This window comes from Dendrobates tinctorius, unplaced genomic scaffold, assembly GCF_039654945.1.
Source record: "Dendrobates tinctorius isolate UK_male_01 unplaced genomic scaffold, ASM3965494v1 ptg000028l, whole genome shotgun sequence".
NCBI classification, from domain to species: domain Eukaryota; kingdom Metazoa; phylum Chordata; class Amphibia; order Anura; family Dendrobatidae; genus Dendrobates; species Dendrobates tinctorius.
In genome coordinates, this window is record NW_027361696.1 from 80,635,527 (window position 1) to 80,923,884 (window position 288,358).

The following is a 288,358-nucleotide window of genomic DNA, read 5'->3' on the forward strand; positions in this document are numbered from 1 at the left end:
GGGCTGGGGGACCAAGAAGGATATGTGGGGGCCAAGACGGATGTATGGGGGAGCCAGGATGCATATATATATGTGGATTTAGGGGGGGAGCAGCACATGGCACCAGGATGGATATATGGGGTGGAGCAGCAAAAAAGGCCAGGATGGCTATATGGGGGTGGCAGCACAAGGGACCAGGATGGATATTTGGGGGCGTGGTAGCACAAGGGATTGGGATGGATATATGGAGGGGCGCAGCACAAGGTACCAGGATGGATATATGGAGAGCAGCACACGTGACTAGGATGGATATAACAGGGTGTCAGCACAAGGGGCCAGGATGAATATATGGGGGAAGCAGCACAAGGGGCCAGGATGAATATATGGGGGGATAATAGAGAATGGTGTGCACTCAGGTCTTCAGAGGAGAGAGGTGCCGGTGGATGATCCACCGCACACAAAATTTGGTACTTTGCAAAAAAGAAAGTGATTTTATTCAAAATATCCAGTCTTGACAAAAAGTGCCAGAATTTCAATTGCAGTATATATACATCCAGTAGAACACCCCAACGTTTCGATGGGGGGAGCAGCACAAGAGGCCAGGATGATATATGGGGGAGCAGCTCAAGGGGCCAGAATGGATATATGTGGAGCGCAGCACAACAGGCCAGGCCAGGATGGATATATGGGGGATAGCAGCACAGTGGACCAGGATGGATATATGCGGGGGAGCAGCACATGGGCACATGATTGAAATATGGGGGGAGCAGCACAAGGGATGGACATATGGGGGGAGGACAATGGACATATATGGGGGCCTGAATGGATAGCGGGGGGGCAGGATGGATATCTGGGGCAAAGGATGCAGATATTGGGGCCAAGCTAGAAAAGGGACATGGGGGGCCAGGATGGGGCATATTATAAAATAAAGGGTGCCAGGCTGGGCGAGATTATTAAATAAGGAGGACTTAATTACTTTTTGGGGGCCAGAATAAGGAACATGTTGTATTAGTTTATGGTGACAAGTGGGGAACATAATTTAATTAGGATTCAATTAGGGACATTATTACTACTGTCATATAATTTACTTTTTAAGAAACTGTTTTCCATGGAGGGAGCAAAATGGGGGTCCTGTTACTATACAGTGTGGCACTATGTTGCTTTTTTTCATCTGACATAGTGTTGAAGTCAGGAAAAAAAGTGGGAAAAGTGCTCTGTAAGCGATCAGCTATTGACGACTGTGTTATATTTTGCAGAGACGAGCTCTGGCTGCAAGAAGTGATGGTCTGTGCTGGATGAAGTAAAGCGAAGACAAAGGACTTCAACTACAGACGTCACTGTTGAGTTCAGTGTATTACATGTACACACACACACACTATACACCATATACAGAGCTACTGTGTACAATGTCACTGTTGATCACTGTATTACCTGTACACTTACACTATATACAGAGTTCCTGTGTATAATGTCACTGGTGATCACTGTATTACCTGTACACTTACACTTTATACAGAGTTCCCGTGTATAATGTCACTGGTGATCACTGTATTGCCTGTACCCTTACACTAGATACAGAGTTCCTGTGTATAATGTCACTGGTGATCACTGTATTACCTGTACACTTACACTATATACAGAGTTCCTGTGTATAATGTCACTGGTTATCACTGTATTACCTGTACCCTTACACTATATACAGAGTTCCTGTGTATAATGTCACTGGTGATCACTGTATTACCTGTACACTTACACTATATACAGAGTTCCTGTGTATGTCATTGGTGATTACTGTATTACCTGAACACTGACACTATACACAGAGCTTCTGTATATAAGGTCATTGGTGATCCCTGTATTACCTGTACACTGACTCTATACACAGAACTCCTGTATATAAGGTCATTGGTGATCACTGTATTACCTGTACACTATGCAAATTGCCTCTTCAGAGAGGAAGAGGACTTGAACTCTATAGCGGGACCTGTTGGTAGTAGCGATCCTACAAGTCACAATCAACCCTTTAACGAGTCTTGTAATATGACTTAGGATAAAACCCTCGTTAAAGGGTTGATTGTGACTTGTAGGATCGCTACAACCAACAGGTGGCTCTATAGAGTTCAAGTCCTCTTCCTCTCTGAAGAGGCAATTTGCATATTATTTTCCCAGAGGAGCATTGCACGGCGAATAAGCCTCCTTACCTTGACAAGCCAGAGCTGGTATGACAAGGAGAAACCTTACCCCTTTTACCTGTACACTGACACTATACACAGAGCTTCTGTATATAAGGTCATTGGTGATTACTGTATTACCTGTACACTGACACTATATACAGAACTCCTGTCTATATTGTCACTGTTGATCGCTGTATTACCTGTACATTATATAAAGAGCTCCTGTGTATAATGGCACTGGTGGTAATAACAGTGTTGTTAGTATTGTGTTTTGTATTCATGATCAGTATTGTAGTATTCAATCACTTTGTGGTGCTCACTATATTATCTGAACACTATACACAGACCTTCTGTGTATATTGTCATTGGTGATCACTGTATTACCTATACATTATATGCAGAGCTTCTGTTTATGGCACTGGTTGTAATAACAGTGTTGTTAGTATTGTGGTTTGCATTCATGATCAGTGTTGTAGTATTCAATCACTGTGTGGTGGTAATTTGTGGTCTGGTCACGGTGTGGTGGTATTTGTTCCTAGTATGTGGTATTTTTTGTTCACTATGAGGTGGAATATGTAGTCTAGTTATGGTGTGGTGGTATTTCTCCCCTGTATGTGATATTATTGGTCTTGGTATAGGGGATTGTGTGTGTATGGTGGTCATTTGTTCATTTTCGCTTCATTCACCTTTTTCGTTCTAAAATTTTACAACCTGAACGACCATGGCTTGCCCCCCTCTAGTTTTGATCCTGGGTACGCACATGGTCGTGGCAACAAGCTGTAGTGTTCCTGTAAGAGGGTAACAAGCAGGAACGCGGGATGCAGTGACGGGATGCAAGCAGAGCAAGGGTTAACAGGTTTATTTACAGGGGAATACTCCACGCAGGGAGGTAAAAGGTTAAACAGTAGAAATGGCACAGTAAAGTAAAACATTACAAACTACGGCAATTCGGAACCTGAAGCTCCTGCTGCGATCTCAGGCACCGACATCAACCGACACAGTGTCATTGTTAATGGGGTTCAACAAAACAACAATACCCCCGTCTTCTGGTAACAGTGGTCGGTCTCCGGTACCTTCCACTGCTCCTAGTCCATATACTGTAATGTAATAAGAGAGAGAGAAAGCTACTGACCAAAAAACTGGGATCACCACAATAAATCACGAAAATTAGTGTAAATTTTATTACATTTCAGACAGACCAAAACAAAGTTTAAAAACATTATAAAGTCACTCCATGACATTTACAGTCAATATACTGTAGTTTCCTACAAGGTTTCGGGCCACGGTACTGTCTAAGCTAAGACGAGACACCTGCACAACTCTCCTCACAGTCTCGGTCAAGCAAGCCCAAAGTGGCTGACGGTAAAAAGGGTCATGATCTGGTACGGGCCCACGTGGCTCAGGAGTTGTTTAACGGCACGGTCAGGGTAAAGGGTCTGTCCTGTCCTCGGTCACTCGTATGGGGCATGTGTGTTATACTCACGGACACGGAGCATTCTGTGTCTTTCTTTCTGGCAATCACCAGCACACACTGCACGTCCCTCTCTCTCTCTGTACCCGGTTGCTGGCGGCGGGAAATAATGGCCGCTGGTCTGCGAGACACTGGTACTCCCCAGACAAAGCACTTCTCTCTGACTGCGGCACGACTGGCTCTGCTCGTTCTGCAGCGGCTCTACCCTGTTATGCAGCGGCTCTGTTCTGCACCCGGCTACTCTCCTGGCAGCGGTCTAGATCGTCGGACCCTGCTGCAATGCCGGTACCGGGTGGGGGAAGGGAAGGCAGAGCGCACCACTCACCGCTCTGAGCGCTGCTCTGCCCTGGTGCCAAACTGCTCTGCTTCACGCGCTTTTCCTCTTTATATCCCGGCTGCTGCGCGCCCTTTTTTGACTCCCACGCCCCCTCCTGTCAGCCGGAAGCATCGTCTCTCTCAAGCTTCTCTCATGCAACAGAGGGAGGTCCGCCCCACTCAGACTTCCCCCCAGGAACAGTGGATGCAGCCTTTCTAGTTCCGGACCCGGCATGCAGGTATCCGATGTCAGGTCTATCTTGTTACATTCCCACACCCTGACGCCCCACAGATGATATGTAAAGTCCCTTCGGCTGCACATGCAGCATAACACTTACGGTTACTGTTATTCCAGCTTCATGTTTCCAGGTTCCATGAAACACCGCAGAGTCACAGTCTTTTTCAAACACTTCAACTTTACTGATAACACGGGCACTCATTTGGGTGTTGCTATCTGTGTTTCAAGAGTGGGAGAAGAGGGTTGCATTGACAATCTAACACAATGGGCAGCACTTTGAACACATTTTATAAATGGTCATAAACTTGTAAATAGCTCATGAAATAAAGTTATGTTAAAACCAAGCACACCATTGTTTTTCTTGTGAAATTCTCAAGAAGCTTGATGTGTCACATGACCCTCTTCCCATTGGAAAAAATAAAGTTGGATCCAAACTGGCCGACTTCAAAATGGCCACCATGGTCACCACACATCTTGAAAAGTTTTCCCCCTCCCATATACTAATGTGCCACCAACAGGAAGTTGATATCACCAACCATTCCCATTTTATTTCGGTGTGTCCATATAAATGGCCCACCCTGTACTTTCCTTTGGTACTGGAGAACATTCCTTTTGGACCATTGGAAACTCCAGGACTAGTTGCTGAAAGAAGTCCTGCTATTGCATAACAAAACACGTCTTATGAAAAGGCGACTGATACTTCCGATGAATCCACTTGAGCACCTCCACCCTTATTTTGCTAAGGAGATGTACATATTTTAGCACACTATTAATGAATTAACCACAGTGAAGGAATTGTACGTACAGAAAACTGGTTCACCTGAGTCATCAGGTGAACAATAAATGTGACATTATTAAAATTAGCGCGCGAACATCTGCTGTTTGTGGTTACTCCAGAATTTGAGGTTTACTCTGTTTCAAAGCACTCACTAAACACTGGGGATTTTTTATCCCCTGTACATTAAAACACTGTCGTCAAAAAGTGGCAAACACTTGTCGTACGTAGAATTTTCAACAAATTTGAATGATCATGGCTGGCATAGATTTATTTTTTTGGTGCACTTAGAGTCTAAAGCACAAAGTTATTAATTTGGCACACTTTATTCCAGCAGGTTTTAGGTTCAAGAATGGAGTACAGAAAACGGGTCTTGATAAATGTTCCCCTATATTTATGATGAGTCTATAGCCATAAATATAGAAACTATAATACTGACCCATAAAGACAAAATATAAAACTCTGATACTACCCTTATTTACAAGACTACAACTAAGAGTCTTTTTAAAATAATGATTAATAATAAAATAAATAATAACTATGACTTCATGCCCCTCACCATGTCTCAGGCCGTGGCAGGCAGGCCAGATTGCCCTCAGTATAGTATGCGCCTGTAGCTTCTACAATGGGTTGAGAGGATGGAATTTACTCACAGCTTTGGGGTCCACCAGAGGATTCTCTGACTCACCGGTGGGCAGTTCAAGTCAGCTTGCATTATATCACATACATGACTAGTACGGTTTACGGGGGAATTTTTGGCTGTTGTTAGATCATATCTATGCAGCCTGTCATGTCACCAAATGCCACTAACTTGCAGATATTGGGTTTAATTGCAGGTTATTAATAGAGATGAATGAATATTTCAATGTTCAGGTCGGATTACGATAACCGAATTTGCAATATTGACTGATTAATTACAGTTGTGGCCAAAAGTATTGACACCCCTGCTATTCTGTCAGATAATACTCAGTTTCTTCCTGAAAATGATTGCAAACACAAATTCTTTGGTATTATTACCTTCATTTAATTTGTCTTAAATGAAAAAACACAAAAAGAATTGTCCTAAAGCCAAATTGGATATAATTCCACACCAAACATAAAAAAGAGGGTGGACAAAAGTATTGGCACTGTTCGAAAAATCATGTGATGCTTCTCTAATTTGTGTAATTAACAGCACCTGTAACTTACCTGTGGCACCTAACAGGTGTTGGCAAGAACTAAATCACACTTGCAGCCAGTTGACATAGATTAAAGTTGACTCAACCTCTGTCCTGTGTCCTTGTGTGTACCACATTGAGCATGGAGAAAAGAAAGAAGACCAAAGAACTGTCTGAGGACTTGAGAAACCAAATTGTGAGGAAGCATGAGCAATCTCAAGGCTACAAGTCCATCTCCAAAGACCTGAATGTTCCTGTGTCTACCGTGCGCAGTGTCTTCAAGAAGTTTAAACCCCATGGCACTGTGGCTAACCTCCCTAGATGTGGACGGAAAAGAAAAATTGACAAGAGATTTCAACGCAAGATTGTGCTGATGTTGGATAAAGAACCTCGACTAACATCCAAACAAGTTCAAGCTGCCCTGCCGTCCGAGGGTACAACAGTGTCAACCCGTACTATCCATCGGCGTCTGAATGAAAAGGGACTGTATGGTAGGAGACCCAGGAAGACCCCACTTCTTACCCCGAGACATAAAAAAGCCAGGCTGGGGTTTGCCAAAACTTACCTGAAAAAGCCTAAAACGTTTTGGAAGAATGTTCTCTGGTCAGATGAGACAAAAGTAGAGCTTTTTGGGCAAAGGTATCAACATAGAGTTTACAGGAGAAAAAAAGAGGCATTCAAAGAAAAAAACACGGTCCCTACAGTCAAACATGGCGGAGGTTCCATGATGTTTTGGGGTTGCTTTGCTGCCTCTGGCACTGGACTGCTTGACCGTGTGCATGGCAATATGAAGTCTGAAGACTACCAACAAATTTTGCAGCATAATGTAGGGTCCAGTGTGAGAAAGCTGGGTCTCCCTCAGAGGTCATGGGTCTTCCAGCAGGACAATGACCCAAAATACACTTCAAAAAGCACTAGAAAATGGTTTGAGAGAAAGCACTGGAGATTTCTAAGGTGGCCAGCAATGAGTCAAGACCTGAATCCCATAGAACACCTGTGGAGAGATCTAAAAATGGCAGTTTGGAGAAGGCACCCTTCAAATATCAGGGACCTGGAGCAGTTTGCCAAAGAAGAATGGTCTAAAATTCCAGCAGAGCATTGTAAGAAACTCATTGATGGTTACCGGAAGCGGTTGGTTGCAGTTATTTTGGCTAAAGGTTGTGCAACCAAGTATTAGGCTGAGGGTGCCAATACTTTTGTCTGGCCCATTTTTAGAGTTTTGTGTGAAATGATCAATGTTTTGCTTTTTGCTTCATTCTCTTTTGTGTTTTTTCATTTAAGACAAATTAAATGAAGATAATAATACCAAAGAATTTGTGATTGCAATCATTTTCATGAAGAAACTGAGTATTATCTGACAGAATTGCAGGGGTGTCAATACTTTTGGCCACAACTGTAGTTGCATATTCACCAAACATAACCGAATGCCATTGACCTCAATGGGAGACAAAAACGAATGCATGCACAACATCTTAGAAAGGCCCCAAATGCTACCAAAACACATCAAATGAGGGACAGGCACCAGGAAAGTGGCCTCAATTCACCCACAGTACTAATTGTAGCATGGAACTGCAGCAGTCAGCCAGGCATGAGGTATCGGGGTCTGGGACAGCATTTACAGCTTCCAATTGAAGGTCACAGTAAGACGAGGTGGGTGAGCGATCGGTGAAGGCCTCCTGTACTGGGAGCCCTGATAACACATGCAACACCTCTACCTGCTTTCATGCTGAGCCACACTCAGGTGGGACAAATATCAGTTTTGTAGACAAGCATTGTCAGAAAAATTTAAGGCTAGTAACACGGATAGTTGAGTCCAAGGAAGTAGAGGCCTACTGCTACAGGCAACACACATGAAGGAGACCCAACCAAGAGTGTTCACAAAATTAATGGCAGACACCACCAAAGTGGCATCAATTTCACCACAGTAGAAATAGTACAATAGGGACCGACAGTTCTTCCACTACACCCAATACAGCAGATGGACACCCAACAAGGAGTGTTCACATTTCCAAAAATTACTGGCAGACACCAACAAAGTGGCATCAATTTCAAAACAGGATAGATAGTATAATAGGGACCGACAGGTCTTCCACTACACCCATTCCAGCAAATGGACACCCAACCAGGAGTGTTCACATTTAAACAAATGAGGGCCTTACACCACAGAAGTGGCATCAATTTCACGAGAGTAGAAACAGTATAATAGGGACTGACAGGTCTTCCACTACACCCAATCCAATTGGACACCCAACCTGTAGTTTTCACATTTTTAAAAATGTGGGCGTTACACCACCGAAGTGGAATAACTGTCACGAGAATAGAAACAGTATAATTAGGACCGAGACGTCTTCCACTACAGCTAACCCAACAGATGTAGACTTACCACGACTGTTCACATTTCCACAAATTTGTGTTAACATCTGCCCAGGTCTTTCTCAAATTCGCAATAAGCTTCAGTTAAGGAGATAAATATGTAATTAATACATTGGTGGTAGTGGGTTGCCTGGTAGCATCAATGGACCTAGTGTAATCAGGTCATTCCTGTGGTGTATTGGTAGAGTACGATGCTTCCACTGTAGCTGCTAATGTTTTGGCATTGACGAATTGATGTGCCAGAGGTTGTAAGTCTACAGCTGCAATGCGAACAGTGTGCTTCACTGCTGTCTTGGGGAAAAGTTCTCTTAAGGTTGTGTAAAAGCGTATTTCGATACTCCAGCATTCGCGGGTCCCTTTCTAGGGTGAGTAGCATCTAGCAAAATTTGGTTTTATAACGTGGATCTAACAGAGTGGCAACCCAGTAGTCAGCAACTCAGCATTATTCCTCATCATAGCTATACGGCAGCCAATGCTTGGGCAGCAGCCGTATCCTGCCGGCTGCCAGCCCTTTAACCCCCAAGAGCACAGCACGCAGCATTCATTACAGAAAGCTGCCTGCCCTGCAAATGAATGATGATGTTGTCGGGGTGGGCGGAGTTAGCACCCAATGCTGTCCCGTCCTCGAAGAGGAGCTGCTGCCAGAGAGTCCAGAGCGATCTCTGTGCGTGCCGTGTCGGCAGCTCTGTGCCTCCACAGGGATCTCTATAATGACAGCTCTATGCTTTTCTACTGGTGATATGTGCCCCTCATTTATATGCTCCCCTGAGATCTATGTGCCCCCCCAGCTATGCAGCTATGTGCCCACTATGATCTCTGTACCCCCAGCTGTTTCCCCATGTGATCTGTGCCCCCCAGCTATATGCCCCCTGTGATCTGTGCCCTCCAGCTATGTGCCCCCTGTGATCTCTGTGCCCTCCAGCTATGTGTCCCCATGATCTATGTGTGCCTCAGCTGTTTCCCCATGTGATATCTATGCCCCTTGTGATCTGTGTCCCCAGATATGTGCCTCCCTGTGATTTTTTTCCCCTGTGATCGGTGCCCCTTAGGGTCCCGTTTCACTTAGCGATGCACCAGCAATCCCGTAAACGATAGGACCTGGTAGGGATCGCTGGTGCATCGCTAAATGAATGCTAGTAAGTTGCCAAACAGGCAGATCTATTCAGCAACGCAACGATCCAGCGATCAAACACAGCGATGCATGCTGGCCAGCGAGGACGCCAACGACGAAAAAATGGCCCAGGACATTCCTGCACGATCAGCGATATCCAGCAGGGGGGCCGGTCGATGCTGCGTGTCACATGTAGCAAGATCGCAGGCGAGATCGCTGTTGCGTCACAAAATTGGTGACGCATTAGCGATCTTGCTAGCAATCTCGCTATGTGAGACGGGGCCTTTAGGTATATACCCCCTGTGATCTCTGTTCCCCCCAGCTATGTGCTCCCGTGTGATATCTATGGCTCCCAGCTTTGTGCCCCTGTGATCTCTGTCCCCTCCAGCCATGTGCCCCTCCATGGTCTATGTGCCCCCCAGCTATGTGCACCCCTGTGATCTCGTGCCCCACCCCTGTGATCTTCGTGTCAGCCCTCTGTGATCTTTGTCCCCCCGGTGATCTATGAGACCCCACCTCGGTGATCTATGTCCCTCCCCAGTGATCCCTGTCCCCACCAGTGCTGTATATCCCCCCACAGCTGTATGTACCCCCAAGTGATGATTATATTCCCCAGTGCTGCATTTACCCCAAAACTGCTGTATATCTCCCTGAGTACTGTATATCCCCACCTGTAATATATATAGCCCCCAGTGATGTATGTGACCCCACCAGTGATGTATTTTCCCCCCAGGGACATATATACCCACAGTGCTGTCTGTGCTTCCTAGTGATGTATATAGCCCCTCAGTGATGTCTATTCCCCCCCAGCCTACCCGGTGATGAATATGTTCCAGCATCTCCTGTGATGTCTATGCCCCCCAGCCACTCCTGTAATTTTTATGACCCCAGAGTCTCCTGTGATGCATGTATAGCAGCATCAATGTTTCCTATGTTATGTACTGTATGTACAACAGTCCCAGCGTCTTGTATGTTATGTATATGCAGCAGTCCCAGCATCTCCTGTGTGATGTTAATACAGCAGTCCCGGCATCTCCTGTGTGAGGTATATACAGCAGTCCCAGTGTCTCCTGTGTGAGATACAGTATATACAGCAATCCCAGCGTCTCCTGTGTGATGTATATACAGCAGTCCCAGCATCTCCTGCGTGATGTATATACAGCAGTCCCAGCATCTCCTGTGTGATGTATATAAAACAGTTCGTGTCTCCTGTGTGATGTATATAAAACAGTCCCTGTGTCTCCTGTGTGACATATATACAGCTGTCTCAGTGTCCTCTATGTAATATAGATACAGCAGTCTCAGCATCTCCTATGTGATGTATGTACAACAGTCCCGGCATCTCCTATGTGGTGTATATACAGTAGTCCCAGTGTCACCTATGTGGTGCATATACAGCTGTCTCAGCATCTCCTATGTGATGTACATACAGTAGTCCCAGCGTCTCCTATGTGATGTACATACAGCAGTCCCAGCGTCTCCTACAATGCTGTGCAAACTAATTGGGACAAAGCATTTTTTTAAGTAAAATCGTAAGTTGGTTACCAGTCATTGATTCAAACCAGTTTTAACTGCTTTGAACAGGTGTGAGTGACTGTTGAAAGCAGTTAAAACTGGTTTGAATCACTGACTGGTAACCAACTTACGATTTTACTTAAAAAATGCTTTGTCCCAATTAATTTGCACAGCACTGTATGTGGTGTATATACCGATGTCTCAGCGTCTCCTATGTGATGTATATACAGTAGTCCCAGCGACTCCTATGTGATGCATATGATTTACAAAACTTATTGTGACAAAAAAATTGACTGCTTTCCTGGTTGACGCAAACCTGGAAAAGCAGCTGTGAGAAGCAACATGATCAGTATTACCTAACATCACAGCTGCCCCAAAGAGAAGCAGCTTCTGCCGTCACATTAAGGGTGAGTTGCCGTAATTAATATACCAGGGTAATTTTCAAGGTGATAATTTTTCTGTGGCCCCTGAATGATGGTAGAAATTTCCAAATGGCCCCCGGCTGGAAAAAGGTTCCCCAACCCAGCTATACAGGGATCATATTGCAGATAGTGTAGCAAGAAGTCATTCATAGGTCAGGCTCCACCATGAGGTCCAAGCCCATGCTGTGTTGGTGGACGGGTAACAATGAGGCTCGTTTCCTCCATCCCCTCTCGACAACCATGAACAACAGAAAGGGGAGGATTATCCTCTTTATCTTACAGTTGCTCGCTCATCACCTCTTTCTCCTCCATTTGTTCCTTGGATCTCACACCTTTGTCTGTTATCACCAGCCCCCCTTGACCGCAGAAATCCACACTCCCTTGGCACCGCCTGTGTGACAAGTCTTGAACTTAGAAAAAAGATGCCGAAACGCATTGGTTTCTCATGTGTAATGCTGTAGATAAGCCCCTGATGTAACCTGAAAGATAAGAAAAACGAGTTAGATTATACTCACAGGGGGGCGCGGTCCGGTCTGGCGCCTCCCATCTTCGAGCGATGACATCTTCCTTCTTACTTCTGCTGAAGCTCCTGTGCAGGCTTACTAAATCTGCCCTATCGAGGGCAGAGTAAAGTATTGCAGTGCACAGGCGCCGAGAAAGGTCAGAGAGGTCAGCGCCTGCGCACTGCAGTACTTTGCAATGCTATATATGGAGCACAGTAGAAGCAGTGCACAACACACGAGTAGGACATATGCCCTGCTGGCTTTGTCTGTAGCCAAAAAAAAAGTGCTGGAAGGTAAATTTTACAGCCACACTGGACACTAGCTAGCTACACTATCTGACTGATATACAACTGCCTAGCTAGCTAGCTAAAATCTTCCTGTTAACAGTGCCAGCGTCAGGAGCAGCCTCTCCGCGCTGTTACAGTGTCAAAATGGCGTTAAAACAGGATTTCAGCAGCCAATGACACAAGCCGTTGTGTGGGGACATCTTTCATCGTTTTTAAGAAATCTCAAGATGGAAGAGGCCAGGAGCCATTTGGTGAGCTGCATTTCTTGCTACATGTTCACAGACTTACCAGTGGAAAAGCCAAACTTCACATGCCACAAATGCAAGCTTGTGTCCCTGTTGGAGGAAAAGTTGCAAAATCTCGAAGAGAGGTTAGCTACGTTGAAGATCATTAAGGAAGGTGAAGAGTTCTTGGACAGAGCAGAATTATCTCTTCATGTTACAGAAAGAGAAGAAATTCGAAGTGCACCTGAAGAAACAGAGGAATGGAGACATGTGACCCAGAGAAGCAGGAGGATCAGGAGGCAGTCAGCACCCATACTGCTCAGAAACCAGTACCAGGCTCTCACGCAGGAAAACAATGAAGAAATACATCAGGATAAGACTTTGCCAACAAGCAGCAACCTTGTACGCCTTCAGAGTCCTCCTGGATGAGAAAGAAAAATGTTGTGAAGAAGAAACGGAGAGTGGTGGTCATGGGGGATTCCCTGTTGAGAGGAACTGAGGCCGCTATCTGCAGACCGGATATAACTTCAAGAGAAATGTGTTGTCTTCCAGGTGCAAAAATTAAAGATGTGTCTGACAGGATATCAGGACTCTTCAGACCTACAGATGACTACCCATTCCTGCTACTACATGTGGGGACAAATGACACTGCAAGAAACGACCTGGAAACCATCTGCAGAGACTTTGAAGACTTAGGCAAGAAAGTGAAAGAACTGGGAGCGCAGGTGGTCTTCTCTTCCATCCTCCCAGTGGATGGCCATGGAACAAGGAGGTGGAATAAGATTCTGCAGGTGAACAACTGGCTACGTCGATGGTGCCGTCAGCAACGATTTGGATTTCTGGATCACGGAGTGAACTACTTATACGATGGACTACTTGCTAGAGATGGGGTGCACCTTACGAAGACTGGTAAGCATGTATTTGGAAGTCGCCTTGCTACACTTGTAAGGAGAGCTTTAAACTAGAACAACATGGGAAGGGAAGCAAAAGACCAGAAAAAGCCATACACCTGACAAATGCTATTGAGAACTCTGCTATTAGAAGTGGAAAGGAAGAACAAAGACGAAAGAATCTAATTAATAAAAATATTGGAGAAAGAGAAACCAATCACAAACTAAAATGTTTCTATACTAATGCACAAAGCATGGGCAACAAACAAGGAGAATTGGAACTACTAACACAGGAAAAGAAATATGATGTCATTGGAATCACTGAAACTTGGTGGGACAATACACATGATTGGAATACAAGACTAGAAGGATACAACTTATTTGCAAGAAACAGACTTGATAAACGAGGAGGGGGTGTCGCATTGTATGTTAGAAACGCGTATATCTGCACAGAGATTGAAGCTTCAGAGACTGGGAGTTCTGTGGAAACTGTTTGGGTAAGAATACAAGGACAGAACAATGGAAAGGACACCATTGTAGGCATTTACTACAGGCCGCCTGTGCAAGCTGAAGCTATGGATGAACTCTTTATGCATCAAATGGCCAAGTTCTCCAAAAAATATGACATAGTTGTCATGGGAGATTTCAACTATCCAGACATTTGTTGGGAATCTCTCTCAGGCAAAACTAACAGGTCAAGGAAATTCTTATCCTCTCTTGCTGACAACTTTATCTTCCAAAAGGTAAGGGAGAAAACAAGGGGAACTGCTACCTTGGATCTAATCCTTATAAACAGGGAGGAAATGGTTGAGGAGGTAAAAGTGGCTGGGACCCTAGGAGGTAGCGACCATGCTATTTTAGAATTTTGGATAACTAGAGGCGGAAGACCTGTGAAGACTCAGACGTCAAGGTTAGATTTCAGAAAGGCAGATTTTAAGGGATTCAGAAAGAGAATTGGAGGGATCCAATGGCTGGATATCCTTAAAGACAAAAATGTCCAGGAAGGATGGGAAATCTTGAAAAATGAAATTCTCAAAGCACAGTTGTTAACAATTCCAAAAAGAGGGAAGAATAGGAAGCAGTTAAGGAAACCAGGATGGATGAACACAGAACTTAAGCACATGCTAAAAAGGAAGAAAAAAATGTTTATAAAATGGAAAGAGGGAGGCATATCTAAAGAAGAATATAATGCTGTCTGCAGAACCTGCAGGGCACAAATCAGATTAGCTAAAGCTGAAAATGAATTGAGGCTTGCAAGAGATGTCAAAAGCAATAATAAAGGATTTTGGGGATATGTCAAAAGTAAAAGAAAAGTCAAAGATGCTATAGGATTTTTACAGGATGAAAATGATGAAATGGTAAGACAGGATGTTGAGAAGGCTGAACTTTTAAATTCCTATTTTGCATCTGTTTTCTCTCAGAAACGAAATGTAACATCAACTGTTATTCACTGTCCTATTAAGGGAATAGAAGAATCCAGGATATCTATAAACAGAAAGATAGTGAGGAAACACTTAGCTAGCCTAAATGAATTCAAGTCTCCAGGTCCAGATGAATTACACCCCAGAGTACTGAAGGAGATAGCAGAAGAAATTTTTGAACCCCTCTCTATAATCTTTGAAAATTCTTGGAGAACAGGAGAAGTGCCAGAAGACTGGAGAAGAGCAAATGTTGTTCCTATCTTCAAAAAGGGGAAGAAGGTGGACCCAGGCAACTATAGGCCGGTGAGTCTGACTTCTATACCAGGAAAGATCTTTGAACAAATTATTAAACAACATGTATGTCAATACCTGGATAAGAATGAAGTGATTAAACAGAGTCAGCATGGGTTTGTAACTAATAAGTCATGTCAGACTAACTTAATTTCCTTCTATGACGGTATCACTGATTGGGTGGATCAAGGAAATGCTGTAGATATAGTATATCTTGACTTCAGCAAAGCATTTGACAAAGTCTCTCATACAATCCTTATTGAAAAAATGATTAAGTATGGAATGGACAAGGCAACTGTTAGGTGGATTCATAACTGGCTTAGTGATCGGACCCAAAGAGTGGTCGTAAATGGCTGCACATCCAGTTGGAAGAATGTCTCAAGTGGGGTACCACAGGGCTCTGTCCTGGGCCCTGTATTGTTCAACATCTTTATCAACGATTTAGATGAAGGAATTGAGGGTAAACTGATTAAATTTGCTGATGACACAAAGCTAGGAGGGATAGCTAATACTAGAGAAGAGAGAGAGAGGATTCAAAAAGATTTAAATAAACTGGAGAAGTGGGCAGCAACTAACAGAATGGTTTTTAACAGGGAGAAATGCAAAGTACTACATCTGGGCAATAAAAATGGAAAAAGCATATATAGAATGGGAGGAATAGGGCTAAGTGACAGCACATGTGAAAAAGACTTGGGTATACTAATAGATCACAGACTGAATATGAGTCAACAGTGTGATGCAGCAGTAAAAAAGGCAAATGCAATTCTAGAATGTATTAACAGAAGCATACAGTCTAGATCACGTGAAGTCATTATTTCCCTCTACTCCTCTTTGGTCAGACCTCATCTGGAATATTGTGTCCAGTTTTGGGCACCACATTTTAAAAAAGACATCAACAAACTGGAGCAAGTTCAGAAAAGAGCGACCAGAATGGTGACCGGTCTGCAAACCCTGTCTTATGAGGAAAGGTTGCAGGATTTGGGAATGTTTAGTTTGCAAAAGAGAAGACTGAGAGGAGACTTAATAGCTGTCTACAAATATCTAAAGGGCTGTCACATTGTAGAAGGATCAACTTTATTCTCATTTGCGCAAGGAAAGACTAGAAGCAATGGGATGAAACTGAATGGGAGGAGACACAGATTAGATATTAGAAAAAACTTTGACAGTTAGAGTGATCAATGAGTGGAACAGGCTGCCACGAGAAGTGGTGAGTTCTCCTTCAATGGAAGTCTTCAAACAGAGGCTGGACAGACATCTGACTGGGATGATTTAGCGAATCCTGCTTTGAGCAGGGGGTTGGACCAGATGGCCCAGGAGGTCCCTTCCAACTCTACGATTCTATGATTCTATGACATTGTGGGTGTTTCCTGCACCCTGATTGGCTAGCCACAAGGTGCACACATAAAGTTAGGAAAAAAAAAATTACTGCTTACTAGAACACCACGCCTCTAAGCTCTGCAAACCCCCTCACCTCATCAAACCCGTGCCAAACGCTCATGATACACTACCATTATCGTTGCTAAGGTGCTGAAAATATTTTTGTGGCAAACGCAAATATTTTCCCACACTTTCACGGAATGTTACTGATTTTTTCCAATTTTATAACATTTTGCTCGGGGTTCCGATCACAAATCCGAATGTGCCATATTCGTGCCGAATTAACGTTTGGTGATCGTTTTCCAAACAAATTCGCTCATCACTAGTTATTAGTGTGACAATGCTGTCCGGTTGCCTTACTGAAAGTGTAGCTACTAGGAGAACATTAACTTTATTCTTCCTGGGAGCCTCCCGCTTTCAGTTGTAGGGACGCGCACAGGGTGGCTATTGTCACTGCTCATAGCATTGTGAGAGGCAGCTGTAAGCGCTACAGTGTGGGAGGAGGCCAGTGTGGGAAGAGGCACCCCGATGCTAGCAGATATTTCAGCTGAAAACTATTAGGGTGCAGAGACCCGCTGGGACTGTGCACTGCAATACAAGCTGCCGGCTAATCAGAGGCTGGCAGCTGACACTGGCATGCAAGTCACTAGCAGCGCATGGCAGGGATGTGATGCGCTGCCCGTCACTTGCACGCTGAAGTCAGGTGCTGGCTTTGCGTCGCTAAGAAAGTGGATGCCACCAATTTTGGGAGTGGTAGAAGGTGAGTAGAATTGTTTATATATTCTTTTACATTTGTTGGAGAAGAGACACAGAACAGGGACATTATTACTGGAAGAAGCCTAGGATGAGGGGCATTATATCAAGATTGGGGGGGGTATATATTTCTGGAAGGGGCCCAGGATAGGGGGCATGCAATATATTATTGAAAGGGTCCCAGGATGGGGGACATTATTACTGGAAGGGGCCCAGGATAGGGCACATACAATATATTATTGGAAGGGTCCCAGGATGGGGGACATTATTACTGGAAGGGGCCCATGATAGGGGACATACAATATATTATTGGAAGGGGCCCAGGATGGGGACATTATTACAGGAAGGGGCCCAGGATGGGGGGACATTACTGGAAGAAGCCCAGGGTGGTGGGGGAAATTATATCGGAACATATATCACTGAAAGGGACCCAGGATGATGGGCATTATACCAGCACAGAGGATATACAGTATATTACTGGAAGAAGCACAGGATGGGGGGCAATTATATAGAACACCGGACATATATTACTGGAGGGGGCCCAAGATGGGGTACACATTACTGGAAGGCGCCCAGGATGTGGGGACGTTATTACTGGAAGACTAGAAGAAGCCCAGGGTAGGGGGCATTATATCAGCACTGAGGACATATACAGTGAGTACAGAAAGTATTCAGACCCCTTTAAATTTTTCATTCTTTGTTTCATTGCAGCCATTTGGTAAATTCAAAAAAGTTCATTTTCTTCTCATTATTGTACACTCTGCACCCCATCTTGACTCAAAATAAACAGAAATGTAGAAATTTTTGCGAATGTATTAAAAAAGATTAACTGAACTATCACATGGTCATAACTATTCAGGCCCTTTACTCAGTATAGGGTAGAAGCACCCTTTTGAGCTAGTACAACAATGAGTCTTGTTGGGAATAATGCGCAATGAGTCTTCTTGGGAATAATGCAACAAGTTTTTCACACCTATTTTTTTTCCTCATTAATGTACACTCTGCACCCCATCTTGACTGAAAAAAAAAAAACAGAAATGTAGAAATTTTTGCAAATTAAAAAAGAAAATCTTAAATATCACATGGTCATAAGTATTCAGACCCTTTGCTCAGTATTGAGTAGAAGCACCCTTTTGAGCTAGTACAGCCATGAGTTTTTCACACCTGGATTTGGGGATCCTCTCCAGTTCCGTCAGGTTGGATAGTGACCGTTGGAAGACAGTCATTTTCAGGTCTCTCCAGAGATGCTCAATTGGGTTTAGGTTAGGGCTCTGGCTGGGCCAGTGAAGAATGGTCAGAGTTGTTCTGAAGCCACTCCTTTGTTATTTTAGCTGTGTGCTTAGGGTCATTGTCTTGTTGGAATGTGGACCTTCAGCCAAGTCTGAGGTCCAGAGCACTCTGGAAGAGGTTTTCATCCATGATATCTCTGTACTAGGCTGTATTCATGTTTCCTTTAATTGCAACCAGTCGTCCAGTCCCTGCAGCTGAAAAACACCCCCATAGCATGATGCTGCCACCACGTTTCACTGTTAGGATTGTATTGGGTAGGTGATGAGCAGTGCCTGGTTTTCTCCATACATACCGCTTAGGGTATGTGCACACGTTGCAGATTGTCCTGAGGAATTTTCTGCACAGAATCTGCATCTCTTGGCAGAAAACGTAGACCAAAATGCTTGAGGATTTCATGCGGATTGTCATGTGTGGATTTGCCTTACTCAATGTATAGTCAATGGGTGCAGAAACACTGCATTTCCATACAAAGAATTGACATGCTGCAGAAAAAAAAAAAACGCGGTGAACCCGAGCGCATTTTTCCACAGCATGTGCACAATAATTCTCAAATTCCCATTGACTATCATTGTTACTGTACTACACTGTGGATTTGATGCAATTCCGCACGTCCAAAAACACTGCGGAAACGCATCAAAATCCGCAACAACCAAAATTATCCCCAAAAAGTTCTTTCTTCATCTCATCGGACCAGAGAATCTTATTTCTCATAGTCTGGGAGTCCTTCATGTTTTTAGCAAACTCTATGCGGTTTTTCATATGTCTGGCACTGAGAGGCTTCCGTTGGGCCACTCTGCCATAAAGGCCTGACTGATATAGGGCTGCAGTGATAGTTGACTTTGTGGAACTTTCTCCCATCTCCCTACTGCATCTGTGGAGCTCAGCCACAGTGATCTTGGGGTTCTTCTTTACCTCTCTCACCAAGGCTCTTCTCCCATGATTGCTCAGTTTGGCTGGATGGCCAGGTCTAGGAAGACTTCTGATGGTCCCAAACTTCTTCCATTTAAGGATGATGGAGGCCACTGTGCTCTTAGGAACCTTGAGTACTGCAGAAATTCTTTTGTAACCTTGACCAGATCTGTGCCTTGCCACAATTCTGTCTCTGAGCTCTTTGGCCAGTTCCTTTGACCTCATGATTCTCATTTGGTCTGAACATGCACTGTGAGCTGTGAGGTCTTATGTAGACAGGTGTATGCCTTTCCTAATCAAGTCCTATCAGTTTAAACACAGCTGGACTCCAGTAAAGGAGTAAAACCATCTCAAGGAGGATCACAAGGAAATGGACAGCATGTGACTTACATATGAGTGTCTGAGCAAAGGGTCTGAATACTTATGACTAGAGTTGAGCAAAACGGGTCGAAAAAATTCAAAAGTCGCCGACTTTTGGCAAAGTCAGGTTTCATGAAACGAAACCCGACCCTAGGATGAGGTCGGCCACGAGGTCGGCGACTTACGCGCCAAAGTCGCGTTTCAAAAGTTTGTTTTGCGCTCTTTTTCAGCCAATCAGGATCCACGGACACTGTGGGCAACTTGATGACATAGGCACGGGTCACCACCATCTTTCAGAAGGGCATGCAAGTGATTGGCTTGCTTTGGTGAGCATCACAGGGGGTATAAAAGGGCGTGCACGCCGACCGCCATCTTACTTCTGCCGATCTTAGCATAGGGAGAGGTTGCTGCTGATTCTGTAGGGAGAGCGTTAGGCAGGGAAGAAGACAGAAAAACTGCTTCTGCTGCTAGCGATTTGGCCTGCACAACACACCAGTCACTGTGTGTGCAGTGCAAGGGGAGGCTATATAGTGGTGTATCAGTGGTGTTGGTTGTTGGGCTGCCTTCTAAGGCTTCCTGACAGGCTGGCATTGCTGTTTACCCACTGCTCCGCAAACTGCTTTTTTAAAAGCAATCCAATCTCCCTTATCCTCTAGTCACTTTGGTCACAGCTGCGCCATCGAGCCTGTCACATAGCGCTCAGATATTCATTGGGCCTCAAACTGCTTTTTTAAAAGCAAGCCCAATTTTTTTTTTTGTCCTACTGAGAAGAAAAAAAAACTGCTTCTGCTGCTGATAGCAATTTGGCCTGCACAACACACCACTCACTGTGTGTGCAGTGCAAGGGGAGGCTATATTGTGGTGTATCAGTAGTGTTGGTTGTTGGGTTGCCTTTTAAGGCTTCCTGACAGGCTGGCATTGCTGTTTACCCACTGCTCCGCAAACTGCTTTTTTAAAAGCAATCCAGTCTCCCTTATCCTCTAGTCACTTTGGTCACAGCTGTGCCATCGAGCCTGTCACATAGCGCTCAGATATTCATTGGGCCTCACACAATCCAAAAGTGTCCAGTGTCCAAAAGTGTGTGCAGAGATTCAAAATCTCACTTATCCTCTAGTCACTTAGGTCACAGCTGTGCCATCGAGCCTGTCTCATAGTGCTCAGATATTCATTGGGCCTCACACAATCCAAAAGTGTCCAGTGTCCAAAAGTGTGTGCAGAGATTCAAAATCTCCCTTATCCTCTAGTCACTTAGGTCACAGCTGTGCCATCGAGCCTGTCACATAGCGCTCAGATATTCATTTGGCCTCACACAATCCAAAAGTGTCCAGTGTCCAAAAGTGTGTGCAGAGATTCAAAATCTCACTTATCCTCTAGTCACTTAGGTCACAGCTGTGCCATCGAGCATGTCACATAGCGCTCAGATATCAGTGGGCCTCACACAATCCAAAAGTGTCCAGTGTCCAAAAGTGTGTGCAGAGATTCAAAATCTCACTTATCCTCTAGTCACTTAGGTCACAGCTGTGCCATCGAGCCTGTCACATAGCGCTCAGATATCAGTGGGCCTCACACAATCCAAAAGTGTCCAGTGTCCAAAAGTGTGTGCAGAGATTCAAAATCTCACTTATCCTCTAGTCACTTAGGTCACAGCTGTGCCATCGAGCCTGTCACATAGCGCTCAGATATTCATTGGGCCTCACACAATCCAAAAGTGTCCAGTGTCCAAAAGTGTGTGCAGAGATTCAAAATCTCACTTATCCTCTAGTCACTTAGGTCACAGCTGTGCCATCGAGCCTGTCTCATAGTGCTCAGATATTCAATGGGCCTCACACAATCCAAAAGTGTCCAGTGTCCAAAAGTGTGTGCAGAGATTCAAAATCTCACTTATCCTCTAGTCACTTAGGTCACAGCTGTGCCATCGAGCCTGTCTCATAGTGCTCAGATATTCATTGGGCCTCACACAATCCAAAAGTGTCCAGTGACCAAAAGTGTGTGCAGAGATTCAAAATCTCCCTTATCCTCTAGTCACTTAGGTCACAGCTGTGCCATCGAGCCTGTCACATAGCGCTCAGATATTCATTGGGCCTCACACAATCCAAAAGTGTCCAGTGTCCAAAAGTGTGTGCAGAAATTCAAAATCTCCCCTGTCCTATAGACACCTTGTACCTTGTTTTACATACTATATAGTTTGTTGGATTTTGTCTACATTTCTACCAAAAATGAGGAAGGCTGGTGGAAGAGGCCGTGGAATTGGGCGGGGGTTGGCAGCTGGTAATGATGGTGTTGGTGGTGGATCTGATGGTAGTGGCAAGAGCAAAATAGGACCGAATGCAGGAGGTGTTGAGCCTGCGTCATCGTCTGGCTACATAAGGCCTCGAACGCTTAGTTTTCTAGGAGTTGGCAAACCGCTTTTAAAGCCAGAGCATCAGGAAAAAGTTTTGTCTTACATTGCTGACTCAGCCTCCAGCTCTATCACCTCCTCTTCTTCAGTTGTAAAAAGTAAAAGCACTGAGTCGTCATTGGAGGCTCATGTTCATGAACCACACCTTTCCTTGTGTCCTTCACCCCAACCAAGATTGAAGGATGACGCAGGCCATACTACTGATTACTCCATGGAGCTGTTTTCACATACCATGCCTGGATTATCAAGTGAAATGGTGAATTACCCAGGCCAAGATGAATCTGACATGGAGTGCACTGATGCACAGCCGCTGATGGATGATTCTGCTGGTACATTCACTCAGAGCACTACATTGTCCTTGCAGTGTACAGAGCCAGATTCTGACCCTGATGAGACTCAGGTGCCCCTTCCCGCACACTATACCACCATACACGGTGACACAGAGGAAGGTGCACATGACATAGAAGAGGAGGTGATGGATGACCCAGTTGTTGACCCAGATTGGCATCCATTGGGGGAAGAGGGTGCTGCTTCCAATAGCTCAGATGAGGAGCATCCACAGCAGACATCGACATCGCAACAGCTGTTATCTAGCAGGCCCGGAGCACTCCAAAGACAGGTTCCAAACATCAAAAGAGTTGCTGGACAGCTTGTCCAGAGGGTCAAAAGATCACAGCGTGCTAGGCCGCAAAATGTCTGCCAAAGTAGGAAGAGTGCAGTGTGGCACTTTTTTGAACAAAATCCTCATGATCAGGCCAAGGTTATCTGTAAGAAGTGCGCAAAGACCTTTAGCCGAGGGAAAAATCTGAAAAATTTGAATACCAGTTGCATGCTTAGACATTTAACCAGCATGCACTTGCAAGCGTGGACACAACACCAAACCTCAAGTGCCACATGTGCAACTGATCACAACGAAGGTAGTCAGCAACGCTACATTGTTTCCCCCACTGTAAGCCCACCGGTTAGCACAGCAGCAAATGTTGAGGTGTCGTTGCAAGGCCACAGCAGTCAGGGAATCCCACTGTTATATCAACGAAAGACTGATTCTAGGCCATCAGAAAGAACACCAACTCCATCACCATCACCCTCTCTCAGTCCGCCCTGTCCACCGCTACTTCCACCATATGCAGCTCTCAAGTCCAGCTCACCCTCCCAGACACTATGAGTAGGTCAAGAAAGTACTCAGTCTCTCATCCACGTACACTGGGTTTGAACGCCCACATTGCCAAACTAATCTCGTTTGAGATGATGCCCTTTCGGTTGGTGGAAAGCACAGCTTTCCGCGAACTCATGGCCTATGCAGTACCACGCTATGACCTACCCAGTCGCCACTTCTTCTCTCGCAAAGCCATCCCAGCTCTCCACCATCATGTGAAAGACCGCATTGTCCATGCACTCAAGCAGTCAGTGAGCGGAAAGGTGCACCTCACTACTGATGCATGGTCAAGTCGGCATGGCCAGGGCCGTTACGTGTCCATCACTGCGCACTGGGTTAATGTGGTGGATGCAGGGTCCACAGGGGACAGCGGTGGTGGGACAGTGCTGCCTAGCCCACGGTATAGGAAACAGTTGGCTGTAGGCGTTCCACCCTCCTCCTCCTCCTCCAGAAGCGAAAGCTCGTCCACAGAGCGCAGTCGTACGAGCACTCCATCTGCAGCTGCCACTGTTGCACACGATGTGTCCCCCTATCGAGCAGCTAGTGGAAAGCGTCAGCAGGCTGTGTTGCAGATGATGTGTTTGGGCGACAGACATACCGCCGAGGTGCTGGCCGAGTACTTGAAGCGACAAACTGAGTCATGGCTGGGCAGTGTACATCTTGAGGCAGGCAAGGTAGTTAGTGATAACGGCCGTAATTTTGTGGCAGCCATAGCCCTTTCAAAACTCAGCCACATACCTTGCTTGACTCACACCTTGAACCTGGTGGTGCAGTGCTTCCTCAAAAATTATCCGGAGTTAACAGCCCTGCTCCAGAAGGTGCGAAGACTGTGCGCGCACATCCGCCGGTCGCCTGTACACTCCGTTCGTATGCAGAAGCTGCAGCAATTGCTCCACCTTCCCAACCACCGCCTCATTATCGACATTGCAACAAGGTGGAACTCCACCCTGCACATGGTGGAGCGGCTGTGCGAGCAGAGGCAGGCCATAATGCATTTGTGGGAGGATACACGGCCAGGCACTTTGAGAGCATCCCACTTATGCGTCTGCTCATGCAAACTTTGACGCACCTTAAGGAGCAGGCGTCTGCAGCCAATGTTGATGAGGAGGAAGAGGAGGAGGGAATCCTTGATGACATTCAGCCATTGTCTGCTCAGGGACCTCTCCTGGACGAGGTGGAGGAAGAAGAGGAGGAGGATGATGATGGGGATGATTACTTAGGGGAGGAGGATGCATCTCGTGGGGCAAGTGAAAATGTTGGCGTGGCAAGGTCTGGTACAGGGTTTGTGCGTGACTGGAGGGATGTGGATTTGCCAGAAAGTGCTCCTCCAACCAGCACTCGCAGTGCATCATTGACACTGGGAACATTGGCCCACATGTCAGATTATGCCTTGCGGATCCTAAAAAGGGACCCCCGCATTGCCAAAATGATGAACGATGACGACTACTGGTTGGCCAGCATCCTGGATCCACGCTATAAAGGCAAATTACAAAACATCATGCCACAGGAGAACCTTGACCTAATATTGGCTAATAAACAAGCAACTCTGGTAAATCGGTTGCTTGAGGCATTCCCCGCACACAGCAGCGGTGATGGTTCTCACACGAGCCGTACGGGCCGGGGGCAGCTTTGCAGAGGTGTTCGTGGTGCACACAGCAGAAGTGGCGTTGGAGACAGGGGTTTCATGACAATGTTGTGGACTGATTTTTCAAATACCGCTAACACAACTGGTAATACTGCATCGATGGAAAGTGACAGGAGACAGCATTTGTCAACCATGGTTACAAACTACTTTTCCTCCCATATCGATGTTCTCCCACACAGGTCATTCCCCTTTGACTATTGGGCCGCTAAACTGGACACCTGGCCTGAATTGGCCCAATATGCCTTACAGGAGCTCGCTTGCCCAGCTGCAAGTGTGCTATCGGAAAGAGTCTTCAGTGCAGCTGGATCAATCCTGACAGAAAAAAGGACCCGTCTGTCAACCCAAAATGTGGATGATCTAACCTTCATTAAAATGAACCATGCATGGGTTTCCAAGGATTTTGTCCCACCTTCCCCTGATGACACATAGGGTGACAGAAAAATGGCTTGCTTTGGTCCACCTCTTCCTGGGACTTGACCTATTTCGCCTTTTGCATCAGCTGAATGTCCAACATCAACATATGCCACTTTCTAAAACTCCCTAACTGTGCTGCCTCCCCCCCCATGGCCGGGGTCACCACCTAGCGCACGACACCGTGCGAGTGCCGTTGCCCTGGACAGGTGGGTAGGCCGACTCTTGGGCGCGGGCACTGGCACAGGGTCCCTCATAGTGCAATCAAGTGTCTCTGACGGTGGTGGTGCACACCCGCCGTCAGACACACCGCTGTACTATGAGGGGCCCAGTGCCAGTACCGACGCCCACGAGTGGGCCCCCCTTGCTTGGGCAGGGCCCCAGCATTTGCAATCTTTACCTCTCCCTGCTCCTCCGCTGTGTAATCTGGGCCGTCAAATCCATAATGTGCCTGACACCGTCTGAGCCTGCCTCCTGAGACATATATTTTGAATGTGTACGCTATCCATACATGTTATCCGGGGATACGGTACCCTTTCTAACCTTTGTGCAATCACGTGCAATCCATACTGGGCCTAACACCGTCTGAGCCTGCCTCCTGAGACATATATTTTGAATGTGTACGCTATCCATACATGTTATCCGGGGATACGGTACCCTTTCTAACCTTTGTGCAATCACGTGCAATCCATACTGGGCCTAACACCGTCTGAGCCTGCCTCCTGAGACATATATTTTTAATGTGTACGCTATCCATACATGTTATCTGGGGATACGGTACCCTTTCTAACCTTTGTGCAATCCATACTGGGCCTAACACCGTCTGAGCCTGCCTCCTGAGACATATATTTTGAATGTGTACGCTATCCATACATGTTATCCGGGGATACGGTACCCTTTCTAACCTTTGTGCAATCACGTGCAATCCCTACTGGGCCTAACACCGTCTGAGCCTGCCTCCTGAGACATATATTTTGAATGTGTACGCTATCCATACATGTTATCTGGGGATACGGTACCCTTTCTAACCTTTGTGCAATCACGTGTAATCCATACTGGGCGTGAGAACGGCTGGCGAGCTGTTAAGCAAGCTACAGCACCTGTGGTTTGCACACGTAAGTTTTTCATTTTTTCAGGAATGACGGTTAGGCCTAATTCCGGAACTGCGGTTGACCTGCACTTACTAGGAACTCATTGTTCGCGGGTAATAATTGTAATCAGTGATCCCCATCACTAACGTTGTTCAGCGGGTTATCTGCACCTGTAAGCGACAAACGCTGGCCTTTTCAGTGTAGCGCACATGCAGCCACGGACATGTAAGGGCATGACACACCAGTTATTGGCCAATCTCATGTTCCAGAGCCTCACGTGTCCCTCTAGTAAGCCGGACTCGGACCGCGGGGCATGACGGAGTCTCGTTCGTTAACGGAATTAAGCTTGCAATGTGTGCATCTGTTCTGTAGCTGGCATGGTTGAGGTTTCCCAGGTGGAGTCGAATTTAACCGTAGGCTCCACTCCTGGTGGTGCCCTTCTGGACATTCCTTTAAGGTTCAGCTTTGCAACCATACTGCCCACGTAAAACAAACACTTTGCCTTCATGAACGCTGTTTGGAGGGTCATGACTCGTGGGAATAACGCCGCCCAATCAGTTAACCTGCTAGAGAGATCCTTCGTTGTTCCCAAGCATGACATCACACTCCCTAGGAGGAAGGTAATGCCACTGTGGCGACCGTACTCCTGGGGGCGACACAAGTGCACTGATGCCCAGCCACTGCTCGATGAATCTGCTGGTACATTGACCCAGACCACTACATTCCCCACGCACGCTACACGGCCTGAATCTGACCCTGATGAAACTCAGGTTACCCTTCCCATATACAGTTCCATCTTACACGGTGACAAAGAGGAAGCTGCAGATGAAAGTGCAGGTTCGGCCCACCCGCCATCAGACACACCACCGTACTATCAGGGGCCCTGTGCCAGTGCCGTCGCCAACGAGTGGGCCCCCCCGCTTGCTCAGGATCACAGCACTTGCAAGGTTGAAATACTGTGCAGTGAGATGGAAGATGGGGACGACGAGGAGTCCAGACTAGTACAGGGATTCCCTAGCGAGGAGACTTATTTGATTGTTTTCAATGTTGGGACAGCAATTTTTGGGGAGCACGTTACTCTGGAGAATGATAGATGGGGCCCACCATACACTGGAACATTCCAAATGTGGACATCAGACACTGGAGCAGCATTTACAGGGCCCATTATACACTAGAGCATTAGAAATGGGGCCCATTATGTTTGGAGCATTATTTGGGCCCATTAGACAGTGGAGCTTCATCCATGGGGACTAACATATACTGTAGCATTATGTGGAGCTCATCATATACTGTTTCAAACATTATATGGGACCAATGATTCTGTATGGAGAAATAGATGGGCCTCATCATGAGATGTAAAAAGTGAAGTATTTTTCATTGTACTATACCGCTATTTCTCTGCCGTATCGGAGCATGATGAGTTTTGGTATGTGTTAAAGGGGCGCTCTTTCGCCCAGGGCACATGAAAACCTGGAGCCAGCCCCCCCCCCCCACAACTTTAGCCAAATAACCCCCATTTCTCAGTGCGTAACTTGTATTATGAAGTTAATTAAGGTTGACAAGCTTAAGTAAGAAGAATTGATGCTTTTGGCATTCAAATGGGCACTGTAGGTGTGTTTCCTGTCCTCTCACTGCCGACTTTTATTCCCCATTGACTTACATTGGGTTTCGTGTTTCGGGACGACCCCGACTTTTCCCTATAATCGGACGATCTTGCTCGACCCGACTTTTGGAAAAGTCGGGTTTCACGAAACGAAACGTGACCCTAAGAAACCAAAAGTCGCTCAACTCTACTTATGACCATGTGAAATTTCAGTTTTTCTTTTTTAATAAATTTGCAAAAATTTCTACATTTGTTTTTTTTCAGCCAAGATGGGGTGCAGAGTGTACATTAATGAGAAAAAAAATGAACTTTTTTGAATTTACCAAATGGCTGCAATGAAACGAGTGAAAAATGTAAAGGGGTCTGAATGCTTTATGCAATATTTTCCAGCGCGGTCTATGCCCCGGAAGTGTGTCCTGCATGTGAAGACTTCCGGGCCATAGAGCACGCTGGAAAATACTGGCGCATGCGCAGGAGCGATTACACGCTTCGCCCACAGTTGGGCAAAGCATACTGTGCAGGCGCCGGAGGCCTTTACAGTGCACAAGCGCGGAAACCAACATTATCTGTGATATTCACAAATGAAGATTACCTGCAGCAAGCCAGGGGGGGGTAGGCGACTGAGCCACGCTCATCGGACCGGACTGTGGCGATTTGCATACATCCCCAACAAGATAAAAGATGGATTTTTGGTTCTTACCGTAAAATCTCTTTCTTGTAGCCTTCATTGGGGGACACAGATTACCATGGGTGTATGCTGCTGCTGCGAGGAGGCTGACACTATGCAAAACAAAAATTAGCTCCTCCCCGGCAGTATACACCCACCGACAGGCACCAAGCGCCGCAGTTGATGAAAACATATGTACCAACCCAACAAGGGACTCTAAGACCCAACACGGTACAACTTAAACAGGGAGGGTGCTGTGTCCCCCAATGAAGGCTCCAAGAAAGAGATTTTACGGTAAGAACCAAAAATCCATCTTTCTTTATCGCCCTATTGGGGGACACAGATTACCATGGGACGTTCCAAAGCAGTCCCAAGGGTGGGTACAGCAATAAGGAACGAAAGTAACGGAAAGGCTTAGGTCGGCCGGTGAGCCACCGCCGCCTGCAGAACCTTCCTACCAACAGCATCAGACGAGGCCTGGGTATGAACCCTGTAGAACCTCGTAAAAGGTGTGCAAAGACGACCAGGTTGCGGCCTTGCAAATTTGCATGGCCGAAGCCTGGTGACGAACAGCCCACGAAGCCGCCACAGCCCGGGTGGAATGAGCTCTTACTCCCGGAGGGGGTTGTTTTTCCTGAAGACGATACGCTTCCAGAATGGTAGAACGAATCCAGCGAGCGATCGTGGATTTGGAAGCCGGAAGGCCCTTCTGGCGACCTTCAGAGATGACCAGCAAGGAATCGGACAGACGAAAGGAAGATGTCCTGGCGAGATAGACACGCAGGGCTCTAACTTCGTCCAGTTTGTGGAGAGACTTCTCAAGCGGATGAGAGGGAGCCGGACAAAAAGAAGGAAGAACGATATCCTCATTGATATGGAAAGAGGAAACCACCTTTGGAAGAAAAGAAGGAACGGGCCTGAGGACGGCTTTGTCCTGATGGAGAATCAGGTAAGGGGAATGACATGACAAGGCCGCCAATTCAGAAACTCTTCTGATGGATGTAATGGCGATCAAAAAGGTGACCTTTCACGAGAAGGGACAAAGGAATGTCCTGGAGGCTCGAACGGCGCCTTCTGGAGAGCGCTAAGAACGAGGTTGAGATCCCACGGGTCTATTGGCGAATGATGAGGAGGAGCCACATGGGAGACCCCTTGGAGAAAGGTTTTGACCTGTGGTAGAGAAGCTAACTCTCTTTGGAAGAGGATAGAGAGAGCGGAAACCTGGCCCTTGAGCGTACTGAGGGACAGACCCGCTTCTAAACCAGACTGAAGAAACCCAAGGATAGATGGGATAGAAAAGGACATTGGGATGACTTTTTTTATCATCGCACCAACGGAAAAAAACCTTCCAGTACCTATGGTAAATGCGGGAAGAGGCTGGTTTCCTGGCTCTGATCATTGTTTGAATAACCTGACTAGACAGACCTGATTCCTTCAGGATTGCGGTCTCAACGGCCATGCCGTCAAACTCAGAGACTGAGAATTCTCGTGGTAAAGGGGGCCTTGCGAGAGAAGGTCTGGACGGTCTGGAAGCCTCCAGGGGACGTCCGCGAGCATGTTGACCAGTTCCACGTACCAAGGCCATCTTGGCCAATCTGGAGCAACTAGAATCACTGGTACGCCTTCCGATTTTATCTTTTTGACCACTCGTGGGATCAAGGCCAGAGGCGGGAACAGATAAGGAAGTTGAAACTGGGACCACGGAGTCACCAGCGCGTCGCATGCGAAGGCTAGAGGGTCCTTGGACCTGGCTACGAACTGCGGCACCTTGTGGTTCATCCGAGATGCCATGAGGTCGACATCCGGGGTGCCCCAACGGTGGCTTATCTGATTGAAGACTATGGGGTGCAGGGACCATTCGCCGGACGCCAGGGCCCTGGCAACTCAAAGTCGGCTGCCCAATTTTCCACCCCTGGAATATGGACGGCGGAGATTGCCGGAACGTAACGTTCTGCCCAGCGGAATATCTTGGCCACTTCTGACATTACTTGCTTGCTGCGCGTGCCCCCCTGATGGTTTATGTACGCCACGTCCGTGGCGTTGTCCGACTGAATATGGACCGGCTTGCCGGAGAGGAGAGGCTGCCAGTGAAGGGCCAGGAAGATTGCTCTGATCTCCAGAAGATTGATTGGGAGGAGAGACTCCTGTGGATTCCAGCGTCCTTGGGCCGCTTTCTGATGGAACACGGCTCCCCATCCTAGAAGGCTCGCATAGGTGGTGATGACTTGCCACTGAGGCGGAAGGAAGGACCTCCCTTGGAGAACTGACGCTAGCCGTAGCCACCAAGTGAGAGATTGCCTCACTCTGAGAGGGAGCAGAATAGGACGGTCCAAGGACATCGTGGTCTTGTCCCAGGCTGAAAGCAGAGACAGCTGGAGGGGGCGAAGATGAAACTGCGCAAAGGGTACTGCCACCATCTTCCCCAGGACCTTCATGCAGGACCGAATGGGAATGGGAGTAGGCCTCTTGAGAGTTCTGATGCCCTTGGAAAAAGTCACAAATTTTTCCCCTGGAAGAAAAACACGGGCTAGATTCGTGTCGAATTCCATGCCCAGAAAGGTCAGACGCTGGGTGAGGGTCAGAATGGACTTCTCCTTGTTGACTAGCCAACCGAGGCGGCCGAGAGTGTCCAGGGTTATCTGAAGACTCTGGAGACAGTCCTGGCGAGACGAACCCTTGATCAAAAGATCGTCCAGATAAGGGATGATGAGGATCCCTCTGGAGCGAAGGATGGTGAAGGTGAAAACACGGGGCTCTGAAGCTAGGCCGAAAGGAAGAGCCGTGAACTGAAAGTGGTCTCCCTGAATCGCAAATCGAAGATACTTCTGATGTTGCACACAAACCGGAATGTGCAGATAGGCATCCCGAATGTCCACCGAGCAGAGGAATTCCCCGGGTTCCATGGAAGCAATCACCGACCGAAGAGACTCCATTTTGAAATGAAGAATCTTCACGTGGCGATTGAGCAATTTGAGGTCCAGAATTGGACGAAGGGAGCCGTCTTTCTTCGGGACTACAAAGAGATTGGAGTAGAACCCAGAAAACCGTTCGTTTGAGGGAACGGGAACAATGACTCCGGCAGAAAGAAGGGAGGAAATGGCCTGCAGAAAACCCGGAGTCTGGGACCGCTGTCGCGGAGGCCGAGACCGGAAAAAACATCTGTTCGGGGGGAGGCAAATTCGATCTTGTATCCGGATGCGACGATTTCTCTGACCCAAGCGTCGTCGACAACGGACAGCCAAGCATCCACGAAAAAGGAAAGTCTGCCTCCCACCCTAGAAGAAATTCCAGGTGGGGGTGACCCGTCACTTAGAAGAAAATCTGCCAGAATTGGCGCCTGAAGATCTGGAGTATTGTCCTCTAGATCTCCAGCGAGGAGCGGGTTTGTAGGAAGGTTTCCTCTGATCCCGCTCCCTGGTGGAGGGCGGCCGATCTTTTTGAGCAGATCTCTCCATGGCAGAGAAGGGACGAAAGGGCCTGAATGGTCGAAAACCCTTTCTGTTGAAAAAACGTTTCGGTCGAGACTGGGGAAGCGAAGTGCTTTTACCACCAGTGGCATCGGAAATTATCTGATCCAGCTTGGCTCCAAAGAGTCTAGAGCCATGGAATGGCAGATTGGTAAGCGACTTTTTTGAAGTAGTGTCCGCATTCCATGACTTTAGCCAAAGGACTCGGCGTACAGCTACTATGTTGCTGTTAGCCCTTGCTACGCAGCCGGCCACGTCCAAGGAGGTGGCCAAAAGGTATTTTCCCGCATGGTTAACCTGATCTGCAAGATCCGCCAACTCGTCTTGAGGATCTGACGCTAAGATGCCCCTGCGAAGAATTTTTGCCCAAGCGAAAATGACTTTCGCCACCCAGGCGGATGCGAAAATAGGGCAGAGAGGCGCCGGATGCCTCAAAGATAGACTTAGCCAGAGATTCAATCTGCCTGTCAGTAGGATCTTTAAGCGATGCCCCATCTGGCAGAGAAAGCACCGTTTTTGAGGCTATCCGGGAAACTGGAGGATCCACCTCGGGAGCCTTGGACCACTTTGTGAGCAGGTCTGCGTCAAAGGGGTACAGTACGTCTAAGTACTTGCGGCCTGAGAAACGTTGCTCAGGGCGCTCCCAGTGTTTGGATAAGGTAGTATCGAAATCTTTGTGATTAGGAAAGGTTCGAGATGGAGGTCTTGCTCGTTTAAGGAGAACAGAGAATTCCTGAGGGGGAGTCTTATCCTGCTTAATTTTTAGTGTTTGGAAGATAGTTGAAATAAGACTATCGACCATGTCCCGTGTTTTAGAAACGCTGTTCCCTTCTGAACTAGCTTCCGATTGAGAGTCATCGCCTGACTGAAGGTTGTCATCCGAGGAAGGAGAAGGAAACCTGGGAGAAGCAGAAGGGCCCTGCGAGCTAGAGGAGGAAGTAGACAGAGCCCGCTTCCTAGAAATCCTGCCCTGTCTGTCTCTCTGAAGGTCGCGGTCAGGTGCGGACGACTCACCCTGAGAGGCGGTCGGGGCACAGGTGGCTGTAGATAGCTGAGGTAATCGTTCTAAGACCTGGACCAGCAACTGTGATACTTTTGCCAAGTCAGATACAGACAGACATTACAACGGCCCACTCCGGGGGGAGGGGGGAAGGGAGAGTGTCCTCAGCCCGGGACTCTGTGCGCTCCTGAGATGCTGACATATTTGAAGGACTGCAGGGGGGGCAGAATGGGGACGACCGACCCGATGCCCACTTCTTTTTACAGCGCGCACAGGCGTAATAGGTAGCGGTGGGCCTGAAGCAGAGATCCCCTGAAGGGTTGGGCATAAGTAAACTGCACTGAATGGCCGCAGGAATTAGTGAAGAACTGCGGAGAGCTAATCTTTGCCTCAGAGTAGAGCTTACCGAGATTCTGGCGAGCAGCAGAAAACGCCGAAGTGTCCCCCAAGCAGCGCAGGAAGGAGTGAAAATCCAGGAAATCCTTGTGCTGGAGGCTGGGGGCGGAGCTTAGCGGCTGCACCGTGACTGGCTAACAGCAACGGAGAGGGCATATCAAAAGAAAAGGAGCCCTGTGATGGGCTAGTAAAGGCGCGCTGAAAAGAGCGCGCTCAGGAAGGGAGGAGGGAGCACGCTGAGGGAAAGTGAAAGGAAGACGCCACAGCCCCATGCCTAGCAATTGTGAAGGAAACGCCGACATAACGGTGCCGAACTGACAGTGGCCCTGCTGCTTGTGACGCTGCTGTGGTGAGTGGAGGGATCCCCAGTGTCTCCCTGACTAGTGCAGGGGGAGGGTGAGACGCAAGCGGCTGTGTGAGCGCGCGGCAGGCAGAGAGGGCGGTAGATTCAAATAACTGTGGACCTGTAATCACCAAGGTCCAACTTCTCCCATTCACGGGGGGGCCGGAGGGAACGTACAGGCACTTACCTGACATCCCTGAAGAGGATGACCACAGGGGCCCACGGAGAACAGGCAGGCCGCTGTGGGGGGGGGTCCTCTGTACCCGCATCCTGCAGAAGACGGCTTGAACCTCCTGCGATCGCCGTCTTCCTCTCAGCCCTGTCCCGAGAAAGGGGTGAGGAGGGGGATTCGGCAAGGACCAGCCACCTGTCCACAACCCTTATCACCGGAAGGTGATAGGGAAAAAGTCCTGCCTGCGGTACTGAGAGTTGCGATGTGGGTGACACCACACTGCTCGCTCAGCCGCATGATATAGGAAATCAGGGTGATAACTATACCGTTTCCCGACGGAAAAACCTGAAAAATAAAAGAGAAAAGATTAAAAAGTCCGATCTAAACCCTAAAAGAAAAAATGGATTATTAACTGCGGATCTGGGGAGATCCCGGTCCGCCTCCTACAGACACTAAGCACAAACTGAGGTGCTTGGTGCCTGTCGGTGGGTGTATACTGACGGGGAGGAGCTAATTTTTATTGTTTTGCATAGTGTCAGCCTCCTAGCAGCAGCATACACCCATGGTAATCTGTGTCCCCCAATAAGGCGATAAAGAAAAAGGTATTTATGTCTCAAAGGTGCGGGGTCAGGGGGAGTAAAAAATCCCAATAGAATCCTTATGGGACGCACAATTGGGTGATATCTTTACATGATATCACTAAATATGGGTGACAGATTCCCATTAAAACTGGTCATCTGTAGACCAGTCACATTGCCAACAGCTCCAGGGACCTGAACACTCACTCTCTCTGGTACTTAGATTCAATTTTTCCTAGAGGAGAGCATAACTCTTCTACATGCAGGTTTGCTTGGGGACCCAACAGGACTTGCGAGACAGGCAGCCCAGGCATAATTTCCTTCCTCTACCAAAATTAACTCCACCTCCGACCCCACTTTGATACAAGAACACTTAGACATGCTACTCCGCTCCTAAGAAGTCTGGTGGACAAACATTCTCATTGGCACCATGTTGCCTGTTGAAACCATACCCCTTGCAGGCATTGAACCATTTCACTTTTCACTGTCAACTTGCTCTTGATCAAACTCCAGGATAACCTCTGATGGCTTCCAATGAGTAGCCCCTTTCCCCTAACCAGTGCCCTGGGAATCAACTAGAAAGCCTTCTGGAGTCTGTAGTTAGGTCTCCCACTGCTCAACACTCAGCAGTGGTCTCTTTTCTGATGAGAGCTGTATGTTCTAGTCACCCCATTCTTTGACTAAATGATGGTCACATCTCCAGCACCTGTAATATTTAGCTGTATTACCCCTGAAGCCATCGAGGGACCCCCTACAACTTGCACTAGCTCATCCCAGCTGGGAAATCTCTTTGAAATGTTCTCTACAGAAGTCCATAATGAGTTCCTGGAGAACCATAGCTGGTTCAGGGGTTGCTCCACCGAGACTGATCCTGTTTGTGACACCAAACATAAGATGTGACCACAATGATAGGAGACAACTTATTTCTGCAATTAACATCTTTTACTAATCTTCTGTAGGCATGTCAACCACTATCGCACTCAACTGCTTCTTCCAGTCTAATTGCAGACATCTGATATTTCATGAACCCAGCGGTAAACGCAACTCTGATTGATGAATGCCGCTCTTATAACTCCATGGACACATCAGACGTCACAGACCTACTTACAAGTTAGGCTATTCTGTATAGCTTTCCATGGATGGGTGTTTTAGTCTGGCCCGGTCCTGCTTTGCCCTTAATCACATTGAGGTCAATTAACACACGGTGACGTTTTAATACTAGAGACAGATTGGGACCTTCCCGATGGGTCACCTGGTCGTGGTGGTAGGGCTTTTACACTTTTTTATTACTCAAAATAACATTAAGTACCTTATATTATTTACATATACTATTTATATACTATTTTTTTCTTGGGTTTCATCTATGAAATGGTCTCAGTGTGAACATGCTCTTACACTCTACACATATACCAGCTTATAATCCAGCTCAGTTTTTTAGTTCTGTGGTTTGCCATTGTGCTAAACCTCAGGAAAGGGCTATATGATGAGTGAACGTGCTTGGATAAGGTTCGGAGCATGCTCGGGTGCTAACCGTGTGTCTTTGGCGTGCTCAAATAATATGTTCCAGTTGCCATTTTACACATCTATGTTTCACATTTCAAGTATGGACAGCGATACCTGGATCGGCCACTTTGAACTTAAAGCATTAGAGGCATGTATGAAGCTGTTGGGTTTAGTTCACAAGAACTGTGGCCGCTCCATGCCCGGACGTCTGTACCCGGGCACCTATGAAGGAAAACTGACTAAAGCTGATGAAAATTAAAGATTTCAGGTTTGAAACTGTTTAGTTGACTGATCACCGACAAGGACATTCAAAATGAAGCTACTGTACGTTCAGTTAGGCTGAAAGTCAGACAAGATATTTCTGGAATATTCCCAGAAAGATGGTTTGTTCATCACCCAGGGGATAAAGCACAGGTAGACAACTGGACAACTATACCGGTCAATACGGACTAAATGTGGATGGTTGTAGGCATTATGGTCATCGAACCAGCAACATACTTTAATATGTATGGAGCATTTAGTTGTTATGGTGTTTGATCTTAAAGGGAATCAGTCAGCAGGTTTTTGCTAGCTAAACTATGAGCACCATGATGGAGTGATAGAAACCTTGATTCCAGCAATGTGTCACGCACTAGGTTGTGCGTTGCTGATTTGATACAAATCAGAGATTTATCAGCAGGAAATCATCACTACAGGACAAGTGGCCTTGTGATCCAACCACGCCCACATCACTGATTGGCCATTTTCTGCCTATACACAAAAAGCTGCCGGTGATATGGGTGGAGTTATACACAGCTCAGCATTTAGAGCTCTGCTAAATCTGCAGCAGAGAAAACTGGGATTATATCACAACTACTGCACCCAGTAACCTAAGTGACACATCACTGGAATCAGTGTATTTGCCCCCTATTCAGATTAGGCCGGTTTCACATTAGCGCTTTTTAAGCGCACGCACGGCCGGTGGTAGCTCCGCCCCTGAGCCGGCTCTCTGCCCGGCGTGCCCGCCCCTTGCTTGTAGCGCCGCCTCCTAGCGGACAGCGGCGCCTGCGATCGGAGCACCCTATCTTTAGCATAGGGTGCGCAGATCGTGCGCAGGCCGTGCGCTAGTTGCGCTTTGACCTGCGCTGCGCACTTTTGACGGTGCGCCGTGCGCGCCAAAATCGAACTTTTCGGATTTTGGCGCGCACGGCGCACCGTCAAAAGTGCGCAGCGCAGGTCAAAGCGCAACTAGCGCACGGCCTGCGCACGATCTGCGCACCCTATGCTAAAGATAGGGTGCGCCGATCGCAGGCGCCGCTGTCCGCTAGTAGGCGGCGCTACAAGCAAGGGGCGGGCACGCCGGGCAGAGAGCCGGCTCGGGGGCGGAGCTACCCCCGGCCGTGCGTGCGCTTAAAAAGCGCTAATGTGAAACCGGCCTTACATAGTAAAAATCTGCTTCCTTTTAAATAGGTGCTGTGCTTTCAGATAACTTAGTACGCGAGTCAGTTTATTGAAAATGGTGCCATTTTAACTCTGATTCACCCCTCCAAAATGTTGTCAAGTGTTATCTGTCTCTTGCAGCAGAGACATGGGATTACAGGAAGTGGAGCCTCAATGCTGCCAAGCTGGATAAAGGCAGAGTGGGCTCTCTTTTCATGAACAGGCAAGCAATTGGGTAATATGGCAGTAGCAACGCATGCTGTGAATTGAGGGGAAAGGAAGTTCCAGGTCTGATAGTGCTGGCAGAATGCTGATAGAGAGGAATCCCCCAATGAAGAGGAGTGTATGGGCTTGAGAGTCAGGACAGTTGCTCGACATATTAAAATAGTACGTGCACCAAAACAGGTTTAGTATGCAAGGACAGGTATGTATAAGAAAAGACAAGACACTTTACCATATATAGTTTTTAATTTTTTTTTTGCTCATTTTTTTCATGTGCTTTACCCCCTTTTCAGCACAACATGAACGTGCAATGCATTAGATAAATGTACTGCACACCCGTGCCGGACCTGAAGGATCGGAGACTGCAGCTGTATCTGCTGTAACAAATACATTATATATATTTATATTTCTCTGGAAAAAAAAAAAAAAAAAAAAACTCATGCATATTGCACATTTCAACACTATGTATATAAAATAATTTTCGCTATATACAAATACAAGTCATTTTGTTGATTTTTTTTTTTCTTTTTTGCAGTTTGTCGGTTTTATTTAGTCATTGAACTGGCATGGCACAGATTAAAACCAGAAGATACAGAGAAGCGGGGGCCACCTTTGTAGGCTACACCTTGGCATAGAGAAGAGTTGGCAGTAATACTCAGGAGGGGAGAAGAGCAGCAGAGTGCAACATGCGACGGCGGCAGCTTCCAGGGAATGATTGGGTAACCTGAGCCTCTTACAAGGGAACGTCTATGTAAAGAACAGAGACCTGGACTCGGCATGCAGTAACGCCATATAACACATTCACCTTTACTACGGTATTAGGGGAGACACTACAGACGCCTTGTATAAACTGCATCCGCTTCATTCATGTAGCCCTTGTTTCGGATACTCTGCACATCACTGCTCCCTCCAGGAGAGGAGACAATGGCTCCCACGCAGTGAGATCTACGGATAGCACAGAGCAACCCATATAGTGCTTTACATGCATCACAATCTATATCGCTATCGATTCTTCCAGGTGGCACAAATCCTTACCGACCTGGGTGTCAAACTACAACTCCCAGCAGGTCCTAACCATGGCATTAAGATACCAGATTTACATATTCGGCTAGATTGACCAAATGTGTTTGTGGGGACTTTTTTTTTTTTTTTTTTTTTAAAGTGCATGTAATTGGGAACAAAAACTATTTTTGCAATTGGGTTCCGCTAAAAATGTGTCACCGCGTGGTTTTCACCTGCACATTCAAATTTGGTCTTTTTCTGAGCTCCTCTCTGCCAATCACATCAGATAAAAAGCCTTCCATACATTCCTGTCATTCAAACTGAATGAGCTCACTGACTGCTTTTCAGTTAGCTCACTGTGCACGCATTTAGCATTTTCACATTTTTCTGCTGCAAAAACTAGATTGATCTCTAGATTTTTATGGATGCACGCAGAGAGGTGGGAGGGGGGGGATTACAGAATAGGTAGCGTTTGGATAAGTTTATTGTTTTGACAATAATGTCATATAATGGAAAAGACAACTTGAAAAGGATTCTATGACATGTTATTGGTTTGATATGTACTGTTTTAAACTAATAAGAGTTTGAAGAAAAAAAAACTAGATTGATGGCAGGAAGAAAGCGGAATAAAATAAGCCCTTTTTTGTGCAATTTTTTTCATATTAATTTGAATGAATGAAAAACGCTGAAAGAACTAACATGCTGCAGAAGGTTCAGATCTGCCAAGAAAAAGTAAGTAGTGTGTGCATGAGATTTAAGACATCGGATTCACTTTGCTGGTACTGCAAAAGTACTGGTTCTTTTTTTTTTTTTTTTTAATCACAGCAAAAATGAAATGTGCGAATAAGCTTTAACTGCAACACAGAGGTTATAGAAGGTAAATTATGCAAATGTGCTAATGAAAACCAATTGCAAAATACATTTAGGCAGCACTATTTTGGTAATTGAAAAGAAATAGATATCTGTTGGGAAAAAAAAAAACCCTGAATTGTGTGACCAATGCTTGTGGAGAGGCTGGAAAAAAAAAAAATAAAAAAAAAAAAATAAAATAAAAAAAAAAGAAAAAAGAGGAAAAGAATAAAAAAGGGAAAAAGGAAAAGAACGTGAAAGGGGAAAAACAAAAAGAAAAAAAGAAAAACAGGAAAGAAAAAAGGAAAAATTAGAAAGGAAAAGAAAAAAGGTAAAATAGGAAAAAGGAAAAGAAAACAGGAAAAAACAAAAAAGGAAAAGAAAAAAGGAAAAAAAAAAAAAGAAAAAAATGAAGTTTTATTAGCTGGTGGAGGGTCACACACACACACACACACAAACTCACTGTGTAGGTCTGTCTGCTAAGAAAGCTTATGTGAATAGCTTTAGGGTGGTTTACAGTGACATGCAAATAAAGTTTTAAGGGTAACTAAACTTATAAAGAAGTTTTGCTATGTTCTAGCCCTTGTTCAGTAGTGTCCTTAAGTGGTGGGGTCCAGGATCTAAGACCCCCGACAATTGTTTAAACCAAGAGTCAGAAAAGCTCAACTTACCATACAGCAACACTGGCGTACCCGCTCAACAGAAAGTCCATGGCTCTGTACATCCTGAAAATAAGATGAGCGCTTCTGTCATATCAATATTACTGAACAAGAGCTGGGACATACAGACGAAAAATATTAAAAAATGAACTTTCCCTTTAATTGCATAAAGTTACACAACTTTCTAACATACTTTGCATTTTAATTCATCATTTCCAAAAAATAAACAAAACACTTTTTTTCATTCGCTGACAGCAAGCAGAGGGATCTCAGAAATAATGAGCGAATGTGACAAAGTGAATTAGAAATTGCAATTATACAGGAATTTATAACCTTTAGCGTGTGCGGCTCTACTATCTGGCTGCTGGTCATGATAAATTGGGAAAGTGTGAGCCATTGGAGTCTTCTAAAACCTGGATAGGAGCTGGAAGAGGCTGTAGCCAACATGTTTATCAGGGGCTTCAGTCAACACATACGGCTCTGCTACAGCACAGAATAGGATGACTGCGGCAGCAGAGCTTCCTGATCGCAGGTCTGTAGGCCACCGATGGATGCTCAGAGCGGTTTCTGACATATGGTTTGGTATAAGGTGAAATAAAAGGGCCGGACAGTAAATCTCAGATCAGATCTGCTCAACAGACCCGGACAAACAACTAAAATACTGCAACCTCAACCTATATCACATCAATGTAATACTGAGCGCTGACTGGTACGTGGAGGGGATGCTCATCTTAAAAAGGTAACTAAACTTTGTTTTCTTAAATTATTCTGTAGACCCTTTAATTGCCTGCAGATCGGTGGGAGTCCTGATCCTGGGACCACCATAGATTGCTCATAAATCACCCAATAAGTGCACAGCTTTAACCTAAACGCGCACCCACGACGGAGTACAGATTTAATATGCTAAAAGTAATCTGATTCCGCTGTGGGGGCACGGTTAGGCAGGCGCTGTGTGCTGCTTGGGGGTCTTCTGAGAGATCAGTGGGTGTCTCAGGACCTGATCGCTCATTGGTCTGTAGGTAATGGAAACGAAGGCAGAATATAAAACAATCTGCTAAAAGTTTAGCTAGACTTGTTGCACGGGGGGGGGGGGGGGGGGGGGGGGGACACACACATTCCAGAATGTGGAATACATTATATCCCACCCAGGATGGAATTCAGACACCTGTGCATAAATAAGACGAAAAATAATTTATCAAGTAAGCTGCTGACTGTGCCCTGCCCAGCCGCCATTCTGGGGGCTAATTCACATAATTAGTTCACCAGGAACAAACAACTAAAATCCTCACTAGAGACTAGTGATGAGCACAAGTGCTGGTTACTCGAGTTTGCCCAGGGTGCTTGGGTATGCTCCTAGCATCGCGGGTGCTCTAGTGACATGTTCGAGTCCTCGCGGCCGAATGTTTCACTGCTGTTATAACCACAAAACATACATGGGCAATCCCTGATGTTCTGTGGCCGTCTAACAGAAGAGAAACATGCAGCCGCAGGGACTCGAACATGTCACTCGAGCACCCGCGATGCTCGGTGCATACTCGAGCACCCTGGCAAACTCGAGTAACAAGCACTCGCACTCCTCACTACTAGTCACTTCAACATACTAGCTTAAGAAAAGCGGCTGCCCCCACGCCAAAAAATGCAGAACACTGGATCCTTTCCACCACATTGTCACTAGGTGTTGGCCGAACACTTGGCCGATGACTATTCACCCCGACCCTCCATAAACGTGTACACAGATCAGACAAGCATGCTAGTGTTTCAATGGGAAGAAGGATGAAAATGATGATATTAGAAACAAAGTGGCTAAAACGTAATATGCCCAATCACCACCACCAAACCGACATCTTCTAGGGAGAGTGCCAAGCCCCTATACACAATAGGAGACCAGTCCTGCTGAAAACTGCCGAATTGGCCGATTCTTGAAAGTGACATTAGTGGGGGGGCAAATAAAATATCCTATAGATGAGGTGGTAAAGCTGCGTTGCACTGGCAGTAGTTTGCACACTAAGTCAGTCGCCATCTCCATCAGCAACAGTCAATAATGAACTACTTATAGAACAAAAAGGCAGACACAGGGCAGCGGTTCACAAGCCCTGCATACTCCAATGCACGTGTTCACATCAGGAGGGTGTGTTACCTAAATCTTACAATTTTACAAACACCATTTTTATTGAACGATCGGATTATTTAGTGTACGGCTGCGGACAAAGCGGTAACTGTGCACAGTATAAATAGGTGCGATCTGACGACAACCCTTGGTTATTGCTGTATGGACACATCTGGTATTATCTACAGACACGCTGGGATTGCTGGAGATAACAGTAGGACAGACGGGGAGGTCCAGTGGTTAAACAGATGTTTGGTTATGGCAATGAATGAAACTTGTCCGTGGGCATCACCCGATGCCACTGCCATCATTTCGGGAGGACATGTGAATATACATACTATATATTTATAGATTATACATTAAAAAAATGAATAAAACTATTTTATAAACTAGGATCTTAGATTTCCTTGACATTCGCAGACCGGGGAGCTGGCTCTGAAAAGTCTGGCTCCAGTGTGTGTGGCACAAAAGTCAAACAAGACATCTTTTCTGTTCCCAATGGAGCTTTCTCTGCCTTGGTTGCCAAGTCTGGGAAGACAGTGTTTTTTTTTTTTTGCCAAGCAGACATGTAGGACTGTTTTTTGGCCCGGACAGGCTGAAGCTTGTGTGTCAGAATTAGGATACCCTGCTTCACTTGGACAGTTTACTGATTACTCGGATCAGGGCTGCATTCTCGTCCTTCAGTCGTTGATTGTCTGCCTTCAAATCCGAGAGAACCTAGAACGAGATCAGACACAAAGTCAAAGACCGGTCCTTACAACCATCGTTTACAGGCGTTAAAGGGACACATTCTAGATTCCAAACTACTTTCAGCATCCATTCCTTCTTTCCTTACGATCATCAAATTGGGACAATCATTAGTTACATCCAATGGATAAAAGTCTATGCTGGTGTCCATGTGATGGCCATGCTTGTGCAAGGTGGGTCATGAGATCTGGTGACAAGATGTTGTGACCACCCCATGACAGGTTATTTTTTTTCCTTCTCTACATGGGAACGCTTATCATCTAACTTCTAAAAAGACTGAGATAAAGTGATGATGTATATGACCGGTGAGAATCCAACTTCTAGGTCTTCATCAATCAGAAGAACAGGGGTCCTGAAGAAAGCAGACTACATTGCTCCGCTATCTCCACCAATCTCAACCATTTGGGTCACAGAGGTTGTCCTCCACCAATCTGGCACTTCTTTGCAAGTTTTCATAATAGATAAACCTCCAAGCTGTCCTCCGCAAGCTTAGCAATATGAATAAGCTTGAACTGGTCCAGCTGGAGCCAGTGCGTGGGTATATACTGCAGAGGAGGAGCTAATCTTTGTGTGTCTACTTAGAGATAGCCTCCTAGTGGCAGCAGCATACATCCATGGTCCTGTGTCCCCCAATGAGGCAACATAGAAATATGGAGAGCATTCCTCTAGCCATCGGTGGACATCTCAGCCCCGATGCTTCGCATTCATATAAACTTCTGACATATCAGAAGTCTAAAAAAATGACCGTGATCTTCATAGTCAGGAAGGAAAAGGAGACATTACCTTTAACTCTTCTTCAAGTTCAGCTGCCTTTCGTTCTAATGCTCTTCTTTCCTATGGGATGACACAGCCCAGTAAAGATTATGGTGTGTTTCTACTTTTAGCAGCATTTCAACTTAAAATCTACTTAAAGGCTATGTGTCAGTAGGTTTTTGCCATATAATTTGAGAGCAGCATAAAGTATGTTCCAGTGATGTGTCACTTACTCGACTGTGTGTTGTTTTATTAAAATCAGTGTTTTATCAACAGGAGATCACTAATGGACTAGATGTCTTGTGCGTCTTGGTCCAACCACGCCCCAGTACTGATCAACAGCTTTCTGACACAATACAGTGTACACAAAAAGCAGCCAATCAGTGGTGAGGGGGCGGGGTTAACACAACTCAACATTCTGAGCACTGCTAGATCTGCAGCAGAGAAAACTGAATGGCAACAAGCACTCCAGCAGGCAATATATCACTAGAATCAAGATCTCAGCCCCCACATCACGCCGTTCTCAGATTACATAAACATGTTAACCTCAGAAACCTGCTGAGAGCTTCCCCTTTTCAAGTTGAGTAACTGCAAATACTTTGCAACTCTGCACCCATTTTGAGACGTAGAGCTCTGAACAACACATGTGAAATCCCCTCTAAATGTGACACCCACTCAAATATATTTAGGACTACATGGCTCATTTAATGACACCGTATTTATTAATGTATTTGCCATTACTTTAATATGCCATTAATGGGGGTTGTCCTAGAGTTTGGTAGAACCAGTGATTAGCTGCAGTGGTCACCTACTAAGTAACTTTCAATCCCTCAGCAGGACTGGTATATAGGGTATCACCTGGACAGGCAGGTACAATAACATCACCCCCATCTCTAGGGGTCTGAATCTATTGGACCATTCATTGATCATCTAATAATGGGCTCATCATATTTTCAGCAATGAAATGGTGAAAATTAATTATTAAGCAGCCAACAAAATACATACAAATCGCTCAAGCTCCAGCAAGGCAGGTCTCTCCGCATGTCGCTCCTGGCGCTGGAACAGAAAAAGACGAATTAGTCAATATCAAGTTCTAGGACACCACTGTCAAATAACATCCTATTAGTCCGTTTTTAATTTCTACTGACAACCAACAGGACCTCTATTACAAATCGCGCCACCTCGCTTTCCCCAATAGTTACACTTCATCTATGGAAATGCCCATCAGTTCGGTATCACTGCACAACGAGGCAGAAATGCCGGCCAGGAGTAATAATGATAGTGTACAAAATATGCTGCTTACTGGTAATAAAATCCTCCTGGACAGATTCCATAAATGCCTGAAATGCTGATGTGGTTGAGTCATTATCCATACAATGCTATTTCCCGTGCACCGCCATACAGCAAGGACGTGCTATAAACCTATACCTGCGTGACCCGCTCCAGCTCCAGCTTTATCTGGGTGAGTTTCAGCTCTGCCTCTTGAAGCTGATCTCTCAGCGACTCGTTTTCAGAAATTAAATCTTCATATAACTGTCAAACAAACAGAAGACAGGATTGCTTGTCACATTAAGAAAAGTATAAGTAAAAGTCTGACCACCAGAAAATGTTAGGATTCTCCGGCCGAGTGTGTGCGGGTGTGTGTCTGCATGCGGTCACATGCCGACTAGACGTGCGCAGCCTTGTTCAAGGCAAAAGAACTGATCTAGGTCGGAAACGTCTTGTCAGAATGCGGCCTGAAGTATGCAAATTGCAAAGTGGACTTGCACACACGATCCTTTGAAACTGATAATACAATGCACTACTTATGCAGTTCATAATCCAGCCTGTCAAGTGTTTGACAGGTAGCCTGTCAGGCCTACGGAGATAAAAGACAGAGGCCATTGTTGAACCTGAGGATGCCAAAGCAACCAAAAGCACCCAGTGATGGCACTGCCGAGGCGCTGAAAAGGAAGCAATCTCCTAATATGAAACTGCTCGTATGAAACTATCACTATTGACAGCGGAATGTGCTGGGACTGGAGTCAGTTCTAGTCCCAGCACATGCGACAAGAGCCAAGCTGTGAATAGCAGCCAGCTTCTGCTGCAGATACTATGGGTACAGCTCCTGTGCCAACCCTGGGACGTAACTATATATCCAAATTTGGTGATGTACTTGCAATCTGGACATACAGCTATGTCCTTTTGCGGAAAGGGGTTAATGCTGACAAAAACCCTTAAAAAAAAAAAAAAAAAAGATTTGATCAATTGCCCACCCCTAGACCACAGCGCTGTAATGATATTACCCGATGTATGAAGGAGCCTGCTGATTAGTCATCTCTACTCCGTCCTTAAAGCCCTCATCCTCCTCCCATTAAAGTTTTTATCCTGTTACTATACTGCAGTCACCAAATTATACAGCACTGTGCACTTACAATTGCTGATTTTGCCTTTCTACCCAGATTAAATTATTCTCTTTAACAGATTACAAAACATTTTTCACCAGGATTTTGGTGAATATGATCTCCACATACCTTTTTGTAATCTTTGTCAGGCTCATCCTTGTGCCTTGGAAATGAGTATGTCCCTGCTCTAAACGGCAAAATACTGTTGGCGCTTTCTGTTATCCTGCAATCAGTAAAGCAATTGCTGAATATATGGCGTTGTGTGTGTAGAACAATGGACAATTCCTGGAGCAAAGCGTTACCATGCTCACTCAGGGGGCAATGTACTGAGGTGGGGTAGTCGTAAAGTTTATGGAATAGAAAGAATAACTAGGAAGAGACAGAATTACCTGTGCCCGGATGTGTCATTGTGGTTTACAGCCTCGGTGTCCTCATTGTCCATAACCTGCAAAACCAAAACGCATTTAATAAGGTGTTACTGAATAAACATCCCACGATGGTAATAAAAGGGCAACCGGGTAAATACTGATAAACCCATGCCTTCAGTGACTCAAAGCTTTGCACCTTTAACTCCTTCGCATACATGATGTACATGTACAGTATATCAAAGAAGTGAGTACACCCCTCACATTTTTGTAAATATTTTAATATATCTTTTCCTGGGACAACACTGAAGATCTAATACTGATACAATGTACAGTAGTCTGGTTGCAGCTTGTATAACAACGCACATTTCGTGTGTCCTCTAAATAACTCCACACACAGCCATTAATGTCTAAACTGCTGGCAACCAAAGCGAGTACAGCCTTAAGGGAAATTTGCCAAATTGTGCCCAATTAGCCATTTTCCCTCGCCAATGTCATGGGACTAAGTGTTACAGGGTCTCAGGTAAGAATGGGGAGCAGGTGTGCTAGATTTGGTGTTATCACTCCAACACTGATCACTGGAAGTTCAGCATGGTTCCTCATGGCAAAGAACTCTCTGGGGATCTGAAAAAAGTCTTGCTCTACATAAAGATGGCCGAGGCTATAAGAAGATTACCAAAACCCTGACACTGAGCTGCAGCACTGTGACCAAGACCATACAGAGGTTTAACAAGGTAGGTTCCACTCAAAACTAGACCTGCCATGGTAAAAGAAATTGAGTGCACGTGCCCAGCGTCATATAAAGCGGTTGTGTTTTCACAAGAGATGTATGAGTTTTGCCAGCACTGCTGCAGAGGTTACAGGGGTGAAGACAAGCATACTAAGGACATGGAATACTGGAACCGTGTCCTGTGGTCTGATGAGACCAAGATAAACTTATTTGGTTCAGATGGTGTCTAAAATTAAGACATAAAAATTTCTTATATTTGGAAATTAAATGTAAACGTCTTAAAAATGGAACCCAAAAATTTCCAAAAATGCTTTTCTTTCCACATACTCCGGGATTTCTCTGTGCTATTCAAAATACTACAGTGTGTCCATAAGTCAAGGTGCACTTTTGACCAGTCACTGGAAAGCAACAAAAAAGACGATAGAAATGTGAAATCTGCTCCAAATAAAACAAAAACTCTCCCAGTTTCATACCTATTCAGTACAGTTCGATGTGGGCTCCGTTTGTTGCCCTACACACATCCAAACGATAGTGAAGTTCTTGCCACACACAGGCAAGGACGTCTGGTGTAACAGAGTGAATAACGTCTGTGATTCTCCGTTTTAAGTGATTAATGTCATTGATACGTTAAATTTACACGTTTCTTCACATAACCCCAAAAGTAAAAGTCTAAGGGCGTCAGATCCGGGGATCATTGTGGCCATGGCTTGACAGAACCCCTGCCTACCCGTCAAAATTGCACCATGACTTTACGGACAACACTGTATAACTTTATAAAAAGGGGAACACCGGGAAGGTAAAAAATTATTTTAATGCTCATCCTTATTATTAGGATAACATGAATAGTGCTGTTTTCCATTCTGTAACGCTGAAGCTGCTCCTCACTGCTCCCCCACCTCACATGGGGAAGCATGGCCTGCTCCCTGCTAGTTGCTGCCAGTCCTGATGATCTTTTATTCAGTCCAATATCAGGGGGTATGACAGGGGTGTGGTCTGATCTACATTGCCAATATCTCCTTCTCTGCAGTCCTATATCATGGAAACATAAGGAAAGGAATGCACATAAAAGAACCAGGAATAACCAAAACATTCTTTTATTAACAAAATCATGTTAAAAAAATACAACAGTATTGTAATCCAAAATAAAAGGGGATTTCACAGTGAGAAATACCAAAAGAGTGGAACTGCAGGTCAGAGGAAAAAGGAGATTTTTGTGTACTCACCGTAAAATCTCTCAGCCTCTAATTGGGGGACAGAACCATGGGTGTTATGCTGCTGTCCACTAGGAGGCGACACTATGCATAATCTGAAAAAGATTAACTATGGCTTCTCCTCTGCAGTAAACACCCCTGGACAGCGCCAGCCTTCTCCAGTTTTGTGCAAAAGCATTAGGATGAAGTTAACAGAAATAACATAACCATCCCTGTAATAAGGCTACCATGTACGAGCTCAAAGAACAATATGTGAACTCAACCGTAACAACAGCCCGTAAAGGCAACAGGGTGGGAGCTGTGTCCCCCAATTAGAGGCTAAGAGAAAGATTTTACGGTGAGTACACAAAAATCACCTTTACTCCGTCGCCTCATTAGGGGACACAGAACCATGGGACGTCCTAAAGCAGTCCCTGGGTGGGAAGCAATGGACGAATATTGTGCAGACAGGTCCCTAAACTTGGGGCACTGCCGCCTGCAGAACCCATCTACCCAGGCTCGCATCCGCTGAGGACTGGGTATGAACTCTGTAGTGTTTCGCAAACGTGTGTAAGCTAGTCCAAGTGGCCGCCTTACACACCTGTTGTGCCGAAGCCTGGTGCCGAATGGCCCAAGAGGCCCCTACCGCCCGCGTAGAGTGTGCCGTGATACCGGCCGGAAGAGAATTGTTAAGGCGGTAAGCCTCTTGTATAGTGGACTTGATCCACCTGGCAAGGGTAGCTTTGGAAGCCGGCAAACCTTTGCGAACGCCTTCTGGAAGAAGGAAAAGGGAATCAGACTTCCGGAAGGGTGCAGTCCTAGACACATATATACGCAATGCCCTGACGAGGTCAAGCGTATGCAGAGCCTTCTCCACTCTATGAACCGGAACCGGGCAAAGGGATGGCAGTGAAATTTCCTCATTGAGGTGGAAGTTGGACACAACCTTCGGAAGGAAGGATGGGACTGTACGGAGAACCACCTTGTCCTGGTGAAAGGCTAGGAAGGGCCGCCTGCAGGAGAGTGCTGACAATTCAGACACCCTGGGAAGCGAGGTGATTGCCACCAGAAAAACCACCTTCTGTGATAGAATGCGGAGTGGGACTTCCTTAAGGGGTTCGAAAGGTGGTGCCTGCAATGCTGTCAGGACCAGGTTGAGGTCCCACGTTTCCAGTGGACGTCTGTAGGGGGAAACCAAATCGGGAAACCCCCTGGAGAAAGGTCCTTACTTGTGGCTTGTTAGTGATCCGCCTCTGAAAAAGCACTGAGAGCGCTGACACCTGGCTCTTAAGCGAGCCCAGGGATAGCCTGGCGTCCAGGCCTCATTGGAGAAAGCCAAGGACTTTTGGGAGGGAATAAGGAAGTGGAATCTGGCCGCGAGATTCGCACCAGGTGAAGAAAGCTCTACAGGTATGGTAATAAATCTTGGCAGAGGCTGGCTGGCTGGCTTCCGTGCCCTGATCATGGTTCTAATGATGTCTGTTGAGAGTCATGCCTGGGTTAGAACCCAGGTCTCAAGGGCCACGCCGTCAAATTGAGAGCCCCTGAGTTCTGGTGGTAGAACGGGCCTTGAGACAGAAGATTGGGACGGTCGGGGAGACGCCAGGGGATGTCTGCTGTAAGTTGTACGACGTCGGCGTACCATGTACGTCTGGGCCAGTCTGGAGCGATCAGGATGGTTGGAACTCCCTCGTGTTTGATCTTCCTCACGACTCTGGATATCGGTGGGATAGGTGTAAAGATGTACAGAAGCTGGAACTGGGTCCAGTCCTGAACCAGGGCATCTGCTGCGAGCGACCGCGGACCGCGTGTCCTGGCCATGAAGTTGGAGACCTTGGCATTGAGATGGGATGCCATTAGGTCAAAGTCCGGGGTCCCCCAGTGATGGCAGATCTGTCGAAAGACTTCAGGATGGAGAGACCATTCTCCCGACGTCCATTCCTTGTCTGCTTAGGAAGTCGGCTTCCCAGTTGTCCACACCCGGAATGTGGAACGCAGAGAGTACTGACCTCGTGTCTTCCGCCTAATGGAGATTATGTGTCACTTCTCTCATCGCCTGGGTACTGCGGGTCCCGCCTTGGTAGTTCACATATGCCACTGCAGTGGCATTGTCCAACTGTACTCTGGATATGAGAGGCTGCCAATAAGTGACGAAAGGCTCTCAATGCCAGGAAGATGGCTCGAATTTCCAAGACGTTGATGGGCATGTTCGCTTCCACTGGTGACCACTTGCCCTGTGATGTAGGTGCACCGCACCCCACCCTGTCAGGCTTGCGTCGGTGGTCAGGACCTTCCATTGACCTGAGAGAAAGGATTTTCCCGTTGCCAGTGAGGTTGGCTTGAGCCACCAGTGCAGGGACCCCCTGGTTGCAGATGTTAGCCGGAACTCCCTGTCGAGGGAGAAAGGATTCCTGTCCCGGGAGAAAGGATTCCTGTCCCAGGACTTGAGGATGGCTAGTTGAAGAGGCCTGAGGTGAAACTGGGCAAATGGTACCGCCTCCATTGATGCTGCCATCCTGCCGAGGACTCTCATGGCAAACCGGAGAGATCGGGGGGGATTGCGGAGGAATATGCGAACTCCTAGACGGAGAGCCAGTGCCTTGTCTCTGGGAAGGAGCACCAGACCCCTGGAGGTGTCGAATAACATCCCCAGGTAGGTCAGAGACTGACTCGAGGTAGTCGATGACTTTTGTAAGTTGACTAACCAGCCCAGGCGACTCAGAGTGTCGACTGTAATTGAGACGCTGACCTCGCAGTCCTTGAAGGTGGAAGCCTTGATGAGAAGGTCATCCAGGTATGGAACGGCTACTATGCCTCTGGAGTGTACAACGTCCATGGTGGCAGCCATGACCTTGGTAAATGTTCTGGGAGCCGTGGCGAGTCCGAACGGGACAGCCACGAGAACTGGTAGTGGTCCTGGTCGATTGCGAACCTGAGAAATCTCTGATGGACGGGAGCAATCGGTATATGCAGGTATGCGTCCTGTATGTCTATGGAGGTGAGATATTGTCCTTTCTCCATGGACGCAATGATGGACCGAAGGGACATCATGCAAAAATGACGAACTCGTACATACTTGTTGAGTTGTTTTAGGTCTAGTATGGGGCGGACGCTGCCTCCTTTCTTGGGGACTACGAATAGACTGGAGTAGAACCCTCGGAAACGTTCGGCCACGGGAATCGGTACTACGATTCCTGCTTGAAGGAGAGAGGAAACCGCTTGGTGGAAAGCACAAGCCTTTTCTGGCGGTTTCGGTGGAACAGAGAGGAAGAACCGGTTTGGTGGACTGGAAGTGAACTCTATCTTGTATCCGGAAGAAACTATTTCCCTGACCCACCTGTCTTCTGTAATAAGCAGCCAGACTTGCTGAAAGAGTAGAAGTCGTCCGCCTACGGGTAGGGTGTCTTCAGGAGTTCGTGAGTCATGATGAGGAGAAATTCTGGTTTTCCTCCTTTGGGCTTCGCCTGGCCTGTTTTCAACTGCCAGTTCCTGTCTGGCATCTGCGCCGCCCGTGGGTTGTCCCTGCGTGGAGAGCGGTTACGATTTTGTGCTGGACGCGAAGCGGACCAGCCCGAAGAATTCCGAAAGGATCGGAATCATGTTTGGTTATGCCGTTTGAACGTGCTTTTAGGTTTTAGTTGAGGGAGAGAGGTGCTCTTACCCCCAGTGGCATTGGATATCATTGTGCCCAACTTTTCATCGAAAAGCCGTCCACTGAGGTACGGGAGATGCGTGAGGGACTTCTTTGAGGCAGCATCTGCTTTCCATTCCCGCAGCCAGAGGACACGCCGAATCGTGATGACGTTTGATGCTATCCCCACTACACCTCTTGCGGAATCCAGGGCTGCATGAAGCATGTAATCTGCTACCACTACTATTTGAACCGCTTGGTCCGACAGCTCAGGCTTTGAAGCTTGGAGGCCAGTTTGCAATTTTTTGACCCAAGCCAGAATGGCCTTGGCCGCCCATACTGAAGCGAACGCGGGAGCCAGGGAGGCCCCTGCCGCTTCGAAACCTGAACGAGCCATGCGTTCTACCTGCCGGTCTGCAGCGTCCCTGAGGGTTGAGCTATCTGGCAGTGATAGGAGTGTCTGTGCTGCTAGACTAGAGACTGGGGGTCCACTTTGGGCGGATCTGTCCACTCCTTGGTGTCCTTTTGTGGGAAGGGGTACCTAGCCCCCAAATATTTGCGATTGGTGAATTTCTTCTCAGGCTGCGAAAATTGCTTAGTAAGGATCGCCTGAAATTCCGGGTGGTTTGAGAAGACCTTAGGTGGTTTCAGAACACCTTCAAAGCAAATCTTGTGTTCTGGGGCTTCCGGGGTTGGATCGGAAATGTCCAGCACCCAATGGATGGAAGAGATTATGTCCTCAACTAGCGCTGTATTGCTAGGGGGACAAGGGACCAGAGACAGCTCCGTTTCGCTGTCTGAATCGGAGTCACAGATGCCTTCCGAATCTTGCGTATCGCTGAGGCGTTCCCTGGTGGGCGAGCTGGGGCGAAGGCCTTCTGACGTCGGGGATCGCTGTGGAGATCTGCGTTGTCTGTCTCTGGTAGGGGACGGTCTAGGTGACCTGGAACTACGGTGTCTCTCCCTAGAGGGGGATGACCGTGTGCTATGGGATGACGCAGAGAAACGCGACGTGTGGGTGCGCTTACGTCTGGGAGAGCCAGAAACGGCCTGTCCCTGAGTGGAGCTGTCCCTTTGCTGGGTAACGCTCATAGCCGAGACATGACCCTGCAGAGCCTGGAGCAATGTGGAGGTTAGGTTATCTATGGACTGCGTCATTGACTGCGACATCTGGGTAGCCCATTCCGGCGTGGTAGCAGCCGCTGAAGCATTGGTAGGAGCATCTTGGGGTTCTGACCCAGTTTTCTGGATACAGTCCCGACAGTGCGGGTACGTGCCGCCACTGGGGAGAGTGGTTTTGCAGGCTGTGCAGAATGCATAAAAGCAGTCCTGCCTGGTTCTCTTGGACCTTGAGCCCTGCATAGTGCACAGAGTGCAGAAGGGCTGGCTATGAGAGGGGCTGCCTGCAGCAGAAATGGCCGCCGAGAGGATGAGGAGGGAGAAGAAGGGGGCGGAGAGCTGAGAAAGAGCGCGCAGAGATGCGTAAAAACGCGCCCTGTCTCGATCTGCCCCTTCTATGACACTGTAGAGTGTCATATTTGTCATCCGGGGGGCGGAGAGGAGGTGGCAACCACAGCTAGGCCGAAGCCGCGGCCTAAATTAGTTACCAATGTCCAGAAAGGGCTCCAGGCCGGAGCGGAAGTCCGGAAGGGGGTCAGATCTGAACCGGACCCCCCCGGATTGAAAGGTATGATAGCGGTGGGGCCACAATCGGAAGCGGGGCCCTGTGATGGGTCCCCCTGAGACGCTATGGAGCTGGTGCTGCCGCAGAGACAGAGGCGCAGGGAGCCCTGTGTCTGTATGTGCCATGCCTGCCCGCACTCCCCCTCCGGCCCCGACAGGAGCCCGCAGCTGGGCTGGGGTCCCTGGATACTGTGAGCTGCAGATTGCCGTGGTACAGACCCTACCTGAGGCGTCTCAACCTAATTCCCCCAGAGGGGAATTAGGGAGGGTGCTGTTGTCACCATCATTGGGCTTCTTCCTTGCCTCGACCTCAACCCAAGACCAAAAGGAATTGGCGAAGGAGGGGGGTCTTGACTTCAAACCAGCACCCGCAGGACTGGGGAAGGAGCGACATGGGGAACAGCCATCTCAACTTCAACCGGGCACCCCATAATAGGGGGCCGAGGAAGGAGCCATGCCGGGAGTCTCACAGGAGACCCACTTTTCTTCATCTGTCATCCGGAACAAAACGGAGTGAAAAAGAGAAAAAAATTCTTTAGGTGTGCCTCCTATGCGACACTAAGCAAAAACTGGAGAAGGCTGACGCTGTCCAGGGGGTGTATACTGCAGAGGAGGAGCCATAGTTAATCTTTTTCAGATTATGCATAGTGTCGCCTCCTAGTGGACAGCAGCATAACACCCATGGTTCTGTGTCCCCCAATGAGGCGACAGAGTAAAAGAGGTAGGCTCAGAATGCCTATTTATAATCACATAAATTCATCTATGTACTGGGTAAGTGTTAGATCAGTGTGAAAAAGAAATAAGAACACTGGTAGACATTTCCCAAAAAAATTGACTCCCCCGGAAGAAGGCACGCCAGCTAAAACGCGCATAGGGGTGGTGGCACCGCAGGTCTAAGGCAACCACTTACCATTTTTATGTTCTCTTTGTCATTAGATCGTTTCACTACTTCTTTGGTAATGTCTACCAGTGGTCTTACTTCACTGATCTAAAACTTATCCAGTACATAGATGAATTTACCGTATTTTTCGGATTAGAAGATACTTTTCCCCCGAAATTTGGGGGGAAAATGGGGGGCGCATCTTATAATGCGGATATAAATTACCAGCTGCGGTGGAGCAGGGACCCAGGGTCGCTGCTGGAGGAGGCAAGAGTGGTGCGTTGCTGCAGGTTGGGATGAGGGAGTGTTCCGATGTGCGCCGCTGCGGGTGAATATGGCTGCGGGGCTCTGTGGTGCGGGGGGCATTTTGTGAAAGCCTGTAGCCCCCCGCATATACTGTGGTGCAATGAGGTGCCCCCCGGGAAAATGGCCACCGGGATCCCCCGGCAGCCATTTTCCCGGAGCCCCCCATCCATTACTGCGATGCGGTGGCCTCTGAGAAAATGGCTGCCAGGGGCGGCGCATGCTCAGATTGAGAACTCGGCAAAGAGATCTCATCCAGAGATCTAGGAAGACATGCCGAGATCTCGTTGCCGAGATCTCATCCGAGCATGCGTCGTCCCTGGCGGCCATTTTACCGGAGGCCACCGCATCGCAGTAATGGATGTGCGCGGGGCCACCACCCCTGGTAAACAATGAGATGCATGGATTATAACAGGCACCACCTTTTTTTTAAAATAAAAAAAAGTTTCTTTTCCTATTTTTCTCCTCAAAATTTGGGGTGCGCCTTATAAACCGCAAAATACGGTATGTGACTTTAAAAAAGGCATTCTGCACCTACCTCTTTTTAGCACTGACCTGTGGTTCCACTCTTTTGGTATTTCTCACTGTCAAATCACCTTTTCTTTTGTCTTACAATACTGTTGTATTTTTTTTAACAATTTTGTTAATGAAATATTTTGGTTATTCCTGACTCTTATGTGCATTCCTTTCCTTATATGCTTCTATTTCTATGCACTGAAACTCTTAATTTAATTCCCGTATGAGGGCACAAGTGTCCACAATTTATTTGACGCTGTGCATTATCATCAATATTTGATATAGTCCTATATCATGGAATAGACCATGCCCCCTGATCTAGAACTGAATGCAAGCAGAGATCATCAGGAACTGGCAGCTACTAGCAGCGGGGAGAAGGCCACACTCCCTGATATGTGACAATGCCCCACAAGGGAGGGGGCGCAGTGAGGAGCAGCACCAGCATCACAGAATTACAGCTACTGTGAGAATGGAAAACGGCACTATTCATGTTATCCTAATAGTCAATGAACATTAAGATCATTTCTAAATTGTGTCATTAAAAAAAATAGCACAAAAAGAAAAACCAAGACAAAAAAAAAAACACCCCATGTACTACTATACTGAAAAAAAAAAATGTAATAACATCAATTTATTAGGAATAATTATTCCTAGGAGGTGAGGGATGAAAAAGAAAGTTGACTGGGGTTAAAGGTGCTGCAAGTGATCTTCTGGGGGGGAGGTGGGGGGCAATTGATCTGCCGCTGCGTGGGCGTAAAAAAAAAAAAAAAAAATGTTTTAACCCCTTCACAACATGCACTGCACTAGTTCGATGCATGTCGTGTCCCTCCCTTTGATGTGGGCTCCGGCGCTGAGCCCACGTCTTTCCCGACACATCAGCTGGGGAAGAGTCTTGAGGAGATCATTTGCATATTCCCATTGCCTCCTGGGATAAGTGAAGAGTCTCCACGAGCTCAACGATCACTGGGTTTTGGCCGTTGCAGCTGAAAAGAGGAAATCGGAAAACCAGGGGAAGAGTCTTGAGGAGATCATTTGCATATTCCCATTGCCTCCTGGGATAAGTGAAGAGTCTCCACGAGCTCAACGATCACTGGGTTTTGGCCGTTGCAGCTGAAAAGAGGAAATCGGAAAAACCGTGCGCCATTTTGGCTCATCTTTCATCGTTTTTAAGAAATCTCACGATGGAAGAGGCCAGGAGCCATTTGGTGAGCTGCATTTCTTGCTACATGTTCACAGATTTACCAGTGGAAAAGCCAAACTTCACTTGCCACAAATGCAAGCTTGTGTCCCTGTTGGAGGAAAAGTTGCAAAATCTCGAAGAGAGGTTAGCTACGTTGAAGATCATTAAGGAAGGTGAAGAGTTCTTGGACAGAGCAGAATTATCTCTTCATGTTACAGAAAGAGAAGAAATTCGAAGTGCACCTGAAGAAACAGAGGAATGGAGACATGTGACCCAGAGAAGCAGGAGGATCAGGAGGCAGTCAGCACCCATACTGCTCAGAAACCAGTACCAGGCTCTCACGCAGGAAAACGATGAAGAAATACATCAGGATAAGACTTTGCCAACAAACAGCAACCTTGTACGCCTTCAGAGTCCTCCTGGATGGAGAAAGAAAAATGTTGTGAAGAAGAAACGGAGAGTGTTGGTCATGGGGGATTCCCTGTTGAGAGGAACAGAGGCCGCTATCTGCAGACCGGATATAACTTCAAGAGAAATGTGCTGTCTTCCAGGTGCAAAAATGAAAGATGTGTCTGACAGGATATCAGGACTCTTCAGACCTACAGATGACTACCCATTCCTGCTACTACATGTGGGGACAAATGACACCGCAAGAAACGACCTGGAAACCATCTGCAGAGACTTTGAAGACTTAGGCAAGAAAGTGAAAAAACTGGGAGCGCAGGTGGTCTTCTCTTCTATCCTCCCAGTGGATGGCCATGGAACAAGGAGGTGGAATAAGATTCTGCAGGTGAACAACTGGCTACGTCGATGGTGCCGTCATCAACGATTTGGATTTCTGGATCACGGAGTGAACTACTTATACGATGGACTACTTGCTAGAGATGGGGTGCACCTTACGAAGACTGGAAAGCATGTATTTGGAAGTCGCCTTGCTACACTTGTAAGGAGAGCTTTAAACTAGAACATGGGAAGGGAAGCAAAAGACCAGAAAAAGCCATACACCTGACAAATGCTATTGAGAACTCTGCTATTAGAAGAGGAAAGGAAGAACAAAGACGAAAGAATCTAATTAATAAAAATATTGGAGAAAGAGAAACCAATCACAAACTAAAATGTTTCTATACTAATGCACAAAGCATGGGCAACAAACAAGGAGAATTGGAACTACTAACACAGGAAAAGAAATATGATGTCATTGGAATCACTGAAACTTGGTGGGACAATACACATGATTGGAATACAAGACTAGAAGGATACAACTTATTTGCAAGAAACAGACTTGATAAACGAGGAGGGGGTGTCGCATTGTATGTTAGAAACGCGTATATCTGCACAGAGATTGAAGCTTCAGAGACTGGGAGTTCTGTGGAAACTGTTTGGGTAAGAATACAAGGACAGAACAATGGAAAGGACACCATTGTAGGCATTTACTACAGGCCGCATGTGCAAGCTGAAGATATGGATGAACTCTTTATGCATCAATTCGCCAAGTTCTCCAAAAAATATGACATAGTTGTCATGGGAGATTTCAACTATCCAGACATTTGTTGGGAATCTCTCTCAGGCAAAACTAACAGGTCAAGGAAATTCTTATCCTCTCTTGCTGACAACTTTATCTTCCAAAAGGTAAGGGAGAAAACAAGGGGAACTGCTACCTTGGATCTAATCCTTATAAACAGGGAGGAAATGGTTGAGGAGGTAAAAGTGGCTGGGACCCTAGGAGGTAGCGACCATGCTATTTTAAAATTTTGGATAACTAGAGGCGGAAGACCTGTGAAGACTCAGACGTCAAGGTTAGATTTCAGAAAGGCAGATTTTAAGGGATTCAGAAAGAGAATTGGAGGGATCCAATGGCTGGATATCCTTAAAGACAAAAATGTCCAGGAAGGATGGGAAATCTTGAAAAATGAAATTCTCAAAGCACAGTTGTTAACAATTCCGAAAAGAGGGAAGAATAGGAAGCATTTAAGGAAACCAGGATGGATGAACACAGAACTTAAGCACATGCCAAAAAGGAAGAAAAAAATGTTTATAAAATGGAAAGAGGGAGGCATATCTAAAGAAGAATATAATGCTGTCTGCAGAACCTGCAGGGCACAAATCAGATTAGCTAAAGCTGAAAATGAATTGAGGCTTGCAAGAGATGTCAAAAGCAATAATAAAGGATTTTGGGGATATGTCAAAAGTAAAAGAAAAGTCAAAGATGCTATAGGATTTTTACAGGATGAAAATGATGAAATGGTAAGACAGGATGTTGAGAAGGCTGAACTTTTAAATTCCTATTTTGCATCTGTTTTCTCTCAGAAACGAAATGTAACATCAACTGTTATTCACTGTCCTATTAAGGGAATAGAAGAATCCAGGATATCTATAAACAGAAAGATAGTGAGGAAACACTTAGCTAACCTAAATGAATTCAAGTCTCCAGGTCCAGATGAATTACACCCCAGAGTACTGAAGGAGATAGCAGAAGAAATTTTTGAACCCCTCTCCATAATCTTTGAAAATTCTTGGAGAACAGAAGTGCCAGAAGACTGGAGAAGAGAAAATGTTGTTCCTATCTTCAAAAAGGGGAAGAAGGTGGACCCAGGCAACTATAGGCCGGTGAGTCTGACTTCTATACCAGGAAAGATCTTTGAACAAATTATTAAACAACATGTATGTCAATACCTGGATAAGAATGAAGTGATTAAACATTAGTTACAAACCCATGATGACTCTAAGTCATGTCAGACTAACTTAATTTCCTTCTATGACGGTATCACTGATTGGGTGGATCAAAGAAATGCTGTAGATATAGTATATCTTGACTTCAGCAAAGCATTTGACAAAGTCTCTCATACAATCCTTATTGAAAAAATGACTAAGTATGGAATGGACAAGGCAACTGTTAGGTGGATTCATAACTGGCTTAGTGATCGGACCGAAAGAGTGGTCGTAAATGGCTGCACATCCAGTTGGAAGAATGTCTCAAGTGGGGTACCACAGGGCTCTGTCCTGGGCCCTGTATTGTTCAACATCTTTAGCAATGATTTAGATGAAGGAATTGAGGGTAAACTGATTAAATTTGCTGATGACACAAAGCTAGGAGGGATAGCTAATACTAGAGAGAGAAAGGATTCAAAAAGATTTAAATAAACTGGAGAAGTGGGCAGCAACTAACAGAATGGTTTTTAACAGGGAGAAATGCAAAGTACTACATCTGGGCAATAAAACTGAAAAAAGCATATATAGAATGGGAGAAATAGGGCTAAGTGACAGCACATGTGAAAAAGACTTGGGTATACTAATAGATCACAGACTGAATATGAGTCAACAGTGTGATGCAGCAGCAAAAAAGGCAAATGCAATTCTAGGATGTATTAACAGAAGCATACAGTCTAGATCACGTGAAGTCATTATTTCCCTCTACTCCTCTTTGGTCAGACCTCATCTGGAATATTGTGTCCACTTTTGGGCACCACATTTTAAAAAAGACATCAACAAACTGGAGCAAGTTCAGAAAAGAGCGACCAGAATGGTGACCGGTCTGCAAACCCTGTCTTATGAGGAAAGGTTGCAGGAATAGGGAATGTTTAGTTTGCAAAAGAGAAGACTGAGAGGAGACTTAATAGCGGTCTACAAATATCTAAAGGGCTGTCACATTGTAGAAGGATCAACTTTATTCTCATTTGCACAAGGAAAGACTAGAAGCAATGGGATGAAACTGAATGGGAGGAGACACAGATTAGATATTAGAAAAAAACTTTTTGACAGTTAGAGTGATCAATGAGTGGAACAGGCTGCCACGAGAAGTGGTGAGTTCTCCTTCAATGGAAGTCTTCAAACAGAGGCTGGACAGACATCTGACTGGGATGATTTAGCGAATCCTGCTCTGAGCAGGGGGTTGGACCAGATGGCCCAGGAGGTCCCTTCCAACTCTACGATTCTATGAAATGTGCTCCTTAACAGCCGGAGGTGGAAACGCGATCCACCCGTGGCTGTTAAACCGTTAAATGCCGCTGTCAACTGTGACAGCGGCATTTAATGTGATCGCGCCGGAAGCGTGTCACTAATCCCGCCCATCTGTGACCCCGTCACATGATTGCTGGTCACCAGCACACCTCTATGGTTGTCACTGCCGAATTTCTAAGCGCGCCGCGCCGCCTGGTGGTCAGCGCTCATAGCAAGTGAGCATTTCTACTATATACAGGCGATCTGATCATCGCCTGTGCGTAGCAGAAGCGATCGGGTTATGGCAGCTTCTAGTCTCCCATAGAGACTATTGAAGCATGCAAAAACTTAAAAAAAAAAGTTTTTAAAAATATTTAGAAATATATATATATTTATAAAAGTTCAAATCAGCCCCCTTTCGCCCCATTCAAAATAAAAATTAAAAAGCTATAAAATGAATTACCGTATATACTCGAGTATAAACCGACCCCCCTAATTTTGCCACGAAAAACTGGGAAAACTTATTGACTCGAGTATAAGCCTAGGGTGGAAAATGCAGCAGCTACTGGTAAATTTCAAAAATAAAAATAGATTCCAATGAAAGTAAAATTAATTGAGACATCAGTAGGATAAATGTTTTTGAATAGCCAAATTGAATCAGGAGCCCCATAAGATGCTCCATACAAAATACACCCCATATAATGCTGCACAAAGGTTAATAATGGTCCGATAAGATGGATTATGCCCCCATAAGATGCTCCATATATTATGCCCCCATATGCTGCTCCATATATTATGCCCCCATATGCTGCTCCATAGATTATGCCCCCATATGCTGCTCCATAGATTACACCCCATATGCTGCCCCCATAAGATGCTCCATATATCTTGCCCCCATAAATTATTCCCCCATAAGATGCTCCATATATCATGCCCAGATATGCTGACCCCATAAGATGCTCGATACATTATGCCCCCATATGCTGCCGCTGCAAATAAAAATTAAAAAAAATGGCATACTCACCTCTCCGTCGCTGGGTGTCAGGTGCCGCTGCTGGATCAGGACTCGGCACCTGAGATATTCACCTGTCCTGCGTCCATCGCTGTTGCTCACCGCTATCTGCCACGTCATCTGTCAGTGACGTTCAGGCAGCAGAGGGCACGGCGCGCACTAACCACGTCACCACGCCCTCTGCTATCTGAATGTCACTGACAGAGGACACATCAGACAGCAGCGATGGAGCGGGGACAGGTGAATATAGCCTATACTTAACCTGTCCTGGCGCGGTCTCTGCAGCTCCGTTCTCCCACTGTCTTCGTTCCTGCCTTCAGCGGTCATGTGGTACCGCTCATTAAACTCATGAATATGCGCATGTTCATGAGTTTAATGAGCGGTACCATGTGACAGCTGAAGGAAGGAAGGGAGAACCATGGGACAAGCAGGGGGGCTGCAGAGACCGCGCCAGGAGGGGTAAGTATGACCTGACACCCTCGCTCCCCCTCCGACCCCCTGGCGTATAGGACTCGAATATAAGCCGAGAGGGGGACTTTCAGCCCAAAAAAATGGGCTGAAAATCTCGGCTTATATTCGAGTATATACGGTAATCCGATCGGTAAACGGAGTAGCGAAAAAAAAAGTCAAAACGTCAGAATTACGTTTTTTTTTTGGTCGCCGCAACATTGCATTAAAATGCAATAACAGGCAATCAAAAGATCGTATCTGCACCAAAATGGTTTAAATAAAAACGTCAGCTCGGCGCACAAGAAGAATCCCTTGCTCAACCCGAGATCATGAAAAATGGAGACTCTACGGGTCTCGGAAAATGGCGCAATTTTTTTACCAAACTTTGGATATTTTTTCACCATTTAAATAAAAAAGAACCTAGAAATGTTTGGTATCTACAAACTCGTAATGACCTGGAGAATCATAATGGCAGGTCGGTTTTTGCATTTGGTGAACATGGTAAAAAAAAAATCCAAAAAACAGTTGTGGAATTGCACTTTTCTTCAATTTCATCGCACTGGGAATTTTTTTCCTGTTTTCGAGTACACTATATGGTAAAACCAATGGTGTCATTCAAAAGTACAACTCGTCTTGCAAAAAACAAGCCCTCACATGGCCATATTGAAGGAAAAATAAAAAAGTTACGGCTCTGGGAAGAAGTGAAAAACAGAAAAAGGGCTGCGGCGTGAAGGGGTTAATTTCATGCCTGCAGATTCACTTCTTTTAGTGTAAATATAAGGTTTCTTGTACACTTACCGTGTTTTTGCGGGCCAATAGATTTCTATGGGGCCGCAAAATCAGCGCGCAAAGATTCCACGGTGCGCCATGAGGGCCATATGTGCGGTCGCTTTTTCACGACGTACGGACATGGGCCCCCATTGAAGTGCACCGTCACTTCCGGTTTTGCGGAACGTTTTTTTTCCCCAATACTATTTCCATAGTAATGGAAAAATGAAAAACGGCGATCCGCAAGTTTTTTGCGGTCCGTTATTGCAGCAGACCGTAAAAATTGCAGCGATACGGCCCGCTATAACGGGCCGCAAAAAACACAGTAAGTGTAAAAGAAGCCTTGTGATGACAAGAGATCACCTGTTATCTGCCTTCACCTGTACAGTTAGAAGATAGAGCCGCAATCAGCTGCCACAGCAGTTGATAGGTGACCTGATACACTAAAGGGACGGATATTGTGAATTTTATGAAACGCAGCAAATTTGGATAGGTGCAGAAATATGGGGAATGCTTTGGGACCCCATAAACGTATAATACTAGACTACATAGCCTGACTTCATGCGCTCAGGGTCAGCCCTGTACACATACAATCCACAAATCTCAGGGAGGAATACGCTGCTATACACAAGTAATCTCCAAGCAATGAGAATTTCACAATGACAGCTCCAAGCCCGGCTGCCCTATGACAGGTAAGCAGTCAGGACAGGTCGTTTATCGCCTTGTCACCATCGGTTTCTGGGTGTGGTCATTTATATGACTCGTACGGCAGTAAATCAGCTTGTCACTGTGAAAACACCCACTATTCTAGGAATGCAAACAGAAACTTCATGTGTGCAGGGTGAAAAGATTCATCTGGACTCAATGTACAACGCATGCTGCAAATCGAGACGAGGCAGAAGAGATGAGCCCCGGAACTACAAGCTGCAGAAGGATGGCCGCTGATTAATCCTGTGGCAGGCTCCCAGGCACTGAAGGGTTAACTACACGGACCTCCCATAGACATTACTTACCCATCTACAGTACAGGAGATACATGACAACGATGGGATGTCAAAAAAGCAGGCGATTATAGAAATGCGGTTAGCCAACATGGAGCTCGGCGGCTGAGCCCCCTTCATACATGCGGACCCCCGACATGGACGTCTTATCCATGCCCCAATGCGGGAAGGGGTTAAAGTAAATAGTGTCATTCAGAACTATCAAACACAAGCCTTCTTTTGGCCATACTGACAAAACATAAGGGAAAAACAGTTACGCTACAGGTACTATTAAACAGATCTTAGACCTGGTGATGCTGGCACACTTACTCTGAAAGTCAAATGCTGCAAAACCATGCGGAGCTTGACATAAAATGCTCATATTAATAGTGGGCAGGGAAACTTTGGAAAAAGAATTATACAACCACTATGACATGAATTTTCACAGTAAGTACACCAGCCTCATCAGGTGTGCAATTTATGCAGATTATATTGTGAAATCTGGTGACAGATCAACGTCATGCTCTTTCACAACGCATTTGAAGCTGGATTTCCACATCCTGTTTGACAGATGATATGATAACTAACAAGTCCAGGCTACGCACAAAATAACGGTGATATTGCCAAGAGGTATTCTAGCATACAGCAAACCCCACGTGAAAATCCGCCATTAGACAACCTGGTTTTCAACTACACACCTGATCCTTCATTAAAATGAGGATTAAGAGAAAGTTATTCATAGTCGAGACTCATACTCATCACATCAACAGTGATAAGATTTATCAATACTTCAGGTTTCTTATAGAGGGAACCTACCCGCAGGATTGTGCTCAGTAACCTACAGAGAGTGTAAGGTTGGTACCGTTATGATTACACTGATACCTGGTGATGAAATCCGTCTTGTGGTGGTTGTTTAATCCTTATTTTCAATTTTGAGTTAATGATATGCTCGTGCCCCGGGGCAGCCTGTGTGTGTGTGTGTGTGTGGGGGGGGGGGGGGGGGGGGGGGGTCTTTATGTGGTGCTCTGCTTAGACATTCATCCATTCATCTCTATGGCTTATGACAGGTCACTGATGCCTTGCTGACCTGCCTCCTAGTTTACATAATGAATATATGCACATACTGAAAACAAATAAAATCACCTGCAGCAGGCAGGTGGCAGTGCTGCCGCATGATAGCATGTATAATGTACAGTTCATTATTTTATATCATGCTGAGAATAAAATCAGGAAAAAAAATGTATCTGAAGATGGCGTCAGCTGTGCCTCTGCAGTAGCATCTATTGGCTACCCGATCCGGCTATTGGCTCACCATATAATGCTTTTCTCCAAGCCACTCATTGGAGGACACAGGACCATGGGTTTATGCTGCTGCCGCTAGGAGGATGATACTAAGTTGACACAAAAAGATTAGCTCCTCCTCTGCAGTATAAACCACACACACACAGGCTCCAGCTGAACCAAATCCGTGACAAAGCAGTAGGAAAAACAACATTATTTTAAGAGTATACCAATGTCAAACCAAAGAACAAACTCGAGCAGATAGACCAACAGGGTGGGTCCTGTGTCCCCCAATGAGTGGCTCGGAGAAAAGGATTTTACGGTGAGTATACAAAAATCCCTGTTTCTCCTTTGCCTCATTGGGGGACACAGGACTATGGGACGTCCTAAAGCAATCCCTGGGCAGGAACCTGACAGGACATACTAGACTTCATGCATCAGCCACCTAGAGAGGCAATACCGCTGCCTGCAAGACTAGTCTTCAAAGGCTCGTACATGCTGAGGCTTGAGTGTGAATGCTGCAGTGCTTCGAGAAGGTTTGCAGACTAGACCAAGTCACAGCCTTGCAAACCTGTTCCACCAACGCCTGGTGCCTTATGGCCCAGGAGGCCCCCACCCAATGAGTGGAGTGTGCCTTAATCCTCGCTGGGATAGGCTTGTTTCGGACGCAGTAGGACTCCTGAATATCCAAGCGGATCCACCTGGCTATTGTGAACTTGTGAAGGAGCAGCGAGTCCCTTCCCTGTGACCCTCGGAAAGAACAACAAGATGTCAGTCTTACGGAAGGGTGCCGTCCTTGAGACATACGTTCTGAGAGCCCAGACTAGATCCAGAGTGTGAAGAGACCTCTCAAAGTGATGTATAGAAGCCAGGCAAAAAGAAGGCAGGACAATGTCCTGGTTAAGGTGGAAGGAAGAAACCACCTTAGGTAAGAAAGATGGAGATGGCCTGAGGACTACCTTGTGTCCTGGTGAAAATTCAGAAAAGGAGCTCGACAGGACAGGGCGGCCAACTCCGATACGTGCCTGATGGACGTCACCGCGACAAGAAAGGCAACCTTCCATGAAAGACAGGCGAGTGAGACGTCCCATAGTGGTTCAAAGGGAGGACCCTGTAGAACATCCAAGATCAGGTTTAGGTCCCAGGGATCCAAAGGCCTTCTATAGGGGGGGTACCAAATGGGAGACCCTGAATGAAAGTCTTGACCTGAAGTTTGGAAGCGATTCTACGCTGGAGCAAGACAGATAAGGCAGAAATCTGACCTTTAAGGGAACTAAGCACTAGGCCTGAGTTTAGACCAGCCTGAAGAAACTCCAGAATGGCCGGAACGGAGAAAACAAGAGGAGAACGGCCATGGATTCTACACCAAGCGAAAAATGATTTCCAAGTATGGTGATAGATGCGCATGGAAGTAGGCTTCCAATCGTTAATCATGGTGGAGACAACTTCCTGAGAGAACACAGCCTGGATTAGGACCTAGGATTCAACGGCCATGCCGTTAAACACAGGTCCCCTGAGTTCTGGTGGTAAATTGGGACCTGAAAGAGCAAGTCTAGACGATCCAATAGTCCCCAGGAAACGATGTCGACGAGCTGCACCAGATCTGCGTACCAGGTCCGGAGCGGCCAATCCGGGGCTACTAGGATCACCGGTGTTCCTTCCATCTTGACCCTTCTGATGACTCTCGGAAGCATTGGAAGTGGAGGGAACACATATGGAAGGCGAAACTGACGTCAAGGAGTGACCACAGCGTCCGCCCCGATGGCCTCTGGATCCGGTGACCGACCTATGAACTCGTGCACCTTGGCATTTAGTCTTGAAGCCATCAGATCGATGTTCGGAGTCCCCCAGCGATGACAAATCTGTTGGATGCAGAGAACACTCCCCGGAAGCAAGACCCTGGCGGCTGAGGAAATCCGCAGCCCAGTTTTCCTCCCCTGGTACAGTCTTCTCAATTATCCAATTACTTTTGGTCCCTTTAAAAAAACAGGGTGGCACATGTTAAGGAGCTGAAACTCCTAAACCCTTCATCCAATTTTAATGTGGATACCCTCAAATGAAAGCTGAAAGTCTGAACTTCAACTGCATCTGAATTGTTTTGTTTAAAATTCATTGTGGTAATGTCTAGAACCAAAATTAGAAAAATGTTGTCTCTGTCCAAATATATGGACCTAACTGTATGTGAACCACCAAGATGATTGAGTGATTCCTCTCGGCCCAACAAAGAATGTGTTACACCTTGCACATTGCTGCCTTGCTGCGGGGTGCCCCCCTGGTGGGGTTGATATATGCCACCACTGTGGTGCTGTCCGATTGTATTCACATGGGGCAACCTGCAAGAAAATTATGGAACAGTCGCCGGGTCAAATCGAATCACCTGGATTTCCAGGATGTCGCCTCCCGAGGAGACCAACGTCCCTGGGCAGTGTGATGTCACAAGACAGCCCCCCAGCCCAGAAGACTGGCGTCGGTGGTGACCACCAGCCACTGGACCGGAAGGAAAGATCTCCCCTGGGAGAGAGACGACTGCATTGTCCACCACCTGAGCGCCTGCTTGACCAGCGGCGACAAGCGACAGTCGGTCGAGAAAGGGTTCCTGTACCAGGCTGCTAGGAGCGCATGCTGTAGAGGCCGAAGGTGAAACTGGGCGAAAGGAACCGCTTCCATTGCTGCTACCATCTTGCCCAGGACCCCCTTGCCGAATCGGATGGAAAGAGGACGTGAGCGACAGAGTGCCTTGGCTCCCTGTTGAAGGAATAGGATCTTGTGTCGAAGGAGAATCACCAACCCTCGGGAGGTGTCAAGGGTCATTGCCAAGAAGTAAATTTGCTGAGCTGGAATCGGGGAAGTTTTGTCTAAGTTTATCATCCAGCCCAGCCCAGCCCTAAGTGATACGGACGCACTCCAAGCATGCTTGAAATGACGGGCCCTTGACTAGGAGGTTGTCTAGGTATGGCAAAACGACTACCCCCCCATCCCCCCCGAGCGTGCAAAATGTACATAACGGCCGCCATGACCTTCATGAACACTCGTGGAGCGGCGGCAAGACTGAAGGGCAAAGCTGCAAATTGGAAATGTTTTTCATGAAAGGCAAAGCACAGGAACCTTTGATGAGGAGGGGAAAAATAAATAAATAAATCGGGATATGCAGATAAGTATCCCGGATGTTGACGGATGCTAGAAACTCCCCCTTTTCCATTGAAGAGATGATCGAACGGAGGGATTCCATCCTGAAGTGTCGGACTTTGACAAACTTATTTAGGAGCTTCAGGTACAGGATGGGTCGCACCGTTCAGTCCTTTTTCGGAAACCACGAATAGGTTCGAGCAGAATCCCTCGAGCCTCTCTTTCTCTGGGACTGGAATGATAACCCCGTTTTGTAGTAGAGAATTGATGGCTTGGTAGAAGGACCGTGCCTGTGCCTTTGTTTTGGACGGACAAGAGGGGAAGAATCATGCTGGAGGATGGGAAGAGAATTCTATTTTGTAACCTTAAGACACCAGGTCCCTGACCCATTGGTCGTGAACACGACGGAGAGCAAGTCATGGTGAAATAGAAGTAGACGGCCGCCTACTCTACTGGTGTCGACTGGATAATGCCACGAGTCATTGAGCTGAGAATCTGTGAGACCTAGTTCCCTTAGATCTAGATTGTTTGTGGCGTTTTTTCCCACAACTGGCTGGACTTATGAGAACCTGAGGGGCCCTTGTCTCCACGGGAAGAGCGTCCCGAGCCAGAAGAGGTAACTGTAATGGACAAAACGGGTTTGCTGCGGAAGGATCGGAAACGCGTCTGCTGTTGCCGACGAAAAGGACGGCTATAGTTCTCTGCTGGGGGAGGAATTTGCTTTTTCCTCCTGTGGCGTCCGAGATAAGCTGATCCAGCTTTTCTCCAAATAAACAACCGCTCTGGTAAGGCAGAGATATTAGGGATTTCTTAGAGGCAGAATACGCTCGCCATTCCCTGAGCCACAATGCCAGTCTAATAGAGATGGCATTTGCAGCTGCAAGAGCGGCACAGTTTGCTGCGTCCAGGGAAGCCTGCCCCAAATTGTCCCTGGCTAAGGAGATCTGATTTGCCAGATCTGCTGCCTCCGGGGGAAGATCATTATCTTGGATGGTTCTGATTAGGGCATCAGCCCAAGAGGCCATTGCTTTAGCTACCCACATTGAGGCGAAAGAGGGAGAGCGTGCCGAGCCCGATGCTGCAAAAACTGAACGGGCAAAATTCTCTGACGGTCCGTTGGATCTTTGATGGAAGAAATGTCCGGCAAGGATAAGAGAGTTTTGTTGGACAGGCGTGATACCGGTGAATCAACTGGGGGGAATTTGGCCCACTCTTTCCGTAGATCCGATGAAAATCGCTTCCAGATGTTTTTGACCTGTGAAGCGTTTGTCCGGTCGCTCTCTATGCCGCCGAACTATTTCCTGAAATTCGGGATGGTCGGAAAAAAAACCCTATGAGAGTGTTTGGTCCTCTTGAAGGACACTGCGTGATCAGGGACAGAATTAGAGGCCTTGTCAATTTTCAAAGTGTGATTGACGGCCTCAATGAGACTGCCCACAGTCGCCTGATAGTCTGGAGAATCTACATCAAGCAGCATATCAGTATCGGACTCAAGAGTCCTGATTTCTTCGAACCTCGGGAGAGGGGGAGCAGGAAACAGCTAATTGATGCAGAGGCGCTAAAGAGCCCGGGAGACGAACTGTGTATCCGTTTCCTGGATGCCTGTGGAATTTTTGACTGAGCCGACAGTTCCTGTGAGATAGAGGAACTTTCCAGGATAGGCAGAGAAATGCCCCAACCCGTGGCGGGATCTTGGAGAGACTCAATTGGTCTAGTAAGAGAGGCCATGGACTGCGACAGTGACAAAACCCACTCAGTTGGGCTAGGTACACTGGATTCAGTGGCGGCGGAGGGCTCCTGTGCACAATCAGGGTCACATGCATTGCAGAGTGGCATACTCTGTCCCGATGGTAGCACAGACAGGCAGGTGGTACAAGAGGTGAAAAACACAGTATGTGTTTTGTTAGCCTTTTTAGCAGATTTGGACATAGTGTACTTAAGAATGTTCCTCATTCCATCCATGTGCCCCAATAGAGAGGAAGGTGTATTTTAAGTCCCAGAGGCTATAAGGCAGAGAAGGGACTAATGAATTATATACAGTGGGGAAAAAAATAAATAAATCACCTTTTCTGATTTTGCAAGATTTATTTTGCAAATTATGGTGGAAAATAAATATTTGGTCATTAACAAAAGTTCATCTCAATATTTTGTTATATATCCTTTGACAATGACAGAGGTCAAACATTTTCTGTAAGTCTTCACAAGGTTGGCACACACTGTTGATGGTATGTTGACCCATTCCTCCAAGCAGATCTGCATCTACAGTAGTGATGTTTTGGGCCTGTCGCTGGGCAACACGGACTTTCAAATCCCTCCAATGGTTTTCTATGGGGTTCAGATCTGGAGACTGGCTAGGCCACTCCAGGACCTTCCTATGCTTCTTACAAAGTCACTCCTTCATTGCCCTGGTGGTGTGCTTGGGATCATTATCATGCTGAAAGACCCATCCACATTTCATCTTCAATGCCCTTGCTGATGGGAGGTTTGTTCCCAAAATATCACGATACATGGCCCCATTCATTCTTTCACGTACACAGATCAGTCGTACTGGTCCCTTTGCAGAGATAAAGTCCCAAAGCATGATGTTGCCACCCCTATGCTTCACAGTAGGTATGGATTTTCTTTGGATGCAACTCAGCATTCTGTCTCCTCAAAACACGACGAGTTTTGTTTCTAAGAAACAGATCTACTTTGGTTTCATCAATCGATATGACTTGCTCCCAAAACTTTTCTGGATAATCCAAATGCTCTCTAGCAAACTTCAGACGGGCCCGGACATGTACTGCCTTAAGCAAGGGGACATGTCAGGCACTGCAGGATCTGAGTCCCGGGCGGTGTAGTGTGTTACTTAAGGTAGCCTTTGTTAAGGTTGTCCCAGCTCAATGCAGGTCATTCACTAGGTACCCCAGTGTGGTTCTGGGATTTTTGCTCACCGTTCTTGTGATCATTTGGACACCATAGGGTGAGCTCTTGCGTGGAGCCCCAGATCAAGGGACACGATCAGTGGTCTTGTATGTCTTCCATTTTCTTATTATTGCTCTCAGTTTATTTCATCACACCATGCTGCATGCCTATTACAGATTCAGTCCTCCCAGCCTGGTGCAGGGCTACAATTTTGTTTCTGGTGTCTTTCGACAGCACTTTAGTCTTCACCATAATGGAGTTTGGAGTGTGAAGTTGTGGACAGGAGTCTTTTATACTGATAACAAGTTCAAACAGGTGCCATTACTACAGGTAATGAGTGGAGGACAGAGGAGCCTCTTAAAGAAGCAGCTACAGGTCTGTGAGAGCCAGAAATCTTCAATGTTTTTAGGTGACCAAAAACATATTTTCCACCATAATTTGTAAAAAAAAATCTTGCCAAATCAGATAAGGTGATTTTCAGGATTTCTCATTTTTACTCTCATAGTTGTGGTCTACCTATGATGTCAATTACAGGCCTCTCTCATCTTTTAAATGGGGAGAATTTACACAATTGGTGGCTGACTAAATACTTTTTTTTCCCCACTGTATAGTGTAGCCCAGTCTTACCCTGGTCCTGTGGCCCTGCTGAGCAATCGCCCTGATGGGGCACCAGCAGGCTGTAGGAGTAGAGAGCCGCCTCATGAAAGTGTGGGCAGTGGCTGCACGTGTGGATTCGTGTCCGGCGTCGAAAAATGGCCGCTGAGGCTTAAAAGAGGAAGTCTCATAGTATACGAGACGCGCAAGGAATAGGGAGGAGCCAGTGCCGCTATATCTCCAGTGCGGCTGCAAGATCAGGAACAGGAAGTCTCGCAGCCTGGGAGACACGCCAGATATGGAAGGCGGAGTCGGCGCCTCTGCCGCGAGTCTCAGAAAAGGTTGTGGGGGCTGAGCTTCTGAATGTGGCATGGAGTAGGCCCAAACTGGGGCCTAAATTTGTATGCCAGCCACACACACCCAGGGGAGAAGAGGAGATAGCGCTGCACGCGCTGTAACATGAGCCCTCCGCCGGAAGCTGCCACGCTGACCGTGCCGCTGCCCACTTACCAAAAGGTTTGTGTCCCGGTATTGAAACTGCCGCAGCGCTGTTCAGTCAGTGGTGATACTATGGGGGGGCCACACTGACACCATCAGAGCCTCTGGGCATGCAAGGGGTTCAATTGCCTGGGATAGAACAGGGCTGATGGTCCGGCTGAATATGCCTGGATTCAGAGGGGGTACATGGAGGAGAGACTCCATGCTCCTATCTGTTGTAGGTGCGGGGAGAACTGTACCCTGAAGGAACCTGTCATCCCTAAAAAAATCTCAAGCAGCCATAGGTAACGGAGCAGGAGGGGGTACGTGGAGGCGACATTCCACGATCCCGCCTGTTGTAGGTTTAGGGAGAGCGGAGGCCTTAAGGGATCCGTTGCCCCTGTAACCCACTGAAGATATTGTAGTAAAAAATAAAAATAAGAAAGTTATAGATGTGGACAGAAGATCAGACCACATGTGCCTACTACTGACACTAAGCTGAACTGGATCGGCTGGAGCCTGTGCGTGTGGTTTATACAGCAGAGGAGCAGCTAATCTTTGTGTCTACTTAGTGTCAGCCTCCGAGTGGAGGCAGCATAAACCCATGGTCCTGTGTCTCCCAATGAGGCGAAGAAAATAATTTCCTCCTCCAAGATGGCATAGTCGGTGCCTGCACAGTAGCAGCCATCACCGATAAATGCTACTGATCAGGTGCAGCCATCTTGCTAGAGAAAAATAAATGTCCTCCTTCAAGATGGTGCTTGCACAGTAGCAGCTATCGGATCGCCGACTTTCAGACACACTTTTCTGATGAATTTATGTATAGCAAGATATAAAAGAATGAACTGCAGTGCACATTACACATGCGATCAGGCTGGCTGCAGCACAGGAGCCACTGCTGCAGGTGATTTTATAGAATATATATATATATATATATATATATATATATATATATATATATATATATATATATATATATATATATATATACACACACACACATATATATATATACACATATATATATACACATACACATATATATACACACACACACAGCTCCGGCAAAAATTAAGAGACCACAGCAAAATTTTCAGTTTCTCTGATTTTTCTCTTTATACGCATATTTTTGAGTAGAATGTAAATTGCTCTTTTATTCTATAAACTACTGACATGTCTTCAAATTTCCAAGCACTAAATTTTGTATTCTCAGAAAATGAGAAATGGTCCTTATGGTCTTTGGCACACAGCCTGGCTCTCCTTTGCTTCTCATTGATACAAGGCTTTTTTTCTAGCTTTACATGACTTAAGCCCTGCCTCTACGAGCCAGTCACGAACTGTTCTTGTCACGCACTTCACCCTAGCTGCCATTTGCCATTACTTCTGTAGGTCACTTGATGTCATCGTGCGGTTGCTGAGTGACATCCGAATAAGATAATGGTCATCCCGGTCAGTGGAGTCGTTTTTGCTCTCTGTCAGTCTGTAGCTTTGTTGTTCCCAATGTCTGCTGCTTGACCTTGTTGTAATGGACTGCTGTCTTAGAAATGTTAAGGATGGAGGCAACATAATGCTCACTGTATTCCTCTGCTACTAAAGCCAGAAATGAGCCCTTCTTTTCCTCACTTAAGACTTTTCTTTTCAACTCCTTTGGCATGGTTAAAAGTTATTTTTTCATTCATATTACTTTTGGGATATTACTAGCACTTGTTTTGCCATCCAGCTTGTCCTATTGCAAGAGGATTGAAAACACCACAGCAGGGTTTTTACTTTCCTTCGTTAACTAAGATATGGTTTAGGTGATCACCTAATCAGAAGCACAGTAAGTAGAATGAGGTGTACTCTGGTTGGAATTCAACTGACACTGGAATGAAATGGCTGTCAGACATTTAGAGAAGCTGATTTTTATAAAACTGTGCAGTGGTCTCTTAATTTTTGCCAGAGCTGTATATAATATTCATTATGCAAACTAGGGGGCAGGTCAGTGAGGGATCAGTGACCTGTCAGAAGTCATACTGATGAATAGCTAATCAGAGCACCACCACATGAAGACTCCCCACAGGCCACCCCGGAGCACGGACATATCATTAACTTAAAACTGAAAATAAAGATTAAACAACAACCACAAGATGGATTTCATCACCAGGTATCATAGTAATCAGTATAACGACACTGACCTGACACTGTAGGTTACTGAGCACAATCCTGTGGACAGGTTCCCGTTAATGTCTTCCTTCTGGACAATTAGAGAGGTATTTCTCCCCTAGACACCCACCAATACAGTATATGTGAGCCAGCGACAGTGGTAAGAATTTACCCCCATATTTGCCGATCGCAGTTCTTTTCTCCATCTCCTTCGGTCTCTTGTTGTCAAATGGTTCAGATTTTCTGTTTCTTCTTTACTAACACTTTCAAGTTCTACTGTAGAAAAAAAAAGTCTCTTATGAGAAAAATACAAGGGACGCATCACACGAAACGTCTTCCTTAAAGGGGATCTGTTACCCCATTTTAGCCCTATCAGCTGCGGCCACCGCCATCAGGGGCTTAGCTACAGCATCCGATGTAACCTGAAAGATAAGAAAAAAAAAGTTAGATTAGTGGTTCCCAAACTCCAGTCCTCGCGGACCCCAACAGGTCATGTTTTCAGGATTTCATTAGTATTTCACAGGTGATGGAAGTATCATCAAGGCATCCGGAATTTTCTCACCTGTGTAACACTATGGAAATCCTGAAAACATGACCTGTTGGGGTCCACGAGGACTGGAGTTTGGGAACCACTGAGTTAAGATTATACTCACCCCGATGTTCGGACCGGTCCGATGGGTGTCGCCATGCCATCCGGCGCCTCCCATCTTCATACGATGATGTCCTCCTCCTTGCTTCTCCCTCGGCTCCTGCGCACGCGTACTTTATCTGCCCTGTTGAGGGCAGAGCAGAGTACTGCAGCACGCAGGTGCCAGACCTCTCTGACCTTTCCTGGCGCTTGCGCACTGCAGTACTTTAGTCTGCCCTCAACAAGGCAGATGAAGTACGCCTGCGCAGGAGCCGAGGGAGAAGCAAGGAGGAGGACATCATCGTATGAAGATGGGAGGTGCCGGACCGCGACACCCACCGCCCCCCGGTGAGTATAATCTAACAGGTTTTTCTTATCTTTCAGGTTTCATCGAGGGGCTTATCTACAGCATTACAGAATGCTGTAGATAAGCCCCTGATGGCGGTGGCCGCAGCTTATAGGCCGAAAATGGGGTGACAGATACCCTATAATTCTTACCCTAAGAGTCCATATTGTAAAGAGGAACCCAGACCTCTAATCAAGTTATTATGTGGGTCCCATCAGCCCGCAGTGATAACATATTTATCACCTATCCTGGGGATGGGCGATAAATGCTTTATGTGGGGGACAGAGTTAAAAAACCCCAGAAGTTTTGAAACCAGTTACTGTCTTCTTATTTGCAAGACCAACTTTTCACAAGTGGAAAAACGGTGAGGAGTAAATTCATAGAACCTTGATATGGTTAACCCCTTCGCACCCGAGCCTGTTTTTGCCATCATGACCGGGCCAATTTTTTCAATTCTGACCAGTGTCACTTTATGAGGTCATAACTCTAGAACGCTTCAACGGATCCTGCTGATTCTGACATTGTTTTCTCGTGACATATCGTACTTCATGATGGTGGTAAAATTTCTTAGATATGAACTGCGCTTATTTGTTTAAAAAAAAAAAAAAAATAGAAATTTGGCGAAAATTTAGGAAATTTGGCAATTTTCAAACTTTTAATTTTTATGCCCTTAAATCAGAGAGTGATATCGCACAAAATAGTTAATAAATAACATTTCCCACATGTCTAGTTTACATCTGCACAATTTTGGAAGCATAATTTTTTTTTTTTTAGGAAGTTATAAGGGTTAAAAGTTGACCAGCGGATTTCTCATTTTTACACCACCATTTTTTTGGGGACCACCTCACATTTGAAGTGAGTTTGGGGGGTCAATATGACAGAAAATACCCAAAAGTGACACCATTCTAAAAACTTCACCTCTCAATGTACTCAAAACCACATTCAAGAAGTGTATTAACCCTTCAGGTGCTTCACATGAATGAATGGAATATGGAAGGAAAAAATAAACATTTAACTTTTTTTCACAAACATTTTACTTCAGAACCATATTTTTTTTTTATTTCACAAGTGTAAAAAGAGAAAATGAACCACAAAATTTTGTGTGCAATTTCTCCCGAATACGCCGATACCCCGTATGTGGGGCTAAACCACTGTTTGAGCACACGGCAGAGTCGTTTGACTTTTTCAATGCAGAATTGGCAGGAATTGAGATCGGATGCCATGTCGCATTTGGAGAGCCCCTGATGTACCTAAACAGTGGAAACCCCCCACTAGTGACCCCATTTTGGAAACTAGACCCCTTAAAGAACTTATCTAGATGTGTTGTGAACACTTTGAACCCCAAAGTGCTTCACAGAAGTTTATAACGTAGAGCCATGAAAATAAAAAATCATTTTTTTTTCCACAAAATGACCTTTTAGCCCCCAATTTTTATTTTCACAAGGGTAACAGGAGAAATTGGACCCCAAAAGTTGTTGTCCAATTTGTCCCGAGTACGCCGATACCCCATATGTTGGAGAAAACTACTGTTTGGGCACACGTCGGGGCTCGGAAGGGAAGTAGTGACGTTCTGAAATGAAGACTTTGATGGAATGGTCTGCGGGCGTCATGTTGCGTTTACAGAGCCCCTGATGAACCTAAACAGTGGAAACCCCCAATTCTAATTCCAACCCTAACCCCAACACACCCCTAACCCTAATCCCAACCATAACCCTAACCACAAACCTAACACCAACACACCCATAACCCTAATCCCAGCCCTAGCCCTAGCTCTAAGCCTAGCCCTAACCTGCTTTTTTTTTCCTTTACTATTTTTTTTTTTTCTTTTTGTGACAAGATCGCTGCCTTGCGATCTGACTCACAGTAACGCCACTTCTCCTCTGATCTCACACTGACAGATGATCAGAGGAGAAGCAGCGTTACGATGTGACAAGATCGCTGCCTGGCACAGCTGTGCCAGGCAGCGATCAGCTGTGCCAGGCAGCGATCTAGTCACACAGTAACGTTGCTCCATCTCTGATCATCTGTCAGTGTGAGATCAGAGGAGAAGTCGTATTACAATGAGTGAGATCGCCGGGAGACAAGCAGCTTTCCCAGCGAGCGCTCTCCTTGGCTGCTGTGACGCTGACGTCATCAGGACCTGAAACAATCCGATCTCGAGGACGTCGGGGGTCCCAGCATGCATTGTGCACCGCGTTATAAGGTATGTGGGGGTCCCAGGGGGCACAAAACCGCCGACAGTAGATAAACGTCGGCGCTGCACAAAGCCCAGCAAGCACCAACGTTTATCTACTGTGGGCGGTCGGGAAGCGGTTAAGTCAAATAAAAGTATATTACATAGTATAAAAAATGTAATAATGTAGAACCTTTCTTTGTTGGAGAATTCACAGTATTTACAGGTGCGACAGTTTCAGTGTTCAGTGCTAACCGAGATCTTCGGCCCTGATCCTGTTTATAAAAGCACAAAGAGAGAATGAATTAAACATTATCTTGTCCTGAATTTCCAACACTTGTTTTCCAAGCTCATCGTTTTGTTTTTAAGGTGTTCATTATGTAGTAAAAATGACCTGATGTCATGATTCACCTTCTCAGGACGATGAAGGCAATACAACAAATATTCAGGGTTTTTTTGTTTTTAAATTATTTTAGTAAAAGCGAGGGTTTGTATTTGTGTCCTGAACGTGCATGTTTATTGATACAATTCTGGGATACATACAGCCTTTTGATTATTGCATTTTTTTTTTTTTTGCAGAACAGCAACAAATGGAAATCCACAATTGTGGCGTTCTTATTTTTTTTTCTAATTACAGTGTTTACCAATCATTTAAACCATTTTAGATTTTGATACATTAGACTTACAAGTGCAGCGGATACCAGGTGTTTTTTTTTTTCTTTTACCAATATATTTAGTATCTTTATTTTTGAATTGGGGAGGGGGGGAAAATGGCTTTGCTCAAATATGTATATATTTTTTTTTAGCTGCATATTTTTTTTAGTCCCCTTAGGGACCTGCCTGCAATCGTAGATACACAATATTACTGTCAGTATATACATAGCCTTGGTTTCAATGGAGCAACCTCATAGCAGGCATGGTTGCATTCAGTAAACCAAGGCAGTCATGGCAATCCAAGGAGCATGTGAACAGTGTTCCTCGCCGGGTAGTGCACTGTAAATGCCATTGTCAGAGTGTTAGTAGCGAGCAGAGTTCAGCTCTGCTTGCTGCCGTTAGAGGCAGGCTCCGCAGCTGAGCCAGCACCTGAACTGCAGTGTACATATACATTGGATATCAGCTAGGGGTTGACATTTTTGATAAGTAACGCTACTGTGATTTTGCTTTGTTCTTCTCATTCAAGTGGATATCCTCTGTACTGATATAGATGTGGCAAGATTGTACAAACCTGTGTTACTCCATTACAATGTATTCCTAGGCTTATTACTATGCAAAAATATTAACTAAAAAAGCAGCATAAACTGGGTCTACTAAATGATACTAATGACATGTACCAGGTATAGGTCATCAATATCAGATTGGTGGGAGTCTGGGGCCAAGCACCCATATTGATCAGTGGTTACTAGCTCCCGCAGATATAGCGGCACAGCTCTGTATGCCGTGTAGTGGCCTTTCCTGGGTACTGCAGCTCAGCTCCCATTTACTGATCTGATCTATGCTAATGATGGGTCATCTACAGTCTTTGACAAACCCTTTAAAAGTCACAAGCTTCAATAAAAACGTAGAAGGAAAGAAGCACTGACCGGATTTTCTGCAGTATGGTCATTGTCCACTTGCTCCTTATCTTTTTGCTCAGTGGACTGAATTTCTACAGACTTTCCTAGTGTCTTCTCAGCTTCCTTTAGGTCAGTGAGAGTAACACCCTAAAAGAAAAAAGACAAAATATTTCAGACTATCCATAAATCCAACTGCTGTCCTACTCACATCTCTCCTTCCTGTCAAGTGCCTGGGAGGGTGGCCCCTGGGGTTAAGGGGTTGGGAAAGAGTCTCTTCGTGTGAAGTGATGGGGGAGGGGGGCTCAATGTTCCTTTCATATGAAGTACCTGGGGGTGGAAGAGTCCCTTTGTGTGAAGTGCTGGGGGGGAAGGGTCCCTTTGTGTGAAGTGCTGGGGGGGAAGGGTCCCTTTCATGTGAAGTGCTGGGGGGGAAGGGTCCCTTTCATGTGAAGTGCTGGGGGGGAAGGGTCCCTTTCATGTGAAGTGCTGGGGGGGAAGGGTCCCTTTCATGTGAAGTGCTGGGGGGGAAGGGTCCCTTTCATGTGAAGTGCTGGGGGGGAAGGGTCCCTTTCATGTGACGTGCCTGGGGGGTGGGTTCCTTTCATGTGACGTGCCTGGGGGGTGGGTTCCTCATGTGACGTGCCTGGGGGGTGGGTTCCTCATGTGACGTGCCTGGGGGGTGGGTTCCTCATGTGACGTGCCTGGGGGGTGGGTTCCTCATGTGACGTGCCTGGGGGGTGGGTTCCTCATGTGACGTGCCTGGGGGGTGGGTTCCTCATGTGACGTGCCTGGGGGGTGGGTTCCTCATGTGACGTGCCTGGGGGGTGGGTTCCTCATGTGACGTGCCAGGGGGGTGGGTTCCTCATGTGACGTGCCAGGGGGGTGGGTTCCTCATGTGACGTGCCAGGGGGGTGGGTTCCTCATGTGACGTGCCTGGGGGGTGGGTTCCTCATGTGACGTGCCTGGGGGGTGGGTTCCTCATGTGACGTGCCTGGGGGGTGGGTTCCTCATGTGACGTGCCTGGGGGGTGGGTTCCTCATGTGACGTGCCTGGGGGGGTGGGTTCCTCATGTGACGTGCCGGGGGGGTGGGTTCCTCAAGTGAAGTGCCTGGGGGAGTGTTTGCTTTCAAGTGAAGTGCCTGGGGGAGTGTTTGCTTTCAAGTGAAGTGCCTGGGGGAGTGTTTGCTTTCAAGTGAAGTGCCTGGGGGAGTGTTTGCTTTCAAGTGAAGTGCCTGGGGGAGTGTTTGCTTTCAAGTGAAGTGCCTGGGGGAGTGTTTGCTTTCAAGTGAAGTGCCTGGGGGAGTGTTTGCTTTCAAGTGAAGTGCCTGGGGGAGTGTTTGCTTTCAAGTGAAGTGCCTGGGGGAGTGTTTGCTTTCAAGTGAAGTGCCTGGGGGAGTGTTTGCTTTCAAGTGAAGTGCCTGGGGGAGTGTTTGCTTTCAAGTGAAGTGCCTGGGGGAGTGTTTGCTTTCAAGTGAAGTGCCTGGGGGAGTGTTTGCTTTCAAGTGAAGTGCCTGGGGGAGTGTTTGCTTTCAAGTGAAGTGCCTGGGGGAGTGTTTGCTTTCAAGTGAAGTGCCTGGGGGAGTGTTTGCTTTCAAGTGAAGTGCCTGGGGGAGTGTTTGCTTTCAAGTGAAGTGCCTGGGGGAGTGTTTGCTTTCAAGTGAAGTGCCTGGGGGAGTGTTTGCTTTCAAGTGAAGTGCCTGGGGGAGTGTTTGCTTTCAAGTGAAGTGCCTGGGGGAGTGTTTGCTTTCAAGTGAAGTGCCTGGGGGAGTGTTTGCTTTCAAGTGAAGTGCCTGGGGGAGTGTTTGCTTTCAAGTGAAGTGCCTGGGGGAGTGTTTGCTTTCAAGTGAAGTGCCTGGGGGCGGAAGAGTATCTTCATGTGATGTGCTGGGGTTTGGTCCCTTTCATGTGACGTGCCTGGGGGATGGGTCCCTTTCATGTGACGTGTCTGGGGGGTGGGTCCCTTTCATGTGAAGTGCGTGGGGTTGTTCCCTTTCATGTGAAGTGCCTGGGGTTGGGGGGTGTTCCCTTTCATGTGAAGTGCCTGAGGGTTAGGGGTCCTTTCATGTCCAACTCACAGCTGGCATTATAAAGAGTCAGTGAGGAAATCCTGGGCAGGTCTTGGTCGGGGGCACATCTAGCTCGCTCCCACCAATGTGCATGTTCTCTGCACTGCTTACCAAAAATTAGTAGGGATGCCAATAAACGCAATTTCATAATTTCACAGAGCTGTTACACAAGTAGCAAAAATTTGCCAAAGAGAAGTTTAGATTCACCTGAGTAGATCGCCGTGACTGCCTCATTAGCCGAGAGCGAGCTTTTCTCTGAGATTCTGACTCTTCATCCCGAACAGGGGTTTGATACGACCTGATAAAAATAAATAGTTTTATTAGGACTGAACACATAAAAAAGCTAGTCTCGAAGACCGCTCCTTTGACATTAAGGGTGTCAACTTTTGCAACCACATGCTTTTTTTTTTTTGGGGGGGGGGGGGGGGGGGAATCTTACACTGATTTTCAGATTAATTTTTAGAAGAGGGTAATTAGATAATGTTCCTGGGTTATCTCAAGCACAAGAATACTTGAAGTAACCCCCAGGAGGTTTTATTTTTTAGAAGAACATGCAGGTGCAGAGTCTTACCTTCGCTTGTCTTTGGGATCAGTACTGGAGCTGGTGCTGGAGGACGAGGTGGAGGAAGTGGCAGTCATGCTGGACAAAGTGTTTGTGTGCGATTGTGTGGTGGGAACCATGTCAAGTTTCATCTGTAGTCCACCTTCTAAGTCTCTATTAAGATGATCGAAGTAAAGATTTTTTTTTTCTAACCGTTACAAAAAGCGTTTAGCCGAGACTTTACAGTCCATGCTGGTACTCCAATAACTAGAAGTTAGTACAGCGTGATACAATGATATGGTTTGCGGGTGATTAGTGGAGAAATATGACAGAATGATTGGGTTAGGTGCTTTGTGGAGAAGATCATAGGTAGGCGATACCAGGTTATGGTCGGGTCGACCATGCATGGCTCTTCTGATACTCACTCTTTCTTGGCATCTGGCAGAGAGTCTGTATCCGGGAGGCTGAATATTCTCCTTGTTGGTGTGGGAGGAATACGAGCCATACGTGGCTCCTTACTCTAGGAAATTATGGGAGGGAAAAATAGGAAAGAAATCATTTATTCTCACTAATCTACAGGTACCAAAATGAAGGCACAAACAAACCAGGAGAATTAACAACAGGGCGTACAAGTATAGTATACGAAATGCTACAAGCCGTGTATGGTATGTAATAGGACACACCATCACATATTTACATTCAGTACTCATCTACTAGATATTTCGACAACTACATTTTTTTTGTCAGCCTCTAGACTTCGCCCCCTCCCCGACAGATGATGAATTCATTTCTTCTCAAAGGCGTCTGTCCCGGGCCTTGCTCTCTCCTGTCCCCCATATAGAACTTATACATTCACCACCAAATCGAGAGTACATGTGTGTAGCAGGAATGGGAGGCAAAGTGGTGGTAAACAGAGTGGGGTAAGAAACACAGTTTACACTCACTCAACTGCTTGAAGACTGGTAGTATACGGTCGGAGAATAGGAGTTTCCCCCCCCCCCAGCTCGGGGGTCGCATTCTTGCCTAGCTATGGACACACTTGAAATCAGCAATATAAGACTTGGCAAATAGACCAGAGCGATTGTATTTCTCAGATAGCCTCTTCATCTGAACCAGGACATCGGTATGCTGAGATTACTATGATTTGGAGCCTAGCTAGAATTTTTCCCCAAGACGAGGATAATGGTCTTTAGCCTTTTGCAAGATTTTGCAGTTGTATCTCAGGATAACAGGCTGCACTGGACGGACTTGTGTCTTCTTTCAGTCTTACAAACCATTTTAAAACCCAGAAGCCATGCTTTTAAAATAAAAACACTACTCAATTATTACTACATCACTGTGACAAACAGGACACTTATTATATAGGGTAGAGCTAGCACAAGTCACAAATGCATTCACATGTCTATAAAGCAGGCTTTGTTTTAGTCTCTACGACTTCTATACTACGGCCAGGTCCCTACCACTGAGGCTTGGAAGCTTTTTTCCAGCTGACTGCGCAACGGTTTACTGCTGCTTGCTGCGACTGCTTCTAGATTTCTTTTCCACTTCTGAAGGATCTCCCAAATGTCTGGCTGTGAGACAGCAGAACAAAGAAGGACTATGTAACAAAGCAATGAAATGCAACTCAAAAGTTTCACCTTCACTTAACTAAACTTTATAAAAATAAATACATGAAAGATTTTCCTGGATGCCAAGATGAAAACTTTTTTGGGCTGGGGTCCACACAGCTACCATGTAACAACGGTGAGAAACGCTGGAACCCCATCAAATTCACTCTTAAATATGTTGGATTTTATTGCATATATCATAGATGTCATAAGTTTTGACTGAGAAACCACACACGAGCCACAATGTGAAGTGTCCGGGGGTCCCTTCATCAGAAGTGTGCAGGGAGTTGACCCTTCATGTGAAGTGTCTGGGGAGAAGGGTGGGGTGCAGAGTCCCTTCATGGAGTATCCGGAAAGGATGTTGTCCCTTCATGTGAAGTGCCTGGGATGGGGGGGTGAGTTCCCTTCGTGTAAAGTGCATGGGGGTGGTGATGGTACCTTTATGTAAAGTGTCTGGGGGGTTATCCCTTCATGTGAAGTAGGGGAGGTTGCGGTGGGTGTCACGGGCCGGTCCAGCGCCTCCCACCTTCTAGCGATGGCGTCCTCCTTACTTCTGCCGTGGCTTTGGCGCAGGTGTACTTTCTGTGCCCTGTTGAGGGCAGAGTAAAGTACTGCAGTGCGCAGGGAAAGGTCAGAGAGGTCCCTCAACAGGGCACAGAAAGTACACCTGCGCCGGAGCCGCGGCAGAAGTAAGAAGGAGGACGTCATTGTATGAAGATGGGAGGCGCCGGACGGAACCGCGACACCCATCGGACCGGACGCCAGGGTGAGTATAATCTAACTTTTCTTATCTTTCAGGTTACATCGGGGGCTTATCTACAGCATTCTGATAAGCCCCTGATGGCGGTGTCAGCAGCTGATAGGGCTAAAATGGGGTGACAGATTCCTTTAATGTGAACTGTTCGGGGAATGGGTGGTCCCTTTATGCGAAGTGTCTGGTGGGGGTGTCCCTTCATGTGAATTGTCCAGGGAAGGGATGGGCCCTTCATGTGACGGTGTCTGTTAAAGAAAACTTCCACTTTAACAAAAGTGGTCCCAAAATGCTATTATAATTGTAAAATAACAACAGGTTGTCACTAATGATGAGCGAGTATACTCATTGTTCGGGTTTTCCCTGAGCATGCTCGGGTGGCCTCCGAGTATTTTAGCGTGCTTGGAGATTTTGTTTCTGTCGATGCAGCTGCATGACTTATGGCTGCTGGACAGGCTGAATACATGTGGGGGTTGCCTGTTTGTTAGGGAATTCCCATGTGTATTCAGCCTGTTCAGCAGCCATAAATCATGCAGCTGAGGCGGCAAAAACTAAATCTCCAAGGACGCCAAAATACTCGGAGGACACCCGAGCATGCTCGGGAAAACCCAAGCAACAAGTATACTCGCTCATCACTAATTATCACCATTCCCTGCTCTAGAGGCGATTCTCCAGTCTGTGAATTGACTGCAGCCAATCGCTGAGCTCTTGCCATGTACATCGGCTCAGTGACCAGCTGCAGCGGTGATGTGCACTGTAGTCGTGATGTGACTGCTGCAACCAATTCACAGAGACCAGAGCAACCGCCACCGAATCAGGGAAAGGGGAGAACCTGCTGTTATTTAACAAGTATGGGCTTGTTCACAAGCTGCGTTTTTGCCAGCGTTTAGGCTATGTACCCACGTATGCAGAAAATTTCTGCTTCAAAAACGGACTCCTTCCCAGAAAACACGTTTTATTTCCACGCGTTTTTTGCTCAAAAAACGCACGTTGATGCTTTTTTTTACCTGCGCGTATTCTGACTCATAGGAAATAGCTAAAAACGCAGACTTTTCCGCAAAATTAATGAGCATGCTGCGTTTTTAACCGCTAAGCGTTTCCTTTGCGGAAAAAATGCATCAATTGGCACAAAAAAGGGCAAAATGCATTAAAATGAATGGGATGCTTATTTTAAGCGTTTGTGAAGCGTTTTGACAAATGCTTAAAAACCGCTTACATGGGCACACAGCCTTACACCACAGTCAAGTGAATGAGATTTCTGAAGTCTCATGCATATGCACGGGCGCATTTTACACAGCAATTGTCCTGCCAACATACATTTTGCAGCAGCACATGCTAATCGTGAGCACATTCCCTGTAACAGTGCTTGTAGACCACTTTTGTTAAACTGGAAAACCCCTCTAGGACTGAATGATGGTTATATAAATAATCCAATCTGTGCAAGCAAAGTCTAGCCATGATGCACACAAATAATTATTACATTTTAGCTTTTTTTTTTATTCTGCATCGTTTCTATTAATAACATGGGATCTATTTACTCCAATTTTGCATCAAGTGAAAGGAGACGTGCAGTAACTTACAGGACGAAAAGCTCAAATGCAGCCCAGCAGTGTGTGGACCCTACCAACTCCCAGAAATCTCAGCTGCCTGGAGGAGGAGGAGGAGGAGGAGGAGGAGGAAAGGGGTCGCAGACATTGGGATTACCCACAGTGGGAGCTCATATGTAGAACTTTTAACATTTTAATAATCTGTTTTTTATGACCTTCTCATTTTTTTCCTCCATCCATATAACCTGGTTAGCTTTTTTATTTATTTTTTTACATGTTTTAAAATGACTGTATATCCTAGACGGCCATCATCAAAATGTTAGCAGTCGCCAGCTTCAAATTACAGAAATAACAGATACCGAACAAGGAAGTCCAGGATGATCATGGATTATGCAGCTTTTTTTTATTTTCTAACTTTGCAAAAAAGTACAAATCTGCCAACAAGTCAACTACCCAACTGCCTAGAAAAGTAATATAGTCAGTGCCTTCCAGTTTCCATCCAAAACCTAAGCAGCAGAAGCTCCTTATCCGCGGCAGAGAAGACGCGTAGGAAAGACCCCTCACAGTGGCTCTCGGTGCCCCGTCAGTCACATGGGTCATGACATGAGACAAGAAGCGTATTACGATCCAAACAGCTATTGGAAAACATTGTTTAGACATCGTACATGCACTGACAATAAAGGGAATCTGTCAACTGGCTTTTTTTTTTTTTTTTTTTTTTTTTTTAGAGCATTATGATGTAGAGGCAGAGACCCTGATCCCAGAGATGTATCACCTATTGAGCTGCTTGCTGCCAATTTGATAACAGTCCCTGTTTTCTCTGCTGCAGATCTAGCAGTTCTCTGAATGTTGAGCTCTGTATAACCCTGCCCACACCACTGATTGGTGGCTTTCTGTGTATAGGCAGAAAGCTGCCAATCATATGTGGGAGGCAGGTTATGTGGCGCTCAAGAGGACTACATGAGATAAGATTTACTATTCCTCTAGGGATAAAAATCACAGCAAGATATTATCAAAACTACAACAAGTTACATCACTGGAATCAGAGACTACGTGTGTATCTCCTCTTACTTTACTGATCAACAGAAGCAAAATAAGAAGCTGCTCACCCTTTCTGGGGTGTCCAGTCGGGGGCTGGAAGCAGAGCGCTTGATTCCTGGCTCTCTGAAGCTATTGTCCTCTATTCTGGCATCCTGCAGCGCCCCGAAGCTGCCAGTTTTTCGTAAGCCTGCCCTCAAGTTGGAAAAGGAAAGCTGGCATCTCTCTGTGATGCTGCTCGGTGCCCCAGAGAACTACAGATATGGAAGAAGGGTATGTATGGGGAATTGTGATGGATACATCTCAATTTTGCCAGTTAATAAAAAAAGTGAAATCACCTCTGGCACATACATATAGAAAAGAACCAGCCGACGCATACAAGATAATGAAAGGCAGCTATGGCTATCACCTTATAAGAGTGTGGGTACATGTATATAAAGAGAAAAATCATTAAAAGCCAAGGAGGTAGCTGCACGATGGTCAAATAAATGCTGAAATGGATGGAGGCAAATAAGTATAGTCATACATTCAATCACACACAAAGAAAAATGCCCCGGAGTAGAGGCAGCGCCATCTCTTTTTCAGCAGCATTTTCTTTAGCTCAGAAAGAGTCAGAAACAAGATTTTTTTTTTTCCTTACATATCTGTAGACTAAATTATAAATGTATCATGATGTTTGTCAATCCAAAGAGGTTAGTGGTGGCGGCAAAAGATGGGAGGAGAAGAGCACAGAGCACTGCGGCCTGTGGTGGCGGAAAGAGACGGGGGGAGAAGAGCACAGAGCACTGCGGCCTGTGGTGGTGGAAAAAGATGGGAGGAGAAGAGTGCAGAGCACTGCGGCCTGTGGTGGCGGAAAAAGACGGGGGGGAGAAGATTGCAGAGCACTGCGGCCTGTGATCGTGGAAAAAGATAGGAGGAGAAGAGTGCAGAGCACTGCGGCCTGTGGTGGTAGAAAGAGACGGGGGGAGAAGAGCACAGAGCACTGCGGCCTGTGGTGGTGGAAAAAGATGGGAGGAGAAGAGTGCAGAGCACTGCGGCCTGTGGTGGTAGAAAGAGACGGGGGGAGAAGAGCACAGAGCACTGCGGCCTGTGGTGGTGGAAAAAGATGGGAGGAGAAGAGTGCAGAGCACTGCGGCCTGTGGTGGCGGAAAAAGACGGGGGGGAGACGAGTGCAGAGCACTGCGGCCTGTGGTGGTAGAAAGAGACGGGGGGAGAAGAGCACAGAGCACTGCGGCCTGTGGTGGTGGAAAAAGATGGGAGGAGAAGAGTGCAGAGCACTGCGGCCTGTGGTGGCGGAAAAAGACGGGGGGAGAAGAGTGCAGAGCACTGCGGCCTGTGGTGGCGGAAAAAGATGGGAGGAGAAGAGTGCAGAGCACTGCGGCCTGTGATCGTGGAAAAAGATGGGAGGAGAAGAGTGCAGAGCACTGCGGCCTGTGGAGGTTACAAGAACACCCATACATACACTATATGGACAAACGTATGGGGACACAGCTCGTAATCAGAGAAGTCAAGTCTCTCTATCCACGCCCCATTACCTCCACTTTATAATACCTGGCCATCCACACCCCCCAGATGCATAACATACGGTGTCCTTACCACTCCAAGGTGTAAAATGTCCGATCCTCCTCCTGCCCCCTCGGTATATAACATGCACGCCCCGCCATTGCATGACGTGCGTGCTCCTCCATTGTAGAACATAGATCACACTTCTTCATCTGGCGTTTGATGGATGAGTCTGGGTTTGAAGAACGTTACCCCCTTGACTGCATTGAGGAGGAATGATAATTCTATGGGCTTGTTTATTAGAGATCAGCCTTATTTCCAGTGGAGGAAAATCTTACTCCTACAGCAAATCATACATTTTGGATAATTGTAACTTGAAATTTTGTTGGAACTGTTTTGGGGAAGGCACTTTCCTGATACAGTGTACAAGATTGTGACCCTGGCCTCCCGCAACATCAGGGTCTGATATCACAAATGCTCTTCTGGATGATTTGGCAAAAATTGCCTCAGACACCTCCAAAGTCTTGTAGAAAACCTTCCCAGATGAGTGGAAGAACAACTCCATATTAATGTCGTAAGCTCCAGTAGGACATTTGTCCATATAGTGCACGTCATGGGTGACAGGGGTGAATGAGGTAAATGTTCTGCTTGGAATAAACAACCAAAACATTGGGGGAGATTTACCAGAATTCTGGGGGAAAAATAAAAAATCATGTGTCAGTAATCGAAAAAGTCCACCCAACATGACATACTGTAACCAAAGCTGGTGGTCCCGATGCGGCCATCACTGATGTGTCGGCTTTAGTGTATACTTCTATTTTTCATGAAATATTGAGGTTTTTTCCTTGCATTGTGGCGTTACTCTGTTATTCCCAGTTGAAACAATCTGACGAGATCAACTCACTCACAAAAACATAGAAAAGAACAAAAATGGCTATAAATTAATTGTGGCTGCATGAAGGAATTCAGAAAAGGAAGGTGATGAGAAAGAAAACTTGACACTAAGGCCTTGCGTGCATTTTGCAACAATAAGGATGGAAAGGACTAGGACCACACATACTTGCACCAATCGGGATCTATCGAATGTACAGCAAAAAAATAAGTAAAAATACCAAGCCGAAAGGGTCTACAGTCATTGTAATTGTTCACTCTCACCGATATCACAGCTTAGAGGAAATTTATGGGAAGCATGAACGGTCTACCCAATGCAAAATCCATAGGCAAAACACAAAATAAAGGGGTGTCTGAATGTAGCCTATAAGCAGGCAAGAGCTGTAGTTAAAGAATGGAAGAGATGAGCCATGACTGATATACAGTAGGTCGCATGAAACTGAACGCATGCAACCTGCCCCTGATGGAGGATGAAACGAAATGTCCCCCCGGGTCTTATAGTTGCCATTTTCTATGATAATAAAGTGGATTCGTTACGAAGGTGATGATTCTTTTTTTCAATAAGACAACAAACAGCACAGTTTGACTCTAATACTGGTCCAAAAAGTACAAAATATAAGAAGCTGAAAAGCTTGGGTTTATATATACAGTGGGGCAAAAAAGTATTTAGTCAGTCAGCAATAGTGCAAGTTCCACCACTTAAAAAGATGAGAGGCGTCTGTAATTTACATCATAGGTAGACCTCAACTATGGGAGACAAACTGAGAAAAAAAAATCCAGAAAATCACATTGTCTGTTTTTTTTTCATTTTATTTGCATATTATGGTGGAAAATAAGTATTTGGTCAGAAACAAAATTTCATCTCAATACTTTGTGATATATCCTTTGTTGGCAATGACAGAGGTCAAACGTTTTCTGTAAGTCTTCACAAGGTTGCCACACACTGTTGTTGGTATGTTGGCCCATTCCTCCATGCAGATCTCCTCTAGAGCAGTGATGTTTTTGGCTTTTCGCTTGGCAACACGGACTTTCAACTCCCTCCAAAGGTTTTCTATAGGGTTGAGATCTGGAGACTGGCTAGGCCACTCCAGGACCTTGAAATGCTTCTTACGAAGTCACTCCTTCGTTGCCCTGGCGGTGTGCTTTGGATCATTGTCATGTTGAAAGACCCAGCCACATTTCATCTTCAATGCCCTTGCTGATGGAAGGAGGTTTGCCCTCAAAATCTCACGATACATGGCCCCATTCATTCTTTCATGTACCCGGATCAGTCGTCATGGCCCCTTTGCAGAGAAACAGCCCCAAAGCATGATGTTTCCACCACCATGCTTTACAGTAGGTATGGTGTTTGATGGATGCAACTCAGTATTCTTTTTCCTCCAAACACGACAAGTTGTGTTTCTACCAAACAGTTCCAGTTTGGTTTCATCAGACCATAGGACATTCTCCCAAAACTCCTCTGGATCATCCAAATGCTCTCTAGCAAACTTCAGACGGGCCCGGACATGTACAGGCTTAAGCAGTGGGACACGTCTGTCACTGCAGGATCTGAGTCCATGGTGGCGTAGTGTGTTACTTATGGTAGGCCTTGTTACATTGATCCCAGCTCTCTGCAGTTCATTCACTAGGTCCCCCCGCGTGGTTCTGGGATTTTTGCTCACCGTTCTTGTGATCATTCTGACCCCACGGGGTGGGATTTTGCATGGAGCACCAGATCGAGGGAGATTATCAGTGGTCTTGTATGTCTTCCATTTTCTAATTATTGCTATTGCAGATTCAGTCTTCCCAGCCTGGTGCAGGGCTACAATTTTGTTTCTGGTGTCCTTTGACAGCTCTTTGGTCTTCACCATAGTGGAGTTTGGAGTCAGACTGTTTGAGGGTGTGCACAGGTGTCTTTTTATACTGATAACAAGTTTAAACAGGTGCCATTACTACAGATAATGAGTGGAGGAAAGAGGAGACTCTTAAAGAAGTAGTTACAGGTCTGTGAGAGCCAGAAATCTTGATTGCTTGTTTCTGACCAAATACTTATTTTCCACCTTAATATGCAAATAAAATGAAAAAAAAACAGACAATGTGATTTTCTGGATTTTTTTTTCTCAGTTTGTCTCCCATAGTTGAGGTCTACCTATGATGTAAATTACAGACGCCTCTCATCTTTTTAAGTGGTGGAACTTGCACTATTGCTGACTGACTAAATACTTTTTTGCCCCACTGTGTGTGTGTGTGTATATATATATATATATATATATATATATACACACACACATACACAGTTGTGGCCAAAAGTATTGACACCCCTGCAATTCTGTCAGATAATACTCAGTTTCTTCCTGAAAATGATTGCAAACACAAATTCTTTGGTATTATCTTCATTTAATTTGTCTTAAATGAAAAAACACAAAAAGAATTGTCCTAAAGCCAAATTGGATATAATTCCACACCAAACATAAAAAAAAGAGGATGGACAAAAGTATTGGCACTGTCCGAAAAATCATGTGATGCTTCTCTAATTTGTGTAATTAACAGCACCTGTAACTTACCTGTGGCACCTAACAGGTGTTGTCAATAACTAAATCACACTTGCAGCCAGTTGACATGGATTAAAGTTGACTCAACCTCTGTCCTGTGTCCTTGTGTGTACCACATTGAGCATGGAGAAAAGAAAGAAGACCAAAGAACTGTCTGAGGACTTGAGAAACCAAATTGTGAGGAAGCATGAGCAATCTCAAGGCTACAAGTCCATCTCCAAAGACCTGAATGTTCCTGTGTCTACCGTGCACAGTGTCAAAAAGAAGTTTAAAGCCCATGGCACTGTGGCTAACCTCCCTAGATGTGGACGGAAAAGAAAAATTGACAAGAGATTTCAACGCAAGATTGTGCGGATGTTGGATAAAGAACCTCGACTAACATGCAAACAAGTTCAAGCTGCCCTGCAGTCCGAGGGTACAACAGTGTCAACCCGTACTATCCATCGGCGTCTGAATGAAAAGGGACTGTATGGTAGGAAACCCAGGAAGACCCCACTTCTTACCCCAAGACATAAAAAAGCCAGGCTGGAGTTTGCCAAAACTTATCTGAAAAAGCCTAAAATGTTTTGTAAGAATGTTCTCTGGTCAGATGAGACATAAGTAGAGCTTTTTGGGCAAAGGCATCAACAAAGAGTTTACAGGAGAAAAAAAGAGGCATTCAAATAAAAGAACACGGTCCCTACAGTCAAACATGGCGGAGGTTCTCTGATGTTTTGGGGTTGCTTTGCTGCCTCTGGCACTGGACTGCTTGATTGTGTGCATGGCATTATGAAGTCTGAAGACTACCAACAAATTTTGCAGCATAATGTAGGGCCCAGTGTGAGAAATCTGGGTGTCCCTCAGAGGTCATGGGTCTTCCAGCAGGACAATGACCCAAAACACACTTCAAAAAGCACTAGAAAATGGTTTGAGAGAAAGCACTGGAGACTTCTAAGGTGGCAAGCAATGAGTCCAGACCTGAATCCCATAGAACACCTGTGGAGAGATCTAAAAATGGCACTTTGGAGAAGGCACCCTTCAAATATCAGGCACCTGGAGCAGTTTTCCAAAAAAGAATGGTCTAAAATTCCAGCAGAGCATTGTAAGAAACTCATTGATGGTTACCGGAAGCGGTTGGTCGCAGTTATTTTGGCTAAAGGTTGTGCAACCAAGTATTAAGCTGAGGGTGCCAATACTTTTGTCTGGCCCATTTTTGGAGTTTTGTGTGAAATGATTAATGTTTTGCTTTTTGCTTCATTCTCTTTTGTGTTTTTTCATTTAAGACAAATTAAATGAAGAAAATAATACCAAAGAATTTGTGTTTGCAATCATTTTCAGGAAGAAACTGAGTATTATCTGACAGAATTGCAGGGGTGTCAATACTTTTGGCCACAACTGTATATGTATATATGTGTATATATATATATATATATATATATATATATACACACACACACACACATACACTGTATATATATTACACATACATACACAGGGGTTGGACAAAATAATGGAAACACCTAACATTTTGGCATCATAATCTTCGAACATGTTATAAACATGCAAACCGTGACATACGGTAATGATTATTTGTGTCATGTGATATGTGTATGTAAATTAACTGTTTGTTTTGCAGAATTGTAAGAACATTGATGAAAACCTGATACCAATGGCAGCCCTCTCGGATTTTCAAAGAGGCCAAATTGTTGGTGCTCGTTTGGCAGGCGCTAGTTTAACCCCTTCACCCCCAAGGGTGGTTTGCACGTTCATGACCGGGCCAATTTTTACAATTCTGACCACTGTACCTTTATGAGGTCATAACTCTGGAATGCTTCCATGGATCCCGGTGATTCTGACATTGTTTTCTCGTGACATATTGTACTTCATGTTAGTGGTAAAATTTCATTCAAATAACTTGCGTTTATTTGTGAGAAAAACGGAAATTCGGCGAAAATTTTGAAAATTTCGCAATTTTCCAACTTTGAATTTTTATGCCCTTAAATCACAGAGATACGGCACACAAAAAAGTTGATATCTAACATTTCCCACATGTTTACTTTACATCAGCACAATTTTGGAACCAACATTTTTTTTTGTTAGGAAGTTATAAGGGTTAAAAGTTGACCAGCGATTTCTCATTTTTACAACACCATTTTATTTTTAGGACCACATCACATTTGAAGCCACTTTGAGGGGTCTATATGATAGAAAATACCCAAAAGTGACACCATTCTAAAAACTGCACCCCTTAAAGTGCTCAAAACCACATTCAAGAAGTTTATTAACCCTTTAGGTGCGTCACAGGAATTTTTTTGAATATTTAAAAAAAAATGAACATCTAACTTTTTTTCATAAAAAAAATACTTCAGGTTCAATTTTTGTTATTTTACCAAGGGTAACAGGAGAAATTGGACTGCAAAAGTTATTGTGCAATTTGTCCTGAGTACGCAGATACCTGATATGTGGGGGGGAACCACTGTTTCGGTGCATGGCAGAGCTCAGAATGGAAGGAGCGCCGTTTGACTTTTTCAATGCAAAATTGGCTGGAATTCAGATTGGACGCCATGTCACGTTTGGAGAGTCCCTATTGTACCTACACAGTGAAAACCCCCTACAAGTGACCACATTTTGGAAACTAGACCCCCCAAGGAACTTATCTAGATCTGTGGTGAGAACTTTGAACCCACAAGGGCTTTACAGAAGTTTATAACGTACAGCGGTACAATTAAAAAATCATATTTTTTCCACAAAAATGATCTTTTCACCCCAATTTTTATTTTCCCAAGGGTAACAGGACCCTAAAAGTTATTGTGCAATTTGTCCTGAGTACGCTGATACCCCACATGTGGAGGTAAACCACTATTTGGGCGCATGGCAGAGCTCGGAAGGGAAGCAGCGCCATTTGACGTTTTTGGCTGGAATTGAGATCGGACACCATGTCGCGTTTGGAAAACCCCTGATGTACCAAAATAGTGGAAATCCCCCACAAATGACACCATTTTGGAAACTAGACCCCCTAAGGAACTTATCTAGATGTGTGGTGAGCACTTTGACCCCCCCCAGTGCTTCACAGAAGTTTATAATGCCCGGGCGTGAAAATAAATAATTCGTATTTTTTCCACAAACATGATCTTTTAGTCACCATTTTTTTATTTTCCCAAGGGTAACAGGAGAAATTGGACCCCAAAAGTTGTTGTCCAATTTGTCCTGAGTATGCTGATACCCCATATGTGGGAGAAAACTACTGTATGGGCACACGTCGGGGCTCGGAAGGGAAGTAGTGACGTTTTGGAATGCAGACTTTGATGGAATGGTCTGCGGGTGTCATGTTGCCTTTGGAGAGCCCCTAATGTACCTAAACAGTGGAAACCCCCCACAAATGACCCCATTTTGAAAACTAGACCCACTAAAGAACTTATCTAGATGTGAGGTGAGCACTTTGAACCCCCAAGGGCTTCACTGAAGTTTATAATGCCAGGGCATGAAAATAAAAAAATCGTATTTTTTCCAGAAACATGATCAATTAGTCCCCAATTTTTTCATTTTCCCAAGGGTAACAGGAGAAATTGGACCCCCAGAAGTTGTTGTCCAATTTGGCCTGAGTACGCTGACACCCCATATGTGGGAGAAAACTACTGTATGGACACACGTCGGGGCTCGGAAGGGAAGCAGTGACGTTTTGGAATGCAGACTTTGATGGAATGGTCTGCGGGTGTCATGTGCGTTTGGAGAGCCCCTGATGTACCTAAACTATTGAAACTCCCCACAAGTGACCCCATTTTGGACACTAGACCCCCCACGGAACTTATCTAGATGTGTGGTGAGCACTTTGAACCCCCAAGTGCTTCACAGAAGTTTATAACACTCGGACGTGAAAATAAAAAAATCATTTTTTTTCCACAAAAATGATATTTTTGCCCCCAATTTTTTATTTTCCTAAGGGTAACAGGAGAAATTGGACCCCAAAAATTGTTTTGCAATTTGTCCTGAGTAGGCTGATACCCTACATGTGGGGGTAAAACACTGTTTGGGCGCATGGCAGAGCTTGGAAGGGAAGGAGCACCATTTGACTTTTTCCAACTCAGAATTGGCTGGAATTGAGATCAGACGCCATGTTGCATTTGGAGAGCCCCTGATGTGCCCAAACAGTGGAAACCCCCAATTATAACTCCAACCCTAACCCCAACACACCCCTAACCCTAATCTGAGCCCTAACCCTAGCCCTAACCCTAGCCCTAACCCTAAGGCTGTGTGCACACGCTGCGGATTTTGCGGTGATAACGGGGAGTTTGATTTACTATTTATGGCGGGTTTTTATGTTTGGCAGCTGTCGCACGCTAAAAGACGCTTTTTATTGTAAAATAGTTTTTGCATCACCACATTTTGAGAGCTATAATTTTTCCATATTTTGACCCACTGAGTCATGTGAGGTCTTATTTTTTGCGGGACGAGTTGACGTTTTTATTGGTACCATTTTCGGGCACGTGACATTTTTTGATCGCTTTTTATTCCTATTTTTGGGACGCAGAATGAACAAAAACCAGCGTTTCATGAATTTCTTTTGGGGGGTGCGTTTACACCGTTCCGCGTGCGGTAAAATTGATAAAGCGGTTTTATTCTTCGGGTCAGTACGGTTACAACGATACCTCATTTAGGTCGTTTTTTTATGTTTTTGTCGGTTTTATGCAATGAAAACTATTTTATATAAAAAATAATTATTTTTGCATCGCTTTATTCTGCGAGCTATAACTTTATTTTTTCGCTGATGATGCTGTGTGGCGGCTCGTTTTTTGCGGGACAAGATGACGTTTTCAGCGGTACCATGGATATTTATATGCGTCTTTTTGATCGCGCGTTATTACACTTTTTGTTTGGCGGTATGATAATAAATCATTTTTTGCTTCGTTTTTTATTATTTTTTAAGGGGTTCGCTAAAGGGGTTAACTAATGGGACAGTTTTATAGGGCGGGTCATTACGGACGCGGCGATACCTAATATGTGTACTTTTATTGTTTTTTTATTATTTCCAAAAAATGGATTTATTGGGGGAATATTAGTTTTTTTTCCTAATTTATTTGGCGATTTTTTTTTTAATTATTTTAACACTTTTTTTTAATTTTTTTTTACTTTATTAAATAGTCCCAGGTGGGACATCACTGTCCTGTGACAGATCGCTGATCTGTCACATCACAGATCACTGTGACAGATCAGCGATCTGACACAGGCACTGCAAAAGGCTTCCTCATGCCTGCGCTTTGCAGGCACTGAGGAAGCCAGCTTCCTCAGGCCCCCGTCGCCATCTTGGATTCGGGGGCCTGGAGGAAAGGAGCCCCCCGCAGCAGCGCTGCACATTGCGCTGCCGTGGGGGGCTCAGGGAAGCACGGAGGGAGCCCCCTCCCTGCCGATGCTTCCCTTTAACCCCCGGTACACCGCGATCATGTTTGACCTGACACATTGTGCCGGGTGTCAGCTGTGATAATCAGCTGACACCCGGCCGCGATCAGCGGCGCTCACCACGTGGGCGCCGCTGATCGCGGTAGACGTACTATCCCGTCCACGGTCATACGGGCCCGGGTACCGTGGACGGGATAGTACGTCGGATGTCAGGAAGGGGTTAACAGAAAGTGCCCGAATGCTTGGCGTGTCAAGAGGTACTGTCTCCAAAGTAATGACTGCGTTTGAAAGAGAAGGAAAAACGTCCGCAGCAAAGCACAAGTCCGGCCGAAAGTCGAAGTTGACAGAGAGACCGTCGGACTCTAAAGCGAATTGTGAGAGAGGATCGCAAGACCACGGCTCTGAAAATCGCTGCTGAGCTCAATGAACACCTACAGAACCCAGTTTCCACGAAAACTGTTCGTCAGGAGCTGCACAAATCTGGATTCCACGGAAGAGCTGCAATTAGAAAACCACTGCTCTCAATGACAAATGTTTCCAAGTGTTTAGAGTGGTGTAGAAACCTCCAGAATAGGTCCCTCAAGCAGTTGAAACGTGATATTCTCAGACGAATCATCGTTTACCCTATTTCTGACCTCCGACCGAGTGTACGTTTGGAGACAGCCGAAAGAAGCATTCCATCCAGACTGCCTTCTCCCAACCGTAAAACATGGCGGAGGTTCTGTGATGATCTGGGGTGCTATTTCGTGGAAATCCGCCGGGCCAATGATATCCCTTCATGGAAGAATTAACAGCTGAGATTATTTAGGCATTTTGGGCGACCAAGTGCATCCTTATGGATCAAGCACTGTTCCCGGAGGGGAACGCCATCTTTCAGGATGATAATGCACCAATTCATACAGCTAGAATCGTTAAAGTATGGCACGAGGAACATTCTAATAAAGTTGAGCATCTCATCTTGCCCCCACAATCCCCAGACCTCAACATTATTGAGCATTTATGGTCGATTTTAGAGATTCAAGTTAGACGTCGATTTCCGCCGCCATCGTCACTCAAAGAACTGGAGGGTGTTTTAACTGAAGAATGGGCTAAAATTCCTTTGGAAACAATTCACACCTTGTATGAATCCATACCTCGGAGAACTGAGGCTGTAATCGCCGCAAAAAGTGGACCTACACCAAATTATCCTAAGTTTTGATGATGTTTCCATTATTTTGTCCAACGCCTATATTATACACACACACACACACACACACACACACACACACACAGTACAGACCAAAAGTTTGGACACACCTTCTCATTCAAAGAATTTTCTTTATTTTCATGACTATGAAAATTGTAGATTATGGCAAGAAAAAAGCAGCTAAGGAAAGAAAAGCGAGTGGCCATCATTACTTTAAGAAATGAAGGTCAGTCAGTCCGAAAAATTGGGAAAACTTTGAAAGTGTCCCCAAATGCAGTGGCAAAAACCATCAAGCGCTACAAAGAAACCGGATCACGAGGACCATCCCAGCAAAGGAAGACCAAGAGTCACCTCTGCTGCGGAGGATAAGTTCATCCGAGTCACCAGTCTCAGAAATCAAAGGTTATGGCTGTGTGCTCACGTAGCGATTTTTAAGCGTTTTTGCCGCGATTTTCGGCACGAAAACGCTGCAAAAAATGTTTAAAAATCGTGTACAGAAAGCCCCCCATGCATTCCTATGGCATTCTGCACATGCTGTGCTAATGCTGCGTTTTTTTCCGCGGCGGAATCGCATCGCGGAAAAAAATCGCAGCATGCTCATTCTTTTGTGCGGAATCGCAAAGAATTGCCGCGATTCCGCACCCATAGTAATGCATGAGAATCGCTTACTTCCCGCATGTGGCTATGCCCACCATGCGGGAAGTTAAGCGTCTCATGTGCGGTTGGTACCCACGGTGTGGAGGAGAGGAGACTGTCCTCCAGGCCCTGGGTACCATACCCCTGGTAAAAAAAAAAATGAATAAAAAATAAAAAATCGGGGTATATTTACCCTCCGGCGTCCCGCGCTGCATTCCCAGCCTAAGCGTTCCCAGTAATGCCTTGCGGCAAGGCCCTGTGATGACGTGGTCTCGCGAGATCGCTATAGCAACGCGAAACTACGTCATCACAGGTCTCGCAAGGCATTACTGGGAACGCTGAGGCCCGGGATGGCAGTGCGGGACGCCGGAAGGTAAATATACCCCTATTTTTTTTAGCATTTTAACATTCTATCTTTTACTATTGATGCCGCATAGGCGGCCTCAATAGGAAAAATCTGGTCACACTTGTCAAACACTATGTTTGACGAGTGTGACCAACCTGTCAATCACTTTCCAAGCGATGCTTCAAATCGCTTGGAAAGTGCTTGAATATCGCACGCGAAAATCGCGGCAAAATCGCGATCATAATCGCGGTGAAATCGCGCAATTTCTGGGAAGGAGTCCGGTTTTTAGTGTCCGGAATAAAACGCAACGTGGGCACATAGCCTAACAGCAGCTCAGATTAGAGACCAGGTCAATGCCACACAGAGTTCTAGCAGCAGACACATCTCTACAACAACTGTTAAGAGGAGACTCTGTGCAGCAGGCCTTCATGGTAAAATAGCTGCTAGGAAACCACTGCTAAGGACAGGCAACAAGCAGGAGAGACTTGTTTGGGCTAAAGAACACAAGGAATGGACATTAGACCAGTGGAAATCTGTGCTTTGGTCTGATGAGTCCAAATTTGAGATCTTTGGTTCCAACCACCGTGTCTTTGTGCGACTCCGAAAAGGTGAACAGATGGACTCTACATGCCTGGTTCCGACCGTGAAGCATGGAGGAGGTGGTGTGATGGTGCTTTGCTGGTGACACTGTTGGGGATTTATTCAAAATTGAAGGCATACTGAACCAGCATGGCTAACACAGCATCTTGCAGCAGCATGCTATTCCATCCGCTTTGCGTTTAGTTGGACCATCATTTATTTTTCAACAGGACAATGACCCCATACACACCTCCAGGCTGTGTAAGGGCTATTTGACCAAGGAGGAGAGTGATGGGGTGCTACGGCCAGATGACCTGGACTCCACAGTCACCAGACCTGAACCCAATCGAGATGGTTTGGGGTGAGCTGCACCGCAGAGTGAAGGCAAAAGGGCCAACAAGTGCTAAGCATCTCTGGGAACTCCTTCAAGACTGTTGGAAGACCATTTCCGGTGACTACCTCTTGAAGCTCATCAAGAGAATGCCAAGAGTGTGTAAAGCAGTAATCAAAGGAAAAGGTGGTTACTTTGAAGAACCTAGAATATAAGACATATTTTCAGTTGTTTCACACTTTTTTGTTAATTATATAATTCCATGTTTGTCAACTCTTAGTTTTGATGCCTTCAGAGTGAATCTACGATTTTCATAGTCATGACGGCCATCACTCTCTGCTCTCCTTGTCCATACCGCAGGCTGTTTATTATACAGGTCCTGTACTCTGCATTAGCCAATACATTTTGTACCATATGGACTAGTAATAGTTTGGACCTCTCCCTATGCTATAGTGACGGATCCATTTTAGAGGCGTATCTCTAAAGTTTTTGACGTGGGTGACTGGAAATCTGCACTCTCCACTCCCCGACTTCTTAGTTTTAGCAAATACTTTTCAATAAGGGGGTAATAAAATGCAAGCAAGTTATCAGCTATCCACTGGATGGTTAAAGAGTGCTGGAACTGGTACGAACCAAGCCCTGTGATCTGTGGCCTCAGGACAGGAATCCCCAATAACAGACTCCTACTTGGCTCTGATTAGCCGGATCGGGGCAACTTCATGAGTTCAGGTGGATGGGTGATACCTTGCTTAGCCCAGTAGACTCATTTTTGAGGAACCCCATTCCTTTTGTTATTGCTTCTGGAAATATATGATAGACTAGATTGAAAAAGAGAATGGTAACACCAATTGTCAAACAGTCTCAAAGATGTTAGACGGCACCCTACTAATTACACAACTTTGCCAATTCATTCATGCATTACCAGGAGGAATAACAGAAGGACAAACACAATTATTCAGAAAATATGCTCTAGAATTTTTGACAATTCCTTTTTACCTATTTAACCTGCAGAAGAAACACAAAGTTTTACAGGGAAACTTTAACAAACCAAAGTTTTTATTTTACTTTCTAAAAAACAGTAACAAGAGGAAAGAAATGAGGGAAATAAAAAAATTTAAAAAAAAAAGAAAAGAAAAAAAAATACAATAACACAAAAACCAAATTGAACACGCACAGGCGTACACTACAAACAAGACAAATGTTGCTCACCGCAGCCTTTTGGCCTCTCTGGGGCACCAGAATGATGCCGGTTTTGCGCAAGCTCTGACGCCACATGGAGGGACCTACCGGTCCAGCAAGGGGCAAAATGGGAGTGACAAAGGTGAGAAAGGGCTGGCAGGATGGAAGGAGACAGACAAGCAGGCACACAGAGACAACCACGCGGTAAGAGGGTGCAAGCCGGGAAGCCATGGGGGAAATGGAATGGAAAAATTAACAGAGAAAAATTAAAAAATCAGAAGTGTAAGAAAAAAGAAAATAAAAAGACCAGTCACCTCAGATGAAAGGGACAAGGTGCCAGAGGAGGAAAATGATAAGTGGTTAGACGGAAAGGGAAAAGACAAAGACAGAAGAGAGATCGGTCCAGAAGTAGCAAATACATCTGATTAACATAAGCACAATGTGACAGAATAAGCCCATTAGTCTAAAGCTTCCACCCAGCGTCAGTAAGCTCTCACCTAGCCCTCCACAGATAGCCTGAAAAAAGCACTTTAAAGTGGAGCTCCAGATCAAAGTCAAGAATGCCTTTAAAGTTTTAGTTCCCCAAATGGATATTAAACCCCCAAATTCACATCCTATATTTAAGGATCCTTCCTAATAATATTACCTTGCACAGAATTCAAATGGGCCTTCATTTTATTTTTCATTTAAAAGCTGAGTACTGCATCAGGAGGCACTACAGACGCGTCATCCATTGACCCTTTTCCAGGTTTTTCAACACGTGTTATTCCAAATAATAGGGCAGTCACTCAATGCCTGCCAGCTGTGCCCAACACCATGCAAACAAGCTGATGGAAACCATGCCTCTAACGCATTTCACCATCTAATGTCGAAATGAAATGCTGTATTGAAAACAATGGGCTGGAGAGGTGGCTGGTATGTTAAAAGTTAACCCCTCTCTTGGAATGGACCTGTTGACCACTCCCAGCCAAAATAAGGGTAGGCACCAGTGGCTGAGCATTATGAAAACCAGTTGTACACTATGCAAGATAAAAGCTCAATGCAGGAGAAGGACAACAGATAGAAAAAGGAAGTCAACTGCAAACTTGCTTATTTTCAAGCTGTCTATTTAAAGCATTTTAATAACTTGAGAATACCCCTTTAACCATGGAATATTGCAGTTTTGAGCTGTATTGGTTGACTAATGTGTACTGGGTCCAGAGTCTTCTCTGATGGCAAACGACTGAGGAGAAGGACAAGATGGACTTTAACATTATTTATAGTAGGAGCTACACTTTAAAGATGAAAAGCTCTGTCCCTCCACAAGCTGGAGATGTTTGCTGCACTGAAACATGCATGGGGCCAATGAAATAATGGGGGGGAAGCAAAATCCTAAAATGACAATGTTTTAACCTAAAAGTCATGCTGCCAATAACCGATAATGGCAGTAAATAAAGATATTTGTTGTACAAGTAAATTAAGAGTCCATTGTTCTATTAAGTACCAATGTGGATGGGAACTATTCTCAGATACATCCTACAATCCTAGCTGAAGTATTAAAAGGGTTGCGACCTTTATTTACCTAATTGCATGTATTTGGAACTTAAAAAATATATATTTTTTTTTTCCATTGAGCTTCATTAAACATTTTGCCTTCCTTCTATAGCCTCTGTGCTGCACTGTCTATTGCTGGCTTCAAAATGAGTTAACAGAGAGTCCATCAGTGAGCTCATTCTAACGGTCTGATAGGAGAGAGGATTCTTTTATCTGTCTTTTCCTGAGCTCTTCCCACCTGATTTATGACCATAGTTTATCTGCACACTTGAATGTGCAGCGAAACCAAGATTGTGCAAAATTTTTAATGACACCAAACTGCAAATCTCAAATGCATGCATTTAAGCAAAAATAAAATAAATGTGTTCCCAAAAGTTGACAAGCAGCCTTTGTCGTATCCATTTAGTAGAGTTGTGGAGATCATGTGACAACGTTGCGCCCGGTCTATATCTTATACTACTACTACTACTACTACTACTACTACTACTACTACTACTACTACTACTACTACTACTACTACTACTACTACTACTACTACTACTACTACTACTACTACTACTACTACACAGAACATCCCTCACCAGATCGTCACCAATAATAGCGCAGCAATACTACACCATACCTGTCGGTCTTAAAGTGGCCCTATCACTTCTGAGGGAAAAACTTAAAGCCACAGAGAACAGAATTCTAAGACTTTTATCAAATACATATCATCCGCAATTCAGATGATTTGACTGATTATTAGCCTCATAATTACAGAGAAATGGGTTTTACTTTTATTTTAATCGGATTGAATGTCTGCTCTGGGAAGCACCCTCTGTAAAGGGGGGAGGTAGTAGAGCTACAGCAGCAGAATGGTAAAGGAGGCTTCTGCTCACAAATCAGTGAGAACAAATCAATTTTCCTCATTTTGTCTACACTCTATTCTTTAAGATAATCCATTAACTTGGCTTTCTAATAAATACATGAAAAATGAAGCACAAACATGGTAACTGAATATACCAGTGCACCCTGATGGACAGCAAGCAAGCAACTGCAAATCAGGTGAAAGTTCTCTTAGCTTCCTTCCCTCCAGTCAGGAGCCTGAATTTTACTACATATACAATGTTGATATACATCAGACATGAAATAAGATGTTCCTGTGTATTCTGTAACCCAGATAAATAAGGGAGGATACTGCTGCTTCTAAAGGGTTACCTTGCAAAAGGAGGACACGGCTGCTTCTAAAGTGCTAGTCTACTAGAAGAGGAAACAGCTGATTATAAACAGTAAATCTACTAGGAGGAGGACATGGCTGCTTGTAAACAGTAAATCTACTAGGGAAGGACATGGCTGCTTGTAAATGGTAAATCTACTAGAGGAGGACATGGCTGCTTGTAAACGATAAAACCACTAGAGAAGGAGATAGCTGCTTGTTGATGGTAAATCTACTAGAGGAGGACATAGCTGCTTGTAAATGGGAAATCTACTAGAAGACATAGCTACATACAAAGGATTAATTTACAAGAGAACATAGCTGCTTGCAAAGGGTCAATTCACTAAAGGACACAGCTGATTCTAAATAGTTAGCCTTAATCACTCACTAAACACAAAAAATGAGCCCAAAAAAAACTGACAAGTTTTAGCTCCTTCTCCAAGGTACACAAGAATACATCTTATATTTCTTCATGTCTCTATTTCCATGGAGTAAACCAACACAGATCTCATATGCTGTCAAGACAGACAGCCGAACCTCAGCATGCCTCTCTTAAAGGGCCAGAGCTTTTATTAATAAACTAAAGTGGAAGTGTCTAGCATGGCTATGAAGACCTCCCTCTTGAACCCATCGCTCCATAGAGAGGCTAGAGACAATTCTTTATCATACATAGAGGACACATTTAAGACTGCACTAAAGCAAGGGACAGCTGAATATTGATACAGATCTGGTGAGAAAGGTTAGTAAAAAATAGATGTACAGGAAAGGAAAAACCATGAGACGACGACTACTCAGTAGACACTTCCTACAGAATGCCAATAAGAGACTTGGTTCTACCTTCTGGTCAGGTGAAGACGGTCTCACAATGCTGTTCTCTGGCTCTGGTTGTAATCCATTTTCATTGACCTCCACATTTGTTTTAGGATCTGTGAAAAGAAAAAAATACTGTTAAATTAAAATGTCACCCGTAGACAATAAATGGAAATCCGAATACCCCTGCACTGAAATCATCAGGACGATGTGTAGAATTATAGAAATGTCTCAGCACAATAGAATTTGTTTTTATTTGGAAGTTGGAAGAGGATCGTTCTTGCTCTCTACAACTGATATATCTTTAGAGTATGTGCAACTGAGCTTTTTTTTTTTTTTTCAGTTTAATTTTTGCAGCAGAAACTTTATAAAGTCCAAATCCTCCTAAATAATTTGGGAGTTTCTGCTCCAAAAATTCAGCAAAAATATCCATGGGCTTTGTGCAACCAGAGATTTTCAGCAGAAACTGGGTGGAAATTCTCCAAAAGCTCCTCCAAACTATTACTTTTATTACTGATTTTGTCTGTGATTTAGCAGATACGCGCTTTTATTAAACATCCGGCAAGTTACAAGCAACCAGCGTGACTTTTGTTATTAAACATGTTAATTATCGAGAGTACAAAAATGTTAGTAGGGAAGTGGTGGCAATCTGAAATGTTCCTGGATATGGAGTTCCATAATGCACAAAGTACATTTATTTTCTAGGTGGACCAGCTCCATTTTGTCCAGTAGATGGCGGCATTACACAATCAGGAAACCATCGCGTTCCTGGGAAGGTCAATTATGGGAGGCGATGGAACCATTTTCGATTTCCAACTATTGAAATATTCAGTGAACACAATGTGTTTGATTTATGTCTATGCAAAAAGGCAGTAGTAGTAAATGTGCACTCGCCAAAATATCAGAAACCCATTATGAGCACCAATATTGCTGCTCTCACTTTTCTGAAAAGATTCGAACTGTGGAGGATGAGTAGTTCACATGCATGTTGCAAAAAACAGACTACCTGATGCATAACATTGATCAAGGGCTAAACTCCCCAAGGGATACGAATATAACAAAAAACACACACATACATATACACACACACATATATAATATATATATATATATATATATATATATATTATATATATATATAAATATATATATAGTCATATGTAAAAGTTTGGGCACCCCTATTAATGTTAACCTTTTTTCTTTATAACAATTTTGGTTTTTGCAACAGCTATTTCAGTTTCATATATCTAATAACTGATGGACTCAGTTATATTTCTGGATTCAAATGAGGTTTATTGTACTAACAGAAAATGTGCAATCTGCATTTAAACAAAATTTGACAGGTGCAAAGGTATGGGCACCCTTATCATTTTCTTGATTTGAACACTCCTAACTACTTTTTACTGACTTCCTGAAGCACTAAATTGGTTTTGTAACCTCATTGAGCTTTGAACTTCATAGCTAGGTGTATCAAATCATGAGAAAAGGTATTTAAAGTGGCCACTTGCAAGTAGTTCTCCTATTTGATTCTCCTATGAAGAGTGGCATCATGGGCTCCTCAAAACAACTCTCAAATGATCTGAAAACAAAGATTATTCAACATAGCTTTTCAGGGGAAGGATACAAAAAGTTGGCTCAGAGATTTAACCTGTCAGTTTCCACTGTGAGGAACATAGTAAGGAAATGGAAGAACACAGGTACAGTTCTTGTTAAGCCCAGAAGTGGCAGGCCAAGAAAAATATCGGAAAGGCAGAGAAGAAGAATGGTCAGAAGAGTCAAGGACAGTCCACAGACCACCTCCAAAGACCTGCAGCCTCATCTTGCTGCAGATGGTGTCACTGTGCATCGGTCAACAATACAGCGCACTTTGCACAAGGAGAAGCTGTATGGGAGAGTGATGCGAGAGAAGCCGTTTCTGCAAGCACGCCACAAACAGAGTCACCTGAGGTATGCAAAAGCACATTTGGACAAGCCAGTTACATTTTGGAAGAAGGTCCTGTGGACTGATGAAACAAAGATTGAGTTGTTTGGTCATACAAAAAGGCGTTATGCATGCGCTGTATTGTTGACCGATGCACAGTGACACCATCTGCAGCAAGATGATGCTGCAGGTCTTTTGAGGTGGTCTGTGGATTGTCCTTGACTGTTCTCACCATTCTTCTTCTCTGCCTTTCGGATATTTTTCTTGGCCTGCCACTTCTGGGCTTAACAAGAACTGTACCTGTGTTCTTCCATTTCCTTACTATGTTCCTCACAGTGGAAACTGACAGGTTAAATCTCTGAGACAACTTTTTGTATCCTTCCCCTGAAAAGCTATGTTGAATAATCTTTGTTTTCAGATCATTTGAGAGTTGTTTTGAGGAGCCCATGATGCCACTCTTCATAGGAGAATCAAATAGGAGAACTACTTGCAAGTGGCCACTTTAAAAACCTTTTCTCATGATTTGATACACCTGGCTATGAAGTTCAAAGCTCAATGAGGTTACAAAACCAATTCAGTTCTTCAGGAAGTCAGTAAAAAGTAGTTAGGAGTGTTCAAATCAAGAAAATGATAAGGGTGCCCATACTTTTGCACCGGTCAAATTTAGTTTAAATGCAGATTGCACATTTTCTGTTAGCACAATAAACCTCATTTGAATCCAGAAATATAACTGAGTCCATCAGTTATTAGATATATGAAACTGAAATACCTGTTGCAAAAACCAAAATTGTTATAAAGAAAAAAGGTTAACATGAATAGGGGTGCCCAAACTTTTACATATGAATAAATATATATTATATATATATATATATATATATATATATATATATATATATATATATATATATATATATATATATATATATATACATACACACACACATATACACACACACACATATACACACACACACACATACATACATACATATATATATATACACACACATACACACACATACACGCAGTATATACATACGTACAGACCATAAGTTTGGACACACCTTTTCATTCAATGAGTTTTCTTTATTTTCATGACTCTGAAAATTGTAGATTCACTCTGAAGGCGTCAAAACTATGAATTAACACATGTGGAATTATATAAATAACAAAAAAGTGTAAAACAACTGAAAATGTGTCATTCTAGGTTCTTCAAAGTAGCCACCTTTTGCTTTGATTACTGCTTTGCACACTCTTGATGAGCTTCAAGAGGTAGTCACCGGAAATGGCTTTCACTTCACAGGTGTGCCCTGTCAGGTTTAATAAGTGGGACTTCTTGCCTTATAAATGGGGTTGGGACCATCAGTTGTGTTGTGCATAAGTCTGGTGGATACACAGCTGATTGTCCTACTGAAGACACTGTCAGAATTTGTATTATGGCAAGAAAAAAGCAGCTAAGTAAAGAAAAACAAGTGGCATCATTACTTTAAGAAATGAAGGTCAGTCAGTCCGAAAAATTGGGAAAACTTTGAAAGTGTCCCCAAGTGCAGTGGCAAAAACCATCAAGCGCTACAAAGAAACTGCATCACACGAGGACCGTCCCAGGAAAGGAAGACCAAGAGTCACCTCTGCTGCTGAGGATAAGTTCATCCGAGTCACCAGCCTCAGAAATCGCAGGTTAACAGCAGCTCAGATTACAGACCAGGTCAATGCCACACAGAGTTCTAGCAGCAGACACATCTCTACAACTGTTAAGAGGAGACTTTGTGCAGCAGGCCTTCATGGTAAAATAGCTGCTAGGAAAGCACTGCTAAGGACAGGCAACAAGCAGAAGAGACTTGTTTGGGCTAAAGAACACAAGGAATGGACATTAGACCAGTGGAAATCTGTGCTTTGGTCTGATGAGTCCAAATTTGAGATCTTTGGTTCCAACCACCGTGTCTTTGTGCGACGCAGAAAAGGTTAACGGATGGACTCTACATGCCTGGTTCCCACCGTGAAGCATGGAGGTGGAGGTGTGATGGTGCTTTGCTGGTGACACTGTTGGGGATTTATTCAAAATTGAAGGCATACTGAACCAGCATGGCTAACACAGCATCTTGCAGCAGCATGCTATTCCATCCGCTTTGCGTTTAGTTGGACCATCATTTATTTTTCAACAGGACAATGACCCCAAACACACCTCCAGGCTGTGTAAGGGCTATTTGACCAAGAACGAGTGTGATGGGGTGCTACGCCAGATGACCTGGCCTCCATAGTCACCAGACCTGAACCCAATCGAGATGGTTTGGGGTGAGCTGGACCGCAGAGTGAAGGCAAAAGGGCCAACAAGTGCTAAGCATCTCTGGGAACTCCTTCAAGACTGTTGGAAGACCATTTCCAGTGACCTCTTGAAGCTCATCAAGAGAATGTCAAGAGTGTGTAAAGCAGTAATGAAAGCAAAAGGTGGCTACTTTGAAGAACCTAGAATATAAGACATATTTTCAGTTGTTTCACACTTTTTTATTAATTATATAATTCCACATGTGTTAATTCATAGTTTTGATGCCTTCAGAGTGAATCTACAATTTTCATAGTCATGAAAATAAAGAAAACTCTTTGAATGAGAAGGTGTGTCCAAACTTTTGGTTTGTACTGTACACACACACACACACACACACACACACACATATATATACATACAGTCATGGCCGAAAGTGTTAAACCCCTAGGTATTGTTTCAGAAAATTAAGCTTTTCCCCCATAAAATTAATGCAATTGCATGTTATTTTGTTATACACGTTTATTTCCTTTGTGTGTATTGGAACAACAGAAAATGTTTAGTTAGTTACCGGTAACGCTGTTTTTCAGAGCCCATGACAGCACCACGAGAGAGGGGGATCAGCCCTTCAAGGACAGGAAACCTACAGACATAAAAGAGCGGCACCTCTCTCCCACATCAGTCGAATTACAGAGCATGAGAGGACCACCAGGTTAGTAGCAATATATACACATTATTTCATACCAACATAACTCTCCACACATGATTAGGCTAAGGCAAAAAGAAGTGCTCACCCACATGTGAAGGGAGAGAATATAAGGGTGCTGTCATAGGTTCCCAAAAATATCATTACCAGTAAGTAACTAAGCATTTATTCGGTGTCCCATGACAGCACCACGAGAGAATTACAGAGATGTAAGGAAATTAGGGAGGGACCACAGCCTGAAGCAGCCTTCTCCCAAATGTGAGATCGGAGGAGGCACCCATATCAAGTCTATAATGTTTGAGGAACATGGAGGGAGAAGACCATGTAGCCGCCCTACATATCTCCTCAATCGACACCTCCGATCTCTCTGCCTAGGAAGTTGCCACGGCTTGTGTGGAGTGAGCTTTCAGACCCTCCGGGACTGCCTCACCACTTGCTGTATAGGCTAAAGAAATTGCTTCCCTGATCCACCTAGCTAAAGTGCTTTTTGAGCCTCTAAGCCCCTTTCTAGCCCCCTGAAAGGAGGTAAATAAAAAATTCACTACATTTAGTGAATGGAGCGACTTTTCCTTTTGATTCCCGGGGTTGGCACAGAAGGAATGAAGAATTATCTCCTGCAGTCTGTGAAATTTAGAGGCTACCTTCGGTAGATATGAGGGATCAGGCTTCAAAATGACTCTATCCTCCTGAAACTGGGTATATGATGGAATTATAGACAGGGCCTGAATGTCACTAACCCGATGGGCTGATGTTAATGTAACGGGAAGGGCCATTTTAAGCGAAATAATTTTTATTGGGGATACCTCAATCAGCTCAAAGGGAGACTCTGTCAATGCTGTTAAAACTAGGTTCAAATCCCAAGGCATTAGCCTGTCTAAAGGTGGGCCTAGACATAGCCGATGCCTTAATAAACCTAGCCACCCAATAATTCCCCGCCAGATCACAATTATATAGGGCCCCCAGAGCTGATATCTGGACTTTGAGGGTGTTTGTGGATAGTCCTATCTCTAGGCCCTTTTGTAAGAATTCCAACACTTGGCCTGTCTGAACATTTTTCTCCAACCTCGGCGCTTGAGGCAGACAAACTTATTCCAGGTTCTGGCATGTATCTTTGTTGTGGAAGCTTTCCTACTCTTAAGTAAGGTGGTCACTAAGTTATTAGAAAACCCTTTCCCCATCACAAGCGCCCTCTCAAACTTCACGCCAAGCAGATGTAAACTGGACACTCACGGATGGAAGGTTGGTCCCTGGGAGATGAGGCCTGGGAGCTCTGGAAGAACCCATGGGTCAGTGATGGATATCCTCCTTAGCCAGGAAAACCACAGCCTCTTGGGCCAAAAAGGAGCGATTAGGATAACACGTGCCCTGTCCTCCCAAATCTAACTCAACACTAACGGAATTAGGGTTAATCGGGGGAAAGGCATATGCCAGATTGAAGTCTCATGAAATCAGCAGAGCATCCACGGCTTGCGGACCTTCTCTGAGGTTGAGGGAACAGAACCGATGCACATTCCTGTTTCCTCTGTTGTGAAAGAGGTCTATGTCCGGACAACCCCATATATGCACAATCCGGATAAAGACAGTTTGGTTCAACACCCACTCTCCCTGTCTGAGCTGGTTTCGGCTTAGGAAGTCGGCCTTGATGTTCTCTTTTCCTCTTAGGCCAAGTGCCCACATTGCAGAAATGTCCGCAGCATTTCCGCAACTCCCTGCTGTGGGTAAAACGAATGCGGAATTTGTATGCGTTTTGCAAGCATTTTTAGCTTGCGGAATGCTAGCACTTTCCAAGTGATTTGAAGCATCGCTTGGAAAAGTGATTGACAGGTTGGTCACACTTGCCAAGGCAAACAGGATCATGGGGTGCATTAAAAGAGGTCTGGATACACATGATGAGAGCATTATACTGCCTCTGTGCAAATCTCTGGTTAGACCGCACATGGAGTACTGTGTACAGTTTTTGGCACCGTGGCTCAGGAAGGATATAATGGAACTAAAGTGGGTACAAAGGAGGGCAACAAAATTAATAAAGGGGATGGGGGAACTACAATACCCAGAGAGATTAGCAAAATTAGGATTATTTAGTCTAGAAAAAAAGACGACTGAGGGGCAATATAATAACCATGTAGAAGTTTTATAAGGGGACAATATAAATATCTCTCCGAGGATCTGTTCATACCAAAGAAGGTGACGGTCACAAGGGGCATTCTCTGCTTCTGGAGGAGAAAAGGTTTATCCACCAACACAGAAGAGGATTCTTTACTGTTAGGGCAGTGAGAATCTGGAATTCCCTGCCTGAGGAGGTGGTGATGACGAACTCAGCCGAAGGGTTCAAGAGAGGCCTGGAAGTCTTCCTGGAGTGTAACAATATTGTATCTTACAGTTATTGTTAGGTTCTTTAGAAGGACGTAGATCTGGGGATTTATTCTGACAGAATTTTATAGGCTGAACTGGATGGACTAATGTCTTTTTTCAGCCTTACTAACTATGTTACTATGTATATTACTATTGATGCTGCATCAGTAGTAAAATATAGGATGTTAAAAATATTTTTTAAAAAAGCAGAAAAATATGGTTATCCTCACCTTCTGACGGCCCCCGATCTCCTCAGCGGCGCTCCCGGTACGTTCCCTTCCCAGGGATGCTTTGCGAAGGACCTTTGACGTCACGCTCGCGAGACCGCGACGTCATCTCAGGTGGGTCTCCTGCCATGTCGTTTCATTTCATTCTAATGTTGATATATAGTTCGTGCTGACACTGATGCTCCCTGAGCCTGCAGGACAGTTTGGATTTCTTTGGAACTTGATTGGGGCTGCTTATCCACCACCTGGACTTTCCTGTGTTGCAATCTCATCAATTTTTCTCTGCCGTCCACATCCAGGGAGATTAGTTACAGTGCCATGGGTTGTAAACTTACAGATTATACTGTGCACCATAGACAAACGTAACATCAAGGTCTCTGGAGATGGACTTGAAGCCTTGAGATTGATATTTTTCAACAATTTTAGTGCTCAAGTCCTCAGACAGTTCTCTTCTCCTCCTCCTTTTTTCCATGCTTAGTGTGGCACACACAGACAGACAAAGCAATGCAAAGATTGAGTCAACTTCTCCCATTTTTATCTGGTTTCAGGCGATATTTCCATATTGTAAACAAGAGGAAGAAAAAGTCAGCTCACCTATATTTAGGTAGATATCCCCCAAGTCCAGATATCGCATGGAAGAAAGGGCTGAGCAATCGGTATGCTGGCAGTACAAAAATAGGTCAAATCCAGGGAAAATCCAGAATAGAACTTGATTTTTAGTAATAAAACATGGCTTTTAATGAGCCATTTTTAAAAAAAATTACAGTGACAAAAAAAGTTGCCCGCACCTGTTACTTGCCACAGAGTAGTTTGAACGTGCATCACACTCTTTCCTTTTTTCTGTTTTTTTTTTTGTGTGTAGTTCCAATACACACAAAGGAAACAAACATGTGTAAAACAAAACGTGTGATTACAATAATTTACTGGGAAAAATACTTCATTTTCTGGAAAAATTTAAAGGGTGCCAACACTTGCGACCATTACTATATATAACAAAAAATAAAATGGCCCGCTTTTTCCTGAAACAAAAATAAAAATTCTAAAAAACAAAAAAGCATTTTTGGAATCACCATATGAAGAATTATGGAAACAAATAAAATGTAATAATGATACATATCCTATTAATTGCTTTACCTCCCCCCCCCCCCCCAAAAAAAAAAAAAAAAAAAAAAAAGAAATGTGGAAAAAAATTATAAAAGACTAACACATCTTAAAACTGTACCAAGAGAAATGACGGCTTATCCCACAAAAAAAAAAATAAGACCTCACACAACTCTATAGAAAAATATGTCTGAAAATATGGCGGAATGGGTTATTAAAGCAAAAATATAATACATTTAAAGCTCATGGAAAGGTCACAAAAAATATGGAAGAAATGCAGCATTTTATGCATTTACCATTCATGGAGGAGTCGTCGTCTTCAGAGCTGGAGGAGGTCTCCTCATCGCCAACTGTAATCATTCCTAGGGTCTTCCTCTCCTTTGACTGGTCTTGGACAGATATCTTTTCTTTGCTGCTCATTCGACAAACAGAGCTTCTATTTAAAAATAAAAAAAATCACAATAAAGCCAACTTCAGGAATGAATCCAGAGGTATGATGCTAAAGTCGCCTGCCGGGAGTGCACCGAGTGTCGGTGCCACGCAGCTATTGGACTATCTGCTCATTATTTTTACAGCAGATACAGCAATGTGAGGGGAAAAAAAAAAAAAAAAAAAAAAAAAAAAGTTGACGCTGATGAAAATGACTAAAATAAAGGTGTAAAGATCACAGCTAGTGCAGCGTGTTCACAAAGGAGGAAAATCTGTATTTCACCATATAAGGATGGGGGTCAAATGGAAATGTAACATGTGCGTCACTGCTTGTATTCGCTCCTGTAGAAGAATTGCTAAAAAACTGGCATATTATAGTGAAGCTGTCAGGTGGACGTGGCAGTAGATATTGACCATTAGTAGGAAAGGATTTAAATAGTGATAAGTGAACGTGCATGCTCATATAACACCTTACCAGAGCACGTTCTCTCATCACTAGATTTAACTCCTTAAAGCTACATGACATGGCATGGGTTCTGCTTCTGTACCAGTGAGATCAGCTGCGAGGCTTCTGCTGGAATCAGTATTCTCACCGATGCAAGCCGTTTAACCCCCGCATATGCTTATAGCAATAGTGACTGTGGCCCACTACTCATAGAGTATGATTGCGAGGAGGGCATGGAAGGCAACCGCAGGCCAAATGTATGTCAATGCCTATTTGATCTGACTGTAGGTGAGATTAAATAAGGGGCGTCCATTTCTAATTGAGCCTATGGGATAGAGGGATTTTCTACAGAATTGATTGTGAATGGGCTGCATCCCTTACGGATATTCACTAGCAGAGTTTGCACTGCGATACAAAGGTGTAGGAGGATCACAAATTTATGTGACTTATACAATCCTGACACTGCGGGTTCATGAGAGGACATCATTGTAGTCATTAAGCTGAAAGCTGAAGAATTTTTACATAAAATATAAAAAGACAAAACCTAATAATACAATAAGTAAAAAAAAAAAAAAAAAAAAAAAAAAAAAATACCCTTAAATATTTATAAAAATTCAGAAAAATAAAACAGTCAACTATCCTGGTAACAGCAGAATGATACAGTGACAGTAGAAGTACCTACATATTACTGCCTGATGTGAATCAGTATTAGGTATGGATTCAGCAATGGATCCCGGGTACTTACCGCAGGGTGTAGGGGGTCCGATTCCGATGCATTGTACAGTACTTCTCTCCAGGATTCTCTATGGAAATTCTGCATGGACAAGCTGTGACTAATCCACAGCTTATCTGTGCTTGGTGCCCTAGCCTACCACCACCCTACATAGAGTATAGCCCTTTAGATTTGTAGCAATGTTCCACAATATTGCTCACCTCCGGTGTTTACTTGTATTTACAGTCTGTTGGTCCATGCCTGTATCGATAATGGCCCTTTTAAGATTTGCTTCTTTTTCACTCCGTAACTGCAAAGACAATGGAAATTGTATCAGTGGGATGAAAAGGTCCACAGACATATTTTTCATGCAATCCATCAAACCTTGTTGAGGTTGCCATCAACGTGCTTCAAGTATAAAAGCCACCAGACAGAAGCACCGGCGACACTCAGCACATGGCATCTATTGCTAAGGATGGAATTTACAATTTAGGGGATCCGGATATAAAGATCTCCACCAATCAACGACAACACCGCTCTGTGCGCAGAGCGGTGTCGGGTTTATGGGTTTAATCTAATCTATGGTTCAGTCACATTTCAGAGTGAATGGACATATCCACAAACTTAGTACTAAACCTGTACACCACTCGCAGCTCATTAAGGAGGTGCCAACTTCAGGAGCACCCTGCAGCGCCGAATTCAGAAGCACCACGCAGTGATTATAACAAAGAAACATACATTTTACGACAGTTACACTTTAAAGGCTGCGTGCACACAGGATGGATTTACCCACATAACCATAGATAATCTGAAGCAAAACCTGGATGTGTCATGCACGGTTTATTGCGCAGGTTGCCTGCACATTTCACTTTCTGCAACTAGCCAAGAAATTGCAAAGCTGCAAATGCTAAAATCTGCAGTCTATTTGCATGTGGAAAGTTTCCACAACATGTAGATAAAATTTAAAAGAACTCATCTAGACTCGTACTGGATTCAGCAGTGGATTATTCGCATGCAAATAAATTCAGAAATTTCAATCACATCTGCACATCAGTCATATGGCGCCAATGCAAGAAAAAGGCAAGAAGTGGACGATAAAAAAATTACTTACATCTTCCTGCTTCTTCTGCAGCTCTTCTAAAAGACTAACGATCTCCTCATCTGCAACATCACAAGGTCTCTGACCCTGAAAGCAGAAAGACTTGTGAGACGGACGCACGGCCCAAAAAACAGGAGAAAAGAATCAGGTCAGAAGCAGCTCGTGTGGGTGGATACATGGGCATCCATTACCATCCACTGACATGTGCTTACACAACAGTAAATAATACCCTACAGATACAAAAAAGGCCTCTCTTTACTAAAAATAGCAGCTAAAATGTCATGGATGGAGTCAGGATTTCCATTTTTGGGTTTCTGTATCATTCGGCATCATAAGATGATATCAGAGGAAGGGAACCCCAGAAATCTAGACGTAGAAACGATCATGCCTTACCACATTATTTAGGGCACTCATGTCACAGAAGTTTTCCACCAGGAGTCGGCAGGCCTCCTCCACTCCCCAGTGGGCAGCGGCATGCAGGGGCGTCCAGCCATCTTTGTCCCGAACATTTGGATCAAAATTGGCCTGAAGCAGAAGCCTGGTCAGAGAATGTGGAGAGAGGGGGTTGAAATAGCCGGCTCCGGATACACACTGCACAGAATGACAGGCCATGTTATCACACTACCTCATGATCTCTACGTAGCCTTTTGCTGCAGCCACGTGCAGGGCACCGGCCCCCGTCTTCGGATGCCTGATGTCTTCCATGTTCCCTGCATTGAGCCACTGCCGAGCATCCTGCAGCATCACCTCCTCCTCCTCCCTTTTGGCTGCCTCGATGTCTATACCTGCAAAGATGACAATGCAAGAGACACAGGATAACACTGGCAACTTGTAATTAATGAAATGCAGAATAATTCTTGAGGGGCGGCACGGTGGCTCAGTGGTTAGCACTTCAGCCTTGCAGCGCTTGGGGTCCTGGGTTCAAATCCCACCAAGGACAACATCTGCAAGGAGTTTGTATGTTCTCCCCGTGCTTGCGTGGGTTTCCTCCGGGTTCTCTGCTTTCCTCCCACATTCCAAAGACATACTTATAGGGAATTTAGATTGTGAGCCCCATCAGGGACAGCGATCCTAATGTGTGCAAACTGTGAAGCGCTGCGGAATATGTTAGCGCTATATAAAATAAAAATTATTTATTTATTTATTTATGAGGGGTTGTGATCTCATGTCACCCCTAGATCCATCCAGTAAGGTGTCAGGACCTGGCAGCATATCTGAAATATAAGATTGTGACGTCTATTTATCTGAAAACCTTGAATACCAAAGAAGGTGCAAAATGGCAGTAGTATGAATGGATGTGCACAGAAGCCTTTTTATAGTAAACTCCTTTAATCATCCTGGCTATAAATAATTAGACTGTGAACTCTGCAGCATAAATCCCATGAGACGATCCATTCCAGCAAGCATTAACTGGAGCACTACAGATTAGGTCTTATTATAGCTCTGCATCCTAGCAGCCAAGTGCTGTGCGGATACACGCAGGGTACTGAGCCGGACCAATGCTAGGAACAGGCACGCAGCTCTGCATCTCAGCAGCCAAGTGCTGTGCGGATACACGCAGGGTACTGAGCCGGACCAATGCTAGAACAGGCATGCAGCTCTGCATCTCAGCAGCCAAGTGCTGTGCGGATACACGCCGGGTACAGAGCCGGACCAATGCTAGAACAGGCATGCAGCTCTGCATCTCAGCAGCCAAGTGCTGTGCGGATACACGCAGGGTACTGAGCCGGACCAATGCTAGGAACAGGCACGCAGCTCTGCATCTCAGCAGCCAAGTGCTGTGCGGATACACGCAGGGTACTGAGCCGGACCAATGCTAGAACAGGCATGCAGCTCTGCATCTCAGCAGCCAAGTGCTGTGCGGATACACGCCGGGTACAGACCCGGAGTGGTGCAAGGAACAGGCACTCAAATCTGCATCTCAGCAGCCAAGCATTGTGCAGATACACACAGGGTACAGAGCCAGACTGGTGCTAGGAACAGGCACGTAGCCCTGCATCTCAGCAGCCACATGCTGTATGGATTCACGCAAGGTAGAGAGACGAACTGGTGTTAGGAACAGGCACATAGCTCTGGCACTGTGCGGAAACACACAGGGTACAGAGGCAGACTAGTTCTAGGAACGATGACATTTGGAAAATCACAGCAGGGTTCACTTTGTGTTAAACCTAGCCCACTGATAATGTTTACATAAAAGAAACCCAATGGGCCCCAATCTTTATTGCATTTTTGTGTAGTTTTTGAACTTTTGTGAAAATATATATATACACATACACACACAGTGGTGTGGAAAGTATTCAGACCCCTTTAAATCTTTCACTGTTTCATTGCAGCCATTTGGTAAATTAAAAAAAAAAAAAATCATTTTTTTTTCTCATTACTGTACACTCTACTCCCCATCTTGACTGGAAAAAAAACAAATGTAGAAACTTTTGCAAATTTATTAAAAAAGAAAAACTGAAATATCACATGGTCATAAGTATTCAGAACCTTTGCTCAGTATTGAGTAGAAGCACCCTTTTGAGCTAGTACAGCTACGAGTCTTCTTGGGAATGATGCAACAAGTTTTTCACACCTGGATTTGGGGATCCTCTGCCATTCTTCCTTGCAGATCTTCTCCATGTTCTCCAATTCTGTCAGATTGGATCGTGAACGTTGGTGGACAGCCATTTTCAGGTCTCTCCAGAGATGCTCAATTGGGTTTAGGTCGGGGCTCTGGCTGGGCCAGTCAAGAATGGTCACAGAGTTGTTCTGAAGCCACTCCTTTGTTATTTTAGCTGTGTGCTTAGGGTCATTGTCTTGTTGGAAGGTGAACGTTCGGCCATGTCTGAGGTCCAGAGCACTTTGGAAGAGGTTTTCATCCAGGATATCTCTGTACATGGTTGCATCCAAGTTTCCTTCAATTGCAATCAGTCAACCTGTCCCTGCTGCTGAAAAACACCCCCATAGCATGATGCTGCCACCACCACGTTTCACTGTTGGGATTGTATTGGGCAGGTGATGAGCAGTGCCTGGTTTTCTCCACACATACCGCTTAGAATTATCACCAAAAAGTTCTCTCTTTGTCTCATCAGACCAGAGAATCTTATTTGTCAAAGACTGGGAGTCCTTCATGTGTTTTTTCGCAAAATCTATGCGGGCTTTCATATGTCTTGCACTGAGGAGAGGCTTCTTTCGGGCCACTCTGCCATAAAGGCCTGACTGGAGGAGGGCTGCATTGATAGTTGACTTTGTGAAACTTTCTCCCATCTCTCTACTGCATCTGTGGAGCTCAGCCACAGTGATCTTAGGGTTCTTCTTTACCTCTCTCACCAAGGCTCTTCTCCCACGACTGCTCAGTTTGGCTGGACGGCCAGGTCTAGGAAGACTTCTGTTGGTCCCAAACTTCTTCCATTTAAGGATTATGGAGGCCACTGTGCTCTTGAGAACCTTGAGTACAGCAGAAATTCCTGTGTAACCTTGGCCAGATCTGTGCCTTGCCACAATTCTGTCTCTGAGCATCTTGGCCAGTTCCTTTGACCTCATGATTCTCATTTGGTCTGACATGCACTGTGAGGTCTTATGTAGACAGGTGTGTGCCTTTACAAATCAAGTCCTATCAGTTTAATTACACACAGCTGGACTCCAATGAAGGAGTAGAACCATCTCAAGGAATATCACAAGGAAATGGTCAGCATGTGACTTAAATAGGAGTGTCTGAGCAAAGGGTCTGAATACTTATGACCTTGTGATATTTCAGTTTTTCTTTTTTAAGAATATTGCAAACATTTCTACATTTGTTTTTTTCTGCAGTCAAGATGTGCTCATTAATGCCAAAAAAATGAACTTTTTGGAATTTACCAAAATGGCCGCAATGAAACAGAGTGAAAAATTTAAAGGGGTCTGAATACTTTCCGTACCCACTATATACATATAATTTATTCCAGGAAGCCTAAAAGATGAAATAATTTTTTATGACAGATAGAATTTAACGCCAGACACTTCTGTGCAAAATAATAACAAAAAAAAAGCTGCATAACTTGTTCCAAAGTCATGAATCTTGTGCAACACATTTTAAAGAATATTTGGGAAAAAATCGTCAATTAATACCACAAGACGAAAAGGAAAAAAAACGGACAACAAAAGCCCACAAATGATGAATACGGCCCAATGCATTTTCCCCGTATCACAATCCAGTCTGCTGTGATCTGTTATTTTAGCTCAAGCTGCTGCTCTTCCCCTATTCTTTCTCCATGCTTTACACTGCAGCCGTGTCTTCACCTTGGCTGTTGTGTAATAATGCACATGCTCATCATCACATACTGCTCATAAATGCATACTGATTAATTTGTCCTTACTACAAGGAGAATATTATAAAAGTATGATGACTATCAATCAGCAGAGATGTCGGCACAGGTGGTAAAGTACGCCGATCGCACCCTGTAAATGACTCCCATTCCTTCACGTGTGGAGCGCTGCTGAATCCGATCATACCTATTAGTCAATGGGAACAAGAACTTCCCCGACCGAGAGGTCAGTGAAATGAAAAACACCACACATGGATGCTGGGATCCAAACTGCAAAGCTAATTATTCCTCAGAGTGGCTTTTTCTAGAAAAGGGGGAAAAAGTGCGTCTTATAATCCGAAAAATACGGTATTTCATCTTCTATACTTTCTTGCAATAAATGGTTCGGGGAGGCTTTTTTGCATTATGGAAATGTTTTGAAATGTTTTGCTGTGTAGTTAAGGGTTGATGCCGACAATAAGCCTCATTTTCCAGCATGAAGTGTCTTTTCCTGTTATGGATTAATTGCTGCTGTTTAGAGGAAGATTAGCGAGTGCCAGGACTCTCACCTCGCTTTGTGATTTCAGTGCGGAGCAGGGTCTCCATACAGTCGTCTTCGGCAATGTCTAGTGGAACATCCCCGTCACTGTTCACAGCAGCGATGTTCGCCGAATGCTTTAGGAGATACCTACGATGAGGGAATGAAAAGCTTATCAGGGGTCTTATTCACAGGTTTAAAAACATTGAGGAAAAAAAAATAGATGAAGATCTCCAGTTTGTAAAATAAAATGATCAAAATAAAAATACTAAAATAAAAAAACTAAAGCAAAAGAAAATACTAAAATAAAAAATATTAAAGCAAAAGAAAATACTAAAACAAAAATTAAAGCAAAAGAAAATACTAAAATAAAGAATATTAAAATAAAAGAAAAATATTCAGGATTGAGAGTCCTCAGTAGTTGATACCTTTTAATGGCTAACTGAAAAGATGGTAACACATTGCAAGCTTTCGAGACTACTCAGGTCTCTTCATCAGGCTAGACTAATACAAAATCTGAAGTCACATATTTATGCACAATACAGCCTAGAAAAAATGCAATAGATAAGACAAGTGACGTGAAGCAGAACTTAAAATAAAAGAAATACTAAAATAAAAAACTAGCATAAAAGAAAATACTAAAATAAAAAAATACTAGAAAAATGCACTAAAATAAAAATACTAAAATAAATACTAAATAATAATACGTTACTATCCACTAATTGAAACAACTGAATCTTTGAAGAACCCACTATGAATGGAGCTGTAATCAATCTTACATACAACCGCTCTATTCATTCTAAATGGGACAGCCAGAGTCTTCATTATTTTTTTTGGGGGTGCGTTTGCAAAAAAAAAATAAAGGAGACAAAGTTACGGATCAAAATTACCCATATAAGGCTATGCCATGGTGCAGAAGATTTTTTTTTTTACCCATATGAGAATTGCAAGACATAAGGAGATGTCAAGCAAACATAATTTACTGTATAAACTCGCGTATAAACCGAGATTTTCAGCCCATTTTTTGGGGCAGAAAGTCCCCCTCTCGGCTTAAACGCGAGTCGTATACAGGGGGTCGGCGGGGAAGGGGGAGCGGGGGTGTCAGAGATCATACTAACCCCCGGCGCGTTTCTGCAGCCCCCCTGCTTCTCTCACACCTTCCTTCAGCGGTCATGTGGTACCGCTCTTTAAAGTCATGAATATGCGCATATTCATGACTTTAATGAGCGGTACCACGTGACCGCTGAAGGAAGGAAGAGCTGCCAGAGACGCTGGGGCTGCAGAGACAGCGCCAGGAGGGGGTAAGTATAAGCAATATTCACTTGTCCCTGGTCCATCGCTGTGCGCCACTCTGTCCTCCGCATCCTCTGTCAGTGACGTTTAGGCAGCAGAGGGCGCGATGACATAGTTAGTGCACGCCGCTCCCTCTGCTGCCTGAACGTCACTGACAGAGGACCCGGAAGACAGAGCGGGTGCAGCGATGGACCGGGAACAGGTGAATATCACAGGTGCCGGGATCCTGAGCCGCCTGCTCAGGACCCCGGTACCTGGCCCCAGCGACAAGAGGTGAGTATGTCATATTTTTTTTTTATTTGCAGCAGCAGAGGCAGCAGCATATGGGGCATAATCTATGGAGCATTTTATGGGCATCTTATGGGGGCATAATCTATGGAGCATCTTATGGCGGCATAATTTATGGGGCATCTTATGGTAACAATCGATGGAGCATCTTATGGGGGCATAATCTATTGAGCATCTAATGGGGGCATAATCTATGGAGCATTTTATGGGGCCATAACTTTATGGAGCAGCATATTATTCTACGGAGCATCTTAGTGAGGTTTGATGGAGATCTTTTGTGAACAGCAGTTTTCAGCTCTTTCCAAAGATTCTCGATTGGATTCAGGTCTGGACTTTGACTTGGCCATTCTAACACCTGGATATGTTTATTTGTGAACCATTCCATTGTAGATTTTGCTTTATGTTTGGGATCATTGTCTTGTTGGAAGACAAATCTTCGTCCCAGTCTCAGGACTTTTGCAGACTACAACAGGTTTTCTTCAAGAAGGGTCCTGTGTTTTGCTCCATCCATCTTCCCATCAATTTTAACCTTCTTCCCTGTCCCTGCTGAAGAAAAGCAGGCCCAAACCATGATGCTGCCACCACAATGTTTGACAGTGGGGATGGTGTGGTGATGAGCTGTGTTGCCTTTACACCAAACATATCGTTTGGCATTGTTGCCAAAAAGTTCGATTTTGGTTTCATCTGACCAGAGCACCTTCTTCCACATGTTTGGTGTGTCTCCCAGGTGGCTTGCTGCAAACTTTAAACTACACTTTTTATGGATTTCTTTGAGAATCTTGCCACTCTTTCATAAAGGCCAGATTTGTGCAGTGTACAACTGATTGTTGCCTATGGACAGACTGTCCCACCTCAGCTGTAGATCTCTGCAGTTCATCCAGTGATCATGGGCCTCTTGGCTTCATCTCTGATGAGTCTTCTCCTTGTTTGAGATAAAAGTTTAGAGGGACAGCTGGTCTTGGTAGACTTGCAGTGGTATGATACTCCTTCCATTTCAATATGATCGCCTGCACAGTGCATCCTTGGGATATTTAAAGTTTTGGAAATCATTTTGTATCAAAATCCAGCTTTAAACTTCTCCACAACAGTATCACGGACCTGCCTGTTGTGTTCCTTGGTCTTCATGATGCTCTTTGTGCTTCAAACAGAACCCTGAGACTATCACAAAGCAGGTGCATTTATACGGAGACTTGATTACACACAGGTGAATTATAGTTATCATCATTAGTCATTTAGGACAACATTGGATCATTCAGAGATCCACAATGAACTTCTAGAGTGAGTTTGCTGCACTGAAAGTAAAGGGGCTGAATAATATTGCACGCCCCACTTTTCCGTTTTTGAATTTCCACAAAAATTTAAAATAACCAATAAATTTTGTTCAACTTCACAATTGTGTCCCACTTGTTGTTGATTCTTCACCAAAAATTTACATTTGGTATCTTTATGTCTGAAGCATGATATGTGGGAAAAGGTTGAAAAGTTCCAAGGGGCCGAACACTTACCCAAGGCACTGTAGCTACAATAAATATATAAGTAAACACATACCTTGGTGAGAAAATAATATTGATTAAACCAATGATGCATCAAAGAATGAAAGAAAATGCAATACTAAAAAAAAATACTGGCCTGCTTTAAAAATTTGGAAAAAAAAAAAATCAGCTTATTAATACAAAGGGAGTAATAAACTGCATAAAATGGGATAAAAAACACCAATGACTACATCCGTAGTACGGGACATGAAGCGATCGTGCATATACGTGGTGGATTTATTGCGACTCAGTAACGCTAATCTTGATTCAACACATCTCTCACTTTCTGGAAATTTCAAACCTATTGCTATTTAGATGGAAAACGGCGAACACGGGCATGGAAACCAAGATTAATCCATTGGCCATGTTAGAACCATGCTGGTTTAAGCCAGACACTAAGTCAATGTGGTGCTCCCTACACATCAGTGGCCAAAAGGACAAAAGACAGAGGACAAGGATGAAAATTTCAGAAATCTGTGAGGATTCAGAGAATTTACTTTGTAAAATATGAGTCTAACTGCTAACACTGGAATGGCATGGTGCACAATGGCCTCCAGTTTTTACACTCACTCTGCTATTTCCATGTAGCCACAGGAAGCCGCGACATGTAAAGGCGTCCATCCTTCGTTGTCCGCTTGATTCACATTGGCACCGTGGTTTACTAGGAACTCTACCACTTCGAGGTTTTCATCTATACAGGCCTAGGAAAAAAATAATGATACTGTCAATAATTATAAAAGAACGCAAAATACAACAGGCGATTCAACAGCTCCACAATACTGTTACCACTTTGGAGAGAACTCATGTGGTTAAATAAGAGATAAACCAATAACTTTCTAAGGTCAGGGAGGATTTATTGTATATTATAGTACCAGTAAAGTGGATGAGATGGTACAAAATAAAAAAATCAACCTGTGATTAGGACATACATTTATGTTGCTGGTTCTCACGATATTATTTGCCTTAACAAGGGCTGTGTGCACAATATATAGAAAGCACTGACAGTGCTTCCTCCTCCAGACCCAGGAAACATGATCGCTGGGTGTAGAAAGCAAGCACGAGCCGCTGAGCCCTAGGAGCACCAGTCAGCTCTGTTATGTAGCCATGAGGCTGAATTTCCCCTATAACTGGAGCTTATATATCAGTTCAAATTACATGGGAAATCAGATTAAATATTGAAATTTGACCCAAAAATTATATAAAATGTAAAATAACGCTGCCAATTCAAGTCACAATGATTAAACAGGTGGGGGAAAAAATAACAAGTGCAACTTATAAAAATAATTGGTATGGTTAGGTGAACAAAATTTAAAAATATATTTCAGTGACCCTTAAAAAAAAACAAAAAAAAACAAAAACAACATTTTGTGCCAGAGTTTCCCTGCTCAGCTTCAGAGGACTGGACCTGAACTGGAGACAAGCCTAAACTAATTTAGACCATGTCCACAGTGTGGCACGACTGTCTAATTCTAATTACTTATGGTAGTTCAATCTACAGAATTCAATTCTGCAAATATTACAGCAGCAGCTGCACCTTCTACATTCGCCAGTATACTACAACTTTCACAGTTCCCTGACCCCACAGATGGTGCACTACAGGGTGCCAAAACCCTGGCACAATCACAGATTGTACCCCTGGCTCATACTTTACTAGGATGAATCCACAGCTGAGCCCCCCCCCCCCCCTCTTTTACACCTTGCTCATTCCTGGGACCTTAATCATTTCTGTAGCTTCAGTGGATACAGAGGCCAACAACCTGACAAAACTATGAGATAAGAATGCGCTGCAACCTGCTCTGTGATTGCAATTAAGAAGAGAAACCAGGGAGTGTGTGGGGTGGAGAAGGAAGACAGATGAAAGTCATCATTTTTACTCTTGGTAGATTCACAAGGAATATTTGTTTGCACACATGTTTCATCACACAAACCACCTTTCAATTGTAAATGCCTTTTTATTTCTCCAAGAACTCGCAAACTCCTTAAAAGATTTTCAGGAAATGGATGTCCCTTTCTGCATTTTCTTATAAAGAAACAAACCGTTCTGTACTCGCCTTCCCCGGATCCACTGGTGAGTCTCTGCAGCTTCGCTCAATGACTGGCATTGACTGCGGGGCTAAGTCACATTGACAGCATGGAAGCCAAGCACTGAGAACAGCGGCACAGCAAGTGTAGACAAAACACCGCCTTCAGAGTCGCTGAGCGCATTGACAGGCTGTCGCGCTGTCGACATGACTGTTAGCGCCATAGCCAATGCCTGACACCAGTAGTAGCAGCGTCGACTCGCCAGTAGACCCCGGGGAAGGAGAGTACCATGCTGTTTGTTTCTTTATAATAACCTGCAGCAGGGGACATTGAGTTAATGAAAGTGATTAAACCTTTTAAAAAGAGAATCTATCAGTTGAATCAACCCTCCTAAGCCGCCAGAGGTCATAGGAAGCTGAATAAAATGATACCTTGATATCTGCGGTCTAATGTCTAATTCCACAGAAATTAACGGTTCATAACTCTGGTCCAGACAGATCTCTGTGAGAGTCTACCTCCAAAGTTTATCATAAATGAAAGGGGGGTTACCAGTGTGAGACATGTAATGACCAACAGTCTGCTCTCCTGATCTACAGGTCTCACACTAGTAAAACCTCCTTTCATTTAAGCCTATACTTGAGATTACAGTAAAATCAAACAGGATGAGATTTGCTGTGGATTTTCCACCCACAAATGCGAATGAAAAATCTGCAGTCTATTCACATTGTGCAAAGGCCATGTTCCAATGGAACGTAAAATCTGCTTTTTTGGAAAGAAAAAAATCTGCTGCGTTTCAACTGTGTGTAGATTACGTTTACCTGTGCAGATTTTTTTCTATAGGCTTTAATGATGAGCCTGAAAAAAACTGCATGTAAAAAAAAAATGCATTTTTTAAAGGCTCCTCACCAGAGGGGTGATTACAATGACTGATAACACCTCTATACACAGCTGATAACACAATAGAAGATCCTCACAACTCACCCTGCTCCTCCCTCCCTTCACAATTACCTTTCCACACACTCAATAGACACCTCATTACAAAAGACAGGGTCTGACCATTATGGTTATGTTCTTGTGTTTCCGGAAATATCAGGAAGTATGACCCCGAAATAGCTTTAGTGCTCAGTGCAGAAATTGCAAGATTTCTATTTTTCATTTTCAATACAGATTGCGATATAGAAAGAAAAAAATAGATATAATATATATCATATAATCATTTTTTAAATCTATCACATCTATAAATGCAGGATGGCAGTGTGCAGACACCGACACCATACCTGAAAACCGTTTTAGTAGTAATATCTACAATTACAGAATACATACACATTTTATTTGCAGATGTGGCCTATGTTTTATGCCTCTCTCTGTAACTTGTGATACCACAAAGTGGTCACAAAACCCACGTAACCCCAGTCACCTAACCAAAACAATAAAAAGTATGTCGTTGTAGTGCAATATAGTTAATTTCTAGCAAAAATGTCCTGTAGAGTGAAGGAAAATCACATGGAAAAGGGAAATGGCGTTCACATAACAGTTACATTGGGCACGAGCCATGTCTCGCACTCCGCTCATGAAACACATGGGTCGTTCTGATTAACGCATCTGGCATGGGTCCTACATGATTTAATCCCCTACTGGGAAACAACGTGGATGGAGATTACAGCCAATGTTTACTTCATCCATAAAAAAAAGTATTTTCCCTGCTTAACACACAAGAGGAGCTCTGCTGATGTCATTATCCATTGCAAATTCACTTCCAGCTGCAGAGAATTCTGTCCTGCTAATGACAGGGGCCAGCCGAGCGTTGTACTGGAAAGCAGCCATCAGAGGAGCGCTTACTGCCCTGATCACTTTCCCAACGGTGCTTCCGCTGCCAACACTTTCTGCAGGCTGTCACAGCCACGTCCAGCACCCTTATAACATCCACTAATAAGCCCTGCAGCTATGTGCAGGAGTGATGGAGATCATGCTCTGAACGGGTAACCATTCAGGTCAAATCAAGGAAATGCTATCCAATTCCAGGGTAATTGGGGCTGGTATATTAAACCAAGTTACGGGGAAAACCCAGCCTCCTGCCGGCACTGCAGAGACGATTTGGGCCTGTTCGGAGCCCGCAGGTTCTGCTCTCTCCCAGCACCCCACGATCACATGACAGCTGGATCACGATGAGGAGGTGCTAAGAGATTCACCTACTGTATACTGCTTCTATGGTGCCAATTCACATCAGCAGCCTGTGATATCAGAGCAGAGCTGCTGCTGTATATAAAATAGAACCACCACTGCATGTTCATGGCATTGAAAAAAAAAAAATCCTTAAAGGGCTTATTCCAATCTTATTTTTTATAAAATTGCTTATATTTGTAAGCATTATCAGACAATAACCATTTATGAGTAAAGGGTGAGCCAGCATCCAAAATATAATCTTGGGTTTCTTCAGAACAACAATGTATGGAGATCTAAGCATAGCTGATGTGTTTCAGGCACAACTGGCCCTTAATCACAGAAATCATGCTATGACTAAGGGCCTGTTGTGCCTGAAACGCTTAAGAGATTTTATTTTGGTTGCTGGCTCATCTCCCTTTCCTCGTGTCCTGCCTAGCAAACAGCCACGCAATCATCTAGGCTTGGGTGAGCCGAGTACCATCGATTCCTGTACATTTATGACAAAGGGAATAACCCTTTAAATGAATGGAGATCTGAATAATCCTGTAGGTTATCCACTGACCTTGACCGTTACTGCCGACCCGCAGCCCAAACCTATTCAGACTGTTGGGGGTCAAAATACTAGCTACAGAGTCTGAGGAGACCCCTAATAAACAACCACAGGTAGGTTCATTTTCATTTAAAGGGGTTGTCTTATACGCCTTCAGGAACGCACTTCTACCATTCCACTTACCTTCCTGCTTGCCAGGGGGCAGAGCGCTCCGGCTTTATTGAATCTTCGGAATAGAGGCATGGTGACGGCACTGGCCCATACTGTACTTTCCGATGCGGCTATAGGGGGCGCTTTGTCTTTGTAACAAGGGCGCAGGGCAGGGGAATTAAAGCCAACTGGATCCAGCGATACAGAGCGGCAACAAGCAGGTCTATATCAAGTGCTGGGTGAGGACACAGGCCACCACTGAAACCGCAGAGATGGGCAGTATCCGAAGCAGCAAATAATCAAGTTACAAATCCCTACATTATTGGCAACGGAAAGGGTTTTTAATAAAAATCAAATTGCAAAGTTGCTTGTTTTTACAAGAGCAATTTTACCCATTTATATCGATGAGTCAACCTTGTAAATGGCTATCAAAAAAGGTTGTCTTCTGGCCTCGTTTCTTAAGCCTGTTTCACACTTCTGTTTTTGACCATCAGTCAAAATCCGCCGTATTTACAAAAAAACGGATCCGCCATTTTTTTTGGCGGATCCATTTTATTCCCCATTGATTTGCATTACCGGCAGATCTTGACGGATGGCCATCCGTTGGATCCGGTTTTTTTGCGGATCCGTCAATGTTTTTGCGTCCGCCGAGATGCCTGGGCGGACCATGTAACGTTTTTTCTACTGCAGGATCCGCATTTTCATAGAGCGCATGCCCGGAGGAATGAAGTCAGGAGGAAATTTAACCCTGAAATCATGTCTGGTGGACAGAAAAAAATTCTCTCTCTCTCTCTCTCCTTCCCGGGCAGCGGTTCCTTTAAAATTCTTCACTCGGCGGATCTGTCAAAAAAACGGATCCGGTGGCATCCATTCACATCAGTTAGGACCGGATCCGCTTTCCGCCTTTTTGGCGGATTTTAACTGACACAAAAAACTGAAGTGTGAAACAGGCCTTACTGTTAAACCAAACAAGCCTATTCAGCCTTATGAGAGTCAAAATACTATTCGCACCCCCAGTAAATTACCTTAGAAAGCTGCATTTTCCTCAAAAGTTCTCCTTTAAATGTAAAGTTACAGCCATGTAGGCGATTCAGCAGTGACACCCACTAATATTTTATTTAAAGGGTCATTCATTGAGCACTATTCCAAAGGAGGAGCCTTCCCCTTTAACAGTAAGCGGGTTATTTCGGTAACTGCCTGTCTTCTATTGTTAAGGCTTCCTGTCTTCAGCCAGGAGGAGATCATGACGTGTGTCAAGAATAAACTTGCCAAAAGTCTGCAGAAGTGCGACTATGACTGCGGTGACAGATTCGGCAAAGCGGAGGTGCGAGAGCGGCGAGGAGCAGGATTCCCACTACACCTACATATAGCACAATGTGATAAAACAGACTGCCTAATGATAGCATTGGAAACGCTCTGCCTAATGGAGACACAACGCTCTGGAGGAGGAAGAATGGAAACAGTCTATTCCCCCGCAAATTCTGACTGCAAAATGTATCGCATCTTGCAAATATGGACACATAGGTCATTACCAGCCTACGGGTCCGCACATAGGATAAATGCACCCGGAACAGGAAAGTGCATTACACATCCTCAGCAGGCAGCAGCGCCAGCCAAGTGGATGAAAGATGAACAAGTTTGTGGAACATTTTCTGTGCTGGATACTGCATGCTGTGGATTTTTCAGTATGCCGCAAGTGTTTACATTTCAGAGATCACTCCTTTCAAATCCGCACAAAAATCTACATGCTCGACACGAGGATTGCGCTGTAGATTCAGAAAAGATTTAAAGCAAGCATTTTTTTTGCAGTGTGCGCGCCTCTTTGTGACCTGCACCCAAAGTGCAGGGACTCCCTACAGAAATGGTCCATGAGGTAAGAAACAACTCGCAGATATGAAACATTGTGAATTAATCCATAAAGACACAGAGGGGAACATTAAAGAAAACGGACGATGAGAAATGAATCTATAAATATGCATTCTGCATTATTATTGCCAGCACGGGCGTCATTACATGCGAGGACTGTGCTGCCGAGAAACGAAGAATTATACGTGTCTAAAAGATGAAATCAGCTGTTTGTCAGTGGCTCACAACTGACAGTATGTAGGAGAGCAGAGTGTGCATGGACTGTATATGTGCGTGCTGTAATGCTATATACACACACTGCTCAAAAAAATAAAGGGAACACTCAAATAACACATCCTAGATCTGAATGACAAATATTCTCATTGAATACTTTGTTCTATACAAAGCTGAATGTGCTGACAACAAAATCACACAAAAATCATCAATGAAAATCAAACTTATTTACCAATGGAAGCCTGGATTTGGAATCACAAACAAAATTAAAATGGAGTGTAATGTCCTTAAAAAAAAAAAAAAATCAAAATGAGGCTCAGTATTGTGTGTGGCCTCCACGTACGTGTATGACCTCCCTACTGTACAATGCCTGGGCATGCTCCTGATGAGGCAGCAGATGGTCTCCTGTGGGATCTCCTCCCACACCTGGACGAAAGCATCCGCCAACTCCTGGACAGTCTGTGGTGCAACGTGACGTTGGTGGATGGAGCGAGACATGATGTCCCAGATGTGTTCAATCAGATTCAGGTCTGGGGAACGGGCGGGCCAGTCCATAGCTTCAATGCCTTCATCTTGCAGGAACTGTTGACACACTCCAGCCACATGAGGTATGGCATTGTCCTGCATTAAGAGGAACCCAGGGCCAACCGCACCAGCATATGGTCTCACAAGGGGTCTGAGAATCTCATCTCGATACCTAATAGCAGTCAGGCTACTTCTGGCGAGCATATGGAGGGCTGTGCGGCCCTCCAAAGAAATGCCAACCCACACCATAACTGACCCACTGGCAAACCGGTTAGGCCTGTTTCACATTTCAGTTTTTAGTGTCAGTTAAAATCCGCCAAAAAGGCGGAAAAGCGGATCCATTCCTAACTGATGTGAACGGATGCCACTGGATCAGTTTTTTGACGGATCCGCCGACTGAAGAATTTTAAAGGAACCGTTGCCCGAGAGAGCGAGAATTTTTTTTTCTCCGCCAGAAAGGATTTCAGGGTTAAATTTCCGGCTCACTTGCTTTCTCCAAGCATGCGCACTGTAAAATGCGGATCCTACAACACAAAAAAAAGTTGCATGGTCCGTCCAGGCATGCCGGCGGACGCAAAAAATTTGGCGGATCCGCAAAAAAACAGATCCAACAGATGGCCATCCATCAAGATCCGCCGGTAATGCAACTCAATAGGGAAAAAAACGGATCCGCCAAAAAAAAATGGCGGATCCGTTTTTTTCAAAAACCGGCGGATTTTGACTGATGGTCAAAAACGGAAGTGTGAAATAGGCCTTATGCTGAAGGATGTTGCAGGCAGCAGATCGCTCTCCATGGTGTCTCCAGACTCTGTCACATCAGTCACATGTGCGCAGTGTGATCCTGCTTTCACCTGCGAAGAGAACAGAGCGCCAGTGGCGAATTTGCCAATCCTGGTGTTCTGTGGCAAATGCCAAGCGTCCTGCATGGTGTTGGGTTGTGAACACAACCCATATCTGTGAACATTGGGCCCTCAAACCATCCTCATGGAGTCGGTTTCCAACAATTTGTACACACACATGTACATTTGTGCTGGAGGTCATTTTGCAGGGCTCTGGCAGTGCTCCTCCTGTTCCTCCTTGCACAAAGGCAGAGGTAGCGGTCCTGCTGCTGGGTTGTTGCCCTCCTACGGCCCCCTCCACATCTCCTGGTGTACTGGCCTGTCTCCTGGTAGTGCCTCCAGCCTCTGGACACTATGCTGACAGACACAGCAAACCTTCTTGCCACAGCTCGCATTGATGTGCCATCCTGGATGAGCTGCACTACCTGAGCAACTGGTGTGGGTTGTAGAGTTCGTCTCACGCTACCACGAGTGTGAAAACACAACAAACATTCAAAAGTGACCAAAACATCAGCCAGAAAGCATTGGCACTGAGAGGTGGTCTGTGGTCCCCACCTGCAGAAACACTCTTTCATTCAGGGTGTCTGGATTTACTTGAGGAGTTATATTCTGTTTAAGTGTTCCCTTTTTTTGAGCAATATTATATATATATATATATTATATATACACACAACGTTGTGTGTGTGTGTGTGTGTGTGTGTGTGTGTGTGTGTGTGTGTGTGTGTGTGTGTATATATATATATATATATATATATATATATATATATATATATATATATATATATATATATATATATATATACACACACACACAGTATATTATATATGCACACACCGTTGTATACACATACATACACACCCCATGCTGCAGAAGAACACTTAAAGGGGATATCGGAGACTATTTGACTATTGCACCCAGTACAAGGAGGTCACAGACCGCTCATGCCTGCGAATCTGTAGTTTCCATTGACATGTCGACAGAGCAGCTTCTTCTCTGTGGACAAGGCACGACTGCAGACATCATGCTGATTGACAGCCAACTCCCTAACTGCGAGGAGCTGGCTGTCAATCAGACAGACGTCTGCAGCAGTCTGGAAGGGAAACCGCTGCTCTGTAGACATGAAGTTAAATGAAGCAGCAGAATATCAGACATGAGCAGAACAAGTAGTTAGCAACCACCTGCCTGTAAGTTCTTGGACCTATGAGATAAACAAAATAATCCAAGATAGCCCCTTTAACAGGTCTCTAATCTCCCTATTCTACCCATGTACATTAAAATTAGCAATATTTACCCCTCCACACCTTTCCTCAATTAGTAGATCTACTTTTTTCCTATTTTCTGCTATCTTGACCTGAGGTTCTACTTATATTTTGAATAATGCAGAAGACAGTTTCTCTCATATGCAAAAAAAATAAATAAATGTCTGAATGAAGGATAATGTTCAATTACAGCGATGCATGTACCGCAGGGAATGAGGACTATCACACGTTGAGCAAAAAATCCATAGGAAGAGGTAAAGCCCACTGGCTATATATCAGCTCATGTGTGTCTACAGTCTGAAACACGGCTACCAAGATCTGCGACTAAACAGAGAAATTACACCATACAAGAAACCTGAAGAGTTCAATGTCCATTTGACTCCACAATTACATCACTTCCCGTCAGTTTCTTAATAGATAATCCCAATACAAATCAGAGGTGAAAGAGTTAAGACATTCCAGTCTCTCCATATATAGGATAGTCACTCCTGCAATAAATGGGGTCAATATTCAACAGTCCTGGGAGTGAAGCGTCCTCCTTAAGGGCCTGTCACACTAAGTGATATCACAAGCAATATCACTATAACGTCACTGGTTTTTGTGACATAGCAGAGATATCGCTATGTCTGATACTTACCTCCGACCGCTCCCCCGCTGGTTACCGCTGATCGCGCGAGAACGCCCTGGGCCGTTTCTCGTCGGCCGCTTCCTGTGGCGCCGACGAGAGACGCGTGGACGCGGGCGGGAGGATGTCAGGATCGCCTCGTCTGACAGGTAAGCAGCGACCCCCGTCCCCAGCGATGTCTCTGGTGAGATCTACCTGTGTGGCAGCTCACTAGCGACCACTTAGCGATGCACAAGCGATCCTGACCGCGTCATATCGCTGGTGCATCGCTAAGTGTGACAGTACCTTTAGTGTCTGTGGACTGTATACAGCAGGTCAAAACCCAGCACAATAAGGCCAGGGCTGCACCGCCACATGCTGTGCAACTACATTTTGCTAGGAGTCACAGAACGGAGTCGTGGAGCAGGAGTCATGAGTCAGAGGTTTCAGAAAATGGAAACCGGTCTTAGGAGCGCAGGAAAAAGACTCAGACAAGAGATTGGTTTAAACCACAACGCGTTTCGACGGAGGATCCGTCTTCATCAGGTGGAAGAGGTTTGGCTTACCGAATCCACATCCCTGGCTATATTCTCAAAATGAGGAAAATGGAACGTTTTTCTCTTTGGGTTATCAGATTTCCATCAGATTTTTTTTTTCATTTATTTTTTAAAAACTGGACTTTTATTAATCAATGATTCTCTTAATTGACCTGTGACAGATTAAAAACAGATGAAACACAGTTGGAAAAAAGAGCTCTGTCATTTTGTCTGATCTGTAAAACAGCAGCGAAAATATGCAATGTCAAAAACTCACCAAAAACCAATGTGTCTTGGTTTTAATATGTTTTGCCAGTCAAAGTCATACAGCAAATTGCAATGAAACCATATGCATTTTGCAAGTATTATGTGTACGGGCACACAAAAATCTCTGCCTATTCAAGGTGACCATAGACCCCATATGTAGGTCCTCTCACAGAGAACAGATCACATACTTTGCACTGATGAGGGGCAACATCCTGAAACACGTGTCTGCAAAGTGAGATTCTTGTTTGGCTTTTATCCCAAGTCATGTGACAAGGCTCGTTAAAGGGTCGATATTGAGTTTCAGGATCGCTATTTCCAATAGGTGACGCTATAGAGTTCTAGTCCTCTTTCTCTCTGAAGAGGCAATTTTCATATTTAATTTCCTAGAGTAGCATGCATGGCTTATAAGCTCCTCACTGACAGACATGTCTCTCTCCACAAGAAGAAAATCACCACTTAGATTACAGAGATCAGAAAATCTAATACTCATCTCTACTTTTCCCTGTTATCAGCCATTCTAGGATTTCTTTTTTGGTGGGTGGGGGGCAATGACTATTCTGTTCGTCAGTATCGTCAAAAGATAGACATGTTATTTATATAGTGGCTGCCAGTCCTGCCGTGCCATTTCTGTCTCAAGTCCTTGCTCGGCTCCAAAGGTATGTATTATAACCCCAAAGTCTTCCCCGCGCCCTCTGTATACACAGATCTGTTACATTTGTCCTGTAACACTTTTACTCAGCTGTGACAAATAACCATGGACAGCTTTATACCCGAACCAAAGGGCAAGGACGGACCCTGTAGCCTCTCCTGTCCTTGTCTTGCCCTCACTAAAGTCTCTAATGATCTGCTCACAGCTAAATCAAATGGTCATTACTCCATGCTAATTCTCTTGTATCTCTCTGCAGCATTCGACACTGTGGATCATCAGCTCCTCCTCACTATGCTCCGTTCCATTGGCCTTAAGGACACCGTTCTCTTCTGGTTCTCCTCCTATCTCTCCGACCGCTCCTTTACTGTATCTTTTGCCGGTTCCTCCTCCTCTCACCTTCCCCTTACTGTTGGGGTCCCCCAAGGATCGGTTCTAGGCCCCCTCCTCTTCTCCTTGTACACTGCCCCTATTGGTCAAACAATCAGTAGATTTGGTTTCCAGTACCATCTCTATGCTGATGACACCCAATTATACGCTTCTTCTCCTGACATCACGCCAGCCTTTCTAGAAAACACCGGCGATTGTCTAAACGCTGTGTCTAATATCATGTCCTCACTATATCTGAAACTGAACCTGTCAAAGACTGAACTCCTGGTGTTTCTTCCCTCTACTAATGTACCTATACCCGACATTGCTATTTCTGTGGGTGGTTCCACTATTACTCCCCAGCGACAGGCCCGCTGTCTTGGGGTCATACTTGATTCCGAGCTTTCCTTTGCCCCTCATATTCGATCACTGGCTCGCTCTTGTCATCTGCACCTCAAAAACATTTCTAGAATGCGACCTTTTCTTACTTTCGAGTCTGCAAAAACTCTTACTGTTTCTCTTATTCATTCTCGTCTCGACTATTGTAACTCTCTTCTAATTGGTCTCCCTCTTACCAAACTCTCCCCTCTCCAATCTGTCTTGAATGCTGCAGCCAGGATCATATTCCTCACCAATCGTTACACTGATGCCTCTACCTTGTGCCAGTCATTACACTGGTTACCTATCCACTCCAGAATTCAGTATAAACTTATTACCCTCACCCACAAAGCCCTCCATGGTTCAGCACCACCCTACATCTCCTCCCTTGTTTCAGTATACCACCCTACCCGCACCCTCCGTTCTGCTGATGACCTGAGGTTAGCATCCTCAATAGTCAGAACCTCCCACTCCCGTCTCCAAGACTTTACACGTGCCGCGCCAATTATTTGGAATGCACTTCCCAGGTCAATACGATTATTCCCCAATCCCCACAATTTTAAGCGTGCCCTGAAAACGCATTTATTCAGACTGGCCTATCGCCTCAACACATTAACCTAATCTATCCCTGTGTGGCACAGCCAAAAGTTTTGCCATAACCAGATTTCCCGCATCATGTTCCCACATGCGTTATGCATCCATTAGCCCTCTGTGTTTGTACTGTTACACACTTAACATTATGGCTGGTCCATACAATCAGGGCAACTGTTACCACCCACCTTTCGTGTCTACCTCTTTCCTCATAGACTGTAAGCTTGCGAGCAGGGCCCTCATTCCTCTTGGTATTTGTTATCTACTGTATGTGATTATTGTTATGCTGTAATGTCTATTGTCTGTACAAATCCCCTCTGAAATGTAAAGTGCTGCGGAATATGTTGGCACTATAAAAATAAAATTTATTATTATTATTATTGTAGGACACTCCAGCTCCCATGCCGCTCAATGCATTTGTCCAAGACTTATTTTTATTTAATCCAATTTATTTGATTTTCTTATTTTTCGTTGCTTTTTTTTTTTCCTGCTTAGAAACCCATTCACAAGCTTCTCATGGACTCCAGGTCGCTGTCTACAATGGAGGCTGGGTAACAAATAAGATTTATAAAAGGAACAGCGTAATTTGCCAATAAAACATAAGCGAAACACTGCAAAAACATGTAATTCATAAAGTATATACACACCTGCCCTTGGCAGAAAGACTCTCAACCCTCTCTCCTGTCTGCAAGTGAGTGCAGCAGACAGGAGAGCGTGCAGGTGCCCAGCAGACAGGAGAGCGTGCGGGTGCCCAGCAGACAGGAGAGCGTGCGGGTGCCCAGCAGACAGGAGAGCGTGCGGGTGCCCAGCAGACAGGAGAGCGTGCGGGTGCCCAGCAGACAGGAGAGCGTGCAGATGTGCAGCACTGGGCGTTAACGCAGTGCTCGCTCTGGGCTAGTAAGCTCTGTCAATCAAGCACGATTATTAAGAGATCACAACGGTGCACTGAGCCCTGGGCCACATCAAGGGTGTGCCGAGAAGTCCCCATTTCCATCTAATATATAAAGATCAATGTGGGTGTGTATGTGTGTATGTCCGGGATTGGCAACCGCACCGTCGTAGCTACAGCCACAAAATTTTGCACAGTCACACGTCTAGACCCCGAGAGCGTCATAGGCTATGTTGTGAGGCGAAATTTTAACCCCGCGTGTTCCAATTCACTAAATAATTTTGCCCCTATCTACATAATGGGGAAAAAGTGAAAGGAAAAGTGTTGGGAGACAAATTGACAGCTGCCAGATGTGAACAAGGGGGACTTAAAGAATGAGAGCGATGGCGCCAAGGAGTATATACCGTACAGTTGCTAAGGTGGGGCTCTGACATGGGATACTCACCACACACGGGGATAAGAACACACACACAAAATGTGCCACACACTATTACGTGCTTCAACACATATACCACCCTCAGCACACATTTCACCACACATACACCAACCTCACCACATAAAAGTCGAAACACAAAAGTCGCCACTCAAAACTCGCCACGCTGTCCCAGACCTGTTTAAAAGATGAAAAACGAGCTGTGATTGGTTGCTATCAGCAACAGTTTTCTTTGTAGACAGTAACTGAGGCCTATTATTCTTATCATTTCTATGGTGTTATCGTCCATCTGTAAAGCTGGAAATAACACAATTTATTACCGTGCCAACACAGACCACCCTCTGACACAGACTGCAGGGGGAGCCCAGTATCACACAGGATAGGATTAGATACACGGCTCAGCAGTCAGTATCACACAGGATAGGATTAGATACACAGCTCAGCAGTCAGTATCACACAGAAGAGGATTAGATACACAGCTCAGCACAGTATCACACAGCTCAGCAGACAGTATCACACAGAATAGGATTAGATACACAGCTCAGCAGTCAGTATCACACAGGAGAGGATTAGATACACAGCTCAGCACACAGTATCACACAGAATAGGATTAGATACACGGCTCAGCAGTCAGTATCACACAGGATAGGATTAGATACACAGCTCAGCAGTCAGTATCACAAAGGAGAGGATTAGATACACAGCTCAGCACACAGTATCACACAGAATAGAATTAGATACACAGCTCAGCACAGAGTATCGCATACAGCTCAGCAGACAGTATCACACAGAATAGGATTAGATACACGGCTCAGCAGTCAGTATCACAGGATAGGATTAGATGCACGGTTTTTGTGTGCAATATAATCATTATAATTTGCTATAACTAACCACAGTTGGTTACTATGCCCAGGCAACGCCGGGCTCTTCAGCTAGTATTGAATAAAAATGGTTTTCTGTATAATTAAAGAAAGTAAATCTACCGTATATTGTAGGTCTGAAATGTATAGGGACCATGTCCCCTATAGGCTGAAAATGGGGGGGACTCAGGATATATCATGGTCGGCCAAAAGACCGTCAGCCATTGGGAGTGTACAGAAAGCTTATACTGTAGCTATACCTCAACTACTGGGCTATGCTCACACAAACTGGATTTACCTTTAGCAAACCTGCCACAGACCAAAAATCAGAGGCCAATTTCTAATAAAAAAAAAAGGGCCACAGATTGGCCTTATTATAGGTCATCAGGGCTAATCTGGGGCTTATAAATCAGGACATAATTATGATTTTGTGAACAAGGCCTCATTATTCTGGTTTCTATTATACTGGACTTGACCAAACACCTTAAAATTCTCAAAAAACATGAAATCCTCAAATAATATGAAGCAGAATGTTTTGTGTACGGGCCGACACATAAATAATGGGGTGTGGAGAGGATCCGAAATCTTAGGAAGCTGCCCGGGCCAAAGAAACATGAAGTCATGGAAAAACAAGGGAGACTCTGCATGTTGTCGGTCCCCGTACAAAGTAATGACTATCCCAGACGCCTGCAGCCCTCACAGGCATACATGTAGGATCCGGACACATGAATTACACGGCACCTCTGCAGATTACGCACCATTATATTGGAGTAGATGCAATATGGCAGCCATTAGCATCCCCTCAGGGACAGAGATGTAGCACAAGTCATATAGAAAATTACTAGTGTTTCTGATGTTGAGCTGCCGGGAGAGAGGAATCAGATTAACCTCACTGGTTATAGCTGAACAGGAAAAGTGCTAGTTTCTAAAAGTATTGATGGTGATGCCGTGTTTTTTTTTTTATTTGAAAAAACACAGGTATCCATTTTTGCTGACAAAAACCTGATGAAGTAGAATCAGATTTTTTTTTTTGTTTTATGCATGCACAAGAGACAAATGTAGCATAACAAAGATGCATCAAAAAACGCAGCAAAACCTGCATTTTTAAAGCAAATTTCTTTCTGCCAAGAGAGCATGTTTTGTCTGCGGGAAAAAATGCATCAAAAATGCAAAGTGTGAACATAGCCTTAGGGCCCCGTCACACATAGCGATCTCGCTAGCGAGATCGCTGCTGAGTCACAATTTTTGTGACACAACAGCGATCTCACCAGCGAGATCGCTGTGTGTGACAGCGATCAGCCCCCCTGCCGGTATCGCTGCAGGAAAGGCTAGGACTTTTTCTTTTCATCGCTGCGTGTGACAGGCGGGAGACCAGCGATCTGCTGGTAACTAATGTACACATCGGGTATCCAAGGGACGCACGTCCCTTGGATACCCGATGTGTACGTTAGTTACCAGCTTCATGCATCAGTGCGCTGGTTACTAACGTGCACAGCGACGCCGGGCGTCGCTGTGCTGATCGCTGGTGAAGCTGACAGCTCACCAGCGATCACATAGCGATTCACCAGCGATCCTGACACATTGATATCGTTGTCAGAATCGCTGGTGAGTCGCTATGTGTGACTCCAGCCTTACGGTACTGTCACACTTAGCGATGTACCAGAGATCCCGACCAGCGATATGACGCGGTCAGGATCGCTGGTACATCGCTAAGTGGTCGCTAGTGAGCTGCCACACAGGCAGATCTCACTAGCGACATCGCTGGGGACGGGGGTCGCTACTTACCTGTCACACCAGGCGATTCTGCGTCCTCCCGCCCGGCTCCACGCGTCGCTCGTCCTCACAGCAGGAAGCGCCACAGGAAGCTGACGACGAGAAACAGTCCTGAATGTTCTCGCGCGATCAGCGATAACCAGCGGGGGAGCCGGTCGTATGTAAGTATCAGACACAGAGATATCGCTAGCAATATCGCTATAACGTCACTAGTTATAGCGATATTGCTAGCGATATCTCTTAGTGTGACATGCCCTTTAGGGTGCATTTAATCTGGACAATTATCAGGGCTTGTTAATAATCATCATCCAGTGTAAACAGGCTGCCAATCAAAGCTCTCGTTCGTCCGGTGAAATTATTTTAAGCATTTTGTGCCGCCAAGAATAATCTGTACCCACAGAACCTATTAAAACGGACGTTCTGTGCATCAGAAGCGCGATCTGCCTGCCTAAATGAGCTACTGAATCAGCTTTTATTGGTGGCTGTTTACGGCCTCAGGTCAGCCAGTGTCAACGATTACAAATCCCAGGCAGAGAAAAGGCTACCGATACCAAGAATCAGGATCAGCAGATCGCGAGCTGGTGCAACCATTTCATGGAAATCAAACAGACTGTGTGCTACAAGACAAAGTGTTGACAGTTTCGACAGAAAGCCACCGTGTAACCGAGATAAGAGGTTACAGCTTTCTCAACAGATGAACCTTACTAGTCAACGCACTAGATAGGAGGGACGTGCTCCGGGAATAGGCCCGATATGCGGAATGTGGGCATCACACAGATGCCTGCAGTCTCCAGGGGGAACAAGCGGATTGAGCACCTTTAAAATGGTAAGCAGATGTTTACCTCCTCGATGTATGCCAAAGAAAGCAAACTTTTGGCATACACTACGTGAACGGGGTCCTACAGTTGTGGCCAAAAGTATTGACACCCTTGCAATTCTGTCAGATAATACTCAGTTTCTTCCTGAAAATGATTGCAAACACAAATTCTTTGGTATTATCTTCATTTAATTTGTCTTAAATGAAAAAACACAAAAGAGAATGAAGCAAAAAGGAAAACATTGATCATTTCACACAACATTCCAAAAATGGGCCAGACAAAAGTATTGGCACCCTCAGCCTAATACTTGGTTGCACAACCTTTAGCCAAAATAACTGCGACCAACCGCTTCTGGTAACCATCAATGAGTTTCTTACAATGATCTGCTGGAATTTTAGACCATTCTTCTTTGGCAAACTGCTCCAGGTCCCTGATATTTGAAGGGTGCCTTCTCCAAACTGCCATTTTTAGATCTCTCCACAAGTGTTCTATGGGATTCAGGTCTGGACTCATTGCTGGCCACCTTAGACGTCTCCAGTGCTTTCTCTCAAACCATTTTCTAGTGCTTTTTGAAGTGTGTTTTGGGTCATTGTCCTGCTGGAAGACCCATGACCTCTGAGGGAGACGCAGCTTTCTCACACTGGGCCCTACATTATGATGCAAAATTTGTTGGTAGTCTTCAGACTTCATAATGCCATGCACACGGTCAAGCAGTCCAGTGCCAGAGGCAGCAAAGCAACCCCAAAACATCAGGGAACCTCCGCCATGTTTGACTGTAGGAACCATGTTCTTTTCCTTGAATGCCTCTTTTTTCTCTTGTAAACTCTATGTTGATGCCTTTGCCCAAAAAGCTCTACTTTTTTCTCATCTGACCAGAAAACATTCTTCCAAAACGTTTTAGGCTTTTTCAGGTAAGTTTTGGCAAACTCCAGCCTGGCTTTTTTATGTCTCGGGGTAAGAAGTGGGGTCCTCCTGGGTCTCCTACCATACAGTCCCTTTTCATTCAGACGCCGACGGATAGTACGGGTTGACACTGTTGTACTCTCGGACTGCAGGGCATCTTGAACTTGTTTGGATGTTAGTCGAGGTTCTTTATCCAACATCCGCACAATCTTGTGTTGAAATCTCTTGTCAATTTTTCTTTTCCGTCCACATCTAGGGAGGTTAGCCACAGTGCCATGGGCTTTAAACTTCTTGATGACACTGCGCACGGTAGACACAGGAACATTCAGGTCTTTGGAGATGGACTTGTAGCCTTGAGCAGGGCTGTGGAGTCGGAGTCGTGGAGTCGGAGTTAGTTTTGGTTGGAGTCGGAGTCGGTAGAAATGTACCGACTCCAGCTTTTAAAAAAATGTATTAATATTTCATAATTGAACTTTCATATGAATTTTATAAATGTTACTCAAATATATATGTTCTATCAAACTATCAACAACAGTGATAAGCAGTTCTGCTGGAGATAGAGACATTTCTTACTTCTTGTGTGTCACTGTTCTCCACTGCCCTTATCTAATCTTATACTTGGTTAACCTCATGCTGCCCCAACCCCCCTACTTACAATGTATGAAACTGAAAGTGAAAATGTGTTGCAAATTCTTAGTAGTAAAGCTCCTCCTCTAGACTAGATCATACTAGATGTGCGTCTTCCAAGCATCTCACAGCTGCCTGCTACTCAGAAGAGGAAGACTGTAAAAGTATCCTTTCAACAAACTTTGCATCAGTTAACTGTGAGTACATGAGGAATAATAACAGTATTACTGACCACTATATCAGTTGTACGACCTGGCAATAATTTTGTACAATTGTTTTTAGGAAAAACAATTGTCATTTGGATTGTGAATGCAGAATTAAAAACCTGAGAATGTCAAAGAAGCATCACATTAAATCAGCTGTATTTGAACATTTCACCATCACTCAAGATAGAAAACATTATGTCTGTCAGTGTATGACAAATGATCCAGACGAAAACAAATGCTGTGAAGCCAAGATGAGTGCATATTCAGGCAAAGATAAAAATGCTCCTACCAGAGCTTCTAATCTAAAGAGACATTTACAGCGCTTTCATCCAGAAGTACTGAAAGCAGTGGATGAGAAAGACTGCATCCAAACCAATGAACCAGTGTGCCCAGCTCTTCCAGCCAAACAAAGGAGCAGAGAACTTTGCAGCCATCAGTTGCAAGATATTTTGTCAGTGACAAAGTTACTGTGACAATGACAGTAGATACATTTAAAAAACAGACCATAGAGCTTGTTGTAAAGGATATTGTGCCTATTTCATTATTTTCACAACCAGCTTTTATGTGTCTGAATGGGGAAATGGCCCGCAAGCTTGGTGTTTCTCTGGAGAGAGAGTATTAGAAAATTAGTAATCGAAGAAGCTTTTAAACAAAAGGAAGAACTTAAAAAAACTCTCAAGGGACGCTTTCTGTTTCTTAAAATGGATGCCTGCACACGTCACAGAGTGAACTATTTTGCCATCAATGTCCGATTTGTTTGTGACAAAAATGAAATAGTTACCAAGACATTGGCAGTAAAAGACACCAAAGCTCATCACACCAGTGAGTTTCTCCAGGTCTTGGTGGAAAAGGTTCTGCAAGACTATGAACTTAAAAAAGAGCAAGTTCTTTCTGTCGTAACTGACAATGCTTCAAATATGATAAGTACTATTAAGCTAATGAATGAGTGTAATGATGGTGACCAGCAGCTAGAACAACATTCTGGGTCCACAGACACAGAAATGTTTGAAATAGAGGAACACAGTATTGTAACTGAGGAGCAAACTGAAGTTGCTTCAGATGAACAGCAACATGATAGTTTAGATGATCTTGTTGAAACTGTGTCAATATGTTCTTTCATTCATCACATGCGCTGTTTTGTGCATACGCTACAGCTGGCTATAAGAGACAGTCTGCAAGAAGGACATGCTGCTGCACTGATTGGCAAGGTGAGAAAATTGGCTACTGTTGCCAGAACCCCTAAAGTTGACTCAATTTTGAAGAGACGTGCTGGAAAAGGGGCAATTATTGATCAAGCCACACGATGGGGCAGTACTTACTTAATGATTCAGCGCTTGGTTGAACTGAAAAACTTTCTTGTAGACATGGCTAACCCTCAACTGACACTAAATGAAAGTCAGTGGAATCAGGTGACTGAGCTGGAAAAATTGCTAGAGCACCCATTTACAGTGACTAAAAAATTACAAGCAGAGGACTTAACTCCAGGTATTTTCTTAAAGGAGTGGAAGAACCTGATGTTTCGCCTGTCCCAAAGAGGAGGGTTAATTGCAAGTGGCATTGCTACATCAATGAAACGGAGAGAGGAGCTACTATTACAAAATAACATTCTTTTGGAAGCTGTTTATGTAGACCCAATGCATCGGATTCTTCTAGATGATCAACAGCTAAGTAAAGGAAAAGAAGCTCTGTTTGAAATAGCAGTAAGGATGAAAGGGTTGCAGAACAGTCAGGAGGAACAAGAAGAATTTGGTCGTCCTGCCACATCTTCACTCTCATCACCAACTGATGAAGAATTTAATTTCGAAAAATATTTGGATCACAAGGACCGTGCAAAGCGTTCCCGCATAGAAGAGTCATCCCCATCAAGGAACACAGCCAGTACATTTCAGCAGAATTTTTCATGTGCACTAAAAGAAATTGAGAAATTTGACCGTTCATCAAAAATAACAGTGCAACAAGCGATTCCTCTGTATCCTGACATTGTCAGAGATGTTGCCCGAGTGGTTACTGCTTTGCCACCAACACAAGTTAGTGTAGAGAAGTTCTCTGCTCTCAAAATAATTAGATCAGATTTGAGGGCATCCATGAAGGAGGATCTGACAGAGGCAATACTTTTTCTGAGGACAAATTTATAGATTTCTTCTTATTAACTGCATAAAAGTGTTTATTGCATATTTACTTACAGTTTAGAAAAGTTTATAAAAGTTATTTGCTATATTCTAATTGTATTCTAATAAATGTAGTTTTTGCTCTAAGTGGTCTGATTACTTAAATGATGGTGAGAAACTGAATAAGCACGATGTTTAATATTTTACAACAGTAAATTTGTTGTTATGAATTGGCCATTTATGAAGGAGTCGGAGCCTGATAAAATCCAGGAGTCGGAGTCGCAACTGTGGCTTACCGACTCCACAGCCCTGGCCTTGAGATTGCGCATGCTCCCTCATAATGTGGTTTCTCAAGTCCTCAGACAGTTCTTTGGTCTTCTTTCTTTTCTCCATGCTCAATGTGGTACACACAAGGACACAGGACAGAGGTTGAGTCAACTTTAATCCATGTCAAATGGCTGCAAGTGTGATTTAGTTATTGCCAACACCTGTTAGGTGCCACAGTTAAGTTACAGGTGCTTTTAATTACACAAATTAGAGAAGCATCACATGATTTTTCGAACAGTGCCAATACTTTTGTCCACCCTCTTTTTTTATGTTTGGTGTGGAATTATATCCAGTTTGACTTTAGGGCAATTCTTTTTGTGTTTTTTCATTTAAGACAAATTAAATGAAGATAATAATACCAAAGAATTTGTGTTTGCAATCATTTTCAGGAAGAAACTTAGTATAATCTGACAGAATTGCAGGGGTGTCAATACTTTTGGCCACAACTGTATGTATACCATTCCTGCATGCACTGGAAGCTTATGCTAACTATACAGAGAAATGTGCACTCCAAGCAACATATGAAGGAAACTTTACAAAAAAGGTTATCTGGAATAAGGGAGAGGGAAAAAAAAAAAAAAAAAAATAGTTTTTCTTTCTGGAAGCCTCACCATGGATTGTGTCTGATACTACTCCGCTCACATATTTCGCACAACATGATCAGACCTTTATTTCTGGGCAGTGCATCTCTGCGATGAACACAGAACAGATTTCCAACAGTTGAAATTAAGGGAAAGTTCTCATGCGACAGCAAGCAGAGGTCCTGAAACCACCGTAAATAAGAAAATTAAACTTTTTGTCTTGTCATTTTCTTTCACATCGGGTTATTATGCAGCTTGTATTGAGAAATCTGGAGATAGATCAGCCATAAACGTAGTAAAGCGATTGCACAATGTAGTTACTTTTCTATAAGGGATAATAAAAGTTCAGCGCAGCAACCACAACTACAAATTACAGCATCGTATTCCCATAGAAGCTGGCGTAAACCGCACAACATCTGTAGAGGGGACCGGAGAGGAAGTGATGAGAAGAAGCTATAGAAAACAGACATTTATGGAAAAGTAATGGGGGCGTCATTAGATAAAAAGCCTTCTGACTTCCGATTGTGAGACATCTGACTGCTGGGAGGATAATTTCCCAAAGGACCTATCCTGACCCCGGTGTTATTCTTTGTATGACTGTAAAAGTCCAAGAAACCAGCGAGCAAAACACAAAGGATACAGCAACAGTCGACAGTTCTCACTAACTGCATCCCAGAGCAGATCAGACACCGATATAGGATACACAATGGCTTCCAAGTGGGACAGGCACAACATTGGCTGGGGAAAAAAAAATGTTGCAATTACACATGTTTTGTTATACACAGGTTCATTTCCTTTGTGTGCATTGGAACGAGAAAAAAAAAGGGCAAATTGAACATAATTTCACACACAACCCCGAAAACGGGCTGGACAAAATTGTTGGCACCGTTTCAAAATTATGGGTAAACACTTTGTTTCAAACATGTAATGCTCGTTCAAACTCACCTGTGGAAAGTAACAGGTGTGGGCAATATGAAGATCATAAATGAAACCAGAAAAAAAAGAGGAGTTGACTCAATCTTTGCACTGTCTGTGTGTGCCACATTAAGCATGGAGAACAGAAAGAGAAGAGGTCTGAGGACTTGGGAACCAAAATTGTTTAAGAGCATCAACAATCTCAAGGTTACATATCCATCTCCAGAGATCTTGAAGTTCTTTTGTCCACGGGTGTGCAACATAATCAACAAGTTTACAACCCATGGCACTGTAGCTAATCTCCCTGGACATGGATGTCAGAAAAAATTTGATGAAAGGTTGGAATGCAAGATAGTCCAGATGGTGGATTAGCAGCTCTAACTAAGTTCCAAAGAAATTCAAGCTGTCTTGCAGGCTCAGGGAGCATCACTGTCAGCACGAACTATCCATCAACATTAGAATTAAATGAAACTCTATGGCAGGAGACCCAGGAGGACCCCACTGCTGCCATAAAAAAGCTAGCCTGAAATTTGCCAAACTGTACACCAGGAAGTCAAAATCCTTATGGGAAAGCATCTTATGGATAAAGGAGACCGAGATAGAGCTTTTGGTAAAGCACATCATTCTGCTGTTTTCCAAGAACAGAATGAGACCTACATAGAAAAGAGCATAGTACCTACAGTCAAATATGGTGGACAGTCAAAGATCTTTGGGGTTGTTTTGTGGCCTCTGGCACTGGTTGCCTTGACTGTGTACAAGGCATCATGAAATCTGAAGTTTACCAAAGGATTTTGGGTCACAATGTAGTGCCCAGCATCAGAAAGCTGGGTTTATGTCTTAGGTCATGGGCCTTCCAGCAGGACAATGACCCCAAACATACTTCAAGAAGCCCCCAGAAATGGATGGAAACAAAGCGCTGGAAAGTGGCAAGCAATGAGTTTGGATCTAAATACCATTGAACACCTGTGGAGAGATCTGAAAATTGCTGTTGGGAGAAGACACGTTCAAATATGAGAGACTTGGAGCAGTTAGCAAAAGAAAAGTGAGCCAAAATTCCAGCTGAGAGGTTTAAAGGGAATCTGTCACCCTTTTTTCGACTATTAGCTGCCGGCACCGACATCAGGGGCCTATCTACAGCATTCTGTAAAGCTGTAGATAAGCCCCCCCCCGATGTAACCTTAAAGATAAGAAAAACAAAGTTAGATTATACTCACCCGGGGGGGCGGTCCGGTCCGATGGGTGTCGCGGTCCGGTGACTCCCATCTTCATACGATGCCGTCCTCTTCTTTCCTTCCTGTCGTGGCACAGGCGCACTGCTCTGCCCTATTGAGGGCAGAGCAGAATACTGCAGTGCGCAGGTGCCAGACCTCTCTGACCTCTCCCGGTGCCTGCGCACTGCAGGACTCTGCTCTGCCCTCAACAGGGCAGAGCAGTGTGCCTGCGCCGGAGCCACGACAGGAAGAAAAGAAGAGGACGGCATCGTATGAAGATGGGAGGCGCCGGACCGGACCGCCCCCCCCCCACCCGGGTGAGCATAATCTCACTCGTTTTTATCTTTCAGGTTACATCGGGGGCTTATCTACAGCATTACAGAATGCTGTAGATAAGCCCCTGATGGCGGTGCCGGCAGCAAATAGTCGAAAAAAAGGGTGACAGATTCTCTTTAATAAGCTTGTTGATGGTTATAGGAAGTGATTGATTGCAGTTATTGATTCCAAAGGGTGTGCAATAAAATAATAAGCTGAAAGTGCCAACAATTTTGACAGGCCCATTTGGGGGGTTGTGTTAATATAGGTCCAATTTGTCTTTTTATGTCTATTTTTGCATTGTTCCAATACACACAATGGAAATACACCTGTGTATAACAAAATGTTTATAAGTGTAATAATTTTCTAAGAGAGATGCTAAATTTTCTGGAACAATTTCAAGGGTGCCAACACTTTTGGCCAAGATTTGCACGTCCAAGGCTAAATAAGCAAAAAGTGATCAAAGTCAGAAATAGAAGTCTATTCTATAAAAGAGAAAATATAAGTCAGATCTTACACAGATCACCACACAAATGAAGCCTTACACCATACTCACATGGTGTTTTTCAGATTTTTTATGCAAATAAGCTTTGTTTTACAGTAAAATCTATGAGATTTCTGAAATCTATTTTTTCTTTTACCCTTGACTGAATTAGAAAACTGCTTCATGTCAAGTCCTGCGGCATTGTTTTTTCACCCTTAGAAAGTCAGAAAGTGAAAAAAACACTGCAAAAAACGAGATTTTTGGTGAATAAAACTATTAAAATATGTACTACACACAAATCACAAACATAATCCGCACCCAAAAAAAATCAAGCAAAACCTGTGTTTTTTATGTATGCAAAAACCTGGGTGTGAACATAACTTTAGGGTATGTGCAGACGTTCAGTATTTGCAGCAGAAAAATTAACTGCAGATTCTGATTGTTTGAAGGAAAAAAGTGGCATTTTTTTCCATGTTGTTGATGCAGATTTTTCCCCTATTCATTGAGTGAAAAAAGCTGCAAGAACACAAAGAAGTGACATCCTGTAGATATGACACTGCTTCAAATCTGCAAGTAAAAAAAAAAAAATCTCATTCACTTTGCCAGTAAAGTAAAACACTGCGTTCTTTAGTAGAAAAAAATGCAAAGTGTGAATATATCCTTATGTTTTAACCACACACAGTAGCAGGGGGAAAAAAAAAAAAACACTAAAGATTTTTCCGCACATTTAACCATCTTGCAAAAGGTGAAATTCAGTGCGTCAATTTACTCATTGCGAATTTCAAATTAGTGTATGCTGCATACTTTTAACTCCCCTGTGAAGCAGGGCGTTCCTGTCCTGGCCTACACACTGACAATTTATGCATTTTAATTATCCAGAATATAAGGAATAAAAAAAATGATTTGTCACCAGTTTTTACAATATAGACATTATTAAATAAGTTCATAGACCTGATGAAGCTGGAGTACTTACCATGAAAATAGGTCATCAATATCAGATTGGTGACTGCCGGTGTAAGTGTACAGCACACCGCTTCATCACACTGTTTATTAGCAGATCAGCTTTTTCGCAATCCCTATTACCTGGGAGCAAGGAAAGCTGCGAAAGAGGGCATATGGATCAATAAGATGGATTTTAGACAATCCGATCCTTGGTTTATCTGTGAAATCAGCGGCTTAGCACGAGTCTGGAAGCCACTTATCTCACCTGTTCTTACAAAACGCACAGATGCCAATTTTGCTTTGGCCAAGTGAATGTCAAGGGAAATTTGTTAAGAGAATACAGAAACGTCCACATTGTAAAACCCTATGTCTGGAATTTCTACTGACCGCAGTAGAGAAATTAAAGTTGGGCAGTTGTATCTGTGCAGCGACCCCTCCCTGGTATATTAGAAAATGTCAGTGCTAGGAAGGAAGCCCTGCTGCTTGCTGATTATATCAGTCAGCATGGAGGACACAGCCGCATATTCCAAACTATCCCTAATCAGTGTGGGGGATCTAAGGCAAGGAGGCATGTAATCATAGAATCATAGAATCGTAGAGTTGGAAGGGACCTCCTGGGCCATCTGGTCCAACCCCCTGCTCAAAGCAGGATTCGCTAAATCATCCCAGTCAGATGTCTGTCCAGCCTCTGTTTGAAGACTTCCATTGAAGGAGAACTCACCACTCCTCACCACTAATCAGGCCGAGGGGACGAGAAAGAGCACCACCAACCTTAGACTACTACAAAAAGCACTTTCAGAAACTACATCACATACATATGGAAACTTAAAGCGATGCCCAAAAATGGCATTTTTGACCCCATAAGTTTTTTTTAGTGCCCTACTGCAGTCACTGGGCTGGCTCAGCTGTATAGTACCACCCACCTGACAGTGACTGGCTGCAGCAGCGGAGAGCCATCCACAAATTGTAAGGCCTCTTTCACACTTCAGTTTTTTACAATCAGTCACAATCCGCCAGGTTTTGAAAAAAACGGATCCTCAATTTTCTTTTGAGGATCCGTTTTTTTCCCCCATTGACTTCCATTAATGGCGGATTGTGACGGATTGCCGTCCGTTGCATCAGTTTTTTTTGAGGATCCGCCAAAAGTTGCTGTCCGTCACCATCCTCAAAGATTTCAAAACGGAGCTTGCAACGTTTTTTTCTCTGGCGGATCCTCCAGACACTGATTTAATCCGAAATTCTTTCTGGGTGCCGGACAAAAAAAGAAAATTCTCTCTCTCTCTGGCTGCGATTCCTTTAAAATTCTTCATTTGTATTGATATCCACTGTTTATTGTTTAAAATCTTTTGAAACCTAAATAGAAATAACTGGTTAAAAAAAAAAAAAAAAAATTCTTCATTTGTCGGATCCGTCAAAAAAAACCGACGGGTGGCATCCGTTGTCATCAGTACTACAACGGATCCACCATCCGTCCTTTTGGCGGATTTTGACTGATGCAAAAAACTGAAGTGTGAAAGAGGCCTTAGTCGATGACTGCGCATAACCAGAAATCTGGGCAGCAGTTTGGAACGCGTAAATGCGCATAACCCGGACCATGTGCGTCTCACTGTGGAACGCACACAGTCAATATTTGATGACTGTGCGTATCAGTCTGGAGAGCACGGTTCTTCCGATGTCAAGTGCCCATATCAATCATTACTAGCAGGGCTGTGGAGTCGGTAAGCCAAACCTGCGACTCCGACTCCTCAATTTCCCTTACACCGAGTCCGACTCCAACTCCCACACATATTGCTTATATTTAAATGAAAAATTTATTGTAGTACAATGTGAACCTCAGACATTTAATCATTTTTATGATCCAATAATCAAGATATTTAGATAGAACAGAATATATATTGGTGTACTACCCGGTTTTCATTCTTTTTGGTACAGATACGATATGGATAGACAGATATGGATAAATGGATAGATAGAGCAGATTTCTAATCTGCTTTTGCTATTGAAAACATTATCTATGAGCTCAAAAACCTTTCAGGTGATGCAGTTTTTTAAAAAGATGATCAGCTTTTGCAGCTGAAAAACGTATCCTCAAAAAACACAGGAAAAACGCTGTGTGTGAATGTAGCCTTAGATCAGGAATAGAACAGCCATTTATAAGACATTTCATAACTTTCCCAAACTCCTATGAAAAAATATTCAGCACATCCTGCATTGAATTACTGTACCCAATTTATTATATATTTTAGGAGTCGGAGTCGGTCCATTTTATACCGACTCCAACTCCGACTCCACCAAAATGAGCACCGACTCCGACTCCACGACTCCGACTCCGACTCCACAGCCCTGATTACTAGGAGAAACTAAAAGTATGCGTTCCACTCCAAAACACACAGACTGACAGCCAACAATCCCGCCAATCTTTTGAATGATGAACTGCAAAATATTATAGTTTTATGCTCAGACTTCTAGACAATATCACATTTTTTGCAAAAAAGAGGGAGGTATCATGGCCATCAATTAGCATAAAGGGCATTTTGTAGAATCGTGTTAATTAAAATATACCCAAGAATCATTAAACAATGAATGATGTATATGATGACCCCCAATCATGTGTGGCCCCTGTTCATGGGGCAATAGTGTAACAATGGCAGCGGTTCCTCTATATACAATAGTCCCTACAGTAGGTTATTGTTCCCCTCCGCGTCTCCTGGTGTACTGGCCTGTCTCCATGCTCTGGACACTGTGCTGACAGACACAGCTACCCTTCTTGCCACAGCTCGCATTGATGTGCCATCCTGGATGAGCTGCACTACCCAAGAAACTTCTGTGGGTTGTAGACACCGACTCACGCTTACTGTACAGTATCTCAAGGGTGAGAGCAATGACAAAATGCAAAAGTGACCAAAACAGCCAAAAAGGATTAAAGATAAATGGTCTGTGATCACCCCTGCAGAACCAATCCTTTATAGAGGATGTCTTGCTAATTGCTTAGGATTTCAACCTGTTGTCTGTTCCGTTTGCACAACAGCAGGAGAAATTGATTCACGACCAGTGTTGCTTCATAACTGGACAGATTGATTTCACAGAAGTGTGATTTACTTGGAGTTACACTGTGTGGTGTAAGAGTTCCCTTTATTTTTTTGAGATATATATATATATATATATATATATATATATATATACACATATATATATATATATATATATATATAGATATATATATATATATATATATAGCATTCTACCACCAAGATAAATGACACATTCTGCCACTACGATGCCTTCATGTAAAGCGGCTTCCTCATTACTTGCCACCCAGTAAAAGCACAACCGAGATATAACTAGGCGGACGGATATTTTAAGGCTCCTGACTGACAGCTCCTTCCTGCTGTCACTGGGCACCTGCCAACAATCTGCAGAGATAAGATGCTGAGTGACCACCTGCATCTGTGACATCTGCTGTGGGAGGTGGATGGCGGCTACTGGAAGTAAAGGGCACACAGATGCCAGAACTAGAACAGCAAGAGCCTCTGTATCGGAGACACGGCCATAAACTTTACAGCTCCTGTGTCACGGCTGTGGATCAAACCTGGAAAGTTTTGGACAAGCTAAAGCACGCCACAGACATTAATGGGATTCATTGGTTTCGAAAATGCAAATGCATATTTATCGAATCTAACATGATTCTGCAAATTAACTCCTTCATGACCGGACCTTTTTTCCCGTTTTCGTTTTTCACTCCCCTTCTTTATAGAGCCATAACTTTTTTATTTTTCCGTCAATATGGCCATGTGAGGGCTTGTTTCTTGCAGGACGAGTTTTACTTTTCAAAAACACCATTGTTTTTTTCCATGTCGTGCAACAGAAAAAACGGGAAAGAAATTCCAAGCGCGGTGAAATTGCAAAAAAAAAAAAAAAAAATGCAATCCCACACTTGTCTTTTGCTTGGCTTTTTTTACTAGGTTCACTAAATGCTAAAACTGGCCTGCTATTATGATTCTCCAGGTTAGTCCGAGTTCATAGACACCAAACATGTCTAGGTTCTTTATTATCTAAGTGGTGAAATAAAATTCCAAAGTTTGCAAAAAAAAAAAAAAAAAAAAAATGCGCCATTTTCCAAGACCTGTAGCGTCTCCATTTTTCGTGATCTGGGGTTGGATGAAGGATTATTTTTTGTGCGCCGAGCTGACGTTTTTATTGATACCATTTTGGTGCAGATATGATCTTTTAGTTGGCCATTATTGCATTTTAATGCAATGTCGCCGCAACCAAAAAACGTAATTTTTTCTCGCTACGCCGTTTAGCGATCAGGTTAATTTTTTTTTATAGATCGGGCAATTCTGAAAGCAGCGATACCAAATATGTCTGTTTGATTTTATTTATATTGCTTTATTTTGATTGGGGTTAAAGGGGTGATTTGAACTTTTTTTTTTTTTTTTTTTTTTTACTTTTGGCATGCTTCAATAGTCTCCATGGGAGGCTAGAAGCTGCAACAACTTGAACGGCTCTGCTATATAGAGGCGATGCTCAGATTCCCTCTATGGAGCTGAATTGCAGACTTGCTATGAGCGCCGACCACAGGGTGGCGCTCACAGCAATCCGGCATCAGCAAACAGAGGTCTCAAGGAGGCCTCTGGTTGTCATGCCGACACACCGGTGACCCGCGATCACATGGCGCAGGTCACCGATGTGCGCATTTCCGGCCGAAAGGCCGGAAGCGCTTGTTAATTCCCACATTCAGAGTTTTACAGCAGCATTTAACTAGTTAAATGCGGCTATTGCGGGCACATGTCAGCTGTACAAAACAGCTGACATGTCCCGGCTTTGAGGTGGGCTCACCGCCGGAGCCCACATCAAAGAGGGGGATACGGACATCGGCGTAATAGTATGTCCGATGTCAGTAAGGGGTTAATGGTGGATGAGGGGTCCCCTGTTCAGGATCCTCATCTCCTGGACAGAGTGGAGAGCAGTTAAAAGGGGCATCGATCGCTCTGAAGAAGTCCTGCATAACATCAATGTGAATATGGCCCTGTATAATGCTTAGAGGGATTGTCCACTACTTATACAACCCCTTCTTGCATGCTGAAGTGCATAAGTAAAATAAAAGAAAAGAAAATATTATATATACATATATACACACACACACACACACACATATACACATATATATACACAAACACACATATACACGCAGGTACGTCTCAAAATTAGATCAAAAAGTTACCGTATTTTGCAGATTATAAGACACACCCCAAATTTTAAGGCGCATAGGGAAATTTTTTTAATAAAATGGTGCCTTTATTGATGTTTGTGACCGTTCTATATTTGACAATAACTGATGTACCATCAATAAAAATTTAAGCTTTTTTTTTTTTTTTTCCAAAAAAAAAAAAGAGAAGGTGCCTCTTTATAATCCATGCATCTTATTGCTTACCGAGGGTGGTGGCTGTGGTGAAGCGGGGTCCCAGGATCGCTGCTGGAGGAGGCAATCCCACAGTTGTTTTTCTTGGTTTTACTTTACCATACAAATTAAAGGGATAAGCCAGCTCACCAGTAATTAGATGCAGAGACTCGGAGCTCCGTGCAGACCAACATCAAGAACATTGAAGGAAAGACCAGTTTGGCTCCAGCTGCATAAAAATTCTTCTTTATTTGAAAGGTTTAAAATTCACTATAACACATAGCTCTCCAAGGAATAGCCACACAAGAGCAGAGGCTACGCGTTTCGACCTGTACGGTCTTTGTCAAAGCCATACTAAATCACAGAGCTTGCTCAGCTATAAATGTGAGATTGACCAATAGAAGTACATATGCACTTCTATTGGTCAATCTCACATTTATAGCTGAGCAAGCTCTGTGATTTATGCACTTCTATTGGTCAATCTCACATTTATAGCTGAGCAAGCTCTGTGATTTATGCACTTCTATTGGTCAATCTCACATTTATAGCTGAGCAAGCTCTGTGATTTATGCACTTCTATTGGTCATTCTCACATTTATAGCTGAGCAAGCTCTGTGATTTATGCACTTCTATTGGTCAATCTCACATTTATAGCTGAGCAAGCTCTGTGATTTATGCACTTCTATTGGTCAATCTCACATTTATAGCTGAGCAAGCTCTGTGATTTATGCACTTCTATTGGTCATTCTCACATTTATAGCTGAGCAAGCTCTGTGATTTATGCACTTCTATTGGTCAATCTCACATTTATAGCTGAGCAAGCTCTGTGATTTATGCACTTCTATTGGTCAATCTCACATTTATAGCTGAGCAAGCTCTGTGATTTAGTATGGCTTTGACAAAGACCTGTGGTGTAGTGACCACTATGTCCGCTAGGGGACGCTGTGTGGGTGTCCCAGGACGGGCCTACAGGCATATCCATTGTGGTAATGGGTATAGGATGCTGAATGACCGTTATGTATCCCAAGGTAGGTGGCCTTGGGATGGAAGCTTGAATATGTGTATTGATCAGCAGAGGCACTGCTGAGCTGTTACACTGTGTCAGCGAGAGCTACCTACAAACCCACCTAGGGAGCGGTGTCTAGAACGCCTTAATAGTGTGTATGAATGCTTGTAGGACCTGTGATGAGGTCATAGCCATGTGACCTGGTGGGCGTGGTTACGGACCATATAAGGTAACCAGAGTAGGTCACATGAGAGAGAGCGCATGGATCCGATTGGGCCATGTGGAAGGTCCCGGCAGGCCTAGGTGGAGGAAGGTGGGCTACCTTCCTGAAGACCACGTGCTGAGGCTGCTGACCCGGTGAGGCCTATGTATGCTGGCTGTATGTGAGGAGGGATAAGCCTCCTGTGCTTTGCTGAGGCTCCAGGACTGAGCCTGAAGTAATGGACATTTTTATGCTTGCTTTCACCTGAGCTAAAGGCTCTTCCTGTGTCTGGCTGCAGATAGACCTCTGCTATGGACATTGCCCTGGCCTGTGTGTGAACAGGGCCTGAGGGAACACAGCCCAGCTAAAGACTGTTTATGTTGCTTTTGACTGTTTTGAAGGCTGGAAACCGTGTTTTGTTACTGTGAGGTTTATGGAGCAAATAAACCGAAAGGACTAGTTTTAACTCTGAATGTGTATTGGGTATTTTCTATCATATACACCCCTCAAAGTGGCTTCAAACGTGATGTGGTCCGTAAAAATAAAATGGCGTTGCAAAAATAAGAAATCGCTGGTCAACTTTTAACCCTTATAACTTCCTAAGAAAAAAAAAAAATTTGGGTTCCAAAATTGTGCTGATGTAAAGTAAACATGTGGGAAATGTTACTTATTAAGTTTTTTGTGTGCCGTATCTCTGTGATTTAAGGGCATAAAAATTCAAGTTCGAAAATTTGCGAAATTTTCAAAATTTTCGCCAAATTTTTGTTTTTTTCACAAATAAATGCAAGTTATATGAATGAAATTTTACCACTAACATGAAGTACAATATGTCACGAGAACACAATGTCAGAATCACCAGGATCCATGGAAGCGTTCCAGAGTTATTACCTCATAAAGGGACAGTGGTCAGAATTGTAAAAATTGGCCCGGTCATGAACGTGCAAACCACCCTTGGGGGTTAAACCATTCTAATAAAGAAGAATTTTTATGCAGCTGGAGCCAAACTGGTCTTTCCTTGAATTTACTTTACCATGTACACTATATGCTAAAACTGACCTGTCATTCCGCTTTCCCAGGACATTACATAGTTCACAGACACCAAACACGTCTAGGGCTGGAGTCACACATAGCGACTCGCCAGCGATCCAGACAACGATATCAACGTGTCAGGATCGCTGGTGAATCGCTATGTGATTGCTGGTGAGCTGTCAGACAGCTTCACCAGCGATCAGCACAGGGACGCCTGATGCAGGGAGCTGGTAACTAACGTACACATCGGGTATCTAAGGGACGCGCATCCCTTGGATACCTGATGTGTACATTAGTTACCAGCAGATCGCTGGTCTCCAGCCTGTCACACGCAGCGATGTGTGGTGGCCAGCGGGAGTCCAGCGACCAAAAAAAAAGTCCTGGCCGTTCCTGCAGCGATACCGGCAGGGGGGCCGGTTGCTGATCACTGTCACACACAGCGATCTCGCTGGTGAGAACGCTGTTGGGTCACAAAAATTGTGATTCAGCAGCGATCTCGCTAGCGAGATCGCTATGTGTGACGGGGCCTTAGGCTCTTTTTTAAGTGGTGGGAAAAAAATGGCACCATTTTCCGAGACCTGTAGTGTCTCCACTTTTTGTGAACTTGGGCTGGGTGAGGGCTTAATTCTGCAGGATACCATTTTGGTGTAGACACAATCCTTTGATCGCCTGTTATTACATTTTATTGCAGTGTAGCGGCAACCAAAATAATTCTGCCATTTTTAATTTTTTTCTCGCTACGCCGTTTAGTTATCAGGTTAATTCTTTTTTTATACTAATCGATTGGGCGATTCTGAACGCAGCGATACTGAATGTGTGTGTGTTTGATATTCTTATTGTTTTATTTTCAATGGGGCGAAAGGGGGGCGATTTGAACTTTTGTTTTTTTATATTTTTTAATTTTTGCATGCTTCATTAGTCTCCATGGGAGACTTGAAGCTGCAGATGTCTGATCGTCTGTGTGTAGCAGAAATGCTAACTGGTTATGGGCACCAACCACCAGGTGATAAGCGGGATTTTCAGGGAGGGCCATGCACATAATGGCCGTCCTCTGTAGCGTGTCCACATCGGACATCACCTGTCTGAATCCTGCTCATAAAAGGTATTATACACATGACCAGGTTTTTAATACATCAGTTAGGGACTGCTCTGATAAGGGTTACCTTGATGTTTGGTAGAGCGGCTAATTCGTATACATTTTAAAAAAAAACCAAAAAACTAAATACCCTGTTTTGTTACCATCTTTTTACTAGCACTTGCTGTTTATTGTTACTTTTTTACAACAGTATTTTTATACGTTTGTTTTACTGTGCTTGTCTATGTTTCATATTAACAGAAATAAACACGTGAAATAGATCACTCTGTTTGTAATGACTATATAATATAGGAGTTTCACTTCCTGTATTGAAGAACTAAAATAAATTAACTTTTTGATATTCTAATTTTCTAAGAAGCACCCTGTAGTATCTGACCTGGTTCAGTGCGCACAATATATAGTTTCTGACCTGGTGCAGTATATACACATACAATATATAGTATCTGACCTAGAGTAGTATATACAAACAATATATAGTATCTGACCTGGTGCAGTGTATATACACAATATATAGTATCTGACCTGGTGTAGTATATATACACAATATATAGTATCTGACCTGGTGTAGTATATACACACAATATATAGTATCTGACCTGGTGCAGTATATAGTATCTGACCTGGTGTAGTATATACACAGAATATATAGTATAGAAAAATGACTTCACTTACAATCAGCAGCTGGAATATTCAGGGTCTCAACACCTCAGCCTTTGGATGTAAAACAAATGACCCTGACTTTATACAAAGACTGAAAAATATAGACATTCAGATCCTCCTGGAAACATGGACCAGAGCCGAAGACGAATCTCTGGTGCCCATCGGATACAGGGAAAACTCTGTCCCTGCCCTGAAAAATAAAAACATCAAACAGGGCCGGAGCTCAGGAGGAATACTGATCTGGTATAAAGAGGAGCTTCACCAGTACATCAAACCGGTGAAGAGAGGAGGCAGCCACATATGGATCAGGATCAGCAGCTCCATCCTCACCTCTCAGTCTGATGTCCACCTCTGCGCCACCTATATACCACCACCAGAGTCACCCTACTTCAATCCAGACTGCTTCGAGATCCTACAAAGAGAAGCCGCCCACTATCAAGCCCTGGGCAAAGTTCTCATCTTTGGAGACCTCAATGCAAGAACAGGGAGAGAAAAGGACTTCCTGACCACGGACGGGAACATCTACATATTTGGAGCAGAGAATGACGGCCAAGACTCAGTACTCACAGAGAGAAACAGCTATGACAGCACAGTCAACAAAAGTTGTAAAAAGCTCCTGAACGTACGTAGAAGCTTAGGACTTCATATTCTTAATGGACGAACCAAAGGAGACTCCTTAGGGAGGTGTACACTAAACTCCCATGTAGGGAGGAGTGTAGTAGATTATGCCATCACAGATATGAACCTGGCAAATATCAGCGCCTTCATAGTCTCCCCACAAACGCACCTGTCAGACCACAGCCAACTTCTTCTGTGCCTGAAATCTACAGAGAAACCATCCACTCAAAAGCCTCAGCAGAGCGGCCTCTTCACACGGCCTCCATCCTATAAATGGCACAAAATGTCGGCATTAAAGTATAAAGAGGCTCCCAGCAGACCTGAAATACAGCGGAAGCTCCACCACTTCTACAACTACGAGTACCAGCCTAACCCAAAGGGAGTGAGTCAAGCTGCAAAAGACCTCAACAATATATTCTATGCAATGGCCAGACTGTCCGACCTTAAAAAAGTCAACTACGAGAGATCAAAAGAAAAACAGACCAACGGATGGATGGACAGAGAATGTAAAGCCGTACGGAAGACCCTGAGAATAGCCTCAAACAAGAAACACAGAGACCCCAACAACCCGGGTCTGAGGGAAGCCTATGACACCATGACACCATACAAAGGCAGTACAAAACCATCCTCAGGAGGAAGAAGCAGAGTTACATCTCCACCAAACTTAACCAACTCCAAGACGCCCTCCAAGACAACTCCTTCTGGGAACTATGGAACCACATGGGCACAAAAGACAAGAAAAACAACATCCATATCCAAAATGGCAACATCTGGCTCCAGTACTTCAGAGACCTCTATAAAGACATCCCAAAGGAAGAACTAAGCCAAGAACAGGAAAGCATAATGGCAAAACTAAAAGCAATGGAGGAAAAAGTAAAAAACTTCCAAAACCCTGTGGATACACCAATCACACTACAGGAAGTTGCAGAGAGAATCTCTTCCATAAGATGTAGAAAAGCTGGTGGCCTGGATGGAATCCCACCAGAAATGCTGAAGTACAGCCCACCAGAAATACAGGCCGCAATGGTTAAACTCTTCAATATTGTGCTAAGTGCTGGCTACTTCCCTCGTACCTGGAACCAAGGCCTCATCACACCCATCCACAAGAATGGGGACAGGTACGACCCTGCAAACTACAGAGGAATATGTGTCAGCAGCAACCTGGGAAAACTATTCAACAGCATCCTGAACAAGAGGATTCTCAGTTTCCTCACTGAGCACAACGTCCTCAGCAAGAGCCAAGCAGGGTTCGTGCCAAACCACCGCACCACTGACCACATCTACACCCTGCACAGCCTCATTCAGAGCCACGTCCACAATACAAAGAACGGGAAGATATACGCCTGTTTTGTGGACTTTAAAAAGGCCTTTGATTCAGTGTGGCACCCAGGCTTATTCCTGAAACTGCTGGAGAGCGGAATAGGAGGAAAGACCTATGATGTCATCAAAAGCTCCTACACCGAGAACCTCTGCAGTGTGAGTGTGAACGGTAAAAGAACGGCCTATTTCCAGCAGAGCCGGGGAGTCAGACAAGGCTGCAGCCTAAGCCCAACGCTCTTCAACATTTACATCAACGAGCTGGCTACCGCTCTGGAATCTTCCACAGCACCAGGTCTCACCCTCCACGACACGCAGGTGAAATTCCTGCTGTACGCAGATGACCTGCTGCTTCTGTCACCAACCGAGAAAGGACTCCAAGAAAACCTGAAAATCTTAGAGAAATTCAGCTCCACCTGGGCACTTCCGGTCAACCTAAAGAATACCAACATCATGGTGTTCCAGAAGAGAAAGAGAAAATCAGACCAGCACCCTTCATTTGTCCTTAACAACTGCACCCTTACAGGAACGGACAAATACACCTACCTGGGCCTAGAGATTCACCGGTCAGGGAGCTTCAAACAAGCCATAGAGACCCTGAAAGACAAGGCCAGCAAAACCTTCTATGCCATCCGAAGGAAACTCTACCATCTGAAGCCACCAGTGAGGGTCTGGTTAAAAATCTTTGACTCTATCATCGCCCCAATCCTCCTGTATGGCAGCGAAGTCTGGGGCCCTCACACCTACCCAGACTGGTCAAGGTGGGATTCCAGCCCAACAGAAATATTCCACCTGGAATTCTGCAAGCACCTTCTCCAAGTCCATCGGAGCACCTCCAACAGTGCTTGCCGGGCCGAGCTGGGCAGATTCCCTCTACACCTAACGGTTCTAAAGAGGGCACTGTCATTCCGGGCTCACCTACGTAGGAGCAATCCAAGCTCCCATCACCATAAAGCCCTGACACATGTAGGGGAAACAGAAAAACCAGGACCCTCGGAACAGCTCACCCAAACCCAACCTGACCAGAACACCAATCACAACAACCTGACAAAAGCCGGAATCAGGAAGATGGTAGTCGAAGGCCAGGAGACGTACGTAAGTGACTGGAAGAACGACATCATCAGCTCACAGAAACTGACCATGTACCGGAGTATACAGAGAGACTACAGACTAGCCCCATATCTGGAGAAACTCCCGGACCCCAAAGACCGCAAGATTCTGAGCCGATATAGACTTAGTGCCCACAGTCTGGCCATCGAGGTCCGCCGACACAGGCAGAGCTACAAGCCCAGGGAGGAAAGACTGTGCCAACACTGTGACCAGGAGGCCCTGGAGGATGAGACCCACTTCCTGTTACACTGCTCCAAATACTCAGCAGTGAGGGGCACTCACTTCAGAAGACTCTCACAACTCTTCCCGGATTTCATCACCATGAAGGAGGAAGAGAAAACATATATCCTGCTGGGGGAAGAGGAGAGAGCAGTGGAGATAGCGGCGCGGTATGTGAGCGAATGTCAGACTGCGAGAAAGAGAACTATGATATGCCATGGACCTCTATGGCCCCCACCCTAGAATCATAGAATCGTAGAGTTGGAAGGGACCTCTTGGGCCATCTGGTCCAACCCCCTGCTCAAAGCAGGATTCGCTAAATCACCCCAGTCAGATGTCTGTCCAGCCTCTGTTTGAGGACTTCCATTGAAGGAGAACTCACCACCTCTCGTGGCAGCCTGTTCCACTCATTGATCACTGTCAAAAAGTTTTTTCTAATATCTAATCTGTCTCCTCCCATTCAGTTTCATCCCATTGCTTCTAGTCTTTCCTTGTGCAAATGAGAATAAAGTTGATCTTTCTACAATGTGACAGCCATTAAGTCTCCTTTCAGTCTTCTCTTTTGCAAACTAAACATTTCCAAATCCTGCAACCTTTCCTCATAAGACAGGGTTTGCAGACCGGTCACCATTCTGGTCGCTCTTTTCTGAACTTGCTCCAGTTTGTTGATGTCTTTTTTAAAATGCGGTGCCCAAAACTGGACACAATATTCCAGATGAAATCTGACCAAAGAGGAGGATATGCCCCATCCACCTTCCCTATGCCATGGACTTCTATAGCCCCCATCCTAGATTGGCCACCATCCCCACCATCCACTTTCCCTATGCCATGGACTTCTATAGCCCCCATCCTGGATCTGCCCCCACCCACCTTTCCTACAGCCCCTTCCCAACATCCCTACAGTCCCCATCCCTATTCCCTTTTGTACCCTTGCTTTGGCAAAACTAATGTGTATTTAGTCCTGCCAATAAAGCTTCTTCGAATCTTGAATCTATAGTATCTGACCTGGTGCAGTATATACACACACAATATATAGTATCTGACCTAGTGTAGTATATACACACAATATATAGTCTCTGACCTGGTGCAGTATATATACACAATATATAGTATCTGACCTGGTGCAGTGTATATACACAATATATAGTATCTGACCAGGTGCAGTATATACACACAGTATATAGTATCTGACCTGGTGAAGTATATACACACAATATATAGTATCTGACCTGGTGCAGTATATACACACACAATATATAGTATCTGACCTGGTGCAGTATATACACACAATATACAGTATCTGACCTAGTGTAGTATATACACACAATATATAGTCTCTGACCTGGTGCAGTATATATACACAATATATAGTATCTGACCTGGTGCAGTGTATATACACAATATATAGTATCTGACCAGGTGCAGTATATACACACAGTATATAGTATCTGACCTGGTGAAGTATATACACACAATATATAGTATCTGACCTGGTGCAGTATATACACACACAATATATAGTATCTGACCTGGTGCAGTATATACACACACAATATAGTATCTGACCTAGTGTAGCATACACACAATATATAGTATCTGACTTAGTGTAGTATACACACAATATATAGTATCTGACCTGGTGCAGTATATACACACAATATATAGTATCTGACCTGGTGCAGTACATACACACACAATATATAGTATCTGACCTAGTGTAGTATATACACACAATATATAGTACCTGACCTGGTAAAGTATATACACACACAATATATAGTATCTGACCTAGTGTAGTATATACACACAATATATAGTATCTGACCTGTTGCAGTATATACACACAATATATAGTATCTGACCTAGTGTAGTATACACACACTATATATAGTATCTGACCTGGTGCAGTATATACACACACACAAATAGTATCTGACCTAGTGTAGTATATACACACAGTATATAGTATCTGACCTGGTGTAGTATACACACACAATATATAGTATCTGACCTGGTGTAGTATATACACACACAATATATAGTATCTGACCAGGTGAAGTATATACACACACAATATATAGTATCTGACCTGGTGTAGTATATACATACAATATATAGTATCTGACCTGGTGCAGTATATACACACAATATATAGTATCTGACCTAGTGTAGTATATACACACAATATATAGTATCTGACCTGGTGTAGTATATACATACAATATATAGTATCTGACCTGGTGCAGTATATACACACAATATATAGTATCTGACCTGGTGCAGTATATACACACAATATATAGTATCTGACCTGGTGCAGTATATACACACAAAATATATAGTATCTGACCTGGTGAATACACAGTATACACAGTCTCTGACCTAGTGCACACACACAGTATACAGCTCTGGCAGAAATTAAAGGGAAGGTGCCATCCCCAAAAAAAATTTTCAGCAATTGAAAAAATGTAAAGAATTAATGTTTACATTTTCTTAAAAAATATTATTTGTTTTTAATTTTGTAAAATATGAAAAATAATTTTAAAAAGTTTGGCATTTCCACTTGTTAACACTAGGGGGAGCAGATACTGAAATTTGGCACAAAAACCTAGTGTATAACTAGCTCACATTACTGTCCTGCAGTAATTATGGGCATACAGTGTCCATGATGTTTGATTTTGATATATGATCATGCCCTAAAATGGACACTGTATGGGCGGAATCTGCTGACATGGGTGTGGTGTCACTCCTCTCCTCCCCTACTGGGTGCTTGCTAAGGGAAAAGAGAGGATGACATCTAGGAACACAGTGAGCAGCCATTTTGATGAGGCCTGCAAAGTTATACTGACTGTCTTTTCATGTAAAGTCTGGATCAGAACAGGTCACCAATCAGCAGAAATGTTTCCTGGATTTCTGTGGAGCAGACAAGAAGACGGTCCATCCATGTGTATAAAACACAGCGCTCTATGTACAATCCCTGGCACCGAACAGGGTGCCCCCCACAGACCAGCACACTGCTCTCCTGAAATACTCTGTGCTGCTGTAACCCTGATCCTTCCCCCATATATCTCCCTCTGTGCCCCCCATAGACCAGCACACTGCTCTCCTGAAATACTCTGTGCTGCTGTCACCCTGCTCCTTCCTCCATATATCAGTCCCCTGTCGCCTCGCTTTCACACATCGCTAGGACAGGATCTGAGGAGAGGAATGGGGTCTTCGGTCACCGAGGATGGCAGGCAGCAAGGATTCTGGGAGCAGGGTGACAGCAGCACAGAGTATTTCAGGAGAGCAGTGTGCTGGTCTATGGGGGGCACAGAGGGAGATATATGGTGGAGGAGCAGGGTGACAGCAGCACAGAGTATTTCAGGAGAGCAGTGCGCTGGTCTATGGGGGGCACAGAGGGAGATATATGGTGGAGGAGCAGGGTGACAGCAGCACAGAGTATTTCAGGAGAGCAGTGTGCTGGTCTATGGGGGGGCACAGAGGGAGATATATGGGGGAGAAGCAGGGTGTCAGCAGCACAGAGTATTTCAGGAGAGCAGTGCGCTGGTCTATGGGGGCACAGAGGGAGATATATGGTGGAGGAGCAGGGTGACAGCAGCACAGAGTATTTCAGGAGAGCAGTGTGCTGGTCTATGGGGGGCACAGAGGGAGATATATGGTGGAGGAGCAGGGTGACAGCAGCACAGAGTATTTCAGGAGAGCAGTGTGCTGGTCTATGGGGGGCACAGAGGGAGATATATGGTGGAGGAGCAGGGTGACAGCAGCACAGAGTATTTCAGGAGAGCAGTGTACTGGTCTATGGGGGGCACAGAGGGAGATATATGGGGGAGAAGCAGGGTGTCAGCAGCACAGAGTATTTCAGGAGAGCAGTGCGCTGGTCTATGGGGGCACAGAGGGAGATATATGGGGAGGAGCAGGGTGACAGCACCACAGAGTATTTCAGGAGAGCAGTGCACTGGTCTATGGGGGGCACAGAGGGAGATATATGGGGGAGGAGCAGGGAGACAGCAGCACAAATCCAGGAAACATTTCTGCTGATTGATGGCCTGTTCTGATCCAGACTTTGCATGCAAAGACCCCATTCCCCTCCTGGCGATGTGTGAAAGCGAGGCGACAGGCGCAGTCCGGGGTGACGCTGGGAAGCAGGCTGGGGGGGAATGGAGCCATACAGTAACGATAAAAATGAGACCCCTCTCTTCAGCTGCCGCCCTCCCCTCACTGCACCTATTACCCCTGACCCGTGTGTGCAGGTGCTCAGCCAGAACCACCCTAGAATGGGTCCCCTTTTAGCAGATCACAAATAATACCGCCATATACTTCACACACAATGCCGCCATATAGATCATACACAATACCACCATGTAGATCACACATAAAACCAGCAGGGTGACAGCAGCACAGAGTATTTCAGGAGAGCAGTATCACACAGGAGAGGATTAGATACACGGCTCAGAAGGCAGTATCACACAGGAGAGGATTAGATACACGGCTCAGCAGGCGGTATCACACAGGAGAGGATTAGATACACGGCTCAGCAGGCAGTATCACACAGGAGAGGATTAGATACACGGCTCAGCAGGCAGTATCACACAGGAGAGGATTAGATACACGGCTCAGCAGGCAGTATCACACAGGAGAGGATTAGATACACGGCTCAGCAGGCAGTATCACAGGAGACAGTATTACAGATATGCCCACACTGGTGTAACTGCCCCCCCCCCCCCCCCCCATACACTAGACTATGGGCTGTATATGTCACTGTCCTTGTCAGACAGCCATAAAAGCTCTCATAAAAGCAAAGGTGTCAGATTACCGGAGATCACTGGGGCTGTGTGTGAGTGAGGAGGCGGAGACAGAGCAGGAGGACAGTGGAGCTGGAGCAGGAAGCACGGTGCAGAAAGTGGAGCTCAGCAGATAGCACTGGGCTACAGTAAAATGGCGCCCAGCCACACCTACAGCAGTGAATGGTATGAGGCTGCATGGTGGGGTCAGGAGCCGACCGCAGTCTCCTATGTCCAGGGACGGCCATATTTGCAGACTGTATGAGTCCTCCACAGATCTGAAAATCAAGATGGCAGCGCCCAGTGGCTACATTAAAACATTATTACAAACAAACCATAAATCCTAGTTAGTACATTTGCTTTAACAACATGTTTTGTTACTTACTCTTTTTTTTTTGCAAATTATATAAAATTGCGGCACCTTTCCTTTAAGAGACCACTGCACAGTTTTAGAAGAATCAGCGTCTCTACATGTCTGACAGCCATTCCATTCCAGTGTCAGTTGAATTCCAACCAGAGTACACCACATTCTACTTAAAGGCAATCTGTCACCTTTTTTTTGGACTATCAGCTGCCGGCATTGACATCAGGGGCTTAACTACAGCATTCTGTAATGCTGTAGATAAGCCCCCTATGTAACCTGAAAGAGAAGAAAATAGGCATTAGACCTACCGATAATTATGTTTCCAGGAGTCCATCCTGACAGCACCAGGGAGGACGTCCCTCGCTTCCTTGCAGGGACAGGAAGAGCACACAAGAGGTTAAAACAGTCTCCACCCCCATTCCCACAGTGTTTTTCCAAGTACCACACCGTGGATGATGCAACTGAACACTTTATTTACAGAATCATATTACGCCATATGACATCATTAATTCGGGAAGGGAACTATCCGTGCTGTCAGGATGGACTCCTGGAAACATAATTACCGGTAGGTCTAATGCCTATTTTCCAGGACGTCCCTCCTGACAGCACCAGGGAGAATACCAAAGTATCCCCTTAGGGTGGGATGACTGCCTGGAGAACCATTCTCCCGAAAGCAGTCTGTTGGTTAGATAACACATCTAATTTGTAATGCTTACAGAATGTGTCCAACCTGGACCAGGTTGCGGCCCTACAGATTTGGTTTACTGAAGCCCCTGCTCTTTCCGCCAAGGAAACTGATAAAGCTCGTGTTGAGTGAGCTTTTAACCCTTCTGGGGGAGGAACCCCCTGAGAGACACAGGCTAAACTGATTAGCGATGTTATCCGCTTTTGAGGCTTTCCTCCCTTTGTTTTTAGGTTATGGTCCTGTCTCCAACCCTGCGTGGCCCTGATGTAATCAATAAATGCCTGGCGTACGTCTAATTCGTGCAGGGCCCTTTCTTTGTCATTTGAGGTGTTCTCACAAAAGGAAGGTAAAATTATTTCCTGGTTTAAGTTTTGGACTGACGCAACTTTGGGCAAGAAGGTTGGGTCTAATCTCATGATTATTCGATCCTCACAGATTCGGAGATATGGGTCTCGGATAAATAGCGCCTGTATCTCACTTATCCGTTTTGCAGTGGTGATCGCCACTAAGAATGCTACCTTCATGGTTCGATGTGAGATGGGCATCTCCTGACTCTGGATAAAGGGACCACAGGACAAGACTAAGATCCCATGGGGGGACTGACCTCCTGACTGTGGGACGTAACCTCTGAGTTGCCCTGATAAATATTATTACCCAGGGATGGGAGGCCAAGGGGTAGTCCAGAAAGGCGCTTAATGCAGAGATCTGGACCTTCAGCGTGCTAGGCCTAAGTCCTTTATTAAAGCCTGCCTGAAGAAAATCCAGTATCTTTGGGATGTCTGGCTTTCCTTCCGCTGAGTCGGGCCTGCCACAATACAGACAGAATTTTTTCCAAATTTTGTGGTATATATCGCAGAAGTTACGGGTTTTCTGCTGGCCTGAATAGTCAATATGACCTGGTCTGACAGGCCTCGAGCCTTCTGGATCTGCCGTTCAGGATCCAGGCTGACAGGTGAAGTCTCCCTGGATCTTGGTGAAGCACCAGCCCTTGGTGAATAATGTCTTCCCTCTGTGGAAGCAGGAGTGGTCGATCTTCTGCCATAATCCCCAGGAGTGGAAACCAGCTCCTTTTCGGCCAATAAGGTGCTATCAGTAGCACTCTTGCCTGATCCTCCTGAAGATGGCTGGAATGAGAGCTATCGGGGGAAATGCATATGAGAGAGTCTGCCCCCACTTTTGGCTTAGGGCGTCTACCCCTTCTGGATTGTCCAACGGATTCAGAGAGAAAAACCTGTACGTCTTCGTATTCTTTCTGGTTGCGAAGAGGTCTATCTGCGGTCTTCCCCAGCGCTGGCATAAGTTCTGAAAGATCTCTGTGTTCAGCTCCCACTCCGTGGGACAGATCTTCTGCCTGCTTAAATAATCTGCCACTGTGTTTTGCGACCCTTCGAGGTGGACGGCTGTTACTGACAGAACCGTATTTTCTGCCCAGGAAAAGATCTTTTTTGCCAGGTCCTGGAGTGCCCAATGCCTTGTTCCTCCTTGATGCCGGAGGAAGGAAACCGCTGTCACATTGTCCGATAGAATCTTGACATGTTGATTTCTTAGTTTGTCCTGATTTCTTCTTAGGGCCTCCCATGTGGCGTAAAGTTCCTTGTAGTTGGAGGAGGTGGATCGCATGTTTGCCGGCCATTCTGCTTGAAGAATTCTGCCTTCTAGATGAGCCCCCCCCCAGCTCCATTCTCCATTTGCTGGCGTCTGTAGTGATTATGACGCATGGGGAGGTGATCCAGGGGACACGTTTCCTTAGGTTTTGTCGCTGCATCCACCACACCAGGGATCTTTTTACTGCTGGAGACAAGGCCATTTTCTTGTCTAGGGAGGTCTGGTGACGATCCCAGGTGGCCAATACTTCTTTTGAAGGGTTCTCGCATCGGACACAAGGGATGCAGGATGTCATGAGGCCCAGGGCGCGCATGGCTATTCTGATGGAAACGCGGCCTTTTTGAAGTTCCTTCATGCTGTCCCGTATCCTTGTCTGTTTTTCTGGTGGTAAGAAGGAAGTTCTGCTTCTGGACTCCAGTAGTACCCCCAAAAAAATCTTTCTTCTTTCAGGTACTAGGTTTGATTTTTCTTTGTTTATGATCCAGCCCAGAAACTCTAGAACCTCTATTGTCTTCTCCTTGTGTCACCGTAGTTCTTCTGCCGATCTCGCCACCAGGAAGTCGTCTAGGTATGGAATGATTATTCCGAGATTTCTTAGGAACGCTACCACTTCCGCGATTAGCTTCATGAAGACTCGAGGCGCCGAGGCCAGACCAAAAGGAAGACACTGAAATTGAAAGTGGCAGGTCCGATTCTGAAGTCTTAAGGGGGTTTTACACATAGCGATATCGCTATAACGTCACTGATTTTGTGACGTTATAGCGATATCGCTATGTGTGATACTTACCTCCGACTGGCTCCCCCGCTGGTTATCGCTGATCGCGCGTGAATGTCCGGCTCCATTTCTCGTCGTCAGCTTCCTGATGGGGCTTCCTGCTGTGACGACAAGCGACACGTGGAGGCGGGCGGGAGGACGTCTTCATCGGTGTGTATAAAAGGTGAGTATCATACGCTGCGTCGCTGCTGCATCGCTGTGAGGTCTGCCTGTGTGACATCTCGCTAGCGATCATTTAGCGATGCACCAGCGATCCTGAGCGGGTCGGATCGCTGGTGCATCGCTAAATGTAAAAGGGCCTTTACTGCATCCTCAGGAATCTCTGTGACCTTGTGTGAATTGGCACCTGATAGTAGGCACTTTTCAGGTCCAGGGTACACATCAGGGCATTCTTGTCTATCAAATGGACTGTAGATCTGATTGACTCCATTCGGAATTTTTTGTACATGAACCAGGCATTTAAGGGTTTCAGATTTATAATGGTACGGGATTCTCCGGATGGCTTTGCGATGGCAAATAGGGACGAATAGTGGCCCGCCCCAATTTCTGCCCGGGGAACCGGAATTACCACCCCTAAGTTTGCCAGTTCTGTCACGTCGACCCACATCTGGGAGTCGTCTTTTATTCTGCGGGGAGAAATGGACCTTTCGGGGGGAGGGGATGAAAATTCTATTTGGTAACCCTTGGCTATTTTCCCCAGTACCCACTGATTTTTTGTGATCTGAGACCAATGGGAACTGAATTCTCTGAGTCGACCCCCTATGTTAGTATAGTCATGTTCTCCAGGATCTAGTACGTGATCCAGAAGGGGCGGGCTCTAGATCTTCCAGCTCTAGAGTGGGTGCTACCGTAGGAACCCCTCTGTGCGCTCCCCTGGTACCTATAGTACTGCTGCCTTCTATATCCCCCGGGTCTACGAAAGGGCTGGTCCCTAGGCTTCTTTTCCTCAGGGAACCCTTTCTTTACATCGGATGCTTTTTCTAATATATCATCCAAAGCAGGGCCAAAGACTTTTAACCAAGAGAAGGGAAGGGCACAAAGCTTGTTTTTAGAGGCTCTGTCACCCGTCCAGGTCTTTAACCAGATGGCTCTGCGTGCCGAATTTGACAAAGAGCCATTCCGGGCGGCAATTCTAACAGATTCCGCCGATGCATCGGCTAGGAAGGCTGTGGCTGACTTCATGATCGGAAGAGAATCTATAATTTCCTCCCTTGGGGTTTTGTTAGTTAAATGTTCCTCTAACTGGCCCAACCATAAACACATAGACCTTGCTACCGAAGTAGCTGCTACGTTTGTTTTAATTAAGGCTGCTGATGTTTCCCAGGCCCGCCTTAGTAGGTTATCCGCCTTCTTATCCATGGGGTCCCTCAGACTAGACGCGTCCTCAAAAGGGATCATTGTTTTCTTGGCTACTTTTGCCACAGGGACATCAATCTTGGGAAATACCTCCCATTCTTTAATGTCCTCAGGGTCAAAGGGGAGCCGTCTCTTAAAGTCCCGGGATATCACGAGACGTTTTTCCGCCTCCTCCCATTCCTCCAGGACCATAGCTCGCACATGGTCGTTCATTGGAAATACCAATTTTCTCTGCGCCCTAAGGCCCCTGAACATCATGTCCTGCCTGGTTTCTGGACATTCTCAATCTGCAGTGTCTCTGACCGCCTAAACCAGATTGTCTGTATCATCCGAGGAAAAGAGGTATCTTTTCCCATACTCCGGTTCGCTAGTGTCCAGCTCGCCTTCTTCTTGATCCGACTGAGGAGTAGGACCCTTCCTCCGAACTAAGCTCCATCTCCTGTCTGGTTCGCTTAGCACTGGGGCCTGGACTGGATGGCTGTGGCTGGGCCAAGGTGGCCACAGAAGCCTGGACCTCCTCTCGAATCAGCGATCTCATCACCGATAGGAGGGACGGCTGTTCGCCATTCATTACTTTGGCCGTACAAGTGTCACACAGAAACTTCTTGTGCTTGCTGGGGAGCTTAACTCTGCATACGGCTTTTATTGGGCTTCCCTGGGTCTTTCTCCGCCTGTTTGGTCGTGGGAACGGGCGCTGTCGGTTGTACCTTTTCCTGCATAGTGCAAGAGAGGGACGGTCAGGCTCTGATCTGGGCCTTCCGGGTGTCAGTCGGTCGGTCTGCGCTATGCGCACTTACCCCATCCGGGTCGATTCTGCAATGGTTCTCCATCGCTGCTAAGAGCCTCTGCGAGGTCAGGACAGGAGGTGCTGCCTGTCTCGCCGATACCGCACTCTGCTCCTTCAGAGCGCCCGCCGGCAGCCTGTATTTCCAGCGCTCTGACGTCACCAGAAGTGCGTCGCGGCCTCTCTGCACGCGACTTCCAGTCCCCAACCCTGCAGCCGGCGTCGGAGCTGAGAGCCTGCGCTGCGGGAGGAAGCAGCTCTACCCAGGGGGCTCGTCCTCCCCTGGTCTCTGTGGCTGAGGGACCCCCACCCAGGAGGGTTTCAGCGCCGGGGCTGCTTCGCAGGAGGAAGGATTGGCAGGGCCGCCCGATCCCCCTGGACCCCTCCGGTAAGCCGACTGCTCTTGTGCGTCCCTCCGTGCAGGGACAGGAAGAAACACTGAGGGAATGGGGGTGGAGACTGTTTTTAACCTCTTGTGTGCTCTTCCTGTCCCTGCAAGGAGGCGAGGGATGTCCTCCCTGGTGCTGTCAGGAGGGACATCCTGGAAAAACACATTAGATTATACTCACCGGAGGGGGCGGTCCGGTCCGATGGGTCTCGTGGTCCAGTCCGGCACCTCCCATCTTCCTACGATGCCGTCCTCTTCTTCCCTTCCTATCGTGGCTCCGGCTAAGGCGCACTGCTCTGCCCTGTTGAGGGCAGAGCAGAGTCCTGCAGTGCGCAGGCGTCGGGAGAGGTCTGGCATCTGCGCACTGCAGTATTCTGCTCTGCCACCAACAGGGAAGAGCAGTGCACCTGCGCCGGAGCCACTACAGGAAGGGAAGAAGAGGACAGCATCGTATGAAGATGGGAGGTGCCGGACCAGACCGGACCGCCCCCTCCAGTGAGTATAATCTAACGTGTTTTTCTTATCTTTCAGGTTACATCGGGGGCTTAGCTACAGCAATACAGAATGCTGTAGATAAGCCCCTGATGTCAATGCCAGCAGCTGATAGTCCAAAAAAAGGTTGACAGATTCCCTTTAATGTGCTTCTGATTAGGTGATCACCTGAACCAAATCTTATTTAACAAAGAAAAGTATAAAAGAACCCTGCTGTGGTGTTCACAATCCTCTTGCAATAGGACAAGCTGGATGGTAAAAAAAAAGTGCTAGTAATATCCCAAAAGTAATAGGAATGAAAAAAAAAAAAACAACTTTTAACCATGCAAAAGGAGTTAAAAAGAAAAGTCTTGAGTGAGGAAAAGAAGAGTTCAATTCTGGCTTTACTAGCAGAAGGATACAGTGAGCGTCATGTTGCTTCTATCCTTAAAATATTTTTAAGACGGCAGTCCATTACAAGGTCAAGTACCAGACATTGGGGACAACAAAGTTACAGACCTGCAGAGAGAAAACGACAGTCCACTGACCAGGATGACAGTCATCTTACTCAAATGTCACTCAGTACCTGCAGAATGACATCAAGTGACCTACAAAAGGAATGGCAAATGGCAGCTGGGGTATAGTCCACAGCAAGAACAGTTCGGAACAGGCTCCTAGAGGCAGGGCTCAAGTCATGTAAATCTAGAAAAAAGCCTTTTATCAATAAGAAGCAAAGGAGAGCCAGGCTGAAGCTTACTAAAGACCATAAGGATTGGACCATAGAGGACTGAAGAAAGGTAGTCTTACTCTGATGAGTAATTTTCAGCTTTGGCCAACACCTAGTTGTCTAATGGTTAGACGAAGACCTGGAGAGGTGTACAAGCCACAGTGTCTTGCACCCACTGTGAAATTTGGTGGAGGATCGGTGATGATCTGGGGATGCTTCAGCTAGGCTGGAATTAGGAAGGTTAATCTTTGCAAAGTACGTATGAATCAAGCCGCATACAAGGTTATCCTGGGAAAAAAAAAAAAAGTTGATTCCTTCTGCTCAGGCAATGTTCCCCAACTGAGGACTGTTTTTTCCAGCAGCACAATGCGCCACGCCACACAGCTAGGTCAATCAATGTGTGGATGAAGGACCACCACATCAAATCCGTGTCATGGCCAGCCCAATCTCCAGACCTGAAACCCATTGAAAACCTCTAATGTAATCAAGAGGAAGATGGATAGTCCAAAGCCATCAAAGAACTGCTTAAATTTTTGTACCAGGAGTGGCATAAGGTCACCCAAAAGCAGTGTGAAAGACTCGTGGAAAGCATGCCAAAATGCATGAAAGCTGTGATTAAAAATCATGGTTATTCCACAAAATATTGATTTCTGAACTCTTCCTGAGTTAAAACATTAGTATTGTTGTTTCTAAATGATTATGGACTTGTTTGTGTAGCATTATTTGAGGACTGCAAGCACTGCAGTTTTTTGTTATTTTGACCATTTCTCATTTTCAGAAAATACAAAACTTTATTGCTTGGAACTTCGGAGACATGTTGTCAGTAGTTAGAGAATAAAAGAGTAATTTACATTTCACTCAAAAATATACCTATAAAGAGAAAAACAAAGTTTTGCAGTGGTCTCTTAATTTTTGCCAGAGCTGTATACCCTCAGTATACAGTCTCTAACCTGGTGCAGTGCATACAGTATATATCAGTGATGGTGAACCTTTTAAAGACCGAGTGCCCAAACTTCAATCCAAAACCCACTTATTTTTCAAAGTGCCCTGAATACTGAGGCTTTAGATTAGAAAGACAACTCGTACATTTGCGTGCTATAGAGGCCATATCAAAGAGCTTGTAAGCGCTGCACTCCAAGCCTAAGATACTAGCCACCAATTGTAGTGGTCAAAGTTAAAAAAAAAAATGTCTACAACTGAGAAAGTTTTTCCTTATCAAGTAAAACGATTAACTTTTGGAATTATAGCGGAGTAATATAATATGTTATGTAACAGCAGTAAAAAGCATATGGCCCAATGGCCTAATTTAAATATGTAATAAACTATAAAAAAAAAAACCTTGAATAAAACAGATAAAGTATGATGCAAACAAAAGTGCTCCCAAACACAGTATGATACCCCCACAAGCACAGCATAATGACCGTACTGTACCCCCCTCCCTCAGTTCCCCCAGCAAAGGTGACCCCATCACAGTATGATTCTCCAACTATAATCACCACACAAACCTCCATATAGTATAATGGGCACATAAAGTCCTCCATACAGTATAATGGCTCCACATAGATCTCCATAAATTATAATGACTCCACATAGTCCTGCATGAAGTGTAATGGGCCCCACATAGTGCCCCATACAATATAATGGCCCCACATGATGCTCCACACTATAAAATGGCCCCACATGATACTCCATACTATAAAATGGCCCCACACAGCGCTCCATACTGTATAATGGCCTCACATTTAAAAAAAAACTGTATATACTCATGTGTAAGCCAACCTGAGTATAAGCCAAGGCACCTAATTTTGACACGAAAAACTGGGAAAACTTATTGACTCGAGTATAAGCCCGGTATGCAATGTCCCCTCATCCCCATCTGCATGTCCCCTCATCCCCATCTACATGGCTTCTCATCCCTGTCCTAGTATGCATGGTTCCTCACATCTATCCTTTTATGCATGGTTCCTCATCCCTATCCTTGTATGCATGGCTTCTTATCCCCATCCTTGTCTGCAAGGCTCCTCATTCCAGTCCTGTATGCATGACTCCTCAACCTTATCTGTGAAGCAGTGACCGGTGTCATATGCAAGGGTCACCATGTGTCCCCCAGGATGCACACAGAAGCGTATTTAGGCCGCTGGAGTGCATTGCAGTCACAGGCATAGCTGTGATTGCAAAGTAAAATAAAAGTAAGTATTGGTCTTAGGCAAGCTATTTGTCCAAGGCAGATTTAAGAAAACCTGCCATGGGCTTTTATTTTTGAAGCGGACTAAAGGATAGTAGTGGGGCGGTCCGCTTCCTTCCCAACCAGGTCGTCCAAGTGACCTACGGCAACAAGTTCCTTGTAAAAACCCTCCAGCAGAGGGTTTGGAGCGTTAGTCTTGGCTTGCAACTTGGCAGAGCAGGGGGTTCTGCAAACCTTCAGCCTTTAGTAACACAGAGCCAAAAGGCCTGGCACACCTTAGCATACACAGCGGTGCAGTTGCCCACAGCAACCGGTCTCTGTTACGGACTATCTTGTTACCCGGCAGCAATCCGGAGGATACCCTTTTGTTTTCTATTTTGTGAGTACGCTGAACATTAAATTTGTTTTTGAACTTTCCTATGGTCACTGTCTGTCTGTAACACTGCACCAACTCTTCTGTACTACACTATCCTTGTCTGCATGGCTCCTTATCCCAATAATTGCAAGCATGGTTCCTCACCCTTAACCCCATTCTTGCATGCATGGCTTCTTATCCCCATCCCTGGTTGCATGGCTCCTTATCCCTGTCTTGGTATGCATAGCTCCTTATCCCCATCCTTGTATGCATGGTTCCTCATCCCTATCCTTGTATGTATGGCCCCCATGAGAAAAGCACAAATTTGTTTTAAAAAAAAACCTCCTACTTAACAACCCTGCGTGCCCTCGCACCATCTTGTTCTTGTGCCAGCAGCATCTGAGGCTGAACGATCACATGTCCCCTCTCATTAAGATAATGAATATTCACCTCTCTTCACACCTATGGGAGTCAAGAGAGGTGAATATTCATTACCTTAATGAATGGGCACTCGTGAAAGCCTGGCAGCTGCTGGAAGCCAGCGGCTGCAACTGTGCGTGCTATAAGAGAAATAAATACTCAATGCCAGTGCAGTGAATATTCATTTTTCTTTAACAGCGGGCACAGGAGTTAGCCGCAGCAGTCAGCTCCTGCCTCTTGTGACCCACTGCTCCCCTTCCCCTGCTATCTTCTTGTCCTGAGGAGATGGCGCACGTGCCCACAGGGAGGACTCTGCGTGCCCATGTGGGATCGCAACCACTGGTATATATACACAGCATCTGACCTAGTGCACACACCGTATATGCACACAGCATCTGACCTGGTGAAGTGCACACACAGTATACAGTCTCTGACCTGATGCAGGCAGTGCACACACAGTATATATATATATCTGGTGAAGTACACACAGTATATATATATATACACACACACACACTCACAGCATGTAGTATCTGACCTGGTGCAGTGCACATACAGTATATATACACACGGTATACAGTTCTGACTTGGTGTACACAGTATATACCCACAGTAAACACACAGTATACAGTCTCTGGCCTGGTGAGCGCACACACAGAGTCTCTGACCTGGTACACACACAGAGTATATACAGTGTCTCTGACCTGGTGCAGTGCACAGTATATAGCATCTGAACTGGTGTAGTACACTCAGTATACAGTACAGACCAAAAGTTTGGACACACCTTCATTCAGAGTTTTCTTTATTTTCATGACTATGAAAATTGTAGATTCACTCTGAAGGCATCAAAACTATGAATTTACACATGTGGAATTATATAATTAACAAAAAAGTGTGAAACAACTGAACTGGGGCACACACAGCGTATACAGTCTCTGACCTGGTGCGCACACACAGTATACACATATACACACAGCGTATACAGTCTCTGACCTGGTGCGCGCACACAGTATACGGTCTCTGACCTGGTGCGCGCACACAGTATACGGTCTCTGACCTGGTGCGCCCACACAGTATACGGTCTCTGACCTGGTGCGCCCACACAGTATACGGTCTCTGACCTGGTGCGCCCACACAGTATACGGTCTCTGACCTGGTGCGCCCACACAGTATACGGTCTCTGACCTGGTGCGCCCACACAGTATACGGTCTCTGACCTGGTGCGCCCACACAGTATACGGTCTCTGACCTGGTGCGCCCACACAGTATACGGTCTCTGACCTGGTGCGCCCACACAGTATACGGTCTCTGACCTGGTGCGCCCACACAGTATACGGTCTCTGACCTGGTGCGCCCACACAGTATACGGTCTCTGACCTGGTGCGCCCACACAGTATACGGTCTCTGACCTGGTGCGCCCACACAGTATACGGTCTCTGACCTGGTGCGCCCACACAGTATACGGTCTCTGACCTGGTGCGCACACACAGTATACGGTCTCTGACCTGGTGCGCACACACAGTATACGGTCTCTGACCTGGTGCGCACACACAGTATACGGTCTCTGACCTGGTGCGCACACACAGTATACGGTCTCTGACCTGGTGCGCACACACAGTATACGGTCTCTGACCTGGTGCGCACACACAGTATACGGTCTCTGACCTGGTGCGCACACACAGTATACGGTCTCTGACCTGGTGCGCACACACAGTATACGGTCTCTGACCTGGTGCGCACACACAGTATACGGTCTCTGACCTGGTGCGCACACACAGTATACGGTCTCTGACCTGGTGCGCACACACAGTATACGGTCTCTGACCTGGTGCGCACACACAGTATACGGTCTCTGACCTGGTGCGCACACACAGTATACGGTCTCTGACCTGGTGCGCACACACAGTATACGGTCTCTGACCTGGTGCGCACACACAGTATACAGTCTCTGACCTGGTGCGCACACACAGTATACGGTCTCTGACCTGGTGCGCACACACAGTATACACACAGTATACAGTCTCTGACCTGGTGCACACACAGTATATACACAGCATACAGTCTCTGACCTGGTGCACGCACAGTATACAGTCTCTGACCTGGTGCACACACAGTATATACACAGCATACAGTCTCTGACCTGGTGCACGCACAGTATACAGTCTCTGACCTGGTGCACGCACAGTATATACACAGTATACAGTCTCTGACCTGGTGCACGCACAGTATATACACGGTATACAGTCTCTGACCTGGTGCACGAACAGTATATACACGGTATACAGTCTCTGACCTGGTGCACGAACAGTATATACACGGTATACAGTCTCTGACCTGGTGCACACACAGTATACAGTCTCTGACCTGGTGCACACACAGTATACAGTCTCTGACCTGGTGCACACACAGTATACAGTCTCTGACCTGGTGCACACACAGTATATACACGGTATACAGTCTCTGACCTGGTGCGCACACAGTAAATACACGGTATACAGTCTCTGACCTGGTGCGCACACAGTAAATACACGGTATACAGTCTCTGACCTGGTGCGCACACAGTAAATACACGGTATACAGTCTCTGACCTGGTGCGCACACAGTAAATACACGGTATACAGTCTCTGACCTGGTGCGCACACAGTAAATACACGGTATACAGTCTCTGACCTGGTGCACACACAGTATACAGTCTCTGACCTGGTGCGCACACAGTATATACACAGTATACAGTCTCTGACCTGGTGCACACACGGTATACAGTCTCTGACCTGGTGCACACACAGTATATACACAGTATACAGTCTCTGACCTGGTGCACACACAGTATACAGTCTCTGACCTGGTGCACACACAGTATACAGTCTCTGACCTGGTGCACACACAGTATACAGTCTCTGACCTGGTGCACACACAGTATACAGTCTCTGACCTGGTGCACACACAGTATACAGTCTCTGACCTGGTGCACACACAGTATACAGTCTCTGACCTGGTGCACACACAGTATACAGTCTCTGACCTGGTGCACACACAGTATACAGTCTCTGACCTGGTGCACACACAGTATACAGTCTCTGACCTGGTGCACACACAGTATACAGTCTCTGACCTGGTGCACACACAGTATACAGTCTCTGACCTGGTGCACACACAGTATACAGTCTCTGACCTGGTGCACACACAGTATACAGTCTCTGACCTGGTGCACACACAGTATACAGTCTCTGACCTGGTGCACACACAGTATACAGTCTCTGACCTGGTGCACACACAGTATACAGTCTCTGACCTGGTGCACACACAGTATACAGTCTCTGACCTGGTGCACACACAGTATACAGTCTCTGACCTGGTGCACACACAGTATACAGTCTCTGACCTGGTGCACACACAGTATACAGTCTCTGACCTGGTGCACACACAGTATACAGTCTCTGACCTGGTGCACACACAGTATACAGTCTCTGACCTGGTGCACACACAGTATACAGTCTCTGACCTGGTGCACACACAGTATACAGTCTCTGACCTGGTGCACACACAGTATACAGTCTCTGACCTGGTGCACACACAGTATACAGTCTCTGACCTGGTGCACACACAGTATACAGTCTCTGACCTGGTGCACACACAGTATACAGTCTCTGACCTGGTGCACACACAGTATACAGTCTCTGACCTGGTGCACACACAGTATACAGTCTCTGACCTGGTGTACACACAGTATATACACAGTATACAGTCTCTGACCTGGTGTACACACAGTATATACACAGTATACAGTCTCTGACCTGGTGTACACACAGTATACAGTCTCTGACCTGGTGTACACACAGTATACAGTCTCTGACCTGGTGCAGGGCGCTGATGCCGTCCGTGTTGGTGCTGTCGATCACCTCCTCCCCCGCCTGTCCCCGCAGCATGTCCTCCGCCTCCAGTAAGTCTCCCCCGGCACAGGCTGCCAGGAACTCCGCCGCCCGCTCGAAGCGCACAGTGCGGCCGTCGCCGTCTCCCCGGGAGCCCGGCTCCCCCTCATCTTCCTCCTTGCCGTCCCCCGTTCTCCTCTTGCGCCGCTGCCACCGGGGCTCCGCCGCCTCCTGGTTGGTGCAGGACCGGGCCCACTGCCGGAGCTGCTCCTTCCGCCTCTCCTTCGCCTGCGCAGCGGCGGCAGCTCCTTCCGCCATGTTTTGTTTATGTCTCTCCCTTGTGCCGCCGCCTGTGCCCCCCTTCTCCTCCTCCGCCCTTACGCCTCAGATTCCTGCCGCCAGACTGCTACTCTGCGTGATGACGTCACCAGCCTGCGCCTCACGGCCCGATGGGACATGTAGTTCCTATAGCGGGGGGGCTGTGGTCGGTTGTTACTCCCACAGTACGCGGGTGTCTGTATGAATCACCCACAGGCCGCCCTGTTGTGCGGGCCTGACCGTTATCAGTCCGGTATCACGGGGCGGAGGGGATGTATCACTGCAGGGGCGTCCGCGCCGATATACGAGGAGCACAGCGACGCCTGCAGGACGCCAGCGATACTGCGCCGCATAAGGCCTCTTTCACACTTCATTTTTTTTTTTTTTTTTTTTTTTTTTTTTTTTTTTTTTTTTTTTTTTACATTCGGTCACAATCCGCCAGGTTTTGAAAAAAACGGATCCTCAATTTTATTTGAGGATCCGTTTTTTTCCCCATTGACTTCCATTAATGACGGATTGCTGTCCGTTGCATCCATTTTTTTCCGTTTTAGCAGGTTATATCTGTTTCCTGGGGGCTGGCCAATTGGATCTGACTATATAGCGGGGGTATCTCAAACCAATATCAGATCAATAGATGAAGCAAATTGGTATAATATTTAAAATATAACCTTTAATTAATTCCTTTAAAAACATATATTAAACACAGAGATACAAAACGAATATAACCATGTGCCAAAGTGCAATTGTGCAGTGCTCTATTAAAAACAAACCGTGTTGTAATTTCCAGGTGTCATATGGCCCAGGACAATGCCGTATTATTATATGTCCAGGTGTCCCCTCATACCTAGAATCTAAGACCATATGACCCTTAAGTATTTGTAGTTATGTATAGACCAGGCCTTTATGTCGTAAATAATATTGTTACTTTTATAGACATATACATCCGGCCCATATACATTGGCTCAACATATATACAGCGTCGGTTAAATGCAACAGGATATATAACACTTCATATAAGCATAGTGTAACCATTTCATAATACCACTATAGATACTGAGACCGCTGTACTTATCTTTAACGCTTCTGTAAAAAACAGATGACCGGGTAGGGACCTTCTAGAAAGCCCAAAATCATGACCCGATCTCCGCGCTTGTCACCCAACGCGTTTCGTCATTGCCTGACTCATCAGGGGTATCTTATTCTGGCGCATAGCACGCCCGCAGTAAGACAGCTGCCTTTTATAAATCGCGGCATACCGCGGCTTACTGCCATTTCCGGTTGCCTCATATAGTACCTCCGGTTTGCGCATACCGCCGGCATCTGTTCAGGTAGCTTGCCCCACTTCCTGGGTTTACCAAACAGCCGCCGCGCGTCATGTTTAGACAGGAACTGGCCATACCTATGCCCCACTTCCTGGGCGTTACCAGGCATGTCAGTCTGAATACCTCCATATTACGTGATTGGTCTAGGCAATCACCTGACCATCACGTATCCATGGAAACCGCTCGCTTTATCTTATTGCATACGATCTTCTATTGCGGCTTCATTTAGAATAATCAGATGCCAGTTGCGTCCCCCTATCATTATTTATACGGGACCCAAATTTTTAGGCCATTTTATGATTAATAAAAGGCGTTATGAAATATCCAAAACGCCAAAACCCATTTCATGGACCTTGTCAGGGATTACCTTGTGAATGAAAATAAAACCTTTACACCCTATCAAGGGAAAAAAAGCAGAAAAAAGACTCAGAGTAGCAACTAAAAAACAAATGTAATAATGACATTATTTTTACTTCAATCTGGAAAATAATTTTGTTGCATGCATATAGGAGGATACCACCAACCTCCATATGTCTGTAGGAATTATAGATAGGGTGCCCGCTAAATCTGGCCCTATAGGTCCATAGCTAGCTGTTCCCTACCTCACGCGGAGGTTGGCACCCTAAATTCCTGCGCAAGTGGCGCCCCCACTCCTCGGCGGCTCTCCCTAAACTAGATAGCCCTATTAAAAACTCCCTACAAGAAGGAAGAAAAGGATAGTGTTTCATTCAATCCTTTGGGATATATAGATTGTAGGGAAAAAATCCAATAAGTTTCTCTTTGGAGTATACGTTTGTCCCAATCCCCTCCTCTTGGATTTTGGGGGACCTTTTCTATGCCCATGAGGGCAACCGGAAATGGCAGTAAGCCGCGGTATGCCACGATTTATAAAAGGCAGCTGTCTTACAGCGGGCGTGCTATGCGCCAGAATAAGATACCCCTGATGAGTCAGGCAATGACGAAACGCGTTGGGTGACAAGCACGGAGATCGGGTCATGATTTTGGGCTTTCTAGACGGTCCCTACCCGGTCATCTGTTTTTTACAGAAGCGTTAAAGATAAGTACAGCGGTCTCAGTATCTATAGTGGTATTATGAAATGGTTACACTATGCTTATATGAAGTGTTATATATCCTGATGCATTTAACCGACGCTGTATATATGTTGAGCCAATGTATATGGGCCGGATGTATATGTCTATAAAAGTAACAATATTATTTACGACATAAAGGCCTGGTCTATACATAACTACAAATACTTAAGGGTCATATGGTCTTAGATTCTAGGTATGAGGGGACACCTGGACATATAATAATACGGCATTGTCCTGGGCCATATGATACCTGGAAAGTACAACACGGTTTGTTTTTAATAGAGCACTGCACAATTGCACTTTGGCACATGGTTATATTCGTTTTGTATCTCTGTGTTTAATATATGTTTTTAAAGGAATTAATTAAAGGTTATATTTTATATTTTAAATATTATACCAATTTGCTACACCAATTGGATCTGAGCATGCGCAGACTTAAAAAAACGGATCCGGTGGCTGGATCCGTCTTTTTCTGGATCCGGCGCATTCCGGCGCCCATAGACTTTCATTGTAGCAAAAAGCCGGAAGCGTCGGATCCGGCGCTTCCGGCTTTTTCGCCGGAGACAAAAAACGTTACAGTAGCCGTTTTTTCCAGACGCCGGAATGAGACAAGTAGCCGGATCCGGCAAAAAACGGATGAGACGCAATGCCATCCGGCGCGATCCGGCGCTAATGCAAGTCAATGGGGAAAAACTGGATCTGGCATTGCATTTCGCCGGATCCGGTTTTACAAAAAAAAGCCGGAATGCGCCTGACGGCGAAAAACTGATGTGTGAAAGAGGCCTTAAGTTTATTCACACAAAGTTTTTTCGCTGAGTTTTCGGAGCAGAAACTGAGCGGAATTCCAAAGTTATGTGTCGTTTTCATATTTGGAAGAGTTTGGAGAATTTCTGCTTAGTGAGAGCGTGTGAACCCGAATGTCCACCCAGAGTCAGCCTCACGCCGCCTTCTACTCTGAATTCGTAGGACCCTGTACACATTTATTACTTATTTTAAACCCAGACTGTTTTGTTTTTTGCAAACTCTTTCTCCTTTATTTACCATGACTGTAACTTGTACAATGTGAACAACTGCACATAATACGTTTATCGAAAGCTAGAAACGATTGATTCTAAGATCAAAAGGGTGTGTTTATGTATTTATTTGATGGGTAATATAAATATAACCTAGTACTTACCCCACCTGTGTATAGGAAGGAGGGTTGGGTACATACCGCGGCTAGCACTGGAAGAGACCTATCAATCATCTCCGGCAGCACAGGAAGAGACCTGACAATCATCTCCAGCAGCACAGGAAGAGACCTGTCAATCATCTCCAGCAGCGCAAGAAGAGAGCTGTCAATCATCTCCAGCAGCGCAAGAAGAGAGCTGTCAATCATCTCCATTCAGCACAGGAAGAGACCTGTCAATCATCTCTAGCAGCGCCAGAAGAGACCTGTCAATTATCTCTAGCAGCACAGGAAAAGACCTGTCTATCATCTCTAGCAGCACAGGAAGAGACCTGTCAATTATCTCTAGCAGCACAGGAAAAGACCTGTCAATTATCTCTAGCAGCGCAAGAAGAGACCTGTCAATCATCTCCAGCAGCAAAGGAAAAGACCTGTCAATCATCTCTAGCAGCACTGGAAGAGACCTGTCAATCATCTCTAGCAGCACAGGAAGACACCTGTCTATCATCTCCAGCAGCACTGGAGGAGACCTGTCCATCATCTCCAGCAGCTCTGGAGGAGACCTGTCCATCTCCAGCAGCTCTGGAGGAGACCTGTCAATCATCTCCAGCAGCACTGGAAGAGACCTGTCAATCATCTCCATGCAGCACAGGAAGAGACCTGTCAATCATCTCTAGCAGCACAGGAAGAGACCTGTCAATCATCTCCAGCAGCACAGGAAGAGACCTGTCAATCATCTCTAGTGGCACAGGAAGAGACCTGACAATCATCTCCAGCAGCGCTAGAAGAGAGCTGTCAATCATCTCCTGCAGCACAGGAAGAGACCTGCCAATCATCACTAGCAGCGCAAGAAGAGAGCTGTCAATCATCTCCATGCAGCACAGGAAGAGACCTGTCAATCATCACTAGCAGCGCAAGAAGAGAGCTGTCAATCATCTCCATGCAGCACAGGAAGAGACCTGTCAATCATCTCTAGCAGCACAGGAAGAGACCTGTCAATCATCTCTAGCAGCACAGGAAGAGACTTGTCAATCATCTCTAGCAGCACAGGAAGAGACCTGTCAATCATCCCCAGCAGCACAGGAAAAGACCTGTCAATCATCTCTAGCAGCACTGGAAGAGACCTGCCAATCATCTCTAGCAGCACAGGAAGATACCTGTCTATCATCTCCAGCAGCACTGGAGGAGACCTGTCCATCATCTCCAGCAGCTCTGGAGGAGACCTGTCCATCTCCAGCAGCTCTGGAGACCTGTCCATCATCTCCAGCAGCACTTGAAGAGACCTGTCAATCATCTCCAGCAGCACATGAAGAGACCTGTCAATCATCTCCAGCAGCACAGGAAGAGACCTGTCAATCATCTCTAGCAGCACAGGAAGAGACTTGTCAATCATCTCTAGCAGCACACAGGAAGAGACCTGTCAATCATCTCCAGCAGCACAGGAAGAGACCTGTCAATCATCTCCAGCAGCACAGGAAGAGACCTGTCAATCATCTCCAGCAGCACAGGAAGAGACCTGTCAGTCATCTCCAGCAGCGCAAGAAGAGAGCTGTCAATCATCTCCAGCAGCACAGGAAGAGACCTGTCAATCATCTCCAGCAGCACAGGAAGAGACCTGTCAATCATCTCCAGCAGCGCAAGAAGAGAGCTGTCAATCATCTCTAGCAGCGCAGGAAGAGACCTGTCAATCATCTCTAGCAGCACAGGAAGAGACTTGTCAATCATCTCTAGCAGCACAGGAAGAGAGCTGTCAATCATCTCCAGCAGCACAGGAAGAGACCTGTCAATCATCTCTAGCAGCACAGGAAGAGACCTGACAATCATCTCCAGCAGCGCAAGAAGAGAGCTGTCAATCATCTCCAGCAGCACAGGAAGAGACCTGTCAATCATCTCTAGCAGCACAGGAAGAGACTTGTCAATCATCTCTAGCAGCACAGGAAGAGACCTGTCAATCATCTCCAGCAGCACAGGAAGAGACCTCTCAATCATCTCTAGCAGCACAGGAAGAGACCTGATAATCATCTCCAGCAGCGCAAGAAGAGAGCTGTCAATCATCTCCAGCAGCACAGGAAGAGAGCTGTCAATCATCTTCATGCAGCACAGGAAGAGACCTGTCAATCATCTCCATGCAGCACAGGAAGAGACCTGTCAGTCATCTCCAGCAGCACAGGAAGAGACCTGTCAATCATCTCCAGCAGCACAGGAAGAGACCTGTCAATCATCTCCAGCAGCGCAAGAAGAGAGCTGTCAATCATCTCTAGCAGCACAGGAAGAGACCTGTCAATCATCTCTAGCAGCACAGGAAGAGACCTGTCAATCATCTCCAGCAGCGCAGGAAGAGACCTGTCAATCATCTCCATGCAGCACAGGAAGAGACCTGTCAATCATCTCTAGCAGCACAGGAAGAGACCTGTCAATCATCTCCAGCAGCACAGGAAGAGACCTGTCAATCATCTCTAGCGGCACAGGAAGAGACCTGACAATCATCTCCAGCAGCGCTAGAAGAGAGCTGTCAATCATCTCCAGCAGCACAGGAAGAGACCTGTCAATCATCACTAGCAGCGCAAGAAGAGAGCTGTCAATCATCTCCATGCAGCACAGGAAGAGACCTGTCAATCATCACTAGCAGCGCAAGAAGAGAGCTGTCAATCATCTCCATGCAGCACAGGAAGAGACCTGTCAATCATCTCTAGCAACACAGGAAGAGACTTGTCAATCATCTCTAGCAGCACAGGAAGAGACCTGTCAATCATCTCCAGCAGCACAGGAAGAGACCTGTCAATCATCTCTAGCAGCACAGGAAGAGACCTGACAATCATCTCCAGCAGCGCAAGAAGAGAGCTGTCAATCATCTCCAGCAGCACAGGAAGAGAGCTGTCAATCATCTCCATGCAGCACAGGAAGAGACCTGTCAATCATCTCCATGCAGCACAGGAAGAGACCTGTCAATCATCTCCAGCAGCACAGGAAGAGACCTGTCAATCATCTCCAGCAGCACAGGAAGAGACCTGTCAATCATCTCCAGCAGCGCAAGAAGAGAGCTGTCAATCATCTCCATTCAGCACAGGAAGAGAGCTGTCAATCATCTCTAGCAGCGCAAGAAGAGAGCTGTCAATCATCTCTAGCAGCGCAAGAAGAGACCTGTCAATTATCTCTAGCAGCACAGGAAGAGACCTGTCTATCATCTCTAGCAGCACAGGAAGAGACCTGTCAATTATCTCTAGCAGCACAGGAAAAGACCTGTCAATTATCTCTAGCAGCGCAAGAAGAGACCTGTCAATCATCTCCAGCAGCACAGGAAAAGACCTGTCAATCTTCTCTAGCAGCACTGGAAGAGACCTGTCAATCATCTCTAGCAGCACAGGAAGACACCTGTCTATCATCTCCAGCAGCACTGGAGGAGACCTGTCCATCATCTCCAGCAGCTCTGGAGGAGACCTGTCCATCTCCAGCAGCTCTGGAGGAGACCTGTCAATCATCTCCAGCAGCACTGGAAGTGACCTGTCAATCATCTCCAGCAGCACAGGAAGAGACTTGTCAATCATCTCCAGCAGCACAGGAAGAGACCTGTCAATTATCTCCAGCAGCACAGGAAGAGACCTGTCAATCATCTCCAGCAACGCAAGAAGAGACCTGTCAATCATCTCTAGCAGCACAGGAAGAGACCTGTCAATCATCTCTAGCAGCACAGGAAGAGACCTATCATCTCTAACAGCAATGAAAGAGACCTGTCAATCATCTAGCAGTACTGGAAGAGACCTGTCAATCATCTCCAGCAGCACTGGAAGAGACCTGTCAATCATCTCCAGCAGCAATGGAAGAGACCTGTCAATCATCCAGCAGCACTGGAAGAGACCTATCGATCATCTCTAGCAGCACAGGATGAAACCTGTTAATCATCTCTAGCAGCACTGGAAGAGACCTGTCAATCATCTCGTTCAGCACTGGGAATAGCCAGACCATTCTTGTCTATGGCTATGGTGCTCGGCCAGAACCTAAAAGTAAATTCAGCATTTCATTAAAAAATATGCCTATACTATTTAAATATTACTGATATTCTCATTGGACTCCTCTTTACTCCAGGAACTGGGGGCTACTGCACCCCTGTACCTATTAATGTTGTTTACTTGAGTCACGTAAAGCCAGGAGGTGCTATTAAGTCGTCATCCATGGTTATATCCCTCCACGATACCAGTGTGAGGCCCGCTTTTAGGGTCCGGGAATACTAAATTGCAGCTTGAAGTCTTATAGCTACTAATGAAACCCTCCTGTGTAGTGTCACAGACAAGCCCATAGTGTGCAAATAGCCCCAGCCTTAGGCACACAGCGTCTGCTCAGTGCATGAACCGCAGTTGACAATGGGAAGGATTATGGCAATTAGTCATTGCAACCGGTTCGGCTCTCACATGATGGATTATTGCAGACGTACAACCTGCAGCAACTGGGAACGTCACATTAGTAACTGGAAGTGTCGGACCCCTGGACGCTCATTAACACCCTGACTTTGGGTCAAGCATAGATTATCGCAGGTTGGGTGACATGATATGAGAGATGACGATGTGACTTACCAATAGGCTGCGATCTGTAAGGACAGAGATATGACACAGAAGGGTATGAAGAGCAAATCGGGTCATCAAATCATCAGTTATTACTCCATCCATGCTGCTTGCAAAAATGAGTGACACCTACGTGGCTGTCATTACAGCTAGTCATAAATCTTAAATGTGATGCATCTCATCACCTCTATTGGGGGAGACAGAATGGCAGCAGAGAAAAATAAAAAAAAATCTATCGAACTTGGAGCATCTTTTTTATTATTTTTTAGGTATTTAATATTTTTTTTATTTTATTATTGAACACTTAGGATCCTAATGCTTTGTCTTTACAGCACTGCCAAGTAGCAAGATATTATCTGTTCATTCCCAGCAACATTTTATATTAGTCCGTATTCACATGTCTAAACATTAGAAGTGATCCATTGCATGAGTTAAGGGTCCTATGGTTTATTAGAGGGGCCGTTTAGTTTCCATTTCTTAAAATGGAAAAAATTAAAACTCCGCGGATAAAACTTTTTCTTCTTTTCAAAAAAATGAGACCCCATAATTGTTTGCTTCATGAAAGAAATCACTTATATCATGTGTCTTTTCTAAGAAGTTACTGTATGTACCTGTATCCCATATGTGTGTGTTCACATGACTCACAATACAGTCTCATCCAAATGCTGCGTATAAAATCTGCACCAAAGCCGCACAGAAATTTGCAATGATACAGATGAAATCCACAGCAATATCCATGACAAATCCACACGAAACCTTTAGTCCTTCGAGAAAACAACGAATTTTGTTTTTTCAGGACCATCGTAGTTTCTCATTTTTGCCTCAACATATCCCAAGAGCAAAGACATTGCTGACGTTGTGTGAGATCTTGATTTCCTTGCTTATCTCTAGAATACAGTGTGTGAAATAAGTATTGAACACGTCACCAATTTTTAAAGTAACTATAAATCTAAAGGTGATGTTAACATGAAATTCTCCCCAGATGTCGGTAACAACCCGTCCAATCCACACAGGCAAAAGAATCATGCCATAGATGTCCTTAAATTATGTGTAATAATGAGAAATGACACAGAGAAGACATGAAGAAAAAGAGGCGCAAAAAGTGATGTAAAGTCCTGACATCAGCTGAAATTTATCAGTAATTAGAAAGCAATCCTGCCACTTAGTGGCAAATATCAGCTGGTTCATTTGATGGTCTATAAAAATGTGTCTCATTACCAAGGTGTCACACAAGAAACATCTCAAGATGGATTAAACCAGTGAGCTTTCACAGGACATTTGAAACCTTATTGTTGCAAAACATACTGATGGCTTTGGTTACAGAAAAATTTATAAACTACTAAAGGTTCCAGTGAGCAATGTTGGGGCCTTAATCTGGAAGTGAAAGAACATTTCACCATAAACCGCACATGATCAGGTGCTATGCTCAATGTTTCAGACAGAGGAGTGAAAAGAATGATGCATTGTTAAAGAGCGAAGGACCACCTGTGGAGAGCTACAGAAAGACCTGCAATCAGCAGGAACAATTGTTTCAAAGAAAACAAGTAATGCACTCAACCTCCATGGCTTGTATGAACGCTCACCACGCAAAATTTGTGGCTTGTATGCATACTCAACATGCAACCTCTGTGGCCTGTATGCATGCTCACCACACAACCTCTGTGGCCTGTATGCACGCTCACCACGCAACCTCTCTGGCCTGACTCCATTGCCAAATTAAAAGCATATTCCAACGCGTTTACAGTTTGCTCAACAACATTTGGTTTCAGAGAAAGATAATAAAGCTGCTAGAATGGCCCAGCCAGTGTCGGACTGAGGTGCCAAGAGTCCACCAGCAACATTGACTTTGGGGGCCCACTTTTCATCTGCATACAAATATTAGACAACCCTGGTTCACAAATTTACCTATTATTATTATTATTATTTTTTATTTATATAGCACCATTGATTCCATGGTGCTGTACATTAGAAGGGGTTACATACAAATTACAGATATCACTTAGGCCTGTTTCACACATCCGTTTGTCACCATCAGTCATAATCCGCCGTTTTGGAAAAAAAACGGATCCGCCATTTTTCTTTGCGGATCCGTTTTTTCCACCATTGGCTTTCATTATCGGCGGATTTTGACTGATGGCCGTCCGTAGCATCCGCATTTTTGCGGATCCGCCAATATTTTGGTGTCCGCTGACCTGACTGGAAGGACCCTGCAACGTTTTTTCTCTCTCCGGATCCGCTATTTTCTGCTTTAACCCGCAATTCTGTCTGGCTGCTGGATGAAAATCTTTCTCTCTCTTTCATCGCGCGATCTCCAGCCCCATTTCTCTCATCGCGCGATCTCCAGCCCCATTTCTCTCATCGCGCGATCTCCAGCCCCATTTCTCTCATCGCGCGATCTCCAGCCCCATTTCTCTCATCGCGCGATCTCCTGCCCCATTTCTCACATCGCGCGATCTCCATGCTCTCACCCACATCCCGCGAGATGATCGCTCACCGCAGATGCCCGCTCAGTCACTACATCCGCCGGTATTAATTTTTTTTTTAATTTTTCCCCAGGTGCGGCTCCTTTAAATTTTTAACATCAGCGGATCCGTACATCCGTCGATCCGCTGACCCCCGTTTCTGTCAGTCCGCCTGCGGATCCGTTTTCCGCTATTTTGGCGGATTGAGACTGACAGAAAAGACTGATGTGTGAAACAGGCCTTACAGTAAACAAACTTACAATGACAGAATGATACAGAGGGGAGAGGACTCTGCCCTTTCAGGCTTACATGCTACAGGATGGTCGGGAAGGAGACAGTAAATTGGTGAGTTTCAGCAGTTCCGGTGTTGGTTGAGGTGATATCTCCAGTAGTAGTGAGAAGGTAGTGGGGTCATTTCAGGCTCTAGGCTTTCTTGAAGAGGTGGGTTTTCAGGTTCCATCTGAAGGATCCGAATGTAGTTGATAGTCGGACATGTTGGGGCAAGGAATTCCAGAGGATGGGGGCTATTCGGGAGAAGTCTTGGAGGCGGTTGGGTGAGGAGCGAATAAGTGTGGAGGAGAGAAGGAAGTCTTGGGAGGATCGGAGATTACGGGAGGGAAGGTATCGGGAGATTAGTTCAGAGACATATGGGTGAGAGAGGTTATAGATGGCCTTGTAGGTCAGTATTAGTAATTTGAACTGGATACGATGAGGGAAAGGGAGCCAGTGAAGAGATTTGCAGAGGGGAGAAGCAGAGGAGTAGTGAGGAGAAAGGTGAATTAGTTGGGCAGCAGAGTTAAGGATGGACTGGAGAGGTGCTAGGGTGTTAGCAGGGAGACCACAGAAAAGGATGTTGCAGTAGTTGAGGTGGGAGATAATGAGGGCATGCACAAGCATTTTAGTAGATTGAGGGTTGAGGAAAGGACGGATTCTGGAAATATTTTTGAGCTGGAGGCAACAGGAGGTAGAAAGAGTTTGGATGTGTGGTTTGAAGGACAGGGCAGAGTCAAGGGTTACTCCGAGGCAGCGGACTTCCGGTACTGGGGAAAGCATGATGTCATTAATTGTGATAGATAGGTCAGGTAAGAAAGCTCTGTGAGATGGAGTTCAGATTTGTCCACATTAAGCTTGAGGGAGCGAGAGGAGAAGAAGGAGAATATGGCTGATAGACACTCCGGGATTCTGGACAGCAGAGAGGTGACGTCTGGGCCAGAGAGGTAGATCTGAGTGTCGTCAGCATAAAGGTGGTACTGGAATCCATGGGACTTTATGAGTTGACCCAGGCCAAGGGTATAAATTGAGAAGAGTAGGGTTCCTAGAACAGAGCCTTGGGGGACTCCAACAGAGAGAGGGTGGGATGAGGAGGTAGTGTGGGAGTGGGAGACACTGAATGTGCGGTTTGAGAGGTATGAGGAGATCCAGGATAGGGCGAGATCTTTGATGCCAAAGGAGGAGAGGATCTGTAGTAGGAGGCTGTGGTCAACTGTGTCGAATGCAGAGGACGGGTCTAGAAGCAAGATTATAGAATATTGTCCTTTGCTTTGGCTTTAAGTAGGTCGTTAGTAATTTTGGTCAGGGCTGTCTCAATGGAATGATGGGGGCGGAAACCAGATTGTAGATTGTCAAATTGCAAGTTAGATGAGAGGTGGGAGGAAAGTTCAGCGTGGACGTGCAGCTCCAGGAGTTTGGAAGCGAATGGGAGCAGTGATATTGGCGATAGCTGGACATAGCGGTTGGGTCAAGGGTTGGCTTTTTAAGGATAGGCGTGATTGTGGCATGTTTAAAAGCAGAAGGGAAGGTACCGGATGTTAGCGATAGGTTGAAGTGGTGGGTTAGGGATGGGATAAGTGTGGTGGTGAGGTTGGGGAGGAGGTGGGATGAGATGGGGTTAAGTGCACAGGTTGTGAGGTGCGATTTGGAGAAGAGGCGATTAAGCTCCCCTTCAATGATGTTGGAGAGGGAGGTTATGGGGTTTGGGCATTGGTCTAGTATACAAAGGGGTTGTGGTGGTTGAACAATGAAGACTTGCCTTGTTATGTCGATCTTACTTTTGAAGTGTGTGGCAAAGTCCTCAGCAGAGATGAGGGAGGTTGGAGGGGGCAGTGGTGGGCGGAGAGGGAGTTGAAGGTTTTGACTAACTGGGATTGTAGGATAGGGAAGATACGAGGGTTGTGAAGTAGGCCTGTTTAGCAGAGGTGAGGGCAGATTTGAAAGCGAGTGTTGCCTGTTTGAATGCAGTGAAGTCGCCTTGCGAATTTGTTTTCTGCCAACACCGCTCTGCTGCCCTGGACACTTGTCGGAGCTTTTTATTGCTGTTATTGTGCCAGGGTTATCCGTTGGTACGTCGCATTCTGCAATGAATGAGAGGGGCAACAGTGTCAATAGCTGATGCGAGAGTGGCATTGTAGAAAGCAGTGGCACTGTCTGCGTCTTGAAGTGAGGATATGGATGCCAGTGGTAGAATAGAGTCAGAGAGCGCGTGGGTGTCTAGGTGTGCAAGGTTTCGGCGGGGGTGCGCATGTTGGTGGACTTGGGAGCCAGGAGAGGAGGACAGGCATGAGAAAGTGAGTAGATGGTGGTCAGAAAGAGGGAGAGGGGAGGTGGTGAAGTTAGAAATAGAGCAGAGGCGGGTGAAGACCAGGTCTAATGTATGTCCATCTGTATGGGTGACTGAGGAGGACCACTGAGTAAGACCAAAGGATGAAGTAAGGGACAGGAGTTTGGAGGCTGCTGACTGAAGGGTATCAGTGGGGATGTTGAAGTCACCCATGATGATAGTGGGGATGTCACTTGAAAGAAAGTGAAGAAGCCAGGTAGAGAATTGGTCAATGAAGGCAGTGGTCGGGCCTGGAGGTCGGTATATGACGGCCACTTGGAGGTTGGAGGGAAAGTAGATGCGGACAGAGTGGACTTCAAAAGAGGGGAGAATTAGGGAGGGAAGAGGTGGGATTGGGTTGAAGGTGCAGTTCGAAGAAAGCAGAAGGCCCACTTCTCCACCATGTCTGTTGCCTGGGCGAGGAGTGTGGGTGAAGTGGAGGCCGCCGTAACACAGCGCGGCAGGGGAGGCAGTGTCAGAGGGTGTCAGCCAGGTTTCTGTGAGGCCAAGAAAGGCAAGATTGTGAGAGAAAGAGGTAATGAATCGCATGATGCTTATTGCAGATGGTGTGGGCATTCCAAAGTGCTCCAGAGAGAGAACAGGGGGTTTGGTGTCAATGGCACGGGTTTTAAGTTGGAAAGATTGTGGTAGTTTTTATTAGATAGGGAGCGGTAGGAAGGGGTAGTAATGGGGGTTATGAGCTGTGGGGGTCCAGGATTGGGAGATATGTCGCCAGCAGTGAGGAGAAGCAAAGAAAGGGAGAGCAGATGGGAGAAGGAGAGTGGGCAGCTTGTTTTAGATTTCATTCGGACAGATTTGAGGTTGAGGAGCAGTTCAGCAGAGGAGGTCAGGTGGGGAGATGATTATTTGGTTAGAGGGTGCTGGGGTTTGGGGATAGCGAAGGAAAGTGAGGATTAAAGGAGTAAACACTGTGAGGACATATGTAAACATGGTGAAGGAGTAGGAGGATGAATAGAAAAGCTAGATACAAGTAATAAGAGGTGCTTACTCAGCAGACATACCCAAAAGAGACAGGTACATAGTGTGGGGTCCTGACTCCTGCCGTGACTAACTGCCGTTGTAATAACTGCATCTTCACGATACTGTTGTAATAACTGCATCTTCACGATACTTTTGCTGCAGTGATACTTATGCTGCAGGGAGACACGTGCCTGACCCGCACACGTGCCCCCTTAGGTGGCATCTGAATATGTAGGACTGAGTAGAGGATCAGGTGAGAGGGATTGTGGGAATTGATTTGAGATAAATTACCAATTACCTAGCACACCAGGGGAGGTTACACAATCAAAGGCACAGGGCCTGGCTACATCCATATACTAGTAACACCTTGCACCTGATAACATCTCTACTGGCCCCAACATGGATATACAGCAGTAAGTATTAAGTTCAATGCAACAAATGAATTTAGCAAACATTCAGTAGGCACTGTTATATACCATTAAGGGAAATGTTGCAGTAGATAACAGCAAGCAGGGACTGTAGCAGAGATTGTACCAGGGTAAGATTATATGCAATTCATATAGACACACAAGGCAGGAAAGTTGAGTGGATCAGCAGCATACCATTAAAGATATCTCTATATAATTATAAACTGGGTAGTTTGGTTAATGAATGATGAGATGCGGCTTTTTCTGTACAGAGTGAATCAAGTGAATTATGACAAGTAATGCCCATACAGTAATGTTGGGGCCCAGATCTGCAGATCTGCACAGGGGCCAATCGGAGGATTCCCCTGTTCCCCTATGGGTCAGTCGAGCCTGGGCCCAGCCAATCTCCTGACCTGAATCCAAGAGAAAATGTATGGAAGGAACTAAAGGGCTAAGTTCATAGAAGGAACCATTGAGCCATCAGGATTTGAAGAGTGTTTGTGTGGAAGAATGTCCCAAAATCACACCCGAGCAATGCCTGCAACTAGTTTCTCCATACAGGAGGCACCTCCTTGAAGCTTCATCACCAATAAAGGCTTATGTACAAAGTATTAAGTTTCAGTAATCGCTTTCAATACTTTCCCTGTGTCATTACTCATTATTACATATAGTTTTTGGATATCTATGATTTGATTTCTTTGCCTGTGTGGATTGGATGTTTTGTTACCAACATCTGGTGAGAATTTCATGTCAATAGCTCCTTTAGAAATATATTTACTTAGAAAATTGGTGATGAGTTCAATACTTATTTCACAGTGGTATGCTTTTAAGTATAATGAATTATTTCACTTTTGTGTTTTTTCTTGTGTTTTTTTTGTTTCTTCATTCTTTATTTTATTGTTCATCCATGTAGTTTCATACCATGTAATTTTTTCGCCCAATTAGCTTCATTCACTGTGGATTTAGGATTGATTGTAAAGATTTCCCATCAGGCATTGAGGAAGAACGCTGTTTGCATTCAAAACACGTCGCTATGTTGTTTCCTGCTCCCTGCAATGTGCTATGACACTTTTGGCATTTTAAATTATTTCCAATAATCTTTATATTTTTATGGATTGTTGCCAGAAGCTGGAATTCTCTCTTTTTGCTCTTAAAATAGTCTTACCTGTATGCCTCATAACTGCAGTCTAGATGTTGAGAAATTAAGTTTTAATCTTTTATGTTAATGATTTCTTCAAGGCTTCGAGCGTGAGGTGCCTGAAAAAAATCCCTGCCTACTGTCTTCATTACAATACCACTTCTCTCCCATGCTCGTCACACTGGCCTGTGACATCCAGTTTTGGCGTCGTAATCCCTTGCCTGTGCCCTGCACTCACGCTATTATCAATACCTCATCCGCCCTTCTATGGACAATGTCTTCTTTTGCTCTTAGTTTAGGATCTAGTCATACAAGGAGGAGTTTATTCATAGTTAGAGGACTAGTCATATAAGGATGAGTTATCTCTTAGTTGTAGGACGAGTCATATAAGGAGGGTTTTTCTCTTAGATGAAGGGCTAGTCATATGAGGAGTTTTCACTTAGTTGTAGGACTAGTCATATAAGCAGGGGTTTTCTCTTAATTGGAGGACTAATCATAAGTAGGAGTTTTCTCTTGGAGGACTAGTCATATAAAGAAGGGTTTTCTCTTAGTTGGGGGCTAGTCATATAAGGAGGGGTTTTCTCTTAGTTGGGGCTAGTCATAGAGGAGTTTTCTCTTAGTTGTAGGACTTGTCATATAAGGACAAGTTTTCTCTTAGTTGTACGACTAGTCATATAAGGAGGGGATTTCTCTTAGTTGACGGACTAGCCACAAGTAGGAGTTTTTGCTTGGAGGACTAGTCATACAAGGAAGGGTTTTCTCTTAGTTGGGGGCTAGTCATATAAGGAAGGGTTATCTCTTAGTTGGGGGCTAATCATATAAGGAGGGCTTTTCTCTTAGTTGGAGGCTAGTCATATAGAGGAATTTCTCTTAGTTGTAGGACTAGTCATATAAGGAGGGGTTTTCTCTTAGCTGGAGGGCTAGTCATATAGAGGAGTTTTCTCTTAGTTGTAGGACTAGTCATATAAGGACGAGTTTTCTCTTAGTTGTAGGACTAGTCATTTAAGGAGGAGTTTTCTCTTAGTTGAAGGACTAGCCACAAGTAGGAGTTTTCTCTTGGAGGACTAGTCATATAAGGAAGGGTTTTCTCTTAGTTGGGGGCTAGTCATATAAGGTAAGGAGGTGTTTTCTCTTAGTTGGGGGACTAGTCATAAGTAGGAGTTTTCTCTTAGAGGACTAGTCATATAAGGAAGGGTTTTCTCTTAGTTGGGGGCTAGTCATATAAGGAGGGGTTTTCTCTTAGTTGGGGCTAATCATATAAGGAGGGGTTTTCTCTTAGTTGAGGGCGAGTCATATAGAGGAATTACTCTTAGTTGTAGGACTAGTCAGATAAGGAGTAGTTTTCTCTTAGTTGGAGGGCTAGTCATATAAGGAGGGGTTTTCTCTTAGTTGGAGGGCTAGTCATATAACGAGGGTTTTTCTTTGTTGGGGGGCTAGTCATATAAGGGGAGGTTTTCTCTTAGTTGGGGGACTAGTCATATAAGTATGGGGTTTTCTCTTAGTTGGAAGACTAGTCATATAGAGGAGTTTTCTCTTAGAGGACTAGTCATATAAGGAAGGGTTTTCTCTTAGTTGGGGAATTGTCATGTAACGAGGAGTTTTCTCTTCGTTTGAGGACAAGTCATATAGAGGAGTTTTCTCTTAGTTGGGGGGCTAGTCATATAAGGAAGGTTTTTTGCTTAGTTGGAGGACTAGTCATATAAGGAGGGGTGTTCTCTTAGTTGGGGGAGCTAGTCATATAAGGAGGACTTTTCTGTTAGATGGAGGACTAGTCATATAATGAGGGGTTTTCTTTTAATTGGAGAACTAGTCATATAAGGAAAGGTTTTCTCTTAGTTGGAGAACTAGTCATATAGAGGAGTTTTCTCTTAGTTGGAGAACTACTCTTATAAAGAAGGGTTTTCTCTTATTTGGGGGGCTAGTCATATAAGGAGGGGTCTTCTCTTAGTAGAAGAACTAGTCATATAAGGAGGAGTTTCCTCTTAGTTGGAGGACTAGTCATATTAGGAAGGGTTTTCTCTTAGTTGGAGGACTAGTCAAATGGAGGAGTTTTCTCTTAGTTGGAGGACTACTCATATAAGGAGGAGTTTTCTCTTAGTTGGAGGACTAGTCATATAAGGAGGGATTTTCTCTTAGTTGTAGGACTAGTCATTTAAAGAGGGGTTTTCTCTTAGTTGGGGGCTAGTCATATAAGGAAGGCTTTTTGCATATTTGGAGGACTAGTCATATAAAGAGGGGTGTTCTCTTAGTTGGGGGAGCAAGTCATATAAGGAGGAGTTTTCTCTTAGTTGGAGGGCTAGTCATATAAGGAGGGGTTTTCTCTTAGTTGGAGGGCTAGTCATATAACGAGGGTTTTTCTTAGTTGGGGGCTAGTCATATAAGGGGAGGTTTTCTCTTAGTTGGGTGACTAGTCATATAAGTATGGGGTTTTCTCTTAGTTGGAAGACTAGTCATATAGAGGAGTTTTCTCTTAGAGGACTAGTCATATAAGGAAGGGTTTTCTCTTAGTTGGGGAATAGTCATGTAACGAGGAGTTTTCTCTTCGTTTGAGGACAAGTCATATAGAGGAGTTTTCTCTTAGTTGGAGAACTACTCATATGAGGAGAGTTTTTCTTTTAGTTGAAGGACTAGTCATTTAAAGAGGGGTTTTCTCTTAGTTGGGGGGCTAGTCATATAAGGAAGGTTTTTTGCTTAGTTGGAGGACTAGTCATATAAGGAGGGGTGTTCTCTTAGTTGGGGGAGCTAGTCATATAAGGAGGACTTTTCTGTTAGTTGGAGGACTAGTCATATAATGAGGGGTTTTCTTTTAATTGGAGAACTAGTCATATAAGGAAGGGTTTTCTCTTAGTTGGAGAATTAGTCATATAGAGGAGTTTTCTCTTAGTTGGAGAACTACTCTTATAAGGAAGGGTTTTCTCTTATTTGGGGGGCTAGTCATATAAGGAGGGGTCTTCTCTTAGTTGAAGAACTAGTCATATAAGGAGGAGTTTCCTCTTAGTTGGAGGACTAGTCATATTAGGAAGGGTTTTCTCTTAGTTGGAGGACTAGTCATATGGAGGAGTTTTCTCTTAGTTGGAGGACTACTCATATAAGGAGGAGTTTTCTCTTAGTTGGAGGACTAGTCATATAAAGAGGGATTTTCTCTTAGTTGTAGGACTAGTCATTTAAAGAGGGGTTTTCTCTTATTTGGGGGCTAGTCATATAAGGAAGGCTTTTTGCTTAGTTGGAGGACTAGTCATATAAAGAGGGGTGTTCTCTTAGTTGGGGGAGCAAGTCATATAAGGAGGAGTTTTCTGTTAGTTGGAGGACTAGTCATATAAGGAGGGGTTTTCTTTTAATTGGAGAACTAGTCATATAAGGAGGGGTTTTCTCTTAGTTGGAGAACTACTCTTATAAGGAAGGGTTTTCTCTTATTTGGGGGGCTAGTCATATAAGGAGGGGTCTTCTTTTAGTTGAAGAACTAGTCATATAAGGAGGGGTTTTCTCTTAGTTGTAGAACTAGTCTTATAAGGAAGGGTTTTCTCTTATTTGGGGGGCTAGTCATATAAGGAGGGGTCTTCTTTTAGTTGAAGAACTAGTCATATAAGGAGGAGTTTCCTCTTTGTTGGAGGACTAGTCATATTAGGAAGGGTTTTCTCTTAGTTGGAGGACTAGTCATATAGAGGAGTTTTCTCTTAGTTGGAGGACTACTCATATAAGGAGGAGTTTTCTCTTAGTTGGAGGACTAGTCATATAAGGAGGGATTTTCTCTTAGTTGTAGGACTAGTCATATAAGAAGGGGTTTTCTCTTAGTCGAGGGTTAGTCATATAAGGAGGAGCATTCTCTTAGTTTGAGGATAGTCATAGAAGGAGGAGTTTTCTCTTACTTGGTGAACTAGTCATATAAAGAGGAGTTTTCTCTTAGTTGGGGGGCTAGTCATATAAGAAGGAGTGTTCTCTTAGTTGGAGAACTAGTCATATAAGGAGGAGATTTCTTTTAGTTGAAGAACTAGTTATACAAGGAGGGGTTTTCTCTTAGTTGAAGGACTAGCCACAAGTAGGAGTTTTCTCTTGGAGGACTGGTCATATAAGGAAGGGTTTTCTCTTAGTTGGAGACTAGTCATATAAGGAGAGGTTTTCTCTTAGTTGGGGGACTAGTCATAAGTAGGAGTTTTCTCTTACAGGACTAGTCATATAAGGAAGGGTTTTCTCTTAGTTGGGGGCTAGTCATATAAGGAGAGGTTTTCTCTTAGTTGGGGGCTAGTCATATAAGGAGGGGTTTTCTCTTAGTTGGGGACTAGTCATAAGTAAGAGTTTTCTCCTACAGGACTATTCATGCAAAGAAGGGTTTTCTCTTAGTTGAAGGACTAGTTATATGAGGAGGGGTTTTCTCTTAGTTGGAGAACTAGTCATATAGAGGATTTTTCTCTTAGTTGGAGGACTAGTCAGATAAGGAGGGGTTTTCTCTTAGTTGGATGACTAATCATATAAGGAAGGGTTTTCTCTTATTTGCGGGGCTAGTCATATAAGGAGGGGTCTTCTCTTAGTTGAAGAACTAGTCATTTAAGGAGGAGTTTCCTCTTAGTTGGAGGACTAGTCATATTAGGAAGGGTTTTCTCTTAGTTGGAGGACTAGTAATATAGAGGAGTTTTCTCTTAGTTGGAGGACTACTCATATGAGGAGGAGTTTTCTCTTAGTTGGAGGACTAGTCATATAAGGAGGGATTTTCTCTTAGTTGTAGTACTAGTCATATAAGAAGGGGTTTTCTCTTAGTCGGGGGTTAGTCATATAAGGAGGAGCATTCTCTTAGTTTGAGGATAGTCATAGAAGGAGGAGTTTTCTCTTAGTTGGAGACTAATCATATAAGGAGGAGTTTTCTCTTAGTTGGGGGACTAGTCATAAGTAGGAGTTTTCTCTTACAGGACTAGTCATATAAGGAAGGGTTTTCTCTTAGTTGGGGGCTAGTCATATAAGGAGAGGTTTTCTCTTAGTTGGGGGCTAGTCATATAAGGAGGGGTTTTCTCTTAGTTGGGGACTAGTCATAAGTAGGAGTTTTCTCTTACAGGACGATTCATGCAAGGAAGGGTTTTCTCTTAGTTGAAGGACTAGTTATATGAGGAGGGGTTTTCTCTTACTTGGAGGACTAGTCATATATGGAGGAGTTCTCTCTTAGTTGGAGGACTAGTTATATGAGGAGGGGTTTTCTCTTAGTTGGGGACAAGTCATATAAGGAGGGGTTTTCTCTTAGTTGGGGGCTAGTCATATAAGGAGGGGTTTTCTCTTAGTTGGGGGCTAGTCATATAAGGAGGGGTTTTCTCTTAGCTGGGGGACCAGTTATAGGTAGGAGTTTTCTCTTACAGGACTAGTCATTTAAGGAAGGGTTTTCTCTTAGTTAGGGGGCTAGTCATATAAGGAGGAGTTTTCTTTTAGTTGAAGAACTAGTCATACAAGGAGGGGTTTTCTCTTAGTTGGAGGACTTGTCATATAAGGAGTTTTCTAAGATATTAACGATTTCAAAAATGACCCAGATCACAAAAAACACATTCTTTCTGGTTGCACTGTTGTGCTTTTGCAAATGATAGAAGGATATCTAAAGCCTCTATGCTTGTTATAGCACAATCACCTGACCCTTCTGATTGTGGTGGAGCTAGCTGAGTACACCATTTATCCTCCCAATGTGCACCTTTTTATGAGTTCTTATCCAAAGTGACATAGAATGTTCCTAATACATGATTATTACAACGGTGATTCGCGGATGTGAGTAGAGCATAGAGGAGGCACGGAATGGCTTCCAAGAAAGGAAAAGAAAGTGTAAGAAGCTGAACTTCAGGTCGCTTTTGACTCATCTGAACTCATCTGCTTGTGGTTCAGAACACCTAAGCTTGTTGATTGCTCACTGGAAAAGCCAAGGATTTTCATCAGGAAAGGAATTTACCTGTATCATGACTACTCAGTAAAGCCATGCATATCTCACTGATTTTTCTTAAATTTCTCATATTAAATGTTTGCAAATATTATACTTACCCATACCATGCTATTTATGTTCTCACATCACTCACTTTGCTCCTGGGCTCCTGTCCTACAGAGTTTGGAATTTGAGGTCTAGTCCAATTTCCCACGTTGTTCAACCTTATAACGACCCTGTGGTCCTTCACCACAAAAAGTGAATTGAATTTCAGCTCCTGCAATGATTTGGCAACTTCATCTGACCCATCAGTGAGTAGGACGACCACGACTACCATAAATCACTCTTCCGTTTCTCCGATCATTGTGGTAAACCATAAATAGGAGATACATTTTTTTTTTAGACGTGCAAACTTAAGAAATCAGACAGATGTTTTTTGCATGGTTATTTTATTCAGCAAGGGACATTTCTATAGTTATTGGCCTGAAAGTATATAGAAGTCTGCAGACAGTTGCTGACAATGCATTTGGCTCCCATCATACGGGTTACATTTTGCTCAGATGATCGTCTTCTACAGACAGAACATGAAATCTAGAGCACAGGATGTATTCCTGAATATGATAACTTCCAGCGTTGAGCACAATCGATATATTGGACCTTTACTTCCAGCGACCACCTACACGGCCTTTTCCGGCTCCTTTTTTGCTAAGAGAAAAAGAACAAGAAAAAATTATTGGCTGTAGTGCTGTTGATGTGATGGCACCGCTGCAGTCAAACTATAGAGATCAAGGCAAACACAGTGCTAGACCCTGGGAGGCACAGCGCTCTTTGTTTGATTTTAACAATGAACTGTGCCTATAGAAAAAAAACATTTCTAAAAGAAGAAAACCCCTTTAAAAAAAAACAAGATTTAAGATATATATTGACTGTAGCCTATGTTCTTTATGGGGTTACCAATTTCTGGATCAACACATAGTTATGGTTCCGTGCAGATTAGATAAAATTTGGCTGATCCGGAAGATTTCCATGGCATCTAATATGTATGGGGGCCTTCCAATTCTAGTGAGACAGATGATGCTTAAGGAGTAAAAACGATCAGGCAGATTTAATGATTCCCCCCTCCCTATTAAAAACATATCAATGATCAGATGAGCGTGCATGTGTGTGGGGATATAGAGTGTGGTGTAGTAACCACTGAGTCCGCTAGGGGGCGCTGTGTGGATGTCCCAGGAGAAAGGATGAATGGCAGAATACAGAATGGCCGTTATGTATCCCAAAGTGGGTGGCTTTGGGATGGAGACTTATGTGTTGTTCAGCAATGATACTGCTGAGGTGTTGCTTCAATGTATAAGGGAGAAGTCTCCAGGTAACTACAGAGATGGGCGGGCCTGGTTACCTACAAACCCACCCAGGGGTGTGTTTAAGAGTGTCATAATAAAGTATATGTGTGGCTGTGTGTAATAGGGCCTTTAGTGAGGTCATAGCCATGTGATCACCTGTGGGTGTGGTTATGGACCATATAAGGTACCTGAGGTCCGGTCACATGAGAGAGAGTGCATGGATCTGATTGGGCCATGTGGAAGGTCCCGGCAGGCCTAGGTAGAGGAAGGTGTGCTACCTTCCTGAAGACCATGTGCTGAGGCTGCTGACCCAGGGAAGCCTATGTATATTGACTGTATGTGAGGAGGGATGAGCCTCCTATGTTTTGCTGAGGCTCCAGGACTGAGCCTGAAGTAATGGACGTTTATGCTTGCTTTCGCCTGAGCTAAAGGCTATTCCTTATGTTATGTGCTGGTTTATGGGTTATGGAGCAATAAACCCTATGAACTTTTAAAGGAACGTGCCTCCTGATTGTCTCCCTTTGCTCCTGAGCGAGTTGAATCCCTACAAGAGAGAGATGTTGACTGAACAAGCTATCTAAGTGTTTTCTTTTAAATGTCAATAAAAAATGTAATTTGCAAAAATAAAATTTAGTTAAATTCCTTGTAAAAATCCCTGAGCTCCCCTGATTCTGCTGCTCTTTCCCGTTTTGCTCTGCATTGCTCCATTGTAGAGATTTTCACATTTGTTGCTTCTGGAGTGCAGTATATGACATCTCTGCTGGTAGTGCAACTGGGCGTTTCTTCAGAGTCTTCTCTGGGGGGGTGTGTTTTCACCCCTCCCTCTCAAATGTTACCAATCACATCTTTGAGATGCTGCCGAGCTGTGATTGGCAGTGTCTGAAGGAGGGAGAGATGAAAGCCTATGCAATCAAAGAAAACTCTGAAGAAACGTCCTGTTACTCTACAAGCAGAGATTTCACATACTGCGGTTCAACAGCAACAAATGTGAATATCTCTGCAGTGGAAAAATGCACAACAAAATGGAAAAAAGTGACAGAATCAGGAGAGCGCATGCATTTTTACAAAGAATTTAACTCCATTTTTTTAACATGTGAAAGGTTATCTTAAATTATATAGAAAAAGAAAAACCTGTGAGTTGATTGACAATCAGAGAACGTTAATAGGGGTATAAATGCAAGGTGAAAAGTAGATGACATTCATCCATAAAAATATTCTCCTGTCTTTTGTAGCTGCTAACAACAGCACCAATAAATGAGTAAGTTCACAAATAATAATATCTATATTCCTCACATATAATATCAGATGGTCGCAGCATCCACCCCGGTGTGTAGTAGAGAACAACATTCACATATGTCAGTAATTATAGGGCAGATCTACTGACATGGAACATCGTGATAAGACCGTGGTCGTGTTCTTTGGCCTCAGGATCCTGTATTGGTCAACATCTTATCAGTTTGGTTTCATATTGATAAAATGCAGGAATTCCCAAGTCCCATGCAAATTGCCGCAGTTTTGGGGGCTGTAAACTTTGCACAATGTCCACTTCTTTATTACATTGCATCTCTGCACTTATAACATGCTACATTATTTATTACTGCTGTTTATTTGTGTTTAGGTAGATTCTTGTATCACCCTTAAAATGAAAATTCTGTATGGTGGAATGTAATGGAGGAGAGTGGTTGCTGCCCCAAAGACTGCAAGTGAGCAACTGCAGGAAGAATATAGCATCATTTTCTCCCTGTAGCTGCTGCTCCAGTAAAGCAGCATCTTATTGGCAAATTTGGATTCTCATCATTTAAACACCATTTACCTGCTAATTACCAGTAAGTTTGCAGGTACTGGTAATTAGTGGTTTTCTTTATTTGGTACATCCCTTTTAAAGCCCAACAGTATGACAGCCGGGGCAGAGTCAAAGCCCCGTCCCCACCTCCTGCTGTCCGTTTGGTGTCTTTGCAGCTAGAGATGGATTACACTTAACAACAGGCAGTGAACAGAGAGTTTCACAGTAGGGTGTCACCTAATTTTCAAATACATTTTACACAACAATATTTTTTTTAAATATAGGTATTTATAATTTGACTATTTTTCAAATGCGATCAATTTGTGTAAAATTCCAGGGAAGTAGATACTTACAATTTCTGTGCGTGGCTTATACGGTTGTATAGGACATTAATCTAAAAGAAAAGTAGTGAGAATTGTAGAATTATATAGAGACATACCTGTATATGTGTTCTGCATGTGTCGCCTCTATACAATACCTCATATTTTTGCGTTTTCATTTTCTCCATGAGATCAAACTTTTCGGACTCCAGCTGATGCATCCAGTCTGTGAGCTCTTTAGCTTTCTCCCTGTTGACAATAAATGACACATTGACCCATTATTATTAGGGATTTCTATAGCGGCAGGTTTCCATATAAGTTTTGAAGAAAGAATACTTTGAAGGTCCAGCCTTGAACCATTGCCGGAGATAAGACTAGTCCAGGCTCTGCCCCCAGGCCGGCTATTCCCACCGCTGCTGCGGGTGATGGACGGGGAGAGATCTGTCTCTAGCAGCGTTGGGAAGAGCCAGCCAGTTGCAGAGCTGGACTAGTCTTCAAGGTATATTTTCCAGTGATAGTCAGATCTTCAAAGTATATTGTCTCTGAAACACCGCAGTGTTTCAAAAATACTATATATGGCTACGATCATGCTGCTTGGACAGCATGAATCATTCGACAGGTTCCCTATAAAGGCCATGAAAACCTTTGACATAGAAAAAATGATTTTCACTTATTTTAATGATTTCCTTTAGTTAATAAAATTGCAATACTTTTCATTGTGTTTTCCTTTATTCATTTTTAGACTCTCTGATATGCATTTTGCAGCATGATCCATGTGTTAGACTTTTATCCTGTAAGAGTGTCCCTCCCTGTAATACATGCTGGAGGTGAGCTTTGAATTTCCCTCCCAGTAATGTAGGCTGGATTTGAGCTTGGTGTCTATCCAGGATGCTGCTGTTTGCTTGCTTTAGTCGATTAGGTTCATGTACAACCCCCTCCCTCTGGTTAACTGTAACACTGAGAAAAGAAAGGGAGGAGCAGAGAAAACCATCAGGACCAGGAGCTCTGACAAATCTGTATGTTTTTTGCAGAGCGCTCAGCTTTATAAAGGAGTTAGGGTAAGTTCACACTGGGCATTTTTGCTGCGTTTTTTTAATGCTAATTTTCAGCTGCTTTTTACAGTACCAGCAACGCAGAAATCTCATGCACACACATTGTTTTTTTTTGTCATCAGGATTTTGTGCTTTGAATAACTTGATCTCAAGTGCAGAACACATATTCTTTGTGGCAATGAGTCCTGGTATATCATCAGGATACTAAGGGGAAAATTCCCTATGGAGCTCCCTAATAACTAGAAAACACAAAAAACGGAGCCAAAAGTCCATGAACATGACAACAAGTCAATATAAAACTTGCTTTTATTGATGCAAAAAATCATTTAAAAGTTATCACAAAGTATTACAAACAAAGACAAAGCAATTTGACACAGGTCAGAATGCACCAAAGTTTGGAATGAAAGACGTGCTGCAAAATGAGCACCAAAACACCAGGGTAAGGCCAACGTATTACCCTGAAGGCCTCACATATACATCCAAAAAATTGTATAATGCATCCTAAAAGGACAGTAGCATTAATAGCCCAAATGAATGGGAAAAGTATCATGGGATCAAGTCCCTCCTCCACCTTCTAAACCCCCACATATATAGCCAAATGTAGCGATGGTTATATTATAACAAGGTGTGTCCATATCTAACCCAAGAGGGAGGGGAGAGGGAAGTCAATAGTTAACAGAATGTTTCAGCCATTACCCGTGCTGGTGTCCATGTGCTAGCGCTGAAACCTTCTTGTCACCGTCCAGGTTGAAAACTATTTCTCCCCCACACATGGATTATGGCATGGGACAGAACGACGGAGAGGTGAGGGATATTGTTGTTTTATTATTTTTGGCTTATTACAGGAGAACAAGGGCTTCGGTGCACTTAGGCGAGTTTGTAAGTATGGTTTAATTAAGATTATTAAAGGAGTCTGTGTAATTTTTTCAATTAAAGCACTTTATTCTTGATGTGTGTGTTTATATACAATGTGACTATGGGGTTAGTAATGAGGGCATCTTATTGACGCCTCTCCATTATTAACCTCGGGGCTTGATGTCACCTGACAATACAAAGGTGACATCAAGCCCACAAATATGAACCCCACTTGCCACCGCTACAGGGCAAGTGGGAAGAGCGAGGCTAAGTGCCAGAATTGTCTCATCTTATAGATGCGCCTTTTCTAGGGCTGCTGAGAGCTGATATTTTTATCCTGGGGGGTATCCATGGCATCTTCCTAGGCTATTAATATCAGCCTGCAGCTGGTTATCAAAAATAGGGGGGGCACTATGTCACTTTTTGGGGGGGTCCCCCATTTTAATAACCAGTAAAAGGCTAAGTATACAGTTGTGAGCTGATATTAACAGTCTGGGAAGCTCCATGGGTATTACCCCCTTCCCAGGCTATAAACATCTGCCCCCAGCCGTCGGCTTTCTCTCTGCTGGATAAGAAAATTACGCGGGAGCCCAAGCCATTTTTTTCAGAAAAATAATCTTTTATTAATTAAATACATGTACAATAATTTGCACACACACTGTACTAATTGGATTTGTTAAGATATCTATATATCTACCTATTCTATAAGAATTTTCTGTGTGTAATCCATCTCTTTTATCCTATTGGCTCCTACAGTGATTTTACACCATGCGGCTCATGAATTGCCAGCTTTTCTTCCATCTATCTATCTAGCTGTGTAATATATATACCTACAGCTCTGGCAAAAATTAAGAGACCACCACATCAAAACCCTGTTATGGGCATTCTCCAGACCTGAACCAGATTGAAAACTTCTGGAATGTAATCAAGAGGATGATAGATATTCACAAGCCCTCAAACAAAGAACTGCTTACATTTTTGCGCCAAAAGCAGTGTGAAAGACTGGTGGAAAGCATGCCAAGATGCATGAAAGCTGTTTTTAGAAATCATGGTTATTCCAGAAAATATTGATTTCTGCACTCTTCCTGAGTTAAAACATTAGCATTGTTGTTTCTAAATTATTAGGAACTTGTTTTCTTTGCATTATTTGAGGTCTGAAAGCACTTTTTTTTAATTTTGATCATTTCTCCTTTTCAGAAAAAAAACAAAACAAAATGTATTGCTTGGAAATTCGGAGACATGCTGTCAGAAGTTTATAGACTAAAAGAACAATTTACATTTTACTCAAAAATATACCTATAAAGAGAAAAATCAGACAAACTGAACATTTGGAAGTGGTCTCTTAAATTTTGCCAGAGCTATATATGTGTGTGTCACTGACATCTTTATATCTATGTATTCTACAGTATGTGTATATATCTATTCTATCTATTCTATGCTAACCTGTCAGTGTGATTTTACTGTATGCCACATATGAATTGCCAGCTTTTTAAAGGATCTAGAGGTATGGTTTTACTGGAAGCATTTTTTTTTCCTCTGAGGGGCACTCAACTTTATCAGTATGCACAAAGAGATACAAGTTAGCCCAAAAAATGCACCAAACCTCAACAAAAGCACAAACAAAAACTCACCCATACATGCGTTTTTGTCGCAGCTTCTTTCCTGCCAAGAAATCAGGTTTTGTTACAGAAAAAAAGCGAAGCAAAAACACCCAGTGTGAACTTACCCTAAGGGTATGTTTCCACGTGGCGTATTTGCTGTGGATTGGACGGTGCGTACAGCCGTAGCGTCCAATCCGCAGCATCCAGATGTTACAGCATAGTGGAGGGGATTTTATTAAATCCCATATCCACTATGCGTACAAAGACGCAGGTGCCAGACCTGCGTATATGCACATGTAGCGCATCTTTATAGACCGCAGCATGTCTATTTATCTTGCAGAGACCCTCAGTCTCCCAAGATAAATAGCACTGTTCTATGTATAGGATGCGGTGATTCCGCATGTGTTCAATGAACACATGTGGAATCACCGCGTGTACAAAAGCCGGCAGCGCTTTGGACATGGCGGGTGTCCGCTGCGTCCAAAGTGCTCGGAACACGCCTCGTGGAAACATACCCTTACAGAGACTCTGCAGCAGAAAAATAGTAGTAAATCTCTCATGGAGAGTATTTGGAAAGGCGGTTTTCTAGTTGACACCAAGGGCTGCTCAGTGCCACTGAGCTCAGTTATTGTCTGCAGCGCTGTTGACGTGACATCAGCACTGCAAACATTAATAGACAGTGGGAGCAGCAGCGGAGATTCAGCATTGGACCCGTAAATGATACATAGATTTTTGCAACCAACTTATTACACCAACTCCATTAGTGCAAACTTTTTACAATATCCTATAGGGTCAATTATGATTTTAGAACCGATATATCACTATATACATCCGTGACTGTGTGGCACAAACTGATATGACACAGATTTATACTTAATTTTGCCTTGATCCTATCTGCAACTGTACCTTAGCTGGTTTTCATTCATATTCTCTATTCCTATCTGTGACTGTACCGTAGCTGGTTTTCATTCATATTCTCGATTCCTATCTGCAACTGTACCGTAGCTAGTTTTCAGTCATGTTCTCGATTCCTATCTGCGACTGTACCTTAGCTGGTTTTCATTCATATTCTCTATTCCTATCTGTGACTGTACCTTAGCTGGTTTTCATTCATATTCTCGATTCCTATCTGCGACTGTACCTTAGCTGGTTTTAATTCATGTTCTCGATTCCTATCTGCAACTGTACCTTAGTTGGTTTTCATTCATGTTCTCAATGCACAAAGGTTTGTGCCGCTCCGCTAGAATCTTTCTCTTCATTTCACGACCAGTCTGTCTCTTCCCTCTTTTCTGCTCCGCCTAAGAAAGAAAAATTAGGTGGCTTACTGACAAAAATCTACACGTGATCCATATGTGAAAGATCTTTCAGGGGGGCACACTATATTAAAAAATATACATGGCCACAATGATGACTTACCTTCATGAGATAACCCCCAAACTGGGCTCCCATGTTGGAGAGAACTTTTTTCTTCTTGGCATCATCTTCAGCACGTTTTTTAGCCTCCTCCTCTTCTTTTCTCATTTTTTCTTCCTATGTAGAACCACATTTCCATTGTGAATATTTGCAAAAACTTTATTACACAATTTAAAAAAAATGATCTCATTAAACCGAGTCTTTGTGCAACTGAAATAAAAAAGGGACCTGATCAAAATGAAAAGTATGAATCCTATCCTACCATAATGCAACCCAGGAAAAGTGGTAAATTTACTTTCTAGACCAGCTCTGGATATATACAGACCAGTGAGTAACAGAGGAAGAATTAATTCCCTGGCGATCCCACCCTAAGGGCTCATGCCCTGATTTCCTTGCTACTCAGTCATAGTGGAGAACATACTTTGTTCTTCAATTCAAGGAGTTTTCCAGTTTTTGAAAACCCCTGCCCGTCCACTGCAGTTTGTTTAAAAACTTTAAATGATTTTATACTCACCCTCTCCTGGTCCAGCCATAAGACTGCGCAGCTTTTTCCCATGTCTGTTACTGTCTGCAGCGCCAATGTCACTCAGATAGCGCTGCAGCCAATACCTGAGCTCAGTGGCTCTGCTTGAGTTGACGGCATGAGCCACTCAAAGCCACTAAGCTCACTTATTGAATGAGTGACCACATCGCCGCAGGCAAAAACAGACACCAGGAGCCGCGACAGAGACTCAGTGTTGGACTTGGGGAGGTGGAGTTAAGCAGAGTTTGCTTTAAAAACTTCAGTCAGACATGGTTCACCAAAAATGGAACACTCTTTAAGATTTGTCCACAAGATTAAAGGGAATCTGTCACCCTATTTTTCGAGTATCAGCTGCCGGCACCAACATCTGGGGCTTACAGTTGTGGCCAAAAGTATTGACACCCCTGCAATTCTGTCAGATAATACTCAGTTTCTTCCTGAAAATGATTGCAAACACAAATTCTTTGGTATTATTATCTTCATTTAATTTGTCTTAAATGAAAAAACACAAAAAGAATTGTCCTAAAGCCAAATTGGTTATAATTCCACACCAAACATAAAAAAGAGGGTGGACAAAAGTATTGACACTGTTCGAAAAATGATGTAATGCTTCTCTAATTTGTGTAATTAACAGCACCTGTAACTTACCTGTGGCACCTAAGGCACCTAACAGGTGTTGGCAATAACTAAATCACACTTGCAGCCAGTTTACATGGAATAAAGTTTACTCAACCTCTGTCCTGTGTCCTTGTGTGTACCACATTGAGCATGGAGAAAAGAAAGAAGACCAAAGAACTGTCTGAGGACTTGAGAAACCAAATTGTGAGGAAGCATGAGCAATCTCAAGGCTACAAGTCCATCTCCAAAGACCTGAATGTTCCTGTGTCAACCGTGCGCAGTGTCATCAAGAAGTTTAAAGCCCATGGCACTGTGGCTAACCTCCCTAGATGTGGACAGAAAAGAAAAATTGACAAGAGATTTCAACGCAAGATTGTGCGGATGTTGGATAAAGAACCTCGACTAACATCCAAACAAGTTCAAGCTGCCCTGCAGTCTGAGGGTACAACAGTGTCAACCCGTACTATCCGTCGGTGTCTGAATGAAAAGGGACTGTATGGTAGGAGACCCAGGAAGACCCCACTTCTTACCCCGAGACATAAAAAAGCCAGGCTGGAGTTTGCCAAAACTTACCTGAAAAAGCCTAAAACGTTTTGGAAGAATGTTCTCTGGTCAGATGAGACAAAAGTAGAGCTTTTTGGGCAAAGGCATCAACATAGAGTTTACAGGAGAAAAAAGAGGCATTCAAAGAAAAAAACACGGTCCCTACAGTCAAACATGGCGGAGGTTCCCTGATGTTTTGGGGTTGCTTTTCTGCCTCTGGCACTGGACTGCTTGACCGTGTGCATGGCATTATGAAGTCTGAAGACTACCAACAAATTTTGCAGCATAATGTAGGGCCCAGTGTGAGAAAGCTGGGTCTCCCTCAGAGGTCATGGGTCTTCCAGCAGGACAATGACCCAAAACACACTTCAAAAAGTACTAGAAAATGGTTTGAGAGAAAGCACTGGAGACTTCTAAGGTGGCCAGCAATGAGTCCAGACCTGAATCCCATAGAACACCTATGGAGAGATCTAAAAATGGCAGTTTGGAGAAGGCACCCTTCTAATATCAGGGACCTGGAGCAGTTTGCCAAAGAAGAATGGTCTAAAATTCCAGCAGAGCATTGTAAGAAACTCATTGATGGCTACCGGAAGTGGTTGGTCACAGTTATTTTGGCTAAAGGTTGTGCAACCAAGTATTAGGCTGAGGGTGCCAATACTTTTGTCTGGCCCATTTTTGGAGTTTTGTGTGAAATGATCAATGTTTTGCTTTTTGCTTCATTCTCTTTTGTGTTTTTTCATTTAAGACAAATTAAATGAAGATAATAATACCAAAGAATTTGTGTTTGCAATCATTTTCAGGAAGAAACTGAGTATTATCTGACAAAATTGCAGGGTGTCAATACTTTTGGCCACAACTGTATATACAGCATTCTGTAATGCTGTAGATAAGCCCCCAATGTAACCTGAATATAAGAAAAAAGACTTATATTATACTCACCCTGGTGTTCCCTCCGGTCTGATGGGTGTCGCTGTCCCGTCCAGCGCCTCCCATCTTCTAACGGTGACGTCTTCTTCTTTGCTGCCTGTCGTGGCTCCTGTGAAGGTGCACTGCTCCGCCCTGTTGAGGGCAGAGCAGAGTCCTGCAGTGCGCAGGCACCGGGAGAGGTCCGGCGCCTGCACACAGCAATATTCTGCTCTGCCCTCAACAGGAGCCACGTCAGGCAGCAAAGAAGAAGACGTCACTGTTAGAAGAAGGGAGACAAAGGACCGCAACACCCATCGGACCACGAACGGACCGTCCCCGGTGAGTATAATATAACTCCTTTTTCTTATATTTCAGGCTTATCTACAGCATTACAGATGCCGGCAGCTGATACTCGCAAAATGGGGTGACAGATTCCCCTTAAACCTCTGCAATAGTGAGTGACACTATAGGAAATGGAGAAATATGGCTCATGTCCAAATGTTACCTTTTCACAGTCAGATTGCCTTAGGCTTTGGAAAGATCGTGCTTTTAACTACTTTGCTGTAGCTAAAACGGGGACAGAACCCATGAGAAAAAAGAACAGGTCACGGACCTCGAATCCCAGAAGTAAAACTGCCTGATCCTGATCACTACTGGTGAGCACTACTCATCATGAAAAGGATGATGGCATTCAAGCTGCACACGCGATACATAATACTTCTGCTTGTTTTAATGTAGTGAAATATTGAAAGATTGATTGGCCAAAGTCACAACATTCTACGTTGACCAATCACCTCCTCGATCTATTTGGTTGCTGTCAGCATTGCCTCAACTTTTATAATAACACCAGTTATAGATAAAGAGAAACCACTATTTTCATTTTTCTTTCAGAAATCAGTAGTACAGATGAAAATAAAAAACATTGTAATTTATCTTATCAGAGAAATCCGCTTCTTTCTCCTTCTGGACTGATTATTCAATCTCACAATTCTCAATTCACGGATAAAATCTGTCTTTGGCGAAGACAGATCTTCACAATACTTAGATAACAGATGACAGTTGGTGTTCATAAAGTTCTACGGCAAAATGTAACTGCATCTAGCTCCTCCCCTTCACTTCTTCATAGACCTTTATAAGCACTAACTGCCATCTCCTATCTCAATAATGGGAACATCTATCTACTGAAGAGAGATTTTTGCCACTGAATTGAGAAAGATCAGTCCAGGAGGAGAAAGAAGCAGATTTTTCTGATAAGATATGTTACAAAGTTGCTTATTTTCATGTGCATTATTGATTTATGAGATAAAACTTAGAACAACGGTTACCAGTTAAACTGTAGTTTACTTACCGCCATTCTGGCTTGTCTCTCCCGCTCCTTTTCAGTTCTGAAACGCTGTTGCTCTGCCCGTTCAGATCTGCGGTGTTCCTGAAGAAACACAATAATAAAATAAGTGCACCTGGCTATCTCTGCATATAAATCAGTCTGCTGGTGAGGCTGACCAGACTGGATGTGTCTTGAAGTAGAAGAGAGAAACAAGCCAGAATCTCTTTGAGAAGAGTATGCATAGGCCGTGTACACCAAATCGTAAGTATCAATGGTTTCTATGGACAATAGTGGCTTTGTTTGACCAAACTGGGACTAGCTCAGTGGTGTCTGAAGTGGTCAGGGTCTATACCGTTTAGTTTGTGCCTGGACAAGGCTAGGGATTTATGTTTAAGATTTTGTTGGTTTTGGTGCTGTGCAACCAGTGGAAAGCAATAAAAACTGCACATGTTTGGAGCAAAACTGCATTGCCTGTGTGAATGCTACGTAAGACCTAATGGCTACCAGAGAGAGTGAATGTCTACATCAAATACTGAACGTGTGAACGTGGCCTAATGCTGAGTTTGTATCTTGCCCCAAATAAAAGAAGTAAAGGTCATACTTGTACATCTTCAATAGTAGTCGGCCTAAAGCTCATTGGCTGACAACTATTCCTCCTGCCCCTTTTCTCCAAACAAATGCACGCTCAGCTGAACATGCATAGCCTATAGGCAGATGGGAATAGCTCACAAGCAAATCTCTCGCAATGATTTATTTCCTATGAGAATAAAGATCAGATGTAGAATTTTATCGGTTTGAAGCAGTACAAAATATATTAAAGCTTATTTGAAATGTGAAGAAACATAAGGCATGGCACTGCTTGGAATGGCACAAGGGCAGTCTGTGTTTGTGCCAAATCTATAGTAGGGTCTATGTGACAGTTATAATACCAGTGGCTTCATATGTGCTACAGGGGCTTTGGCCCCACCCGCGAATCAGGGCCCAAGTGCCACCGACAACGCATCAGCACCTCTTCTAGTTAGGCTTCTCATGAACTCTTTAATGACCAGGAAATTTTATGGTTTTTGCACTTTCATTTTTTTTTCCCTCTCCTTCTTCTAAGAGCCATAACTTTTTGCATTTTTGCCGGATGAATTGTAGGTTTGATTGGCACCATTCATTTTGCAATGAAATGTACTGAAAAATAGGAAAAAATTAAATAAAAGTATAATGAAATGGTGAAAAAATTGCAGTTCCACCATTATTTTTTAGTGTTTTGTTTTTTTATGGTGTTTATTGGGAAGTAAAAATTACCTGGAAACATGATGTGCCAGATCAGTGCGATTACGGTGATACCGAACTTGTGTTGATTATTTTTTCTACTTAAGTAAAGAAAAAAAAATGTAAAAAAAAAATAGTTTCCACTTGTTTGGCCATAATCCGAGACCAGTAACGTTTTGAGTTTTGTCGATAGGGCTGTGTAAGGGCTTATTTTTTTTTTGTGGTGAGCTGACATATTGATACCAATTTAGGGTACATATAATGTTTTATTGCTTTCTTTTTCTTTTTCTCTTTGTGGTGTTTACCATATGGATTGATTAATTTGCTAGTTTGATAGATTGGTTATACGGACAAGGTAAGACAAATTATTATTTATTTTTTTCCTTCTGTATGTTTTAAACAGGGAAAAGGATGAGATTTGAATTTTTCTATTAATAATTTTATCATTTTTAAACCTTTTTTTTTTTTTACTTTATTTGCTTAGTGCCCTTATATTGTACTACTGCAGCATTGTAGTATAGGGTGGGCCATTTATATGGATACACCTAAACAAAATGGGAATGGTTGGTGATATCAACTTCCTGTTGGTGGCACATTAGTATATGGGAGGGGGAAACTTTTCAAGATGGGTGGTGACCATGACAGCAATTTTGAAGTTAGCCATTTTGGATCCAACTTTATTTTTTCCAATGGGAAGAGGGTCATGTGACACATCAAGCTTATTGAGAATTTCACAAGAAAAACAATGGTGTGCTTGGTTTTAACGTAACTTTATTATTTCATGAGTTATTTACAAGTTTCTCTTTGTTTACAGCCAAAGACATGTCGCAGAGGTTGAGGAGTGGATAGAAATTGTGCTGATGTCTGGTGAACGCAGTACCTGGGTCATTGCACCAGATTTCAATGCAAGACATCCTACGCAAGAAAACCATCATTCCCATTTTATTTAGGTGTATCCATATACAGTTAGGTCCATATATATTTGGACAGAGACAACATTTTTCTAATTTTGGTTCTAGACATTACCACAATGAATTTTAAACAAAACAATTCAGATGCAGTTGAAGTTCAGACTTTCAGCTTTCATTTGAGGGTATCCACATTAAAATTGGATGAAGGGTTAAGGAGTTTCAGCTCCTTAACATGTGCCACCCTGTTTTTAAAGGGACCAAAAGTAATTGGACAGATTAAATAATTGTAAATAAAATGTTCATTTCTAGTACTTGGTTGAAAATCCTTTGTTGGCAATGACTGCCTGAAGTCTTGAACTCATGGACTCCACTTGGTAGTGACAGGGACAGTCACACTAGTTTGCTAGGCACCTCGCCACTGCGGGGCCTGTGGACTTAACAGATAACACTAATTCTATATATCCTTTCCTACTGCCTTATATCTATTTGACTCCCCTGATGAATCCCCACCATTGGGGAAGAAACGCGTAGGGAGCTTCTGTCTATTTTTCCCCTTATCAGTGGGGGTGTCCACTACAGGATCCACTTGGGGCCTGTCCTTGTTAGGACAGGAGTAACACTGGGGCAAGACAGGGAGTGTAGCGGAATACTTTACATTAACACTGGTTTTCCCATGTCTCAGCTCCCCATGAGTGGATCGTCTCTCCAGCAGGATACGCCCTGATGCTGGAATGCTATATCTAATACCAATGGTGAGACCAAACCTGTCATGATCCAGGTTGGATATGACAGAGAAAATGCACAAGTAACCTTTTTTTTCCTGTGTGCTGTGTGCTAAAGTTTGGTTTTTGCCCCCGGTGGTCATTAGGATTATTGCACTTGGTGTCGTTTGTTCTAAGTTCCTCCTGGTGGCCATTAGGGTCATTGCACTTTGGTTACTTTAGTTTTGTGCACGTAATTATAAAACAGGTGTGATTGCTCTATAAAAGAGTGTCAGGTGTGGTAATCATTGTTGGTCTTTTCCAACCATGCTGGGTGAAGGAAGGAGCTGAGGAGAGTCCAGGACAGCTCAGTCAGAGTCCTGGAGTGGCAGCTATGCTGTCAGCGAGGAGTTCGTGTAAAGCATGGTGGAGTGGCAGCTATGGTGTCAGCGAGGAGTTCATGTAAAGCATGGTGGAGTGACAGCTATGGTGTCAGTGAAGAATTCTTGCAAAGCTTGGTGGAGTGGCAGCTATGGTGTAGAGCTGCAATCAGTTGCTGGACTCTTTTGCTGGAAACTGCACTCAGGTGCTGGACTCCATTGCTGGAAAGCTGCACTCAGGTGCTGGACTCCGTTGCTGGAGAGCTGCACTCATGATTCTGGACTCTTTTGCTGGAAAGCTGGAATCATATGCTGGACTCTGTTTCTGGACAGCTGCACGCAGGTGGTGGACTCTGTTTGCTCCCAGGCTGCACTATATTGTTGGATTCGGTCGGAAGAAAAGATGCACGCAGGTGGTGGGCTCTGTTGCTGGGAGTGTAATCAACAGAGCAAAGCTAAGTGGTGTTTCCCTGTTTTGTCTCTTTTCCTTATGTGTGTTTTAGTGCAGTGGTGGGATTAGTTTCGAACCATCCACTTCACTAGCAAGGGTTTAGGTGCAGGGCGAGTCAGGGTTTTTAGGTTCCTGATCGCCGCCTGGCGTGGGACCGGCCTAGGGAACATTAGGAGTGTAGAGACACTGACTCAGGGGAGTACAGGAGGTTTCCACATCCCCGTTCCCTATCGCAGGGCCACCATTGTTATTGTTACCCAGGTTTTCCCTTTTATTGTTTAAATTCGCCTTACTGGAGGCGGGGTTTCCAGACATACGTGTATTTCCGAAATTCGCCTGTTGGAGGCGGCGTATCCAGCTGCACGTTTTATTATTTAAATTCACCCAACTGGAGGCGGTGTATCCAGGGTCACACGTGTCATCTAATCCGACCTGCTGGAGGCGCTATGTCCAGCCATGCGTGACCATGACAAAACCATTTTTTATTGAGCACTGGTTCACATGAGCACTTTTTTGTAATGTTTTTGTGTATTATGTCCTTTTAATGGTTCATTAAAGGTTATGTTTTAATTGACTTTATGTGGGATACTCTCTATAGAGGCTGTGTGCAACATTTGACCCCTGAGGGTTTTTTTTGGAATAGTGTCAAAAAGCTCACACTATAGCTAGTGCACAACTTATGGACATCACCAGACGCTGTGTTTCCTCCTTTTTGATGCTCTGCCAGACCTTCACTGCGGTGGTTTTCAGTTGCTGTTTGTTTGTGGGCCTTTCTGTCTGAAGTTTAGTCTTTAACAAGTGAAATGCATGCTCAATTGGGTTGAGATCATGTGAATGACTTGGCCATTCAAGAATATTCCACTTCTTTGCTTTAATAAACTCCTGGGTTGCTTTGGCTTTATGTTTTGGGTCATTGTCCATCTGTAGTATGAAACGACGACCAATCAGTTTTGGGTTAGAAGAGGAACCCTGCCTATAGGTTCTCAGCGCAAGGCCGGGGCCCGGTCCCCGAGGTTGTATGGACACTTATGGTTCTGCAGCAGACACCGGTGGAGTAGTTGGCTGTAAATGCACTACTCCCATCTAAGACTTGGGGCACAATGGCAATTGGATAGAGAGCCGGGACTCAGGAGAAGGGAGTCCCCGAAGCAGGCTACAGCTGTCTGCCGTACGAGTAGAGTTCTTGGGAACATCTGTCAGGATGAACTCCAGCGTACCATGGTACTGGAGATCTTCACACTTAAAGGCGCTATAGAGGAGACGTTCAGGAAAGGCACATAAGTTGGCGGAGTGTGGAGGGGAGCTTTCCATCTTGCCTGGAGGTTGGCTGGGTCCCTGACCCGGAGGACACGGCACAGAAGCGGGCACTACTAACAATGAGTAAAGCTTTGGAACTACATGCCCTGGTGTCCTCCATTCCTTCCCGCGTCCGTCTGCCTGACACTGCTACATCCCCTGCGCCGGACACTACAACACCTAAGTGTCCCCACATCTACACTGCTCTGGGACAACAGCCCTGCCTGTGGAGGGCTATACCATCATTGCTGCACCACACCATCTGTCCCGGAGGATCTGTTTGCAGCGTCGGCTTAACACCTCCCTTGCCGAACACCACAGGTGGCGTCACAAACTATTCCATTCCATTAACTACATCCCCCTATTACTTGGGCGCCCAGGGCCATGGACCGGATCACCGCTGCTGTGACACATTCCCCTGACACCGGCCCGGTACCGAGTACCCCACAGCCCTGGGAGGGCGATCCAGATGTACCAAACTGTTGATTTTGCCACTCCTTATTTTGTAGCAATTTCTCGGATGGGTTTTTTCTGTTTTTGCAGCTTAAGGATGGCTTGTTTCACCTGCATGGAGAGCTCCTTTGACCGCTTGTTTCCTTCACAGCAAAACCTTCCAAACGCAAACACCACACCTCAAATCAACTCCAGGCCTTTTATCTGCTTAATTGAGAATGACATAACGAAGGGATTGCCCACACCTGTCCATGAAATAGCCTTGGAGTCAATTGTCCAATTACTTTTGGTCCCTTTAAAAACACGGTGGCACATGTTAAGGAGCTGAAACTCCTAAACCCTTCATCCAATTTTAATGTGGATACCTACCCTCAAATGAAAGCTGAAAGTCTGAACTTCAACTGCATCTGAATTGTTTTGTTTAAAATTCATTGTGGTAATGTCTAGAACCAAAATTAGAAAAATGTTGTCTCTGTCCAAATATACAGTTGTGACCAAAAGTATTGACACCCCTGCAATTCTGTCAGATAATACTCAGTTTCTTCCTGAAAATGATTTCAAACACAAATTCTTTGGTATTATTATCTTCATTTAATTTGTCTTAAATGAAAAAACACAAAAGAGAATGAAGCAAAAAGCAAAACATTGATCATTTCACACAAAACTCCAAAAACGGGCCAGACAAAGGTATTGGCACCCTGAGCCTAATACTTGGTTGCACAACCTTTAGCCAAAATAACTGCGACCAACCGCTTCCGGTAACCATCAATGAGTTTCTTACAATGCTCTGCAGGAATTTTAGACCATTCTTCTTTGGCAAACTGCTCCTGGTCCCTGATATTTGAAGGGTGCCTCTCCAAACTGCCATTTTTAGATCTCTCCACAGGTGTTCTATGGGATTCAGGTCTGGACTCATTGCTGGCCACCTTAGAAGTCTCCAGCGCTTTCTCTCAAACCATTTTCTAGTGCTTTTTGAAGTGTGTTTTGGGTCATTGTCCTGCTGGAAGACCCATGACCTCTGAGGGAGACCCAGCTTTCTCACACTGGGCCCTACATTATGCTGCAAAATTTGTTGGTAGTCTTCAGACTTCATAATGCCATGCACACGGTCAAGCAGTCCAGTGCCAGAGGCAGCAAAGCAACCCCAAAACTTCAGGCAACCTCCGCCATGTTTGATTGTAGGGACAGTGTTCTTTTCTTTGAATGCCTCTTTTTTTCTCCTGTAAACTCTATGTTGATGCCTTTGCCCAAAAAGCTTTAATTTTGTCTCATCTGACCAGAGAACATTCTTCCAAAACGTTTTAGGCTTTTTCAGGTAAGTTTTGGCAAACTCCAGCCTGGCTTTTTTATGTCTCAGGGTAAGAAGTGTGGTCTTCCTGGGTCTCCTACCATACAGTCCCTTTTCATTCAGACGCCGACGGATAGTACGGGTTGACACTGTTGTACCCTCAGACTGCAGGGCAGCTTGAACTTGTTTGGATGTTAGTCGAGGTTCTTTATCCAACATCCGCACAATCTTGCGTTGAAATCTCTTGTCAATTTTTCTTTTCCGTCCACATCTAGGGAGGTTAGCCACAGTGCCATGGGCTTTAAACTTCTTGATGACACTGCGCACGGTTGACACAGGAACATTCTGGTCTTTGGAGATGGACTTGTGGCCTTGAGATTGCTCATGCTTCCTCACAATTTGGTTTCTCAAGTCCTCAGACAGTTCTTTGGTCTTCTTTCTTTTCTCCATGCTCAATGTGGTACACACAAGGACACAGGACAGAGGTTGAGTCAACTTTAATCCATGTCAACTGGCTGCAAGTGTGATTTAGTTATTGCCAACACCTGTTAGGTGCCACAGGTAAGTTACAGGTGCTGTTAATTACACAAATTAGAGAAGCATCACATGATTTTTCGAACAGTGCCAATACTTTTGTCCACCCTCTTTTTATGTTTGGTGTGGAATTATATCCAATTTGGCTTTAGGACAATTCTTTTTGTGTTTTTTCATTTAAGACAAATTAAATGAAGATAATAATACCAAAGAATTTGTGTTTGCAATCATTTTCAGGAAGAAACTGAGTATTGTCTGACAGAATTGCAGGGGTGTAAATACTTTTGGCATCAACTGTATATGGACCTAACTGTAATTGGCCCATCCCAAAAAGTTTGCCTCATCGCTGAACATAATGTTCTGTGTAAACTGAGGGTCTTGTTCCAATTATTGTTTTGCCCATTCCGCAAATTCAGCGCGCCGATCAGGGTCACCAACCATTCCCATTTTATTCAGGTGTATCCATATAAATGGCCCACCCTGTATATTGGAAAAATCATGGTCTCCTATGGAGCTTAGCCTGTGTTTGGGCTTCACAGAAGATGGCAGATACCTCCAACCCATCGGTTCTCTCTTATGTGGGGCCAATGAGCCGGTGCATGCATGGCCTGGCAAGCACTCTATTTAATAGCCACTGCATGCAAATAGTTAACAGCTCAGCTCTGACCACTAGTGATGAGCCAACGTGCTTGGATAAGGTGTTATCTAAGCATGCTCATGTGGTAACCGAGTGACTTTGGTGTGCTCGAATTCGAGCATGCTTGCATGCTAACTGAGTGACTTTGGCGTGCTAGAATACAAGCAGGCTTGTGTGCTAACCGAGTGGCTTTGGTGTGCTAGAATCCGAGCATGCTTGCATGCTAACTGAGTGGCTTTGGTGTGCTAGAATCCGAGCATGCTCGTGTGCTAACTGAGTGACTTTGGCGTGCTAGAATTCAAACATGCTCGTGTGCTAACCGAGTGACTTAGGCGTGTTCGATTTCCCGAACATGCTCGTGTGCTAACCGACTGACATAGGTGTGTTCGAATCCGAGCATGCTCGTGTGCCGAGTGACTTTGGCATGCTAGAATCCAAGCATGCTTGTGTGCTAGCCAAGTGACTTTAGTGTGCTAGAATCCGAGTGTGGCGCCCCTGAGGCTTCAGTCGCCACAGAGGTACTGCACCTTCTCCTAAGGTGTGGTACCCCACCATCCAGGTAGGGTGGGAACTCCCTTTCACATTCCAACACATGCACCCCCACACACAGGATAGTTCAGCAGGGACCCATCCATGCTTTATGCTGGAAAGGTCATAGGGTGCCTTTTGTGGTCCCTGGCTTCGTAACACGAGAGGTGCTGGGGAGGCGGGTGGAGTTAGCTATAAAAGAGAGGGAAGGTGTAGGATTTCAAGTCAGTCTGACAGGAGGGCAGTCAGTCAGTGAGCCACTCGGTGAGGAGTGGGGATCCCTGGAAGAAGGGATGGAGGAAGGAGTGCTGCAGCTTCCCCAGTGAACTGGGCCAGCTGGCACGGGAAGGAAGAGAAGGAGAAAGAGACGTAGACGGGAGACTACAGATTCCATAAGAGAGATAGATCAGATAGGAACGAAGGAGAATAGAAGGACGGTGGGAAGCAGGTTGAGAAAGAGAGAGAACCCTTCCAGTCCAGAGCGCAAAGTCCGGGGCCCGGTCCCCGAGGTTGATTGGATCTTTATGTCCTGCAACAGACACCGGAGGAGTAGTGAGCCACTAACGCCTTACTCCCATCATAGACTTGGGACACAACAGCAACTGGATAGTGAGCCGGGACGCAGAGAGGAGTCCCCGAAGCAGGCTACAGCTGTCTGTCATACAAGTAGAGACTAGGAACACCTAGAGAGAGGCATTCCAGGGTAACTAAGTACTGGAGTGCTTCGCACCTAAAGGCGCATTTGGAGGAGTCGTTCAGTGAGGTACATATTGGCGGAGTGTGGAGAGGAGAATCCTATCCTGCCTGGAGGTTGACTGGGGCCCTGACCTGAAGAACACAGTGCGGAGGCAGGCAGTTGTGTGAACTGCAAACAGTGAGTAAAGCTTTGGAACCGCATACTCTGGTGTCCTCCAGTTATTCCAGCACCGCTACATCTGGGTAACAACATCTATACCATTCTGCGCCTCTCCTCGTCCATTGCACCTACACTGCCCTGGGACTACAGCTCCACCTGTGGGGAGCTTTACCATCTAGGCTGCGCGTACCATCAGTCCCAGAGGATCTGCCCGCAGCGTCGGCCTGACATCACACTTGCCGAGCACCACAGGTGGTGTCACGAACTATTCCAATAAACTTTAACACCATTAACATCACCGCCATTGATATTGGGTGCCCAGGGCCACGGACCGGGTCACCGCTGCTGTGACACATTCCCCCTGACTCCGGCCCGGTACCGAGTACCCCACAGCCCTGGGTGTGAGGGGCGACCCACGAGCATGCTAGTGTAGGGGAGTAGGTCCAGGAAAGAGGACCAACCATGTTTCTGGGCCGGAACTAAGGAGGCTATCACCCGTGTTTCCGGGGGGGTATGATTACAGGCTAGCACCGATCTTTAACCAGGCAAACAGGGCGCGGGTCCACTGTAAAATGAGTGGTGCAGGGAAACAAAGGAGACTGGGGGAAAAAGAGAGATGAGCTATAAGTGGGAGGAGCCTAGGGGACTTACCCTGTCTGGAGTGAGTCAGCACTTCAGAGCGAGATGAGACAGGACCCAACCAGACCAAGCAGAGAGCCCTGACTCATGTACGGTGCAGAAGTCTCTCCCTGAGCAGCTTCAGAACTCGGGCCTCGGCGTCCCCCCAGGCGTGGTATACCCCGTGCATTAGCCGGACCTCCTCCATGGGCAGTCCGCTTGCTGGCTGCGGCCTACTCTCCGGGACCCGCGGCCATCTCTGCTCTGCCACAGCCCGCGGCTGCGGCCTACTCTCCGGGACCCGCAGCCGCCTCTGCTCCGTCACAGCCTACGGCTGCGGCCTACTCTCCGGGAGCCACGACTGCTTCTGCCCCGCTCCACACCGCAGCTGCGGCCTGCTCACCGGGGCCCGTGGCCTCCTCCGCTCTGCTCCCCACTGCGGAAGGCCCAGTGTCAGGGGAGCTGCACGGGGCCCGTGTACTCCCTGCGGTCCCGGAGCGCAAGGACTTCCAGACGTTCCGGCAACGCTTCCTCAACTGGACACGTCGACTGAGGTACCGCCGAAACATTTCTCATCCACCAGCTCTGCAGGACATCAGAGACCGTTAAATGATTCTTCGTTATTCAGTCCCCGTTCAAGCCCCCAGGGTCCTTAATTGCCCAGTCCGTGGCCGCCTAATGGTCACTTCTCGCCCCGTATCGTTCATTTTGTATGGCTACTGTGTATTTGTGTTTTGCCTCCCTGCATGGAAAACTCATTGTCAGCTTTAACCTATATTTCTATATATAAAAACTTGCGTTTAACCCTTGTTCTGCCTCCTGCTCGTCACTGCATCCTCCGTACCTGCTAGTTACTGACTTTGGCGTGCTCAAATTTGAGTATGCCCATGTGCTAACTGAGTAAATTCAGCGTGTTCGAATCCAATCATGCTCGTGTGCTAACCGAGTGACTTTGGAGTGCTAGAATCCGAACATGATCGAATGCTAACTGAATGACTTTGGCATGCTAGAATCTGAGCATGCTTGAGTGCTAAACCGAGTGACTTCAGCGTGTTCAATTTCCGAGCATGCTCGTGTGCTAACCTAGTGACTTAGGCGTGTTCGAATCCGAGCATGCTTGTGTGCTGAGTCACCTTGGCATGCTAGAATCCAAACATGCTTGTGTGCTAACCAAGTGACTTTGGTGTGCTAGAATCCGAACATGCTCGTGTGCTAACCTAGTGACTTAGGCGTGTTCGAATCCGAGCATGCTCGTGTGCTGAGTGACCTTGGCATGCTAGAATGCAAGCATGCTTGTGTGCTAACCAAGTGACTTTGGTGTGCTAGAATCCGAGCATGCTCGTGTGCTAACCGAGTAACTTTGGCGTGCTAGAATCCAAGCATGCTCGTGTGCTAACCGAGTGACTTCACTGTTCTTAAATCCGAGCATGCTCGTGTGCTAACCAAGTGACTTCGATGTGTTCGATTTCCAGCATGCTCGTATGCTAACTGAGTGACTTCAGTGTCCACGAATTTGACAATGCTCGTATGCTAACCGAGCATGCTCCTGTGCTAACTGAGTGACTTCAGTGTCCTCAAATCTGAGCATACTTGTTTGCTAACCAAGTTACTTCAGTGTGCTCGAATCCATGCTCATGTGGGATGGACAGACATCTGGATGTTCGGGTCTGGTCAAACAGTTACAAAAAGTTTGGGTGCTAGAACAGTACCCGGACCCCATTCACTTGAATAGGGGGCCTGAACATCCAGTTTTTGCTGCACTGTCATGTGCATGACAGCATGGCAAACACCGCTTCTGATGGGTGGGGAAATCATTCCCGCCGGTCAGAGAGCCGCAGTTCCCATGTTGTCAAAAGACAGCGGGAGCGCTCAGCTGTGATCGGAGGTATAAAGTTTACATCCGCTCACTGGTGTCAGCTGATGGGACTACTGATCCCATCATCCAAACCTACTACCGCTAATTACAGCGAGAGCAGGAGTGACGGATGGGAGCAGGGGTCGCAGCTGCGACGGGGCCCGAAGTGTTTAGGGGCCCGATCTCGGAGCTGCAGCTGCTCATTGGCTGTGCAGCTCCTTGCTTTGAGTGGCTGCCAGGCTGCAAATTGGCCTGATGCTATGGCTGCACACAGGACCTGTGATGAGGTCACAGGAGGGGAGGAGTCAGGGGTCACATGATCAGGAGCCTGTTGTATGCAGGACTCTGCCGACCTGGCTGTCATGGTGCTGGCTGGATGAGGGTAAGTTTCTGTGTGGCATCAGGAGGGGTTTACAGTGTGGATGTAGCAGAGCTGTGTGTGTGTATGAGGTGTATGGAGCGGAGCCGCATGTGTACGAGGTGTACGGAGCGCAGCCGTGCGTGTATGGGGTGTACTGAGCGGAGCCGTGTGTGTACGAGGTGTACGGAGCGGAGACGTGTGTATACAAGGTGTACGGTGCGGAGCCGTGTGTGTACGAGGTGTACGGAGCAGAGCCGTGTATGTATGAGGTGTACGGAGTGGAGCTGTGCGTGTACAAGGTGTACAGAGCAGAGCCGTGCGTGTACGAGGTATACCGAGAGGAGCCGTGGATGGTACGAGGTGTACGGAGTGGCACCGTGTGTGTACGCGGTGTAAGGAGCGGAGCCGTGCATGTACAAGGTGTATGGAGCGGAGCCGTGTGTGTACGAGGTGTACGGAGCAGAGCCGTGTGTGTACGAGGTGTACGGAGCAGAGCCGTGTGTGTACGAGGCGTACGGAGCAGAGCCGCGTGTGTACGAGGTGTACGGAGCAGAGCCGCATGTGTACGAGGTTTACGGAGCAGAGCCGCGTGTGTACGAGGTGTACGGAGTGGAGCCGCGTGTGTACGAGGTGTATGGAGTGGAGCTGCGTGTGTACGAGGTGAGCGGATCCGCGTGTGTACGAGGTGTACGGAGCGGAGCTATGTGTGTACGGAGCGGAGCCGTGTGTGTAGGAAGTGTACAGAGCGGAGTCGTGTGTGTACGAAGTGTACGGAGCGGAGCCGTGTGTGTGCGAGGTGAGCGGAGCCATGCGTGTACGAGGTGTACGGAGCGGAGATGTGCGTGTATTTTGGCATGGGGGGCCCATTTAAAAGTTCGCACTGGGGCCCATAACTGTAGTTACGCCACTGGATGGGAGTATTCATTAGCCACTCCTGCGCTGTAAATAAAAAAAAAACGGCGTGGGTTCCCCTGTATTTTTGCTAACCAGCCAGACAAAACTCACAGCTGGCGGCTGCAACCCTCAGCTATCAGCTTCATCAAGGCTAGTTATCAAAAACAGAGGGGTCTCCACACTGTTTTTTTTAATTATTTAAATAAATAATTTAAAAAAATGGCATGGGGTCCCCCTCATTTTTGACAACCAACCTTGCTGAAGCAGACACCTGGGGGCTGGTATTCTTAGGCTACTAAGGGGCCATGGACATTGCCCCCCAAGCTTAAAATAGAAGTTTGCAGCTGCCCAGGAAAGACACATCTATTAGATGCGCCAATTCTGGCACTTCGCCCAGCTCTTCCCACTTGCCCTGTAGCGGTGACGAGTGGGGTTCATATTTGTGGGATCAGAGAGCCGCGGCTCTCTGACCAGCGGGGATGATTTCCCCGCCGATCAGAAGCGGTGTTTGCCGCGCTGTCATACACATGACATTGTGACAAACACCCGGTGTTCGGACAGCCAAACACAAACTTCCTGGTGAAGTCCGTACCCAAACAGTAGGTGTTCGGTACGGACGCCGAACTTTACTGTTCGGGTTTGCCCATCTCTACTCGTGTGCTAACCAAGTGAATTCGGTATGCTCGAAAAATGTTCTAGTCCCCACAGCTGCATGTCTCTCAGCTGTTGGACAGAAGCAACACATGTAGGGATCTCCTGTTTGTAAGGCAATCCCTCCATGTGTTGTGGCTGTCGAAATGCCACGAGATGTGCAGCCGCAGGGACTGGATCATATTTTTTGACACCTTATCGAGCACGTTCATTCATCACTACTGAGCATGCCCAGCCCCTGCGCCCCCTCCATACTTGCGGACCCCTGCACAGGACATGTATTTATGTCCTAATGTGGTACGGGGTTAAATAATACTTTGTAGGAAAAAAATCTAGTCGTTTAGAGATAGCCTTTCTATAATATTAGCGGGTCGCCCTTTATGAAACTTGGCTAGATATAAAACCTGTGAATGAATTGCTATACCATTAAATGCCAGCAATGGCTTGTTTGAAGCCAGTTTATTGTAAATCCATTACAAGTGTAACCTCTCCCAGGATAATTTGCAGGTGTATTGTGTGTCATTGTGTGCAGCACATACACCCACATCTGAGCCGTCCATCACTGTGTTAATAATCCTGTAGGGTGGGGGCAGCGCACATGGTATTATCTGGAATTTACTTGTCAATACATGCACTTATGTCTAATTTATTGGCATGGCAAACACTAGATAGATTTTTTTTCTTTGTTACTTTGTGTTATTCTTTCAATAGTGAAGAGTAGCCCACACCTCAGCGCAAACTAACCATTGGTACATTTATGACGTTGAATAAACAGTGACCAAATCTCTATGTAATACCTAAAAAAAACACATACAAAACCCAAACCCTTTGCCGTGGCCTATAGATCATTATTACAGGAATGTAATTTTTTTTTTTTACTACATTGTATCACAGATTAGTATGAACTGAAATCTTCAAAGGAAATTTGTCAGGATTTAAATCCATCAGCGCCTTTATTTCTTTTATCTGTTGCTGCATTGTCTAGAAATTATTGTTTTAATTCATGTGCAAATTAGTAATTAAGTGCTTATTGGAGTGAGCATGCTCCAATAAGTTGTTATCCGAGCACACTCAAGTGCTAATTGAGCATTTTGGTGTGCTTAAAAAATATGCTTGCATTGCCAAGGCTGTTTGACAACTGCTACACATGCAGGGATTGCCTGTTTGTTAGAATTATCGCATGCAGAAAATACTCGATTAAGCACGAGCATGCTCGTATAACGCTTTATCCAAGCACACTCGCTCATCACTAGTGACCAGGTTTCCCACCCAGCACCAGCCTCTTACCTTGATTGATAGTTCACCATCTGATTTCCTTCCTTGGCATCTGATGTCACATATCAATCAAGTCAATGAGGCTGTTGCTCATTTGGGACACCATCTCAGGAGGCTTTGTCTCCTTAAGTGCTCTGTCACACCCAGAGCACTTAACACTTAATTTGCATATGTAAAAATGCTAATTTCTTGAGAATACATCAACACATAGAAGATATAAAGAGGCTAATGGATTTACATTTCTAAGACCTGCTTATATACAATTTTCTTGGTTGGATCTTTAATGGCAGATTTCCTTTAAGTAAACCTAATGGGGTTGTGGTGCTGTGTAGATTGCTTGCCACTATTTATTTCAGTATTTCATTTTTGGCTGGATTTCTCCTTTACGTACATCTTGACACTGTGAACCAGTATGCTATTTTAGATTCCACCTAACGATTAGGGCTGTGCCAGGTTATAAAGCTCTGATTCTTAATATTACAATTATTGTATATGTGCACGTTTGTAGGGTTGCAAATGCAAAATTGGCTTTTATAAATTCCATAATACATTAGAGACAGGATCTTTCACCATGTCAAAAGTGTCCAGTTTTTGCACTTATTTTATTCCCACTGCTCCTCTGGGGCGTGTCTTTAGTCTGCTATGCATAATTACTCTATGGGCAACACCTCCTTGGTAAAAAAAAAATAAAAAAAATTAGCAAAAAATGGCCACTTTTGATCTGGGAGCAGATCCTCTTTATTATAATGATGGTTACTCATATCTCTAGCTAATTATAATGCTGGAGCAATTCTGCCATTGGGTCAAAAAATTCATCCTGAGGCCATGTGCACACGCTGCGGTTCTTGCTGCGGTTCTGCTGCAGTTTTGACCGCAGCAGAACTGCAGCAGTTCTGCAGCCAGTGTACAGTAGCATGTTATCTTATGGGATTAACATTCTGCTGTGCACATGCTGCGGATTTTTACCTGCGGAAAAGCTGCGTTTTTTTTTCCGCAGCATGTCAATTGTTTCTGCGGATTCTGCTGCGGTTTGCCACCTATTCCATTGTCCAGGTGGCAAACCGCAGGGCAAAACCGCAGGCCAATCCGCAGGAAAAACCGCAGGTCATTTTACCTGCGGTTTTACCTGCGGTTCCGCAGATATGAATCCGCAGACGAATCTGCAGTGTGTGCACGTAGCCTTAAAGTGTTTTCTGTACGTGTTCAGGCCCCAGGTCGTGAGCAATTTTATTAGTTCAGTCAAATGGATATTATGTACTTTTCATGTATATTTCATATTAAACATATAATAATGTACATACAATTCTACCCTTTAGGCCAATTAATTCTTCTTCCTCCTTTTTACGTTGTTCAAAGTGAACATCTATCAGTGTCTGAAGTTCCAGGAGATCTTTTTCCATTCTCTTCCGATGGATATCCTGAAATAGCAAAGGATGACAGCATGTGGCTTTATTCATATATTATACAATATCTCTAGAGAAACATTTGAGTGTTATCCTGTTTCTTCATGTTTAAGCCAATCCATATATTTGGGTGTATTTCAGCTTTCATTTACACTATTATTACTTTGTCTTCTTGTGCCTATAATATCAATTGTCTTCGTGAAATAAAAACAACTTTCCCTTTTATTTAATGAGAGTCCAACATCATAATTAGATATTATTTACGTTTGTAAACTAAAATCACTTACATCAAAGTCAACTCTTTCACCCTCTGGAATTTTTGGAGGTACAAGCTGGGCCATTGTGGGTCTAAGAATGACAAAAAACAGGTGATGTTAATATTTGACCTCGGAACAAAAATTTGGAAAGCTTTTTCATTATAGTTGTAGAAGCTACATCTTTACTTAAGCTATAGAGATTTAATTGAGACAATGGAGATGAATGGCCAGGAAACTTGCAGGACTAAAGTGTATAAATAGAGGCTGCAAGCAGGAAGTGAGTGAGTGTGGTGGCTGAAGCAGTTGAATGCGCCAAGGAGATAGAGGGGAAAGAGGCATCAAGGGGTCTCCACAGAAGGCATAACCTCAAAGGAGGTGGCTGCAAAGAAGTGTCCTGTTGATGAAGGTAGTACAACATACTGGTGACATAATGCTAGAATACTACTGATTACTTGATCTCACTGCTATCACTAAAACTAAGAAGAATGGAGCCTAAAAAGGTGCGAGCCACTTCATCTCCTAATAGTTGCCCTTGTTTTTTATGGGTATCTCTACTGACTAGCATCGATAAGACTTTGTCTGTCCTTCAAACCACACATCCAAGCCCTTACCACCTCCAACTCAAAAATATTTCCAAAATTTGTGCTTTCCTCAAACCTGAATTTATTAAAATATTAGTACATGACCTCATCATTTCCCACCCTGACTACTGCAATATCCTACTCTGTAGCGTCTGAACTTATACTCTCCACTTCTCCAGTCCGTCCTTAACTCTGCTACCCAATTAATGCTCCTATTGCCTTGCTACTCTTCTGCCTCTTCCCTTTGATAGTCCCAGGCTTCTAATTCCCCAAGGAGTCCAGTGTAATTTACCAACTATGACTTACAAGACTGTCCTTAATCTGTCCCCGCCATACATCTCCTGATACCTAACCACACATAATCTCCGGTCCTCACAAGACCTCCTTCTCTCCTCCACACTCCTATGATCCTCACTTAATCACCTCCAAGATCTTCTCCAATCACCCCCCATCCTCTGGAATGCGGTGCCTCAACATGTCCGATTGCCTCCAATATTTGGAACCTTCAAACACAACCTGAAAACTCATCTCTTTCGGAAAATCTACAGCCTGCAATTATCCCACTGCCACCTCACCACCACTGGAGATGCCCCAAACTCCCAACCCAGTTGTCGTCAAATGCAAAAAATATGTTGTCAATGCATTTTGAGAGACAACACTTTAACTTTATGGTCCACTTTGGTGACTAATCTTTCCTTCAACCAGGGTAAAGTTCCAGGTGCCCTTATCTGGCAAATCCATCTTGGCTTCCTGCTATTTCCTCTATCTTCCTGGCAACCAGCAATTGTGGAACATGTCCTGCCAATCCTCCGGCTACATCACGATTATGACATTCTTACATCATATTAATTTTCTATCAAATTTGCCGTGTCTCACCTTGTTTCAGTAGATTTTTAATGACAAGACATTATTATATGGCCAATCTTGGTCATTAAAGGGATATTCCCATTTCCATGATCCTATCCCAATATGTAGTACGTGAAATATTATCAGAAAATACCTCAAATTAGAAATGGAGTATAGTTCTTTTGATTAACTATGTCACTCACCAAATGTGCAGGGCATTGCAGTAACTTAGGTATCCATGGTTATGACCACTCATATAGTTACAGTTAGTTTTTAGTGGTCATAACCATGGATACCTAAGCTACTAGAATGCCCTGCACATGGGCTAATCAGAAGAAATATACTACATTTCTACTTGAATTTGCTATTATTATTATTATTATTATTATTATTATTATTATTATTATACCAACTACATACTGGGAGAGTATCTTAGCGATGGGAATACCCCTGTAATTGGAGCCTTGGGTGAACACTGCACATCTTGTCGACACAAGAACTGAACATTCTAAATGTATTCAAAAATTCAAATTCAAACTGTTTATTTTTTTGTTGTTGAAAGTTCCATAATAACTGATGCTCTACAATGTCCCTCCATTTATGGCCGACCAGTGAGAGGGCTGAAGTTAACAAGGTCTAATATGCAGCATGAAATCTGAGTAGCTGACAGTTTAATGTGCCGCTATGGATGGAGAATGCTTACCTTGGCCTGGGGCGCTCCTCCTCTGTTAACAAGAAAACATATATAATATTATTACAGTATTCATTCAGCACAGTAATGAGATTTGACATTACACTGAAAGCTGAGTCATGATGTAATCTTCTCCTGGTCACAAGCCTGTAGGGAAGGTGTTATTCTTCTCTGATGTCGGGTTTTACAATTTAACATCACTTAATTTCCCATCAAACATGGTGTCAATTAGCACGCACCACAAAAGACATGATGGTCCCTGCCTTCAAACCCTTCTGTTGTGAACTGATCCCCAGTGAATTGAAGCTGCTTCATAATCTCTATGTCGGATATGTATTTGCTGTGACAGTCGTATGGTACACAAGCAGAAAAGTGGAGATATGTAAGTGATGGAACATGTATGACTCAGGCTGGCTTACTTGGAAGTCTGTAGGTAAAGGGGTTCTTAAAAAACACTTAATGGAAGCTAGACTATAAGCTAAATATGAAGTGGGACCCCCATTTATCAGCCTAATCTGTTCGGAAACATGAGAAATGAAAGGAAACTTGCCAAGTTGCACACGCAGTTCACTCTGTTGACAGCACGGTGTAGAGAAAGAGGAGTTGAGCAGGATCATATATATGTTTGTTGGAAAAGATTCAGTATAACTTGAGTTTTATTCATTGAAATACTGGGCAATTGTGCACATATGAGTCCAGTGGGCGGTTCTACTAGTGATTGACACGCAGAGCATAGGGAAGACTGTCAATCACTGAGAAAGACCTCCCACTGGACTCATATGCCTACGAATACCACTAATTTCAATGAATAAAATGTAAGTTTTACTGTACTTTTTCCAACAAAAATATCTATTAATCAGATCAACTCCTGCTCTATAACATCCTGCCTACAGATCAGAAACTATTTTCAACATGACAGGTTCCCTTTAAGTATTACAAAGTTTTCCTCAAAATCAATTTCAGTGTAGTCCAAGAAAGGGCAGGTCTTCCAGAGCAAATGATCCTCTTTGTAACAACTTTTCAAACTGGATAAGAATAAAGGATCTTGATCACGAGGCGGAAACCTTCCATTAATTCAGAATTCCCTAAAAAGGTTCTATGAGTTTTCTTAATACCGACATTGCTTTCTTGGCCTTTTTCCAGAGAATATGAATGATAACACCAAAACTTTTTCTCCACTCATGGTTAGTGGTTGGGTGAAGCCATTTATTAACAAACTACTGTGTTTTCTCTTTTTAAATTTTAATGACAACCCAAAACATCCAAATGACCCTGATCAAAAGTTTACATACCCCATTTCTTAATTATGTGTATTATTCAGTCTAACATCAATGACAGCTTGAAGTTTTTGTGGTAGTTGTGGATGAGGTTCTTTATTTTCTCAGATGGTAAAGCTGCCTACTCTTCTTGGCAAAAATCCTCCAATTCCTGTAAATTCCTGGGCTGTCTAGCATGAACTGCGCACTTGAGATCTCCCCAGAGTGGCTCAATGATATTGAGGTCAGAATACTGAGATGGCCACTCCAGAACCTTCACTTTGTTCTGCTGTAGCCAGTGACAGGTCGACTTGGCCTTGTGTTTTGGATTGTTGTCATATTGGAACGTCCAAGTACGTCCCATGCGCAGCCTCCTGACTGATGATTGCAAATTTGCCTCCAGTATTTGCTGAATTATGCTGCATTCATTTTTCTTTCAACTTTGACCAAATTTCCTGTGCCTTTGTAGCTCACACATCCCCGAAACTTCTGCAATCCACCTCCATGCTTTACAGTAGGCATGGTGTTCCTTTCATCATAGGCCTTGTGACCTTTCTACAATGAAACGTTTATGGTTGTGGCCAAAAAGTTCATTTTTCGTCTCATCACTCCAAATTACCTTGTTCCAGAAGTTTTGAGGCTTGTCTCTGTGCTGCTTTGAATATTGTAGGTGAGATACTTTAAGGCATTTGCGTAGTAATGGCTTTCTTCTGGAGACTCGACCAGACTATGCAGCCCATTTTTCTTCAAGTGCCTCCTTATTGTGCATCATGAAACAGCCACACCACTAGTTTTCAGAGAGTCTAATATTTCAGCTGATGTTATTTGTGGGATTTTCTTTGCATCCCAAACAATTTTCTTGGCAGTTGTGGACGAAATATTTGTTGGTCTACCTGACCATGGTTTTGTTTTTACAGAGCCCCGATTTTTCATTTGTTATTCACAGTTAGAACGCTGCTGACTGGCATTATCAATTCCTTGGATATCTTTTTGTATCTCTTTCCTGTTTTATACAGTTCAACTACCTTTTCCCGTAGATCCGTTGACAATACTTTTGCTTTCCCGATGATTCACAATCCATAAACGTCAGTGGCTGGATGAAAAATGCAAGAGTCTGTCTGGATCCCAGACACTCACTCAGCTTTTATGCACACACACTGATTACAAGCAAACAGGTCATAGGTGAGGATGTTACCTTTAGAAGCCATTCAAACCCATTTGTGTCAACTTCTGTGCATGTTATCAGGCCAAAATCACCAGGGTATGTGAACTTTTGATCAGGGTCATTTGGATGTTTTGGGTTGTCATTATGATCACAGTAGTTTGACAATAAATGGCTTCACCCAATCACTAACCATGAGTGGAGAAAAAGTTTTGGTGTTATCATTCATATTCTCTGGAAAAAGGGCAAAAAAGCAAAAATTCTTCAGGGGTACGTAAACTTTTGAGCACAACTGTAATTACAATTTTCCATAGAAGTCAACTGGTGTTCGTTTATGGTTATCCATTAATTACTTTTTTTTTTCCGAGGATTGGACCCTTGTGACAAAACTGCAGACAACAAAACCTGCTATCTTGTTTTATTATTTTTGCATAAGTATGTATTTAAGAACAGATAATAACTAGTAAGACATGGATATGTAAATGGTGGTGAACACATTGGGGGTAAACAGTAAAAAGTGTCCATAATTTTTCTTCTAGGAGCTGAGTAAGGAGGTTGTGAGGGCCCTCAATTGCCTTCTCTCTCTTGAATAACGAACACTGGTGTTACGTGTGGCTTTGTGACATTTTCTAATGTTCTTGCAATGTGTAATGTGCTGTAATGTGCTAACTAGAGTGTGCCCGACCCTGCATCGTTAGTGCCTCTCGCCTGTTCTCGTACGTTGTTTGGTGTATGATCTGTTCTGGACTTGGTTTACGTCTCTTGGTTTCTGATTTGGTACTGTACTGCTCGACCCGTGTATGACCCTCTGCTTCCCCTGACTGCTCTCTATCATCCTGATTCTGTACTGCGTTGCCCGACCCATGTCTGACCCTCTGCTGCAACTGACGATCCTCTGCCATTCTGAGTCTGTACTGCGTTGCTAGATTTGTGTATGACCCCCTGCTTTATCTGACTATCGCCGCTGCTCAGCCCCTGTGTGACTTAGTCTCCTGCCTGTCACCGCTGCATCCCGGGGGTAAGCCCCGCCCCCTCCTCTGACAAGGGGTCACATGGTGGAAGGTCCTGCGGGTACTGAGTGCCTCTCCATCGCTCCTCCCCTCCCGCAGGTCCTGTGACCGTTTTCCTGATCTCAGATACTGCGTCTCTGCCCGGCCACCAAGAGTTACCTTCCCCTGGAGTCTCAGCATCTTCAGGGCCCGCTGACAGGTATGTGTCAGAGTTTTGAAACGGCTATGACTGCCACAAAATTCCGGCCGTTATCACTAACTACCTTGCCTGCCTCAAGATGGAGACTGCCCAGCCATGACTCAGTTTGTCGCTGCAAGTAGTCAGCCAGTACCTCCGCGGTGTGTCTTTCGCCCAAACTCATCATCTTCAACACAGCCTGCTGACGCTTACCACTAGTTCCTTGATAGTGGGACACCGAGTGTGCAACACTGGCAGCTGCGGATGGAGTGCTCGTGCGACTGCGCTCTGTGGACGAGCTTTCGCTTCTGGAGAAGGAGGAGGAGGAGGAGGAGGAGGGTCGAACACCTACACCCAACTGTTTCCTATACCGTTGGCTAGACAGCACTGTCCCACCGCCGCTGTCCCCTGTGGACCCTGCATCCACCACATTAACCCAGTGTGCAGTGATGGACACGTAACGGCCCTGGCCATTCCTACTGGACTATGCATCTGTTGTGAGGTGCACCTTTCCACTCACTGATTGCTTGAGTGCATGGACAATGCAGTCTTTCACATGAAGGTGGAGGGCTGGGAAGGCTTTGTGAGAAAAGAAGTGCTGACTGGGTAGGTCATAGCATGGTACTGCATAGGCCATGAGTTCGCGGAAAGCTTCGCTTTCAACCAACCGGTAGGGCATCATCTCTAACGAGATTAGTTTGGCAATGTGGGCGTTCAAACCCAGTGTACGCGGATGAGAGGATGAGTACTTTCTTGTCCTACTCATAGTCTCTGGTAGGGTGAGCTGGACTTGAGAGCTGCATATTGTGGAACTAGCGGTGGACATGGCGGACTGAGAGAGGGTTGATGATGGTGATGGTGTTGGTGTTCTTTCTGATGGCCTAGATTCAGTCTTTCGTAGCAATAGCATTGTGATTCCCTGACTGCTTTGGCCTTGCGACGACACCTCAACATTTGCTGCTGGTGGTGTGCTAACCGGTGGGCTTATAGTGGGGGAAACGATGTAGCGTTGCTGACTACCTTCATTAGGAGCAGTTGCACATGTGGTACGTGAGGTTTGGTAGTCCGTCCACGCTTGCAAGTGCATGGTGGTTAAATGTCTAAGCATGCAACTGGTATTCAAATTTCTCAGATTTTTCCCTCGGCTAAAGGTGTTTGCGCATTTCTTACAGATAACCTTTGCCTGATCATTAGTATTTTGTTCAAAAAAGTGCCTCACTGCACTCTTCCTACTATGGAAGACATTTTGAGGCCTTGCACGCTGTGCTAATTTGACCGTCTGGCCTAGCTGTCCTGCAACTCTTTTGGTTTTTGTAACCCGCTTTTGGACTGCTCCGGGCCTGCCAGATAAGGCCTCTTTCACACATCCGGTTTTTGTAATCTGGCACGATGCGGCAAAATTTTTCATAACCGGATCCAGCACCGGATCCGGTTTTGTCCCATAAGCTTTCATTGTCGCCGCATCATGCCGGATGGTTATGCGTCGTGTCCGGTTGTTGCCGGACACGGCAAAAATTAGCCGTCCGGCATCTGCAAAAAACGTTCTCTGCAACGTTTTTTGTCAGCACCGGACCGGCTTTCTCCACAGCGCATGCCCGGACTCTGTGAATGTTAACCCCACAAGTGCCCGGCGAGAGAGAGAGAGATCTCTCTCTGTCACCCGGGCACTTGTGGGGTTAACACTCACAGTGTCTGGGTGAGAGAGAGAGATCTCTCTGTGGGGTTAACCCCACAAGTGCCCGGCAAGAGAGAGATTCTCTCACCTGGACACTGAGTGTTAACCCCACATGTCTCCATCTCTCTCCACCCCCCTCTCCTCTCCCCTCCCCTCTCCTCTCCTCTCCTACCCTCCCCTCACCTCCCTTTCAGCAGCTGTCTCTCTCAGCGGCTGCCTCTGTCCACTTTCTCCTGCGGCTCCTTTAAATCTTGTCCGAGCTGTATCAGACGCCGCACACACATCTGGTGTCACGGCTGCAGGCCGGATCCGGCGGCCCGGCTTTTCGCCGCACGCCGCCGGACCCCACACACCGGATGTGTGAAAGTAGCCTAACAGCTGTTGCGATGCCGATGCCTGCTGCGGATGCTCCTCCTCTTCTGAGCTATTGGCAGCGGCACCATCTTCCCCCAATGGATGCCAATCTGGGTCAACAACTGGGTCATCCATCACCTCCTCTTCAATGTCATGTGCACCTTCCTCTGTGTCACCATGTGGTATAGTATGCGGGAAGGGGCACCTGAGTTTCATCAGGGTCAGATTCTGGCTCAGTACATTGCGAGGACAATGTAGTGCTCTGAGTGAATGTACCAGCAGAATCATCTATCAGTGGCTGTGCATCAGTGCACTCCATGTCAGATTCATCTTGGACTGGGTAATTCACGATTTGACTTGATAACCCAGGCATGGTATTTGAAAAGAGCTCCATGGAGTAATCTGTAGTGTGGCCTGCCGCATCCTTTACTTTTATTAGGGGTGAAGGACACAAGGAAAGGTGTGGTTCCTGACCATGAGCCTCCAATGACGACTCAGTGCTTTTAGTTTTTGAAAGTTCAGAAGAGGAGGCGATAGAGCTGGAGGCTGTGTCAGCAATGTAAGCAAAAACTTGTTCCTGAAGCTTCAGCTTTAAAAGCGGTTTACCTACTTCCAGAAAAGGGAGCCTTCCAGGCCTTTTGGAGCCAGACGATGACGCAGGCTCAACACCTCCTGCATTAGGTGCTATTGTGCTTTTGCCACTACCAGCAGATCCACCACCAACACCATCATTACCAGCTGGCAACCCCCGCCCACTTCCACGGGCTCTTCCAACACACTTCCTCATTTTTGGGAAAATGTACCCAAAATACCACCAGCAATACGGTACTGTAAAACAAGGTACAGGTGTATATAGTATTGGGGATAATTTGAATCTCCAGACTAGAGGACAGTGAACTATTATATCAGGCCCAGTGTAGATTACACCTCAATATAACAGGCTGAAATTGGATGGTGTATAAAATGTCTATATAGGACCGGGGAGAATTTGAATCTCCCTAGAGATTTTAGCAAGCTGACAATGATGCTCTCAGTCAGAAGTATGGCAGCAGGCAGCCTAATAAGCAGGACTGCTGCACACAAAAGTGTGGAAAAATGAATGCTTGGTATCTGGGCAAAAAAGAGGATGAAAAGTATTTTTGCTTTTAAAAAAGCAGTTTGCACAGCAGTGTGAAAACAGCAATGCAGCTATCAGGGAGCCTTATAAGGCAGCCTAATAACCAACAGAGCTGATGCACAAAAATATAGCCTCCCCTTGCACTGCACACTAACTGGTGTGTTGTACAGGCAAAATCTCTAGCAGCAGAAGCAGTTTTTAGTATCTTCTTCCCTGCCTAACGCTCTCCCTACAGCAGCAGCTCTCCCTATTCTGAGATCAGCAGAAGTAAGATGGCAGTCGGCGTGCACGCCCTTTTATAGCCCCTGTGATGCCACACAAAGCTAGCCAATCACTTGCATGCCCTTCTCAAAGATGGTGGTGACCGCTGCTTATGTCATCGCGTTGCCCACTGTGTGCGTCCTCCATCATTGGCTGAAAAAGGGCGCTGGAAGCATCTTTTGAAACGCGACTTTGGCGCTCTGGTCGCCGACTTCGTGGCCGACCTCACGCTATGGTCGGGTTTCGTTTCATGAAACCCGACTTTTGCGAAAGTCGGCGACTTTTGAAATTGACCGACCCGTTTCGCTCAACTCTACCCAGGAGTATTCATATCGTATACCTGACCTCCATTCACGGGGCAGTGAACGGTGAATCCTCGCAGCGCACAGTGTGTGCGCCTGGAGGATTCCCAAGTCTGCAGTCACTCAGAATGACTGCAGACGTTTCATGGTAGGCCGGACAACCTCTTTAAATCATTCCCTAAATGGGCACTTGCAATAAGCACCACTTGTCCTTAAAAGTTATTGTGTCAGATTTTAAAGGTGTTTTCCAGGCTCAAGATAAATTTCTGCAGTCACTCTATGTGGCTGGAGATTGCGGAATCTTGACATTGTGCAATCTACTGCTCTGCAGCAATGATGTCCTTCAAGTGACCCCTGCAGCCAGTCACTAGCCTCAGTAGTCAAGTGCTGCACAGGCAAACATCATTGCGTAGGCTAGTGATTGGCTGTAGAAGTCATTTGAATGATGAATGCAATAGAATACAGTGAGCTCCCCCTATAGGTGGCTGCAGAAAAAATAATTTCTGTCTTTCATCATTTAAAAAATTAATTAGCACAGAACAGAAGGGGGGCATCTAGGGAACTGAGCTCTGCGCAGCACTGTCCTGATAGGAGTGGAGATGCACATGCTCGACCCTTACTCAATTCATTGCTTTTCTTTGCATTTTATGGCAATTTCATAACCATGAATACAGTAAAGGCTGAACATGTGCTCTTCTGCTTCATTCATAATAGGGCTCTGCAGAGCCCAGCTCCTCGGTATCAGCGCCCCCTTTTTAAGATAGTTCAGGGCTTCAATGATTGGATCCCCAGCAATCAGTAAATTATGCCCTATGGATAAGGCGAGCAATTACTATTCTCTTATATGGCAGGAGCTGCAGTTTCAATCACAGCCCCTACACAATTCAACTCAAAATTTAGAATCAGCTTGATGATCACATTGAAATTCAGGCAAAAAAAGCATTATCAATGAAAATTAAGTTCAAAATACTGTAAACGCCTTTGCATTTATCTAATTACCTTCAACTTGTTCTCCATACTCCTCTGTACCAGCAAAATGACAGGGAAGACAGCAGGATGGCAGGAGAGGCAGGCAGTAGCATGACAGCAGTGAACAGCAGCAGCAAAGCAGGGAGGCAGGATGCAAGAATATGGGACATATAAAATAGAAAATAAATCACACACTGCAATGGATGCTGTCACAATATCAACACTGGTATAAGATGAGCAATGTATTGTTTTAAGAGTACTGATGTAATAATTGGTGGGGAAAGGTTGAATTTGATGGACCTTAGTCTTTTTTCAACCTATGTAACTACGTAACTACCGTATATATAATGTCCCCCTTCTTCCAATGCTATTTCACTGAAGCAGAAAGACTGCAGCTTCATCCCCCTCTTCCCCATTCTCTACATCTGGCGTTTACTGTTGTACATTGAACATTACAGGAAAAAAAACAGCTACCTGGCCGCCATAGCACTTTACTGCAAGATTCAGCAACCCCCTATAAAAGGATGCTTTTTTTCTTTGAAAATCTTTGCTTTTGCGGCTACTGCTTGACATTGAGCACCGCTGCTCAGCTTACTTGTAACCAGAATACCCAAGTCCTTCTCCTCTTCTGTAGTCCCGAGTATATTTCCATGTAATGTATATACAACAATACAAATACTCCGTCCTAGGCGCATTACTTTACATTTATCAACAATACACTTCATCTGCCAAGTACTTGCCCATTCAGCCATTTTATCCGGATCGTTCTGTAATATTATACAGTCAAACTCAGGTTTTATTATCCTCACATAGCTTTGTGTCATCAGCAAAAATGGACACTTTGTTCTCAATCTTATCCACAAGGTTATTAATGAAGAGATTTAAAAGAATTGTCCTAACATAGATACTTGTGGCCCCCACTGCTCCCGATACTGATCCTTGTCGACCCCACTGCTCTCTGTACTAATCCTCGTGGCCCCAACTGTTCTCGGTACTGATCCTTGTGGTCCCCACTGCTCCTGGTACTGATCTTTGGGGTCCCCACTGCTCCCTGCTCTGATCCTTGTGATCCCCACTGCTCCCGGTTCTGATTCTTGTGGTCCCCACTGCTCCCCGGACCTAGTCCTTGTGGTCCCACTGCTCCCAGAATTAATCCTTGTGGTCCCCACTGCTCCTTGTACTGATCCTTGTGATCCCCAATGCTCCTGGTACTGATTCTTGTGGTCTCCAGTGCTCCCAGTATAGATCCTTGTAGTCCCCACTGCTCCCTGTACTGATCCTTGTGGTCCCCACTGCTCCTGGTACTGATTCTTGCTATCCCTACTGCTCCTGGTACTGATCCTTGTGGTCCCCACTGCTCCTTGTACTGATTCTTGTGATCTCCAATGCTCCCCGTACTGATCCTTGCTTGTGATCCCCAGTGCTCCCAGTATTGATCCTTGTAGTCCCCACTGCTCCCTGTACTGATCCTTGAGATCCCCACTGCTCCTGATACTGACCCTTGTGGTCCCCACTGCTCCTTGTACTGATCCTTGTGGTCCCTACTGCTCCTTGTACTGATCCTTGTGATCTCCAATGCTCCTGCTACTGATTCTTGTGGTCCCCAGTGCTCCCAGTATTGATCCTTGTATTCCCCACTGCTCTGTGTACTGATCCTTGAGGTCCCCACTGCACCTGATACTGATCCTTGTGGTCCCCAGTGCTCCCGGTACTGATCCTTGCTGTTCCCATTGCTCCCAGTAGTGATCCCTGTGGTCCCCACTGCTCCCAGTACTGATCCTTGTGGTACCCACTGCTCCCAGTACTGATCCTTCTGGTACCCACTGCTCCCGTTACTGATCCTTGTGGTCTCTACTGCTCCCAGTACTGATCATTGTGGTCCCCACTGCTCCCAGTACTGATTCCTGTGGTACCCACTTCTGGTACTGATCCCCGTGATCCCCCTGATCCCGGTACTGATTCCTGTGGTCCACACTGCTCCCAGTACTGATCCTTGTGGTCCCCACTGCTCCCAGTACAGATCCATGCAGTCCCCATTGCTCCCAGTACTGATCCCTGTGGTCCCCACTGCTCCAATACTAATCCCCGTGGTCCCCACTGCTCTAAGTACTGATCTCTGTGGTCCCTACAGCTCCCAATACTGATCCTTGTGGTCCCCACTGCTCCCAGTACTAATCCTCGTGACCCACACTGCTTTTGGTACTGATCTTTGTGGCACTTAATTGAGGCTAGTTTCACACTAGTGTATGGAGGAGCTGCGGACGGCTGCGGGCTTCCTCCGTGAAGCTCTGCTCCCGGCCGCACCTCCTCTGGTCAGCTCCGCCTTTGTCGGCATGCGGCTTGCGTACCCTATCTTTAGCATTGCCGATGTATGCGGATGCCTCGGCATGCGTTGTTTTGATGGTGCGGCGACTTGCGCCAAGCGTAGCATGTTGCATTTTGGTGCAGTCGCTGCACCGTTGAAATGACACATGCGGAGGCATCCGCATACCTTGGCACGGCCTGCGTACCCAATGCTAAAGATAGGGTACGCAGGCCACATGCTGACAGAAGTGGAGCTGACCTGAGGAGGTGCGGCCGGGGGCGGAGCTTCACGGAGAAAGCCCGCAGCCGTCCGCAGCTCCTCCATACGCTAGTGTGAAACTAGCCTAAATGTCTTATTTTAAGCAAATGTATTCCTCTACATATATATTGCTCTAATTTCATTATTATTATAAATGCAAAAAAATAAAAGGTGTGCGGCTATAGGGTTAGGGAAAAGTTGAACATATAAAGTCCCTGTTTGAAAGTCCTGGTTACTTTTGCTGTCTGCCATTCTAAGAGTTATGTGATCGTACAGTGTAACTGTACTTAAAGGGATTGTCCAGAAGAATGCAACATGAAAAAAAAACAAAATTTACAAAAAAGAAAAAAAAACTTCTTAAATCATTCCTAAAAGAAATGTTATAATTTACAACCCAACAGCTGGTTATATGGTAGTGCAGCCATGACTGCGCGGATCGGAGGCGTTACACGCTGTACTGCTATTAATCCCGAACACTATAATCACTGAATGACTGGATTTTCTTTGTAATAAAAGTTTTAGACAAGAAACACATTCAGCTCTTAGCTCCTGCACCATGATAATTCTCAGGAGAAGAGACAGACTGTATTGTTCCTTGGTGAGCGTAATGATAGGAAGAACAGTACTATGCCTCGCCTTAGGATTACTCTTATTTCTCATATATTTCTAGTTTTAATAACAAAGAGAAAAATACGTAAACATATGCATCCATATTTATAAAACTTGTTATGAGTTTTCTACTTTAAACGCTAAAGGCTATGGACAACTTTGACATAAAAAAATATTGCATGGTTTCCTTCAGAAAATAACATTTGCTCTATGTTTCAGTCTACAATATATATTTGTTAATTTATTTTCAAACCTCTGATATACAGTTTGGAACCTGGTCCAAGTTTCAATTTCTCTTTTGTGGGAGTGTCTCTCAGTAATATAGGCTGGATTTTAGCTCTGTTGTTTTCATTAGCTTGCACAGTCATGTTCATATGTTTCAACAATTGTGGTTCTCAAGTCCTCAGACAGTCCTCTTCTCTTTCTGTTCTCCATGTTTAGTGTGGCACACAGACACACATTGCAAAGATTGAGTCAACTTCTTCCTTTTCTTATCTGGTCTCAGGTGTGATTTCTATATTGCCAACACCTGTTACTTGCTATAGGTAAGTTTGAACAAGCATCATATGCTTAAAACAAATTTGTTTATCAAGAATTTTGGTTAGGTGCCAACAATTTTGCTTGGCCCATTTGTGTGGTTTTGTGTGAAATTATGTCCAACCTGCCTTTTTTTGTGTTGTTTCAGTACACACAAAGGAAATAAACATGTGTATAACAAAACATGTGTAATTGCAATAATTTTCTGGGAAAAATACTTCATTTTCTGGAACAATTTCAAGGGCGCCAACACTTTCGGCCATAAAAATAAATAAGTATAGTTCTAGAACTGCACTTAATTCATCTTCACTTGCTTTCCTCCCTATCTTTGTTTTCTCTACCCTCCCTGAGACTGTAGATACTTCTCTCTTCTTTGAAGATCTGCGCAGATCTCCTTCCTCTCCCCTACTTGGGAGCAGAGAGAGCCTTTAAAACTGAGCAGGAACTCTGACAGATTTGTAATATATTTTAGGATCACTCAGATAAACTTACAGGACGCTCTGCAGGAGCAAAATGATAGATAATCTTTAATGAAGACTAATTAGAAAATTACTAAACTTTTAAAAAAGATAACCTAAAAATGTAATGTCTATGGAAATTACTTTAGGAAACTTTTTTTGCAGATATGCCAGCACCATCAGTTTTGGAAAAAATAGTACATTGCTTCCCATCCCGCTGCACTGCAGACAGCAGTATCACATTGTATATCATATACTACATACTATTCAATATTATTAGTTTTCTCTTTATAACCCTCTTGTACACTGTGGCTCCTTGGAGTCCTGTATCAGAAGTAAACTTGGTAGGTTTTTGGTTAGCCGGGTAAAAAAAACAAACGTCAAGATTAGTGATGATGAGCGAACGTGCTCGGATTAGGTGTATTTCGAGCATGCTTGGGTGTTACCAGAGTATCTTGGGCATGCTCGAATACTATGTTCAAGTCCCCGCTGATGCATGTCTTGCGGTGATAGACACCTACAACACATGTAGGTATTGCTTAGGCCTGTTTCACACTTACGTTTTTCTTGTCAGTTGTAATCCGCCAAAATGGCGGAGAACGGATCCGTAGGCGTCGAAATACCAACGGGAGCCAACGGACCGTTGGTGCACCGGGATCCGCTGATCTGGGAAAGTTAAAGGAGCCACGCTGAAAACAAAAAATACAGCCGATGTAGCAAGAAGAGCCGGGACATCGCGGGACGAGAGGAGAGCCGGGACATCGCGGGACGAGAGGAGAGCCTCGCTGGACGAGAGAGAGAGAGAATTTTTTCTCAGCCGCCAGACCGGGATTTAGGGTTAAATTTACTGCAAAGGCGACTCTGCTGGGCATGCGCAGTGTAAAGTGCGGATCGACCAGCCAGAAAAACGTTGCATTGTCCGTCCAGTCTTGTCAGCGGACGCGAATGTGGAGCCCCTGAGGCTCAGTCGCCACAGAGGTACTGCACCTTCTCCTAAGGTGTAGTGCCCCACCATCCAGGTAAGGTGGGAACTCCTTTCCACGCTCCAACACTCGCACCCCACACAACAGGGTAGTTCTGCACAACCACATTGCGGCTCAGTGCTTAGAGAGTAGCAGAGCACCATTGGTGGTTCCCTGCTTGGAACACTGGATGTGCTGGGAGGTGGGTGGAGTTTAGATATATAAAAGAGTGGGAAAGTATAGGATTACAGGTCAGTCTGACAGAAGGTCAGTCGGGAAGGAAGCCACTCGGGAGGAGTGGGGATCCCTGGAAGGAGGGATGGAGGAAGGAGTGCTGCAGCTGCCTCAGTGATCTGAGCCATCTGGCACGGGAAAGGAAAAGAAGGAGAAAGACGTAGAACTGCAACCTAAGCTTCCATAAGAGAGAGAAAGACCAGTATGGAATGAATGAGTAAGGAGAACAGAGAGGACGTGGGTTGGAAGAGGAACCCTGCCCATAGGTTCTCAGCGCAAGGCCGGGTCCCGGTCCCCGAGGTTGTATGGACACTTATGGTTCTGCAGCAGACACCGATGGAGTAGTTGGCTGTAAATGCACTACTCCCACCTAAGTCTTGGGGCACAACAGCAACTGATTAGAGAGCCGGGACTCAGGAGAAGGGAGTCCCCGAAGCAGGCTACAGCTGTCTGCCATACGAGTAGAGTTCTTGGGAACATCTGACAGGAGGAACTCCAGAGTACCACGGTACTGGAGATCTTCACACTTTAAGGCGCGATAGAGGAGTCATTCAGGAAAGGCACACGTTGGTGGAGTGTTGGAGAGGAGCTTTCCATCTGGCCTGGAGGTTGGCTGAGTCTCTGACCCGGAGGACACGGCTCGGAGGCAGACACCCTTGTGTACCGCAGACTGTGAGTAAAGCCTTGGAACTGCAAGCCTCGGTGTCCTCCATTCATTCTTGCGCCAACCCGCTTAGCACCGCTACATCTGGGTACCATCCTTTACACTGCCTGCGCCTTTCCACAACCATTACAACTACACTGCCCTGGGACCTCAGCCCTGCCTGTGGAGGGCTATACCATCACTGCTGCACCATACCATCTGTCCCAGAGGATCTGTCTGCAGCGTCGGCTTAACACCTCCCTTGCCGAGCACCACAGGTGGCGTCACGAACTATTACATTACAAACTTCCACTGATATTTGGGCGCCCAGGGCCACGGACCGGGTCACCGCTGCTGTGACACATTCCCCTGGCACCGGCCCGGTACCGAGTACCCCACAGCCCTGAAAGGGCGACCCAACTTGGTGTCAGGATGACGAGACCCGATGCCATCGGGTTCTGTGTGCCTAAGATTTGTTGGACTCAAAACTTTTGAAAATGTGCAGAAGACCCAATTTAATAGACTGTGACATGAATATTGAAAATAGCTGCTGGCGAGGAGAAGAAGGGCGTGCAGAGATAGGCGGTCCTAGGAAAAGACCGCGAAGAGTCTTGGGCCTTCCCTGCCTGAATTACTATGTGACAGCAACATGGCCCACCCCCGAGGGGTTCATATACTGGCTTGGTATGGAGGCGCTGGAAGAAGACGCTGCCCCCGGAAGGAGGTGCAGAAGAAGCCAGTGGTAGGAAAGGGGCCGAGGCAGGAAGAATGCCAGAGCGCCATGATGAAGAGAGAGGAGAAGTCAGAAGAACAGGGGGAGGAGAGGCCGCTCGCTCCCAGGCCGCCGCTGCGGAGGCTGCGACCACTGATACACCCTCAGCAGCGGCCGCCACCACCTCACACCCGATACTGTCATTGGCTGAGCCCCGTTCGGAGGAGACATATGAGGATGCTGGAGCAGAATGGAGGCCCAGGACAGCATCCCCGCCTGGACCGGGCGCCGCTGTACCGACCCCCACCGACAACCCCGGCCGAAACCGGCCTGGCCCCGGCATGGATCCAACACGGCTCATCCCATCAGTCACCCCGGGAGTCGTGGCTGCAGCCATCTACCACCAGGTACCGGAGCCGGGCCGCAGCTGGAAACGCCAGATATGATTACTGCCCCGGGGTTGACCCTAGCTTTGGGAGCGGAACCCATGGATAGGAATGGCCCAGTTGATCTCCGCCGATGATCCCTGACTGCGGTACCACTGACTGAAGTCCCGATTGACACGGAGGAGTCGGACCCCGAGGAACCAGTGACGTCGCCGGCTGAGTCGCCGACAGCAGCAGGAGAGCCATCGGAAGTGGCGGATGTGCCATCTCCGCAGGCAGTAGACGTTTCTATGGCCCTTTCCTTTACCCCGACCAGTGGCTATCTCACCCTGTGGGAGGCAGAATACATGCGTATGGCAAGTAGACAAAATCAAGATGAAGATACCATGTCTGGTAGCAATACCCAATCGGCTTCCAGAACCCCAGGAGGGGACCAGCACTAAAATTCTCGTGACCCTGGAAGGTTTGTTTAGCACCGTTATGCCTTTTTGTTTACTCATCATGGTTTAGTTTTTGGTTTTTCTCAGAGTTGCCCTGTTTGATTGGCAGCGTTTCTGCATTTGGAAGTGAGGAGATCATGAACGCTGTATGATCCAAAACTTTTACTGTAAATAGTTGCACCTCTTTAGGTGCCCTCTCTTGGTTTTACATATGGACACTTTGCGAAGATTGTGTCAAAGTTTTACATAAGGACACTTTTCGAAGATGATGTCTACCTCGAGGGACACTGCAAGAGATCCCGGCTGGGAGCGGTGTGAAGTGGCGGATGTGCCATCTCCGCAGGCAGTAGACGTTTCTATGGCCCTTTCCTTCACCCCGACCAGTGGCTATCTCGCCCTGTGGGAGGCAGAATACATGCGTATGACAAGTAGACGAAATCAAGATGAAGATACCACGTCTGGTAGCAGTACCCAATCGGCTTCCAGAACCCCAGGAGGGGACCAGCACTAAAATTCTCTTGACCCAGGAAGGTTTGTTTAGCACCGTTATGCCTTTTTGTTTACTCATCATGGTTTAGTTTTTGGTTTTTCTCAGAGTTGCCCTGTTTGATTGGCAGCGTTTCTGCATTTGGAACTGAGGAGATCATGAACGCTGTATGATCCAAAACTTTTACTGTAAATAGTTGCACCTCTTTAGGTGCCCTCTCTTGGTTTTACATATGGACACTTTGCGAAGATTGTGTCAAGGTTTTACATAAGGACACTTTTCGAAGATGATGTCTACCTCAAGGGACACTGCAAGAGATCCTGGCTGGGAGCGGTGTCCAGCACTTACAAGAATAATTGTTGAAAGTTTTAATGCAAAGTATTTTTGATAATGATGTATCTTATGAGAATATTCGTAACTAGGAAATGGCTTTAATATAGAGTGAGAGATTTAAATAAAGAGTTGAAAATGTGAATGGTGAACCAGGTATCACAGGTGTCACTTGAAAGAGAATAGAGAATGTACACTAGAAAGAGAAAGGAAATGTGTGCTAGAGAAGGAAAGCTGAATAAGACTGGAGTGATAGTGAGTCACAGATAACAGCACTTAGAATTACGTACAGTATGAAAAATTGCACTTTTTGATTTGAAATTTAGATAGTTAATTAAGAATTGTTTGTAACGTTCAAGGAACAATGCCTCCTATATTAGGAAGTTTAGTATAAGAAATATTTATGCAGCATTATAAAATTTTGTATGTTCCTGTACTGTCAACTTGTTGTCTTGCAGCCCGTGGACGTGCTGTGTTTAATGGGGGGGTATTTGGCGCCCCTGAGGCTCAGTCGCCACAGAGGTACTGCACCTTCTCCTAAGGTGTAGTGCCCCACCATCCAGGTAAGGTGGGAACTCCTTTCCACGCTCCAACACTCGCACCCCACACAACAGGGTAGTTCTGCACAACCACATTGCGGCTCAGTGCTTAGAGAGTAGCAGAGCACCATTGGTGGTTCCCTGCTTGGAACACTGGATGTGCTGGGAGGTGGGTGGAGTTTAGATATATAAAAGAGTGGGAAAGTATAGGATTACAGGTCAGTCTGACAGAAGGTCAGTCGGGAAGGAAGCCACTCGGGAGGAGTGGGGATCCCTGGAAGGAGGGATGGAGGAAGGAGTGCTGCAGCTGCCTCAGTGATCTGAGCCATCTGGCACGGGAAAGGAAAAGAAGGAGAAAGACGTAGAACTGGAACCTAAGCTTCCATAAGAGAGAGAAAGACCAGTACGGAACGAATGAGTAAGGAGAACAGAGAGGACGTGGGTTGGAAGAGGAACCCTGCCTATAGGTTCTCAGCGCAAGGCCGGGGCCCGGTCCCCGAGGTTGTATGGACACTTATGGTTCTGCAGCAGACACCGGTGAAGTAGTTGGCTGTAAATGCACTACTCCCATCTAAGTCTTGGGGCACAACAGCAACTGATTAGAGAGCCGGGACTCAGGAGAAGGGAGTCCCCGAAGCAGGCTACAGCTGTCTGCCATACGAGTAGAGTTCTTGGGAACATCTGACAGAAGGAACTCTTCACACTTTAAGGCGCGATAGAGGAGTCGTTCAGGAAAGGTACACGTTGGCGGAGTGTTGGAGAGGAGCTTTCCATCTGGCCTGGAGGTTGGCTGAGTCTCTGACCCGGAGGAACGGCTCAGAGGCAAGCACCCTTGTGTACCGCAGACTGTAAGTAAAGCCTTGGAACTGCAAGCCTCGGTGTCCTCCATTCATTCTTGCGCCAACCCGCTTAGCACCGCTACATCTGGGTACCATCCTTTACACTGCCTGCGCCTTTCCACAACCATTACAACTACACAGCCCTGGGACCTCAGTCCTGCCTGTGGAGGGCTATACCATCACTGCTGCACCATACCATCTGTCCCAGAGGATCTGTCTGCAGCGTCGGCTTAACACCTCCCTTGCCGAGCACCACAGGTGGCGTCACGAACTATTACATTACAAACTTCCACTGATATTTGGGCGCCCAGGGCCACGGACCGGGTCACCGCTGCTGTGACACATTCCCCTGGCGTCGGCCCGGTACTGAGTACCCCACAGCCCTGGGAGGGTGACCCACCAACATCTTGGCGGATCTGCAAAAAAACGGATCCAACGGATGCCTGTCCGTCAAGATCCGCCGGTAATGCAAGTCTATGGGGAAAAAACAGATCCGCCAAGAAAAATGGGGGATCCGTTTTTTTTGCAAAACGGCGGATTTTGACTGATGGTGACAAACGGAAGTGTAAAGCAGGCCTTAACAAACAGAGTAATCTTAGAGTGCAATGAAGTAATATGCACCAGGGGCCAGAAAGAAGGTCTGAAGCCTTTAGAAGTCAGAAACTATGCTGATAATGCCAGTTCTGCTTTATCAGTGCAGTGTCTGAGTTTGGAAGCGTAGGCGGACCTTTGATAACTTCATGGCCAAAGGTCATACCCTACAGGAGTATGGAGGAACTGGTATGTCCTCTGTAGTGCGTGAGTGTAGCGTGCAATGTGTGTAACATACAATGTTTGTAATATGAGGTATGCAACATACAGTGCATAAAAATGCCGGGTATCTAACATGCATTGTGTGTCTAATATATATTGTCTGTGTGTAACAGTGTGTGTAAGACACTGTGTATGTAACTTTACAGTGTGTGTGACATGCAGTGTGTAACATGCAATTTGTAACATGCAGTGTTTCCAAAGAGCAATGTGTGTATTACATGCAGTATGTGTGTAACATTCCGTATGTGTAACTTGTAGTATGTGTAAAATCTAACATGCAGTGAGTGTATAACATGCATTGTGTACGTGTAATATGCAGTGTGTGTGTAAAATGCAGTGCATGCAACAATCTAGTGTGTCTAATATGCATTATGTGTGTGTACCATGCAGTGTATGTAACAATACAGTGCGTGTAATGTGCACTTTGTAACATGCAGTATTAGTTAACATACAGTGTGTGTGGCATTCAATATACACAACATGCAATGTGTGTGTAACATGTGTGAGGCAGTGACCCCTGTTACAGCTAGGGGGTGCTGTATGTACTCCCCAGTATGCATATTGAGGCATGGGAATGCATTGCGGTCACAGGCGTAGCTGGGATTGTAATGGGGAAGCAGTGACCAATGAGGATTAGTGAGGTCTGAGTGAGTCTGAGGAGTCTCAGGCGTGTCAGGTCCAGAGTGAGGCCTGGCAACTCCCAGTGTACACAGTGGTGCTGCCGTCCACGGTGACTGGTATTGGATGTGGATGTCTTGTGCCCAGAGGTGAACCGGAGGTAGACTGTCCTGTGCCGAAGAAAGGACTGGCGTGTGTCACAGCTGCAGACAGGAGGATGTTAACCTCTGTGTACAGCTGTGAGGAGAGACTGTGATACAGGGGTGGAGGACGACCACGGGAACTAGTCAGAGGAGGACTAGCGTGTGTCGTGACTGCAGACTAAAGGAGGCTGGTTGTGAGAGACATTGGCTCGGCGTGTAGTCGCCCATGGAAACTGGACAAGGTGAAGTCCGGCATGTTTAGGGACTGTGATACAAAGCCGTGTACTATGAAGTGCTATTGACTGGTGTGAACTGCACACTAATATTATTTGCACTTGTGTGAATTGGACTTTAAAGCTGTAAGGAAACGCATTAAAGCATGGGTCCTCAAACTACGGCCTGCGGGCCACATGCGGCCCGCGAAGGACTTTTATCCGGCCCCTGGCCAGACCGACATTAAACTGCACTGATTACAGGGCCAACGGGCCCTGTAATCGCGGGCGGGATGAGGCAAGGCGTTGCGCAGCCCTCAGTATGCAGCAGAGACCACACAGGCGACGTGATTATCATCACGCCGCCTGCGCGGCCTGATGACGTCACGCCGCCTGTGCCTGTGCTGGAAGAAGACGGAGATGAGCGGGCGCCTCTTCAGAGCAGCAGGGGACATAGGTGAGTACTGTTTTTTTTTCTTTTTAACTCCGGGTCCTATTGGGGACCTGTGCTGCAAAATGGGGACCTGTGCTGCCTTTTGGGGACGTGTTACAGTACGTATTGGGGACATGTTCCTGCTTATTTGGGACCTGTGCTGCCTACTGAGGACCTGTGCTACCTTTTGGGGACCTGTGCTACGTATTGGGGACATGTTCCTGCCTATTTGGGACCTGTGCTGCCTACTGGGGACCTGTGCTACCTTTTGGGGACCTGTGCTACGTATTGGGGACATGTTCCTGCCTATTTGGGACCTGTGCTGCCTACTGGGGACCTGTGCTACCTTTTGGGGACCTGTGCTACGTATTGGGGACATGTTCCTGCCTATTTGGGACCTGTGCTGCCTACTGGGGACCTGTGCTACCTTTTGGGCACCTGTGCTACGTATTGGGGACACGTTCCTGCCTATTTTGAACCTGTGCTGCCTACTGGGGACCTGTGCTACCTTTTGGGGACCTGTGCTACGTATTGGGGACATGTTCCTGCCTATTTGGGACCTATGCTAACTACTGGGGACATTTACCTGCCTATTGGGGAGCTGTGCTACCTGTTGGGGACATTTACCTGCCTATTAGGGACCTGTGCTACCTATTGGGGACCTGTGCTGCCTATTGGGGACCTGTGCTGCCTATTGGGGACCTGTATCTGCCTATTGGGGACGGTGCTGCCTATTGGCGACCTGTGCCACCTTTTGGGGACCTGTGCTACGTATTGGGGACATTTACCTGCCTATTAGGGACCTGTGCTGCCTTTTGGGGATCTGTACTACCTATTGGGGACCTGTACCTGCCTATTGGGGAACTGTGCTGCCTATTGGGGAACTGTGCTGCCTATTGGGGAACTGTGCTGCCTTTTGGGGAACTGTGCTGCCTTTTGGGGAACTGTGCTTCATATTGAGCACATTTTCCTGCCTATTGGGGACCTGTGCTGCCTATTGGGGACATTTACCTGCCTATTGGGGACCTGTGCTACATATTGGGGACCTGTGCTGCTTATTGGGGACATTTACCTGCCTTTTAGGGACCAATGCTGCCTATTGGGGATTCTTACACCACACTAGTCTGAGCCTGTGGTAAAAGTGGAGTTCCACCAATATGGGCACTGGTGAGGCTGCATTGATGTGCACTGATCAGGCTGCATCGATGGGCACTGATCAGGCCGCATTGATGGGCGCTGATCAGGCCGCATTGATGGGCGCTGATCAGGCCGCATTGATGGGCGCTGATCAGGCCGCATTGATGGGCGCTTATCAGGCCGCATTGATGGGCGCATTGATGGGCACTGATCAGGCTGCATTGATGGGTACTGATCATGCCGCATTGATGGGCGCTGATCAGGCCGCATTGATGGGCGCTGATCAGGCCGCATTGATGGGCGCTGATCAGGCCGCATTGATGGGCGCTGATCAGGCCGCATTGATGGGCAGTGCAGTCTGTATGTCTCTGTGTGGGAAATTTTATTGCTGGTATATTGTTTTTGTAGCGCTGTATATATGTTGATATTTTACTAATAGCAATTTTGAATCCCTAGGTAAAGTGTGTAAGATGCAGTATGTATGTGACATGCAGTGCATTAAACAATGCAGTGTGTCTTAACATACACTGTGTTTTAAACATACATTGTCTGTAACATGCAGTATGTGTGTACCATGCAGTGTATGTAGGAATTCAGTGCATGTAACATGCAGTGTGTACAACAATGTACAGTGTGTACAACATGCAAAGTATGTAACATGCATTATTTAACATGCAGAATGTAACATGCTGTGTATTGAACTGTACAATTTGTGATATGCAGTGTATGTAAATTGGTAACCTGTAGTGTGTGTAAAAAAAAATGTGTGTGTTATATGTAGTAAGTTTATTATGCATTGTGTAACATGCAGTGTGTGTTACATGCAGTGTGTATTACATGCAGTGTGTGTTGCATGCAGTGTTTGTAAGATGCAGTGTGTGCGTAAGATGCTGTGTGTGTTACATGAAGTGTGTAACATGCAGTATGTGTAAGATGCAGTGTGTGAGCAAGATGCAGCATGTGTGTAAGAAGCAGTGTGTAGCATGCAGTGTGTGTAAAGCCCCTTTCACACGTCAGTGTCTCCGGTAAGTATGGTGACAGTTTTCTCACGTACCTGAGACACTGACACACGTAGACCCATTCAAATGAATGGGTCTATGTACATGTGCTTGTTTTTTCACCGACTGTGTGTCCGTGTGCAAAACATGCAGACATGTCCGTTTTCTCACAGACACACAGACCGCAACACATGCCCCACACGTGCACACGGAGGACAGTGGGAAGTAACGCTACTGTAATCTGCTGTTCCCCGGCAGCTGGTGTTGAACGCGCCTGTCATTATTCTCACCTGCTCAGCCAGTGAGCAGGGGAGAATGAATGAAATGAAAACCCGACGTGGGGTCCACTTTTTTTTTAATAAACCAACCAGACAAAACTCACAGGTGCGGGCTGCTATTATCAGGCTGGTAAGGGGCCATGGATTTTGGGACCCCCCCAGCCTAAAAACAGCATCCCGCAGCTACCCAGAAGAGGTGCATCTATTAGATGCGCCAATTCTGGAGCTTTGCCCAGTTCTTCCCACTTGCCCTGTAGCGGTGGCAATTGGGGTAACGGGGGGTTAATATCACCTTCCTATTGTAAGGTGACATTAAGCCTGGTTTAGTAATGGAGAGGTGTCAATAAGACATCTATACATTACTAATCCTATAGCACTGAAAGTGTTAAATAAACACACACAGCTAGAAAAAAGTATTTTAATTAAATAAAACCACAAACACAGTTTCCCATCTTTAATTTACTCCTAATCCTCACAAGGCCCTCGATCTCCTGAAATAAAATAAAAATAATAAATCAGCAATATACCATACCTCTTCGGCTTTCGGTCCCTTGCCGTAATCCATATCTGGGGGGTTAATAAGTTTTCAACCGGAGCGATGGCTCTAAACTACTGGGGAATGAATAAGAAGCAGTGGGCTCAGTAAATAGCGGTGACGTCACTGAGCCTGAACTCCTGTGACCTCAGCACCGTGGGAAAATGCAAGTGATGAGGTCACGGCAGTTCAAGGTCTGTCCCAGTGACATAAAAATTAAAAAAAGAGCCATGGAGATATTTAAGCAAAGTCTCCTTCACTGTTTATACCACATAAAGATCAGATTTATTAGCCAAAAAAAGTGTTTTTTAAAACTTAACTTTTAGTAGTTAATTTATAAAAGAGGGGCTCCTACTTCCATAAAAACATTGCAAACATTGTCCCATCACACAAGTTCACAAACAATAAACATACAGATACATATAAACTCCCTGTTTGGGAAGTATAGAAAAAATCAGTTTATAACCTTTTGCAATTAATTCAAAGCCTCCTCATAAAGGCATAAGATACTACTTTCCAATATTATATTGCTGCATCACATATATTGCTAGTTATGGAGAAGAAAAGGAACAGTCTCACCAGCGGCAGAGTTGGTGAGAATGAATGAAAGCCGACTTCAGCACCAGCCGCTGGGGGACAGCACTTACTGTAGTGCTCTTCCCTGGTGGCCGTCTGTGTGGTCCTGATGTGGCACACGAATGCCACACATGTGCCGCACATACTACACATACGTATGTACACACGGACACTGATATCTCTGGTACCGGTTTTTCACAGTTGTGTTCTATCTATGATGTCAATTACAGGCCTCTCTCATCTTTTTAAGTGGGAGAACTTGCACAATTGGTGGCTGACTAAATACTTTTTTTCCCCACTGTATATAACTAACAGGAGCAACAGTTTAAGATCCCCGCCAATCCAACAGTTGTAAACTTCCCCTTAATAATGCAATAAGTAAAATTTATGGAAAACTTTTTCAGGACGACTTTCACACACTTTTTGACATTGTTTGTTGCCAGTAAAAGGAAAACTGTCAGTGTTTTGCATGACTTTTTGGTATCTTTTTTGGGGTATTTTTTTCCAGTACTTTTTGTTTTATGCATTTTAGTTATTGCAATTTTTGGTTGCATTTTTTGGAGTGCTATACCATATTACAAGTCATTTGATTCATAGATCTGGTAACTGCAAGATTCCTGATAGAATCACATAATAGGTAATGTCAAGTCACAGTAAAGCTGGGGCTACATATCAACATTTCTAAATGATTTGGCTATATGAGCGACCAATCACTGGGGTCTAAGAGGTAAAGTTTCTCTTTGAGGAGAATGATATGCCTGACATGCCAGTGTAAGGAGACTTATAGGCCATGCAATGCTCTTCTGGAAGCATACGTTTCCATGTCAAGCATGGCTCTTTCCACAACCTGGGAAGGGAAAAAAAATTGAGGAAAAAGAAGTGGAGTGCTATCTGAGCACAGTAAATGTGCTATGTAGTGAGTTAAAATTACAAATTTGAGAAAGGACACCTTGAGTGTTCGAAATGTCTATGTGAACTATTTCTTGCCATGAACTTTTAACATTATCTGAATAAACCTTTGGACTTTAATGAAGCTGGAACGACACTTCCTTTTTTGAGTAGTTCATGACACCATTGGAAATCATTTGATGCAATGTCACAATATGTCGCTGCAATTTCAGTGTCACATGACACATATCACCATGTAACCCCAGTCGAAGACGTGGATTGTTTTTACAGAGGGTAAAACAAAATAAACATCTATGGGAGAAAAACGCTACAATGTGTCTAAATACCTCACTTAAAGATGCTGTGAATTTTGAAGAAAAAAAAACCTACAAAAAAGTTAAAAAACAAAAACAATAAAACTACTTGGTGAATTCCTTGTGTTTAAATGGTTGATCCACTACTAAAATATTGTTAATATATTGTTAACTTATCCTGAGATGAGACTCCTTCATGTTGCTCATTGGATTATACAAAGATCTTTGGTAAAATGAGATACTCTCACCTTCTTCTTCCTGTTCTTCTTCTTTTGTCAAGATGGGAAAAAGAAACAAAAAAGGAAATTATTGTTTTGGAAATAATGTAATAAATTGTCCTCAGAAAATAGATGTCACGAGGGTGTCACTTCCCCCCCGGGAGACCTGGAATTAGACAGTCATGTAGGGTAATGATTCACACTCTTCTTTAGAGATGGTGTGATTCATGTCCTATTTTAAATGCATTGCCTTTCTTTCGGTGCTTAGAGGATTAAGGTCATGCTGGCTGAGGCCATACATACAGTCTGGTTGTTCTCAGCTGCAACTGCTTATCATTTATTCCCTCTTTATATACTGCCTCTGCGCAGTTAGTCCCTGCCAGTGAAAGAGTTATCTTCCTGTGCTGCCTGCTAAAGCTAAGTGGTTAGAGTGGAGTAGTAGTAGTTATCTGTAGTTTGCTATGGTACGTTTGTATTTATCTCTTGGTCCCTTTTCCCATGTAGTTTATTCCTCCCAGTTCCTATCCTCCTACCTATTGTTGGTTAGTGCTTTTCTATGATACAGGTGTTCTGTTTTCCGTGTTTTGTTTTTGTGTCTGGTTTACCTTTCATTTCTGTCCCATGCCTCAGGGAGTGGAGGAGGGGACAGATCAGGGTTTGACAAGAGCATAGTAAGGTCAGAGGCTCAGGCCTCTCTACCTTCAAGAGTACCCCCGGGACAGGGATAGTTAGGTTCCCAGTTCCAGGGACAGTTTCCCTTACTGACGGCCTTCACAGCGTGACAATAGAAGAGATGCCCACTTCAGCCACTTATGGCCTGTTGGAGTATAAGCCATTATAATGTTTTTCTATGTGAAACATATCTTCAGGAGGGGCCATACATTTCTGAATGATGTAAGACCCTCAATTGGGAGTAACAGCTATCTCTTTAACTGAAATTGCTTGGGACTCCCATTCTCAAAAATGGTCAACCCTCAATTCACCATGAAAGCAGAACACCATTCTAGAGATGGGTGAGGACCTACATTTATTCTGTGACTATCCCATAAATGTTTAAGATTGAAAGCATTTTAGTCTTAACTCTGTGCATAATGCATAATGAATGAGCAAAGTCTAAATCATAATCAATATTTGGTATGACCGCCCTTTGCCTTTAAAAGAGCATCAATTCTTCTATGTACACTTCAAGGGGTGTAACTACCGAGGTCGCAGGAGTAGCAGCTGTGACGGGGCCTGGAGTGATTAGGGGCCCACCCAGTCCAACAAAGAAGCAGCCGGCTCCTGTCTGTTTCACTAAATTGCTCTTTGAGAAAATGGTGATTCCCCACTCATCATGGGTGCACGCGCATTCTTGACTCTCCTCGCCCGGTACCCTATTGGAACTCCCTTTTGCCTGATGCAAAGTGATGCGTGGTGGGTGGCATGTGTGCGCCCAGGTAAATGATGAGGTACGCTGTTGCTGAGTCATCGGCTTCTCCCTCCCCCTGCCTGATGTCCAATAGGGGGATTCCCGCCTCGATGACATGCGCCGTGGGATCCCTGTTTGCGCAGGGCACTGGTAGTGATGGTGGTGGTTGGCGCTTCGGTCCGTGTCTGCCATGTCATTGACCTCTCCCTACTCCTGCCCGATGTCCAATTGGGGCACTTGCCTCGCTCACTTGCGTGGTGGGATGTCCGATGAAGTTGACAACGGTGAATGACAGGCGATGGGCACGCAGCACAGACACAGTGCTGAAGCACGTGGGCTACAAGCGCTTGCTTGTAACTTCCGGTGACTGGAGGCGGAAGTTACTGGGACAGTGGAGTGCCGGTCGGGCAGGTTTGGCAGTTGCAGCCATGGCATACCCCATTGACAAGATCTTACAGAATGCCAAGACTCTCTTAGAGAGACTTAAGGATCATGACAACGCTGAAAAAATCCCTAATTGAACAGTCCAGCTTGCTATATAAGCATGTTGAAGCCATGAAGGAGATTGGAAAGACTCTGCCAGAAAAGTATCAAGAAGACTTGGCAGAAATAAAGGACACCTCAAAATACAAACCTCATGTGCTATTATGTCAGAAAAACACTCAGATTAGAGACCTACAGCAGGAAAATAAAGAGCTCTGGTTGTCTTTGGAGGAACATTAGTATGCACTAGAACTGATACACAGCAAATACAGGAGGCAGATGCTACAGCTAATAGCAAATAAAAAGCCTGTCCCAACAGAGCCAGTGCTGGGAGCTCATGAGACCTACTCCTCTGAAATAGAAAGTTATATGGACAGAATCTGTTCCATGGGGGAAGTGATGAGAAAAGCCATTCAAGTAGATGAGGATCAGACCTATAATATTCAGGAGAGACTTGCCCAATTAGAGCTGGAGAACAAGGAGCTTCGAGCGGTTCTGTCGGTGAGCAAGGATTTATTACATTCGAATGAAAAGGTGTAAAACTTTCTCTACCATCTATATGTATTTATAGGCACACTGTCCCAGTACTCCCTAACGAAGCTACATGTGAAACGTGCGTTGGGGTACTGGTCAGTCATGGGGTGTTTAATGTGTGTGTGGAGATTTAAAGTGGGGAAGGGAGGATTTAATGTGTGGGGAGATTTGGAGTGGGTATGGGGGATTTGGAGTGGGGATGGGGGATTTAATGTGTGTGGAGAGTTTTGGAGTGGGGATGGGGGATTTCGAGTGGGGATGGAGGATTTAATGTGTGTGGGGAGTTTTGGAGTGGGGATGGGGGATTTAATGTGTGTGGGGAGATTTGGAGTGGGGATGGGGGATTTAATGTGTGTGGGGAGTTTTGGAGTGGGGATGGGGGATTTAATGTGTGTGGGGAGATTTGGAGTGGGTATGGGGGATTTGGAGTGGGGATGGGGGATTTAATGTGTGTGGAGAGTTTTGGAGTGGGGATGGGGGATTTCGAGTGGGGATGGAGGATTTAATGTGTGTGGGGAGTTTTGGAGTGGGGATGGGGGATTTAATGTGTGTGGGGAGATTTGCAGTGGGGATGGGGGATTTAATGTGTGTGGGGAGATTTGGAGTGGGGATGGGGGATTTAATGTGTGTGGGGAGATTTCAGGACACAAAATGAGGAGCAAAGAGGGAGATGCTGGGCATGTATGAGGAAGCAGTACAGGGGAATGGGGGGCATGTATGAGGAAACAATGCTGGGGAATGGGCTATGTACGAGGAAACAGTATGGGGGAATGGGGGGCATGTATGAGGAAACAGTATGGGGGAATGGATGCAGATACAGTATGGTGAGTGGGAATGGGTGCAGACAGTATGGGAAGTGAACGTGAAATGTGAAAAATGTATGTGGACACAGTATGGGGAGTGAAGGTGATAGGATGTGTGCAGACACAGTGGGAGCATGTGTGAGGGGTATGTGTGAGCAAACAGTATAGAAAGTGAGGGGGTAAATATATGAGGAGACAGTATGGTGAACAGGGGGGATGTGAGAGGAGAAAGTATAAGGAGGGAGGGGAATAGTGTGAGGAGACAGTGTGGAGGGAGAAAAGTGCGTCGGCACAGAAAAGCATGGGGAGACAGTGTAAGACAGTGTAAGGGTACAGCCAGGAGGGGACAGTATACCAAGGAGGTGGAGTGTGATGACAAAGTACAGTGTAGAGACTAGGCCCTATAGGGAGGACACAGTGTTAGAGGACAGTGTGCAGAGGGAGCCAGTATAGAAAGGAGAGGTGTCATGATCCATGCGGGATCATGTCAGATAAGAGCACTGGTAACCTTTTTTTTTCCTCTCTCTAAGCTTTGTGCTTAGAGATAGCTTTCCCCGGTGGCCAGTATGGTCATTGCACTGGTGTTTTTAGAGATAGTTTTGCCCCCGGTGGTGGTTAGTGTAATTGCACGTGAATCACTAACAGGTGTGTTTACTCAATAAAGGTGTGTCAGTTGTGCTCACTGACGGTGATATTGTTGGTCTTTTCCAACCATGCTGGGTGAAGGAAGGAACTGAGGAGAGTCCTGGATAGCTCAGTCAGAGTCCTGGAGTGGCAGCTATGGTGTCAGCGAGGAGTTCATGTAAAGCATGGTGGAGTGGCAGCTATGGTGTCAGTGAAGAATTCTTGCAAAGCTTGGTGGAGTGGCAGCTATGATGTAAAGCTGCACTCAGTTGCTGGACTCTTTTGCTGGACAGCTGCACTCAGGTGCTGGACTCCGTTGCTGGACAGCTGCACTCAGGTGCTGGACTCCGTTGCGGGACAGCTGCACTCAGGTGTTGGACTCCGTTGCTGGACAGCTGCACTCAGGTGCTGGACTCCGTCGCTGGACAGCTGCACCCAGGTGTTGGACACGGTGGGAGGAAGATGCACTCAGGTGTTGGACTCTGTTTCCTGGAGCAAGTGCATCAGAGCAAAGCTAAGTGTTTCCCTGCTTGTCACTTTTCCTCATGTTGGTGTTAGTACAGCGGTGGGGCCAGTGCCTGCACCACCCAGCTATCCCCTGTGCCGCGTCACACTGGACAATTACACGTGCCGTGTCCTGCTGTATTAATTACCGGCCCGCTGGCTGTGGGCCGCGTCACACTGGACAATTACACGTGCCGTGTCCTGCTGTATTAGTTACCGGCCCGCTGGCTGTGTCACACAGGACGGGGCACGTGACAAGAGGTCAGTGTGAGGAGCATGTACCATAAGAGGGACAGTGTGGGAGTCATATTTTGTGCAGACAATATAGTGAGGGGAAATTTTTTGTTAAGAAGTATTATAATGACACTTCTGTCTTTAAGGGTGTCATGTGAAGATTTGCTGCAGAAGAACAGAGAAGATGGATGTCTGCAGAGATGGCTGTGGATGAGAAAACTCATTATGGGATCTGGACAAGATGAAAAAAATAAGAAGAACGACTGCAGAGACGATGACATCTATAAGGTACCTGGATGTAAATGTTATTTGTGATACTGAATAATTCTCATGTCTTTATGTTAGGAACATTAAAGGGGTTGTCCAGGTTTGTGATGAGTCTGCAGTCACTCTATGTGACTGCAGACTTCTGAATTCTCACAGTGCTCACTGCACACTGTCAGGATTCTCTGGTGTTGGCGATTTACATACCTGCAGTCACATGCTGACTAGACATGTGTGGCCTCACTCAATGAAAATGAACAGAACGAGGCCGGGCACGTCTAGTCAGAATGTGGTCAGAAGTATATAAATCACATACTTGTGATGACATGACTGTCCATCAGCAAGGGAGAATCCTAAAAGTGTGCAGTGCATTCGTTGTGAGAATTCAGAAGCTGCAATGTCAGGATTCAGCTCTGCAGGTTCCAGTGTCATCACATGGACGCTTCACTCATATGTGATTTTCATACTTCTAGTCCTGTGACAACGAGCTTCTCTTCTTGCTTCTCTCAGATTTTCACTGAACATTGAGAGCATTAAGAAGAGCAGCTTGTCGGTACATGACTAAGTGTGCAAATTGCATGTGTGCTGGGGGGGGGGGGGGCGTCAAACTGAATTCTTGCCTCGGGTGCAAGAAAGCCTAGATACACCTCTGTGCCCAGCTCTGGGCATACGTGTCCTTCCTCGCTCCAATTCCAGGTGCACTACCGGTGTTTGAAATCTGTCTGCTGTTTCTTCCATGTAATTTCCGGTCTTGTGTATTGTGGGGGAGTATTGGGTGTACTCGCCAGCTTCAGAATGTGCAGTGCGCATGCTCTGGAGCCGACAGGTACACCCAATACACCCCCACACTGCACAGGACCGGAAATGACGCGTTGCAGCGTCACACCAGGAAGAAACAGCACACCGATTTCAAACACCGGGAGTGCTCTTGGAATTGGAGAGATGGAGGACATGAACATCCAGAGTGTCTGCATTTCCAAAGACATCACCCTAATTAGCACAGGGACATGTAAGTTATAAAATCACTTTTCTCAGCGATTACAGGGCAGTATTAGGTCAGACTATACAACATTGCAACAAAGCTATAGTGTGCGAAATGAATAGGAAAAATGTGAATTTGGGTGGAAAATATTTTGGCATGGGGGACCCCATTTGAAAGTTCGTACCAGGCCCCTTATCTTTGTAGTTACGCCACTGTACACTTGCATACAGTTTTTTAAGGCACCGGAAACAGGAGGTTTTTCCAAACATCTTGGAGAAGTAACCACAGATCTTCTGTGTATGTCGGCTTGCATAAGGATTAGTAGTCAGTTCTCTAAGATGTTTGGAAAAACCTAATTTTCGGACTCATTCAAAAACTGTATGCAAGTGTACAAAGAAGACTTGATGCTCTTTTGAAGGCATGCAAATGAATAAATATTAATTAATTCTCTTTTGTTCATTCACTTTGTATGTTGTTAATTGATAAAAGTAAACTGTTAACACGCGGTCACCCCTTCCAAGGACATTAATTAAAATCTTTACAGTTGTTATCATGTTCGTTACATGAACTGATGCACACCCTCCAAATAACAGTGAAATTCCAGGTTGCGAAGTAGCAAAACATGGAAAGTGATAAGGGGGTGAATACTGTTGCAAGCCACTGTATATCATATTAAACCTTTTTTGACCAATATATAACATTAGAAAGTCTTACCTTCCTGCTGCTCCCTGCGGAGTGCGACAGGTTACCCATTGACAAGTGAGAACGGAAAGAAAAATACAGAAACAGGACAGTTTTATAAAGCAGTGGTCATCACAATGTAATAATAATATTAGATTAGTGACCATGCGTACAGTAGATGCAAAGGACGAGCAATGGTAACATCCGTTACCTGACGAGCCCATGATCAACCTATGATCCATGCTTATTAAATAGATATTAGTTCATTAATAAGTAGATGTTAAGGTGATCTTCCCACAACTCTATCTGGTTAATAGGTCATATATTTTGACTATGGAAAAACAAGTTTAAAATGAACCTGTCGCTTGTCGTAAATGTGTCATTTATTACCTGGTGTAAATGATGCTGTTCTCAGGAATCTGGATTTGGATATTTTTTTTATTTCTGAGCCTCCCCGTTCTTGAGATATGGCCTTCTCTTTCCTGTATATAAATCTAGTGTTTTTACCCAACTGGTCGTGTTCCTCAAGAAGACTTCCATACAGAAAAGTTGAGGATCACACCCACTTGGCTAAAAAAGACAATTTATGTACAAGGAAAAGAAGGAAAAGAAGACAATAGCTTAGGAATGGAGACGCGCAGGAACAAAAGAAAAACTGTGGCATGCCAGATTCCGGAAAATGTAAGGTAAAAAATACGTATTAGTACCAAGAGACAGGTCCTCCTTAATATTATTTGGAAAAAAAGGTTTATAGTTTTGTATGCTAATTAAGCAGCCTCTGATTGGCTAAGAAAGCTGGTACAGCGTAAACTTGGTAGGTAAAGAGCATGACAGCTGTATGTATGGCTTACTCATAGTCCACTTCTTCTGTATCGGACATTTTGACAGATGTTCACCTGTAGATTAAGAATATCATTCAGTTCCTCAAACACAGTATTTCCATATGATAATGCTGTCATATGTTATATAGTAGTGGAAGGTATAAAGATGAGCTAAGATGATGGTCAAAGGCGCAAAGATCAGACAATCTATATTGATTGGAATGCCTTCCTATAAAGTTCGCTGTTATGCACCTGTCCCTGGTACCCCGGGCTCCTCTTCCTTCTGCTGGGTCCGCTGCCCTCTGGTTTACTCCACATTGGAGTTTGTAAGTTGAGTGGCGCCCCTGAGGGTTCAGTTGCCACAGAGGTACTGCACCTCCTCCTGAGGTGTGGTGCCCCACCATCCAGGTAGGTTGGAGGCTCCTGACCACGCTCCAACACTTGCATCCCACACAACACAGTAGTTCAGCAAAGCCACATTGCGGCTCCCTGCTTGGAGTGTAGCAGAGCACCTTTGGTGACTCCCTGCTTGGAACACGAAATGTGCTGGGAGGCCGGGTGGAGTTAGAAAACATAAAAGAGCGGGAAGGTTTAGAATTTCAGTCAGTCAGTCAGTCACAAGTTGAGGATCAAAAAAAAAAAAGCACTTCTGAGCAACCGCGCTGCTACAGTGACACGAATTCTTCAGAAATCCATATAAATCTTTCAAGTTCTTTATTAAATGTACTACAAAAACTACGCGTTTGGAGGAGACAAACCGCACCTCTTCTTCAGGCTACAGTACAGAGTCAGTGAGTCAGTTCAGTTCAGAGGAGTGAGTGAGGAGAGAAGATCCCTGGGAGAGGGATGGAGGAAGGAGGTGCTGCAGCAGATCTCAGTGACCTAGGTCTGCTGGCACGGGAAAGGAAAGAAGGAGAAAGATATTGAACAGAAACCTGATCTTCCATAAGAAGGAAAGACTAGTACGGAACGTAGGAGTAAAAGGGAACAGAGGATGTGGGTTAGGAGACAACCCTGCCTAGAAGTTCTAAGCGCAAGGCCGGGGCCCGGTCCCTGAGATTGTATGGATACTAATGGTCCTGCAGCAGACACCAGAGAAGTAGTGGGCTGTAAATGCACTACTCCCATCTCAGACTTGGGGGCACAACAGCAACTTTGATAGTGAGCCAGGACTCAGGAGCAAGGAGTCCCCGAAGCAGGCTACAGCTGTCTGCCGTACAAGGAAAGTTCTTGGGAACATCTGTCAGGAGGCACTCTAGTGTTACTCAGTACTAGGAGTGCTTCACTTAAAGGCGCTATAAGAGGAGACGGTCAGAAAGGCAAATGTTGGCGGAGTGTTGGAAGGGAGCATTCCATCTGACCTGGAGGTTGACTGAGTCCCTGACCCGGAGGACACAGCACGGAGTCAGGCACCTGTGTGTACTACAGACTGTGAGTAAAGCATTGGAACTACAAGCCCTGGTGTCCTCCATTTATTCCTGCGCCAACACACCCTGTACCACTACATCTGGGTACCAGCTTCTACACCGCCTGTGCCTCTCCTCTACCCCTACGTCTACACTGCCCTGGGACTACAGCTCCACCTATGGGGAGCTTCATCATCTTGGCTGCAACACACCACCAGTCCCAGAGGATCTGCATGCAGCGTCGGCTTAACATCTCACTTGCTAAACACCACAGGTGGCGTCACGAACTATTCATTCAATTAACTACATTCCACCATTCAATTTCCGCCATTACTTGGGCGCCCAGGGCCACGGACCGGGTCACTGCCGCTGTGACACATCCCGCTGACACCGGCCCGGTACCGAGTACCCCACAGCCCTGGGAGGGCGACCCAGTTGCAAGCATGTAATTTACCTAGGCCTATTTAAGACTCATTAAGACACACATCTGTGTTTTAGGATAAAGACTAAGCGTTCAGTTTGTTTGGTGTGTTTCATCTTCAGCTCATATTGTGTTCACCCTCTGTGACCCTGTATCACACCTGATTTATTGATTTATTGGTCAACCCATCTCCTGGATTCACTTCTTAGTTGCAGTAAACTACAACATTCTTGTTGGAGTCTGTTCATATTGAACCTTTATTCCTGCTCATATCTGTTATTACTATGCCTTCCTAAATTGTGGCTTCAAACTTGCCCGTGTCCTCTCTGTACCTGTCCTCTTGTGGTTTCCTGTGTGCCAAGTCCTCACTGAACACGTGCCTTTCTGCCTGCTGCATCAACGCCTGAGACCCATGTTCCCATCCAGACCTGGAGATTAGTGGATCCACTTCACTAGGTGAGCCTAACATTCATACATGTAGAGGACTGCTTCCCTTCGCTAAGCTCTGAGCCTTGTCTGTTACACAGGCTTAGTAATTTTTCTTTTATTATCCCTTTTATTACATGTGATTATATATACCATATTGTTTCGTTCCCATTTTGTATTATCTTTGTATATTTTTTTATAAAAATTCCCTACTTTTCTGAATTATATAAAAACAATTTTATAGCTCTGTTCCTCTTGCTCTGTAAACCACACCCCTGAAGCCATACTGTACCTGTCGGGTATCCAATCAGACTGTATAAAAGATTGGTGGTGACAGCTAGTTTTTCATGGGTTATTGGGAAGCTTGGCAGTGACTGTGCCAGAGTATATATTGTAACAAAGTCACTGGCAGAGTGCTGGAGGGGAGATATGTTTCACTGAGGCTATTAACTTCAGTGATTTAAAACCCAGATGTTTGCTCCAGCACACTATGTGTTGAGAGGGGTTAATCAGCAATTTTCAAGGCTGTTTTTTTTTGTGGGCAACCATAGAGCAGGTGGGAGATTGTTCACCTTATCTCCACCCCCATCACTTGTCAGCAAATTGCCTAATTGTCTTGATGATTGGAGGCGGCGGAGTACTGGTTAGTGAACATCGGGCAACGGTGGGGAGATGTCTCCCAGCTGTTCCCTGAAATTGGGCAATGGTCAAACCAATTTATATGTGTGTTATGTGTAAAGCCTCTGGATATGGTTCTATTTCTGAAATTTACCAGCTTTTGTGATAAGGGTTTCTTGTTGTTCCAGGAATGAAGAATGTAACATGAAGCTGCACATAAATATTATTTCTCTTTTTCAGGCCATAAAATGCCAGCAGAGCTCAGTTATTGGTCTATTTAGAGTAGGCTCCCGCTATCTAACAATATCCTGGTATTAAATCTAGAACAGACGGGACAAACACATAAAAAAATACAGAAGTATAATAAGATTATTGGACACTGGAGTAAGATTGGGGTCACTGCATTCAGATGATAGTAGAAAAAACAGAGTTTAAACTCATGTGTGGTAATATCCCAGAATAGCACCCATTAAAACTTGGCGGGCATCACAATGTCAGATCTATATCTATATTAGAATCTTTAATAAAATATAGATGTTTAACCCCTTTCTGACATTGGATAATAGTACGCCCATGTCGGTATCCCTCCCTTTGATGTGGGCTCCAGCGCTGAGCCCACATCTTTCCCGACACATGTCAGCTGTTTTGAACAGCTGACAGGTGCCTCTAACAGCCGCAAGTGGAATCACGATCCAACCGAGGCTGTTAACTCGTTAAATGCAGCTGTGAATCTCTTAACTCATGCTTCCGGCAAGTGCGCCGGAAATCCCACCCAATTGGTGACCCCATCACGGATCACAGGTCACCAATGGGTTGGCACAACAACGAGAGGTCTACAGCAGGCCTCTGTGGTTGTCATAGCCAGATTGCTATTAGCGCCGCCCGGTGGACGGCGCTCAGAGCAAGTGAGCATTTCTGCTACATACAGGCGATCTGATCATCACCTGTATGTAACAGAGCCAATCGGCCAACTGCAGCTTCTAGTCTCCCATGGAGACTATTGAAGCATGCAAAAAATAAACAAGAAAAAAAAAAAAATTTTTTTTAAATATTAAATAAAAAAAAAAAAGTTCAAATCACCCCCCTTTCGCCCCATTCAAAATAAAATGATAGAAAAATATCAAACATACGAAATATTTGGTATTGCCGCTTTCAGAATCACCCGATCTATCAATATAAAAAAATAATTAACCTGATCGGTAAACGTCGTAACGAGAAAAAAATTAAAACAGCCAGAATTATGTTTTTTTGGTCGCCACTACATTGCAGTAAAATGCAATAACGGCGATCAAAAGATCGTATATAAACCAAAATGGTATCAATAAAAATGTCAGCTTGGTGCGCAAAAAATAAGCCCTCACCCAACCCGAGATCACGAAAAATAGAGACACTACGGTTATCGGAAAATAGCGCTTTTTTTTTTTTTTTTTTTTTTAACAAAGTTTGGATTTTTTTTACCACTTAAATAAAAAGGAACCTAGACATTTTGGTGTCTATGAACCTGTAATGACCTGGAGAGTCATAATGGTAGGTCAGTTTTAGCATTTAGTGAACATGGTAAAAAAAAGTGTGGAATTGCACTATTTTTGCAATTTCACTGCACTTGAATTTGTTCCTGTTTTCCAGTACATGATATGTTAAAACCAATCATGTCATTCAAAAGTACAACTTGTCCTGCAAAAAAACAAGGCCTCACATGGCAATTTTGACCTAAAAATGTTATGGTTCTGGGAAGAAGGGGAGCAAAAAACGAAAACGCAAATATGGAAAATGGCCTGGGGGTTAAGGGGTTAAATTTTGCAGTGTTTACTCATTACAAGTAGCGTACAAATTACAGATATCACCTCTTTAAAGGGAATCTGTCAGTAGAATCGTTCCCCTATGCCATTTATATGGGTATGCAGGTCATAAGAAGCTGAATAAAATGATACCTTGATATCTGCGATCCGATTTCTTATGCCAGAGAAATCCTGGTTTTATTAACAAGTAAATGAGCTGTTAAGATCTATGGGCCGGACATAGATCTCCTTGAGAATCTGCCTCTAGAGCCCATATAGATGGCTTAGGAGGGTTGATCCAACTAACAGATTCCCTTTAAATAACACAGAAATCATCATTTATTTTATGTGATGGTTACAGCTCACAGACAGAAGGGGGCCCGTGTGCAGAAACAGTATATGGGCCCATAATGCAAAATTCCACCTTCTTTGGAGGTGTTAGTGGCCCCCTTGCCAATTGGGCCCCTGTGCAGCTGCAGAGGTTGCACCAATGATATGTCCACCTCTGACCTTTGCCCAGAATAGCGACTGTCTACAGTAGAACACTCTCATAGGATAGAGGATACTGATTCTTTTACTACCTATGAGTCTTTTGTAAAACATAGGTCATAGGAACTTTGCAGTGAAGTAAAATTGTAGTTCTAATGATGACTCATGCAGGGAAAATAGGCTTTCTGTTTCTACATAGAGCTTAGAAGGATTCAATAAGGTTGTTTTTAATCACGTGATGTCATAGAAATAATGGAACAGAGAAGAATTAACTGGGAAGAAGAGTAAAATGAGCAATTGTAAGTGCACAGTGCTATATAATATGATGACTGCAGTGTATTTAAGAAGATAAAAGCTTTTTTGGGAGGAGAGCTTTTTTAACAATATGTTTATCAATATGTGTTAAAGAGTTAATGACTTCTATAGAAATGAATGAAATTCCTAGATGAACATGTTCTTTTAATGGATCAGAACTATATAGCGGGGCCATAATTATAGATGAGGAAGACTTTTTTTTTGCAGCCTATCATTCAGCTCGTGAGCAGCGCAGGAGTAAGATGGAAGTCATGGGATCCAGATACAAGTGGGAAAGTTTATAGTAAAAACAGCCCTGGAATGCTCTTCCTATGTCACTGGTTAAATCTCAGTGGGGTTACCTCTGCTCCAACATAAACAGCAATAACTCTATATTTAACAATTCCCAATGGGATCCAGACGCGCCATTATTTATTGTCCTAGGCATCTTTGGAAAGGGATCTGAATTTGTCATTAAAGAAATCTGAAAATCTTAGAGTACCATCAGAATGTTCAGAGCAAAGGAACGAGCCGACAGCTGCCTAAATGTCAAGTTTATTTTCATGTTCTGCTATTGTCTCATAGTCCTTTGTAATCTCACATCTCTTTAAATATAACACATTCCTCTCCCTCCTGGGTGCCAGGGACGAGGGGCTATCTGTGCTCAGTAACACTTCAGCACTCATTGTGATATCTCAGGTCATCATCACGTTGAGTTATGTTCTCAGGCTGCCGTAGGGGTGGATATATAGGACAAGGTTCCCATCAATAGCATAAACCTAAAGTTTTCCATAAGTTATAATGTCAAATGCACTGAAGATTAGTAAGTGCAGACTTCAGTAATTATGAGGATAGAAAGACAAGCAATGCAGTTGACATCTACTGTATGTGAAGAGATGCTTAATGGCGTAGTTGTATATGAAAAGATAACTTTTGTTTTCTATGAACAGCGCCACTCATGTCAATAGAATGGTATTTAACGGAGAAATGCAAGATTCTACGTTTGGGAAATTAAAAAGGAAAATTACATCTACAGAATGGGAGGAATAGAACTAAGCAATGGCAGGTGTGAAAAAGACTTGGGTATACTAATAGATCACAGACGGCTCATGAGTGAACAGTGTGATGCAGCAGCAAAAAAGGAGAACACAGTTCTAGGATGTATTAAGAGAAGCATAGAGGCTATTTCATGTGAAGTAATTATCTGCCTCTACTCCTCCTTGTTCAGGCCTCATCTGGAATACTGTGTCCAGTTCTGGTCACCACATTTTAAAAAAGACATCAACAAACTGGAGCAAGTTCAGAGAAGAGTGACCGGGATGGTGAGCGGACTGCAAAGTATGTCCTACGAGGAACGGTTAAGGGATCTGGGAATGTTCAGCTTGCAAAAATGAAGACAAAGAGGAGACTTAATAGCTGTCTACAAATATCTGAAGGGCTGTCACAGATTAAGGGATCATCATTATTCTCATTTGCACGTGGAAACACGAGAAGCAATGGGATGAAACTGAATGGGAAGAGATACAGATTAGATATTAGAAAAAATCTCTTGACAGTGAGGGTGATCAATGAGTGTAACAGGCTGCCACGAGAGATGGTGAGTTCTCCTGCAATGGAAGTCTTCAGACAGAGGCTGGACAGACATCTCGCTGAGATGGTTTAGTGAATCCTGCATTGAGCAGGGGGTTGGACACTGACCCTGGGGGTCCTTTCCAACTATAACATTCTAGGATTCTAGGATTCCATGGGATGTGCAAGAGAGAATATGGCAGTGTCTGAACAACCCCTTTAAATGACTGTGACCATATATAATCCATAATCATTTATCTGCTTAGTCCAATAGTCCATATTTTCCTCTAATCCAAGAATTGAGTAAAATCTGTATTTCCATAATTAAGGGAGTTGTCTCATAAAGACAATTTTATCCTGTATGCCCTATGACGGCATCTGAATATCTTGGAGTGTTAGCCAGAGCGGAGGGATGCTAAATAAGAGCTGCTGCCATTCATTTTAATGGTTTTACATTTTCTCTAAATACCATGCAAGCTTGATGAAAAAAATCGAACATAGAAACATTTTTGTGTTCTGACTGTGTCAACTGAATAAGATAAGACAATTGAAAAAAATGTATCCATCATCATTTTTTACTTTTTTTCTACCTGTAAAGTGTGAATGTAGTATTTTATATTGACATGATATCATTTACTAAGGTGCAGAATAATAATAATAACAATAAAAATATGAAATAAATGATACAGCAAATATGGCAAAACTGTGAAAACACCATCATACATATAACTCTCCTTAATGGGGTTGTCTAGGCTTGGGGTTCAAGTCTGTGACTTGTCAATCCTCACAGCGGGCACAGTGCACACTGTTAGGATAAATCTTTGGGGTTGGGAGCTGGCGAAAGATTGCATGTACTGTAAGTGATTTGCATATATGCGGTCAATGAAAATGAATTGAGCAAGGCCAGACAAGTCAGATTCTGGTCAGAAGTATTCAAATTGTATACTTGTAGAAACATGATCAACCGCTCATTGCGCTGGCGCCGGCGAATTCTCACAGCACGCACTCTGCATTCTGTGAGGATTTGCAAGTCTGCAGCCTCATAGAATTACTGCACACTTGAGCCCCAAACCTGGACAACCCCTTTAAATGCAAAATACACCTTTTCACAAAATATTTATTTTTGTTCATTCACTTCCTAAATACAAAGTTCAAAATCTAAACGGTCTTCATTAAAAAGTTGTACTATTTTGTTGCTGCTAAGCATCTGTTAGTCCTCTGTCTAGCTGAATAATCTGCAAAAATTTTACAATTCTGGCTCTGATGGCTCTCTCTGCTCCCCTTCTTTCAGTGTTAGATATAACAGCGTGAAAGGAAAGGGAATTGTACACAGATCTTCAGGAGAGAGGAGAAGGAGCATTTACAGTCTCAGGGAGAGCATAAAAAACAGGCTGTAGAAAAGGAGGAAAGTGCACAAAGAGGAAATAAGTGTAGGATAGATGCTGTGCTGTTACATTAGCTGCTGAAAAACCTCAGCATCTTGATTAGACACAGAGCTCACATCTAGCCTGTATTACAGGGAGAGACACTCCCATTGGAGAAAAATCTGGAAATTGGATGAAGTTCTGAAAATGAATGAAGGAATGCAATATTATGAGATAAAAGAAATCACCAAACTAGGTAACAAACATTTCTCATTTCAAATATGTCCATAGCCTGTAAGATATGTGATCTTCAACTCATGGTTCTTGCACTATTGCAAAACTACAACTCTCAGCATGTGCTAACAGTTAAAGGGAATCTGTCACCCATTTTTAGTGATATCATGTAAAGATCTCATTCAATTGTGTGTCACATAAGGATTCTATTAGGACTTTTGATTCCCCCCTGACCCCGGACTTTTCATGCATAAATACCTTTTTTATCTCGGTTGAGATGTATGTAAATCGCCGCGGTCCGCTCCTATGGGCGGGGCTTATTCACCTCCCCCCCCCTCCCTGTCTTGCTCTACGCATTTCTTCATTCTTCTTCTTGCATTCACGTAGTGCTTCTGCGCTTGCGCATTGAAAAGGCCTCCGGCGCTTGCGCAGTATGCTTTGCCCAACTGTGGGCAAAGCATAAAATTGGTACTGCGCATGCACTGGTATTTTTCAGCATGCATGTGGCGTCCAGGAAGAGTGTGTCCTGCATGTGAAGACTTCCGGGGCATAGATCACGCTGAAAAATACCGGCGCATGCGCAGTACCGATTATATGCCGAGGAGGGGGGGAGAAGGCGAATAAGTCCCGCCCATCGGATCAGACCGCTGCGATTTACTTACATCTCAACCAAGATAAAAAAGGTATTTATGCATCAAAGGTACGGGGTCAGGGGGAATCAAAAGTCCTAATAGAATCCTTATGTGACACACAATTGAATGATATCTTTACATGATATCACTAAAAATGGGTGACGGATTCCCTTTAATATAACTGATGATATAAAACATATTATTATATATAACCTAATATACTGTTAACATAACTGCTCCTCTTAGTAGGCAGTCCTGCTGTTAATGGGACACTGTTTATTTTCCCTTGTTCTATATCTAGATTGTCTGAGTCACTCACTTACAGGATTAGCCGGGATAACAGACTACAACTGTCACATATCACTAATCAGGTGCAGTATCATTCCATGTGTTTATCCAGACCAGCACTTATATAAGTCACTAGAGATATGAACTGTAATGCAAAACTGCTTTACCCAAGGTGGTATACAGTATATATATATATATGTATGATTATGGCATTTCTATATTTTACTGTGTTACATCTTCTGCTCCCGATTTGTTTTAGCTGACAATTATGCCAACGTTGTCTTCATAAGGGAAATGCAGGTTTCAATTACGGTAGTTTCTTGATGATCAAATGGTGAATTGAAGGATTTAATGACTATTGTTTAAATCAGGTTATGGTGTTATAGACTGAGCAGGCGGTTTTACACGATGACCCTGGAGGTCCCTTACAACTCTAACATTTTATGATTCTATGAAATATTTAAAAAAAAATTGAGTGCACGTTTGGTGGTGGGATCATAATAGAGTAAACTACGTACCCTCTGTTATTTGCATATAATATTACTAGATAGAGTTGAGCGACTTTGGTCGGATCGGGTTTCATGAAACAAAATTTTTTTCAGATGAAACTGGTCCGACCAGGGCAAAAAAAGTTCGAGTTTCGTCCGAAATCCGACCCCAATGCAAGTCAATGGGGAATAAAAGTCGGCATTGAGTGGATGAATGTCATCCGCTCAATGCCGACTTTTATTTCCCAATGACTTGCATTGGGGTCGGGTTTCGGACGAAACTCCGACGTTTTTTGCCCTGGTCGGACTAGTTTCATCTGAAACAAATTTTGTTTCATGAAACCTGATCCGACCAAAGTCGCTCAACTCTATTACTAAATATTTACTCATTTACTTGTATGCTCCATTTGTTTTTTTACTTGTTTTTTTGTCTGTGAAGTGGCCACATTGTGAGCATGCTCTAACCAACATATGCTCCGGCTCATTTCTTTGGTTTTGCTGTAGTTTTTTGTCCTTTGTAAAAACAGTGGTGTGGCCCCTCTTTCTGAGCTAATTATTTCATCTATATAGCTTCTAATGGGCAGGTGTCTGAACAGTCGGACCAGTCTCCTGCTCTGCCCATATATATGTATATTTGTATATTTCACTGAGTTACAGCTGATCAGCCTTTTTTCTCATCCTCTTTATCATCAGAGACTATGACAAGTAACACCTCTGTACACAGTTAATAACACAGGATCCACAAATCACAATAGACGAAGTCACAGCTGCTCCTCCAACATTCACAATGACTTTTGCACTCGCTCAAAATGCTTCAAAACAAAATATAGGATCGGGGTCTGACCATTGTGGCTAATGTATATGTTCATTTCCTGCAACAACAGGAAGTAAATGTCTAAAAAAGCCCCAGTTCCCAGTGTGAAAATTGCAAGACTACTAATTTTGTTTTTCAATAAAAACCATGTTATGGAGAAAAAACATTGCCAAATGTAAAAAAAATACATTTAGCACAAAAACCTGATTTAGAAATAAGTCATTGTCTATACATTCCCTTTCAAATCAGGACCACCATCAGGAATTTCTGAGACCCCATACAGCAAAAAAAATTAAAGCAGCCCTCCCACACCAGCACACAAATATAAATAACTTTTTTCTATCTTGACCCCAGCATTATTTTATTAGACTCCCTGGGCCATTGACGAAATCTAAATCTACAGTAGATGCAAAAATGAATTCATATCCCATTACAGGTAAATTAACCAACACTACAGCCCAGTCAGAAAAAATATACAAGTCCCCAAAGCAGAACCCTAAATAAATCCAGAACAGATCCTAAAATTATCCCAGCTCCTAAACTAGACCTTGCAATTCATCCAGATCTCACGTCATAGACATTTATTCTAAACCCTAAGTGAATCCACACCCCATAACTCATAATTATTTCAGTAATCCTTAAATTACGCTCTTGTGCCTGTCTGAAATGACGGACACTTTCAGAACAAGCAGTCATAGCCAGAGTCCAATGGGCCCCGTTGCAAAATTTAGACCCACACACCCCCAGATGTGAGATGTATGGGTCCTTGCAGTGTTCTAAATCCTATAAGGGCATATGTGTTGCTTCCCCGTTGTGTAGTAATGTCCCCCATCCTGGGCCCCTTCCAGGTATGTATGTCCCCCATCATGGTATATATGTCGCCATCATGGTATATATGTCCCCCATCCTGATATATATGTCCTCCTACATCCTGGTATATATGTCCCACATCCTGGTATGTATGTCCTATATCCTGGTATATATGTCCCACTTCCTGGTAAATATGTCCTCCATCCTGGTATGTATGTCCTCCATCCTGGTATGTATGTCCCACTTCCTAGTATATATGTCCCACTTCCTGGTTTATATGTCCCTCATCCTGATATATATGTCCTACATCCTGGTATGTATGTCCTAGATCCTGGTATACATGTCCCCCATTCTGGTATACATGTCCCCCATCCTGGTATGTATGTCCTACATCCTGGTATGTATGTCCTACATCCTGGTATGTATGTCCCACTTCCTGGTATATATGTCCCCCATCCTGATATATATGTCCTCCTACATCCTGGTATATATGTCCCACTGCTCCCAATAATGATCCCTGTGGTCCCCACTGCTGCCTGTACAGATCCCTGTGGTCCCCACTGCTCCCAGTACAGATCGCTGTCATCCCCACTGTTCCCAGTACAGATCCATGCGGTCCCCACTGCTCCCAGTACAGATCCCTGCGGTCCCCACTGCTCTCAGTACAGATTCTTGACATATGATGTACTATCCCGTCCATGTGCCCTGACCTTAATGCCCATGGACGGGATAGTACATCATAGCGATCAGCTGCGCTCATGAGGGGAGCGCGGCCAGGTATCAGCTGATCATCACAGCTGACACCCGACACTATGTGCCAGGAGCCGGGACATTACCCCCTGGCACACTGCAATCAAACATAGGGAAGAATCACAGGAGGGGGCTCCCTGCATGCTTCCCTGAGACCCAAGGAACAACGCGATGTGATCGCATTGTTCCGAGGGCATCCTCCCTTCAGGCCCCTGGATCCAAGATGGCCGCGAGGGCCTTCCGGGTCCTGCAGGGAGGTGGTTTCTCAGTGCCTGCTGAAAGAAGGCACTGAGAAGCCTCCTGCACTGCCTGTCAGATCGCTGATCTGACACAGTGCTATGAAAAGTGTTAGATCAGCGATCTGACTTTACACAACAATGTCCCACCCTGGGACAATGCAAAAAAGTAAAAGAAAAAATTACATGTGTAAAAATAATTTTTTAAAAATTCCTAAATAAATTTAAAAAAAATATTCCCTAATAAATTCTTTTTTTTTGTAAATAAAAAAAAAATAAAACTACACTTATTTAGTATCGCCGCATCCGTAACGACCTGCCCTATAAAACTGTCCCACTAGTTAACCCCTTTAGTGAACCCCTTTGAAAAAAAACAAAACAAGGCAAAAAACAATGCTTTATCATACCGCCGAACAAAAAGTGCAGCAACACGCGATCAAAAAGACGGATATAAATAAACATGGAACTGCTGAAAACGTCATCTTGTCCCACAAAAAAATGAGCCGCAATACAGTATCATCAGCGAAAAAATAACAAAGTTATAGCTCGCAGAATAAAGCAATGCAAAAATAATTATTTTTTATATAAAATTGTTTTTATTGTATAAAAGCGCCAAAACATTAAAAAATGATATAAATGAGGTATCGCTGTAATCGTACTAACCCAAAGAATAAAACCGTTTTATCAATTTTACCACACACGGAACGGTGTAAACGCCCCCCCCCAAAGAAATTCATGAAATGATGGTTTGGTTTTTGGTCATTCTGCGTCCCAAAAATCGGAATAAAAGCGATCAAAAAATGTCGTGTGCAAGAAAATGGTACCAATAAAAACATCAACTCGTCCCGCAAAAAATAAGACCTCACATGACTCTGTGGGTCAAAATATGGAAAAATTATAACTCTCAAAATGTGGTGATGCAAAAACTATTTATATAATAAAAAGTGTCTTTTAGCGTGTGACAGCTGCCAAACATAAAAACCCGCTATAAATAGTAAATGAAACCCCCCGTTATCACCCCTTAGTTAATGCATTTATTTCCATTTTCCCATTAGGGTTAGGGTTAGGGTTGGGATTAGGGTTAGGGGTGTGTTGGGGTTAGGGTTGGAATTAGAATTGGGGTGTTTCCACTGTTTTGCACATCAGGGGCTCTCCAAATGCAACACGGTGTCTGATCTCAATTCCAGCCAATTCTGCGTTGAAAACGTCAAATGGCGCTCCTTCCCTTCCAAGCTCTGCCATGAGCCCAAACAGTGGTTTACCCCCACATATGGGGTATCAGCCTACTCAGGACAAATTGCACAACAACTTTTGGAGTTCAATTTCTCCTGTTACCCTTGGGAAAATAAAAAATTAGGGGCAAAAAGATCATTTTTGTGGAAAAAAGTATGTTTTTTTTATTTTTATGGCTGTCTGTTATAAACCTCTGTGAAGAACTTGGGGGTTCAAAGTGCTCACCACACATCTAGATAAGTAAGTTCCTTGGGGGTCTAGTTTCCAAAATGGGGTCACTTGAGGGGGGTTTCCACTGTACAGACACATCAGGGGCTCTCCAAACGCGACATGGCATCCAGCCAATTCTGCGTTGAAAAAGTCAAATGTCATTCCCTTCCGAGCTCTACCATGTGCCCAAACAATGGTTTACCCCCTCTTATTGGGTATCATCATACTCAGGACAAATTGCACAATAACTTTTGTGGTCCTGTTTCCCTTGGGAAAATAAAAATTGGGGGTGAAAAGATCATTTTTGTGGAAAAAATGCTTTTTTAATTTTATGGCTGTACTTTATAAACTTCTGTGAAGCACTTGGGGGTTCAAAGTTCTCACCACACTTCTACAGAAGTTCTTTGGGGGGTCTAGTTTCCAAAATGGGATCACTTGTGGGGGGTTTCCACTGTTTGGGCACATCAGGGGCTCTCCAAACGCAACATGGGGTCCAATCTCAATTCCAGCCAATTTTGCGTTGGAAAAAGTCAAACTGCGCTCCTTCACTTCCAAGCTCTGCCATGCGCCGAAACAGTGGTTCCCCCCACATATCAGGTATCAGCGTACTCAGGACAAATTACACAATGACTTTTGCAGTCCAATTTCTCCTGTTATCCTTGGTAAAATAAAAAAAATTGGACCTGAAGTAATTTTTTTGTGAAAAAAAGTTAAATGTTCATTTTTTTAAACATTCAAAAAATTCCTGTGAAGCACCTGAAGGGTTGATAAACTTCTTGAATGTGGTTTTGGGTATCTTGAGGGGTGCAGTATTTAGAATGGTGTCACGTTTGGGTGTCTTATATCATATAGACCCCTCAAATTGACTTCAAATGTGATGTGGTCCTTAAAAAAATGGTGTTGTAAAAATGAGAAATCACTGGTCAACTTTAAACCTTAAAAACTTCCTAACAAAAAAAATTTTGGTTCCAAAATTGTGCTGATGTAAAGTAAACATGTGGGAAATGTTACTTATTAAGTTTTTTGAGTGCCATATCTCTGTGATTTAAGGGCATAAAAATTCAAAGTTGGAATATTGCAAAATTTTCAAAATTTTTGCCAAATTTCCAATTTTTTTCACAAATAAACGCAAGTTATATCAATGAAATTTTACCACTAACATGAAGTACAATATGTCACGAGAAAACATTGTCAGAATCGCCGGGATCTATGGAAGCGTTCCAGAGTTATTACCTCATAAATGGACAGTGATCAGAATTGTAAAAATTGGCCCGGTCATTAACATGCAAACACCCTTGGGGGTAAAGGGGTTAAGGCTGCAATACCTAGACCCCCATTAGTTCTCCTGAACCAAAGTAAGATGACCATAGATATTCTCTGCCATGTAAAAAAGCAAACTGTGTGCCCCAAATGTAAAGTTCTGGGGTATGTGTGTCCTGTGGACAAAGCAGATGAAACCTCTTGGACCAAATTGTCCGAGTTATACATTTTATATTTCTTTTTCCAGTAGGGAGTCCATAAAGTTAATTAGATTTTACAAGGATTTTCCAGTTTCAAAAAACATCTTCCCTGGCTACAGCTTGTGTTAGAAAAACATGAGCTTTACTCACCCTCCCTCGGTCCAGCATTGAGTCTCTGCCGCTACACCCAGTTTCTTCTATTGTCTGCAAGACTATAGCCAATAGCATCTCAGCAGCACTGTCTGGTTTGACGGCACGAGGCATTGAGGTCTCTGATTGGCGGCAGCGCTGTCAATGTGACAGTCAATAACATACATCAAGAGCATCAGCAGAAACTGAATGATGGACCAGGGGAGGGTGAACAAAGTTTTTTTTTTTTTAAACAATTTGCATATGGGGAACAGGTGTTTTCACAACCTGGAAAACCCCCTTAAAAAAAAGTGTAAATGCTGGGACTCCCACTGTCCTTGAGAACATTAGTCCCATATCCCCGATTGATTGGACAGTAGTAATTCATTAAAGATGTGACTGTCCGAGTACAGTGGATAGACTTTGCATGGAGCAATAATGTGCATGTGTGACCACTGTCCAGCGGCACTGATATATTTATTAGCAATCCTATGAAGAAGGGATAAATATTTGTTGTGGTCCATTTCTGTTACATATAAAACACTGAACATTTTATATCATCTGATGAATTATAATGCAGATAAAGTATGGAATAAACACAATATTTCCCAGCAGTTGGCTGGTAAGGCCAAAACCTGCCACAATATAAAGTTAGTAACTTAGAGGACGTTTCTTACCTCTGCACCTTACGCCCCGCGGAGGAGTGATGGACTGACTGCTGGGACTCTGAGATATCAGTCATGTAATGGAGATAACAAAGAGAGCACGGATTTAGTAGGAGAAACTGGACACCACCGGCCATCACTCACATTGTATTGGGCGTGTGAGATCCCTACAGCAATATAAGGAAGGTTACTATTTGACAAAACACAGATTAATGCTCCAGAGCCTGACATCCCAAAATAACTGGTGAGGTGCAGCGGGGCTCTAAGGCTCAGCCGTACGGCACCTAAGACCTTCTGCTTTATTTTTTATGCATTTGTGTTACATAATGTCACAATTATTAACTAGTCCAGAACTGAACTACTTTTTCAACCTCCTCTCAAGGTACATTCTGAGGCTTTATCATGAATGCGCTTTCAATGGTTGTAAGAAAAAAATCCTGTTCGGAAATTCAAATAATTAATTTTTGCCTCTTCTTTTTTTATATATATAAATTTCTCCCCAATACTAGCAAATAGAAAGAAATAAAAATAAAGAACTAAAATATATATATATATATATATATATATATATATATACTGTGTGTGTATATATACATATACAGCTTTTCCAATCTCTGCTCTGAATCCACTCCTGTGTGTCTCCATTCCATGTCAGCAAGCAGTTAATCCTGAATGCTATCTATGTGTTTTCAACTATGCAAGCTTATATCTGGTAAATAGTTTTTTCAACTTACTCTGATTGTCCCCTTATGTTGTGAGGTCAAGAAACTTTTCAAAGTGCTTTATGATCCATGTAGTGCTGGACATGTGTTTATCTGACCACAACATTTTATTGGGTCCTGCTGTCTCAATTTAGTGTGATTGATTAACGAGAAGAGAGAGAGCAAAAAAAAAAAATAAAAATCTTAGCCTTAGCCTCCTATATATTCAGACATAGCTAGTGGGAGCATTTATGCAGGTTGCATTTATGCACATGTAATCGAAGTACATGTATCAAAGTACTACTGGCAGTTATAACATGGCAGTTAGACAGGGCAGGAGACAGGTAAGACATTTATATACATCTACTCCCTTTACATTTGGAGGACATCAAATATATACCATATGCATTGGTGTAATTTATATCCTGGCCACTTCATTCACACACATCCACCGCCCTGGCATTAACTCTCTACACTCCATCCATATCGGCCCCTCGCTCCTTTCCTCTCCTATGTATAGCACTCACGCTCTTTTCACATTGTTAAATTGCACAGATCCAGTCAGTCCCACCATTCAACATAAGAGACGCTCTCACAAATCACTTAACCATCTGCTCACTCTATCTATCCTCCTTCTCCTAGTCGCAGGAGACATTGCTCCCAACCCTGGTCCCCCATGTTATAGAAAGTCAAACCCCCCGACTGCTACACTCAGAAACCCCTCTAATCTTATTAATATTCCCTGCATGCCATCTGTCTCTCTTAATTGTGCACTTTGGATTTCTCGCTCAGTGTGTAACAAACTCTCCTTTATCCATGACTTCTTCCTTTCTAATTCTCTTAACCTCCTGGCTCTTACTGAAACCTGGATCCAGCAGTCAGACACTACCGCTGCTGCTGCTCTTTCATACGGGGGGGCTACACTTCTCTCATACCCCAAGATCAGACAATAGAGCAGGTGGAGGCGTTGGTCTGCTCCTATCACCAAAATGTACATTTCAGGTTATCCCTCAGCTACCCTCACTAGTCTTCCCTTCTTTTGAGGTCCATGCCGTCAGACTCTACACCCCCTTCTCCATGTGAGTGGCGGTGGTATATCGTCCTCCCGGCCCCTCCCATCAGTTCCTGGATCATTTTGCCACTTGGCTTCCACATTTTCTCTCCTGTGACATCCCTACCCTCATCATGGGAGATTTCAACATCCCCATTGCTCTTCCCCTCTCACCATCTGCTACTCACCTTTTATCTCTAACCTCCTCATTTGGCCTTTTGCAGCTTACTAATTCTCCAACGCATGAAGACGGAAACTCCCTCGACTTAGTCTTCTCTCGGCTTTGTGCAGTGGATAATTTTGCAAACTCCCCTCTCCCGCTCTCTGACCACAATCTTCTTTCATTCTCTATCAAGAACTGCCAGGCTGCTCAGGTCACCCCCACTGTCCAGACTTATAGAAACATACAGGCCATTAACACCCAGAAACTTATGGAGAACTTGCAGTCTTTATTGGCCCCTATCTCCTCCCTCTCATGTCCTGATTCTGCAATGAAGCATTACAATGAAACACTTCAAAGTGCCCTGGATGAATTTGCACCCCCTATAAATAGAACAGCACAACGCAGACGGCGACAACCCTGGCACAACCTGCAAACACGTTTCCTGCAGCGGTGCTCCAGGTGCACCGAACGTCTGTGGAGAAAATCCAATCTACACGAAGATTTCATCCATTTTAAGTTTATGCTTAGAACACACAACACTGCCCTTCACCTCTCCAAACAAGCCTATTTCAACAACCTCATCACCTCACTGTCCAATAACCCGAAACGTCTCTTTGACACTTTTCATTCTCTACTCAACCCAAGAGTACAGGCCCCAACCACGGAGCTACGAGCTGACGATCTGGCCAATTACTTCAAAGAAAAAATTGACCAGATTCGACAGGAAATTATCTCCCAATCACCTCATACCATGCACTGTCCTCCCTCCCCCACTGCATCTAGCTCACTCTCTGATTTTGAACCAGTCACAGAAGAAGAAGTAAGCAGGCTCCTTGCATCTTCTCGCCCAACTACTTGCACCAGTGACCCATTTCCGTCACATCTCCTCCAGTCCCTTTGCCCTGCTGTCACCCCTCACCTAACTAAAATATTTAACCTCTCTCTCTCTTCTGGTATTTTTCCCTCCTCATTTAAGCATGCCATCATACATCCACTACTTAAAAAACCATCCCTCGACCAAAACTGTGCCGCTAACTATAGACCTGTCTCTAATCTTCCCTTCATCTCTAAACTCCTGGAACGCCTGGTCCACTCCCGTCTTATCCGCTATCTCTCAGAAAACTCTGTTCTCGACCCTCTCCAATCCGGTTTCCGCTCTTTACATTCTACTGAAACTGCCCTCACTAAAGTCTCTAATGATCTGCTAACAGCTAAATCAAATGGTCATTACTCCATGCTAATTCTCTTGGATCTCTCTGCAGCATTCGACACTGTGAATCAACAGCTCCTCCTCACTATGCTCCGTTCCATTGGCCTCAAGGACACCGTTCTCTCATGGTTCTCCTCCTATCTCTCAGACCGCTCCTTTACTGTATCTTTTGCCGGTTCCTCCTCCTCTCACCTTCCCCTTACTGTTGGGGTCCCTCAAGGATCGGTTCTAGGCCCCCTCCTCTTCTCCTTGTACACTGTCCCTATTGGTCAAACAATCAGTAATTTGTTTCCAGTACCATCTCTATGCTGATGACACCTGTTGTGAGTTCATTTTCCCCTTCACCGTCGATGTCTGATGAACTCCCTCTTCTGGTGAAGGAAGGTAGTGAGGCTGATTACCAAACACCTGATCTGGTAGATGATGACTGGGTAACAGGAAATTCTGACTGGATATAAGGTAGCCGACGCCCTTCTGAGTCGCTGGTGATTTCTTTGCTGGATTCTTGGAGACCAGTCTGATTCCTGCTTCCCAAAGATAAGTTTTTGCTCTGCTTTTGAACTTATTAGTTTTGTTTTGTTTACCTTGTTTTTTGGAATTCAGCCATCCCTGGTCTGGGGTGTGCTGAGTTCCATTTTTGACTCTGATCAGTTTGTCTCTTTGCTCTGTCTTCAGAATTTACCTGAGTGCTGATATAGTCTTTTTGAAGTCCTAGCGACTTCAGGGCCTGTTTTTCCTATCAGACGGTTGGGATATTTTTTGGTAGGGTTTTTTGAGGATTGCAGACAGCAGCTTTTCTATCCTGTCCATTTTAGTTAGCTTGGGCCCCATCGTTTGCTCAACCTATCTTTCTATCTGTGTTAGTGTTTTCATCTTGCTTCACCGTCATTATATGTTGGGGGCTGCCTATTGCTTTGGGGTCTGCTCTGGGGCAGTTTAGATTTCCCCGTTCTTTCTTTAGGCCTATTTAGTTCTCCGGCTGTGATTGAGGGGTCTAGGGCATCGTAGGAACCCCCCACGGCTACTGTTAGTTGTTGTGGATAGGATCAGGGGTCTGCAATCCGATAGCTACCAACCTCTCCGGTTTTCTGGACTTAGCTTGTATTTTTGTTTTTCCCTCCTTTGGTGACTCATTCATAACAGACACCCAATTATACGCTTCTTCTCCTGACATCACGCCAGCCTTTCTAGAAAACACCGGCGATTGTTTAAACGCTGTGTCTAATATCATGTTCTCACTATATCTGAAACTGAACCTGTCAAAGACTGAACTCCTGGTGTTTCCTCCCTCTACTAATGTACCTATACCCGACATTGCCATTTCTGTGTGTGGTTCCACTATTACTCCCCAGCAACAGGCCCGCTGTTTTGGGGTCATACTTGATTCCGAGCTTTCCTTTGCCCCCCACATTCGATCACTGGCTCGCTCTTGTCATCTGCACCTCAAAAACATTTCTGGAATTCGACCTTTTCTTACTTTTGACTCTGCAAAATCTCTTACTGTCTCTCTTATTCATTCTCGTCTCGACTATTGTAACTCTCTTCTAATCGGTCTCCCTCTTACCAAACTCTCCCCTCTCCAATCTGTCTTGAATGCTGCAGCC

The 288,358-nt window shown here is 44.7% G+C and overlaps 2 protein-coding genes, 1 long non-coding RNA gene and 1 pseudogene across 6 annotated transcripts; 2 read left to right on the plus strand and 2 right to left on the minus strand.

The window, feature by feature from the left end:
* Positions 1–38,133: 38,133 nt before the first annotated feature.
* On the minus strand, positions 38,134–182,418 carry PPP1R12C (protein phosphatase 1 regulatory subunit 12C). Of its 3 annotated transcripts, none has more exons than XM_073571074.1 (21): positions 181,848–182,418; positions 124,636–124,766; positions 120,984–121,102; positions 116,775–116,934; positions 116,543–116,687; positions 116,162–116,236; positions 115,272–115,360; positions 113,761–113,900; positions 104,925–105,013; positions 82,287–82,381; positions 81,892–82,035; positions 81,528–81,618; positions 79,282–79,401; positions 77,895–77,976; positions 74,727–74,827; positions 46,797–46,852; positions 46,537–46,630; positions 45,452–45,556; positions 45,029–45,079; positions 44,054–44,104; positions 38,134–43,240 (listed from the first exon to the last, which is right to left on the minus strand). In XM_073571074.1, the coding sequence occupies exons 1-21, from the start codon at positions 182,178–182,180 to the stop codon at positions 43,154–43,156; spliced, it is 2,358 nt and encodes a 785-aa protein (XP_073427175.1). In that variant the 5' UTR covers positions 182,181–182,418; the 3' UTR covers positions 38,134–43,153. The 3 variants fall into 3 exon arrangements, with proteins under 3 accessions (XP_073427175.1, XP_073427173.1, XP_073427176.1); XM_073571072.1 differs by having other exon boundaries at positions 74,727–74,830; positions 181,848–182,417; XM_073571075.1 differs by lacking the exon at positions 81,892–82,035 and having other exon boundaries at positions 74,727–74,830; positions 181,848–182,417.
* A 21,800-nt stretch (positions 182,419–204,218) lies between these two features.
* On the minus strand, positions 204,219–260,025 carry TNNT1 (troponin T1, slow skeletal type). Of its 2 annotated transcripts, none has more exons than XM_073569896.1 (10): positions 260,008–260,025; positions 234,804–234,825; positions 232,704–232,764; positions 232,315–232,431; positions 216,089–216,166; positions 212,154–212,267; positions 211,926–212,035; positions 207,388–207,478; positions 207,263–207,303; positions 204,219–204,491 (listed from the first exon to the last, which is right to left on the minus strand). In XM_073569896.1, the coding sequence occupies exons 3-10, from the start codon at positions 232,755–232,757 to the stop codon at positions 204,446–204,448; spliced, it is 651 nt and encodes a 216-aa protein (XP_073425997.1). In that variant the 5' UTR covers positions 232,758–232,764; positions 234,804–234,825; positions 260,008–260,025; the 3' UTR covers positions 204,219–204,445. The 2 variants fall into 2 exon arrangements, with proteins under 2 accessions (XP_073425997.1, XP_073425998.1); XM_073569897.1 differs by lacking the exon at positions 260,008–260,025 and adding an exon at positions 238,611–238,702.
* A 1,739-nt stretch (positions 260,026–261,764) lies between these two features.
* On the plus strand, positions 261,765–262,502 carry LOC141084962 (suppressor of IKBKE 1 pseudogene; annotated as a pseudogene).
* Positions 262,503–263,876: 1,374 nt separating this feature from the next.
* Positions 263,877–276,949, plus strand: LOC141084963 (uncharacterized). Its single transcript, XR_012231188.1, has 3 exons — positions 263,877–264,855; positions 275,836–275,936; positions 276,848–276,949. It is a non-coding gene; the product is annotated as an uncharacterized lncRNA (long non-coding RNA).
* The last annotated feature ends 11,409 nt before the right edge of the window (positions 276,950–288,358 follow it).

What these genes read in the sequence shown, in the direction of transcription:
- PPP1R12C (XM_073571072.1), bottom strand. Translation starts at nt 182,180, where the DNA reads ATGGCGGAAGGAGCTGCCGCCGCTGCGCAGGCGAAGGAGAGGCGGAAG. An exon ending in CACTGAAATCACAAAGCGAG is followed by an intron (nt 116,935 to 120,983) that starts GTGAGAGTCCTG and finishes TCATCTTTGCAG; the next exon opens with GTATAGACATCGAGGCAGCC. An exon ending in CTGACAAAGATTACAAAAAG is followed by an intron (nt 45,557 to 46,536) that starts GTATGTGGAGAT and finishes TTTGTTTGACAG; the next exon opens with TTATATGAAGATTTAATTTC.
- TNNT1 (XM_073569896.1), bottom strand. Translation starts at nt 232,757, where the DNA reads ATGGCCCAGCTTGTACCTCCAAAAATTCCAGAGGGTGAAAGAGTTGAC. An exon ending in TTGGGGGTTATCTCATGAAG is followed by an intron (nt 212,036 to 212,153) that starts GTAAGTCATCAT and finishes TTTCTTTCTTAG; the next exon opens with GCGGAGCAGAAAAGAGGGAA. An exon ending in ATAAGCCACGCACAGAAATT is followed by an intron (nt 204,492 to 207,262) that starts GTAAGTATCTAC and finishes TTTTTCTCTTAG; the next exon opens with CAAAAAAGGAGCCGGAAAAG.